We start from the raw sequence: 243793 nt of genomic DNA on the forward strand, positions 1-243793 counted from the left end.
TCCTTCTCCCAAACACATCTGATTCTAACAACCCTAGCAGCTCCCCGTAATGTGGCTCACTCTGTCCCCTTCTCCAAAGTAGCATTATCTACCTTCACCTGGGAATTTACACCCCCAGCAGGAACCACCAATCAGTCCTTTCCTCCTGTCAGGCAGCACTATGATTCTCCAGTTCTTTTAACCGGAGTCATGCATTGAGTACCTACTGCACTCCAGGTAAGTCTGTGTATTTGCCTATGCATTCCCTGACTTGATTTTCAGACTTGCAGTATCTCCATTTTACAGTATAAAGAAATCAAGTTTCAGAAAGCTGAGTAACTTGCTCAATGTTACACTGCTAATCAGTCTACATTGCTTTTAAGAGTTGGCATTGAGAGACGGAGATCCTGAATCAATTTACAATGTTGATGGCATTGTAAATTGGTTCAATCTTTTCTGAGATTAACTTGGTAATTTGTAATAAACTATAAAATTGCCCAGGCCCTTTTATACAATGATGTTGGAATCTCTTCTAAAGTAATAGATAAAACATGACTTGCACACACACAGCAACTTGTACAAAAATGTTTATGGCAGAAATATCCGTAGTAGCCCCCAAAATTAAACAACCCAAATTCATTCACTCTTTTGGCAAACATTATTGAGTGCCTTCTATGGGGTAAGCATAGTTCTAACACCAAGGATACAGGGGTGGGGAGAAAAAAGGATGAAGATCCCTGCTTTCATGGAAAAGCCCAAAGATAGAGAAATGGTTAAAGAAAAAAATCAAAATAGGAGAAAAGCTACAGCTGTTAGACATAATAAGTATGAAAGCCATGTTAAAACATGTGAAACCAAAAATAAGTAAGAATTCCTTTATTTACTACATAAAAGGCATTGAGACAAGCACTTTCGCATTTGTCATTCCACTTAATCACCATAATGAGCACTGGTTCCACTTTTCAAGTGGGGGGGAAACCGAGGCTCAAAGATTTTCAGCGATTTGATCCAGGTCACACAGCTAGTGAGTGAAATTGAGAAATAAAGGCAGAATAAAGAACCGACACATGCTGATTTCAACCAAGTGAAAATACGCACCAGAATGAATGGGGAGCAAAGGGAGAGTGATGAAAATAGATGATGCCCTCTATCAAGGGACTTTTTCTGATAAGCATTGTTCTGATGTGCTTTTTATAAATGCAGGCTTTGCCGGAGAACAAGCAAGATCCTGACCCAAAGATCTGGGCGAAGTGGTGGTCAGACTTATGTGGAAAACAAAGCTTTCACTCCAACGAAGAACTCAGCCAGAGAAGGGTGGCCAGCCTCCCCCAACTCTCTGGGGACACAGAGGGGGAAATGGGTTACTATCACAGCACGAGGGGTTTGAAATTAATTAAGAAAGAATTTCTCAATGGGATAAATATTGGATGACAGATCAGAAGATTGAAAAATGGTGGAAGTGCCTTTTTATTTCTTTGGTCTCAGGCCAAAGAAAAATAGAACTAGTCTTTTCTACCTGGGAGGATGCAATGTCCCACAAATTTATTGATTCATCTGAGCGCACATTTATTGAGTGCCTGCTATCATCAGGCCCTGGGCTGGATAAGGGGATAAAAAAAGAATAAATTAATTTTCCATCCCTGTCCTCTGGTAATTCACAGGTTTTAGGGGAGGTGCAAACAAATCTATGCCCAGAAGGAAAAGTCAGCAGGATTTCACTCTCAAATAATCAAAAATGCAAAACAAGAATGGATGAGAGCCACATACATAATTTTTAATTTTCTAATGACCACATTAAAAAGGTAAAGAGAAACAAGTCAGAATTAATTTTAATAATATTTTTGTTTTATCCAATATATGCAAAATATCATTTCATTGTGTAATCTGCATTAAAGTTATTAATGATATACTTTATATTCAAAATCTGGTGTGTATTTTACACTTACAACACATCTCAATTCATCCACCAAGTTTTCATCAGAAGTATTTGACTGAATTTAGATTTCATAAGATTTAGAGTTTTAAAAGTAGGCTCACGTACTTAAAAGTTTTCTAATAATTGGAATGAGTGCCAAAAAATCATTTTCTTTTAATATCTGCATTCACATTGACCAATATAGTCCATCCCTTTTTTAGAAGAATTGATTTGAACTTGGAACAAAGGCATATTGATTTCAAAATCACTTTAGTCAAGATAGGTAAATTCACTAATTCTTGTGTAAGCTCAGTCTTATTGACATGAATTCAAAGAGATGTTGCATAAACAGAAAGACAACTCTACTTTATCAACAACAAAGCACTTTTCAAGTTTTTCTTGCAGTTTTTATAGCCAATTACTTAACACTGTAGATTACAATTAAAATCATTGGCATAATGATTCATATTAGAAAAAAATATAAAATTATTATCATGCATTTGGATTATGAAAAGTTTCAATTTCAACATTAATTTCTCTACCTGTCTAAGTAAGTAACAGATAAGCTTTTTTTGACTTGGAACATCAAATTTAGCTCATTCACATACCGTATAATATTGATGGGAAAACATGAATCACACTGCCCTTTTATATCTTTGATTATTGACTATTTGAAAAGCATTCTCTTTGTCTCAAGAAAATCTAGAATTGAAATCAACAGTTCAATGAATCTTTGTAAAACTCTTCCACAACTCAATCAACAAGTATTGGCAAAGAACACAAAATCATTAAATTCATTGTTTTCTATTTCTTTCAACCATTCCATAAACTGATGATGATTCAATAGCATTTGCACATGTATACTGAACAATTTCAACAACTGCATTCATGATAATTTCCATAGACTCTGTTTCAGAAAACTGAGCATGAATATTTTCAATATATATCAAACATATTGAATGAATAAGGCTGTAAGTGAAACATCTACTTCAATATTCCAATAAAAAAGATTCTTACCCCCTCTTGATATAGATGTGGAGTGGACACAACCATTCCAAGGTCCACAGAATGGAGGAATAGAGTATGGATTAGAGTGGACTTACTGATACTCTATTCATGAACTATTGTGATTAGTATTCGAGGAAAATGTGGCATTGGTGTGGAGAAAGTGGCCATGGTGGCTGCTGGGGGTAGGGAGTGGGAGGAAGAGATGAGATGTGGGGGCGTTTTGGGGACTTGGAGTTGTCCTGGGTGGTGCTGCAGGGACAGTTACCGGACACTGTATGTCCTCCCATGGCCCACTGGGTGGACTGTGGGAGAGTGTGGGCTATGATGTGGACCATTGACCATGAGGTGCAGCAGTGCTCAGAGATGTATTCACCAAATGCAATGAATGTCTCATGATGACGGAGGAGATTGTTGTTATGGGGGGAGGAGTGGGGTGAGAGGGGTGGGGGCATATAGGGACCTAATATTTTTTTAATGTAATATTAAAAAATAAAGACAAAAAATAAAAAATAAAAAAATAAAATGCTATTTTCAAAAAAAAGATTCTTAAACAAATCACACTAAATCATAGTATGTTATAATAAATATAATTTTTCATATGTAGCTGAAATTCTTTTATGATAGACATAAGAGATTCAAAAATATTCATGCCTTGTCTTCAATTTTTTAGGTCAAAATTGAGATTTCTTTGTAAATTTATTTTTTTTAAATATTTATTTATTATTATTATTTTTTAATTACATTAAAAAAATATACATGAGGTCCCATTCAACCCCACCGCCCCCGCCCCCCACTCCCCCCACAGCAACACTCTCTCCCATCATCGTGATACATCCATTGCACCTGGTAAGTTCATCTCTGAGCATCACTGCACCCCATAGTCAATGGTCCACATCATAGCCCAGACTCTCTCACGTTCCATCCAGTGGGCCCTGGGGGGATCTACAGTGTCCCGTAATTGTCCGTGAAGCACTATCCAGGACAACTCCACGTCCCGAAAACGCCTCCACATCTCATCTCTTCCTCCCGTTCCCCACACCCAGCAGCCCCCATGGCTATCGTTCCCACACCCATTTCACATTTCCTCTGTGGACATTGGATTGGTTGTGTCCATTGCACACCTATGTCAAGTGAGGGCTTAGATTCCACATGGGTACTGGATGCACTCTTCCCGCTTCTAGTTGTAGACACTCTAGGCTCCATGTTGTGGTTGGTGGTTGACCTTCTTCAACTCCATGTTAGCTGAGTGGAGTAAGTCCAATAAGTCAAAGTGTAGGAGCTGAAGTCTGTTGAGGCTCTGGGCCTGGGTGTCATATTATCAGTCCAGAGATTCAAATCCCCTACATATATCTTAAACTCAGCACCAACTACAATTCCAATAAAGTAGCATGCAAGTCTTGTGAAAAGAGATACCCTCTGAGTCCATTTCCACCACGCAGAAACACCAGCTCCAAAGAAGGGCCATCTGTCATGGCAGTGAACCCCTTCTGCCATGACCATAGAACCCGTGGGTCTCTTTATCCCTCAAAAGAACCAATACCTGGGGTTGTATCTACCTTATCTGTCTCTTAGACTCTGTTCAGTTGTACATAGGGGTATTCCTTCTGACAACCTCCAGACTCTTTTTTAGAGACTCACAGCCTTATAATCTCATTTCTCCTTTCCATTTCCCCCTTACATTAGGTCAAACCACTTCCCGAAGTCATGTTATTATATGTAGACAGGTATATTCTGCTGTTCCGCATTGAATCTTTAATTCAAGGTCATTTTCTAGTTGCTTCTTCAGCTGGTATGTGGTAGTGATCCCTCGGTGCCAGGGAGGCTCATCCCCGGGTGTCGTGTCCCACGCTGGGGGGAATGCATCACATCTACACGCTGAGTTTGGCTGTGAGAGTGGCCACATTTGAGTAACATGAAGGCTGTCAGGAGGAAACCCCCAGGCACAATGCTACTCTAGGCCTTGTTCTTATTGCAGGTGCATAGGCTCAAAAGTGTAGCCATTAGTATCAAGAGCCCACTGTTGGGCCCTCCTTCCTTCCTGGTTCTTGCCGTTGCACCTGGAGGATTGCCGCTGCTCTCCCAGGGCCCACAGCAGTGACCCCCCGGCCAGGAGCCCAGTACCCCCCCAGCTGTTGTTTTTAATTGTTTCCACTATGAGTATATATAGACATTACCATGTACCCTGGGCATATGCCCTGTATAACTCCCTGTCAACCATATATATCCTGTCAATAACATCCCATATCAGTATTCCTCCGCTGCCATTGTTGAACCACTCTGTGATCCAAAACTTCCCGTAAAGTGAATCCCAACATAATGTCAGCTTCAGAAGAGTCTTAGATCACCAAAATTCATATATACAATATACAGTATTTCCCCAGATCCACCATAAAACCTTTTCCCTTCCACAGCAATAATCTTTTAACTTATTCATATCATATTTCCTGAAACTGATGTACAGATTCCGAAACTATAGTTTTCAAACAAGGTAACATTTGTGCTTACTATGTGGTCCATACTTTAGGTTGTACAGTTTTCTAAATTTTTTAGTTATCCTATGTTTTGTCTTATGGTTTTCATTATTAGTCTGTCGTCCCCTATATGTTTTTGGTGTAATATTAGCTGTTTTATATTCATCCTCGTGTACTCTCACATAACTCCTCTTTTGCCCCCTTATTTACCTTTGTTCTATCCATTGCACGTCCATTTTCCCCTCCCCTTAGGGCCCACAACGCCTGCCAATCTAATGCCCTGGGAGCCGTCCTTTCTCACGAGAGATACAGTTCTCTCTATTCGACGGCATTAGTCTTCCCCAGGATATGGGTCCACCACCCAATGGTAGAACCCACCTTGGCAAAATGAGCCTTCAGCTATTCCCTCTGGAGTCCGTCCCGCATCAGACCATACCCCCTGAGCGTCCTAACCAGGTGACCCTCCTATTTATACTTTGATATGTTTTACTCAACATTTAGTTCTCAACGAACTTCTGGCACTCTCCCATGTTTGTATGTTGCCCCTCCCTCCCACCTATTTCTTGGACCATATTACCCCTCTTCCCATCCCCAGCCCCCCTCAAACCCAGAAAACCCCACCCGAAGGTAACCCCTTGCCCCCATTTTGTTCCTTCTTTGTGCTCATACTTACCCCCAGCTCATCACAGATTCCACCCCTACAGACATTAACTCACATCCTTCCTCCACCCCCCGATTTCCAGTAAGCCACTTTTCCAGACTCTAGCTCTCTGAGGCAGTTAACTTATTTCATATCATTGAGGTCATATAGTATTTGTCCTTCAATGCCTGGGTTGCTTCACTTAACATAAGATTCTCAAGGTTCATCCATGTTATCACGTGCGATTGTAGTGTATTGGTTCTTACAGCTGAGTAGTATTCCATTGTGTGTATATACCACATTTTATTGATCCACTCATCTGTTGATGGACTTTTGGATTGATTCCAACTTTTGGCGATGGTGAACAATGCTGCTATGAACATTGGTGTACATATATCGGTTTGTGTCCTTGTTTTCAGATCTGATGGGTATATACCCAGCAGTGGTATTGCTGGGTCATATGGCAAATCTATGGATAATTTTTTGAGAAACTGCCAAACTGTCCTCCAGAATGGTTGGATCCTTCTGCATTCCCACCAGCAATGGATGAGTGTTCCCCTTTCTTCACATCCTCTCCAGCATTTGTATTCTACTGTTTTTTTCATGGCTGCCAATCTTATGGGAGTAAGATGGTATCTCATTGTAGTTTTGATTTGCATTTCCCTGATAGCTAGGGATTTGGAGCATTTTTTCATGTGCTTTTTAGCCATTTGTATTTCTTCTTTGGAGAAGTGTCTGTTTAAATCTTTTTCCCATTTTTTAAATGGGTTGTTTATCTTTTTGTTTTCGAGATATATGAGTTCTTTATATATGCAAGTTATAAGTCTCTTATCAGATATATGGTTGCCAAATATTTTCTCCCATTGTGTGGGTTCCCTTTTTACTTTCTTGACAAACTCCTTTGAGGTGCAGAAGGCTTTAATTTTGAGGTAGTCCCATTTATCTATTTGTTCTTTTGCTGCTCGTGCTTTTGGTGTGATATTCATGAAGCCATTTCCTATTACAAGGTCCTGTAGATGTTTCCCTACACTGCTTTCTAAGGTCTTTATGGTCTTGGCTCTTATATTTAGGTCTTTGATCCATCTAGAGTTGATCTTTGTATAAGGTGTGAGATGGTAATCCTCTTTCATTCTTCTACATATGGCTATCCAGTTCTCCAGGCACCATTTGTTGAATAGGCCATTCTCTCCCAGTTGAGAGGGTTTGGTGGCTTTATCGAATATTATATGGCTATATACATGAGGTTCTATATCTGAACTTTCAATTCGATTCCATTGGTCTGTGTGTCTCTCCTTATGCCAGTACCATGCTGTTTTCACTACTGTAGCTTTGTAGTATGTTTTGAAGTCAGGAAGTGTGATTCCTCCTATTTCGTTTTTCTTTTTCAATATGTCTTTGGCTATTCGGGGCCTCTTTTTATTCCAAATAAATTTCATAGTTAGTTTTTCTAGTTCCTTAAAGAAGGCTGTGTTGATTTTTATTGGGATTGCATTGAATGTGTAGATCAGTTTTGGTAGGATAGACATCTTAATAATATTCAGTCTTCCTATCCATGAACAGGGAATATTCTTCCATTTATTTAGGTCTTCTTTGATTTCCTTGAACAATCTTGTATAGTTCTCGATGTATAAATTTTTTACCTCTTTAGTTAAATTTATTCCTAAGTATTTGATTTTTTTATTTACTATTGTGAATGGTATTTGTTTCTTGATTTCCTCCTGATCTTGCTCATTATTGGTGTATAGAAATGCTACTGATTTTTGCGCATTGATCTTATAACCTGCGACTTTGCTAAACTCATTTATGAGTTCTAGGAGCTTTGTTGAAGATCTCTCAGGGTTTTCTATATATAGGATCATGTCATCTGCAAATAATGAAATTTTGACTTCTTCCCTTCCAATTTGAATGCCTTTTATATCTGGTTCTTGTCTCAGTGCTCGAGCCAGTACTTCCAAGACAATGTTAAATAGGAGCGGAGACAATGGGCATCCTTGTCTTGTTCCTGATTTTAGAGGGAAGGATTTCAGGACTTCGCCATTGTAAACAATGTTGGCTTTAGGTTTTTCATATATACTCTTTATCATGTTCAAAAAGTTTCCTTGTATTCCGATCTTTTGGAGTGTTTTTATCAGGAAGGGGTGCTGTATTTTGTCAAATGCCTTTTCTGCATCTATAGATATAATCATGTGGTTTTTTTCTCTCAATCTGTTTATATGGTGTATTACATTGATTGATTTTCTTATGTTGAACCATCCTTGCATACCTGGGATAAATCCCACTTGGTCATGGTGTATAATTCATTTAATGTGTTGTTGAATACGATTAGCAAGTATTTTGTTAAGTATTTTTGCGTCTAGGTTCATTAGAGAAATTGGTCTGTAATTTTCCTTTCTTGTGGTGTCTTTGTTTGGCTTTGGTACTAGGGTAATGTTGGCATCATAGAAGGAATTAGGCAGTGTTCCTTCTGTTTCGATTTTTTGGAATAGTTTCAACAGGATTGGTGTTAGTTCTTTCCGGAATGTTTTGTAGAATTCACCTGTGAAGCCGTCTGGCCCTGGGCTCTTCTTAGTTGGGAGATTTTTAATGACTGATTCTATCTCTTTGCTTGTGATTGGTTCGTTAAGATCATCAATTTCTTCTTTCGTCAGTATGGGCTGCTTATGTATTTCTAGGAATTTGTCCATTTCCTCTAAATTGTCATTTTTGTTGGAATATAGTTTTTCAAAGTATCCTCTTATGATAGTCTTTATTTCTGTGGGGTCAGTGGTGATATCACCTTTCTCATTTCTTATTTTGTGTATTTGCATCTTTTCTCTTTTTTTCTTTGTTAGTCTCGCTAAAGGTTTGTCAATTTTGTTGATCTTCTCAAAAAACCAGCTCTTGGTCTTGTTTATTTTTTCAAGTGCTTTCTTATTTTCTATTTCATTTAGTTCTGCTCTTATCTTTGTTATTTCCTTCCTTCTTCTTCCTGTTGGGTTACTTTGTTGTTGTTTTTCTAATTCCTTCAAATGTGCAGTTAATTCTTCAATTTCTGCTCTTTCTTCTTTTTTGATATATGAATTTATGGCTATAAATTTCCCTCTCAGTACCGCTTTTGCTGCATCCCATAAATTTTGGTATGTTGTGTTATCATTATCATTTGTTTCAAGGTAGTCATTGATTTCTTTGGAGATTTCCTCTTTGACCCACTGTTTTTCTAAGAGTGTGCTGTTTAATTTCCAAATTGTCGTGTGAAGTCTGGGTCTCTGTCCCTTGCAAATTTCCAGCTTGACTCCACTGTGGTCAGAGATATTGTTTTGTATGATTTCGATTTTTCTGAATTCATTAAGCCTTTCTTTGTGGCCTAGCATATGGTCAATCTTGGAGAATGTTCCATGTGCGTTAGAAAAATGTATATCCTGCTGTGTTTGGGTGTAATGATCTATATATGTCTATTAGATCCAGCTCTTCTAATATACTGTTCAAATGTTTTGTTTCTTTAGTGATTCTCTTTTGAGATGTTCTGTCCAGAGTTGATAGTGGTGTATTAAAATCCCCCACTATAATTGTAGATGCATCTATTCTTTCACTTAGTTTTTCCAGCGTTTGCCTCACATATTTAGAGGCGCCCTTGTTAGGAGCATAAATATTTATGATTGTTCGATCTTCTTGACAAATTGTCCCTTTCACTAAAATATAGTATCCTTCTTTGTCTCTCACAATTGTTTCGCATTTAAAGTCTATTTTGTCTGATATTAATATAGCTACTCCTGCCTTTTTTTGGTTGTTGTTTGCTTGTATGATTGTTTTCCAGCCATTCACTTTCAACCTCCATGAGTCTCTGGGTCTAAGATGTGTCTCTTGTAGGCAGCATATAGATGGGTCGTATTTCCTTATCCAGTGTCCCAGTCTGAATCTTTTGATAGGTGAGTTTAATCCGTTGACATTCAGTGTTATTACGTTTAGAGAGTTATTTATGGTAGCCATATTTTGGTTGGATTTGTGTTTGTTATATTTTGTTTGTATTATTTTATTTTCCCCTTCTATTTTTGTCTTTCTTGTTGCTTTTACACTCTCCTCCATCTCTGACTGTCCTGTTTTTTCCTTTCTTCCTGCAGAATTCCCTTAAGAATTTCTTGAAGGGGAGGTTTCTTGTTGATATACTCTTTCAGTTTCTGTTTATCTGTGAATATTTTGAACTCTCCATCATTTTTGAATGCTAGTTTAGCTGGATAGAGTATTCTTGGTTGGAGATTTTTTCCTTTAGTACCTTGACTATATCATACCACTGCCTTCTTGCCTCCATCGTTTCAGATGAGAAATCAGCACTTAATCTTATGGAGTTTCCCTTGTATGTGATGGTTTTCTTTTCTCTTGCTGCTTTTAGAATTTTTTCTTTGTCTTGAGCATTGGATAATTTGACAAGTATATGTCTTGGGGTGGGCCTGTTGGGGTTTATGACCAGTGGAGTGCGCTGTGCTTCTTGGATATGTACATCTGTCTCTTTCAGTAGATTTGGGAAGTTTTCATTCATTATTTCCTGCAACACTCCTTCTGACCCCTTTCCCTTCTCTTCTCCTTCTGGAATGCCTATAATACGTATGTTTGAGCGTTTTGCGTTATCATTCAGGTCCCTAAGTCCTATCTGGATTTTTTCTACCTTTTTATTGACCACTTCTACTATCTGTTTGATTTCCAATGCACTGTCTTCCACATCACTAATTCTCTGCTCTGCCTCTTCTAGTCTGCTGATATTTGCTACAAGTGTATTTTTGATTTCTTGAATTGTGGTGTTCATTTCCATCATATCTGTTATTTTTTTGCGCATGTCTGCAATTTCCCCTCCAAGTGTTGTCTTCACGCTGTTAACCTCTTTCATTACTTCATCAAATTTGTCGGTGATAAATGTTCTGAGATCTTTCATTGCTTGTGCGAAGTCCTGCCCCCCTTCCTGATTTTCAGTTTGTTGATTGGATTCAGCCATGTTTTCCTGATTACTGGTTTGGTTTGTAGATTTTTGTTGCTGTCTTGTCAACATTTTTTCTTGACGGGTTTAATCAGTTCCTTAGCTTCTTTGTCTAGTCTTGGAGATTAATTAGCTGTTGTTTTTGCGTAAGTGTTATATCTTCTTTTTGTCACTTTGTTCTTCTTATTCCAATTTCTTATTGCTAGTTAAGCTCACTTTAAAGGAAAGTATTAGTGCTGGGGAAAATCAATTGTGTAAGGAAGGAAAAAGTGTGAAGTAGTATTGGTGATATATGTTTACAAAGCAACAATATGAGTTCTGGGAGGATGGAGGTTAGATCATGTAAATTGTGTAGAGTTATAGTAGTAGGAAAGTACCTATAATGAGGTAGACGACTGAATATGGGAGGAATGTGGTACGTACTAAGAGGCTATTGTTTTCGTGAGAGAGGGAAAGAGAAAAGAAAGGTAATAGTTTCAGGGACGAATACCAGATGGAAAACTAAACAAAGGTATTAGAAATTAAGAGTTAGACACTTTGTGGATCAAAGAAAGGGAGATGGAATATAGGAGAGATAGCAGATGGTGGAGGATATCAAGTTGTAGGGGAAAGGGGATAGTGTAGATAGGCTAAATCTATTCACAGAGAAATGATGCAGTGGAGGGTGAGGAAACCCAGCAAATGTGAGGTATTTCCTGTAGGACCTATTGTATTGTTAAGGTAAAATAGTATAAGAAGAATATTGGGGACAAGAAAGAGAGGATTGAAAGAAAAAAAAAAAGAACAACAAGAACAACAACAACAACAAAAAATAAAAAATAAAAATAAAAAAAAACAAAAAAAAAAAAAAACAAAGAACAGAAACCCTGCCGCCAGGCTCGGCTGGGCTCAGCTGGGCTCCAGTCCCCCGCCCGCCACCCGCCGCCCGCCGCAGCTCGGCTGGGCTCGGCTGAGCTCGGCTTTCCCGCCCGCCGCCCGGCGCGGCGTGGCTGGGCTCAGCCCCCCCCCGCCCGCTGCGGCTCAGCCGGGCTCGGCCGGACTCGGCTTCCCCGCCCACCGCCTGCCGCCGCAGCGCAGCGCGGCTCGGCTCTCCCGCCCGCCACCCGCCGCGGTGCTAGCTGCCTCGGCTCCGCCTACCCAAGGAGGGAGTCCTCCACACGTAGCTGGGATCTCCGTGTATATTTCACAGATGGATCCTCTCTGTTACCTTCCCTCCAAATCGATGTCCAGACACCTCCGGACCAGGAAAAATCCCGAAACAGCCGGTCCCAAAGAGTCTCCGACGCCTCCCAGCCGATTCCCCCCAGGAGCTAGTAACCGGGAAGTTCACTCAGCCGCCATCTTGCCTCCCCCTCCTGAAAAGTCCCAAATTATATCTTATAGACCAGTCCTTTCCGTTACCTTCCCACCAAATCGATGTCCAGACACTTCCTGCCCTGAAAAAATCCTGAAAAAGCCTGGTCCCGGAGAACCTCCAGTGGTGCCCAGCTGCCTCTTCCCAGGAGAGACGGCAAGGCAAGCTCACTCAGCCACCATCTTGCCGGAAGTCACTCCATCTCTTTGTAAATTTAGATGTCATTTGAGAAAATATTATTTAGGCATTGCATCATGTCACACAATCCATCTAATGCTAAAGAAAAGTACTTGTGATTTTTCAAATTTGAATCAATTGGTCTTTGCTATTATTTGAAAAGTCTTGTATTCTACAAACAATTGTTTGGTGGCTTAACTGAAGATTTTTCACATTTTATAAAATATCACTTTTAGTCTTTTCCTTTATAATTTTCCAAAAAATTTCTATAACTGATAAAATAATTTACTCTTTGTCCATCCAAAAATGATTTTCCTGTTTTGTAAGACCCCAGGCCATTGTATAGTTAGCCAAAGTTACAAGCTCAAATATGGCTAAAAATTGTTGAAAGCATCTTATTGTACATTTGGTTTTTATTTCAGGTGTCCAATTTCATCAATTCTTTTTTGTCAGTTTTCAGAGAAAACTTCTTATCAAATTCATTATGTATTTGTTGAAAACAACTCTTAATTTTGTCCACTTTATTATCTTTAACAATTTTTTTATGCAGTAAATAGCTTTTTAGTTTTGCTCTACCACTGCAAATTACGGTTGCCATTCATCACACAACTTGCTACACTCCTTTCTCTTTCTCTGTTGTTCTAGTCATAGTCCTAGCTTCTGCATCATCACTAATTCTGAATCACAGTATGCCTTTGTTTTAAATATTTGTCCATACTTATTTTTTTAATTAGGAAAAATATTTTAATCATATTACAATTTTTTTATATTACTCTTTTTTTTCCTCTCCCCTCCAACCTCCCCCCACCCCCAGTTGCCTGCTCTCTGTGTCCATTCGCTGTGTGTTCTTCTGTGTCTGCTTGTATTCTTGTCAGCGGCACCCGGAATCTGTGTCTCTTTGCTGCATCATCTTGCCGCATCAGCTCTCCATGTGTGCAGCACCATTCCTGGGGAGGCTGCACTTTTTTTTGCACTGGGTGGCTCTCCTTATGGGGCGCACTCCTTGCATGTGGGGCTCCCCTACACGGGGGACACCCCTGCGTGGCATGGCACTCCTTGTGCGCATCAGCACTGCGCGTGGGCCTGCTCATCAATGGGTCAGGAACCCTGGGTTTGAACCTTGGACCTCCCATGTGGTAGGTGGACGCCCTATCCATTGGGCCAAATCCACTTCCCCTATTACAATTTAAATAAATTTAATTACCAATTACAATGTACGTAGATGTCACTGTAAGTCATGTTACCTGCATAAAATATGCAAATTAACCTACTGTAAGTTACATCTGTTACCAAGAAAAAGATCATTCAAACTGAATCAGCCGCTGATATGGGACTAGATCAGGAATGAGTTTATGAGTGGACTACAACACTATCTTTTGTGATGCAAAACAAAGACGTATTTAATAGAAAAATATTTTACACTGATTCAGTTTGTATTTAAATTGAAATAAATTTAATTTAAATTAAATTACCAGTTCAGTTCCTCAGCCACATTTCAAGAGTTCTGTAGTTTCATGTAGGAAGTGGCTTCCATATTAGATAGTGCAACTCTAGTGGAAGGCAGGGAGGTGGCCCAAGACCACTGGGTTTCTTCAGAGGCACTTTGCATTTCCTTGAGGTTCTATGTGTTTGGAGAAAAGAAAAAGCATTTTGAGCGAGACGCCTGGCTGCTCTCTTCACTTCAATCAAGACGGTCCCACTTTTATCTCTTTCACATATTGAATTTCCATATAAGACTTGAGTGGAAGAAAGTGTTTCAGTGTTTTTATTTTTATTTATTTTTTTCTCCTCCCCCCATAACAACAGCCTCTTCCATCATCATGAGACATTCATTGCACTTGGTGAATACATCTCTGAGCACTGCTGCACCTCTTGGTCAATGGTCCACATCATAGCCCACACTCTCCCACGTTCCACCCAGTGGGCCATGGGAGGACATACAATGTCTGGTAACTGTCCCTGCAGCACCACCCAGGACAACTCCAACCCCGGAAAATGCCCCCACATCACATCTCTTCCTCCCACTCACTACCCCCAGCAGCCACCACGGCCACTTTCTCCACACCAATGCCACATTTTCTTCGATTACTAATCACAATAGTTCATGAATAGAATATCAGTAAGTCCACTCTAATCCATATTCTATTCCTCCATCCTGTGGACCTTGGAATGGTTGTGTCCACTCCACATCTATATCAAGAGGGGGGCTTAGATTCCACATGGATGATGGATGCAATTCTCCTGCTTTCAGTTGTAGACACTCTTGGCTCCCTGGTGTGGTGGTTGACCTTCTTCAGCTCCATATTAGCTGAATGGGGTAAGTCCAATAAACCAGAGTGTAGGAGTTGCAAGTCTGGTGAGGCTCAAGGCCTGGCTATCACATGGTCAGTCCAGAGATTCAGGTCCCCTGGGTATACACTAAACCCCAGCACCAACTACAGATCTGGTAAAAGTAACAGGAGAGGCTTGTGGACAAAGATCACATCTGAGTCCAGCTCCATCACACAGAAACACAAATTCCAAAGTAGGGCCAACTGAGATGGCACTGAACTCCATCTGCCATGACCATAGAACCTGTGGGTCTCTGTAGCTCTCTGAAGAACCAATACCTGGGGTTGCATCTACTTTATCTGTCTCTGGGACTCTGCTCAGGTGTGCATAAGGGCGACCCCTCTGATAACCTCCCAACTCTTTTTGGAGTCTCATAGCCATATAAATTCATTTTTCCTTTCCATTTCCCCTTTTTATTCAGGTCAGAAAGCATTTTTAACTCCTGATATTATATGTAGACTGAGATATTCTGCTGGTCCGAGTTGACCCTTTTATTCAAGGTCATTTTCTAGTTACATCATCAGCTGGTAGTTGGTAGTAATCCCTCGGCACCAGGGAGACTCATCCCTGGGAGTCATGTCCCATGCTGGGGAAAGGCATTTACATGCTGAGTTTGGCTTCGAGACTGGCCACATTTGAGCAACACGGAGGCTCTCAGGAGGTAACTCTTAGGCACCCTGCAACTCTAGGCCTTGTTCTTATTTCAGGTGCACAGGCTCACAAGCATAGTCATTAGTATCAAGGGCTCATTGTTGGACCTTCATTCTTTTTTGGTCTTTGCCATTGCACTTGGGGGATTGTTGCTGTTCCTTTAGGGACTGTGATAGAGCTCCATTGGCTAGGAACTCAGCACTCCCTCAGTTGTTGTTTTTAATTGTAACCACTATGAAAATATCCAAACATTTCTATGTACCCTGGATATATGCCCTGGAGAACTCCCTGCCAACCATGTGTCCCCTGTCAATAACATCCCAAACCAGTATTCCTCCCCTGCCATTGTTGAACCTCTCTGTTATCCAAAACTTTTTCAACAATGAATCCTAATAAAATATTAGGGCCAGGGAAAGAAAATGAGTAAGAAAAGAAAATGTATAAAATGGTATTGGTAATAAATGTTAACAGAGCAACAATGTGAGATCTAGGAGAATGGATATTAGACTCATGTAAGTTGTGTAGAATTATAGCAGTAAGTAGTACCTATAATGAGACAGTAAACTTATTATGGGGATGAATATAGTATGAATTAAAAGGCCAGTGTTTTCATGAGAGAGGGAAAGATAAAAGAAAGACAATAATATAAGAGTGGATAAAAGACAGAAAACAGAACAAAGGTATTAGAAATAAAAAATCAGACAATTTGGGGACCATGGAAAGGGAGGTGGAATGTAAGACAAACAGTAGCTGATGGAGGATAGAAAGATGTGAGGGAAAGGGGATAGTGTAGGTGGACAAAATCAATACACACAGAAAAGAGGAAATGGAGGATGAGGAAACACAGCAAGTGTGAAGCGCTCCCTGTAGCATCTATTATATAAAGAAAAGAAAATTTAAAAAGAAGAAAAAGAGAGAAAAGAATAAAAAAGAGAAGAGAAAAAGGGGGGCAAAGAAAAGGGGGTGGGCAAGCAAGAAAAAGAAAAAGAGGAAAAAAAACTAAATAAATGAAAAAGGACCTTGAGGGATAAAACAGGAGAAAAGACCAGGAGACAATGCAATATTAGCAACCACAACGACAAAAAAAAAAAAAAAAAAAAAAAAAGAACCAACGTTTCAAGCTAGGAATCCTCTTTGCAGTTAAATTATATGCTTAGGGATCTGGCCTTCCCCTTTCTCCCTTCCTCACTTCTCCGTCTCCCAGGGCAGCAGGAAAGCTGCCTGAGAGGTCTGTTAGGAGATTCAAGTAGGTCCTTGTTGCACCAACTCAACACAGAAGACTATGGCTCTTTATTTCCAGTGTGAGAGCACCTACACCTCACCAGAAACCCCAAATATGCTATTGGAAGCTTGGATAGCACCTCCTACAGTCCCTCCCCCTTAGGGGTGCTAGGGGAGGTCTAATTGATTTTCTGACTCCACCTTCTCCCAGACCAAGTTTCCTATCCCAGGACATTTAGGCGAATTGGGCTTTCTCAGCAGATTCGCCTCTCCTTTCTTCCCAGACTCTCCCCAAGTCAGCTGGTATACTCCTCCAAGCTCAAGGAGAAAAACAAACAAACAAACAAAAAATGTGGAGGGCTAGGGTAATCAAGGACCTCAGATGGACTTCAGGGCATGGTGGATTTGGGAATGGGAAGTCTGTGATATTGCAGACTCAAGGTGTGTGAGTCTCTGGAGCATGGTCTACCAGGGTTTAGGGGATACAGACCTGGGAACCATGCATCCAGTTAACACAGGGTTTGAGAGCACCACAGCACAACAGTGTTTTCAGGGATTGCTGCGACCAGGCTGCCAGCCCTAGGGGAAGGGGTCCCACCCACAACTTCTGACCTCCATGTCAGAAACCCAAAATTCCACCTCTCACAAGAATCTCCTCTGTCAGTCTCACCAAATCGACATCCAGACACCTCCTGCCCTGCAAGCCCCCGAAACAACCCGCTCAGGGTTTGGGAACACCGCAGCACAACAAAGATTTCAGGGATCGCCTTGTTTCAGTGTTTTTAAAAATAATTTGAAGGACCAGCTTCTTTCCACCCAGGTCAGACTGCAGTCTTAGCCTAGGCTCCAGCCCCACCTCCAAGTAGGGAGGAAGCTGATGGGACCTGCACCATTCTCTCTGGGTAACTGCAGAAGCTTTCGATCCACACAAACTGGATTGTTGAATGCCTCCTATTCCATCTCCACTCCTCCAATCCCATAGGTCATTTTGAACCCACATGACCTAGATTGCTGCCCACACCTACAGCTCCATCCCACCCCTGGCAAGGGAGAAAGGGGTGTGAAGTTTCATCAGTCTCTCTGGGTAACTACAGTCTAGGCCTGTACAACTTGGATTATTACACATGACTGTGAATCTGTCCCTACCAGCAGCAAAGGAGAAAGTTGGGAGAAGCTTCATCAGTCCCTGGGGCAACATGAACAGCATCAGCACCCAGAGCTTACAGCACAAACTACATCCTTGGCTCCTACTACACAACCAGCAAGGGAGAAAAGGCAAGAAAGCCCTAAACTAAAGAGAGAAACCATGTCCAGAATAAATGCATCTGGTAAGCCAGATGCCGACACCAACAAAAAATTAAAATCCATACCAAGAAACAGGAAGCTCTGGCCCAGTCAAAGGAACAAGATAGGCCTCCAGATGACATAAAGGAATTGAGATAAATAATCATAGATGTTCAAACAAATCTCCTTAATAAATTAAATGAGATGGTTAAAAAGACTAAGAATATTAAGAAGGCACTGGTAAACACAAAGAAGAATTTGAAAGCACACATAGAAAAATAGCAGATCTTATGGGAATGAAAGGCACAATAAATGAAATTAAAAATACACCAGAGGCATATAATAAAAGATTTGAGGATTGAAGACATGGCTCCTGAAAGTGAACATACAAAAGAACAGATGAAGAAAAGAATGGAAGAAATCGAACAGGGTCTCAGGGAACTAAATGACAACAAGAGCCATGCATGGGTATCTCAGAAGGAGAAGAGAAGAGACAAGGCGTAGAAGGAATATTTGAAGAAATAATGGTAGAAAATTTCCCAACCCTATTGAAGGACATAGATATCCATGCTCAAGAAGCACAACATACTCCCATCCAAATAAATCTGAATAGGCCAACTCTGAGACACACGCTAATCAGAATGTCAGATGCAAAAGACAAAGAGAAAATTCTGAAAGCAGCAAGAGAAAAGTGGTGCATAACATATGAAAGATACCTAATAAGATTAAATGCTGATTTCTCATCAGAAACTATGGAAGCAAGAGGGCAGTGGTATGATATAGTTAATATACTGAAAGAGAAAAACTGCCAGCCAAGAATCTTATGTGTGGCAAGAATGTCTTTCAAAAAAAGGGTGAGTTTAGAATATTCACAGATAAACGGAAACTGAGAGAGCTTTTAACCAAGAAACTGGCTTTGCAGGAAATACTAAAAGGAGTGCTACACACTGAAAATAAAAGACAGGAGAGAGAGGCTTGGAAAAGAGTCTAGAAATGAAGATTATACCAGCAAAAGTAACGAAAAGTATCATAGAAGTGGTGAAAATAAAACATGACAGATAAAACCCAAAGGTCAAAATGGGTGAAATAAGAACTGCCTTTACAGTTATAACATTGAATATTAATAGATTAAACTCCTCAATCAAAAGACACAGACTGGCAGAATGGATAAGAAAATATGAGTTATCTATATGCTGTCTAAAAGAGACTCACCTTAGACCCCAGGATACCAATAGATTGAAAGGGTAAGATTGGAAAAAGATATTCCATGCATGCAATAACTAAAAAAAATCTGAAGTAGCTATACTCATATAGGATAAAATAGATCTTAAAAGCAAAACTTTTATTAGAGACAAAAAAGGAATATATATATTATATATGGCAATTCATCAGGAAGAAATAACAATCATAAATGAATCAGAAAAGGCATTTGACAAAATACAGCCAGTGTTTGAGACAAACACTGGCAAAACTGAAGGAAGAAATAGATACTCTACAATAATATTTGGAGACTTCAATACACCACTCTCAGCATTGGATAGAACATCTGGGCAGTAGATCAATAAAGAAAAAGAGAACTTGAATAATATGATAAATGAACTAAACATAATAGACATATGCAGAACATTGCACCCCAAAATAGCAGAGTATAAATACTTCTCAAGTTCTCATAGATCTTTCTCCAGGATAGACCATTTCTTGGATCACAAAGCAGATCTCAAGAAATTCAACAAGATTGAAATTATACAAAGCACTTTCTCTAATCATAATGAAATAAACTGGGAAATCAACAAGAGGAGGAAAAAGAGAAAATGCACAAATATATGGAGATTAAACAACACACTGTTAAATAATCAGTGGGTCACAGAAGAAATTTCTAGAGAAATCAATTAATATCTCAAGATGAATGACAATGAGAAAACACCATATCAGAATCTATGATATGCAGCAAAGGCAGTGCTAGGAAGGAAATTTATAGCCCTCAATGATTACATTAAAAAAGAAGAAAGAGTTAAAATCAATGACCTAACTACACAGCTAGAGGGAACTAGAAGAACAGCAAACTACTCCCAAAGCAAGTAGAAGGAATGAAATAGCAAAAATCAGAGCAGAAATAAATGAAATCAAGAACAAAAAAATTGAGAGAATTAACAAAACAAAAGTTGGTTCTTTGAGAAAATTAACAAAATCGACAAATCCTTAGCTAGACATACCAAGTAAAAAAGAAAGATGATGCAAATAAATAAAATTTAAAAATGAAAACAGGGACAGTACTATGGATCCTACAGAAATAAAAAAGATCATAAGAGGATACTTTGAACAATTGTATGCCAAAAATTAGACAATGTAGATGAAATGGAAAAAGTCCTAGGAACATATGAACAACATACACTGACTCTAGAAAAAATAAAAGACTCCAACAATCACAAGTAAAGAGATAGAAGCAGTCATCAGACAATTCCCCAAAATGAAAAGCTCAGGACCAGACCGTTTCACAGGTGAGTTCTACCAAGCATTCAAAGAAGATTTAACACCAATCTTACTCAAGCTTTTAGAAAAATGAACAAGAAGGAACACTACCAAACTTATTCTATGAAGCCAATATCACTTTAATACCAAAGCCAGGTAAAGATATAAAAAAAGAAAATTATAGACCAATTTCTCTAATGAAAATGGATGCAAAAATCCCCAACAAAATACTTGCTAATCAAATCCATCATGACCAATGAATTTTATACCAGGCATGTAAGGGTGGGTTCAACACAAGAAAATCAATCAGCATAATACATTGTATTAATAAATAAAAAAAAATCACATGATCCTATTGATTGATGCAGAAAAGGCATTTGACAAAATACAATATCCTTTCTTGATAAAAATACTGTAAAACAAAGGAATTGAAGAAAATTTTCTCAACATGATAAAGGCCATATATGAAAAGCCCACAGCCAACATTATACTTAATGGTGAAAGACTGAAAGCTTTCCTGTTGAGATCAGGGACAAGGATGCCCACTGTCACTACTATTGTTTAATATTAGTGCCAGATATTCTAGCTAGAACAATCAGGCAAGAAAAAGAAATAAAAGACATCTAAATTGGAAAGGAAGAAGTAAACCTTTTTCTGTTTGCAGATGATGTGATCTTATACCTAGAAAGTCCCGAAAAATCTGCAACAAAGCAGTTAGACATAAACCATTTCAATAAAATATCAGGATACAAGATAAATATGCAAAAACCAGTGGTGTTTCTATCACTAGTAATGTGCAATCTGAGAAGGAAGTCAGGGAATAAATTCCATTTACAATAATGACTAAAAGAATTAAATATTTAGAAATAAATTTAACCAAAGATGTAAAGCAATTGTATTCAAAAAATTACAGCGCATTGCTAAAAGAAATTTTAAAAGACCTAAATAATTGGAGGAACATCCCATGATTATGAATTGGAAGACTAAATATCATTAAGATGTCAATTCTACCCAAAATGATATACAGATTCAATGCAATACCTGTAAAAATTCCACCAGCATTTTTTAAACAAATGGAAAACACAAATGTCCAATTTGTATGGAAGGGTAAGGGACCCCAAATAGCCAGAAACATCTAAAAAGGAAAAGCGAAGTTGGGGACTTTCACTTCTGGACTTTAAATCATATTACTTAGCTACAGTGGTAAAAACAGCGTGGTACTGGCATAAAGATAGACACATAGACAAATGGAACTGAATTGATGTTTCAGAAACAGACCCTCACAACTATGTCAAGTGATTTTTGATAAGCCTATCAATCCCACCCAGCTGGTTAAGGACAGTTTATTCAACAAATGGTGCTGAGAAAACTGGATACCCATATGCAAAAGAAAGAAAAGTACCCTTATCTCATACCTTATATATAGATTAATTCAAAATGGATCAAAGAGCTAAATATAAAAGCTAGAACCATAAAACTCCTAAAAGAAAATGTGGGAAAACATCTTCAAGTCCTGATGATAGGTGGTGCATTCTTAAACCTTATACCAAAAGCACGAGCAATGAAAGAAAACATGGATAAATGGGACCTCCTCAAACTTAAACACTTTTTGATTCAAAGGACTTTGTCAAGAAGGTGAAAAGGCAGCTCATTCAATGAAAAAAAATATTAGGTAACCATATATCAATAAGGATTTAAATTCCATTCTATATAAAGAGATCATACAACTCAACAATAAGAGAGCAAGCAATCCAATTAAAAGATGGGCAAAAAACTAAAACATTTCTACAAAGGGAAATACAAATGGCCAAAAAGCACATGAAAGAATGTTCAGTATCACTAGCTCTTAGGGAAATACACATCAAAATGACTACTTGCTAACACATACTGCATAGAAGAGCCATTATTTAAAAAATAGAAAACAATAAATGCTGGATAGAATGTGGAGAATCAGGAACACTCCTTCACTGTTAGGGGGATTGTAAAATGGTGAAGCCTCTGTGGAAAACAGTTTGACAATTCCTCAGGAAGCTAAATATGGAACTGCCATATGATCCAACAATTCCTCTTCTAGGACTATATCCAGAAGAACTGAAAACTGACACAAACAGGCAAATGCCCAGTAATGTTCATAATGGTGTCATTCACAATTGCCAAAAGATGGAAACAATCCAAGTGTCCAAGAACCATGAATGAATAAACAAAATGTGGTATGTACATATAATGGTATACAATGCTGCAGAAAGAAGAAATGAAATTGGGACAAATATAGTAATACAGATGAATCTTGAAGACATTATGTTAAGTGAAATAAGCCCGACAGAAAAGGATAAATACTGCATGGTCTCACCAATAGGAACTAAATATGAAGAATAAGCACATGGAGGTAAAATCTAGAGTATAAGTTATTAGGATATAAGAGGAAGGCTGCATAGGAGTACTGATGTCAAATGTATGTAGAAGTTTTAATTAACTTGATTGTTAAAGTGTGGAAATGGATAGAGTTGATGGTAACACATTACAGTGAGTAGCAGCTGGTTTGTAAATGGGATTGTGGTTGAAAAGGGTAGACTAGGGATGTAAATGTCAATTGAAAGAAAGCTAGGGAATAATCTAAGGACTAAATAACACAGTGAACCCAGAGGTGGATGAGAATTGTGGTTAATAGTACAAATGCAAGAATGTCCTTCAGTGAAATAGAACAGATATATGTCACTATTATAGGGAGGTGGGACTATGGAGAAGCATAAGAAAAATACAATTAATGTAACCTACGGACTATAGTTAACAGCAATACTGTAATATTCTTGCATCAATGCCAAAGACGTGCTGTGTTAATAATGGAGGGGGGTGGTGTGGAAAAAGTGTGCCAAATATATGCTATGGACAATAGTTAATGGTAATAGTCTGATGGTATTATTTCACAATCTAAAACAAATGTTCCATAATGGTGTGGTGTGTTGGTGAAGGGTTGTTGTATGGGAATTCTACACAAGTGCACGATTGTTTCGTAAGTTCACAATTTCTGTAATAAAAATATATTTTTAAAAATTCAATTAAAATGGGGTTTGAAAATTATTGGTTCTCTGTTCCCTTGTTTCTCAAAGTGATAGATCCACAGCATTAGTGTCCCCTAAGAGCTGGTAAGAAATGCAAATTCTCAGGTCCCATTTCCAGTGACTCATGGGTGGACATTAAAGTTTGAGGTACATTGGGCCAGATGACTCTTTAAGCCCCATGATCTCTTTTCCCTATGAATCTGCAAATTACATATATACACAAGTAGTGTGTGTGCATAACTTCTTAATGAGGGATCAGTCTATACCATTTAGAAACATTCAGAAATGCAGGTGTGGCATTTCCTTAACTCTATTGTAATCCCATGTGGTGCTGCTGGATCCTGAGTTATAGCCTAACACTTCCCTCCTCCTCTTGCATTTTGAGCCAACTGATGCAACCACTCCCCCACAGGGGCCCCAGGAGTATGGGCACTGCAGAAGATGCTTCACTGAGAGGGCAGGGGGCACAGAGTCAAACTGAGTAGACGGACATTCCCGCTCCATCAATTTCTAGCTCTGTGGCCTTGGGGAAATTTCTTAACCTCTTGGAACTTCCATTTCCTCATCGGTAAAATGGGGATAATAGTAATACCTACATAAAGGGCCGCCAGAATGATTAAATGGGTAAAGCATTTAGAATAGGGCTTGGCACATAGTAATCACTAAATAAGCAATGTGAAAATCAATCAGCTTCTGCATATTCTCCTCATTACTAATACCAGGATAATGAAACAACTCACAGCATTTTCCTTAAATAATTTCCTATCTCTGGGCAACTGGAAGTTTTCTCTAAGTGGCCCCGAAGAGGTTTTCAAAATATGCTTGTTTCATGAAAGAGTGCAAGAATAAACAAATATTTGATTGGAATAAGATGATGTGTCAGCCGGACAAGCCTAGAACACCAGCAGTCTTCCAATTGTCAGAATCCCGAGTCATTCCCAGCAGCCACGGCGCTGTTTTGTTCATCTCTTTTCCCTCCTGGCTGTTCCTCCCGAGCTTTCCAGGAATCATTTGAGTGTAACCTCAGTAAATGCTTTCCATAATTGAAGAGATTCCAAACCTGTAGTCAGCAAAGCTCCCAGCTTGAGCAAAGGCAAAGGTAGGGCTTTGAATTTATATAAGCTGGGAGTACGGAATACAGCGGCAGGGGGAAAAAATGATTTTAACGTAAAAAATAAGGCTATAGACATGCTGCTGGAACGTTAATGTCAATTTAGGAAAAAAAGCTTTCATCATCCCTCCTCATTATTCTTCCCTAAGTGGCTCTAGTCAGATTCAGATCTCAATTTCCTCTAATGGGTCCATGATGGCCATAATGAGGGGAATCCCTCTTCCGTGTAAAACATCGGGTGTCTGAGGGCAAGCACCTTGCCCACTTCCAGTACTCTGCTGCCAGATGTGAACGGGGTGGGCGTGGGGGAGATTCGTTCTCCCAGGTGCACAGCCCATTGTGAACCATCTCCTAGGAAAGGTCTCCACAGAAAGAGGGTGGAGGTCCCTGACCCTCTCTCTCTATTTCCTGAGAAAATTGGAAAGTTGATTGACTCTTGCAAATGAGGGTGAGAACATGAGAAAGAGGGCCTATCGCTGAGACAAAGGAGATACTGAGTGATTGGGGTCTACCTAAGGAGCACAGAGAAGCTTCCTGGAGCTAAGACCTGGGTACAGGTGGACAAGAGTGGCCCCTGGCAAAGAGCTTGGCTCACACTAGGCATCTTGGAGCTGCCCGTGCAGAGGATGCACTGGCCCTGGATCCGGGAAGATTCCCAGGCCCTCTTTTGTGCCCATGTCCTACTAGACTGTCAGCAACTGCAGGGAAGGTACATGTGTCTACCAGACCCATTCTAGGTGCTCTGAATGTTTTTGAGTTAATTCATGTGGGAAAATACTCAAAGTAGGACTTCAAGCACTTGAAGGGTGAACCAGGGGTCTCAGACGCCAAAGAGGTGGGTGGGCTGGCCCTCAGCAATGGGATTTGGAGGAGAGGGGCCCTAGAAGCTGTGTCCTCTGCAAAGAGTTAGATCCAGGAATAATGGAAAGGGGGGTCAGGAGGGTTAGGGGCCCCCAGCTGCAGGCACCCAAGGGCCATTGCATGAGGAGGGAGCCTTTCCTGCTGTAGGTTCAGGGAAGCCGGAGCGAGGGAAGGCTGTAGACTGGGCCACAAGTGCTTGTAAAGTTGCTGTGTGCTGTCCAAGTTTCCTGTTCTTTGAAATGCTGCAGCAAAGGAGAGGGCTGGGCTGCTCCCTTGAAGGTATCACGCTAAGTTGGGGTCCGAGTCTTTTGAGGGTCCTGCCTGACTTGCCTTCATTGAGCCATCAGGACCCTTCATGCCCATGGGCCTCCCACTCGAGGGCTGCCTTCTTAAGAATTCTGCATTTACACTGGTTTCTTCCCTTGCCCAAGATCTAATTGAGGCCTCTAATACACTTGAAATTCAAAATTTCCGCTACAATTCTCAGTCTTTGATGTTTCTCATTATCTCTCCTCCCTGCTGAATACCTAATGCTTTCTGCCTCCTTTCCTCACTCCCTGAACTATTTCCACACTGGGGAGGTGAAGCCAGGGGAGAGGTGGTAGGAGCTCCCCCTTCCCAGCCCCACAAAAGCCACTTTTCTGGCTTTTGCTGAGAAGTTTCCTGTCTCTGGCCTTTACAGGCTGGTTGCAGAAAACAGTGAGAACACACACAGAGTATTCCCCAGGAAAGGAGTCAGGAAGACTGCTCTTTTCAAAATTATGTTCAAGTAAATAAACTTTATTATGTCCATAAGGCCAGGATTCGAAGAAATCATAGGTGTAGCTTCAGTGAACTCTATGGTGGTGGAAAGGATACTCAGTACCGGCAAGGAGAAATTCCCTATTTGAATGAATAACAATCAAACTCTGTGTCCTATATTCTTCAAATCATGCCAAGGCCTTTGGTCATTTTGAGGCTGTAAAATGTAAGTGAAGGAGGGGATGTAGCTCATGGTTGAGCACCTGCTTCCCATACCTAAGGTCCCAGATTCAATCTCCAGTACCTCCTAAAAGAATAAATGCACAAGTCAGATGGGATCCAGGGAACTCTGCAGTGTTCTTCTTGAGGCAAGAAGAGGTTGGCTGGGTCATTTTCAAACAAGACCAAATTTGCTGCATAATACAGGATAAAGTAGCAGGAGCTAAGGGGAAAGCACTGGGAGCACTGAAAGGGAATGTAATTCCAGGCTTTTTTATTCTCTCCCTGAAATATCTTCTCAAATCAATCCTATGTTTAAAAAAAAAAAAAAAAATAGTGCAACTATAGTAAAAGACAGTTTTCTAGTGATGAGTTAGAATTTTTTAGATGGGGAGAGGGATGGGAATGCCCTCAAAGGTGAGGAGAAGCAGCCAAAGCCACAGTGGGGCTGCCACAGCCTCAGGTGGTGCTAGCCTGGCCTCACCTGGCCCCAACCCTGACCGCCCCAGGACACTCACAGTCAAAGGCTAAGACACTACACAGCTAGGGAAATTCTGGCCAAAGTTTGGGTTAATGAATCACATCCTTTCAGTGATGGGAACAAGGTCTTTTTCATTTCTTCTTTTTAAATTTTCCTTATTAAATGTTTATTGATAAAAGAATTCATTGGAACAACTGAAACAAATGTTGATACATATCCTTCCTCAAACACATGCGGGAGGTGGGCTTCTTAGTTATCTCAAAATCAGGATAACTTTGTAGCTCACTTTTGCACTTGATAATATGTCATGGTCAATGTTCTAATTCTTTTTTTTTTTTTTTTGAGTTTTTTTAATCAAATTATTTTTTTTCTCCCCCTCCCCCCACTCTGCTGTTTTTGCTGTCTGTGTTTGTTCACTGTGTGATCTTCTGTGTCTGTTTCTTTTTGTCTTCTCTTCTCGTTTTCTCCTCTAGGATTCACCGGGACTCGATCCTGGGGATCTCCGATATGGAAAGAGGTTCCCTGTCACTTGCGCCATCTCAGTTCCTGGTTTCTGTTGGGTCTCACCTTGACTTCATCTCTCTTTTGTTGAGTCATCATCTAGCTGTGTGGCTCACTGCATGGACGTGCCTCTACGAGGAGGCTTTAGGGATTGAACCTGGGTCCTATGATATGGTAGACAGAAGCCCAACCACCTGAGCCACAGACCCTTCCCCTAATTCTTTTAAATGGCTGCATCATAATGAGTGTGTGCATACTTTATTCACTCCTTTCCAATCTAATGCATATTCAAATTGTTTTCTGGTGTTTTTTGTTAGTTTGATTTTTTTTTGCCCACCACAAACATTTATGCATTAAACATCCTTGTAGAAGAAAAATATTGAACTCCCATCCTGGGGAGTCCTGCTATGTTCTCAAATAGAGGGGCAAGAGTCTCTCAAGAATATAGGCAATGCCTAATAAAAGAAAGACCAATATGTCAAGCCCTCAATATATTGCAAGTAACTATAAATCATATTCTTCAAGAAGTGACACTAAGTGGTTACCATAGGTCCCAAGCAGAGGGTGAGGGAAGAAGAGAATAGATGGAACATGGGGTATTTGGGGGGCATTAGAATTGTTCTTGCTAAAATGAATATAGGCCATTTTAAATTTCATCAAAATTTATAAAATATATGGTCCAAAATGTAAACCATAATGTAAATCATTAACCATAGTTAGCAGCAATGCTTCAATATTTGTACATCAATTGCAACAAAGGTACCATCTGCATGTAAAACGTTATTAATAGGGGAAAGGGGACAAGGGAGAGGACATTGCATATATGGGAATCCCCTATATTTGCTATGTGACTTCTGTAACCTAAAGCTTCTTTGAAGATAAAATGAAAAAAAAAAAAAGACACTCAGGGAATATATGGAAGGAAATGTCACTGTACATACAAGACAAGCAGATGTGGCTTAAGAGATAAGGCCTCCGCCCACCTGATAGGAGGACTCGGGTTCAATCCTTGGGGCCTCCTGGTGAAAAAGAAGAGAAAGCATGCCTGTGCAGCAAGCCAGTGCCTGCGTGGTGAGCCAGATGTCCATATGGTGAGCCAGTGACCATGCAAGTAAGTCACACAGCAAGACAGAGATGCTACAAAAGAGAGACGAAGGGAAAAGTCAAGGTGAAGTGCAGCAGAAATCAGGAACTAAGATGGTACAGCTGACAGGGAACCTCTCTCCACATCGGGGTTCCCCGGGATCAAATCCTGGTGAGTCCTAGAGGAGAAAAAATGAGAAGAGGAGACAAAAAAAGAAATAGATTCAGAAGATCACACAGCAAATGGACACAAACAGCAAAAACAGTACGGTGGGGGGAGAGAGAGGGGGAGGGGAAGGGGAATAAATAAATATATCTTTAAAAAAGAGATCTTATAGTGATGAAAGACATAATGTCTAAAATTTTTTTATTTAAAAATTATTTGTAATTTTTTTGTATTTAATATGTTATTTTTTAAACTATCATAATTACTTCATTTCCTTTTTATTTTTATTTGGTTATTTTCTTGGCTTCATCTTTGGAGAGGTTTTGGATCACAGACAGGTCACAACTGTGGCAGGGGAGCATCATTGGTGCAAGATGTCAGCGATAGGGGGATGCATGAGAGGGCAATCATCTGGGGCATGTGTCTAAGACATATGAATATGTTCAAGTGTTCATGGGGCATTGTCACGATGGGTGGTGATACACACAATAACCAAAAGAATATCAAATTCCCACCCTGGAGAGTTCTGCTACATTCTCTAATGGGACAGAAAGAATCTCCCAAGTAAAGCAGCAATTTCTAGTGAGGGAGGACAATCCATTGCATCAGGCCCTTCATATTGATAATTGTACTTATGAACATTTTCTTTTAAAATTGAAACTTAGCTTAGTATTATATGTTGCCTAAGAGTAACATCCTGAGGACCTCCATGTTGCTCAAATGTGCTCTCTCTCTAAGCCAAACTCAGCATATAAATGCACTTCCTACTCCCTGGCATGGGACATGACTCCTAGGGATGAGCCTCTCCGGCATGAAAGGATTATTACCAAGTGCCAACTAGCAATGCATCTGGAAAAAGACTTTGACCAAAAGGGGGAAATGGTAAATACAAATGAGTTTTTATGACTAAGAGACTTCAAAGTCAGTTGGGAGGTTACACTTATGCACGTCTCAGCAGGATCTCACTGACTGCCACAGTAAGTAGTGCCTCAAACAGTGGGGCTTCTGAGGGCTCTGGAGACATCCAGACCCTATAGGCAGAGCTGATAGCTCAGGAGTTCGGCACCCAGCCAGTGGGCCTTACCTTCAAATTTATGCTCCTAAGTGTGGCAGAGTTAGACTCATTTGTGGTTTCCCTACATATGGCTCTTCTGTCCCTTCCATCTGAACTGATAGTTAATACTATACTTGATAAGTATATGTACAAGAGACTTAAATCTTTGGTCCATCCATGTTCCAGCTGGGCCCTGAATCTCAGCAGAGTTGCAGCACCTACTCTCCCGTTCATTGGACTCACCCAGGACAACTAACAAGATGATGATGATGGACAATGCCCATCCCAAGGAACAGAGAGTGTCTGCAACTGCAATCAAGATAGTTCCATCCATCTGCCCCATGGGATCTAAACCCCCTCTCAATTAGAGGTGGGGTGGGAATCACCATCCCAGAATCCTCAGGATTGGGGAATAAACAATGGACTAGAATAGACTTACTATTATTCTACTATAGACTTGTTGTTATTCTAGCAATGGATGAACATGTATCACTGATATAAAGGCACTGGCCACCAGAGGCTCTGAAGGGAGGGAAAATGAAAAATAGGTGTAATATTGGGGCATTTTCGGAACATTGGAATTTTCCTGCATGACAGTGCAATGAGGGATACAGGCCATTATAGATTTTGTAATAACTTACAAAATTGCATGGGACCGAGTGTAAACTATACTGTAAACTATAATCTACTGTTAGTGGCCATGCGTCAATAAGTGTTCATCAACTGTTACGAATGTAGCACACTAATGCAGGATGTTGTTAATGTAGGAAAGTGTGGGAGGGAGTGGGAGTGGGGCATAGGGGAATCCCCTATATTTTTATGTAATGTTTATGTAATTTAAAGTTTCTTATAAATAGATAGGTAGATAGATGATAGATAGACAGACAGACAGACAGACAGACAGATAGATAGATAGATAGATAGATAGATAGATAGATAGATAGATAGATAGATAGATAAAATGTCCTTGTAGATAGAACTGTTGCTGGAGTTGGTTTCCAAGTTCTTGGTTACATCGCAATAAAGAATTCAGAGATGCACCACAGTTATGAGAAAGTTAGAAAAGAGTTTAATAAAGGGGAAGTACACACTCAGCCATGAGAGTGGGTGTGCTCAAGATAGAGGTGTGTGCCCTCTGTTCTGGGGTTCCCTGTTTCACAGGCCATGCCAGAAGTTTAGGGTCTGTGCTGATTGGCGTATTTGAAATAAAGCAGGGAAATGTGAAAAGTGAGTCAAGTATACATTTTGGGGAGGGGGGCACTGTAAACTCCACCCAGATCCTTCCTCAAGAATAAAGGCTCTACTTCCCCACCTGCTGGGAAGGGCACAGAGGACTGCCCTCAGCACCCAGGCCCCCGCCCCCCAGGAATTGTCTCAGATGAAGAGCCTCTTCCCCAAGCTCAGGTTGCATTTTAGGGGAGAATGCACTCAAGAACTGATGGATACAGGGGTATATATGCCTAACTTCCCTCCCCCAACTCAGGACACTCCTGAAGGGCCAATCATCTTTAGAACATACCTGCGGGGTCACTGTCTCAGCTATCCTGGACTTCTTCTGCCTGATCCTGCACCCTTCTCAAAGGCATTCCTTAATCAATTTCCCACACTTATTAAGCTCTGTCACTGCTTCCCAGAGAACTAACTAATGGCACATTTTGAAAACAAGGAAGGTCACAGTAAACAATTTTACCAAGTATTTGTTACTGTAAACAAAAAATGTACTTCTAAAATGAGATGTACATAAAAGACAGGAAGTCCCACAGCATTCATTCAGAATTTTTAACTTCTAGAATTCATGAGATAAAGTTCTTTTGATCTGGGCAGCTGATTTCCCTATTTCTCACCTCCCTTGGATGAAGAATACACACATGCATACCTCTATATTTATTAGACAGTAAGTATGCCTTCCCAAGGATTGTATTTGTCATCATTACTATAAAAGAAGTTTGAGAGAAATAGATAATGCACCACAACCAAGGATTGAACCCAGGACCTCGTACATGGGAAGTGAGTGCTCAACCACTTGAGCTACATCTGCTCCCCACCATAACTCTTTTTTATTTTACCAATTAGGTGAAAAACTGGTTGTCACTTTATTCTTTTAATTGGCATTTCCTCAATGACTACTGAGCACAAGAATGTTTTTAGGTGTTTATTAGCCAGGTGGATTCGTTTTCTGATATTTGCCTTGTTCATATTTTTTGCCCACTTTTTGTTTCCTTTGTCTTTTTCTTATTAACTGGTGATAAATTTTTTATATATGCTACTTTGGGGGATTTTTATTGTTATTTTCATCACTTTTTTAAAGATAACACTTTATGAACTGGTTTTTACAGGGTAATTTTAGTTTTCATTTTAAAAATCCATGTATACAGAAGCCTATGTGGAAGAAAGTAACAATCACTCAAAATTTCTCTAAAGATAATCACTTTGAAGTGTTTTAATTTTCCTTGCAATTTTCCATGCTCAATTTTCATAATTGACATAAGCTTGTATCAGATTTCATGTCATTTTGAATTCTTATTTTTTCATATACTGTTAAATCCTAAGCATTTTTCCCAGAAAAGTTTTAATAAGCATCATTTTAATGGTTGCATAATAGTTTATCAAATAGATAAACCATAATTTAATTTAATCCCTCTAGAATTGCTAGGCATTTGGCTCATTTGCAATTTCTCACTAGTACAAATAATCCTATAATGAGCTTCCTATGCATAAATAATTATTTCATTTTAGATTATTTCTTTAAATACATTCTCAAGACTGGAACTGAGTTACAGACATAAATATGCAAAGGTTCTTATAATATCTCAGTTCATTTTTTTTTTAATGTTACACTAAGAAATATAAGAGGTTCCCATATACCCCCCACTCCCCCACCACACTCCTCCCACACCAACAACTTCCCTCATCATTGTGGCACACTCATCGCACATTTTGGGGCACTGCTGCACTACACAGATAATAGTTTACACTGTAGTTTGCACTCTCTCCCAGTACATTCAGTGGGTTATGGCAGGATATATAAAGTCCAGCATCTGACCCTGAAATATCACTAAGGACAACTCAAAATTCCAAAAATGCCCCCACATTACATCTCTTCTACCCTCTCCCTGCCCTCAGCAACTACTGTGGCCACTTTCTCCACCTCGATGCTAAAATTTCTTCTATTACTCATCACAATAATTTTGTAGTAAAATATCAGTAAGCCCACTGTAGTCCATATTTTATTCCTCCATTCTGTGGACCCTGGTATGATGATGTCCTCTCTACCTCTAGATCAAGAGAGGGCTTAGATTCCACATGGATGATGGATGCAATTCCTCTGCTTAAAGTTGTAGGCACTCTTGATTCCCTGGTGTGGTGGTTGACCATATTCACCTCCCCATTAGCTGACCTGGATAAGATCCATGAACCAGAGAGTAGGAGTTGCCACTCTGCTGAGGCTCAGGGCCCAGCTGGCACATGGGCAGTCCAGAGATTCAAGTCTCCTGAGTATTGACCATCCCTAGCACCAACCACAGGTTCAGTAAAAGTGACAGAAGAGGCATGTGTAGAAAAGTCACATCTGAGTCCAGCTCCATCACACTCAGGAGCACAAATTCCAAAGTAAGGCCCTCTGACACGGCACAGAGCTCCAAATCCATCTGCCATGACTATATACCCTGTGGATCTCCGTAGACTACAGGAGAACCAGTACCTAGGGTTGTATCTACTTTGGCTTTTTCTGGGGTCCTACTGAGGTGTACATAAGCGTGACCCCTCTGATGACCTTCCTACTCTTTTTGGAAGACTCTTAACCCATATCAACTCATTTGTCTTTGCCATTTCCCCCTTTTATTCAAGGTCAAAGAGCAGTTTTTAACAATTGATCCAACATGTAGGCTGAGATATTCTGCTGGTCTGAATTGACCCTTTTATTCGAGGTCTCTTTCTAGTTGCTTCTCCAGTTAGTGATTGGTAGTAATCCCTCAGTGCCAGGGAGGCTTATCCCCAGGAGTCATGTCCCACACTGGGGGGAAGGTAATGCATTTACATACTGAGTTTGGCTTAAAGAGTGGCCACATTTGAGCAACATGGAGGCTCTCAGGAGGTAATTCTCAGGCACCCTACAACTCTAGGCCTAGTGCATATTTCAGGCATACAAGCTCCTAAGCATAGTCATCAGTATCAAGGACTCATTATTGGACCATCCTTCCTTGTTGATCTTTGCCATTGCACTTGGGGGATTATTGTTGTTCCATTGGGGAAGGTGACAGAGCTCCCCTGGGTGGGAACTCAGACTCCCTCAGTTGACATTTGTAACTGTAACTACTATAAAAATACCCAACATATATCCTAACATATTTATGTTCCCTATATACATGCCCTGGAGAAATTCCCCCCCGCCCACCCATGGGCCCCCCATCAAAAACACCCCACACCAGAGTTTCTCCCCTGCCATAGTTGAACCTCTCTGTGGTCCAGAACTTTTTCAACAATGAATCCTAATATATTGCCAAATTCAGTTAATAGGAAATTGAAATACAGTGATGGGTTTAAAGTTTAGAAATAGAATACATAGTAATTTAGAAATACTAAAATAAAGTAAAAATAAATTGATGTATTAATAAAATGAAAAATATTATAAAGATTTGTTTTGAACATTTTGCCTTTCATCACTGTAATAGGTGTTGGCCTGTGTGTACAGAGGCAAGAAACTTTCATTTCTTCATCAGTATCTACATCCTTTCTTTCCTTTTTTTTCTAATTTTCAATTTTGTCTTCAAAAAACTTTTAGACCACAGGTTTTTTAACTAATTCCTCCAAGTGTGCAGTTAGTTCTTCAATTTTAGCTATTTCTTCTTTTCTGATATATGAATTTATGGCTATAAATTTCCCTCTCAGTACTGCTTTTCCTGCATCCCATAAGTTTTGATATGTTGTGTTATCATTTCCATTAGTTTCAATGTAGTTATTGATTTCTGTTGATATTTTCTCCTTGACCCATTGTTTTTCTAAGAGTGTGTTGTTTAACTTTCATATCTTAGAGCCAAATCTGGGCTCTGGCCCTTGCAGATTTCCAGCTTCACTCCACTGTGATCAGAGAAATTATTTTGTATGATTTTGATCTTTCTGAATTCATTGAGACTTTCTTTGTGGCCTAGCATATGGTCTACCTTGGAGAATGATCCATGTGCACTTGAGAAAAATGTATATCCTGCTGTATTGGGGTGTAATGTTCTGTATATGTCTGTTAGGTGCAGATCCTCTAATCTATTGTTCAAAGCCTTTGTTTCTTTATTGATTCTCTTTTGAGATGTTCTGTCCGATGGTGATAGTGGTGTATTAAAGTCCCCCACTATAACTGTAGAATCATCTATTCCTTCAGTTACTTTCTCCAGTGTTTGCCTCTCGTATTTGGAGGCACCCTTGTTAGGGACATAAATGTTCATGATTGTCTTTCTTCTTGAAAGATTATCCCTTTCACTAATATGTAGTGTCCATCTTTGTCTCTCACAACAGTTTTGCATTTAAAGTCTATTTTGTCTGATATTAATATAGCTACACCTGCCTTTTTTGGGATATTGTTTGCCTGTAAGATTGTTTTCCAGCCATTCACTTTCAATCTCCTTGAATACCTGGGTCTAAGATGAGTTTCTTGTAGACAACGTATAGATGGGTCATATTTCCTTATCCAATCTTCCGATCTATGTCTTTTAACAGGTGAGTTTAATCCATTGACATTTAGTGTTATTACTTTCAAGGAATTACTTATATTAGCCATATTTTCTTTGGATTTGTGTTTGTCTAATGTTGTTTGATTTTTTCTCTCTTTTTGTAGTTTTAGTTGTTCTTACACTCTCCTCCAACTCTGTCTCTCCCTTTTTTTGCTTTCCTCCTGCAGAACTCCCTTTAGTATTTCTTGAAGGGCAGGTTTCTTGTTGGCATACTCTCTTAGTTTCTGTTTATCTGTGAATATTTTGAACTCTCCATCACTTTTGAATGCTAGCTTTGCTGGATAGAATATTCTTGGTTGGAAATTCTTTTCTTTTAGTACCTTGACTATGTCATACCACTGCCTTCTTGCCTCCATGGTTTCAGATGAGAGATCAGCATTTAATCTTACGGAGCCTCCCTTGTATATGATGGTGATGGTTCTCTTTTCTCTTGCTGCTTTTTGTATTTTCTCTTTGTCTTATGCATTGGATAATTTGACAAGTATATGTCTTGGGGAAGGTCTGTTGGGATCTATGCTGTTTGGGGTGTGTTGTGCTTCCTGGACATGTACATGCATCTCCCTCAATAGGTTTGGGAAGTTTTCAGCCATTATTTCCTCCAACACCCCTTCTCTCCCCTTTCCCTTCTCTTTTCCTTCTGGGATGCCTATAATGCATATGCTTGTGTGTTTTACATTGTCATCCAGGTTCCTAAGTCCCTGCTGGATTTTTTCTATCTTGTTATCAATTAATTCTACTATCTGTTTGATTTCAGATGTACTGTCCTCCATATCACTAATTCTTTTCTCTGCCTTTTCAAATCTGCTGTTATTTGCTGAGAGTGTATTTTTTATTTCTTGAATTGCGCTATTGATCCCCATCATTTCCGTGATCTTTTTGTGCATGATCGCAATTTCTTCTGTATGTTCTCCAAGTGTTTTCTTAACATGCTTAATCTCTTCCTTCACTTCATTGAATTGGTCCATGATACATGTTTTGATAACTTTAATTACTTGTTTAATGTTCCACTCCTCTTCCTGGCTTTTAGTTTGTTCATTGGATTGGGCCATGTTTTCCTGATTATTGGTATGGTCAGTAGCTTTTTGTTGCTGTCTGGTCATCATTTTATCTTGTTGGGCTTATTCTGTTGATTATCTTCTTTGTCTAGTCTTGGGGTTTAATTAGTTGTTGTTTTTGTGTGTGTAAGCCTTCTCTTTGTCACTTTTTCTTCTTATTCTATTTCCTTGTTGTTGGCTAAGTTCCCTTGAAGGAAAATATTAGGTCCAGAGAAAGCAAAAGGGGCAAAAAAAGAAAAATATAATAGTAGTATTGATAGTGAATGTTAGCAGAAGAACCATGTGAGGTCTAGGAGAATGGATATAGAATTCATGTAAGCTGTGTATAGTTATAACCGTAAAAAAGTGGAGTACCTATAATGAGATATATTAAACTGAATATGGGGAGGAATATACTATGAATTAAAAAGTCAGTGTGGTCAGGAGAGAGGGAAAAAGAAAAGAGAGGACAATAATATAAAGAGTGAAAAAATGATAGAAAACAGATTAGAAGTATGAGAGATAAAAAGTCAGAAATATTGGGGGCTAAACAGAGAGGTGGAATGTAAGAGAAATAGTAAATGATGGAGGAGAGAATGATGTAAAGGAAAGGGGATAGCATTGGTAGCCAAAATCAGCACACAGAGAAAAGAGAAAATTGAGGATGAGGAAGCACAGCAAATGAGAAATGTTGCCTGCTGCACTAATGTTAAAAAAAAAAAGGAAAAAAGGAAAAAGAAAGAGAGAAGAAAAAAAGCAGAGCAAGAAAAAGAGAAGTGAGAAAAAAGAAAACGATATAAAAGGGCAGTGGGAGGGATAAAGAGGAAGAAAAAACAAGAAAACAAACCAACAAAAAAGACCAGACAAGGCCTCAGACCAAGAATCCTCTTTGCAATTGAATAAACTGCTTAGGAGTCTGACCTTCCCCCTTTCTCCCTTCCTCACTTCCCTCTCTCCCAAGGCAGCAGGAAGGCTGCATGAGGGCTCCTGTAGGAAATTCAAATGGGTCCCTGGTAAACCAACTCACCTGAGAAAACAATGACTCAATTTCTTGAGGGAGCACGCATCCCTTGCCAACACCCCTAAATATGCTATTGGAAGCCTGTAAAGCATGTCCTACTGTCCCTCTCCCTTAGTGTACTACAAGGTATCTAGTTAATTTTCTGACTCCACCTTCTCCCAGACCAAGTTTCCTATCCCACGGCGTTTAGGTAAATTGGGCTCTCTCACCAGATTCGCCTCTTCTCACTTCCTAGGCTCTCTGCAAGTCAGCTGATATGCTCCTCCAAACTCAATTAAGGCGGGGGAGGGACCAGAAAATTGAACCTGCACTCCTTGGCCCCTCTGTAACTCCCACCTAAACTCTCCCACTCCCAGAGTTAGTCCGCAACTGGAGCAGTAGGGTAATGCCGGATTTCTGGGAGTGCTGGGCTCGAGAAACAGAGGCCCAGGAGAATGTGGACTCAGGGTATGTAGGTTTGTAAAACGTGGGCTACAAGGGTTCAGGGGACACAGGCTTGGGGTTCACGTGTTTGGGGAACCTGGGGTTTGGAAACTCCGCCCCATGACCAGCAGTTCTCAGTGAATGACCTGGCTCTTAGCTGTAGGGGGAAGGGATTTACCTTCCCACAGCTTCCGCATTCAGTGTTAGAAACCCGAGTTCTACCTTGAGCAAACACCAGTTCTGCTGCAGTCTCACCAGATCAATGTCCAGACACCTCCTGCCCTGCAGGTTCCCGAAACAGCCAGCTCCAGTAGGACTCTGTCACCACACAGCCAGTCTTTTGTAAGAGAGATGACGACGGTGTACTTACTCAGGTGCCATCTTGCCCCGCCTCCCCTCTCAGTTCATTTTTGAGGAGTCAACAGCAAACCAACCTTTTTACTTCTGAAGAGAAAGATTGCAGTGAAAACATCACACTCAAACTTAGTCCAAGTGTCGTGGTTGTGGTTCTGGTAGTGTCACGGGTTATCATGCATTCAATTAAGCAAATATTTAACATTTATTAACCCTACTGCCCAAAGTGCACTGTTGTAGGCACTTAGGAGGGATATGGGTAAGTTAGACCAGATCCTGCTCTCAAAAAGCAAAGGATCTGGGGGAAGGGTAAGCAATAATTCATTAACTATGACAAGAGACTGAGTGAAGCAAACCCTCAACAAAATTGTAAGTCAGCATGGTGGAGGAACTGGTAAAACAATGCAGCTGGGAAGATAAGTTATTGTATCATAGTCTTATAAACACCAGAGAGGATTCCAGAACGCTTTGTATAACCCATACTGGCTGGACATTGATGTCCTGTCTCAGATTTGGAATGTGGCTTTGGAATTTTACATAATTGCATAGGCTTATGGTTTTTACAGCTTTGTTTTTATGATTTATAGTCGGTCAGAGCTATGATTTCCTTGATGCCAAGTCCCTGGCATGCAGCCTCCACAATCTTCCTGTAGCACTTCATTTACAGCAGCCCATTCTGCACAGTAGGTTTCAGGAATACCTTGGGACCTCAAGGCAGGGAACATTTGGACTACTTGCTGGTTTGGCTGTTTGCTGCCTGCCAGGCATGGATGGAACCTCTTTTGGGTGGAGAGAGACCAGAGGGGAAGAATCCACCTTCCTACCTTCCAACAGAGCATGCTTTGAACATTGCTTAGAAGCTGAAGGGACCCGGAACACAATAACCTCAAATCAGTTAACAATAGTGTGGTGTCAGAAGTTCTGAATTTGACTTTTGGTTTCTCCATTTAGCAGCCATCTGACCTGGACAACCTATTTAAATCTTTCTGCCTTTCTTTCCACAGTTGTAAAATACAGTCAAGAATGATTATGAGGAGACAAAAGGATAATGAATATGAACACATTTAAAAATAGGAAATTGGGAAGCGGACTTGGCCCAGCAGTTAGGGCATCTGTCTACCACATGGGAGGTCTGCAGTTCAAACCCCGGGTCTCCTTGACCTATGTGGAGCTGGCCCATGCGCAGTGCTGATGAGCGCAAGGAGTGCCCTGCCATGCAGGGGCATCCCCGCGTAGGGGAGCCCCACGAACAAGGAGTGCGCCCCGTAAGGAGAGTCGCCCAGCTCCAAAGAAAGTGCAGCCTGCCCAAGAATGGCGCCACCCACACAGAGAAATGACACAAGATGACGCAGCAAAAAGAAACAGATTCCCGTGCCCCTGACAACAGAAGTGGACAAAGAAGATGCAGCAAATAGACACAGAGAACAGACAACAGGGTGGGGGGTGGGGGAAGGGAGATAAATAAATAAATCTTTAAAAAAAAAATAGGAAATTGTCTTGAAATATCAGAATTTTATAATGTTTTTAAAAATCTAAATGAAAGTGATCTAGTTCCTCCTCCCTGAACAAATTTTGATGTTCATGGGAGGGTGTGTGTATGCAGGCATTAATTTATGCTTAACTTTTTTTTCAGCTAACCCCATATATTTATTTACTACAGAAGTTGTAGGTTTACATAAAAATCATGCAGAGAATACAGATTTCACATATATCCCTCACACATACACAGTTTTCTCTTTTTACTAACACTTTGCATTAATGTTCTACCTTTGTTACAATTGATCAAACATTATTATATTCTTAATGTTTAAAGTCATGGCTTAAAGTGATATGACAGAAGAGCCTTCTAGCTTCATTACATCACTGGAGAGGGAGACTTTGGCTAATTAAGAGCACATTTTGTCTGTGCCAAAGATTTGGAAAGTTAAGGGGCACTTTTAGAAGAAAGGCTAAGAGGGCAAGTTTCTTAGGGTTTGCAAATTAAGACCAGGCTTCATCCCATACTATGCAGACCTCTAAACACTTGAATTACCTCCCACTCCATCATCTCTAAAGTGAGCACTTGAGAAGTAGATTCTAACATGATGGGTTCTCTAGGGAAATAGAACCAACAGGAGATATCTGTAGATAATATGAGATTTTATAAAATTCTCTCACATGACCATGGGGTTTCACAAGTCCAAATTCCACAGGCAGCCTGCAAACCAGGGGCTCCGATGAAAGTTCTTGATGAGTTCCCAGGAGGAAGTACTCTCTGAATGCTGAAATCGCTTCCCCTTTTAAGGCATTCAACTGATTGGGTAAAATGTCACTCATTGCTGATGGCAATCTTCTTGGTTGGTCATAGATGTAATCAGTCATCTATGCAATGAACTCACTGATGACTGAAGTATTACAATTAGCCCAGTGCTTGCTTGACCAAACAAATGGGCACAATTACCTGACTGAGTTGACACATTAGCCTAACCATCACAATGGGGGGAAACTCAAACAGGTTCCTCGACAAGTGAAACTCAAAGGATGTTCCAGCAGAAATTTTCATAGAAGAGCTTCTACTTTGTGAGGCTATGAAGAAACCTGTGAAACTGTAGTTAATCTTTGTTTTGTGTGATGCAGAAAGCATATAACTCCTTTAAGAGTCCAGCACAAATTAAGGAGGCATTTGTCCTTGGAGACTAATTTAGGCACACCTGGAGACTGACTCCAAGTGGCTACACTTTCATTCGGAGAAACTCAGGGAGGAGACAGAACTAGAGCCAGTTCCCCAGTTTATCTCCGCACCCCCTTACCAACCATCCATGTCACCCACCAATGTGTTCTACCACATGCAAGATGGAGGCATCCCTCCCCCACCCAGCCCCAAATCCTCATCCTCACCAGTGTCCTAACGTGGACATTCGTGTGTCAGGCTGACCAGGTGCTTCCTGGGAGCTGCTCCCCTGCCTGCCTTCGTGCACAGCACCTGTGCTCAGCAGCATCTGAAGGCACCTGCCTCTTCAGGAGTGATGCCCAGCTCTCCCTGCCTGACCAGCCCCTGAGCTGAGCCCCCAGCTTTGCTCTCCCCTCAGGCTTTCGTTTTTATCACCTTTTCCTAAGGATCCTCTTCCTGCCCACTGCTCTGAGATCCCCCACGCCTGTGCTGGGAAGAGGGACCAAGCAATTCCCCAGATACCCTAAATATAGCTCAGTTCCTATTCTGTGCATTCTCAACCACTATCTGAGACATGCAGAGTCTTGCCTCGGCTCCCTACCCAGGACAAGTGGTGTTCTTAGAGGGAATATAGAATGAGGACAGTCAGCTAAAGCAGAAATGACAAGTCCATTGAATGAAAAGCCCTTGCGTAGATGAAAAAGTAACCTTTTGTTTTCTATGGCACTTTGCTATTTACATGTGCTTTTGTATCCATTGTCTCATTGGCTCCTAAGACATGCAGGTGTTATTAGCTTCACTTTTCTGATGAGGCAAGCACAGCTGAGAGAAGTTACATGAGTGACCAAAGCAGAACCCAAAACCTGAGGGGTGTTAGTATTTGAAGTCCTTTCAGCATCTAGCAATGGAGAGCAACACGGGTAGGAGCCAGAGACAGATTCCGCTCCACTGGCCTCCTGCTCCAGTGCCAGACCACCTGCTCAGCAGAGCCTCCTTCCCAGCCCGCAGCAAGCTGCTAAGACAGCCAGCCAGGAAGAGCCAGTGTAAGGGGACGGCGGTAAAATAGTGCCCCGGAGGACCATGTAGGGGGCCTCCTGTGAAGTACAGTGCAGCTGCGAGTAACAACCACCACAAAGGCAAACGCACCGGAGCTCTAAACCTTTATCCTCAGGTACAGCAGGAAAACCATGCTGCGTATCCTCCCAGCTGCACAGAAATATATTGCCAGCATCGATTAGACAACAAAACAATTCAACCACAGGTCTTTCCCTTTGCATTTCCCACCACTTCTTCCTGGCACCGTGCCAGGTGGGTTTTGCTTTTTCCTCCAATGTGTGGAGGAAAGAGTGGACCTACTCTGAACTCTCCTGCCTGTGGCTGGGAGAGGCTTTGCTCCACAGAATGCCCTCCTTCAGAAGCAGAGGAGCTAGGAGGAGACCCCTAGTCAGCACCCACCCAACCCTTACCTCAAGTGCAGCAAACCTCCTCAAGCCCCTCACCCACTCTGGCAGATGGAAGTAGAAGGCTCCAGAGCTCTGAGGCTGCCCCAGTCTCGTGAGGACAGCAAAGGGACTCCGTCTCCATCCCACATGCGTCAGAATGCGTGGGCCCTGGTTTTTAGGGACATCTTCCTGTTTCCTCTGGCTCTTTCTAGCTTCAAAGCTGTGATCCTCCCTTTGAGAATCCACTTTTCCTGCTGGGAGGAAAAAGGTGGACAATTCTCAAAGATTTACCCAGGACACTCAGCAAAAGGGGAAGCCCCCTTGGATGCTAAGGAGATCCAAATATTACATAGTGCTTTTGCAACCAAAGGCTCATCTGATCCTCAAATAGCCCTAAAGATTATAAGGAAAACCTATTATTAGTTTTAGTAACAGCATTAGTACTAGTATTCATATTTATATTAGTATTGGTATTGATAATCTTATTTGTATGTGTATGTATTTGTATTCATATTTGTATTCATACTGGTACATTAGTACTTTATAAGGACCAACGGTGGGTGCACAAACATCTAGAAAGTTCAGGGCTGTCCCATCTTGCCCTCCACTTGCAATAAAGATTGGACATTGTCCTTAGCAATAATTACAAGTATGAAAGTGTTTGGGTTTTGTTTAACCCAGGAATGGGAGGACACCCTCCTGGGGCTCTGAGAGGGGAGAAATTACACAGAGTCTTACACATGGCTCCCAAAGCCTGTGCATGAGGGCCAGGCCACAGGGAGGCAGTGGAAAGTCAGGCTGGCAATGAGGACACGCGGGCAGATCCAAATTCTGAATCATGTTATGGGCTATGGTGAGGGGTTTGTCCTATGTAAATGGGCCACCATTGTGATACTGGGGGACTCTCCTAAGCTCCTGGACCCAAAATCCAATCTCTTTCTCTTGCCTCAACACACACACATACATACACACACACTGCACAAGGTCTCAGTCAGTCCATACAATACTCTTGTTCTGAGAGCATTCACGGAGCAAAGAATCGAGTTTGCCAGTTAGCCAGAGTAAATGTGAGGCTATTCCACAGATGTCAGTCCCAGGCTGAGGGGTGATAGTGATGTTATTCACACAGATTATATGCAAACTCAACACTCTCTGCAACAGGAAGCCAAAGTTTCCTGCAGCATCAGGGGGCCTGCTTTTTATGGTTACTGCAGTCATGCCCTAAAGTGAGGAGGCCTCTTGTGGGTAGCGGTTCCCAAGGTGCCTTCACTGCCTTCAATATCTAGTATCCTTCCTCAAGGCAGTGGCCTCATGGAAGGGCCGGCGCCTCATATCCAGTCCTTCTTTCATCTCACATCATGATGTGGGAGGACACAGTGTGAGACTTCACATCTCTGGGACTTCCCACCACAGGAAGCCAGTACAAAGCCTTGGGTTTCCTTTTTTCATGTTGCTTCATGACATAAAAGAAAGCACCCAGCCAGGAAACTTGAGTCAGGAAAATATGCACATTCTCTTATATTAGTATCCCTTTGATCTGTAAGGACAGCAGAGGGAGGCACACTGACCTCAACCACGGGGCAGTCTCCTTGCCAGGTCACCACCCTCCTTCCTACTTTCAGGACATTGATTCTCACACATACCTACAAATCAGGTCAACATCTGGGCCTATGAACTATATTACTTCCTGAAGTACTTGGGCATTCAAGCTCGGGCATCAGAGTTAAATTTTAATAACAGAAACACAAGTCCCTTGTGCTTTGTTTTAGTTTGTTAAAGCTGCTAGGGGCAATATATCAGAAATGGGTTGGCTTCTATAATGGGAAATTATATAAGAGTTGCTGTCTCACCAAAGGTCGGCTGCTGGTGATCTGGACTCCTGCCATGTGACTAGTCACATGAAGGAATCTGCTTCTCTTCTGAGTCTCGTTGCTTCAGCTTCTGTCTGCTCCATCTGTGGCTTTCTCTCTCCTGGGTTCCTCTCTAAGCACCCTGAGTTCCTTCTCTCCATCTCTGCAGCTTTTTCTCTGTGTGTCTGCTGCTTTCAGTCCTCCATTTATAAAGGACTCCAGCTTCACTGAAGTAATCCAATCAAAGACCCTTCAACTGACTCCAATGCAATTGAAAGGCCCCGCACCCACAGGAACAAATTAGCTCTAAGACCATGATCTTTTCTGGGATCCACAAAAAGCTTTTGTCACATACTTATATTTCACACCATTGGAAAGAAGTATAGAACATTCCAACTGAAAGACACCTGAGAGCTCATCTAATTTCACATTTTACAGATGAGGAAACTTCAGGATCTATTAAAGTGTGATCCTCTGACAAGCTGCATCAGATTAACCTACTGGCAGATTTAGGTCCTATTTCAGATTTGTTGATTGGAGGTCTCCGGCGGGGAAAGCCTGGTGATCTGCATTTTAAACACATTTTCCATGTAACTTGTGTACATGATAATGTTCTAGAAGTACAGCTGGATCTTGCAGCTCTGTGACAATAGTAATAATAATAACAATCACCACAATATTGACGAATATTGGGAAAGACTAATCTAGATCGCCTTGAAGGCTCATTTCCTCTCGATCCATTTTCAGGAATTTAGCGTAGATCTGGCTCAGATGATCTGAGTTAACCTAGGGAGAACTTTGTGTTCCCATTCCCAAAGTCCCAAAGGCTTCCTGTTCTAACAAGGCCATACCTTGGCCAGGAAGCTCCCCTGCCCTGCCTCACAGGTGTTTCCTGTTCTCTGTCTCTGTTATGGGGCTAGTCCCTCTCCTGGAGCTCTTTCCAAGGTAGGTACAGTGCTGCTAGACTCAACCCAAACACACCTCTCAATTCATTTATTCAAAAAACATCAGTCAAAGAATCTCTTTTCCAAGCCCTGGCTAGTTACCAGCAGTGTGATGATGAAGAAAAATGGACATGATATTCAAAAGTGGGTTTCAGCATAGAAGAGGCTGAGAATTGCTCTTCTATCCCATGGACTAAAGATTAGGTTGTAAAAGCCTTCAGATTTGAGAAAGAAGAATTCCTTCTTCCCAAGTAGAAGGTAGAAAAGAAAAGAGCTTCTCTCTTAAAATGGCCCTAAAAGCATGATTCTTGATCTTCTGTCAAGAAGCCTTGACACGGGGAATAGCTGCCAGTTTGGAAGCCTATCCATGCCCACTTTCCTGCACACTTTTCAGACAAAAAGTGGCCATATCTAGTAGATACAGAAAATCTCTTGCTTCATATCTTCCCTGGCACTCAGGACAGGCCCACCCATATACACCACCTACCTCAAGCCCTAAGTCTTAGGCAACTTAGTGGAAACCTCACAACATGTACACACACACACTCCAGATAACCCAGAGAGTCCTGCTGTACTGACCAAGGGCTCCTGCATAGTCCCCCAGTGTTTCTCCTGCCCCAATCCCATGCCCATCCTTACACATCCATTGGGTTTGTTCATTTTCTCCTTCAGCATGCCATGTCCAGTGTCTAGAGTCTTAGCCTCGAGCTTCTGGTGGAGGCTTGTTCCCCAGATGACTCTGGGCACCAGCTGCCTGCTTGGTTCCCCATTGCTGTCCTGGGAAGTGATGAAAGCAAGGACTTTGGATTAAGACATATCTGAGCTACAATCCCAAGACCTTGAACAATTACCTTCATCTTTTTAAGCCTTAATTTCCACATCTGTAGAATAAGAAAAATAGAGCCTACCTTTCAGGTTGCACTGTGGATTAAAAATAGCCTTCATAGGGAAGTGGACTTGGCGCAATGGATAGGGCATCCGCCTACCACATGGGAGGTCTGCGGTTCAAACCCTGGGCCTCCTTGACCCATGTAGAGATGGCCCATGCGCAGTGCTGATGCACACAAGGAATGCTGTGCCACACAGGGGTGTCCCCCACGTAGGGGAGCCCCATGCGCAAGGAGTGCACCCCGTAAGGAGAGCCGCCCAGTGCAAAAGAAAGTGCAGTCTGCCCAAGAATGGTGCCGCACACATGGAGAGCTGACACAACAAGATGACGCAACAAAAAGAAACACAGATTCCTAGTGCTGCTGATAAGGATAGAAGCAGTCACAGAAGAACACACAGCAAATGGACAGAGAACAGACAACAGGGTGGGAAGGGGGAGGGGAGAGATATAAATAAAAAATATATAAAAATATATTTTTTAAATAGCCTTCATAAACACCAAGCACTGCATCTGCACAGTAGGTGCTTAATAAATGAGGTCTAGATGGTGTCATAGATGATGTCTATAAAACCTTCCAAGAAGAATTAGTACCAATCCTGCGCAAACGCTTCCAAAAAATTGAAAAAGGAGCACTCTCTAAATCATTCTATGAGACCAACATCACCCTCCTACCAAAATCAGATAAAAATACAAGAAAAGAAAATTACAGACTACTATCTCTTATGAATCCTCAACAAAATACTAACAAATCAAATTCAACAACACATTAAAAAGATTATACACCATGATCAAGTGGAATTTATTCCAGGTATGCAAAGATGGTTCAACATAAAAAAATCAATTAATGTGATACACTGCATTAACAGAATAAAGGGTGAAACCACATGATCATTTCAATTGATGCAGAAAAAGCATTTGACAATATCTAACATTCTTTCTTGATCAAAACACTTAGAAAAATAGGAATTGAAGGAGATTTCCTCAACATAATAAAGGGCATATATGCAAAATCCACATCTGACATCACACTCACTGGTGAAAGACTGGAGCAAGACTGCTACCACTATTATTCTACATTGTATGAAACTTCTAGCCAGTACAACTAGGCAAGAAAAAGAAATAAAAGGCATCCAAATTGGAAAGGAAGAAGAAAAATCTTCTCTATTTGCAGATAGCATGATCCTATGTATAGAAAGTCCAAAAAAATCTATAACAGAGCTACTAGATCTAATTTTAAAAATCAGAAGAGTGGCGGGGTACAAGATCAATACATAAAAACCTGTAGTAGTTTCTATACACTAGTAATGAGCAATATGGGGAGGAAATCAAGAAAAAAATTCCATTCAATTTACAATAGCAACTAGAAGAATCAAATATGTAGGAATAAATTCAACCAAAGATACAAAGGACTTATACATGGAAAACTACAAAACTTTGCTAAACAAAATCAAAGAGACTCAAATAAATGGTAGGACATTCTATATTCATGAATTGGAAAACTAAATGTTGTTAAGGTGTCAATTCTACACAAAATCATAGAGTCATAATCTGGAGTATAATTTACCAGGGGATGGTTTGGGGGTAGAGAATGGGGAGTTAATATTTGGATTGTACATTTCTATTTGGATTGATTGTGAAGTTTTGGTAATGGATGGTAGTGATGGTAGCACAACATTGTGACTGTAATTAACAGCATTAAATTATGTATGTGAATGTGGCTAAAAGGGGAAATTTTAGGTGTACATATGTTACAGAAAAGAATTCTTTTAAAAAAACAAAACATAGGACTGTACAACACTGTTTTAGTTTGCTAGGCTGCCAATATACAATATATCAGAAATGCATTGGATTTTATAATGGGATATATTAACTTACACACTTACAGTTCTGAGGCCATGAAAGTGTCCAAATTAAGGCATCATTAGGTAATGCTTTCTCCCCAAAGACCAGCTGCTGGCAATCCTGGACTTTTCTGTCACATGGTAAGGCACATGGCAGCATCTGCTGGTCTCTCCTTTCTCTCCAGGTTTCAGTGCTTTCAGCTTCTTGCTTCTGTGGCTTTCTCTCTCTTTGTATGAATTTCATTCTCATATAAAGGACTCCAGTAAGAGGATTAAGACCCACCCTGGGCCATGCCTTACTGAAGTAACCTCATCAAAAGGTCACACCCACAGGAATGGACCAGATTTAAGCACATGATTTTCTGGGGTACATACAGTCTCAAACAACCACAAACACAAATAATGAACTCTATTAAACAATGGACCATAGTTAATAGTACAATTACAGGGCAGCGGACTTGGCCCAGTGGTTAGGGCGTCCGTCTACCACATGGGAGGTCCGTGGTTCAAACTCCAGGTCTCCTTGACCCGTGTGCAGCTGGCCCATGCGCAGTGCTGATGTGCGCAAGGAGTGCCCTGCCACGCGGGGGTGTCCCCCACGTAGGGGAGCCTCACACACAAGGAGTGTGCCCCGTAAGGAGAGCCGCCCAGCATGAAGGAAAGTGCAGCCTGCCCAGGAATGGTGCCGCACACACGGAGAGCTGACACAACAAGATGACACAACCAAAAGAAACACAGATTCCTGTGCTGCTGACAACAACAGAAGCGGACAAAGAAGACACAGCAAACAGACACAAAGAACAGACAACTGGGGTTGGGGAGAGAGGGGAGAGAAATAAAATACATAAATAAATAAATAAATAAATCTAAAAAAATAGTTCAATTACAGTTAATAGTCTGATTATAGTTGATCAGACAGCTAACAGTCCAATTATAAAAATCTTCCATGAATTGTAGCAAATATACCACATTAAAGCAAGGTGTTAATAATAGACTGGTATGTAGGAACTCTGTACTTTATATATTTTATACTTGACTTTTCTGTAAACCTACAACTTCTCTAATAAAAATAAATATAAAAATAAATGAGATCTACAGCTATCACTTTCTGAGTACCAATGGTTAAATCATCCCTCAAGTCCCCAAAGGACCCATTCATTCAGCCAAATAGGCACTGTTCTGGGCACTATAAATATAGCATTGAACAGACAAAATTCCTGATGTCATGAAACTTAGATCTGTGATAAAAGAGATAACGGACTCCTTTCCATCCTCTAACGAAGCCTCATTTGATTTCTGGGTCCAGTGAATTCTTTTTAATCTGGCTTAATCTCCCAGACTTGGAGGTATCCAGGATGTTCATAGCTCCTAAATCTCCAAGAACCATCTCCATCTCTCTCCTCTCTGCCCTCAAGAAGGTAAAAGATCCCAATATTGACCTTTCCCTATCTCAAAGGATGGTCTGTATGATATCCCCCACGAGGGCTCAGGTCATAGCCCTAGTTCCCTTTCCTGGGGGGCTTGGGTCCTTTCCAAGTTCTCCAGCTCAGACCATCTGTCTGACAAGCATGATGCCTGATGCATGTACCCTTGCCACAGGCATTAGACAACGGATTTCACTCCTGTGCCCTATTTTTCTCTTTTACACATAGTCATTTCATATAAATGGAGAAAGCATCTCTTTGTGAAATTGACTATCTCCTGCAGCTTAAATTGGAAAAATGTTTACTTATTTGGCCCCAGGGATTCATAAACATCTTGTAGTGTATGTTAACAGTTACTACACACCATTCATTTTTAGTATCCGAAATTACCAAGTGTTCCCACCAGGATTCACCTCCAGCGGTTAACAGACTGATGGGCTCCGTTTCCCTTGTCTCGGGCTGCAGAGGGAGTGGCACTATTGGTTCTGGTTTGCCCCCTTCAGAAAAACAGCATCTCTCCACAGGAAAAGGCAGAGGAACCAGCCACCATGAACAAACCTTGTTACAAAATTTGTATTTATGCCCAAAGAAAGGAAACATCAGTTACTGTAAAAGAATGGCATCATCAGATTCGGTTTAATCTTGATGGTTCCTAAAATGCCAGTGAGTGAACCTGAGATGCATTTAAAATACAGACACCAGGGCCCCGGTGTCTACTGAAAATCAGACAACCTACTGAAAATCAGAAGCTTGGTAGGAAAGAATCTGTAATTTTACAGGTTGCTGAGGAGGCAATGAAGCACAGCCAGGTGTAGAAAGATCTTGTTAGAGTACCAAGATAAATACTCCCATACCCCAGGCATCCAAAAAGTCCCTGCCTGCCCAGCCTCCACACCTTCCCCCCAGGCCTCTTTCCTGTACCCAGGGATCCGCACAAAGATCTTCCTGCAGATCTTCCTGCCTCCCTGTATCATCACGCCACTGACACTTTCATCTCCCTAACCACTGTCTTCCTCCTGATGCTCCCGGCTGGGTCAAGCACCCCTCCCTAGGTCCCCACAGCACCCAGTGTTTCCCTCTTGACATGCTGACCAGAATCATTGTCTGCTTGGCTGCCTCTCTAGCTGGGCTGTGAAAATAGATGGGAATGTGCCTTTCTTTCCACACTGAGTCCAGAACCTGGCTCACCACATCCTTGCTGCCTGCCAGGAATGACTGGCAGATCCTTCCAAGCCCATCATAAACCCTCTGTGGCCACCCCAGTGGGCAAAAGGTGCACTTTCTCTTGTGAACTCTTAGCGCCGGTCCACAGCTAGTACTAGGAACTTCCGCACAGACTGCGGTGAACTGGTACTTCTCTTTCTTTTCTCTTCCTCTGTTTATCCTCCCAGGTGTCTAGCACCATGCTTGGTTAGCACCTAGGAGACTGCTATAGCAGTTTGGTTGTTGGTTGGGTACTAGTGACCCAAGGTGGTACAGAGGAAAGGACTCAGTGATGCAGGACACTGGGATGCCAATTCCAGCTTCATACTGGCAGTGTGAATTTGCTGCATATGCCTGAGCTCATTCCTTGACTACGATGAGCCTCAGCCTCTTTGTTTGTAACTCAGGGTTTACTGCTTTACCTATGTTACAGATAAAGTATATCAGGTGGGAGAACATTCTTAGCGCTCCAATAAGCTAGGGTTTCCTAAGTCTGCAGGTGCAGATGTGGAGTGAGTCTGAATGCAGCCCAGCCACAGTCACGGGACCCCGGGGGGGCGGGCGGGCAGTGTGATCACCCCAGGTCCTGGGGCAAAGGGGAGGGAAGGAGAGGGAAGGGAAGAGGCCTGACATCTCATACCAGCAATAAGGCAGCCACAGGGACTGAAATCAAAACCTGGTCACCCTCAGGTAGGCAGCCTCAGTCACGCTAAGGGACTGCCATCACCATAGCATGACCCAGTGGCCCTACTGTCCAACAGAGTGTTGGCTGGGGGCAGCCAAGACCTGCTCCAAGCCTACCGCACTTTGGCCCAGGTCAATAAATTGCAGCATGAGAAAAAGTCTATGGAGTTCAGGCACAGTCCAGGGCATGTCATGTGATGCAAAACAGGAGGGCATGAGTGGCTTCTAGGAGAGGTTGCTGCTGGCCCAGAGGAATCCATTGCCTGGCAGACACTTCAATATTAATCAAGCCTAGCCAAGCTGCTGAGAAGAGGATGATACTAGTCCCTTGGGAAACCATCTGTAAATGAAGAAAGACCATTTAAAGCAAGCACCTTAAATTTTCATAGCTTGTTTATATCTTTGAAGCAACCTCTCTCGTATTGTCCTCACAATATCCTTGTAAGTTAAGCATGAAGAAGCAGTATCATTGCTCACCCCTGACAACTAAAACAAACACCTTAAAGCATTTGCCATGTTTAAGAGACTCTGACATTTTTATTTTGATTTTTAGCGGAAAGGCATAAAAGAATCTTAAGTTTGTAAATAGTTGTGGTATATTTATGAGAATTTGATTTGTCATAATTATATGTTTGTTGGAGACAAGAGTCATTTAAATGCTTAGGAAAGTTTTGCTTGTTGATATTGTAAGTTTACGCTGTCAAAACTGTGAAGTGTTTAAAAAGTAAACATATTAAATTTGAAAATGTGGTTAAGAATGTTTAAGGGAATGTAATTAACTAAGTTTATAAATGGGACCAATTTTAACCTGTGCCACTTGAGTTAATGGAAAATCAATGAACAAATGAAAGTGCTTCTTCTTGGTTTTGTTTTTTTAAATAAAAATCCTTCAATGTATAAATAAAATAGATTTAGGAGTTGAACCTAAAGACGTGAAAACTAGGCCTTTTATATTTTAAGTTGGACAAAGCAGAGCTGCTTTTCTCCCCATAGTCTTAACCATCTTAGTAAATTACAACTCCTTTTTTTTTTTCCCATTGCACAGGCAAAAAAAAAAATTATGTCTTTTGTTCATATCAATTCAAGAGAAAAATCTCATCATTGGCTTTAACTTAAAAACACGCTCAGATTGGTGTGGAGAAAGTGGCCATGGTGGTTGCTGGGGGTAGGGAGTGGGAGGAAGAGATGAGATGTGGGGGCGTTTTCGGGACTTGGAGTTGTCCTGGGTGGTGCTGCAGGGACAGTTACCGGACATTGTATGTCCTCCCATGGCCCACTGGGTGGACTGTGGGAGAGTGTGGGTTATGGTGTGGACCATTGACCATGGGGTGCAGCAGTGCTCAGAGATGTATTCACCAAGTGCAATGAATGTCTCATGATGATGGAGGAGGTTGTTGTTATGGGTGGAGGAGTAGAGTGAGGGGGGTGGGGGGTATATGGGGACCTCATAATTTTTTAATGTAACATTAAAAAAAAACAAAGGCAAAAATAATAATAATAAAATAAATACGCTCAGAATCCAACCATGTCACTAGCCTCCGCACTACCACCATGATCCAAGTTATCATCTTCTCTCTCCTGAATTATAGCAACCATCTCAAGTAGGAGCCCCAACTTCCATCTCATTTCCTCAAGTCAGCAGCCAGAAAACCCCACTGAGAAAGAGTCAGATCATGTCACTCCTCTACTCACAACCCTCAGAGTAAAAGCCAGAACCTTCACCAAGGTCTGCAGGACCCAATTCCAGCCAGTTCTCTGTTTCTGCTCTGAGCGCATCTCATCCAATGCTCTTCTCATGCACCTAGCTCCAAACTCATTTGCTTCCTGGATGTTTCTTAAAATGAATGCACTTCCACCACTGGGCCTTTCTCTAACTGTTCCTTCCCAAGATGGCAGCATGGTGCACTCCATGGAAGGCAGAATAACCCCCAGGAGCTGTGAAGACATTAGATTGCAGGGAAAGGGGAATTAAGGTTCCAGGTGGAACTCAGGCTGCTAATCAGTTCACCTTGAGATGGAGAGATTATTTTGGATTATCTGAGTGGGCCCAATGTAGTCACGCTGTGCTAGTAAGTGGAAGATGGGAGAGGAAGAGGGAGAACCAAAGAGATGGCATTTTGAGAACCCTAACGATGCTGGCTTTGAAGGCAGAGGAAGGGGACCACAAGCCGAGGAATGTGGGTGGCCTGCAGATGCTGGAAAAGGCAAGGAAATGGATTCTCCCCTACAACTTCCAGAAGTTGTAAGCCCTGCCAATACCTTGATTTTAGACCAATGAGATTAAATTTGGACTTCTGACCTCCAGAAATATAAGATCATAAATTTATGTTGTTTCAAGCCACTAACCTTGTGGTAACTTATTACAGTAGCAATAGGAAACTAATATACTTTCCTTTCTCTGTTTCAGGTCCTTTCTCTAATGCACTTCTTAATACGAACTTCCCTGACATCTCTGTTTAAAATTGAAACTCCCTATTCTCCCTAACCCCCTTTCCTGCTTTGCATTTTTCTTAGCATTTATTACCACATAACATATAATATATTCTCACTTATCTACCATGTGTATCATCTATCTCCCTTCTTTAAAACATAAGCACATAGGACAGAAATTTCTGCATCTTTTGAATTGTCCTAGCACATAGTAGGTGTTTAACAAAGATTCAATGAACTAATTAAATAATTTAACTTGAAAAGAGTAGTACTAAATTAAGACTATTTAATTAAAAGAAAACTTTTCCTTACATTACACACTCCCCCCCAAAAAATGAACAATTTTGTAGGGGCCGTCTCTTTATATTTGCTTACTAAAATTTGAATCAAACAAAGCCCAATCTACCCATAATGCAGGTCGAATAGGAAGGGGCATCCAGAAATGGGTGGGTCATAAAGGGTAGCCAACTGCGTTCATAGCATTGGACAGAGGTTCAGGAGATCTAAGAAGTGAAACACAGGGGTGGTTATGCCTCTCTCACATCCAAGCCTGAGTCTTAGCTCTACCCCAGTTGGCTCTTGTGCTCAGAGGACAGAAAATCTTTGGAAATAGTTGTCATTTCCTTAGAATAGGCCCTGTGGATTAACTTATGTCCCCCAAAAAGATACGTTCAAGTTCTATGCACCACTCCTATGTCTGTGATCCTATTTGAAAATAAGATCTTTAAACATGTTATTAGTTAAGATGAGACCAAGCAAGATTAGAGTGGGCCCCCAATCTGATATGACCATAAGTTTCCTTATAAGCATGGGCACAGTTAGTAGGAGAGAAACAGAGGGCAAGCTGGCCACGTGATGGAGGCAGAAACTAGATATGCCTCAAGCCAAAGATCACCACCAATGGCCAACCACTGCCGGAACCCTACAGCCTTCAGAGGAAGCCTGGCCCTCCAACACCTCGATTCAGACTTCCAGCCTCCAGAACTAGGAGACAATGAATTTCTGGTTTTTAAGCCAAATAGTCTGTAAGCTTTGTTAAAGCAGCCCTGACAGACTAAGACAACAGCTTTGTGCATTTCTCTAAGGAAGGAAACCATGGGTGTCACCAGCTTCTCAAAGGTGTCTAAAAACATTTAAGGAACGTTTTAAGAATAAACTTTTGCCTGTAAATTCTTTGTCATAGATCTCAGTCTCTGTCCCCAAAGAACTATGTTTGGGGGGACTTGAATAAATGGTTTCTGAAATAAGTGCCTGATGACTGAAATCAGTTTTTCCATTAAAAAAAAATTTTTTTTTCTTTGCTTATCTAACCTTGGTCCAAATTTCTTAGAACTTTTCACTTATGTTCAAAAATTTTCACAGAAAAAGTTCTCTCCTTAAAGTGCTAATAAAGTAAGAACCTGGTCTCATCCCCAAAGAATTTCAACATTTACTGAATTACTTCTATGTTTATTCATGTAATCATGGTAACACTTATTTCCTCAAACATTTATGGGGCACTTGCTATATGCTCGTATCAGGCATGATGACAGCATTCTTGCCCTCAGGCTGCTCAGTCTAATGAGAGAGATGGAAATACAAAATAATAAAATGCAGTAAGTGCCCTTTACAGAGATACACAAGCACAGAACAGTGCGGCGGGTGAGAGCCCGGTCTTGGGAGCAAGACTATTCAGGTTTAAATCCTGCCTCCATCACTAACCAGCGGTATAACCCTGGGCACACTTAAGTAACAATACTTCACTTCCCTAACTATTAATATAGTGGAGATAATGAACGTGCATACTTTGTAAGGTGCTCACGAGGATAAAATGAGACAATGCTTGTAAAATGCTCAGACAGCACCTGGCGCATGGAAAAAGCTGTCAGTGCCCACTGTTCTCAGTTATTAAGCGATGAAAGCACAGAGAAGGAAGTGCCCAAGGGGGCCTGGGAAGGCTTCTCAAGGAGGTGATAAAGGATGAAGACTTTTCCGGGCAACAGGGGGACCCCAGGCATTCTAGGTAGAGGGAGTGGACATCCAAAGTGTCCTGCAGGTGATGGGGAGCCGGCGATAGTTTTTAAGCAACATAGAGCTATGAACAGAGGTGTGTTTTAGGAGAATTTCTCCAACAGCTGTGTAGAGAATGGATTGAAGCAGGAAGAGTCTGAAGGCAAGAGATGAGCTGTGGCTTTATCATAGTCACCTAAGTAGAAATGATGGGGCCTGGACAAAGCAATGGTTTCAGAGGTAGAATCAGCAGAATTGGTGAGGCAGCTGCAGGAGAGGAAGGCGAAGGGGAGGGCCAGAGCAGAAAGGAAGTATTTGTCTTTAAAACCTTCAGGGCTCCATGCAGGCCTCCTTCCCTAAGGCTGACAGGATCTAACTGGGAAGCCATCTGTCCCTTAGCTGATAAAGATGTAAAATTAAACCCTCCCCTATGTGAAGGGACTCCTAGGGTTGATGTTCAGACTCACGTGGCCTCTGAAATTGAGTCCTGGAGCCAGGGCGGTAGACAAAGCCTGCCCCAAACTCAGGTGGGAGAGAAAGGAGGTTCTGGAAAAGCAAAGATGGCCCCTTTAGGCACCAAGGATGGAGGTCCCAGGGTCTTTCCCTGGACTTGCTCGAGTTTCTTGCTCTTAGTTCATGAGTCTCTGTCACCTTGAACTCAGTACCTGGCCAACAGCATATTTCTTTCCCTACTTCTAAAACCCCAGGAGAATTTCCCTGGTCACTCTTGAAGATCCATCACGCAATCGCATTATGTACGACAGGGTTTTTGTTTTCTTTTTTTAACCTGTGTAACAACAAAACACCAAATATTAAATATTAAGCCTTTAGGTCTGTATTTCCCTATTGCTGTTGCTGCCGCTGTTTGTAAGTACCAAATGCACAAATCTCCAAACATCTGAACATTGTTCCTCCAAGTACAGCTACTCTTCAGAATTTAAATGAGTCTTCCATCTAGACTTTTCTTTTGTTCTTGAGATACCAAGTCAGAGAGTTCTGAGACCAAGGGAAATAAAGACATTGAGTTTTCTGCAGATGCGACTGTTCAGCTTCGTATGGAATCAGGACATGGCTGGACGTTGCTGCTCCTTTCTGTTTCTTTAGCCCAGGAGAACAGTGGCCCTGGCTGCCCAAGAGAACCAACGACTCCACCATTTCCTGATGTAAATATGGTCTCAGCAACTATTTTTTACTCAAATTTACCCTGCTTGGATCTTGTCTTCTGGATTGGTTCCTGTGGCTTCTTCCTATAAATAGTTAAAACAAATAAACAAAAATCACCTAGAGATTTACATAGTTCACAGGGGGGCTTCTGATTTCCCAATCCCAAGCAGAGCTCTGGTGTCCAATCGATCCATCATGCTATTATTTCTCACTGCCGCTCGGTGATACCACTGAACAAGGTCCTCCAAACACAGAAGGGGAGCCCCCCTTCTTCAGCACTCAGCCAAATCTGAGCTGGTTTAGGTTCCACAGCTCTTGATACTCACAATTCTGCCCCATGCACATGCACATTCCAAGGAACCAGTCACCCAGCTGCTGTGTCAGAGATTCTCACAACCATCATGTTCTGCCTTTCTATCCTCAAGGAACCACACTCTTTTTCAGTCCTTGAAGCTCAAAGGGTCTCATCACCTCTTTCCCCAAATAGAAACACCAGGGTTATACCGATAGCCCCCAGAAGTCTGAAACTTCTTTGTATTTTTCTTTAAAAAAAAAGTCAGCTTGGCTACATGAAGGAGGCACTGAAGCTGGGAGTATGCAACAAATACTCACTGTCTGACAGAATCAAGACCTCCTACTGTCAAGAATTTTGAAGAGTTTGAGATTTTACGCTATTGGCAAGCTGGCAATCTTGTAATTATTTCATGGATGCTCATGGAAGGGAAATAGGAGGGTGAAGGGAATAGAGAAGTATGATTCCAACACTTTTTTCTCCCAAAAAGTAGTAGAGCAGAAGTCTCTACTACTATGGGAACACTCCAGTTTTTTCTCACTTAACCCAAATGAGCTTAACAAGCAAGTCAACAGAAGTTGTGGCCTCTCCTCTTGAGGGAGGAAAACAGTAGTTTTCCAGAGCAATTCTGCTTCCACGTTTACTAAAACTTGTCCTAGTCACTATCGCTCTTCTGTATTATCTGCTTGGGACTGGTTGTGGATAGTTCAGATTTTGCCCATATATACATAATAGGTCAGAAGAGGACCTCAGCTAAATAATCCTAAAGCTCTGTTGCATCTTTGCTTACCACACGGTCTTGTGATTCAGAGTCTCAAGCCCCTTAACACATGGGAGAGAAGGGTATGCTAGAAAACAGGTATCGATAGTCCAGTCACTAAAAAATAGCAAATTGGCATCTCATCTGTGTTGTCCATATTTTCTTACCCAAAATACCAGAACACATGGTCTGACAAGTATAAGGGAAAATCAGAGAGAATATTTGAAACTGGGTCAGTTCCAAAAAATCTAGGGCATAAATTGCTGTGTTTATATATAATACAGTTTTTGCTTCACCTCAGTTGGTTCCTCTAGTCCAGATAAACACTAAAATACCTCACAAAGTCCAACTTCTGGACACTTCTGGGTTGAGGATCTCCCAATTATTCAACAAATATACACTGAGTCCCTCTGGTAGACCAGGTACTATCTTGGCATTTTGGATTTAAAGAAGATTCCATCCCTGCGCACAAAAAGCTCAAGTCATATAGGACAGTTGAGCAAGTAGAGTCAATTACAAAATAAGACCAACAGCATCCTGACAAAGTTAAATCCCAGGTACTCACTAAGTCCGTACAACCCCACCCCAAGGCCCCAAAAGAAGGACCACATTTTTGCCATTCCATACCTCTACAGATAGCCTCTTAAACAACAGCTCTCTGTAGAGTTCAAAGTAACTACACTCAGGATCTCCTCAGCTGCCCATGTCCATGGCTCTCAGTCGGCCAAAGGAGAAAACCTGTGGAAAGGCCTAGCATAGTGATGACCTTCCACCATGAGCCTGCCCCTTTGCTCTACTCAGGGAAGTCTCATGGTCACCAATGATGTCGCTATCCCCCAGGTCCAGACCCTCCTTCCTCACATGCTGCTTTTGAGAAAGACTGCCGCTAAGAAATAGTAGCTCCTACATTCTTCTCTCCTAGACTTGCCTCCTCTACTGGACAATTAACTCTGGAATGCAGGAAGTCAGTTACCCAGATCCTGAGGCAGTGCCTGGTCCAGTCTAAGTGCTCAGTGTCCTGTGTGGATGGGAGAGAGGCAAGAAGGGAGGGGAGGAGAGAAAGAGACTTTATAGATGAGAAAGCTCAGTGGTAAATAAAAATGAGTACTTGCCTGTTGAAGGAAGAGTACTAGATTTGAAAACTGTCAGCTCTTAACTTTTAGTGTGACTTTGGGCAAATAACTAAACTATTCTGACCCTCAGTTCCTTCATCTGTACCAATGGGATCATAATAGTGTCTACACCACAGGGATAAAATGAGAGAATACATATACAACACTTAGCACAGTGCCTGGCAGACAATAAACTCTCCTTATATGTTAATTTTACTATTATTAATAATATTATTATAATCATTATATTATCTCTCTGGACCTGTAATTCTTCACTTGCAAAATGAGTGGTTGAATCATGTGGCCTGCATCTCCCTTCCAACCGAACAGTTCTGTGACTTGGCAAAAGAGAAATTAACTTTTTAAATTTACATCAACTCAGTTTCACAAATGAAAATAGACAGGAGGAGCCCAGTACTTAATTCTGCCAGGGGCACTCTGGTCAAGTTCAAATTCCGGGTTCAGGATAATGCTATTGCTAAATCCAGCTGAAAGGCTCCCATCCCTGGCTCTGCCCCCCCAATTTGGCTTGTTTCTTCCTCTTGTCACCACACTAATATTCAATCTTAAATTCAGCATGCATTGAATTGCTATTGATTGTCATATTGTCTCAGATTAGCTTTAATGCATTACACATTCAGCTATGTACAACTTGGTAAAACCAGCATGCAGAGCCATTTCTCATTTCCCTGCAGTCTTAAGAATGTTTTTAAGACTGTGGATTTCTTAGAGAATTGGACAAAATTTTCATTGAACAACTGGCAACATTCATTGAACAACTGGCATTGAATAACTAAGGGAAAAAACCTCAAAAGCACAGTTTGCAAGGAATATAAATTACTAATGATCAATTTCAGTTACTCCCAATGCATTAATCCTTTCAGTAATAAAACTGAGAAAAGACTGAAGGACTGTCTTTTAATCTAATACTCCCAGTATTCTGTTATTAAATATGTCAAGGGCAACAATGGGTTATAGATTCATTTGAAGAACCATTTAATTCTTCAAAACTATCAGAACTCAAGTGGCATTTATAAGTGGAATTGGACAGATTTGTTGCTCACTAGAGTTAGTCAGTGGGGATGAGACATATGGGTGATTTTTCTCTCATTAATGAATCTTTCAGTACTTGAAAGGTAATAACTTCTCAAGAATTGCACTTCTTTGGGACAAATAGGGTAAAGTGTCACAATTTTTCTTACTTCGGTATTCCACATACTTTCCTTTTCCAATGAAAGAAAGCTTCCAACTTTTCTAATAAAGGTTGCTGCACCCTCCCCCTTGCACCCGCCCCCCCCCCCCGCCAAAAAAATAAAATCACAAAGTTTAGTTGAAAGTTAGATTGCAATATGTCTCACGATTTAGTACTTAATTGTCCATGTATTGATTCATGACTGTTAGCTCCGACTTCTAAGCAGACTGAGAGTTCCAGCAGTAGAAACACAATCAGAAGCTTTCCCAAGTCCTCCCACATATCTAGAACAGCACTTCTCAGCCAGGGCATGTTTGCCCCCCAAGGGACATTTAGCAATATGTGGACACTAAGGGACGGCAAGTGCTGCTGGCATCTAATGGGCAAAAGGCCAGGATGCTGCCAAACACCCAACAATGTCCAGGGCAGCCCCTCCCCAAACAAAGAATCACCCAGTCCAAAATGTCAATAGTGAGGTTGCAAAATCTTGATCTAGAATCAATCTAGACACAAACTCATGCTATAAAATGTTTGTTGATGGAATGCAGCTTTCTTATGTTTCCATTACGAGAAAGAGGAGTTCAGTGTGGGCATGGGGAAGTCAGGGGATTCATGACGGAGATGGATGGAACTTGGGTGGGCAGGGAGGAGAATGGGAGGCATTCTATGAGAGAAGCCATGTGAGAGATCTGGGACAAGCCTCATCGGCCAAAACCCTATAGAAACACTCAAGAACAGGTGGATCTTAGTAGAACAGAATTCGATACCCAATTTGAGTTAATGATATGGCTTTGTTTTGGAAACAAATGAAATTATGTATTTGTGTAAGGAGAGTAGGAAAAAGTAAATTTATGCTTAGCACCATGTATATTTGAATAAACAGCCATACTAATTGGAACCATTTTACAAATTAAGGAACCGAGGCATGGAGATATTAACCATAAAGTTTGGGTTTGTTTGTCTGTCTGTTTTGCTTTACAATTTGGTAAATGTGTTTACTTGTGTCTTTTTTTTTTTCATTAAAAATTTATTGACGGGAAACGGACTTGGCCCAGTGGTTAGAGAGTCCGTCTACCACATGGGAGGTCCGCGGTTCAAACTCGGGGCCTCCTTGACCCGTGTGGAGCTGGCCCATGCGCAGTGCTGATGCGCGCAAGGAGTGCCCTGCCACGCAGGGGTGTCCCCCGCGTAGGGGAGCCCCATGCACAAGGAGTGCGCCCCGTAAAGAGAGCTGCGCAGCGCGAAAGAAAGTGCAGCCTGCCCAGGAATGGCACCGCCCACACTTCCCATGCCGCTGATGACAACAGAAGCAGACAAAGAAACAAGACACAGCAAATAGACACAGAGAACAGACAACCGGGGGGAGGGGGGGGAATTTAAAAAAAAAAAAATTTATTGAAGTGTATCACTCATACATGAACATTCATAAACAGTGCATAGGAAAAGTTGTGAACTTAAAAAACGAATGTGCACAACATCATCGAGAGCTCCCATACCTCACCCCGCCACCAATACCTTGCATTATTGTGAAACACTTGTAACAAATTATGAAAGAGCATCATCAAAGGATTACTACTAACTATAGTCCATATCTTACATTTGGTGTATTTTCCCCCAACCTACCCTATTATTTTTTTGTTCATAAACCATGCAGTTTATCTAAAGTATACAATCATTGGCATATGGTTTAATCACAGATTTGTGCATTCATCACTTCAATCAATATTAGAGCATTTTCATGACTCAAAAAAAACACAAAAACAAACCGCTGTCATATCCATATGTTAGTGCTACAAATAACAAATCCTATGATGTGCTTTCAAAATTTCTATTAATTTCCAAACATTTACAAACAACTTTTTACCAATTCTGCACAGATTAAACCTCATCTTTCCATTCTCTAACCACATTCTATTCTCTGGTGACTTATATTCTAGCTATGAAGTCCATGAGTTTAGTTATTTAGTTCATAATAGTTCAATTATATGATATTTGTATTTTTGTGCCTAGCTTGCATCACTCAACATAATGTCCTCCAGTTTCAACCACATTGTCTTACGCTTCGTGAGTTCCTTTCTTCTTACAGCTGAATAATATTCCATTGTGTGTATGTATCACAATATGTTTATTCATTCCTCAGTTGATGGACACCTGGGTTGTTTCCCATCTTTTGGCAATTATGGATAATGTTGCTATGAACATTAATGTGCAGCGGTCTGTTCATGTCACTGCTCTCAGTTCTAGTAGTGGAATTGCCAGGCCACATAGTTTCTATAGCCAACTTCCTTAGGAACCACCAGACACACTTCCACAGTGGCTGTACTAGTCTACACTCCCACCAACAGTGTGTAAGCATTCCTATCTCTCCAGTTCCTCTCCAACACTTCTGGTTTTCTGTGTTCTAATTAGTGGCCATTCTAGCAGGTATAAAATGGTATCTCATTGTAGTTTTGATTTACATTTCCCTAATAGCCAATGATGTTGAACATTTTTTCATGTGTGTTTTTTTTACCATTTGAATTTCTTCTTTAGAAAAATGTCTATTAAGGTCTTTTGCCCTTTTTTTAATCAAGTCCATTTGTCTTTTTATTGTCAAGTTGTAAGATCTCTTTATATATCATGAATATTAGACCCTTGTTGGATGTGTGGTTTCCAAATACTTTCTCCCATTGAGTAACCTGCCTGGTACCCTTTTCACAAAGTCCTTTGAGGTGCAGAAATATTTAATTTTGAGGAGGTCCCATTTATCTATTTTTTCTTTTTTGCTCATGCTTTGGATGTAAGGTTTAAGAGAGCCCCACCTACTACAAAATCTTATAGACGTTTCCCTTCATTATCTTCTATGAGTTTTATGGTCCTGACTTTACGGTTTAGGTCGCTGATACAGTTTGAATTGATTCTTGGATAGGAAGTGAGATAGGGGTCCTCTTTCATTCTTTTGGTTATAGATATCCAGTTCTCCCAGCACCATTTGTTGAAGAGACTGTTCTGTCCCAGAAAAGTAGACCTGGTAGGTTTATAAAAAATCACTTGACCAGGGGACCATCTGTGGCTCAATTAGTTGGGCTCCCATCTACCGTATGGGAGGCCCTGGGTTCACATCCTAGGGCCTCCTTGTGAAGGCAGGCTAGTCTGCCTGCTGCAGAGAGCCACCGGCCTGCCAGCGCCATGGAGAGCCAACTCAGCAAGGTGACACAGCAACGGGAAAAAAAAAGGGAGACAACCAAAAAAAACACAAAAGAGCACACAGTGAATGGACACAGAGAGCAGATGACAAGCAAGCCGCAAGGGGGGGTGGGAATAAATAAATAAATAAATAAATACAGACACAGAAGAACACACAACAAATGGACACAGAGAGCAGACAGCAAGCAAAAAGCCACAAGGGGTGGAGGGGATACAAATTTTTTTTAAAAATCAATTGACCATAGAGGTGAGAGTCTATTTCTGACTCTCGATTTGATTCCATTGATCAACGTGTCTATTGTTATGCCAATACCATGCTGTTTTGACCACTGCAGCTTTATAATATATTTCAAGGTCAGGAAATGTGAGTCCTCCATCTTTATACTCTTGTCTTTAAATATGTTTTTAGCTATTTGGGACCCCTTTCCCTTCCAAATAAATTTGGAAATTAACTTCTCTATTTCTGTAAAGTAGGCTGTTGGAATTTTGATTGATATTGCATTGAAACCATAAATCAGTTTGGGTAGAATTGACAACTTCATGATGGTTAATCTTCCAATCCATGAACATGGGCTGCTCCTTCATTTGTTTAGGTCTTCTTTGATTTCCTTTAGCAATATTTTGCAGTTTTCTGAATATAAATCCTTTTCATTCCTGGTTAAATTAATTCCTCGATATTTGAGTCTTTTCATTGCTATTTTAAATGGAATTTTTTTCTTGATTTCCTCCTTAGCTTGCTTATTATTAGTGCATAGAAACACTACTGATTTTTGCTTGTTGACCTTGTATCCTGCCACTTTGCTGAGCTCATTTATTAGTTCTAATAGCTTTATTATAGATATTTCTGAATTTTCTAAATATAAGATTATGTCATCTACCAATAGTGAGAGTTTTACTTTCTCTTTTCAAATTTTGATGCCTTTTTTTTTCTTTTTCTTGCCTAATTGCTCTAGTTAGAGCTTCTAGTACAATATCAAATAATGGTGGTGACAGTGGACATGCTTCCTTTTCTCCTGATCTTAGAAGGAGAGCTTTCAACCTCTCCCCATTGAGTACAATGTTGGCTGTGGGATTTTCATATATGCCCTTTATTATTTATATTAAATAAAAAGAACTTTACCTCTTTACCTATCTTTCAAAGTGCTTTTACCAAGAAAGGATGTTGGATTTTTCAAGTGACTTTTCTGCATCAGTCAATATGATCCTGTGGGGTTTTTTTCCCTTCAATTTGCTAATGTAATGTATTAAGTTCATTGATTTTCTTATGTTGAACTACCCTTGCATACTAGGAATAAAACCCACTTGATCATGGTGTATAATTTTTTTATATGCTGTTGGATTCATTTTCAAGTATTTTGCTGAGAATTTTTGCATCTATGTTCATTAGAGAGACTGGTCTGTAATTTTCTTTTCTTGTAGTATCTTTCTCTTGCTATAGTATTAGGGTGATGTTGACTTCATAAATTGTGTTATGTAATTTTTGCTCCTTTTCAATTTTTTGGAAGAGTTTAAAAAGGATTGGTATTAATTCTTCTACTGTTTGGTAGAACTCACCTGTAAGCCATCTGGTCCTGGACTTTTCTTCATTGGAAAATTTTTGATGATGGATTCAATCTTTTTACTTGTGATTGGTGTATCAAGTTCCTGTATTTCTTGTAGCATCAATGTAGTTTTTTTGTGTGTGTGCTTTTTCTAGGAATTCATCCATTTCATCTAGGTTGCTCAATTTCTTACCATACAGTTTCTCAAAGTATCCTCTTATGATCCTTTTTATTTCTGTGTGATCTGTCAAAATTACTGATTTTGTTTATCTGCATCTTCTCTATTTTTTACTTTGTTAGTCTAGCTAAGAGTTTGTCAATTTTATTGATCCTCTCAAAGAACCAGTTTTTGGTTTTGATGATTTTTACTATTGTTTTTTATTGTTGTTGTTCTCAATTTCAGTTGTTTCTGCTGTAATCTTTGTTATTTTTATTTGCTTTGGTATTGATTTGCTGTTCTTTTTCTTTTTTCTCCAGGTGTTCAGGTAGGTCTTTGATTTTTGTTCTTTCCTCTTTTTTAATGTAGGCATTCGATGGCTAAAAATTTACTTTTAGCACTGCCTTAGCTGTATCCCATAATTTTTGATGATTGTGTTCTCATTTTCATGCATCTTAAGCTATCTACTAATTTCTCTTGCAATTTCTTCTTTGACCCACTAATTGTTTTGGAGCTTTTGTTTAGCCTCCATATATTTTCATATTTTCCTCTTTCCCACATACCATTTATTTCCAGCTTTATTCCATAATGATCAGAGAAGTGCTCAATATAATTTCAAACTTCTTAAATTTATTGAGCGGTGTTTTGAGACCCAACATGTGGCCTATCTTAGAGAAAGATTCATGATCACTTGAGAAGAATGTATAACCTGCTGATTTGTGGTGCAATGTTCGGTATATATCTGACAGATATATATCATATTGACATGTATGTCAATATTGACTGGCAGCTTATTTATCATATAGTTCAAGTTCTCTGCTTCTTTGTTGATCTACTGTCTAGTTTTTCTATCTATTGATGTGAATGGCATGTTGAAATCCCAAACTACTATTCTAGAGACATCTATTTCTCCTTTCAGTTTTGCCAGGGTTGGTTTTATGTATTTTGGGGTACCCTTCTTAGAAGCATATATATTTATGACAGTTACTCCTTCTTGGTGGATTGTGCCTTTTATTAATATACAATGACCTTCTTCATCTCTTATCACTTTTGTGCATTTAAAGTCTCTTTTGTTAGTTGTCCTGGGTGAATCCAATGAACTGGAGAGTAGCTGTTGGCTGCAACTCTGCTGAGATTCCAGGCTCAACCAGCATATGAACAGCTGAAAGATTTAAGTTTCTGAGACATATATTTCATGAGTATAGTGCTGATTATAGGTTCAAATAAAAGGGGCATAAGAACCATGTGCAAGAAAATCATAAATTAGTACAACTCTGATACATTGGGGAGATAGGTTATCATATATTCCAAGTTAAGGCCCACTGACAGGCTGCCAATTTCCCGGGGTTGTCTGCCCTGCCTATTGTGTCCAGATGTCTCTAAAGTTCTCAGGAACCTCCCTGCTTGAGGTACTGTTTCCTGTGGCAGTCAGTTAAATCCTCCTGAGATGTGCATAAAGCTTTAGTATGTGTTCGTCAATTGTAACAAACGTATCACACTAATGAAAGATGTTGTTAATGGGGGAAAGTGTGAAATGTACCACAATAATAAAAGATGTTAATGGGGGATAGTGTAGGAGGAGGAAAGGGTGGAGTATATGGGATCCCCTATATTTTCCATTTAACATTTATGTAATCTAAAGATTCTTTAAAAATAAAGAAAACTATTTGGATTGTCTGACAACAGTATAGCTACCCCTGTTCTCTTTTGGTTACTGTTTACATGAAATTTCTTTTTCCAGACTTTCACTTTCAGACTATTTGCATTTTGGGTCTAAGGAGCATCTCTTGCAGACAGCATATGGATGGATCATGTTTTCTTATCCATTTTGTTACTCTATGTCTTTTGATTGGAGAGTTTAATCCATTAACATTCAGTGCTATTAATGTAAAGGCGTTACTTCAACCACTTTATCCTTTGGTTTTCATATGTCATATCTTACTTTTGTCTGTTTTTTTACCCTTTTGGATACACTTTCTGATAGTCCTGATGTATACCCTCTCCTCCAAGCCTCTCTCTCTTCTCTTTTCTTTTTTGACTGCAGAACTCCCTTTAGTGTTTCCTGCAGAACTGGATCTTGCTTAGAACTCTCTTAGCTTCTGTTTACCTGTGACTATTTTAAACTTACCATCATATTTGAAGGGTATTTTCACTGATAAAGACTTCTTGGCTGGCAGTTTTTCTCTTCCCATGTTTTAATTATATCATACCACTGCTTTTTCACATCCATGGTTTCTGAAGAGAAATCTGCACTAAATCTTACTGGACATTCCTTATAGTTGATGTTTCACTATTCCCCTGCTGCTTTCAGAATTTTCTTTTTATCTTTGGCATTGGGCATTCTGAATATTATGTACCTTGGGGTAGGTCTATTTCAATTTATTCTACTTGGAGTAAACTACGCTTCCTAGACATGTATATCCATGTTTTTCATGAAAGTTGGGAAAATTTCAGCCATTATTTCCTCAAATACTTTTTCTGTCCCCTTTCCCTTCTCTTCTCCTTCTGGAACTCCCATCACATGTATGTTGGTGCACTTCATGCTGTCAGTTAACTTCATGAGCCCCTTCTCAATTTTTTTTCCATTCTTCTTTTCTTTGTTCTCTTCAATTTCAGCTATTCTCTCCTCTACATTGATTTTTCTTCTGTGATTTCAAATATGCTGTTGTATGCCTCTATTATATTTTTAATCTCACTTATTGTATCTTTCATTCCCATAAACTCTGTCATTTTTCTATACAAGATTTCTAATTTTTCTTTGTGCTTACCCATTGTCTTCTTAATGTCTTTTCTTTATCCATGTTGTCCTTCAACTTCATATTTTGATTTATAAGATTTGTATGAACATCATTGATTAGCTGTTTCCAGTTCTGTGTGTCATCTGGAGATTTGATTTGTTGCTCTGCCTGAGTCATATCTTCCTTTTTCTTTGTATGACTTGTAAATATTGCTGCTGTCTAGGCATCTAATTATGATGCTGAGTTTACTCTGATGTTCAGTTTTTCTCTCTTACCTAGGGATTTACTTTTAAGTAGCTGTGTGCTATCACAGTTCTTTGATTCTTAGTTCAACTTGTTTTAGATATTTAGAACTGCTTCTGTTTAACTGCTCAGTCCATGGCTAAGAACCCTGTAATGGGGTGCAGGCCAGTTTCCAAGAGCCTTGGAGAGAGAGGCAGTAAAGGCACCTGATTGCCTCATTTATTATTATTTTTTCTCTTCTTTTGTGCACTTTTCTGGTCTACCAGTGGATAGTGCTCTTTGGCAGACCTCTTAGCTCAGACCCCAAGTGCTAGGGGGGAATACATTCACTGTAACTCCACAGTAGCAATGTCCTCAGAGCAGTGTTGGTGGTTCAGAAGCAAAGTTCCCAGAGCAAGCCAAGCTTTACAAACTTTCTCAGAAGCTGTTTTCCTCCCTTGTCCAATAGCACCCTTTCTCCATCTGTGTTCTCTGCAAACAGCCCACGGCAGTAGATTGTGTGTTTAAGAAGGCAAATTATATTTAGCTCCTTAGTGGCTCTCAGTGTCATGGCCCCACCCAGCCTGGAACTGTGGGAGCCCTCCAACACAAATTCACTGGCCAAAATCTGAATTTGCTGTAGGTTGTATTCCTCCCTATCCCCTCTCTTGGAAACAGTACCCCTGCAACACCTTAGTCTGCAGTTGCCTGTAAAGAGCCAGTGAAACCCCTGCTGTTTGCTCCAAAGGTAGGGGAACAGGCACCCACAGCCTCTGCTGCAGTTTTACTCAGATTTTTCCTTCACCCCTTTCTCTTTCGGGTGGTGTCTAGCCTTCCCCTGGTGTTCTTAGCCCCAGAATGGCCCTCCAGACAGTCTCCATTTGTCCTCTAGACAGACTTCTGGGAGCGAAGTGATCCCTCTGCCTCTCTAATCCTCCATCTTCCCAAAAGTCTTCTGCTTACTTGTGTCTTATGACATGAGCTAGGTGTTATTGGAGATAATATCACTGATGGGCAGCGTTTTAAGCGGTGCTTCGAGGCAGGGGCCCTGGAGCCAGACTGAGCTGCGGGCTCAGGTTGGCTTCACCACTCACTAGTCCGTAAACTTGGGCAAGGAGTTTAACTCAGGATTGTTGCCAATATTAAATTACTTCATTAGGTAAAGCAGATAGATCAGGACCAGGCACATAGAAAATGCTCCATCATATCATTCTTTTTAATGATGGTTCCTTAACCCAGGCCTATAGGTTTTTGCTGGATTCACCACCCTAACCAGGAGCATCCACTCAACTGGTGGTCGCAAAAAACGGAGGGGGAATGAGCGAGCTTCTTTCAGGACTTCTCTAACTCTTTTTAAATAGTATTTCCAAAGATTTCTCAAAACAAAGTAATCTCAGTGGCACTGTTTGAGCGGAAAACATTTTGCTCCTGTAACCTCCTTAGGTGGTTCAGACAAGTAAGCAGTAAGACAAGCATGTGCAGGCTGCTGCTTTGAATAACCAGCTGAGAAATGATTCTCCCTAGGGCACTATGTGTGTGTGTGTGAGGGCAGAGTTCAGGACAGAAGGGTGCAAGGAGGGGGAGAGACAGAAGGGGTGCACAAGGATGAGCTGGAGTGTTTGCGTATGCTGAATCAGGCTTCATGGAACAGGACTACAGCCCTGCACATACCCTGCAATCAGCATCTTGGCATGAAATTTCTGCTCCCAATTTTTTAAAAAAGGTGGAAAGGGGGTAAAATTATTCTATCGAAATTACCTCCCTGCCTTTTAATGACTCGTTAAAGGGAGAAGTATCCAGAGGAGAGCCGTCAGGCTGGCAAGTGGGCTGGAGGCCACATTAATGAAAAGGACTGTGCGGGGGAACCTGGAGAAGAGAAGGCTAATGGAGGCCATGGTGGCTGCCTTCACGGACAGAAATTAGATGCATGTTTAGGTGCAAATTACAGAGGACAGGTTCCAGTTCAACATACGGAATGCCTTTCTACTAAGTAGAATAGTTTAAAAATGCAATTCATTGTCAGGGGGTAATGAGCTCCCCATCATTAGAGTTATGCAAACAGAGGCTGAATGACCATTTTGAGAGCATGTAGTAATTATTTCTGACACTAAAGTGATTTCCAATTACATAGTTCCCCCAAAAAATTTTTGCATAGCCTATTTAGATGTAAAGTTTAGATTCTCCTATTTTCTTTGTTTTCCACAGGCTTGACTCAGTGATAGAAAAGTTTCCATTTCCAATGCTAACTTTTGTTGATTGTTACTTGCTGACTGGGACATTATTAAGAAGATTTCCAAGTCTATGTAATGTAATGTATTGGCAATGTCAGCTAAGGGCAAAGAAATCAGTCAAGGGAGGCCCATTTTTATTTCTATTGTATATGCAATAGCTATATATAATAAGGATAATATTTTAAAATATTTTCCATCTAATTTTCCTTCTCAATAAGCAAAACTTTTCTTTTCCCAAATTTCCTTCCCTTCATTATGCTTAGGTCATAAGGCTTATTGCCTCAGGTAAGGGGCAGACAGAGACATCTAGAACGATAAGTTTATGGGAAAGGAAAAAAGGAAAAAATGTGAGCAATTTCCCAGACAGAAGAGGAAGTAGAAGCCCCTTCAGGGAGAAAGTGAAGCGTTCTGGAAAGAATGAACCTGGGAAGAAGTTTCAGGAGTGGGGAGGGATAGAAATCTGGGTGGGATGAAGGAAAACAACACAAAGGAGCATCCACAGCACTTCCTGTTGGCAATTCACCAAGGAGACCATGGGGTGACCACAGCAGGTTGCAATGACAGTGTGTCATGTTTAGGAAGAGAGATGCTCAGAGAAGTTGTCCCTGAATTTCTCTCTGTTCGCATGTGGTGTGGAAGGTTCTGGAAGTTCTCATGTGCATGTAGTGAGGTACACAGACGGACACAGAGTTGAGAGCAATGGGCCTGCCACAGGTGGCCACTGTGAGAGGTCTAGTGAGCCCGTACAAGTGTACAGCATAGGCAAGGGGCCAGATGGAGGGGTGATCCCTTACGCTATAAGGCCCATGAGGTCTGAGATGGGGTTGGGCACCAAGCCCTCAGGGTGCCAAGAAAGCAAACTCCAAGTTATACCATAGAGGATGTGCCGGCAGCAGATGCACAGGAACGGAGGCTGAGGGTAGAAAGAGTTCAGCTGGAGGTCAGAGGAGGCTTACAGAGAAGCACAGCCCCTGACCAGGAGCACGCCCCTGAAGACAGTGAGGATCAGAAACTTCCCTTGCTCGAAGGCACTGAGGGTGTAGAAGGGAGGGGAGACCCACTGAAAGCTCTGACAGGGAGTTTGGTTTTTAAATTGACTAATTTCCCAAAGGCCATTTTAACCCATGAGTCTGAATTATCTTTTGTTGACAAACGTTAAGTCATGGTGTATGGCACAGTCAAGGTGGTACTGCCTTGTCCAATCTAAATGAGACCACTGCCGCATCTCTACCATCTCCCTCATGTATACACACCCTAAGTACATATGCAGCCAAACAAAAGGATAAGTTCTAGCTCAATTATGGCATTTAGCTAGAACAGAAACTTTAGGTCTGCAAGACCTCTCAAGAACAGAAGGAAAGGGAAAAGAGTGTGGAGTAAGTAGAAGCAATGGCAGGGAAGCTGGAAAGAAAAGGAAGGAGAAATCCATCTGAATGATTGCAACAATAATTAATGCTATTGAATGTTTCTCATGGAACAGGCACTTTACATCCTCAAGACTCCAAGTATAGATTGCAGACCAGCAATGCCAGAGTTTGTTAGAAAAGCACAATATCTGTAGCTCAGTGGCTGAGTGCCTGCTTCGCATGTACAAAGTCCTGGGATCAATCCCTGATATCTCCTTTAAAAAAAAAAAAAAAAAAGAAGTGCAGAGTAGCAAGCCACACCCAGACCTACTGAATCAGAGCCTGCCTTTTAACATGATCTCCCAGAGATTCATGTGCACATCAGAGTTTGAAAGATGCTGTTTCACATGGTTTGGCACAATCAATCCTCACAACAATTCTAAGTTAAATAATACCCCATTTTGCCAATGAGAAAGCTGAGACCCCAGAAATACTAAGTAACTTGGCCAAGTTCACTTATCTTGTAAGTGGTAGAACCAAGGTGCCAATCCAAGCAATCAGACTCCAGAGCCCATCCTCTTGACCACTGTACCAAAAGGTTAGGCCCCTTCCCTGGTTTGTTTCTGGTCAAGTGAGTGCTTACACTTGTGTCCATGCATACTCAGAATTGTTTTGGAATGATCTGAGGAAATACAGCAGTAATAACATTTTCTTTTCTAATATTTTCTCCAAAGTAAAACACCAGATATTAATGACTCAGTCCATGTCTAGGACTCTGCATGATAGGGTCCCAGTATTTTAAGCTTATGGGCAATTCATAGCTATCATGCCTAAATTGTTCTACTTGTTCTAAATTTGCCCTGCATGTGTACTTTTTAAGAATAGTTCTTTCGGCTGATAAATCCCTGTTTTCAAATGCAAATGCGTTTTGAAATGTATCTGTTCAATCACTTCTCCCACAAAATACTAGAGCTGAATTACTCAAAAGGAATCCGTGGTGAAGTCCCAAACATTTGCAAGCATAAGCCTGTGGTGCTTTTCATCCAAAAAGGTGACTAACAGCTTGCCTAAGCTTATAACCAGACTTAAAGCTCAAAATCCCTGTGGAGTTTGCAAAGGGCATTAAGAAGTGAGCCAAACCCGGGAAACATAAATGTCTTTGCATGCTGACTTATCTACCAGTCGGGAAACCAGTCTTGTTTCAAATTGCTCTTCCTCATTTCAGTTCTACAACCTCTATTTTCAAGATAGCCGTGAAAGCACTCCTTCCCCTGTTAAGAAAAATAGGAAAAGGCTCCTCTCACACAAATGTTAATTAGGTCGTGTAATGTGGTAAAAAGAGTTCTGAAATGAGATGAAACCCAACACCACACCTTGACATAAGCATGTAATTATAAATATACATTTTGGAAAAACGATGACATTCAGGCTGAGGTGTGGAATTAACCAGCTCTGTGACCTTAGGGAAGTCACTCTCCTCTCTAGGTTCATTTTCCTTCTCTGTAAGATAAGGGGATTGAACTCAGTATTTCCCAAGGCTCCTTCTAGCTCCACAATCTCAAATTTGAAATCAGACCTTCCTTATGTGCTAAATAAAAGTACAGCATACCTAATTTGAAGGTTGGCACACGAAGAAAGAGAGGAAGATGACAGGGCAGCATGGAAACTGCTCATTTCATAATACAGAATACAAACCGTGTTTATACTCTCTAAATAGTGACTGTATTTGAACGAATGCCGAAAGAAGAGAAAAATGAAAACGGTGAGAACATGGGTGGGTGAAGTTTCTTTATATTTTGATCTCCATTCATTTGCTGTTTATCTGATATTTAAAAATTATACTTTTAGGAAAGCATTTCTTCATGTTGCATGGAACAACTCCTTGCCTGGCAGTTGGCTATCATTTATTTTCTCAGCTTCCAACGTGGTGTTAGCTAGGTTGATCTCATTGCTATTTATATACTGTGTCACTTTCCAGAGCTCAGTATTGTTTCCAAAGTTGTCACAGCCTGCCACAGGAGGCAGGAGCCTATACCCCAGGAGCTAGGCATGCCTCCATCCTGCTCAACCCCAACCTAGAACCACTGCCACAGACTCCTGCTTTTCCCCTCACTGCCAGCAGGGAGAGCACAGGTATTGAACACAAGGGTCAAATCAAAACACCTCAGGTCGGAAGGGACCTCAGCATTTGCTCTGTCTTTCCTCTGAGGTGACCACCATTTGGAATAGCAGCCTGCTTATAAAGAAGCTTGTCACTGCCTGCACCTTGATCCACAATGGAGGGCCCCGGCAGCCGTTTTGGGCAAGATGTCTCTGCTTTCCACCATAGCAACATTTGATTGGACCAGTGCTGAACACCTGACCTAAGGTGGGCCAATCAGAGCCTCTTTCCCAGAAATTGGGAGTAAGAGTCCATCTCTTGAGACTGTTAATACCGAAACATGTCAGCATGATAGCTTAGGTGCTATGGGGTAGGCATTTTTGATCCCCAATATGGACTATAAAAACAAGAACGTTCATGTGGGGGCAGAGGGGTGAGCAAGGGGGGGGTTAAGAGAGTATGAGTCTTGGGTAGCAGATGTGGCTCAAGCAGTTGAGCTCCTGCTTCCCACATGGGAGGTCCTGGTTCAATTCCCTGTACCTCCTAAAAACAAAAACCAAAACAACAAGCAAACAAATGAGAAAAACTAACTCAGGGGAGCCAATGGCTGAGCCCCAGCTTCCCACATACGAGGTCCAGGGTTCAATCCCCAGCCCAGTACCTCAACAAAAAAAAAAAAGAAGAGTATGAATCTGGATATGTATTTGCTCCCTGTCCCAGCCCCTTCCTAAAGGACTGCTCCAACCTATCCTTGAGTTCTATGACTCAGCCTGAGTCCTTATTAAAAAGCCCCCTCTCAACTCCATCATAGGCAAGTTGGTCTCTGTTACTTGCAATCCAAAGTGTCTGAAGTAACGCTGTGTCCCTCCTTCAGTATCTAGCAGAACCTCCCAGCATGCCACAGGAGGCCCAGAGTGGCCTGGCCCTGCCAAGAACCCCCACCCTGTCGCCCCCTCCACCTTCCAGCCACGTCGTGCATCTGCCAGGAGTGCCCACCACATACCTCACTGCCTCAGGTCTGGGTTTTGCTGGCTGTTCTCCCTGAAACAGCCGCCCTCCTGCTAACCTCCCTTCAGAGCCCTTGACACACAGCCAGGTAAAAAGCCTGGCTGCAGAGATTCACTTGCTTTCTCCCTTCACTTTCAGCCTTGCATATGATTAAAGCATTTGGCAGAGGGCCGCCTGGGGAGGCTGGGATGGGCTCGGGCTTTTCTAAACCCTACTAGCTAGACCAGGCTCGGAGCTTTCAGAGAGCTGCCCTGCCAGGGGAGCTGAGGGAGACATGGTTCGCGTTGCTGCCACCTGAGATGATGTTGTTCTCATTAGGTTTTGCTGCATTATTTATTCATAAGGCCTTCTCAGGAATCTAGGTTAAGGCTGGCAGTGCCCAGCATCCCCATGCTTAATGAGGAATCAACAGCATGGGATGAAAAATAGATCTGGGGAGCTTTTTGCCTTATAGTTACACAACAAGTGAAAGAAGAGGGCTTCCCTGGACATGCCTGGGAAAAGAATACCTCGCCCCCAAAAGATTTTCTGAAGAGCAGCAAATGTGCACATATTAATCCTCTACCTGGTTGGAAGGAAGGGCAAATAATGATTGCTAACATTACTTAGAGCAGGCACAGTGCCTCCCAACAGCTCCCTAAGTAGGTGCTATCATTGTCCCTGGTTTACAGATAAGGAAATTGAGTTACAGAGGTTAAGCAACTTGCCCCAGGGCAAGTTACACAGGGTCAAAGCAGGACTCTAGGTACAAAGCTAGTCTGCTGGTTCCAGTGACTAGCCCCTAAACCACTGGTTCTCAAGTGAGGTCCCTGGAGTGACATCAGCATCACTTAAGGAGAATTTGTAGAAATGCAAATTCTTGGGCTCCAGCCCAGATTCAGGGAATCAGACACTCCAGTCTTAAGGCCCAGTAATCTGTGTTTCACCAGGCCCTCCAGGTGATTCTGATGCACACTCGTGTTGGGGAAGCACGGTTCCAAACCCTTGTTACTCAGTGTGGTTCTCAGTCTCCAAGAGGCTGCTTCGAGATACAGATTCTTGGGTACCACCCAGACCAGGTGAATCTGAATCTGAATTTTAACATCTCCAGGTGATTCCTATGTACATTCAAGTTTAGGAATTTAAAAGCCCTGCTGCTCTACACTCACTATAACAGCTGTAATAATTTTTTTTAAAAAAAGAAGAAGAAAATAACAAGTGAAGATATGGAGAAATTGGAACCCTTGTACATTGCTGGGAAAGAGGTTTGGCAGTTCCTCAAAAAGTTAAACATTGAATTACAATCTGACCCAGCACTTCTGGTCCCAGGTATACACCCAAGATAACTGAAAACATACACCCACCAAAAAACGTGTACACAAATGTTCATAACTGCATTATTCATAATGGATGAATGGATAAACAAAATGTGGAAATAGAATATTATTCAGCCACAAAAAGCAATAAAGTGCTGATACATGATACAACATGGATGATGCTCATGAATATTACGCTAAATGAAAGAAACTGGACACAAAAGGTCACATATGATTCCACTGATAGGAAATCTCCAGAATAGGTAAATCCTTAGAGACAGCAAACAGATTAGTAGTTGCCAGAGCTGAGAAGAAGGGGGAATGGAGAGTGACTGCTTAGTGGTACAGGGTTTTATTTTGGGAGTGATAAAAATGTTTTGAAACTAGCTAGAGGTGGTAATTGCACAACAATGTGAATGTACTACATAGCACTAAATTGTACAGTTTTAAATGGTTAATTTTATGTTATAGGAATTTCACCTCAATTTAAAAGTGTAAACTACCATGGCGTCCACCTCTAGAATCAGGGAACATCTTTGAGGGAAATCGGGAGACAACATACACTCTAAGCATGTTTCCTCCTAACACAGTCTTTCTCCACCCTACTCGGTGCAGCCCTGCTGTAGGGGAGGCTGACCTGCTCCCAGTCTCAGGGCACCTACTGTTTGGTCTACAAAAACAAATCAGGGTGGTCCCATTTTCCCCACCAGTGACTGGTTTAGAAATAAGCACGTGAACATAACTCTAACTAAGGAGACCAGACAAGTAAAGATAAATATTTCCTCAGTCTTTTTTTCTTTATTTTTTTTTTTAATTTATCTCCCCTTCCCCCCTCCCTGCCCCAGTTGTCTGTTCTCTGTGTCTATTTGCTGTGTCTTCTTCTTTGTCTACTTCTGTTGTTGCCAGCGGCACGGGAATCTGTGTTTCTTTTTGTTGCGTCATCTTGTTGTGTCAGCTCTCCATGTGTGTGGTGCCATTCCTGGGCAGGCTGCACTTTCTTTCGCACTGGGCGGCTCTCCTTATAGGGCACACTCCTTGCGTGTGGGGCTCCCCTACGCAGGGACACCCCTGCATGGCACGGCATTCCTTGAGCACATCAGCACTGCGCATGGGTCAGATCCACATGGGTCAAGGAGGCCCCAGGTTTGAACCGTGGACCTCTCATGTGGTAGGCGGATGCCCTAACCACTGGGCCAAGTCCGCTTCCCTTTCTTTAGTCTTAAAGGGGGACAAGGAGAAGATGATCCCCTTTTCTGGAACAGTTACCAAATCTTTGAGTCATTGCATTAGTGAGTCCTGGATCAGCCTCATCTCTAGATTCGTATAATGTGAAACAATATTTCTTTTTTTTGTCTTTATTTATTTTTTTAATATTACATTCAAAAAATATGAGGTCCCCATATATCCTCCACCCCCCTCACCCCACTCCTCCCCCCATTGTAACAATCTCGTCCATCATCATGAGACATTCATTGCATTTGGTGAATACATCTCTGAGCACCGCTGCACCTCGTGGTCAGTGGTCCACATCATAGCCCACACTCTCCCACGTTCCACCGAGTGGGCCATGGGAGGACATACAATGTCTGGTAACTGTCCCTGCAGCATCACCCACGACAACTCCAAGTCCTGAAAACGCCTCCACATCTCATCTCTTCCTCCCATTCCCCACACCCAGCAGCCACCATGGCCACTTTCTCCACACCAATGCCAGAAATAATATTTCTGAATCCTTGGGGACCAGATGAACTCCATGGTTATCACTGAGCAGAAAGTAAGAGTAAATATTTCCTAGTCAAGTTTCCAGGAAGCTTTCCTATGAGGATGCTTGCATGCTTTAGTACACTGGCTTTCTTGCCATCTCATCTGCACACAAATTTTTTTTCCCTTACCTCCTGATTCCTGTGTATATTCTAAACTGGTGACGTTTCTGGAGAAAAGAGTTCTGCATAAGTGAAGTGGTAGAGTTTCTGATAATAAATAGCTGCCTGTGAAGAAATACCACGACTCTGATTCTCTGGACACCTCACTCCAAGAGCAGGAAGCTGCAGATGGCAAGAGGAGAGCCAAGTGGGTCCCTTCTGCCCCTATGAAAATGAGGCTATTTAGGTCCACCACCTGGTTATCAGATTCAGCAGATGGCAAGCCCTAGCAAGTGCTCAGGAAGAGAGTGACTACCCAGTCCACTGTTAGTGTAACGTGGGAGGTACATAACAGTACATAACAGGGGTAATGAGGCGTTGCAGAGCCACCAAGGCAGCCATCTGGGCACACGTGGGACAGCCCTGCACATGGCGGCCACGGACCCAAACCAGCCGCCGGGGGCGGAGGATACCGGGTACACAACTACATGAAATATTGATGCCCCCTGGAGAGGAGTTGCTTCCATCTCCGGGATCTTGTTGACTCCTGCCCAACCTCACCTGATGCTCAGAGGAGTTGTTCTTTGCTGTAATTTCCAATTTTGATATCCAAAAAAAAAAAGATCGTGATATTTTTGTAGCAATGCTGAAAAATAGAACTGTGGATAGAGGTGGTTTTGTAGACTTTGACAGTTCTAGTCCAACTCTGACAGTTACAGAAATGACTTTCCTCTCGGATATGGTATGTGGGCCTGGGTGGGGCAGGATGTGGGAGGGCTCATGCTCTCTGGTTCTTCCCTGGAACAGGTTTATGACAAGAAAAGCTCCAACCAGTCCCACTGGGGCTGTGAGCTATGCGCTATGGGGCTGACAGGCATGGCAAGTGGGGCACCACAGGAAGAAAAGCAGAGAGAATCAGGCCATGCCCAGGGCCTTGTGACCCCTCTGGGAGGAGGTGACATCTGTCGTCATCATCCATGTCCCTTCGTGTTCCCCCTCATTACCCAACACTGTGCCACCGAATCAAATAGGCCATTTCATGTTTGTGACAGACAATTGTTTATCCAGCAAATATTTACTGACTGGTTAACAAAACAGAAAGAGTCCCTTCTCTCCTGGAGCCTTCCGTCACAGCATGAGGGTTCAAAAACCAGACCACAACATTTGCAAGAAACGAAAATGTAAGAATGCTCTTTTCCCTGTGCTTCTATCACATATCAGGCATTGGTCGTAGATGATGGGTGAAATCAGCAACCCTTTTCCCACTTTACAAATGAGTAAAAACGATGTCCCTTTGACACAATATGCTCATTTATAATATTACATTCTCAGGAAATACTTTTAATGTACTTAATGTTTTAGATAAAACGATGTTCACTGGTGAGTTATTAACAATTGCAAATAAATCAAATCAGCCATTATATTATAAGAATGGTTAAATTAATTATGATATACCCATCAATGGAATCTTTTATAGCAATTTAAAAGGTCTGTAAAGAATGTTTAGTTACATGTACCAATGTTTATGGTATAATATTGAGTATAAAGGAAGCATAAAAAATTGGGTATATATAATAAGCCACGAAAATAAACTACAGAACAGAGGAAATAATTATTTCTTATTTAACATTTATAAATATTTAATAATTAAATATTGTTTAAATATTAATGATGTTTATAATATTTGGGGGTGGGATTCTGCTTTTGTACATTTTTTCCACTGTTCCTACTGTCTTTCCTCATCCTATAACTCGCTTTGCAGAAAGAGGAACAAAGACTTCACCTTTTATGTTGTCAAGTACTTCAGAAACCATAAAATATAAACAAATACGTCTAACACATACCTTGTGGCCCCAATATTCTTCTGTTCATCTGGCTTTGTGTGTATATATTTCTTAATATAGATAATGGGAAAATGTTCCAAAAATAAAGTTAAAGACAGGAAACCCCACTGCTTGCAACACATGGTTCTGCCTCCTTGGTATCGAGATGCCCTTCGCCTCTCTTCATCTTGGACGCCTTCTCTCTTCTTTGACCCACATACTCTCCCATCCTACTTTCATCAGTGATGCATCTATGTTTTGGTACTTGAATATTATGTTCCCACTTCTTTGTTACTTGTTAAATTATCAAGAGTGGCAGGATCTCTAGACTCACCTCTGTTGTTTATCATTCCCAAGTAGCTAATCTTATCTCCTGTCTACTTCCAAAGTAATTCCCTTTGAGCAGCAACCTGAAGCAAGCAGCCGACTTGTCAGCCTCCAGTTGTTTTCTGTGTGTTTCACATCCAGGGTGGCACTGAGCACAGCAAGACCAAAACCAGGGTGAGCGTATGGTCAGAGAATTGGCAGGCAAGCAATGGTCCCAGGAGTTCAGCTGGGAGATTCCAAGAGTCAATGAGATCCATGAGTGGATGCCATAACATGAACCATGGATGAGGAACTGAGAAAGCAGATCATGTTACTGGAGCAAGCCTGAAAGAAGCAAAGACTTTCCTGGTTTGTCTGGCATAGGGAAGCTTATAAAAGGCCAGGTACAACTGTCTCCATTTGCTCCACCATGTCTTAAAGGCACAACCTGACCCCGGGCAGGAGACTGATTCAGCAGCCTGGGAATTTGCAGGGGGCCAGCCTGTCTTGGGCATAGCCATGTTGAATGGAGCCAAGGCATCACACACAACAGTGAGAGGTTAAACCAACAGATGTCTTCACACACTAGATCATAGAGAAAGTCAAGCTGGGAGAGGAATAATTGACAGTGCCCCTGATCAAAACAGACACCTGGTCACAGCATATTTAGTGGAAGATATATGGAAAACAAAAGCTGAATTCTCCACCTAGGCTTCAGTACCTAATAAATCACTGCCAAGAAGAATGCAGTTCATGAAATGCTCCTCTCAGTTTTGTCTGTGGTAGATGCCATGTGGAGCATCAGTCTAAACCTCAAGACAACATTCTAACCCTCAAACTCACAGTGCAGTGCAAAGAACCCTGATGTGGACAAACAGGCACAGCCCATCCACCCAATGAATATTTATTGAGCATGCCTATAATGTGCCAGGAACCAAGGTAGGCTCTGGCATTACACCAAAGCAACCCTTCAAAGTTTCTAAAACAAGTCACATGGACAATTAAATCTGATCCTCATAAAACATGTGACAAAGATGAGCAGGTGTTGTTGTCCCAACTTTACAGACGAATAAACTGAGTTTCACTTAGGTCAGGTGAATGCAAGGTCAGTTGACTAATACTTAGGATAGCCTCAGTCCACGACCACCTAAAATTTTCTACCTTGGGAAAGAATCTCAGGGAATACAAAATGTGGAGTTAAAATACATCTTGAGATGGAAGTCTCCTAATTTCCACCATTTTCACTTGGGTTTAATAGTTCCAGATGTCACCCAAAGGCTGCTTGTCTTCATGTCCCTTTACATCTCTGGACTGTTCCCTACATTTGCCAAAAGCCTGGTCCTCAACCTTTGCATTCACTGTAGCTCGTATTTCCCTGCATTTGGTCTACTACTTTTTTTGCTGGAGGGGTAATGTATCAGTAAGGATATGTTCAGCTTTAAGCTTTAACCCAATTAATGGTGACGTAAACAATAAAGATACTTAACTACCTTACATAACAAGAGATGTGAAAGTAAACAATTCCAGAGTCAGCCCCTCAGCTTAAAATTGTCATTAAAAATCCAAGAACATTCTTTCCACTCTACCATCCTTTGACTTATAGCTATAAAATGGCTGCCATAGCTCCAGCACCATATCCTCACAGGATTGTGTCCAAAGACAGGAAGTAGAGGAAAGTAGCATGTGAGAGAGCTTTGCACGTGTGCTCCTCTTCTTATTCGGGAAGTAAACATCTTTTCCAGAAGCCTTCTGGCAGACTTCCTCCTTATATACAGTTGCCAGATTCAGATCACATGGAGACCCCAGGAGCAAGGGTTGCTGAGAAGGCAAATATCTGGTAGTTGTGACCTTTATGGTGTGAAGGAAAAGAGTTGGGGATGACTTTGAATAAGTTTCTAAGTTTGGATTTCATCAGATCTGAAAATTAATTCCTCCTGGGCAGAAATATGCCTTCCCTGGCACTTCCTATGGGTTGCTGTAATATTCTATTGTTGCACAATAAATTAGCACAAACAAAGCAGCTTAAGACAATACGCACTTGTTATCTCACAGTTGTGTAAGTCAGAAGTCTGAGTAAGCTCCACTGGGTTCTCTGCTTAGAGACCCATAAGGTTAAATCAAAGTATCGCTATGTTGGCCTCACCTCTGAAAGGCCCTGGAGGAGAATCCTCTTCCAAGCTCATTCAGGCTGTTGACAGAATTCAATTCCTTGTGGTTGCAGGACTGCAGTCCCCATTTCCTTGCTGACTGTTGGTTGCCGGGCACTTTCACCTCCTGGAGAACACCCTCTGGTGCGTTGAATTCTTTCTGTGCTTCCAATTGCTCTGACTTCTCAGTGACCAGCAGCAAAAAATGCTCTGCTTGTAAGGACTCATGTGATTAGATTAGGCCTAACCAGATAATCTGCCTTTTGCCAAAATCACCAGAGTAACACCAGTGGGCAAAGGTTATAGGTGCCATCATAAAATTCTGGCTACCACAAATGCCATTAAAAAAAAATTCAGGATTTATTCTTAGAGTTCAAGATAGGTAGCTCTTCCCAGAGTCAAGAGAGAGGAGAAGGGAAGCGAATGTGCTCAAGCAATTGAGCTCCCACCTACCACATGGGAGGCCCATGGTTTGGTTCCTGATGCCTCCTAAAGAAGACAGAGAGCTGGCAAAATGGGCAGGCATGGCAAGCTGACACAACAATATGATGCAACAAGAGACAAAGAAGAAAAACATAATGAGAGTAGCAAAGCAGGGAGCAGAGGTTCCCAATACTTCCTAAAGAAGATGAGCAAGACAGTGAGCTGATGTGATGGGCAGGCACAGCAAGCTGATGCCACAAGATGACTCAACAAGACACACAAGAAGAAAAAACATAATGAGAGACACAACAGGAAATGGAGGTGGCTCAAGAGATTAAGTACCTCCCTCCTACATCGGAGGTCCCACGTTCAGTTCCTGGTGCTTCCTAAAGAAACAAGGAAGGCAAACAGACACAACAAGTGCAAGCAACAAGGGAGTGGAGATAAATAAACAAATAAAAATAAAATTTAAAAAAAAGAGAGAGAAGGGACTGGCTGTTGAGGGAGCAACCAAGAGTATCTGCTTTGATTAACTTCTCTGTGACATTGATATATTAATCCTAATATAGTTCAACAGTGGAACACCATCTAGTTGGTGGACAAAATTTTTCTGTGAAAACATGATCTATAAGAACCATCGATCGGGATAAGGATTCCTGCTGCATTTCCCTTTCCTTCCCCCTTCCTCTGCCCTTGCCATTCCTCATGTGCTCCCACGTGTAGTCAAGGAAAATGCTGACTGGCAGGCATTTTGATGGGGTTTTCTTTTGGAAGTTTTTAGTGAGGCTGGATTTCCCATATTGGTTTTTCACTGATTTGTTTCTTCTATTAGGCAAGAGGGAAGGACAAGGTTTAGGAGGAGAGGAAGCTCATCTCTCCGAGCTTACACAGAGCAGGTTCTAACATTGCTGGTGTGTTTGTAATGAGGCTTTGCAGCCTTCGTGTGTTTTTCTCGTGAGAAACCACATGCCCTCTCCTATACAGAGGGTATCTAATTACTGGATCTTTCACAACGTCGTTTTCTGTTTTGTTGTCTCAAATCAGATTCTGGTCTCCTGTGTTCTTTATTTCAACTTGTTTTCCCTACTTTCCGATTTCTATTGATTTAACTTTTTTTCCCTTCCACCCAAAAGCCTAAAATTCCAGGCCAAATGTCTCCAAGGAGCTTATATGTATTTGCACAAATGGGTGGAAATCCTTAAGAACCGCAAATTATCAACAAGGAACAGCTCAATGCCTGCAGAAGGCTTTACTTTTGTGGAAGCCTGTGTTTACTTTTTATTCTAAGTGCTTTCAAGCCATTCTCTTGAAGTACCTTGCCTTATTACGAGCCTGCTTATTTGCTCCTGTTGCCTCCTCCATTCAGAAGAACCATCAATCAGTTTCTGAAGCAAGGCAGATTCTGGGTAGAATCAAAACCCACCACATCACAGCTGATGGCAAGTGAATGCAGTGGGCATTGCCATTTGTCCACAAACCTTCATCTTTTTGAGAAATGTCTCTGTTTGAAATGAATAAGGCAGACAAGAGTAGTGGCTTCAAAAGCAACTCTCCCCTGGGCTTTTCTGGTTGAAATTCCTGTGCAGAACTGTTACTAGAAAGCAAAGAGCATAAAAGGCAAATCTGAAGCAGGCTTCAGGCTTCTCATGCCAGGGACTCATAGCCAGATTCAGCCTGGCTGGACAGCTGGGCATTGGCCTTACTTTGGGTTTGGGTTAATAAGGTTAATGTAAAAAGAAGTGTTTCCTTTCTCCTAATGATTATACAATACAAATGACCTAAGCTTCCCTCACCAAGAACCTAGCCCAAAAGTAAAGAGGCAGGACTACAGCTGACCATAGGGTATCTTTGTTGGTAGGAGTAAAGCCACCATCACTACTGTTGCCATGGTTACAGCTTCTGGCCCAGGGGATTGGCTGATCCTTGGTCCAGCTCTTCCACCCAGCCAGCGACTGCAGCAAGAGACCTCCTTATTAGCAGATCCATTTGGAATTTGGCTGAGAGGTTGGAGAGCACATAGTTTTCTGTGGTACCTTCATGACTGCAGATTCTCAAGGATCCCAGTGTGGATCAGGACTCAAGGTCTTGGGCTAGTGGGAAAACTAAAGCAATGTTAATGACTCACATAGATAATCATGCTAAAAATTGCCATAATGGATCCTTGCAGAGGGCTTACAATGACTGATAGGGAATTCAGAGCCAATTATGTGGCCCCCAACTAGTAAGTATAAAGAACTATATAACATGTATTTTAATGGATAACCTCATTCATGTTTTACAGTATAAGGAGTCACCTCATTTTTCCTACCCTATTTTCCTTATTTAATTTTTTTAATGTGTCTTGCATTATTTGTACCCTTAAAAAATGCCTTAAATCCTTCCAAAGCAAGGTTAAATATAAATAAAATGTAAGGGTATTCCTTAGAAATCCATTACATTCTTGATATTAGGAAGAGAGAAAATATACAAAGGCCGATGTGTCCCAAAAGGGGAATTTGCATCATGGAAAGCACCTGGAATACATTCTGTGTAAAATCAAATGGAATAATTTGAAGGTATACATCCTGCTGAAGAAACACATATATATATGTATGATTGGATTCAAAAAAACTGAAATTTCTGGTACAAGGGAGGGATAAAGACATGGCATTCCTAACCCGAGGAAATCTCCCTGTTTAATTAGGGATCTGCTAAATGACGTTTCCCATGCAAGAAACTTGGGCAGACCCTTCAAACACCTGAGGTGGCCATGTAGACATGCCATACCTTCGGGGAGGTGATTAACGGGTATGCTGGGAATCCCTGTGTCTTGCATGCAGTAAAAGCTTTAAAATATATGTGCCGAACAAATAGGGGGAATCATAAAAACACATTATGCATGTGTTCTAAATAAATTCACAGAGAACGTTCAAATCAACCAGGTAGGAATGATTTCGCAGTACCCAGAAAAGGGCCTGACATGGCAGGTGCTATGAAGGGCTTTAGAGTCATTTTAATCCTCTCAACAACACTTGCAGGTAGATGCTTTTACCTCTGCTTTTTTTGAGACGAGGTTGAGGAAGATCACATAGCTAGTTAGTCAAAGACCCAAGAGTTAAGCCCAGGGCTGTCTGGTTCTAAAAACTATTCCCCACGTTTCTTTCATGTTCAGGACACAAATCTGGGCCCCCATCCTAGACCCACTGAATCAGAATCTCCAGGGAACGGCTTTCAAACATTATGCTTAACAAGAGACCAGGTGATTCTTCATTTTAGGAAATTTCTCTGTCACATCAGGTGGGAAATGGACGTGTCTCTCCCTGTGAGTCATCAAATAGAAGCTCCAGGGATTTGAAGCTCATACAATTAAACCTGAATCATGTCACTCTGGACTATATCAGATTATAAGTATTACAGAATATTTGTTCCTCCAGTCAGCATTGTAGTGTTGTCTGATTTGTTATCTGGATCCTAAAATGTTAAGAACATTTTGGAAAGTTAAAAATGGGCTCTAATCTAAGCCTCATACATTTCCAGCATTCCTCTCTGCTTGTTTTGTCCTGAGGCACAGAGGTGAATAAGAATTCTGTTTGGTTTAGAGAGCAAATGTTTCCTGGCAGTTTTAAGAGATGCAGAGGTTCCAGTTACGCAGGGTATAAGAAGGTGTCGCAAGGACAACCATAGGATGAAAATCAGCCCACACATCTGGTTGCCCATCAAGTCCACTTTCACTGAAGGAGCAAGTTACACAATCCAAGAAGTAAAAATCCATCATCGCTTGGCTCGCTTTTCTTAGTTTCTGTTTTTCCAAGCCTGAATGAGAAGAGCCAAGACATAGTGAAGCCTGCAATTTCAATATCCATCACAAGAGTACACAACTTATTGGTCCACCTGGAAACTAAATGAAAACAAGGCAGTGACTCCTAACGTGACTTGAATTTAAGTCAAGCTGTGAAGCTCTCCTATATAGCCAGGAGTGGAGATGGACATGTTGAACCGAAACCTGAGAACATCTAAGAGGCTTTGGACCTCTGATTCTCAGCAATTTTTAGTGTAAGTTATTCCCATAATCTCAAAGAGAAATTTGTAAATGACTAGCACTAATTTCCCCACTTTGAGCATAAATCTTTGTTTTAAGAAACTTGCTTTAAAGGATATTTACAAGAAACTTGCTTTCAGTATTTCCAGATGTGTTGTCTATCATAGCAAATAATGACAACTTTATTTTACAAATAGTTTAATATGCTTCTGTCCTGAATGTTCTTTATCTCACTTAATCTGCGCAACAGCTATACGATCTTGGTACTCTTATTAACATGATTTTACAGAGAAGGAAATCCAGAGTTTCCTCACAGAATAATTCTGGAACTTACAGAAGCCAGACAGCTAGAAGGTGAGACTCACCTCGTAAGTACTACACTACCTGCTTCCAAAAGAAGTACATTTATTAGGCCATTCATTTCTCAATAGACAAATTCCCATACTGGATTAAAACGTAAGACCCAATAATATGTTTATTGCTTAGGATAGGTACCTATAATCAAAAAAATAATAATACAGAAATATGATAAAGTAAAGAAAGTTTTATCACAGAATCTCATATAAAAAGAAAATGCTAGGTAAGGTTGACATCAGATAAAAGATTTTGAAGCCTATTGAGGGGCCTGTGAAGACACAAATTAACAAAGTTAGCAATGCAAACAGAAATGGAATTGTAAAAGAATACAACTGGAAAGTGGATTTGGCTCAACTGATAGAGTGTCTGCCTACCATATAGGAAGTCCAGGGTTCAAACCTAGGGCCTCCTGACCCATGTGGTGAGCTGGCCCACACGCAGTGCTGATGCCCGCAAGGAGTGCCATGCCACGCAGGGGTGTCCCCCGCGTAGGGGAGCCCCACGCACAAGGAATGTGCCCTGCAAGGAGAGCTGCCCTGCATGAAAAAAGTGCAGCTTGCCCAGGAGAGGCACCATACACACGGAGAGCTGTTGCAGCAAGATGACGCAACAAAAAGAGACATAGGTTCCTGGCGCCACTGAAAAGAATGCAAGTGGACACAGAAGAACACACAGCAAATGGACACAGAGAGCAGACAACTGGGGGAGGGGGGAAGGGGAGAGAATAAATATAAAAAACAAATAAATCTTTAAAAAAAAGAACACAATTGTAGTGGGAGGAATAAATTTATTCTCAGGCTAGGACACAAGTTTGACAATATTAAAAATTAAATAGACAAAATTCAAATTGACAAAAAGTTAGAAGACATAGATGATGTGACAAAAACAGATAAAAGTTTTAAAAACATAGAATTTATGAATATTATACAGTAAGTTAGAACCAATGAAAATATATTGAACTCAATACCACAAAGACTATATATTTTTTTCAAAATATAGGACATTGGTACATATATACTAACTCTCCAACAAAGTTCCCCCAAAAAAAGAATTCTGAGGAAAAATGTATATACATGTTCTCACCTCAATGAAATAAAGATAAATGTTAATGATATAAGTAAAAACAACAAAAGTGGCCTTTTGCTGTGATCTAATGCAGAGCACAGTCCTTCATGGAAGACTTTCTAGGGTTCAGATGGTACCTCCATCTCTTAATTCTGTGTGATCGGGGGCAATTTATCAAATCTCTCTGAACCTCAGATTTCTTCATCTAAAAATATGGCTCTATTTTGCAAGGCTTATTATTAAGATTACCTATAAGTATAAAGTAATACAATGCTAAGACTTAAAGTTAAAACCATAAGATAGTCAGTATGATCCTACTTTGTAATAGTCATATTTTCTTTAACTTGAAAAACTCTAGAATTTTTGCCAATTGAAATCAAAAGTCTAGAGAGTATACATCTACATACTAACAATGGTCATCTCCATGAACTGGGATTTCTGGTGAATTTTGTCTTGCTTAACAATGATTATTTGTAATTGTTCAACCCAGAATAGGTAGAAAGCGCACTCAGCTAACATGGAAGTGAAGAAAGTCAACCACCACAGCAGAGAGCCAAGGGTGCCTACAACTGAAAGCAGGAGAATTGCATCCAGCATCCATGTGGAATCTAAGCCCCCTCTTGATATAGATGAGGAGTGGACACAACCATTCTAAGGTCCACAGGATGGAGGAATAGAGTATGGATTAGAGTGGACTTACTGATATTCTATTCATGAACTATCGTGATTAGTAATCGAAGAAAATGTGGCATTGGTGTGGAGAAAGTGGCCATGGTGGCTGCTGGGGGTAGGGAGTAGGAGGAAGAGATGTGATGTGGGGGCGTTTTCGGGACTTGGAATTGTCCTGGGTGGTGCTGCAGGGACAGTTACCGGACATTGTATGTCCTCCCATGGCCCACTGGGTAAACTGTGGGAGATTGTGGGCTATGATGTGGACCATTGACCATGAGGTGCAGCGGTACTCAGAGATGTATTCACCAAGTGCAATGAATGTCTCATGATGATGGAGGAGGTTGTTGTTATGGATGGAGGAGTGGAGTGAGGGGGTTGGGGGGTATATGGGGACCTCATATTTTTTTAATGTAACATTAAAAAAATAAAGACAAAAAAAGAATAGGTAGAAAGTATATAATAAAACAATAAATGTGAAAATATAAATATGAACTTTTCTAGAACAAGGCAGAAGAAAATAGATATTAATATATTTGGTGCTCTATAAGTAATGAGTTCTGTAAACATGCAGCAATTTCAATTGTTACCACTGTTTTCATTATTATGAATTTTAAAATACTATCCTAATAATTGACTAATTTATCTCTCTAACTTATCTCTAACTATATACATACACATATACACAAAGAACATTACTGAGATAACTTGTACTTTGAATATGGTGAATGAGATTAGATAATGTTATTGTGTCAATAAGAAATTTTCTTACTTTTCTAACTAATAAATTTCTCTTTTCCTAGAGAAAATGTCTTTGTCTTCAGGAAATAAATGCTGAACTATTTAAGGCAAAGGGACAGTTTGTATGCAACTTATTGTCAAAGGATTCAGAAAAGAAATTTATATATATAAAAGAGTGAATGATAAAGAAATCAAGACAAAATATAAACGACTGGTGAATCTGAGTAAAAAGTATGTAGGAGTTATTCATACTATTCTTGTAACATTTCTGCAAGTTTGAAATTATATAAAAATTAAAATGTACAATGGGAAATAAACAGGTGACAACATTTAAAAACAACAACCAAAAACAAAACTCTCCTAAGCAAATGGATCAAATAGGAAAATTTTTTTTAATTATTAAAGAATTGGAGAAGTACAGAAAAACCATGCAGAAAATACAGAGTTCCTGTATACTGCCCCCACCTTCATTGTTAACATCTTGCATTAGTGTGGTATCTTTGTTCCAATTGATGAAAGAATATTATTATAATTATACTATTAACTATAGTCCATAGATAATTTAAGGCTTCACTGTGTTCACTCAACATGATATCTTCAAGGTTTATCCATGTTATTGCATGTACCAGAACTTTCTTACTTTTTAAGGCCAAATAGTATTCCATTGTGTGTATATATACCACATTTTGTTTATCCATTCATTGGTCAATGGACACTTGGGTTGCTTTCATCTTTTGGCAATTGTGAATAATGCTGTTATGAACATTGATGTGAAAATATTTGTATGAGTCCCTGCATTCAATTCTTTTGGGTATATACCTAGTAGTGGGATTACCAGGTCATATGGTAATTCTATATTTAACTTTCTGAGGAAATGCTAAACTGACTTCCCAGTAATTTCACTTCTAGAAGAAAACTCTAGAAGTTTTCATTGTGCATAATAAAATATCCACTACAATATTATTTGTGATAAGGGGAAAATGTAAACAACACAAATATCCACCAAGAGAAGAATGAACAAATTGTAATATAAAATGGGACCATTTACAGCCATTTTATCCACAGAGGAAAAGTCGCAAAAATATAATGCTGAATTTAAAAGCAAGTTTCAGATGGATATATGGAGTATAAAAGTTTGAAAATATACAAAACAAGGCTATTTATTTTTATACCTACATACATATGTTGCACACAGACGAGACTGATAGCAAATTCAAGATTTTTGGGACTTGGCCCAGTGATTAGGGCATCCGTCTACCACATGGGAGGTCCGTGGTTCAAACCCCGGGCCTCCTTGACCCGTGTGGAGCTGGCCCAGGCACAGTGCTGATGCGTGCAAGGAGTGCTGTGCCATGCAGTGTTGTCCCCCGCGTAGGGGAGCCCCACGCAAGGAGTGTGCCCCGTAAGGAGAGCCGTCCAGCGGGAAAGAAAGTGTAGCCTGCCCAGGAATGGTGCCAGCCACACAGAGAGCTGACGCAACAAAAAGAAACACAGATTTCCATGCAGCTGACAACAACAGAAGAGGACAAAGAAGACAACACAGCAAATAGACACAGAGAACAAACAACCAGGGTCGGGGGGAGGAGAGAGAGAGAGAGAGAGAGAGAGAGAGAGAGAGAGAGAGAGAGAGAGAGAAGTCTTTTTTAAAAAAGATAGCATTTCCTCTGAAAAGGGAAAAATGAGACTAGATTTGGGAAGAGGCGTATAGATATACAGGTATTCTATTTCTTGACAAAAATGGGAAGCAAAAATGGCAAATTATTAGAATTTGATGGACTTGGGTAGCAGGGTGGTGTGTATTATATTGTGTGTTTAAAATAATTTTTTTAAATAAGCACTCCAATTTTTAAAAATATGTAAACAACACGAACATGTAAGTCATGAAGAAATTAAACTAGCCAATAAAATTGGGAATAGTGGTGAATTCAACTTTACCTCATTAGTAATAAAAGAAAAACAATTTAAAATGTACAGGTACCATTTTGGCTTATCAGTTTAGCATGGAATTAGGAAAATGTTCATAGCTAGAGTTGACAAGGATGAAGGATGAGGAGAAAGAGGAATGCACGGCTGAGAAACTTAATATGATACAAATCTACTTAGTGGCATATATGAAAAGAAAAAAAAACCACATAACTTTTGTCTCAGCAATTCTATTTCAATGAATTTATGCACAGGAAATAATTAGAAATGTGGACCAAGATTTATTGCCAAGTATATTTGTAACAGCATTGTTCATAAGTTTTTAAAGTGAATGAAAAACAATAGTGAATTAAGTCAATTATGATACAATATAGAATGCAATGCTCTATAGCTATTTCAAATAATATTTAAAAAGGATACTTAATACCATGAAATGTATCATTAATATGCTGTTAAATAAAAAGGCAAATTAGCAGAGGGTTTGTATAATATGATTGCATTTGTATTTAAAAAAATAAATATATACACAAGAAAAATAATTTGAAAGTAGCCATATAAAACATCATCAGTGGTTATCTCTGGATGGTAAAATTATGAATCTTTTTGTGTTTTTAGTTTTACTATTCTATATTTTCCTATTTTTCAATAATAAACATTTATTGATTTTATAATAGAAAATGTTATTAAAAATAAAACATTCACCAAAGTAAGCTTTCGTTGATTAAAGATTTAAATATAAAATCTAATTATGGAAGAACTTGCAGAACATTGGAAAGTGTTTATCAGCTCTCTGGGGGAATTTTAACTTTCTCCACTTTGAAGCAATTGAAATGATTGCACTATAAAACCTGGCATTACGAAAGGTTTCTTTTCAAAAAAGGAAATATTTTTATCAGACATTATAAAGAATTAAGCTCTATCATAAATAGCTAATTCAAATTTGTAAAATAAATGTCAAGAGGCCAAAAAGATAAATGGGTGGAAGGCAGGACCATTCCTAGTAGGAAATAAATTAACAGACAAACGGTGAGAAAACATTCATTCTCACTAGAACTAAAAGAAATGTAACTGAAAGCAGGCTAATGATGACCATTTGCATATTCTAAAGGAACAACAACAACTAATTAGTGCTAACATCCAGTGATGGTGAAGCTGCCCAGAAATTGCCCCATACATTCATTTACAACCACTTGGTTCATACTCTTTGGCTAGAAACATTATCACTGAAAAATATTCATAAGAAATAATTTGGCCCACACAGAAAGGTCCCTCGTTATCATCTTGTGCTCTAAATGCTGGAATGCTCAAGGCTCAGGCTCCGGATGCCTCTCTTCCCTCCACATACTTGCTGAGGACCCCAAACAGAACCCTCCAGCCCAGCAGACCTCTTCCTCATGAGGATCCAGGGGAAAGCAGGCCAGAGATTAGAATTCTCTGGAGTGCAAGCAGTTCAAGGGGTCTGGACACGGTCAGAGGGGGAATGAAGAAAGGAGGAGCCAGAGGAGTCAGAAAGACAAGATTCATCATCATATTAAGTTCGTACACTAACAACTGAACATCCAGGCTTTCTCCGCTGAGGAGTACCAGTGAGGCCCCAGAAACTCCCCAACGGCAGCAGTCCTCAGTTCACCTGGTGGCTGCCAGGTTTCCGCTGTCCCTGATCCCCACCTCCAAAGCCTGAAGTAATTATCTTTGTGAAGCAATCTATTCAAGTTTTGGCCTCATCACAGAAGCTGGCAAGTAATTTACAGTGGGCACATGAGCACTCCCTTCATGCATTTTAGGAGAACCCTGCCCTGCCAGGAGCCAGAACTTTCCCTCTGCTGGTGGCCACCCTGAGCCCCTGGGGCACCACAGGTGCCTCCTGGTCCAAAGTGAGGAAGCAGGATTGTTCGGGCCCAAGGTTCACTAGATCTCTCTGTTCCACAAACACACTTATCCAGCCAGTCTGGGGCTCACGCGGGCCTCCGCTTCACACAGGCACCTTGATTCCTTGGAAGGTGTTAGGACGTGCGCCATCCTTTCCTTCCATGACCTTCTGAGGTAGGAATCCCAGGGACCATTAGCTCCATGGTGTAGAGGTTACCACTTACCTACGGCAGAGCTGGTCTCAAACCCAGATCTTCTGCCTTCAGATCCATCTCCCTCTCCGTGACTCCAGTTTTGTCAAAAGCAGGTCTTTCTGTAGATATTAACGGCCTGCCATTTGCCTTCCCTGTTTGTACATTGCCTGTGAAAAAATGGACGTGGGAAGTTACTTTTCTATCAAGAGCTAAAACAAGCTATTCTGACTTAGAGACCATACGATAGAAAAAAGAAACAGTCCCTGGAGGCAGTGGCCTGTGTAAATCTGAGTGTGTTCTCTTACCATCTCAAAGAACCAAATTACACACTGACTGACCTCTGAGATCTAATCACAGCTGTTGCCTAACCTATTGAAGAATGTTTTGCTCTCCTGAGTGTCCTCCGCGTAGGCTGACAGTCAGATTAGGTGATAGGAGAGAACGTTAGAGTAAAACGTGGGCCTCTCCAGGCCATCACTCCAATTCCACCATAAATTTACAAGAAGCCCAAGACACAGCAATATTTTGTCTTTCTATCCCTGAACTTTGCCCAAGGAGAAGGTAAGAGCTCCTTCTCCTGCCTGCCTCATTCAGAGCGAACCCTTGTTCAAACCATCTGCTGAAACAGGGAGTGCATCCATGGGGTTCTCCCAAATAATCTGGGGGTTTCTCCAGGAGAGCTGAAATTGGGATGGATAGGGTCAAACCTATGCAGGTATCCTGTCCCTAAGACACCCAGGAATTCCCCTTTGGGGTGGAGGAGATAAAAAGACACTTACCTCCCACCCCAGCTGGACACAAAGGGAAAAAACAAACTTCCTGAGGACAGGTTTGCCCTCACTCCTCCAGCCGGGGCTGTGCCCATGCTTTCCTCTGGTGCCCCCGAGGGGCAGGCAGACCTCAGCCCTGGGACCTGGCCCCTGTGGTCTGAGGAGTTAGACTCCAGAAGGCTCACTGGGATCTCCTCATCCTCATCTGCCACAACAGCGGTGACTTACCTCTTTGGGCCTCCTTGTTGTCTTCTACCCTGGGAGGATCCTTTCCACAGCCTTTCCCACTCCAAATCTATGTTTTCTACGGCCATAACAGTATGCCCTGAGGAAACACATCACTTCTAAAAAATTTGTTTTATTTTATTTTTTTAATTGTATTTTTTTTTAAGATACATAGCTCACAAAAAATGTTACATTGAAAAATATAAGAGGTTCCCATATATCCCACACCCCACCCCACCCCACTCCTCCCACATCAACATCTTTCATCATTGTGGCACACTCATTGCATTTGGTGAATACCACTTCGAAATTTTAAATTCAGGAGATGGCAGGTCTAAAATAGGTGATGAAAATTATTCCAAAAAACAACAAAGCAAATGTTGGTGAGGGTGGGGGTGGAGGGAGGATTTATTTTTTTATAGAGAAAACAACTTACACAGTTAATTTCAAAACTGAGAACAGGAAACAGACCCTACCGATACTTAAAAAAAATAAAAACTCTAAAAATACTTTTGTTCTTCATTACAGTTGGTTAAATGGAAGGAAACGAGAATGGAAAGGAACACATGAGCAAGAGGAGAAACAAAGAGCATGAAAAAGATTGTAGTAAATTTTTTTAAAAATAGCTGGCATGTATCATGGATTTTCTTGTCAAATCTTCCCCCAAACCTATAGTAAGTACAATTACTAACTCTATTTTAATGCGAGGAAACTGAGGCACAAAGACCTTAAGCAGTTTGAGTTAATGTGGCTAAAAGAGAGGAGCTGGCATGGAAATCAAGTTATCTAATTGAGCCTCCACTCTAGAGACAAAGCCTCCACTCAAGAGACAAAGATACCGAAATAGACAGCCTTTCCTATGGAAGGAAACTTATCCCGCAATCTTTAGAATTCTACATACTTCCTTTGTCATTTCTTTAGCAATAGGAATTGTTGAGAAAAAATTGTGCTTTGATGGAAAACTATGCATCGTCTACACACTGCACAGCCTTCCTGGATCTCCTGATCCTAGTGGTCATTCCCTTGAGCTATTTTACAACTCAGTAAATTGTGAATACTATTTGCAAGAAGCAAATTTTGTTCTATCCTGTAGAAGTTCAATTGACTTCCTTGTGGAAAAGCTAGTTTTGCCTCTATTTGCATATTTATTTCAACATCCCTTTACCCATATAAATTCGTAATATTTTTGGCTTCTACTTTAAACGAGTTATACTACCCATACCAGTTTTCTCACTAAGGAGTTAAATAAAATATTTACCATGTGTTCATTTTTATATCTAAATGAGATTCCTCTGCAATCTTGTTTTCGACTTCTATTTGTTTACTAGTTAAAAAAAAAAATAGAGAAGGAAAAGTTCAACTTCAGTCCAACCCTTTTCAAATGAGAACATGTTCCAAGCTACGATGGTTAAGCTAATGTGTCAACTTGGCCAGGTAATTGTGCCCAGTTGTTTGGTCAAGTAAGCACTGGGCTAATTGTAATACAAGGACATTTATGAGCTTTAGTCACCAGTGAGTTTACTGCATAGATAGCTGATTACATCTACATCAACCGGGGAGATTGCCATCAGCAATGAGTGATGGTTTATTCAATCAGTTGAATGCCTTAAAACGGGAAGTGGTTTCAGCATTTCCCAACTCATCTTTGGACAGCCAATGTCTCCCAGAAAACTCATCAAGGAATTTCACTGAACTTTCGTTGGAGTCCTTGGTTTGCAGCCTGTCTGTGGAACCTGCACTTGTGCATCCCCTCGGTCACATAAGAGGCTCTTATAAAAATCTCATACTATTTACAGATAGCTCCTGTTGATTCTGTTTCCCTAGATAACCCTGACTAATACAGCTTGGAACTGGGAGTGGTTCTTGAGGAATAGAATCTGAAACATGGCATGTCTGTGGTGGTTCTGGAAGTTTTGCAATTGGTTCTCTATTCAAGTGGCCTCAAGGGCTCTAGTGACTCCCTTTCCAATAACAAAAAGGCCACTAACAGCCCATGTGATTGGCACTGGAGGTAGGCAAAATATCATCACTGGATTCTCCTACTTATATGTTTATAAGAAGCAGGTATCTGGGTGAGAGTGTTTTCAACAACTTAACAGAGTTTTAGACTCTGGAACCCCAGGAAGTAAACACACAGAGAAGCAGATGTGTGAGAAAGGAGAGAAGGCTTCATTAGACACGGCAGGGGCCTGGGAAATGAGATGAGCCATTTGCCTGATAGTCTACAGTTGGAGAGAGCAGAGCAGCTAAGTCTGGAGAGGTTCAAGGCCCAAGAAGAGAGGAACCCAGGAAGCCTGGACCCTTGCAGATGTTGGCAGCCATCTTGCTCTAACACATGGCAACAGACTTTGGTGAGGGAAGTAACTTATGCTTCATGGCCTGGTCAGTGTAAGCTTCTACCCCAAATAAACACCCTTTATAAAAGCCAACAGATTTCTGGTATTTTGCCTCAGTAATGCTTTGCCTGGCTAAAAGACAAGCCAACTCAAATTAATGAGATTTCCCTTCTTGTTTTTGCTGTATTCCCATACGGTATAAAAACTGTGCATACAGATCAAGCAGTCACCCAATAAAATCTTGGCTATTTTCACTGTGGCAGCTTGACCTCTGGCAGGAGTAAAAGAAGGTAGTTGTATTCCAATGACATGATCCTACGAACTTCATAAATTTCATTTTGGAAGTGGAATAGAGCTGAGATGTAGGAAAGCCCAGATCGGTCCTGGAGAAAGGTAGCTGTGAAGGGATTAAGGGCTTGTGGTTGTTGAGGGGACTAACCCTGAACTCACACAGTCCTGATTCCCCTCTCTCAGCCTTTTGCTGGGGGGGTAGCATTGTGCCAGTTCTAAACTCCCACTGTAAAATTAGGGAGATAATGGTTCCAAACCAAGTGCTACTCTGATTAGTATTTTTCTTAGAACTTCAACCAGAGGCCGCCATGCTCAGGTTTGTCCAGTTCCTGAAGAGAAAGACAAGAACATCTGATTCTGAATATAAAACCCTGTTTCTCTCATCATTAAACAGTAAAATATTTATTTCTTTTATTTGGATTAACTTCTTTATCACCATTACACTAAAGAAAGATGTTACAATCCAGGTCATCAAATGCCAATCTCTTGAAATCTCTATTTCTTCAAGAACCACTTAAATTAAAAGAGAGGAAGAACTGGGCAATTTTTTAAAAATCTAATTATAAAATCATTATTATTTTAGACTGAGGATTGCAAACCAAAGTGTAGTGTCAACCAAATTATAAAAGTCATGAAAGCATTGCTTAGAAAGAAACCCCTGAGTCCTATAGACATGGGAGGTGCTGATAACTTCTCTGGAGGCTCCAGAGTCTGAGAGGCTCAGGCTTGCCCCCTTTACAGCTCATGGGAAATGAAGAATCCCTGATCAACTGCTGGGACTTCCAGACATGAAAATGACCAAAGATCCCACTAATGGATCTACTGAGATGTCAGATGCATTAGTGGAGTCAACTAGATTCTATAGAGCCTATCTATCCCACTAAGGCAGTCTCCACACCTTTTGGAAAGAGCACCTCCATCAGTTTAAAAAATTTTGAGCATCCCCAAAATATAGATATTTATTTGTTAAAAATTATATAGCATCAGTAATATTTTATAGTATTATATACCAATCATATAGTACTAATATAATATAAAAGTAACATAAGCAAACATAAAATTTTCTAAGATGATATAAGGAAAACTGAAAGGTTTATTATTCTCTTCTTGTGCCCCAATAGATTGCTCAATCACCACTCTGAGACAATGGCTCTCAAATTCATGTGACCAAGAATGACCTGAAGAACTTGTTAAAAAAAAAGAGTATTCTAGGCTCCAGTCCTAGACATTTTGATTCAGTTGTTCTGGGAATAGGCCCAATAACTTGACCTTTTTCAGGGACAAAGTATCCAGACATTGGGAGGTGAGCACGTGGTCCTCTTCATCAGTCCACACTGATGCCCCTTTCCCTATCTCCATGGCCTGTCTGCCCTGGAGGTTAACTGCTGCCCTCACCCCAACCAGACACAGGGACATCTTTTGTTGATCTGCCAACACACACACAGTCATCCCCTCTCTGAGTTCCTACCAACTTCTTGCAGTTTTTGGAATGTCCCCTCTGCTCTCAGACCCATGGATAATCTCCCCCTCCATCACCCATCTCCAAAGCCTAAGAGACTCTCTTACCAGTGATGGGAGGTAGGAGGTGTCCTCCCTTCACACTCCTTTAAAACATTTTTAGCCTTTTGTTTGTGTTTTGTTGCTTAGAATCCATTTGCCCTGGGTTCCTGAGTTTTTGGAAGAAAAAAATATTTGCAGACTTCTCTCTACCTTGACCCCTGAGTGGGAAGGAGAGCAAGAGGAAAATAACGTTAAGTTTATCTCTCAAAATATTATCTCAGCCATACATTACTATCACCACTTTACAAGTAGGGAGACTCATTAAGAATAATGTTAACACCTCCTGAGAGCCTCCTTACTGCTCAAATGTGGCTTCTCTCTAAGCCAAACTCAGCATATAAATGCATTTCCTTCCCTCCGGCATGGGTCATGACTCCTGGAGATTATTACCAAGCACCAACTAGCAATGCAACCAGACAAAGACCTTGACCAAATGGGGGAAAGGGAAAGACAAATGAGTTTATATGACTAAGAAACTTCAAAGTGAGTCGGAAGGTCATTCCAGTGGTTACATATTGGCAGGATCTTATTGACTGCTACAATAAATATTGCTCAAATAGCAGGGCTCCTGAGGGCTCTGGAGACATCCAGACACTATAGGCAGAGCTGATAGCTCAGGCATTTGGTGCCCTGCCAGTGGGCCCTACTTTGGAATTTATGCTCACCAGCATGACAGAGTTGGACTCAGTTGTGGTTTCTCTACACATGGCTCTTTTGCCCCTTCTATTTGAACCTATAGTTAGTTGATAAGTTTATGTCCAAGAGACTAAATCTTTGGACTGTCCATGTGCCAGTTGGGCCCTGAATCTCAGCAGAGTTGCAACATCTGTTCTCAGTTCATTGGACTCACCCAGGACAACTAACAAGGAAATGATGGGCAATGATCATCCCAAGGAACAGAAGGAGTCTACTACTGCAAGCAGGATAGACCTATCCATCTGCCCCTTGGGATCTAAGACCTCTCTCGATTAGAGGTAGAGTGGGCATCACTATCTCAGAATCCTCAAGATTGGGAAATGAACAATGGATTAGAGTAGACTTACTGTTATTCTACTATAGACTTATTGTTATTCTGGCAATGGGAGAACTTTTATCATTGATATAGAGGCATTGGCCACTAGAGGTTCTGAAGGGAGGGAGAGGGAAAAATAGGTATAATTTGGGGGCATTTTTGGGACATTGAAATTGTCCTGAATGATGTTGCAATGACAGATACAGGCCATTATATATCTTGTCATAACTTACAAAATTATATGGGAAAGAGTTTAAACTGTAAACTATGACTCACACTTAGAGGCAATGCTCCAAAATGTGTTCATCAATTGTAACAAATGTACTCCATTTGTTACATCAAGGATCTTGATAATGGGAAAATGTGGGAGGTGTAGGGAGTGGGGCAAACGGGAATCCCCTACATTTTTATTTTATTTTATTTTTTTAATTAATTTATTGAGTATTATTCATGCATAAACATACATAAACAATAAGTGTATAATAATAGTTGTGAACTTACAAAACAAACATATATAACATCATACAAGACACTCATAACTCACCTTATCACCAATAACTTGCATTGTTGTTAAGTCTGTTTAACTAATGATTAAAGAGCATTGTCAAACTATTACTACTAACCAAAATATTTTCCCCCAACTAACCCTGTTATTATTATTTTTGTATCATTTATATATGAACATACATAAACAATTAAGTGTAAGTAAAATTGTGAACTTAATCCCCTACATTTTTAATGTAACATTTATGTATTCTAAATATCTTTTTTTTTTTTACTTTAAAAAAGTATACTTAAAAAAAAGAGTAAAGTTAAGTAACGCATCTAATTTCATGAAGCAAAGTAAATGGTAGGCCAGGATTCCCAGAATCTGGAAACCTTATGCTCTCTGAATTCCTCCCTTCTCCCTGGCCAGCTTCAAGGAATCACTGCAAAGCCTAAGCCTTAAAAACAACCCCAGGAAGGCAGTGTCGGTGATGGAACAGATGGGGAGAATTTGGGTTGAGGTCATGGCAATCCCACCCCCTGGAAGGGAACAGACAGCCACTCCTTCTTATTACTTCCCCAGAGAGCCTCACAGACCTTAAGCTGGCATGGGATGGCAGTCAAGGGATCGTTGGTGGGGCCAGCCAAGGAATTATGAGAGCTAAAACAAGAAAGTGTGCTCTGCAGATATGTTTGTTGGGGTTTGGTGTTCTGGCAGTTCTCGGATTCTTAGGTGTCTCTAATGAGCTATGCAGCACAGAAAGGTGGGAGGTGGGACTGGTTACCACCAGGACCCAGAGGAGAAGAGGTGAGAGGTGAGAGTGGGCCCAGGAGAGAGGAGCCCAAGGCAGGTAGTCAGGCCACTTTTAGGGTTTATGGGGAAAAAGAAGTGAAGTGGGATCCCTAGTTCATGCTTAACTACACAGGGTAGGAAGGAGCCAGCCAGGGCAGAGGTTCCTGCTCAGCAATCGGGCATCTGACTGGATGGTCCCCAAGTTGGCACCCTCCAGAAGGACGTGCAGCCACAGGACAGCATGTAGTTTGGGTTTGAGCTGAGATCAAGGACATCCAGACTTTCAGGTCAGGCTTCTTCAGGCTATGATCACCAAGTTATCTAACTGCCCACTCAGCATTTCCACTCTACCCTTTTTCCATCACTTACATTGCATTCTACCAATCTATATAGATTCCTTAGTTTTTACGTCTATTGTTTTTTCATCTACCTTCTCCCCTCCCCTGATACACAGAAGCTTCACGAGCAGTGGAATCTTTGCCTGCTTCATTCACTCCTGTATCCCAAGGGCTAGAACAGTGCCTGGCATGTAGTAGACATGCAAAAACAAACACACAAAAAACACAAGTTGAACAAATGAATGAAGGTGAAATAAAACTAGAGAGCCAAAGAATATTATAAAAGCCCTACACAGCAGCATGACTCCAGCAGGGTTTCGCTGACAACCAAAGCCGCCGCGGACACAGCTGGAACACTCATTAACCCAGAGGAGGAAAGGGTGTGTTTCCTCTAGGCTCATCCCTCAAGGGGCCCACAGCGAGGGCATCAAGTTCTCCTTCTGCTCCTCCTCACACGGAGGTTTCCGGAGGTTCTCTGCCCCTTTCTGCTGTAGAGCGCAAGGAGGCTGCCCCACCACACCCTGGCCACAGGCATTGCCAGCTTTGCTGAGCTCCACAGAAAATGGACCCTCTGGGGGCTCTCAGCACAGCGAGCCTTTTTCTTCCTCTTTGGCTTAGCCTGAGATTTGAAACAGCCCTTCCCTAAGCCAGCACCCCCTGGCAGTGCTGTCAGAGGGAGATCCAGGCAACCACAAGGGAGACACGTAACCCTGACCTTTGACAGAATTTCCAAACACAACACATAAACTTTAAATTGATTTATTTGGAACTGTGACCTTGGCCCAAGAAGGTAAGAGTACACGACAAGGTATTGTATTTCCAAAATGGATCGTGATTAAAATAAGATCAATCATTTTGGTTTAAGATTGAGTTGGATTTAGGGTTGGGGGCAGCAAGGAAAGTGAACACCAGATAGCTGGTTTAAAGGTTAATTATTAATGGGCCACCCTCCCTAACGAAGTATCAATAGGCAATCTGATCTCTTTAGCTTCAGAAATTAGCAAGAAGACTTCGGACCCTGAGTGACACAGGAGAAATGGAAGTTTCCTCGTGTGTCTCTATTTTCTTGGTTTTGTGCATCTTTATCCAAGCAAGTACCTGTGGACAAAGCCTGGGACTAGGTAAGAGCCTGTCTTTTCTACAAAGATGGGTTGGTTTTCTTTTTTAAATGTGTGTCACAAAGAACCCAAGTGTCCTTGACTATGTGGGACAGAGCTTGCTTCAAAGCGTTCCTATTCGTGGCATCACAGGTTCGAAGACGGAACTTTTAGAAAACACTCAGAGAATGGTAGTCTTGTAAAATCGCCTGCAGTTAGCAGCAAAGTCTTTCTCATATCTGATTCAGAAAGGGCCGTGCTAAGCTGTCTTCAGTGGAAAATAATCTGAAAGAGTTTCAGATCTTGAAATTTAATCTGGCATCTAATTTGCAATTGGGGCGCACAGCTTGCAATGAAATGCTCTGTCTTGTTGGCTTGTCTAATTGCCTGGCTCTCTCAGAGAGAGAGGAATGCATAAGAGTCCTGTTTCCCAGGACTAGAGAGATCACTGTACATTATGTAGACTTCATTTTTCTGCCAAAATTTCACTCTGAGACTGTGGAATCATCATAGCAGTCACAGCCGTCTTGTCTGTAAATTCACAAACTAAATTGATCACGTCCAAATGCCAGATCCGGCAGGTGGATTCCAGGTTCACGGCAAACACACTGAAACAATAAATGACTGATATGAAGTCAACTGAACGATTTGGACAAACTGGTAGATCAATTTGAGTCAAATATGGTCCAGAGGTTGGGACTTTGTTTTGTGCCAGTTACTGGTCAGGAGCTAATAACATTAAGGTAAAAGCTTAGATTTTTCTCTTCTCAAAGATTGTATTCAGAGAGAGCTTTAAAAACTTTGAGAATCAGGAATTTACTTATAAATGTGAAAATTGCCAAACCTTTTCTTTCTTCAAAGAGCAAGGGTTGTTCCTTTGTATTTGACCATTATGTCGTATGGAAGGTCAGTTAGTAACTTATTGGTAGAATTAATTTTCATTCACTGAGTATTTTAGTTGTCAAGTACTGGGCTAATTATTTTGCATATATCCTCTCATTTATAAAGCCATTTCCAACAATGGCTCTTATGTAATAATTTAGAGTCATATAGGTAAAATTGCTGATGACTTTTATTCCCTTAGGTCACAGTGATTTTGCTGAAGAGCCTTTCCTGCCTTTTGGCCCAGAATATTGGTTTTTTGTTTGTTTGTGCTTTTTACTTTTTATTGAAATATAACACTCATGTATATATATGTGTGTGTATCTCTATAGCATATGAGCTTAATGGATTTTCAAACTGAACCAGCATCCCTCTTGTGCCCCTTGAGCTTTACCAGAGGTCATTTTGCCTTTTTTTGGAACTTTTCATTAGTGGAAACAGAATGTGCTCTCTTGTGGCTGGCTTGTTTCACTTAACATGGTGTTTATGCGGTTCTCGTGTGGTTGATGTTGCTGTGGCTCGTTCCCCCTCGCCGCCGTAGCCTGCGGTTGCCTGCATATCCTGCGTGCTTCTTTTATCGTTCTACCGCTGTTGGCCCCGCCTGTTTTGTGACTGACTTGGTTGGAGGCCATCAGTGCTGAGGTGGCAGGCAAAGGGAGGGGCTGCCTCGCCCAGGCTGGGACTGTCCTTGTGTTTCTCAACACATCTCCTCGCGCTGGTCAGCCCGCTGCGTTCCCAGTGTCCTGGTTTGTCCAAAAGTTGAGGGAGAAGGCCTCCCTTAGAGGAGGGCTCGTCAGTTGGGAGGATCAGAGCCAGACGTTCCCATGTTCCCGTGGGAGCAGAATGTCTTGGCAGAATTCTTTCTGCAGGGAGTGAGCCAGGCCTGGGAATGCCCGCTGGTGGACATCTTCCCGAGGAAACGGCAGGGAAGCAGGCGTCCCACAGTGGAGCCCTGTCGGAGAGGATCGATACCTGTGGTTTTCAGCCACAGCAATCTTGCTCACCAGGGACATTTGGTAATATCCAGAGACATTTTGATTGTCACAACTGGGGGGTGGGGGGTGCTACCGTCCTGTAGTAGGTGGAGGCCCGGGATGCTTCTAAACCTCCTAAACGTACAGGACAGCCCCCCAACAAAGAATCGACTAGTCCCAAATGTTAATAGTGCTGAGGCTGAGAAGCATTGGCCTATACCAGGCTTAAGCTGGAACCGGTAAAGACTCCCCCAAGGACCCTTCCCCCTTAACCCAACCTCTCCCAGCCTCCTTCTTAAAATGATTATGAATGGCGTTTTACTAACGAACCCACTAATGTGTTGTGTCCGTGTGTGCCAGGCACCCCACAAACAACTTATCCCATCTTCACTTTATGGTCGATCAAGTGAGCAGCTTAGTAACTTCGCCCAAGGTCCCACGGCTGGTCAGAGCAGAGCAGGGTCAGGTACCGAGAGCCTCCCTCTGGGTGATCGACACCGCAGCCTCCCCACCGTGCTCCTACCCAGTGATTCGACAGTCAGGAGTTCCTAGAAAACCCCTCTGCTCAGTTTCTCTCTCTGAGCAGAAGAGGCACCTTCCGGCCGTTGCTCAGGCCCTTCAGCCGCAAAGTGGACAGGGCACGATGTGGTCCCCGAAGCCCCCCTGGCACGCAGCCACTGCCACCCTTATCCCCAGACCCCACGGCCTGTTGGTGTTGCCTTCAGAGATGACAATGCTCCAAATGGAAGAGCTGCTCCTCTGGCCCTCAGCAGCCCCCACTTCCCAGTGCCTGACGATGGGTGCCCATCCCCTGCTTCCAATCCCAGCCCCAGCTTCCAAATCCTAGAAGCAGCTAACGCTGCAGCGATTCAGCCAGCCACTCATTGATTCAGTAAGTGTGCCCTGAGCTTCTACCATATAAAAGGCAGTGAGTGCCCTCATGCAAAGTTTCTCAAGTTTTCTGGCCTCAGGACATCTTTACATTCTTAAGACTTATTGAGGACCCCAGATAACTTTTTTTTCAATGTGCATTATAGATACCGATATTTACCATATTAGAAATTAAAATGGAGACATTTTTTAAGACATATGTTAATGCTTTTAAAAATAACAATAATCAGTCCATCACATGTTAACATACATAACATAATTTTATGGAAAATAACCCTTTTCCAAACAACAAAAATGAGTCAGAAGAATAACATTGTTTTACCAGGATGCTTTGCAGAATTCTTTCCTGTCTGACTTAAGATAAGACAGTTGGTGTTTTGGCCTGTTTCTGCATTCAGTCTGTTGGGATACGTTGCTTTCATTGAAGTCTATATGAAGAAAATTGGGCCTCACCTATAGGAAAAGGGAGGACGTCACAGACCCCGATGAAAGGGTCTTGGGGTCCCCTATGATCTTAACACAAACTCTGAGAATTCTGCCTTCATACATCAGATACCACCGTATAGAGGATAATGGAGTGCAGGTCCTGGCCCTGCCCTCCAGGAGCTTACAGTCTAATCAGAGGGGATGCAGGTGGGAGCTGTCTGCCTCGAAAGTCAGCAATGATTTGGTCTGCTTTTCATAATAACAATTCTAAGTGATGTCATGATAGAGTAAAGCACTTCCTTCAAAGAATAGTTGGTTGGTCTAATTTCTAAATAATTGTGGTACTGATGAGTTGTGCTAACATATATATAAACGTCAAATTAGCATATTGTAATTTACTTATCCTTTGATAAATGCTGTTTTCTACATTGGCATTAATTTAGATAACTCCCAACTATACATTTGGCCCCAATAATCACAGGTTCAGTGGCATGTGTTCATTATAAGAGTAAACTCATAATTGTTCAGAATCCTTAAAATTTGCTCTGGGCATCTCCTAACACAACCCATGTGGGGTTCATGCGTTTAAACAGTAGATGCAAAATCAACAATAACAGCATAATGATTATAAAGACAAAGTAACAGAACATGAATTACTTCAATTGTATCATTCTATGAGACCACATAGAGTTTTTATTTGTGTTTAAAATTTAAAACATGGGAAACGGACTTTGGCCCAGTGGTTAGGGCGTCCGTCTACCATATGGGAGGTCCGCGGTTCAAACCCCGGGCCTCCTTGACCCGTGTGGAGCTGGCCATGCGCAGTGCTGATGCGCGCAAGGAGTGCCGTGCCACACAAGGGTGTCCCCCGTGTGGGGGAGCCCCCACACGCAAGGAGTGCGCCCGTGAGGAAAGCCGCCCAGCGTGAAAAAGAAAGTGCAGCCTGCCCAGGAATGGCGCCGCCCACACTTCCTGTGCCGCTGACGACAACAGAAGCGGACAAAGAAACAAAAGCAGACAAAGAAACAAGACGCAACAAATAGACACCAAGAACAGACAACCAGGGGAGGGGGGGAAATTAAATAAATAAATAAATCTTAAAAAAAAAAAAAAATTTAAAACAGCAAAATAGATTGTAAACTGTGAGGTGTCATATTTTGCTTGGTAAGTACATATCTTGGTTCATAAATGAAATTTTTACTGTATTTGAATAATATCTTTCAAGTGAAATTAATTCTTTTTAAAATTAATTATTTTTAAACCAAAGAACAAACCAGGAAAATAGTTAAGTATTACTAACTTTTGCATGAATACCACTGGAAAGAAAAAGACTTTGTACAATGGGAGTAGCAAGCCTGAGGGTTGGTTTCTAAGCAGATGCCAGCATTTGAGCCAGAACTTGAAGGAAGTATTTGAACAAAAGACAATGAGGGAAAGCAGATGCGGCTCAAGCAATTGGGCTCCTATCTACTATATAGGAGGTCCAGGGTTCAATACCCAGGGCCTCCTGGTGAAGGCAAGCTGGCCCACATGGTGAGCAGGCCCACAAAGAGTACCCGCCCATTGGGGGTGCCACCCCGCTCAGGAGTGCTGGCCCATGTGGAGAGCTGACTCAGCAAGATGACGCAACAAAAAGAGACACAGAGGAGAGACAATAAGAGACTTACAAAAAGAGGGAGATGAGGTGGCACAAGAGAGTAATCGCCTCTCTCCCACTCCAGAAGGTCCCAGGATGGGTTCCCAGAGCTACCTAATGAGAATACAACAGACACAGAAGAACAGACAGCAAATGGACACAGAGAGCAGACAATGGAGGGAGGGGGGAGAAATAAATAAATAAATCTTTTAAAAAAAGAGAGAGAGAGAATGAGGCTTTCCTAGTGGATAAGCAAAGGCATAGAACTGATATAAAGTGTGCATGTTTTTCAAGTCCAAATACCTTCCAAAAGAATAAAAAACAAAGGATCTCTTGCTAGCAACACCAGTCACAGCTACCACATACAGGAAACAATTCAAATGCCCAACAACAAGAAATCATCAAGGATGGACAGCCCAGCTTCTCCCGTGAGTCTCTAAACAAACCTTATTTTGAATACCTACTACAAAAAGTTCCAGGAGCTCATGGAGGTGATAATGATGGAATTCAGGGGTGAAAAAGGCTTCTTGCTGAGACTGAGGCCCACAGGGTAGGTTTCAGGGAATCTCTGCACCTGCTGGAATGGCATCCAAGGCTATGTGTATGTGCATTTTGCTGGGGAAAGAGGTCACGGCTGTTGGCAAATTAGGAAAGGGGACTGTAACCTCCAAAAAAGTTAAAAAAAAAAAAAAAAACCGTCTTGCTTCTTTTCAAAATAAATATAAAGATTTTTTTTAAAGATTTCTTTTTTTTCTTTCTCTCCCCTTCCACCCCACCCCACCCCAGTTGTCTGTTCTCTGTGTCCTTTTGCTGCGTCTTCTTTGTCCGCTTCTGTTGTTGTCAGCGGCATGGGAATCTGTGTTTCTTTTTGTTGTGTCATCTTGCTGCATCAGCTCTCTGTGTGTGTGGTGCCATTCCTGGGCAGGCTGCACTTTCTTTCGCGCTGGGCAGCTCTCCTTACGGGGCACACTCCTTGCACGTGGGACTCCCCTACGCAGGGGCACCCCTGCGTGGCACGGCACTCCTTGCGCGCATCAGCACTGCACGTGGGCCAGCTCCACACAGGTCAAGGAGGCCCAGGGTTTGAACCGTGGACCTCCCATGTGGTAGACAGACACCCTATCCACTGGGCCAAGTCCACTTCCCTAAAGAATTTTTTATGAAGTAAGATAGGGAAAAAAACCAGGACCAAATAACACACAGATTTAATCACAACTATGAAACACTATATCCATGATGTGGTAGGCAGAATAATGGTCCCTCAAAGCTGCCCATGTCCCACGACTATGAACCTGTGACTATGTCACCTTACATGGCAGAGGGGAATGAAGGTTGCAGATGGAATTAAGGTTGAGATGGGGAGATTATCCTGGATTATTTTAGTAGACCCAGAATAATTCAATGTAGAAGGGGAGGTGGGGAGAGGAGGTCAGAGCAATGCAAGTGAGGACTTGGTAGGCCACTGTGGGTTGAGGGTAGGAGTCACAAGGCAAGGAATGTGGGCAGCCTCCAGAGGCTAGGAAAGGCAAAGAAATGGATCTCCCCTGGAACCGCCAGAGAGAAATGTAGTCCTGTCAATGCCTAGATTATAGTCTAGTGAGACCCAGGTCAGACTTCTCACCTTCACCACTGTGATATAATAAATTCGTGTTGTTTCTAAGCTACTAAACTTGTGATAATTCGTTGCAGGAGCAATAGAAAACTAATATGCATGTATATTGCTAAGGATTAGGAGTAAAATATATTTAAAGATATTTAAAGAGTTATAAGGTCACAAAGGTAATTAGACATACAATAAAACACTAAAATAAAAAAATTTGAAAAGACCCTGATTAGCTGTAATGACATTGGTCCTGGATCTGCCTGTTTCCAGAGGACCTTGCACTGGGCCTTTCAGATGCCACCTTGCAGAGTCCTTGCAGGCTCAACCAGGTCTGAATCACTCCCCGGTGGGCCTGCCTATTCCTGACAAGTCTTCACAATTGCCAGGATGGCCACTCACAACTAATATTTGAGGTGGCACCCAGAGATAGAACTCATTCACTGGGTCGCGTACACAGACCTGGAACCAGTGGAGGGCCAGCCCCTCACGGACTCGTGCAGTCCTGTCTTCCCTCTGCCAGAGACCCTCCCATCCACTGCCAGACTCTCTGGCACTACAGCTAGGAGGGTCTGGGGAGTGTCACACTGAGGTGTGAGGACAGAGGCCTGTCTTCACTCTGCTTAACTTGAACCCATATTCTTTAATTCTGGACCCAGTGAATAATCCATTTACTAGAGAGAATCTGGGGATCTGAGTGGTTGAAGGAATAATACCTATAAACTGACTTGAAAACATCACCAAATGAGTGACCCGACCAAAAGCCAACTGGACAATACCTAGACTCCCACCATTACCTCTTCCCTGCCCTGTTTCCACACCACCTGACATGATGCTGCAAGGCATGCTGGGTCCTCACAGGTGAACCAGCAGGGACAGGGGTTAGGAGAGGTTACACTGGGCCAGAGGTTTGTCAGGTTGAGACCTGGTCCACAAGACCAGGCTGGGCAGTCCCTAGTGTGGTATTGAGGGGGACATGACTGCCCTGACCTTAACCCTGGCTGTCCTTGACTTCCTTGGGGTCCACCTAGGGCAGGGGCACAGCAGGAAGATGGCTGGGCACTGGACCCCAGGAGGGCATGCATGTTAGAATGAGACCCTCTCAGCCATGGGAGGGGTCCAGGCCACCAGGGAAAGCGGCTGGCCAGGGGAGGACGAGGATCTGGATCCCTGCCAGGGAGGCTGGCTGTCATGGCCAGACTTTAACCTAATGTGAGAACCAGAACAATGGCACATAGCCTGGTCAGTCCCTCTGGCACTGGAGGATGCGAGGCTCCCAAGAGAACTCCGGCCCTGCTATTCTGGAAAAGGTGCAATTCTTAGTTGTGGCCACAAGGTAGCACTGTGGCTTCCCAGCTTCAAGGTTTGAGGCTTGGGAGAATTGAGTTTCTTCTGGATGACTCTGGAAAACAGGCAGGCAGCCAGCCTACTGTTCTCCCTTTCCTCTCTGCTTATGACTCTATTTCCAGACTCTTTCATAATTTCTATTTTTTCCACAGTGAGGGTTAGGGGGCAGGGGAAAGCGAGAGGAAGTGAAAAGGGCCAAATGCGTAGAAGAAGGGGAGGCCTCCTGGCTGGCCCACTGCATTTTTACCTCCACTCACAGAAACTGACATTTAGGAGCCTGGCGAAGTAAATTGTAATATAGATACTCAAGGGAGAGTTATGCAGCAAATAAAAATAGTTCTTCTCAAAATATGTAGGTGAAAATACTGAATAGTACTTACGTTCCAATGCTGAGTGGGGGAAAGAAACAGTATACCAAATTGTGGTGTGTCCTATGATTACAAGTGTGAAAACATGTGTGAGGGAGAAAAATGCAGAAGAAAATGTTTTACCTCAGTTGAGCTTTTATCAAAATTTTTGTCTCTTCCAAGCTTTTGGTAATATTATAGTATGTTATACAGCATATTTATTTTAATGCTTTGAATAATTAAAAAATAAATTCATTTCAAAATGATAAAATGAAGGGGTTTGACTAAATCAGTGATTTTTGAACTTTGGTATGTATCAGAAACACCTGAAAGGCTTGTTGAACTGGAATTCCCCACCCCCAGAGTTTCTAGTTCAGTGGGTCTGGCATGGGCCCAGGAATTTTCATTTTAACAAGTCCTCAGGTACCACTTCTGGTCTGGGGCTACACCTTGAGAACCAAGAAAAAAACAAAAATAGTTAATGGCAAAATCAACACTTGAACCCAACTGTTCTGACTGCCAGACCCAGGCTCTTCCCACAGAAGCAGCACGATCCTCCAAGGCAAACCGGGCTCCACTTCTAACTCTCGGGAATTGGGGGGAGTCAGAATCTACCAGGCCAGCACCATCCTGGATGACGACCTCCCTCGAGGGTAGCCATAGCCCAAATAAAATTTTAAAAACCCAAGACAGTCATAAAAATTTATTTCTCCAACATAAAAGATCAAAAGAAAACAGTTCCCAAAGAAAAACTCCAGTGTTGAGACTTCCCTGTCATTGGTGGAAAATACCCTTTGCAATAGCTAATTAACCTTCCGTGACAAGCCGCTCCTTGGCAAGGCTGAAAATATGATCCAGAAAATTCTTTTCATATGAGCTGGGTATTACCAAAAGCTGGGCAGAGTGAGTGTGCTATCAGTTGACAAGTACTGGCCTTTCTATGGTTGCACGAAACTTTCCAGTGACACATTTTCCAGCTTTTTAGTCCCACGAGAAACCAAAATAGTGAAAACAGCATACTGTTTCATACTGAAACATAAGTTCAACAGCAGCAAATTATAGCATTTATTGCCCACCTGCTATGTACCAGATTCTATGGTCAGGAAACAAAAATGAGGAAGCTCGTTTCCACCCTTCCAGGAGCTCCCTTCTGACAATCTCCAGCTCTCTTTAACTAAAGGTTCCTTAAGCCCCTACAGCCCTTTGCTGAAGTGTGTATGTGTGTACATGTGCACACGTGTTGTGGGAACATTGTGGGGATACTGGTGTCCTCCATAGGGAGAGACTTAATTTTAATACAGTGTGATAAGTGCTCAAATAACATTATGGCCAAAACATTACAAGAGCCCTGAGGAGGGGCAGCCAGCTGAGAAGACTTTGTAGAAGAGGTGATGTTTGAACTGAGTTCTGAAGGAAAAGAAGTTGAAGGTCGTTGCCAGCAGAAGGAAGAGCATAAACCAGGACTGGAAGCTTGAAAATGGACGGTGAAATTGGGAATCCATGAGTCGTTTGGTGTAGCCCAGGGTGGGGCACATTAAAAGAAGAGGCCAGGGTGGGGGGCAGCAAGGCAGCCAAGCGCCAGAGGAGAGGAGCTGGGCCCTCGTCCTGGAGGTAGCAGGTGCCACCTCCCGGGCTGGTGTTTGAGGTTGAGGAGGCAAGGCACAGGCTGCCAGCTGCCTTTCTAAGGGCCAATGGCCTTACCTCCCAGCCTGTCTGAAAACCCCTGCGGCGCCCTGACGGAGAGAACGTTATCAACAAGAAAGGGCAGGCGTGGGGTGCAGCCACCAGGACCCTGGCAAGCTCAGTCGAGTTCTCACTGCCAAAGGCAGGCCCCAGTGGCAAGCCTCTCTGAAGTTTCTTGTTAATTGCCCTTCCTTACCCAAAATCTGCACACTTCCTCCCTAGGAAAGATTTAAACCCATGCAAGTGCAGCCGGAACACACAATACAAGCTTGACTAGGAATCTTCCATTTTAAAACACCTTATCTGAGAAGGAAAAGAGGACCATCTGGAAATTCCACATAGTACTAGCTGACGGAGCTACAGCCATTTCAGCTTTAAAAACTCATTTCCATCTACAATCCATCACTTGCTTCTTACAATAGCCCTGTAAGGAGTATAGGCTTTGCAGATGTAAAAGCCCACCAGCAGGAGACCACCAGGAACCCAGCTGCGGTCAAAGGACTTGCTGCAGCCAGGAGGAACCCTGGGCCATCCCAGAAAAGGAGGCTGGGAGGGGCTTTCATCAACCTTGCTGCGTGTGCTGGATGAATCCAAGGAGGGGCTGGGGAAGCAGGGGAAATTCCACATTGGATTCTGTCCAAAACAAGCGGGGGCAAGATGATGACTGGGTATCTTAATAATGAATTTAATCGATAACAACTTAAGCGTGTTCATTATTAACTAGTTAAATTACTAAAGCTCTAGCAGGCAGGAAGGTGGAAGTGGGGCTAGACCGGCACAGGCGCAGGAGCAGCGGCCACGCGTGTCGGAAGCGGGGAGCGTGGCGTCACGTTTCTGGCTTGAGTGGCCTGCTCCTCCATCTTGGTGCAGACAGAGGTGGGCACCTTGCTGCACGCTGGTTATCTTCTGTGGGCGCTGTCTGCGTTCAGCTGGGAACGTCATGGTCTGGCTGCCAGCAGGGCTGGTTTCGTGGTTTTTGTTGTGTCACGTTCTCATTTTCTCACACACAAGCGCAGGTAACGCCTTTGGTAAGTCTAAGAGACTCACCACCAACACAGTAGCTGCACAGCCTTGCCCTTCGCCGCCTGCACCTCTGATCTCACAAGTCATCCGTGGGTCCCTCCCAGCACTGCCTGCCAGGGTGTCCGCAGAGCTAAACCAAGTGGCCACACACGGCCCCAAGACCGTCAGCAGCTGCCTCATTGGATCCGCTCTTCAGACGTTGTTAGGCGAGAGAAATACGGCATGAAAGTCCTATCCATTTTAAACATGAGTCATTGTATCCTAACTTAACCCTAGCTGACTCCTAAGTGCCTTGAGTGATTCAAAGATCCCCAAATACCACGAGGACAAAGGCGTGATTCTGTAAGAACAATCCAAAGCAGTAAATGGCCATTATACCATTTATTTCCCAATGCTGTTTTATCCAGGGCCAAATACGCATCTCTTTTTGATCAAGTAATAACATCAAAAATATATATTTGGTGTTTTTTGGAAGGAAAACATTACTTTGATTGAGTGGAACCCTTATGAAATAACAGTAGCTATCGTTTTAAAGACTTTTCTCATGTACTGAGTGCTTTGCTCATCTCTTTAAGTCACGCAACCACTCTGTGAGACAGATACCAATACCTCCATTTTACAGATGGGGAAATTGTGGTTCGGAGAGAAGAATTAACTTGTCCTAGATCACTCAGCTAGTAAGTGGCTAAAGCAAGCTTCACACCCAGGCCAGTCTGTCTCCCAGCCCACACCTCTCCTCCAAGTCAGAGAAACGGTCTGGTTTGGCTTAAATGTGGGCTTGCCTGAAGGTCAAAGGGTAGCAGGAGCCTCCCAAGGGCCCTGGAATCTCGTTGACGCTGAGCGCCATCATCAGAGATGCTGGTGGCCCCTCAAAGCCCCCATGGATACCTTGGCCTTCAGAGCTACCCTACTTTAGATGTCAGTGCCAGGGCGCAGTGGGACAGAGACATCTGAGCCTCTCTGAGCCTGCCACTTGTAACCGGAAAGTTGCACACACTTAACACAAATTGCCAGCAGTGGGCAGGAGCAGCCTCGGTGGTCCAAGAGGGGCCCCATCTCTGGACAAAGTCTTTGTCCCCCCCATGTCTCAGCCTATCACAACCCCTGGCTCCCCAAAGTCAAGTTCAGAAACACGGACGTGAACACAAACCCAGCAGCCAGGAGAAAGGAGGATGCCTGTGATGGCAAGCCTAAATTTCCTGGCCCAATTTTAAGGTAACAAAGAGTATTTCAAAAGGGTAAAACTGTTTTCTTTGCCCCGGAATTCTCTAGGTTTAGGGCTGTTTTCACAAGCAGCCAGAGCCTCCACAGCTTCTCTTTGGCTTGGTAATATCATCAAGACACCTGAGAAATCTCCCTTATGAAAATCTCCTTCCTGCCCATCACGTGGGTCTTGGAATTTTTTCTATTAGCTGCTCTCTGTGGGTGATTGCACACACCCTGGCCACAACACCTTCATGGCACAAAGGGCTCCCCTCCCTTGAAGAGGGAGATCAGGATGGCTCTTCCACATGGGTAATGGCAAAGCATGGAGAGCTACAAGAGGCTCTGGGACTGGAGGGTGGGAATCAACCTATCCACTCATACCCAGGGGACAAACCACCCAATTAAGTGGGGACGTTCAGACTCAGAGACTGGGGTCTGGGGTGTTGATTTATGCATAGATTTCGGCACACGCCAGTTCTGTGTCAGGCCTCTTGCTGGGTGGGATCTGAGCACCTTCATTCAGCATTCATCCAGCAAACACGTTCCAAGGCTCTGTCCCAGGTCCTGGGCTAAGCTGGGGATGCAGTAAACACAGCAGACACATCTTTTTTTCGTTTGAGCTTCAGCAACTCCCGGGAGGAAAGGGGGCTTCAGAATTAGAAAAGAGACTTATGAATATGCATGAGGTTGGAAAGTGAGCAGTAAGTCCACACCCTCCCAACCAGGTCCAACTAGAGGAGCGTTGCTGAGGGGCTGCAGGAAGCTAGTGTCCAGCTGAGGCAACGGGCAGCCAGCTGGCAACTAGTAGGGGGAGGGGGCACGGGCCCCTTTCAACAGCGTGATTAAGACTTTCTGGCAGCACAAGCAATAACTGGCAGGAAACCAAGAAGGAGCCATTTATCTGGCTCCTGTTGCTGGTAAGTGATAAACCTCACCCTCTGGCGCTGCGCCTTAAAGAACCATCATCTTTGCAGAAAAGCACTCAGTGTGAGGCCAAAACACACTCTTCTGGCTCAGTGTGAGCCCAAAACACACTCTGTCTGGCTTTGAGAGGTGTTTTTCCCACACAGGCTGTTTTCAAACAGACCATTGCCTAGAATCACTCTGGCCTTGGCCAAAGAGAAAGGGCTCAAGGTCAGCTGCTACCTTCTCCCAGCATGCCCACCTCCTTCCCTTCACCTGCAAAGTAGACAAGGAAGAGCAGACTGCCAGCTGGTGCCCCAAGGACAGAGCAGGGACTGGGAAGGTACAACTGTTTCCTCTTCACGCCTGGGCTAAAGTTTCCTGGCCTGCACAGAAACTCCCCTCTCAGAGGAAAGAAATCATGGCCTCCTGAGAGAAAATATGGGTGAGAAAAGAGAAATGGATTTGGAGTGTAAAGACCTGATCTAAATCCAAGCCCCAGCTATGTCATTTGCCAGCTGGTGACCTGAGGCAAATCACTTAATGTCTCCAAGTCTCTGTTGGTCATTGTAAATAGGGTGATTTTCAGGGACCCCACAGAATAAAACAAGATCATGTACATGATGCACTTTGCAACTATTAATGTTGGTCACAAAAAAAAAACGTTTACAAGTATCTACGTGTCAGCATCTATCAGTATAATCACAGAGTTGTGCATTCATGAACACAAGCAGTTTTAGAACATTTTCATTGCTCCAAAAAGAAAAGCCCCAAAGCCCTTTTAACCCCCTATTATTGACACTTAGCACTGGTGTGTTACCTTTGTTACAAGTGATGAAAGAATACTAAAATATTACTGTTAACTATAGTCCATGGTTTGTATTTGGTATATTTTTTCCCACATATCACCCTACAGCATTAATCTTTTAATAAGGGCATTCTCCTACAAAGCCCCAGGATCATCGCCACACCTAAGAAAATTAAAAATATTTTACAGTTACTAATTTCCAGTTCATATTCAAATTTCCCCAATTGTCTCAAGAATCTTGTTTTGGCTTTTTTCAAACCAGGATCCAGTCAAGATTTTCCAGTTGCCTTCAGTTTTGATGTCCCCTTCACCTCTCTCTGCAGTGTTTTTGAGATTGTAAGAGCCTTGGTTGTTGGTGCTAACATTCACACACATCCTTATGGAGCGCTCTTCCATGGCTCTTGCCTTATTGCTCTCTAATGATCTGCCTGCCTCTCACTCTCCCCGTGACACTCTGAGCACCTCGAGGACAAGGACCGAGTCTTAGTCACTCTCATATCCCCAAGACCAAGCACAGGCCTGGCACGGAGTAGGCACATGACAAATGACTTCACCAAAGGGCGAAGTAACAGACTTTTTAAAAGTGAGTTTTAGGTAATTTTATCTGGAAAATTCCATACCCCTGCTTGGGATGGAAAACACCCCAGAGGTTTAGGAGAAGCAGCTCAGGTCCTGCCCTGTTGCCCCATGTAAAATCATGGAGACTCTGAAGTCACTTGGGGCTCCTGATTACAGCCGTGCTCTCCTCCTGGGACGCAGCTTTCCACTTGAAAGGCGGACTCTACTCGGGACAACACCCCGGGATTCGTGAGAAGCTGGCTCTGTTCCCATTATGGATCTTACAGAAGTGATTCCAAGACCTTTGCATTTCCTTGGAACCAGGAAACCACTTCCAGAATGGCAAGAGTGGGAAGAGGGGTGTGTATCAAGTTTGTGATGTTTTCTTGCACATAAATTCTGCACAACGCTCACTGCCTTGATGGGAGTTTTTAGCTTCCCCCAGCCTCAGATGATGCTTTTTAAACCAGAGCATCTCAAACTTTAATGTACATACGATCACCAGGGGAGCTTGATAAAAGGGATCTTCTTATTCAGTAGATCTGACCTGGGCCCTAAGAGCCTGCATTTCCACTAATTGCTGGGTGATGCCAATTCTGCTGGTCTGTGAACCACACTTTGAGAAGCAAAGTTCTAAAGGACATGAGATAGCTCCTTACGTACTCTATGAACTAGTATTTAGCATCTACTACTAGACATAAAGCAGTGTCTTAATGGGAAGAGATATGAAGATGAGTAAGACACAACCTTTTGCCTCAGTCGGATATGCCTTCTACTGTGTCTAGCATTTTGCTTGTTCATGACTTAATTCTTACAAAAACCCTATGATGTTTCTTATTATTCTCATTTTATGTAAGAGGAAACTGTCTCCTATAGTCAGATTGCCTTGTGCAAACTTGTAAAAGGATGCGATGAGATTCAAATTGAGGTCAACCTGACTCCAAGACTGTTTGTCCCCATATACTTCTTCAGTACTTGGTCTTTTTTTTTTTTTAACATATGTGAGATAGATACTCTTTCTTTTTTTTTTAAAGATTTATTTATTTATTTTATTTCTCTCCCCTTCCCCCTGCCACCCCCACCCCAGTTGTCTGTTCTCTGTGTCTATTTGCTGCGCCGTCTTCTTTGTCCGCTTCTGTTGTCAGCAGCATGAGAATCTGTGATTCTTTTTGTTGCGTCATCTTGTTGTGTCAGCTCTCCGTGTGCGTTGCCATTCCTGGGCAGGCTGAACTTTCTTTCGTGCTGGGCGGCTCTCCTTATCGGGTGCACCCCCTGCGTGTGGGGCTCCCCTATGCGGTGACACCCCTGCGTGGCACGGCACTCCTTGCGCGCATCAGCACTGCGCATGGCCAGCTCCACACAGGTCAAGGAGGCCCAGGGTTTGAACCACGGACCTCCCATGTGGTAGACGGACGCCCTATCCATTGAGCCAAGTCCACTTCCCTTCAGTACTTGGTCTTGATGCAATTCTCAAGTCCTCAGACTTGGCAGAGAAAGAATTAACAAGCCCAGGTCCAAACCTTGAAGCCCACCTGGCAGTAGCCCTGGAGGAAGGGGTTGGGTCATGGCAGGAATTAGGACCTTCTAAATAACAACCACAGAGAAAATTAAGACCTAGAGGTTTGCTCCAGACTGCTTTCCCTAGGCTCTCCTGTCTGTTTCAGGTTGCATAATTTCTTGACAAGTTTCATCCGAGTCCTTTACAACGAGTTCCTTGTGTGGTGGAACCAAGTGCTGCCCACACTAGGAAAATTCAGCCATGAATTATGGTCCCGGGGTTGTCACCAAATAGCTGTGTGACCTTGGACAAGTCCCTTCCCTGGGCCCTGAGCGTCGGCGCTCTTTCAGGCCCTTCCTCTTTGTCATGTTTCTGAGCTTTCTTCCATTTTCCTCTCGGGTCAGGGTGAAGGCCTCTCCTCGATGTCCCCACTCAAGAACCTCAGCCCCATCCTCTGAGCTCAGTGCCAGCGTTTTCTGGGACCCACTGAAGTCTTCCTCTTTCCTTCCTAACTTCACACATCTTCATGGGTCGCTTACTCTGTGCCAGGCCCTGGGCTCAGGGCTGGGGATGCAAAGGCAATTAAGAAGCTTTCCCTCCCCTCAGGGCGAGGTCCAGGGGCTCCACAAGTGCCTGCTCAGAAGGGCAGGGGCTCCGCCTCGGGGACGTGGTGGCAGCGCCTTCCCCAGCAGGGCGGGGCTCACCCGGCTGCGTGAACAGCTTCACCTCGTGCCAGGCCTGAGGGCTTTACCTGGAGCATCCCGTTTAATCCTCTGTGAGAGCAATGCTCTTATTGTCCTCATTGTCAAGGTGAGAACGCTGACGCTTCCAGAGGTGGAGTGACCGGTTAGCAGGGATCAAATGAGATATTTGCCAAATCAGAAGAATGCCTGGCAAGGAGCAAATAGATGTAACACAGATGGCTCTTTAAAATGGCGGGACGGGGAGTAGAAGCCAGTTATACTCTCGCGCGCGTGCCAACCGCCGAGGGAGAGAAAGGCTTCTGGTCTCTGCCTTTGGAGGACAAAGGCCAGGCCATGAAGGGCGAGAAAACTGCTGATGAGGAGAAGCAAAGGAGGCCTGGAGAAAGGCCTGGCCGACTCTAAGCCTCAGGCCCGTGAGGGGCAGCGTGAGCTCCAACAGAGGTGGGAGCTCTGCAGGGAGCGGGTGCGGGGAGTCCTGCTGGGCAGGCTGGGGCGGGTGGCAGAGGAGGCCCCGGGGCCTTTCAACCTCCCTCGATGGCTGCTCAGAAGCCTACTCCACAGTGCACTCCCGGCCCAGCCACTCTGTGTCCCCGCTGTCACACGCCCCACCTGGGTAACGGAGTGTCAGGAAGCATGGCGGAGGCCAGCAGTTAATGCGTAACTCCATGGTCACTGGCTGGTATTTCCAAGAATGCTCCACTAAGATCCATGGCAGAGGGAAATCTCCTTCTCATCGGATGGCTTGGAATTTAAATACCACCCAACAATCTTTCCCAAAGAAATTGAGATTTATGGGTCACTGTCAATATCAGCATATGTTGGCCATTATTTGAAAGTCTCCTCTCTCCTTGGGCCTGATTGCTATTTACTTTGAAAGATAAATGTGGCTCTATAATCCACATGCGCTGCTGGGAAGGAAGAGTTTTTAAGTGCATTTGGTTCTTCCCTCGGAGGCTTGTTTTGTTTCACTTCATTCTCTTTTGTCTGCTGGCAGAAGCCCCACATGACCCCCACTCCTCAGATATTCCAGTGTCCTCTGAGGCTCTGCAACAAAGACGGGGGAGTTGCTCTATCCTCAGTCAGGCCACTGGTGTGGCAACAGGGAGAGATACTTTTCATCTGAGTATTACTGGTTGAAGCCACTAATTCATGGTCTGGAGCATGAGTTAAGATGCCCAAGGAGCTTGCTTGAGGAGCAATTTGTAGTAGCCACTTGAGTACTTCTGACCTTTTTTTTTTTTTTTTTTAAGTGGAGTGTGGAAACTGAGGCAGGAGCTGAATTGAAGAGGTCAATGGTTTTGACTGGGCTTGTTCAAACATGGATTGCTGCCCCACTCCCACCCTTTCTAGAGCTCCTGATTCAGGAGGTCGAAGGTAGGGCCCAGGAATGTGCATTTCTAACTAGTTCCCAGGTGCTGTTGATTTTGATGCTGGTCCTGGGTCTCACTTGAAGAATCCCCTTAGAACAATTGTGGGAAGCATTGAGGCCATGTGGAGAAAGGGAGGACAAGAAACAGTGGTGGGCAATATTTAGTGCTCTGGGGGAAATAAACAGCAACTTCAAAGGGGACTTGCATTACGTTTCTGCTGTGAAGTACAATTTGAGTTCTTTTCAATGAAATCTTCTGTAAAAAAGATCAATTTCCATTATTACACTGCATAGATTTAGATCTATTTTAGAAATGCAATACTGAAGTGTTAAGGCAGGTCAGGGACCAGCCAAGCCACCCATTGGTGGTCTGCTCTACATAGGCTACCAGGAAGGTCAAGGTCACTGAATAGGCCATGGTCCAGCCACTGGGATAATGCAATGACTTTATTGGGTGATAGTCATGAGGAGATTCCTGGTGTTGATAACAGAATCTGCCATGGTAGCTCACACCCATAATGATCCCTACAGGATTTTCCTTTTAGGTGGTTAAGGAAAAGTGTGTGAAACCCGGCCCAAGGCAATAAAGCAGCCCAGTATAAAGACTCCAGGGGTTTTATGTTGAACACTAGAAGGTAGTTGGAGGGAGATGATAGCTCATTCTTTGCAACAGGGACCTTACTTTACGTCATGAAAAGGCTGTGATCACAATTTGTTAGCCCTGCCTTCCTCCCCCAAGAAATCTAGAAAGAGTCATTGTGAACTGAAATCAGGCTGTCCCAAACCCTCCCCATCCAAGTCAATCCAACTCCAGTGGACTGGGCAAGTCATCCCTTGAGATTGATTACTTGGAGGCACATGACCTCCGAGCTATCAAAGCCTCTGGCACTCAAAAGGCTTAGGAGGCTGTTACTGAGACCCAAGCCAGAGATGATAAGTAATGGAGTGGGGTTGGAGGAAAGTCAACATAGTTGGTGATATAAAAAATAGATAGCAATACCCAATAATTTTATTAGTTGGGACTGTGGTCACAAGAACAAAAATCCAACTCAGATTAACTTAATCAAAAAAAGGGATTTATTTACTCACATAAGAGGGATGTCCAAAATATTAGCTTCAAATACAGCTGGATATATGACTTTACAATTGCCACCAGGTATTCTCTCTCCCCTTTTATTTTCATTTTCCCTCCTCTACTTCCCCTTTCTCCCTCCCTTTCTGTCCCTTTCCCTCTTTCACTCTGTCTCATTTCTTGGTTGGCTCCAATTATAAAAAAGTTCTTTCCATGATGGCACTTGGGAATCCCAGATTTCCTTGGTCCTTAAAGCTTAAGATTCCAGAGAGGCTATGCCTTATCATATACTCATAGCAAAATTTCCAGGAAGGACTCTGCTTGGCCAGGTACTCAGCCCTGAATGGATAAGTGTGGCCAGGAGGATGGGATCTCTGATTGGCCTAGCTTGGAAACCATGGTCATTTCTTGCAGGATCAGTACTGCTCAAACCTGACAGCAGGATCCATTTGGGAGGGGCCTTGCTCAGAGGAGGAGAGGCAGGTCAAACCATGGAGGGCTGGCTTGGAGGCACAGATGACTCCTGCTTCCACAAGGGCAAGAATGATTTCCCTGTCCCTCTTTACACACCTCTAACTGTGCAATTTGGCCTCCAGGCTTTAGGCAAAGAGCGATGTCCCCTCCCCACAAAGACACTGGGCCTCCTGCTCAGAGATTTGCTGTAGCAGTTATTTTAGCTGGCAGAGGTGGCCTTGTGAGCATTGGTAAATCAGGGAAATCCTGGAGGGCATTGAAGCCTCAGCCATTTGTAGGGCAATAGTATTTTCAATCAGTCCTTTAACATGTCAACTCTCAAACATTGTCAACTGTCAAACATCGCCCCTCCTAGGGGAAGCTGATGGGTAAAATAAATAATAGCATCATTTTTACTGGCTTCCTAAGGATGTTTGAGGGCTTATTTCCAAGGCTCCATTTAATATACACTTCAGTGACGCACTAGTCTATTCCACAGTGCTTCTCAAAATGTGGTTCTCAGACCAGGACCTTGTTAGAAATGCAAATTCTCAGTCCCCACCCTACACTTACTGAATCAAAATCCCAGGGGTTGGGAGGGATAATAATCTGTGTTTCAACAAACCCTCCAGATAATTCTGATGACCACTAAATTTAGAGAACCACTGCTCTATACATTAATTTGATTCAATTCACCAAGCTTGAAAGGACCACATACTATAAAAACTAAGACTTATGTTATGGGTTTATCGAGCAGTCTGAATTTAGAGGGATATAAGCATGAAACAGTTTTATATTTCTCCCATCCCTGCCTTCAACCACCCACTACCAAGTAAAACTTTTCCACCCCTTAATAGTATCTTGGGCAGATAACTTTGGGTCAGTTCTATCATTAAAAATCTTTTTATTTTAATTTTAAGTCTTGATTTCACATCTGATTGGAAATTCTTCCTTTTCTCCTTCATGGGCTAGATTTCGAGAAGGCAGGGACCTAAGGTGGGTGGGATATAGATCTACTCTTTCCCTCCTCTCCCACTGGAAACCATGGGAGGGTAGGAGAGTAGGCCAAGGGCTACTTTTCACGGCCTAACCTCCCTGGGGTTGCAGGCTGGTAGTGGGGGTCCCTCTTGTTGGTCGTGATGATCACCCTCATCTCTCTCTGGTTCACTCTGGTCCCACCTGCTGCTGGTAAGCTTGGCTCACATGATGGTGTCCATGAGAACAGTGTGCATAGTTTTCCGAGGGTCCTGCCAATGTGACTCCAACCCATCTGTCACTAAGAAAGACAACGATGGTGCCAGTGGTCCATGCCTCTCCCACTCTGCTTCCTATACAGAGCCTCAGATGTGGCTGAGGTCTTCTTCCCACCCTCTGAAGGCCAAAGGGAGCAGAGGGAGGGAGGATCCCAGCCCTCTTCAAGCACGCTAGACCACAGTCTCTCCTCCCAACTTGGCCCAGCCTTCCATTTTAGGACAGCTAGAGCAGGCACAGTTTCATATATACACAGAGCCCCTGTGGATACAGGTCAAACTCCCCAAAACTCCATCACCATATCCCCAACACTGAACTGGGCCAAGAGTTTCAACACGGCAGCAGGTATACAGCCTGAAGGAGATGCCAGGTGCTGCCTCCTGCAGACACCTTGCCCTGCAACCTGGAAGTGATTCAGGAAAGGCCCCCAAACTGGGCCTCAAGAGGAGAGCAACAATGGGAGGAATAGAAATAAACTGACACTATTCTCCCATGAATGCCTGCTCTCCCTTCTCCTTACTAAGACTAGGGGGAGACAGTGAAGCCAGTAGGGCCCAAAGGCTGCTCCTCTGAGAGCCCTGCAGTTAAGGCCATCTAGCCCCAATTGCTAGCAACTCTCTTCAGAGAGTGTGGGTTACTTAGCACTTGGTGCTTTCAGAAAAGATTCTTGTGTCAATTCTGGGACCACAGGAAAAGTCCTGCCCACGACCCTCTACATTGGCTATTTACAATATGTTTGCACATCCATTATCTCAGTTGACCCACACAATGTAAGGCATTTAACCTACAGACAGGTTATGAAGTGACGACTGCACATCCTAGTGGCAATGGCGGTATGGGAACCCAGGCCCTGTGGCTCCAGCCCCGTCCTCTACCTATTGCATGCAGTTGCCTTAGCCACACTTGGCTTCCAGCTGAAGGCAAACTTGGAGCAACTTGCCAGAGAAATAGCTTGTTTCCAAGGCCTCTGAGCTGCTGACAGTGGAGGACTGGGACATGGGATTTCCTTAGAGCAAAACACCAACTGGGTCAGGTCAGTTAAGCCCAAGGGACACCACAAAAGCCCTGACCATTGTCTTCCCAGGCCATGGCCACATGCCCCCAGGGACCCCTGAGTTGACTTCTGTGGGCCAGCCCTTCCTGCCTTCCCTGGGGGGAGGGGGAAGGAAGGATATAAGTTAGTATTTGCAAAGCTGGGTGTGAGCTGCCAGGGCTGCTTGGCCAGACCTTGTGCTCCAGCTCCATGGAACACCCAGCCCAAGTCAAATAGGGTCAGAGTGCCAGCTGTGCCTTCTGCTGGCTGAGCCCACAATGACTCAGTTCCCATGTGGTGGGTGGAGGTTCATAGTTATAGTCCCCCAAAGTGCATGGCAATTTTCTAATCAACAGATGGGCCTGGAGCCCCTGCTACACACCAGAGGCTTCTTTTCACACATTTGAGGAAAAACTTATGATGAGGATGAGGCCTTTGCATGACCTCATCCTGTACAGCACTTGCCTCAGCTCTGGCGCTCCATTAGATGTGCCACCGAGATAGGCTGGGATCAAGCTTTCTCCACTGAAGATCAAAACCCTCGCCCTTCACAGAGCCAGTTGTCAAATTTTCTGGGATTCTGTGAGCTGTTTGTTAAACACAACTATTATTTGAAAATTAAATTATAAAAACTTATAATCAAATAAATTACATTAAAAACAATGGAATAAATAATCTTCCTAATTGGCACTAATCTTCCTAATTATTTTACTACATTTTACTATTATCTCTGTTCTTGAGGTTATTTACATTTATTGCACCTGCGTGGTAGAAATGCTACACAATGTTATACTACTGCACATCCCTTCCACATTTAGTAACATCACATTGGTAGCTTGAAATCAACCAAGGTGGTTGTATTTGCACATAAATATTGGTAAATGCTACAAATCAGAATTTGATTTATTGTTTTGCTGTTTGTCTAGACCAGATGTCAACAAACTTTTTCTATAAAGAGGCAGACAGTAAATATTTTTGGCTATGAGGTCTCTGTCGCAACTACTCAACTCTACTCTTGTAGCCTCTAAGTAGCAACAGGCGATAGGTAAATGAATGGGCATGGCTACGTTCCAATAAAACTTTATTTACAAAAACAGTAGGTGGGACAGATTTGGCAGGTCATCATTTGCTGGTCACTGGTCTAGACTTAAGAAAGTCAAGGAGAAAATGTTAATGAAATTAAACTTAAAAGTTTATCGTGCCTGGAGTTGTTCCACTGTAAAAAAAAAATTGAAGAAATATTCTTCCAATATTCAGAAACGAAGTTCGGATTCAGCAAAGAAGTCACTCATGTCATTGTTGAATGATTTAAGTGCCAATATCATCTTACTCATTGATGTATATGAAAATATCAACCAACGTTCATACCAGAACTACACGTGATCATCATCTGGTGAGCAACATAGCCAGTGATACAAGAGTTTGACAGAAATCAATGAAAACATTCTATGAGAATCAATTGGCAATATGGAGTTCACAATAAAAACTATTGTTTACTTTACTATTATCAATAAAATGTAAACATATATACATGTATGTATTATTTCTGGAGAGCTGGTTATAACTATGTACCAGCACACCATCACCCAAGGGATATCTACATGAACAGAACCTGAATGGCTCAGAGCAGCACACGTGAAGGACCAGAAGCATGGTCAAGAGTCCAGGGAAGGAAAGGGTGACAGGGACAAATGGACAATCAGGAGAGTCCTCCAAGGTAGCCCTGGAAGGTTTCCTGGAGGGCAGAGAGCCTTAAAGAATGGTAGAACTAAATGAGGAGTGAAGAGTAGAGCTGCACTTCAGGCAGGTAAACAGCATGGCAAAGGTGTAGAGGTTGGAAAGCCCTGACTTGGTCAAGGATACCAAGAGCAGAGGGTTAGTGTAGGGAAGTACTGGGAGATGAAGTGAGGCCAGGTATATTTAGTGACATGGAATCATGCTATGAGGTTGAGCCCAAAGAAAAGCTAGTTAAAAAACATGCATTTGTGTTAAAGAAAAAAATAATAAAAAGAAGAAAATGTACTTAACCATAAATAGCTCTGGGGATAGGATTAGAGCTGATTTTGTTTTCATGCTTCTTAACACTTTTCTATACCTTCTTATTGTTCAGAAGCAGTGTGCATTACTTTGATAACTATGAAAAAAATTAAGTTTGCCAGTATGGAAGGTAAAAAGCAAGCAACTCTAGAGCACTGCTTATGCAAGGATCTGCCCCAGGTCACCAACCCTCTGGTGGGAGATGTCTTTTCTCTCCTCTCTCCCCTAAGTACAAAGGTTTCACCCTGCATCTCCAAAAAAGCAGAGCAAATTGGGAAGAACGAGAGGTTCTCTATCTTTTTCGGGTTTTGCCATTGCTATTTTCCCAGCTTAAGTATGCTTTTTTATAGTAAATATTACCTTTCACTGACTCAGAGATGGAAAACTGGAAGGGATCCCAGAGAACATCTAGTCCAACTCATTTGTTTTACTAATAAGGAAATAAAAACTAAAGAGGTCAAGTGGCATATCCCAGGTGCAGAGCGAGGTGGGAACTGGTCTCCAGCAGAGATAACACGCAGCATCCAGGTCTTGTCGGATGAGCCCAGGGACTTACCACCAGGTGGTGATGGACTGAGCATCCTTGGGCTTCAGGAATATGTCAGGTTCTAACCATTCCTCAAGCTTACCTGTGGAAAGAACAAATGCCTAAAGGCACCTAGATGATTGGGTGCCACTTGGATTCTTTAGAGCATAACTACAGCAGCTGTATTTTTTCCCTCTGCACATCATGCACCTGGAGTATCTCCTTGGGTGCATCAGACCACTCCTCCCTACCTGTGTTTGGATGAGAGAGACCTTCAAATGTGGTCTTCTCCATAAAGCATACAACTAAGGCCATGTCATTTGGTAATGAGTCACCTTTGTTGTTATTGTCTTCATTGCCAGAATCGGCCAGGTAATCCCTCTTGGTAATCGGATGGGCTGAAAACACTGGTGTGGCCATTTTCTCCATATATACTTGATCAAACTGGAAAAAAGGCAAGGATTTCAATCTTGCCCCTTGCTGCCTCTGTGATTTATACAATTCTTTACCTCTTTCTCATGGACAAAACACATGTCTTCATCCCACCATAATGCTGGCATTTTGGGTACTTTCTGCACATCCTTGTGTGTTGTTAGCCTTTAAATTATATGCTTCTGGAGTATAGGGGACATATATAGCTAGAGTATTTTTTTTAATACATTTTCATGAGCTGGATAATAACAAAAAGTAAATGGCAAAATTCCTTGCTGTCCCCAGTAACTGGAGAGCTTGAAAAAAAAAAAAAGTACACCCATTTCAGTTTCTTACTCCTACAGAGTCAGGAAATTTTGTGAAGAAAATGTGTACCCATACATCCTGTGCTGTGCATTTTGGAAGAAGAATAAAATTTTAAATGGGGTCAAACAGGAAGTATTTATTAAAAATGAAGTCATCCAAACTGAGCTTTTAAGTTTAAAAATGTACTTCCCTTGAGCAAGGTTAACATATGCTATGGTTAGACCAACAGCTGAGACTCTGCCCCATGTCCCTTCACTCCTGCAATTAAAGCATAACCAGACAGATTAAAAACAAACAAACAAAAAATCACTAGGATTTTCTCTATAGTGGTGCATGTGCTAGAGCTAATTGCAGAGACATTGTTCTCATCTCTGGGCTCTTTCCTCCAAGTCAAAACATCTAGGATGATACCTTCCAAAACATTGTCTTCACGGGGAAGGGGACAGATGCCATCTTTTCCCACCTCTCACTCTGTCTCAGGTGCTTTCAGCTTTTAGACCAGCTACTCATGGGAGCATAATAACCGTCTCTGGTTCCTTTCCCCATGAAAAGAGCTCAGAAACCGAAGAACCTCCATTTCCAAGCTCTTCCCAGCAGAATCCAGGTCAACCTCCTGCCCCAGGGATCACACACACTGAGTACCACCTGTCCCTGCCCCAGACGTTGTCCTCAATCCTGGTTTCCCTGGTGGAATGGGGGGAAAAATACCTTGGCACCTTCTGAAAAGGGCCCCTTGTCAACCATCTCTGTGATCTTTAGGAGATGATTTCAAGTTGTGCATTAGGTCAACCCACAACCTACCATCAGAAATGCCCTTGAGGTCCTTAAATCCATGGCTTCATTATTTTTCTAATGAATATTTAAGAAGAAAAGGCAATAGATCATAGGAATTGAGAAAGCTATTAATCTCCCTTTGGCTCCTAGGAGGGAGGGATGGGTGGACATGTGTCATATATTTTAGGTGAGGTATATTTTCCAATTCTGCTGGGACCAAAATGGCTTTCAGCCTTTGTACGTGCAGTGGGGCTGGCCTGCTCTGAGCACAGGAAGACCTTGAGAAATCTTGTCAAAGTCTAGTGGTAGATCTTTGACCTTCTCCACTGTGCAGGAAGTGATGCAGAGAGTGTCTTCCTGGAGCCCCTGCCTTGGACAAGGCTCATAGAAGGGGCAGATATTCACTGATGAGCCTGTACTTTAGTCTGCTGCTAACTTTGAGTAAAACAGTCATTTCAAAGATTTTGGAGAACCAGCTCGATTTTTTCCCTCCTGCTGAGGTCCCTTTAATTGAACTAAAAATAAATAAATACATAAAAAATATAAAAGCTAAAAATAAAGTCCCAGACTTCCTCCCGTTTTCAAAAAAGCAGCCATTTCTTGAGAAAGTCCAACCTACTTCTAAAAACAAAAAAATTAAAATGAGAGTCCACCAGCAAACAGGTGTTTAGTATTCTCTCCAGTACATAGCTATTTACCTTTATGAGAAAACAAATAAGCATTCCCCCAAATTGCATTTGGCCTATACTGAGGAAGAAAGCCAAAGCCCTGGTTCAGTTCTCACCTCCCCCACGAAGCCCTCCAATCCATTTTGCTCCCGCAGCTGTCGCAGGAAGAAACTAGATAATCCAAGGACTCCTAAACTAAACCTTTCCAAGGCAGCCTAAACTAGAACCCATTCCAGCTTATCTCACTACCTCACGGCCTGGGCAGGCAGCACAGCTTCCTCCTGGCGCACAGGCCCTGGGAGTCTGGGATGGGCCAGGTTGCTGGGTTTCTCGAGATCAGAATAATGGCCAGATGGCGGTGCAGCTGGCTCACCCCTGATAACGGGCCCCTCCCTTTCTCCAAAGGAGAAGCAACGCCCCAGGTTCCTCCCGAAAGCTCCGAGTAAGGCTGTGTGGGGCCCTGTCTGTTTGCTGCAGAGGCTGCCGGTGGGTGTGAGTACAGCCCTGGCGGGGTCTGCTCTGAAGTCCTCTCAGCTGCTAAGGAGCTCCACTCAAGCGTATTCCGACAGACAGAAACCCCTCTCACTGTCGGACCCGAGAGCCTCGGTGTTTTTGGTTTTTGGTTTTTGGTTTTTTGAGGTACCGGCGACGAGGGATTGAACGAGGGACCTGCCGGCACCGAACCACTGAAACACCTCAGCTTCCCTGAGTTGGTTTCTTCATTTGATTTGCTTGTTGTTTGTTTTCTCAGAAGGCATTGGGAACCAAACTCCAGATCTCCCGTATGGGAAGCCGGTGCTCCACTGTTTGAGCCACAACCGCTCCCGCCTATCTTTACAAATGTTGACGACAGACTAATAATGTAAACCATAAGGCAAAACATAGGATAACTAAAAAATTTAGAAAACCGTACAATCTAAAGTATGGACCACATAGTAAGCACAGATGTCACCTTGTTTGAAAGCTATTGTCCCGGAATCTGTACATCAGTATCAGGAAATATGATATGAATAAGCTAAAAGATTATCGCTATGGAAGGGAAAAGGTTTTATGGTGGATCTGGGGAAGTACTGTATATTGTATATATGAATTTCAGTGATCTAAGACTCATGTGAAGCTGACATTATGTTGGGATTCACTTTACAGGAAGTTTTGAATCATAGAGTGGTTCAACAATGGCAGCGGAGGAATACTGATATAGGATGATATTGACAGGATATATATGGCTGACAGGGAGTTATACAGGGCATATGCCCAGGGTATATAGTAATGTCTAGATATACTCATAGTGGAAACAATTAAAAACAACAGCTGGGGCGGGTACTGGGCGCCTGGCCGGGGAGTCACGGTCATGGACCCTGGGGAGCAGCGGCAGTCCGCCAGGGGCAACGGCAAGAACCAGGAAGGAAGGAGGGCCCAACAGTGGGTTCCTGATACTAATGGCTATGCTTTTGAGCCTATACATCTGCAATAAGAACAAGGCCTAGAGTAGCACTGTGCCTGGGAGTTTCCTCCTGACAGCCTTCATGTTACTCAAATGTGGCCACTCTCACAGCCAAACTCAGCATGTAGATGCAGTGCATTCCCCCCAATGTGGGACATGACACCCGGGGATGAGCCTCCCTGGCACCGAGGGATCACTACCACATACCAGCTGAAGATGCAACTAGAAAATGACCTTGAATTAAAGGTTCAATACGGATCAGCAGAATATCCCTGTCTACATATAATAACATGACTTCAAAATGCTGTTTGACCTAATATAAGGGGGAAATGGAAAGGAGAAATGAGATTATAAGGCTATGAGTCTCTAAAAAAGAGTCTGGAGGTTGTCAGAAGGAATGCCCTTATGCACAACTGAGCAGAGTCTAAGAGACAGATAAAGTAGATACAAACCCAGGTATTGGTTCTTCTGAGGGATAAAGAGACCCACGGGTTCTATGGTCATGGCAGATGGGGTTCACTGCCATGGCAGATGGCCCTTCTTTGGAGCTGGTGTTTCTACATGATGGAATTGAACTCGGAGGGGATCTCTTCCCACAAGACTTGCATGCTACTTTATTGGAATTGTAGTTGGTGCTGGGTTTAAGATATATCTAGGGGATTTGAATCTCTGGACTGATAAGACACCCAGGCCCAGAGCCTCAACAGACTTCAGCTCCTACACTTTGATTTATTGGACTGACCCCACTCAGCTAACATGGAGTTGAAGAAGGTCAACCACCACACCATGGAGCCTAGAGTGTCTACAACTGAAAGCAGGAGGAGTGCATCCAGTATCCATGTGGAATCTAAGCCCCCACTTGACATAGATGTGCAATGGACACAACCAATCCAATGTCCACAGAGAAAATGTGGAATGGGTGTGGGAAGGGTAGCCATGGTGGCTGCTGGGTTTGGGGAATGGAAGGAAGAGATGAGATGTGGAGGCATTTTCGGGACGTGGAGTTTCCTGGGTGGTGCTTCACGGACAATTACAGGACATTGTAGACCCCCCCAGGGCCCACTGGATGGAACGGGGGAGAGTGTGGGCTATGATGTGGACCATTGACTACAGGGTGCAGTGATGTTCAGAGATGTACTTACTGGGTGCAATGGATGTCTCACGATGATGGGAGAGAGTGTTGCTGTGGGGGGAGTGGGGGGTGGGGGCGGTGGGGTTGATTGGGACCTCATATTTTTTGAATGTAATTCGTAAAAATAAATCATTTTAATTAAAAAAAAAAAACATAGTTCTGAAATAACGTTTTGCTTTTTCCTGGAGTTCTGGCTCTGCAGGGAATGCAGGCTTCAGAGGTCAGCTCAGGGTGAGGGAGTAGTAGGGGCTGAGCTGTGGAGGGTGACTCGGATGCATAAAAAGGGAAGGGAAGGGCGGGAAGGGAGGCAGCGTGTGCAAACAATGACAGCAGGTTCTAGGGGCAGGGGGACCACCCACCTGACCAGAGAGAGGGGCTTCGGCATTGAACAGGCACCCAGGAGCGTGGGCAGACAATTCCCGAGGCTTCACTGGGTTACAGTCACGCTGGTTCCTCCTTAGCACCCTGCAAGGTAGCCCTTGTGGCATCCCCTCTCATGACTGGGAAGCCAGGACTCAGAACCGCGCATTACTTGTTCAAGGTCGCCTGCTTGGGGGGGTGGGAGGGGGCTGTAAGCGCCAGGTGACTGACTGCATAGCTCCTGCAGGTCCAATTTCTACCCTGCCGCTGGATCCCCCAGGGAGGGTTTGAAGTTCTGGAGTTGGGGAATAAGAGGACACAAGAATAAGGAGTTGAACAGGATTTAGATATTTGTACACCAATGTTCAGAGTGGCTTTATTCACAATTGCCAAAAGGGGAAACAACACAAGTGTCCATCAGCAGATGAGTAAATGAGCAAAATGTGGTCTATCCATACCATGGAATACTACTCAGCCAAAAAGGAATGAAGTTCTGATACATGCCACAACGTGAATGAATCTTGACAACATTATTCTAAGTGAAATAAACCAGATAGTTTCTATCTAAGGACAAATATTGCATGATTCCAATAGGCAAGTTCATAGGGACAGAAAGTAGGTTGATGGGGTTAGAGGGAGGGAAGAATGAGGAGTTATTGCTTAATGAATGCAGAGTGTCTGTTTGGGGTGATGAAAATGATTTGTAGATAGTTAGTGGTGATGGCTGTATAACATGTGAATGTAATTAGCACCACTGAATTGTGCACTTGAAAATGGTTAGAATGGCAAATTTTATTTTATAGAAATTAAATAATCACGATTGAAAATAAAATTTTTTTAAAGATAGGAAGTTGGGGGTAACAGGGTAACCTGTGAGAGTGAAAGGAAAGAGAAGCAGTTGTGCAAAGACCCAGGACTCAATGCCAAACTTCTTTGGATACTGGGTGGCCGTTTTGCCTCTGTGGCCCTTGGTTTTCTCATCGTAAGAGAAGAATGTGGGGAGTGGATTTAGCTCAGTGGTTGAGCACCTGCTGCCCATATACGAGTTTCTGGGTTCAATCCCTGGTACCTCCTAAAAAAAATAAAGTAAAAGAACAATGGGCCAGGTCAGTACTTCTCTGAAATAGGGAATGTCTAGACTTCGAGCGGAGGAATGACTGGAACATGACGTTTAAGTGGATCCTGTTTGGGGCCAGGTTACAGGTTGGTACAAGGGAGAAAGAAAATCCAGAAGGCCAAGTTCCTTGTGCAGAAATCCAGATGTGAGGTACAGAGGGCAAATCTCAGGTCACCACCGGAAGGGAGGAGCAAATTCTGAAATGTTCAGTGGAGATTGACTTGGAAGAACAATGGCAAACACTGCTATTTACTGAGGGTTCACCCACAGCAAGTATTTCTCACAACAGCCAGCTGCATGCAGTAATGATCATTTTCCCTCCTGTTTTATAAATGAAGGAACTGAAGCTTAGAGAGGTAAAATAACTTGCCCAAGGTCACAGAGCTGGCAATGACAGAACTGGGGTTGAACCTTGGTAGGCTGAGTGCAGAGCCTGTGTTTTTAACCTCCAGGCAATGCTGCTTCCTGCCTGCATGCAGAAGGAAAACATGGCGCACTCCTTCCAGCCTCTGCGTTTCATTCACATGGACCCTCTTCTTAGGATGCCCCCTTCTCTCTCTTCAAATTCCAGCTCCTCTTTGAAAGCTTCGTGCTCTACTCTGCTCAGTCATCCACACTTACTTCCCATGGTTTCCCACACACAGTCAGGCCTGCTCCTGGCAGTTCTGGAATGCATTTTGCTCACTCAGCCTCTCTCTCACACTTCTGGCCATCTGCATCTCATCATCCAAGTCACATGCCAAACCCATCCCTCTTCTTCTAGAGCTGGGCCCATCCTTCTCTGCTTCTCTCATTTCTTTACCCATGTCTTGCAAGCATCACTCTGTATTTACTATGTATTTTTGTCTGTCCTTATTTCCACCTTCCCTATTGGGTTGTGCAAACTTCTAAGTTGATGGTAGAAAAGGGTTGGGCCTTAGTCCAATTTGTGCACAATGCATGGCATACAGTGTGTGCTAGATAAATGATGAATGAATTAACATGACTGAATGAATGAAACAACATCTGGACCCAGGAGAGGGGAATTCTGACTCCAATACCACCCTAGCCCACTAAATAGGATCCTGCTTACCGTTTATCACAAAGGCTTACCTTGTCCTTCTCGAGGAGCTGGTATCAGTGGTCCACTTTCTGCCTTGTCTATAATCCATTCCATTGGCTTAGACAGATACACACATACACACACACACATACACACACACACACTTCTTCCCTGGCTGGACCAAAGACAAAGGAATGAATGTCCCTTCTCCTGTTCTTAGACAAATTAATTCTAAGCAGGAGAGGACTGAGCTCTAGGAGGACAGAGTATGAGCTAGTTCAACTGAAACCAGCACCTTGAAGTAAGGCTCCATGGAGCAGAATAATTGCCAATTTGGTTTTCTCACCTGAAAGGTGCCCATTCCTGCACAGCAGTTGTTGGCTTCCTTCTCTGTGTGAGAGGAAGGCAGTTCTTAGTCAGAGGCCTCTCCAGGTAATTCTTCCCTCCTTGGCAATACTTATGTGAACCCACTGGCTGAGTTCTGGGGTCTGCAGAGAGGCTCCGAGGAGCAAGCCTGAGCACCCCCTTTAAGAACTGGCCATGATCCTCTGCCAGGCCCTGCCTGACAAGCCAGGTCAGGGGAGTTATTCCTGGTGCTCACTCACACGTACACAAGCTGTCGTGTACATTGCTAAGTGGCCCCCAGAATGCTGCAGATTCAGCCCCAGCTTTTGGAGTTGTAAGAGAATTCATGACATCGATCCCAGTCTCATCCCTCCCAGCAAGGGACTCCCATAGGAGCAGCGCTGCGGGTAGCTGGCTGTTCTGGAGAATGGTAACCAGAGGCCAATTGCCCAATAAAAGTCGGGACTGTGCTTCCACCACACAAGATGGCAAAGAGACCGCTGGCCCTGCTGCTTCCCTCTTGCCTACCGGGAACCCACAGCAAGGGAGGGGCAGCCTGGCATCATTTACTGGGTGCTGAGTCTTGACACCACTTGTTCAGAGTAAAGAATGCTGAGAGGACATGCGATCTGGGTTACAGTTCTACCTTGGGAAAGGGGTGCAGCCTCCCTGAACATCACTTAACTCTTAGTATCTGCCCTGCCTCCCTCAGCGGAGAGAACAAGGATCCCATAGATGGGGGGACACCGAAGTATAAAAAAGTCATGTCAATTACACAGTGGGCCACAGAAAGCTTTCCGAGCTTTCACCATACCTCAGCATGCTAGCTGAAAGCTCTGGGTTCTGGGCTTCTAGGTTCTTGGCTCATGTCACATAAAATAATTTAAGGACACACCATAGGGTAGGCAAGGGAGTAAAGAGTTTAAGAAACAAGAGCAGAGCAGACATGGCTCAAGAGGTTGAGCAATTGAGCAAACAATGAGCAAAAACAATAAGCAAAACTGAAGAGGGAGCCATCTGGGAGGGGACGGGAAGAGAAACAGTCCTAGACTTGGATCCACAGGCTTGCTGCAAAGTGTGACATGTGCTTGAGGCCCCAGGTTAGGTCTTTCTGAGGTTCTTCCTCCCCCTCTTTCCTAATGATGGGGCAAGGGCCCAGCTGTTTGCTCTTCTGATTGTTGTACCTCCTGTTAACTCTCAGGGGGACAATGGTGAGCCTTTTTGTTTGAAGGTACCTGAGGCTTCCCCTTGACCCCAGAAAGAGTTCCAAAGGGAATCTTGTGGCCAGGGTCTTGCGGAATCTTTCCAGCAGCCGTCCTTTCAGGAAGTTTCTAGGTGGGGTCTCAGGGCCCTGTGGTCTGCCCGGCATGTTTTCTGACGGGTCTTCAGCTGTGACCCAAGCCTTCCCTTTCCCTATTCTAACCTGCCTCAAGCAGACACTTTGGGGAAAAAAGACAAGTCTCACTACCCACAGCTGATTTTCAGGCAAGCTCCAGAGAGCTGGTTCCTTCCCTGCTGCCTGCTGTGATGCTTTAACGATGAAAACAGAGCATCTTTGGACCTCTGGCTCCTCGCAGGCCCTGAGCAGGCCCATTAAAACTGGGTCACCTCAGCCCTGAAGGCAGCAGGAGAAACAGAGAAGGAGAGCACCAAGTGACCTGGGGCAGCACCTCCTTGCAAGCAAAACACACAAAGCCGGAGGCTGGGGTGGGGGCCGTAGAAACTATCTAAGGCCAGAAACACCAAAACCGCTAGATTAAAATATATCTGTTCAGGCCCTGTGCCTGACTGTTCTGTGTGTGAGAAGGAGAGTAGAGAAGTAAGGATAATTAGTAATTATAGTTTATAACCCAGTGAAAGCCTGATAGGAGCTGGCCAGGACTCTCATCTTCCCCACCCCACGCCTTTACTTCCTTGGTCATTAGAGTTCCTTCCTCTACCCCACCCACCCAGGGTGACCTAAATGCTAGAGGCCATTTTGCCAAAGGGGCTACAGTGGCCTGTTCTGATTCTCATTATACTATTTGACCTATGCATGAGTTTAAATAAACAAAAACTTTTTTTTTGGCCTTACTATTTCATTTCTCCATCCTTCCCGCCCTTACTTCTTTATGACACACTTGCTTCAAATGCATGTGATTCACTCTACTTCACCCCTCTGAGCTTATTTCTATCAGGCTTCGTCCCTTTGCCAAGCTCTGGTTCAGTCCTCGCCTCCCCTACGAAGCCCTCCAATCCTCCCTCTTCTCTGAATAATGTGACACCAACAGCTAGCTTGTACTGAGTGAGCACTTACTACGCCAGGCATGGTGCTAGGCTCCATACGGGACTGACTGAAGACTTTTGAAGGGAGTTTACCAAATAACAAACAGGCAAACAAAAAACACTTTTGCTACCGCAAGAGTCTGTGGCCAAGACCCAGTCAGGCTTTCTGAATCTTCTCCGCTCTTTCCATGTCCTACTCTCCCACTCCTTTCTACCCCTCTCTTGCTGTGGTGTGTCCATAATGCTTCAACATTTGCTGGTATGAGAAGTCCCTTCTACTCTGACTTCAGCTTCCTGCCCACTGCTCCTCCTTAACCTACATTATCCACCCTCTTCCTCCCAAGTCCTCTCTGCCATGTGAGACCCCCAACCAGCCTGGGACAGCCACACTTCTCACCAGGAGAGAAAGAAAGAACAGGTCTCCTCCTCTCTACCACGAGATTAAACATGGATTGACCTTCTTCTCCAAGCCCCAGATCCCCACCCCCTCTCCTGCCCTCTCCCTCAGGGACCAAAGCACTGGACACCAACTTTTCCAATTTTTCATTACTCCTCTCAGGCCCCTCAAACGTTATGCTCACCTGGGAAGAGAAATGTTAAATACAAATTCTCATCGTGGAACACTGAGTCTTGCATGACTCTCAAATATGAGGTCAATACAAATAAAATCATTTAAGTTGCCTGATATTAAATATTTCTGACCCAAAAACTAAAAATCTTTGAGAGTGATAGTTACATTGTCACAAGAGTCACAATGACAGGTTTAAAGATGAAAGTAATGGATTAGAAAATAGAACAGTGAAGAAAACACAGATGAAAGGCAAATAATCCATTTGAAAGCCCAAAGCTTTCATTTTCAGGAGAAAAGATTGCCAGAAGCACTATTTTATGTTAAAAGAAATCATGATCAAAGGAGCATGCACTTGCCACCTACTGGAATTGTCATCCCCCTGTACACTTGTCCCTTTCTGATTTTAAGCAATGTGGCATTTGTTAAGACTTTATTGGATCAAATTTCCAAGGCAGTGTTTCCAGAGTGTGGTTTACATCTTCCTAGGAGGGATGACAGTAATTCAGGTGCTATGAGCACCTGTGGGTGGAACAGTGGGCGAGTGGATGGTTGGTGCTATAGGAGTAACGAACTAGACTCCAAAGAGCCAAACTCTTAGCCACACAGTTAGCCCAGTTAGCCAAGTTAAATGTCAGCCTGTATTTTCATACAACTACAACTCAACAGAGCTTTTGATTAAAATAACACAAAACAGTAAATACTTAAACTATTTGTACTAACAAATAAAACATATTTTAGTTAGAACAAGACTTAAAGATATATGAACTTTGGACAATGGAAACTCTATTCTTTAGTTGCTAAATATCACATTCTAAGCCAGTCCTTGACGTCTTTCAAACTTGAGTTAAATGTAATTTTCTAACTCACCTTCAGCTTTCTTGGAAATTCCTTTCCAGGCTTCTTGTTTCTTTAGGACTTTCAGTGGCTCCACTAGACTTTGAAACTTGTGACGTCTTTCTTCCACTTCACATTTAAAGCCTAAATTTTTAAAAAACATTACTCTTCCTGGTTTGCACTAGCATAAAGAAAAGCCTTGGGCAACCTTCACTGCAGTCCTATCGCTTCTCTGGACATTCAGGGTTTCTATCTCTTATCCCTTCAGCAACAGAGGAAAAAAAAAAGGCTCTCTGTTCGCGCATGTCCCACATTTGCCAGTGTTACTCCCATTCTTCCAATCTGAAGGGACCATTTCCCTCACCTTCCTGCCTCACTAACCTCAGCTGTGTGCATTTTGGAGCAGGATCTGCTTATTGCTTGATTTATATTTACCTATAACTATACCTCTTATGAAGGTCAGCAGTTTTTATACCTGGCTTCTGACAGAGACCATCTTTTAATTAGTCCTCATGAACATTTAAGATTCTAAAAATTACACTTACAGAGAATTCTATGAAATTCCACCTAAACCATGGAAAAGGTTTTAAACAGAAGATTCAAGTGACCAATTAAATAAAGATTATAGGAAATGACTGCCAGGCAGGGCTGGGCTGGACAGAAGAGACAAAGACCGAATGTCCACATAAGGGCACGAGGTGGGATAAAAGTTCAGCAGGATCACAGATCAGACCATAGTGGATAAAGTCCAAAGAGGATATAGTAAGGGGAAGGGGTCAAGAGAAAACTTGGGTCAGGCATTCATGTGCCCAGGAAGTCAGCTAGGACGGAGGCTCGGGCAAGTCTTGAGGTCCCAGATTCCCTTGGCCCCCACCCCTAGGAGAAGTTGGAGTCAGAGAGTACAGTCATCACTAATAACTCACACCAAGATGAACTCTGACCCTCTGTCTCCTTTTCTACTCTCTGTGATATGAAGTCAAACTAGATATAGGAACATATAAAGCTAGAGAGACAATCATAAGTCCCGATGTCCATAACTTCCAATTAACACAGGGGCAGAGGAGTTAAATTTTCTGGGAACTTCATATAACTACCCACAAGTGGGCATCTAAAATTCTGCTAAAGTTCTCTTGAACCCCATCCCCTGATCATTCAATGACAGTTCTAAAATAAGAAAATTGACTCCCAAACCAACAGGTGTTTGGGCTATCATCATTATGCTTATACTAAACTCATTTTTTATTTCTCTCTGAAGTCCTATTTGTATGATTTATTAAGACTCACTTATATAAGATTATTCCGAAAATCGTACAAGTCATGAGGTAACTGTGAAGTGAGGAGGTGTCTAGCTCTCTATCTCCATGGTTTGTCTTTTACAGCAGTGCAATGGGGCATTTTAAGGGAGAATTTGGTCAACCTTCTGCCTCACCAAACTAAAAAAGTTCAGGAAATTTCCCCACAATCTTTGAAGTGGATTTTATCATGTACATCTTAGTTTCATGAAAGGTAGACTAATATTTTCCACCATATAATGTATTCTCTAAACAGCTATCGGTCCTTGGGAAAGCCACTCAACTGTCTGGGCCTCTGTTTTCTCATCTGTAAAAAGAAAGTGATCACTGGACTACATGACTCTGTAACTCAAGTTCTAAGGATCTATAAACCTAGAGTTACTTTTAATATGTTGTTAGCATTGTGAAAAACAGGCTACAAGGACATCCAAATTCTTCCCTGCTTTATGCCCATTATGTCCTTTGGGTTATTTTTCTTTAAACAACCTTGGCCATATTGAAAGTCATCTTCTATTTTTCTGCCCATTCACATGGCCCCATGAGACTTTCCACCATCACAATTAGCTGAGCATATTACCACCAGGAATGGATTCTTTCTTCTCATTCCATATCATATAAAACTCTTATATGGTACTTACTGCAAGCACTAAGTCATCACTTTTCATATCTCTTCATCCAGAAAATTATCACAGTTACCATGCTTGCCTTTATTTGAAATTAATAATGCTGATTTTCTAAGGACTTTTCAGACACTTTTCTGAGTTGTCACAAAAATCTCATGGGTAACATAACTTATTACCCAACAATCCTACCTAAGTGTAATGTTTTAACAGCTTTTTCTTTTTCCTAATAAACCTTTGCATGAAATTTCATCAAATTATTTTTCTGATAGTTAAAGTTTTTTCATTCATTTACTTCCTAGCCATATGCATATTTATCCTCAGAATGAAATCTGGTAGACTAATAATACAGGAATCCACCTAGTCACTGGAACTAAGAGCCGAAATGGACTTTAGTGGTCATCAGTCCCACCCAGCCCTGAACATGGGATCTTGTCCACAAAAGGTACTTGTCTCTCAGCGGGCTCCCAGCTTTGAGTTGCAGAACCTTTGATTAACTGGCTCCCTGTCTCTGCCAGCTGTCCCGGATTTTTCTTGAGCTCACCATCTCTGGTTTGGCCACACCCAGGGCCATTTAGTGGTTTTTCTAGGTCCCCCACACATGAGCTTTTTTTTTCCTTCTTCAGAACTGCCCTTTCCCCCAAAATGGCCTCTTTTGCTTCGTTAATGAATCAGTTGCAGAGATTCTGTTCTGGTGCCAGTTTTTCCAGCTTCCGTCAGGCTGTTAGAGAGCACTCTGGCCTTCCTGATGGCTGTTTTCTCTGCTCCTTTTTCCTTCCTAATTAATGCCTTCATCTCATCAGAGTGGCCCATCCTCAACAGAGTAACTGAGTGATTGTGTGTTTTATCGTCTTTTCCTCTGGAACGTTCTCAATCTGCCCACACCTGAATTAATTGGGGTTTGCTCACTGTTGCACAGAGATTCACCTGCCAGGTATCCTGCACATCAAATTCTGCCCACCACTTAGAAAAACAAAGCTAAAGGTTGTTTAGCAAGTCATGGTGTTGGCAGGGTTTTCCCACCGAGAACCAGCGATGGCACAGAGGTTGAGAGTTGGGCTCGGGGTTCAGCGGGAACGGCTTCTCACACATGGTTTTAACAAGGTCCTGAAGCATTCTAAACTTCAGTTTAGGCGCCTGGGAAATACTAGGACCTACCTCGCAGAAATGTTGAGAAGATTTTTTTAAATATTGCATGTAGAAGGCTCCAGACACAGCAAGTACTCGATCAGTGCTGGCTGGGAGAGTTATTACTGACTACCTCCCTCCTCCCCTGGGGAAAGGCCAAGCAGTTCATACTGGCCGCAGGACTCCACCAGCTCAGAGAGGTCACATGACATCCCGTATGACGCTGCACGAGCTCTGTAAAGGCAGGGCTTGAATCCAGGCACTCCGCCCCTAGAACAGCGCTCCCCACATCCCCAACAAGTCCTCTCAGATTCACAGAATCAGAAACTCTGGGGGTGGGGCCCAGCAGTGTGAGTTTTAACAAGCCCTCCAGGGGATTCTGATGCACGCTCAAGTATGCGAAACACCGCTTTATGGAATAACAATATGCCTTTTGATCTAACTCAGCCATCTACTCCTGAGATGGGTAGTCCACAAATCCCAGGATGATTTCCAGCCAGGCAACCTTATCCTAATCGGTGATTTAATTACATACAGACACTATTTACTAAGTACCTATAGCAGTGGTACTTACCCCTGAAAACACATTAGAATTAGGTAGGACATTTCTAAAAAAAAAAAAAAAAAGCCAAGGCCAAGGCCCACCCAGACCAGCTCGCACTCAGGGCCCTGAGAGCCCAGATGGAGAACCGCCAACCTGTAGAATGACCACCGAGACTTTACTGAGCTTTGCTAGGCTGGGAATACTGTTACCTCTTTAATGTTTCTTGGCTTCTTAACAATTCACTTTCAGTAAATTGGCTTCTTTCTTTCCAAAGAACCTTGGCCCCTCTTCCCTGGCAAACCCTCCACCTCCTGCCCACTCTCTTTGCACAACTGCTAGCATTAGTACAGATGCATTTACTTAACATGCCTCAGTTTCACTGCCACTGCGCACACCCACGGGGCGCTCTGCTTGATCTAACAGGGCCATATCAAGGTGTGTGAAACATTACACAGTGACTCACCATAGCCTTTGTGTTTCTTCTAATACTTAGAAGGGCTTGAGGGGAAATGCTTTTAAGAGCATGTGGGGGCTGAAGGATCCTAGGCTCGCCCCTTGGGCCACCAGGGTCACAGTTCCACAAGAGTATTGCTCACCAAAGAAAGAGCGCTGTGTCTGCTTCGCTCACCCTCAGGTCGGACAGGAGGATTTGGCTGGGGCCTGAGGTCAAAGATCACCAGCTTCCAAAAAAGGGCCACCCCAACTTGCCCACCCGGCTCAGGCTGAAGTTGGAAGCATGGGCTCCCTCACTCACCCAGTCACCAGCCAAATGAAGTGTACAAGAGAACTGGGGGGCTCCAGGCCAGCCCCCAAGAGGCCTGGTCATTTGTGTTCACAGCCCAAGAGCACAGGAGGACACCTGCCTTTGCAGGCCTCCACTGGGCAAACTCTAGTAAAATTGTGGCCCGGGGGATTCTAGCTATTAGCAGATAAGATCCTGGAAAAGAAGCCGAGTGGCAGAGATAAAGGCAGTGGCTCCCTCCCCCAGCACTTCCACAGAAGATTAGAGAAATTGATGTTCTTTGCACTCTATTTGAACCAAGGAGAAACTTCCCTCTGTACATAGGAGTAGCCAGGTTTTATGGAGCCTGAAGATTATTCACTTTGAGGTGGGGTTTGGATAGGGCAGGCTCATGTTAAGGAAAAGAATACAAAATCACAAACACAAAATTAGGTGTGAAAGTACAAAATGGGCCTTGCAAAGTGAGGGGTCAAAACTTGAACTTCGGGCCCCAACGCCTCCACCAAGGGTGGCCCCAGCCCTGGCCCTGACATTCTTCAGTATCTGCTTGGAGTAGAGAAGTCTGCAGCCCTGCAGTTCCGGTGTGCGGGCTGCCAAGGTGGGTTTTATGTGACCAGAGAGGGGCGGGGAAAACTGATGAGAAATCAGAGACCTGCCAGGGAGTCAGATGAGCCACAGGAAATGGTTTTGTCTAAAAATATGCCATTTCTGAAAGGAAAACAGTCATTAGAGGGTGTGAGAAGCCCTGTGGTGAGGAAAGCAAAACAGTAAGACTCACTGGGAGGCCAGTGGAACAACAGAGAAGCCCATTACCCACCCACTTCCTGTGCGATTAGGGAGGCTTGGGGAGGATGAAAGGCAAGCAGACAAAACGACAACCCACAGACAGAACTCCAGGGGAAATGTCTGGGGACAGCATCTGAAGATGCAGCAGGGAGGTAGGAGGAGAAGAAACTGTTCCAGTTAATATTTTTCTCGCATCAGCTGGTTCAGCTATAGATTTGGCTAGAATTTCCTGTGTACTTACTATATGCCAGGCATAGTTGGGGTCTCCCCATACATCTTCTCCTGCAATCCTTGAAACCAATGAGAAGCAGGTGTTGTTAGGGCTGTTTTCTAGAGAAGGCAAGTGAGTCTTCAAGATTGTGACTTGTCCACCGTCACCCAGCTGATAAGGGACAAAGACGTGATTCCATCCCAGGTTCTCTGACTCCATATCTCTCGCTCACTCCAGTTTACCAGGATCCCTTACCTACACAAGTCAAGGCCAGGTGCTTCAATTTTCCTGGCAGACTCCAGCCATTTTCCATTCTTTATCTTATCTTGCCTTGAAGCAAATCTGGTTAAGGAAACTTGTCATCTTTTATGTTAATGACTCATTGCCTGCTAAAACACGTAGCTACAACCAGACTCCCACCCACCTAGGAAAGATTTGCTCCTGGAATGGGAAGACAGCATGTAAGCCACTTGTGCAATGTCCTTCCACATCCATCTTGAAGCAACCACCCCTCCACCGCTGAGATTTCCAGGGAGGGGGACAGAAGTTCTGGGCACTTTGGGGAGGAAGGAGGGAGCTGCTTCAGAGGCCTTCTGGCCATCAGGGAGCACATCCCCTGCACTTTATGTGCACTGCTCATCCAGTCTCCACCACCCCTAATGTAGGTAACATCACCATTTGGTAGCTGAGGAAGCGTCTCCCTTACGCGGAGCCCAAATCCAGCTCCTTTGGACTCTCGCTTGTCAGAGTTGGGCATCCAGGGACACACGGAGCTGGATTTCCTCCACAAAGCCTTGGAGGATCCCTACAGGGTAGCAGCATGCTCAGTCCCTCTGAGTCTTCTCCACCCAGGCTAAGCATCCTCAGCTCAACTCTGCTTCACAGGATACACTTCTCCTCCCCTCACGGACCTCGTCTGCCTCCTGTGGCTTCTCAAAGTCACTTAATCGGAGGCAGCCAGCACTGGCCAGCAAGTCTCCTGGTCGTCCTCTTGAAGGTGTGGAGCTGCTTGCAGGTCCCGTGATTCAGGGCCTCGGACCAGCGGCCCAGGCCGAGGAGCACACAGTTCAATCTGTCTAAACGCTCGTGAGAGGAAAGTAGGGTTTCCCAAATGCCTCCTCTAGTGGTCCCTTCTCAGCCCCCACCCCACGTCGGAGCAGTGGAAATCGCCGCGGGCTTCCCTCTCTCCCTCACCCGCCACATCCAGGCAGCCACTAAGACCGGCTGACCCTTACTCCCTCCTGTCTCCCCCACATGTCCCTTCCTCACATGCCCATGGCTGCCGTCCTTGTCAAACGCTACTGTCTCCTGCCCGTGCTCCTGCTCAAGGCCCTTAGCTGGTCCCCTCCACCCTCTCCTCTCTCACCTCCATCCTCTGCGGTCCTAGTGATCTTTCTGAGAGGCAAATCTAACCGCGTTTCTTCCCTGTCAGCCTAGCCACCAAAGCCCTCCCCCTCTGTCCCCTGCCCGCTCGCTGACCATCTCCAGTGACCTACAGCTCCTGAACATGCCCTCCTTCCTGATCCAGATCAGCAAACTTCTGTTCTTCCTTCAAGACCCAACCACAGTATCTTCTCTTCATCACATTTGCCCTGACCCTCCTGCCCCAAATCGGAAGTGAGTCTCCGCTTTCTGTTTCCCACGACCGCACCAGTAAAGCACTCTCGGAACTACATTGCAGCTACTGGTTTGCGTGTCTGTCTCCACCTCTACAGCACTAAACTGTGAGAAGGTGGCTTCTGAGTAAGGCCTTGAGCAATGAATCGATTTGCAACAAAGGGAGTCATTGAGGGACCACTTAAATTATGTCTACATTTGGTCCCTACTGAAGCAGCAGCCCAGGACAGGGGTCCAGACCGGAGCAGGCTTTACTGTGCAAGGTATTATTTTTAACATTAGGTGCCATTCTGAGCACTTTTCTTGTGCAGGGAATTATGTGAATCTCATTACCTGCATTACCTCATTTAAAAGGATTAAATGAATTAATTTATGAACAGTAGTTAGCCCAGAACCTGACACAGGGTTAGCACCGAGCAAACATTAGCAATAAAAGTGACAAAGCAGGGAAGCGGATGTGACTCAAGTGATTGGGCTTCTGCCTACCATACGGGAGAACCAGGGTTCCCTGGGGCCTCCTGGTAAAAATGAAAAAGAAAGTGTGCCCGCATGGCAAGCTGAGTGCAGGCAGCAAGCCAGTGCCCACGCAAGTGAATCATGCAGCAAGATGATGACGCAACAAAAGAGAGACAAAGGGGAGAGTCAAGGTGAACCACAGCAGAGACCAGGAACTGAAGTGGCACAATTGACAGGGAACCTCTCTCCACATCAGAGGTCCCCAGAATCGAATCCCCATGAATCCTAGAGGAGAAAAGTGAGAAAAGAAGACAAAAAGAGAAATAGATACAGACGATCACACAGCAAATGGATACAGACAGAAGAAAGGAAAAAAAAAAAACCTAGCAGGAAGGGAGGAGGAGGGAAAAAGTTTTTTTAAAAAGTGACAAAGCATTTACAGGACGGTTCTCATGCAGGTCAGAGCACCAAGCACATTCTGTGCATGATCGCACTCCTCACAGCAACCCTGGTAAGTGAGTATTCCAATTTGTTGGATCTCCATTTTACAGATGGAGATACTGGGTCTCAGGGGAGCTAAGTGCTCTGCTCCAGGTCATCATCTTGGAAGTAGTGCTTCCAGCCTAGATCCATCTGCTCTGGCACCCAGGTTCACAGGGTCTCTGGCACAGGAGAGCGCCAAGCAGTCTCCAGAGCCCAAAAGGGAAGAAAGCAGGCCAGGTTCTTCTAGGACAGAGCGTAACGAAATATCCAGGGGAAACACATGGTGCTGCGAGTCTTCCTTTTCTGTCCTATTCGGGCCAACATCACATTTTACCTACTATCTTCCAAGGGGCATAATTCACAGGAATTTACAGAAGCAGTGTAGCCTGATGCATCTTGATTTTATCTATGCTCCAAACAGTGATGCCTTCCTTCCAGGCTACCATCATAGGTCTAAGCTGGAGTCTGTCTTACTTCCTCATGTACCTGGGTAACCTGAGGCCCAAACAGTTAAAGTGGCTCACATAGAGATAGCTGGTGTGCACCCCACTTTGTGCACTGCATATCAACTGACGGCAACCTGGTGTGGTAAGGGGGAGCATGGGATAAGCAGTTGGGCCCTCGGAAACCCCAATTCCACCAGGTGTTACCTCTGTGACATCTTGGGCAAGTCATTTAGCCACTCTCAGCCTCAGTTTCCCCACCTATGAATCAAGGCTGAGGTCTCCTCCTCACAGGGTTGTGGTCAGAATCACAAGGAGAGTGGATATTACCATGCTTGAGAGGCTGCAAAATAATCTACAGCCTGTTAGCATTTAGCTCAGAGACTAGCTCATTTGGACTCCGATGCTGTAGCCTTTCTGTTTCTGTATCACCCAGGGTTCTTCCTGCATTCCAGCAATCAGGCCCATTCTAATGCACTCTATTTGTCTGGGTGCCAATCAAAGTGGGCATTGTCTCCGAATGGGTCAGTCCTGCACCCAGTGGCATCAAGCTGATTTCCTGTTCATCAGTATTTGCTAAGCTTTGAGTGGGATCTTTTCCCCCTCGAGCTCCTTCAGGTGGCCACATTTTAAGGATATTGTCCCCTTCAACTGTCATTCTCAGGCATTGGAAGATGAAGCCAGGAGGCTGTAGCATTTCTTCCAGGGACAAAAGTGGTTCTGCCAACTCCCACCTTTTTAAACAAAAGCTGCCTTGATTTTCTTGGCTAAGATATATTTCTGGGAGAAAAAAGGTGCTTCTGAGACTCCATGAGCCATGTTATAGCTGAAGAAGAGGTTAGAGAAGAAGAGAGCTAACAGGGGTGAGGTGACGGCCATGGTTCAGGGATGAGCCCGAGCTCTGCAGAATGCCCGTTCAGCAGCTCTTGGAAAGACTAAGGGAGAGAAAACACAGGTAGAGCTCATAGACGTTTTAGGGGCCAAAGGACTCTTGATGTCTAAAAATTACGAGGAATATATTTACCATGTCATCCTAAAGGGTACAAAACAACACAGAAACAAATAAAAAGGATAAGACATCATTGATAATGCTTGTCCCTTTAAGCTTGTAGAAGACACATCTCCATTCACTCACCATTCTCTGTTGGAAGATTCAACTGAGTCTTAGAGATGGATGATGTAAAAGTTAGAAAATGCCTAAGTTTTCTGCTTGCTTTAATTTATGGAATTGAGGAAAATGGACTTTGGCCCAGTGGTTAGGGCATCCGTCTACCATATGGGAGGTCCGCGGTTCAAACTCGGGGCCTCCTTGACCCATGTGGAGCTGGCCCATGCGCAGTGCTGATGCACGCAAGGAGTGCCCTGCCACGCAGGGGTGTCCCCCGCGTAGGGGAGCCCCACGCGCAAGGAGTGCACCCATAAGGAGAGCCGCCCAGCGCGAAAGAAAGTGCAGCCTGCCCAGGAATGGCGCCGCCCACACTTCCCGTGCTGCTAACGACAACAGAAGCACAAAAGCAGACAAAGAAACAAGACACAGCAAATAGACACAGAGAACAACCAACCGGGGGAGGGGGAAGAAATAAATAAAATAAATAAATAAAATAAATAAATCTTTAATTTATGGAATTGCCTGGCTGAATAGTGATTGATTTTTATTTATAGGATAAAATACTTGATCTCCAAGAGAGCCAGGCCCCATGCAACTGATTTGCACCATGTCACTTCCCCGAGACCTATGAAGACTGGCCTGATTCTTTGAAAAAATTCAAACAACATGCCAGATTACAGGTGTCCACAAGCTCCTCAATGATCTGATCTACCTACAGTCCCAGTCTCATCTCACCCTCCCCCCTCTCTAGCCAGAAGGACCTGCACCCTGCACCCACTCCACACCCACCTGCCTAGGCTTTGGCCTTCAGCTTCTGTCCCCTGAAAGGCCCAGCTAAACATCCTCAAACCTAGACCATCCTGATTCCATCCCTGACCACCCCTGCCACCACCAGACTGCCTTACCTCCAAGTTGGAGGTAATGACTGAATTCCCAGAACAATTAATAATAATAATAGCTCACATTTCTTGAGCTGAATGATGCCTGGCACCTTACAAAGCTCTCTCTCTCTCATTTAATCCTCTGATAACCCCATAATGTTGGTATTATTGTAATTTATTCCCATCTCACAGATGCAAAAATTAGGACTTAAGGAGGTTCTGCAAATTGCACAAAGTCAGACAGTTAGTAACAGTTGGAGCCAAGAGCTGCGGTCCAAGTCTGGTTCAAAGCCCATAGTATGCTGCCTCTCCCAATGGCATTGCGTTTATGCCATGGACCACTCCCACCTTATGATACCAGAATTATTGTGCACATGTTTTGTAACCTTCTATAATTCACTGGAAAAAGGCTATGCATGATTTTTCTTCACATTACTGAGCCCTCAGCAGTGAGTAAATGATTGATTGAGAAAATGTACTAAGACTAAAGAGTTGAGATGACTTTTATAAACGTCAAAAAGACGTCTTGTCAATAAAGAATCATTAAGCACCAACTATGTGGCCCACATTCTGTTGGGCTCCAGGGTTCCAGAATTGAAGTTGTGACCAGTCAGGCTTGCAGATGTTCGAGGAACTCTCGCTTTCCAACCTACAAGTGTAGCAACCCAGTCCTCTATCAAGCACTGATTTTCAGGCTCCTAGCAGTTTCTCTGCTCATTACTGCTTGGCAAACAATGTGATTTATGCATGAGACACACACATTAAGATGCAATGCAGTTATTCCTACTGTCATAACTACTAAATTAGATTGAATGGCAATCCGCTGATAGCTCAACCTCTGCAGGAAAAAAAGCAGCTTGAAAATAATCAATCCAATGTTACTGTTGAGGCATTGCCGGAAACAGCAGTACAATGAACAAAGACAAGGAAAGGTGAAGTCACAACTGTCATTCATTAACGCATGAAGTTTTGGTGTTGTGCCCTGAGATGAAGGCCACTGAAATGTGAAGCTAATTTGTCCAAACAGAATTTCTAATAAATACGTTTGATTGTTCCTTTGTCTTTATCCTTTACTAAAGACAGGCAATTAGCAGCTTTTGCAATATTACAGGCAAATGAAATTGGGTCTCTGCCCAACCCGCCTACAAAGGACTTCTACAGCAATAAAAATAATCAATTGGATCCTTCATTTTCTGCTGGGCCCATGTGATTTCGTTAATAACGTCAATGCAGATTGTAATTTGCAGGGAAAAAATAAATACCAATTGCATGAGGCATGAAATTTCAAACAACAGAAATATCATCTTTTCTACCAGAATTGTTTTGTTACAAGGGTATGTGGCTTAGAAAATTAGCACAGACATCAGGTCTGGAATTCAATTCATCTTTCATAGGCTGGCCTATATTTTGTCTCCCAAAAGTGCCTTGTGCATTCCTCCTTCTGCACCTTTGCTCTCCAGCAGTCAGAGACAAGTGAGGAAAAACCACAATGAGGATCAGAAGAGCAATGTTGAACACTCATTCAGTCACTCACGGGCGGGGTGACCTTGGGCAAGTCATTGAACCTTTCTGGGCCTCAGTTTGCTTCTCTATAAAAGGAGGCAAACAAACATGAAAGTGCCTAGAATCAAAGTTCCCTTGGCTCCCAGGATCACGCCTGGCCCACAGTGGGCACACAGTCTACATGTCTTGAGCAAATGAATGAATGTAGGTCTTAGCATAGCACCTGGCATTTGGTCAGCACAAATTAATTATTGCTTAAATTTTTTAAAAATTTGTTCCCCACCTATAACACCTACCTTCTTCTTCTTGGCCCAGTAACATCTTCTAACCCATTCTTCAAGGCTGGGATCAAATTCTGCTTCTTCTGAGAAGTCTTCCCAAGGCCTCACCAACCAAAAATGATCTGACTCCCCTGAACTCCTAAGGCATTTATTGTCCTTAAGCCTCATTTGAAACTTGGGATTTATGGACCTGGTACTGTTGTTTCTCTTCTCAGAGGGGATTTCTTAGCTTTCCAATTAGAACACAAGCTTCCTGGAGACAGGTCCAGAGTCTTTGATTTCTGGTGACCCCTGCAGGTCCTGGTAACAAGCTGTATAAATATCCGCAGATTGACAGGCAGGGGGAAAGCCTAGCCGCTGTAAGGACGGCAGATGCTCAAGGAGTTATTAGTCGCCCCCCCTCCCCCCCCAATTTCTCAGTGTCTCTAGTGGCTTCTCCTCCAAGGATAGTTTGCTCTACTTTGCTAAAACCTTTCCCATTTGTGAGGAAACCAGCATTCTCATGCCTCATGGTGGGAGGAAGATAATCGTACAACCCCTTCAGAGGACAGTAGGGCAATATCGCTCACATTTTAAGTTGCAGAGACAATTTTAAAAATCCCAAAACACACAAATATCCTCTGATCTGATTACTGACAATATTGGCATGACTCATTGACACTGCAATTCGCAGAGTGACACCTACCATCCTGAAGGTTGAAGGGGGTTTTGTACCCAACAGAGATTTCCCATGAACAACACACACACACACACATACACACACACACACCCCTACACAACACTAGTGGCCTGGTGGAGTTGGAGTGGAGTCTGTTGTCAGGATAGAAGGGCGTAACCTGTGCCCTTCACTATGTCTCTCTCACCACTACAACACCATTCAGCATTCAGACTTCATTCCTAAAAATAAACTCACCAATAGAAAGTAGAAAGATAGTCCTCCATCTATTTTTTAACTAAATTTGGGGAGTTAAAGAGCACAGCTGCCTGCAGTAATACCACACTCATTGAGTAAAAATAGCTCTTAGCAAGTTGTCCTAAATCAATTTTTTTTTAATGAGTCTTCTTTTTTTCCTACTTAGTATTGGTAATTTAATAGCTCTGTGAAAACTGCTATTGAAGCAAGAAAACTGAGTATTTTCTCATTTATTCTCTGGAAGATTTATCTGTTAATCAAATATCTTAATTCCCTCCATACTTAAAAAGGGCATTGTAAAGTAGCATTCCTAGCCATTGCCAGCTGCTCCTTGAGTTTTATTGTCTGTTTTTTAAATTTATGCTGAATGTAGGCTTGCTTCTTGAGGACTGAGCTGTTACAGAAAGTCTCAGTGAAATTTTTGGGTGAATCCATCAGTAGTATTGAGTCTTCCCAAGAAGGCTGTCTAATAAAACCTGAGAGAATTGACCCCTTTGACCCTTTCTTTTGGGCTGTCATTCTAAGAGGTCTGGGAGAATGAAGCAAGTGGGCCTGCATCTGGTATATGGTCTGTCAACTAATGATCATTGGATAATGTCAACTGGTCTGCTCTTCCATTCCTTTCCTTTCCACTATCCTGTTCCCTGCCAACTCTGCTGACAATTCACGATGTGCCATCGGCCTGTTTCTGGGTACCATTATATAGAGAAATGACTAAGTCATTTTGCCCTGCTGGCTAAAGGAACCTACAAGAATGAGGGCAGACAATCACACCTGACTAGATGCAACACAATGGATGCCATACCTGGGCTGTGAGTAAAATGCTCAGAGGGCAAGTCATTTTGTTTATGTAACAAATGAATATATAGCGTTTACTATGGGCCAGGCATGGTGCTAGTAAACACATTTCCAATATTAATTTATTTAATCCTGCAACAGCCACTGAGATGAGTACTATTATTATCCCTTTGTACTGGTGGGGAAACAGAGGCTCATGCAGCCAGTGTCAGGTTCTGAGCCCATGCCCTCTGGCCCGAGCCCACGCTCCTACCGTGGGGCTATGCTGCCTTTCTAAATGCTTTCTCCCCCAATTCAAAGGCAAGAGAGTGATCCAGCCCTTGAGCTTGCTTTTTGAAACATTAATTATGCCACCCCTTTGCTAATGGCAGGGGAGGAGTCCCAGCTGTTTGCTGTTTTGATTGATTTCCCCACCAATCAACGCCCCAGAAGGACCCACTGATAAAGTACTTGGGGAACATCCAGGACTTCTTCTGGCTTCAGGAGGAAATCCCATTCTGAGTGGCAGAATCTTGGGGAGGGTCTTCCAGCAGCCATCTGCGGGTTATTGATGTCCACGTGGACTCTTTGCCAGGTTCCAGACCCATCTATTGATTTCCCTATCTTACTAGCCTGCTTTGTAAGTGCTTGACAAACAAAGATGATAAAGAGACAGAAATAGTTCCAACAATGTGGTCAGTTCCCTCGCCCTTGCACTCAGTGAGCCTGTGCCACCCCCCCCCAGCTGAAGAGGAGGCGCGCCTCCCTCCCTCCTGCGCTCCACCCCTCCCTCCTGCGCACCTCCCTCCCTCCTGCATGCCTTTCACCTGTGTCTCACTGAGCTGAGTATGATTCTAGCATATGGAGACACTTTTTCACACAACAAAGTCCCTAAACTTAAATGATTTCATCTGATGACAACTCGGAAAAACACCGGTCGAACCCCATACTTGATGAGTGATTAGAAAATTTCAAGCCTAGTTCTGACTACAAACTACACACACCTCTGGCTCTGGAATGCCCCCGAGTGAGACTCTGGGTCTTATACACAAACACCCCTGGATTTATATATATATATATATATCATACAAGACTTGTCTTTTGCATCTGGTTTTACCACAATAAACAAATTTTTTAATTTAAAAAAAAAAAAAAAACCTGGGTTTTAGTCCCAGCTGCCAAGTGATCTCAGGTAGGCATATGACTACATCACAGAGATTCAGGTCTCCTTTTGTGTGAATGGGGCTAAGCTTATCCTTAACCCCATTTAACCTCACAAGGATGCTGTGAAGAGGAAGTGAAGAGAAACACATCTGCAACACTTTGCAGAGTAGTACATAGTAAGCGCTTGATAAATACTACCTGTTATTTTTAGTAGTGGTGATAACATTGCTTTTATTTGGCACTTAAAACTTTTTAAAAATGATAATGCTGCATGGCCAATCTGGGCCTTCTACCAGGTTGCTGAAGCAAAAGACAGTCCCTTCATGAATTCATGAACAGCTTCCGGATGATTTGTCATTTCAAACTGCATTTCCATTTTCTCAGTTATCCGTCATATTATTTACTACCTGATGGTTCTTGTTCTGGAACAGCACGGCCCAAACTAGCTAACTAATTATAGCATTCTCAGCACACATACAATCATTCAGCAGCAGCTTTCTCAGGAACTGGGACTGAAATAAATGGGCAATTAGCAGATTTAACAGGATTTTCCCTCCCCCACCCCACCCCCAGCACCTCTCATGCTTTAAGTTAATCGCCACAGTTATTTTAAGGAAATATGGCACTTGTAGGGTTCGAGGTAATCTTGTGTCCCTCATGGATACATCATGAAAGTCTGCTTCCAGGAGCATTACAGAATTGTGGCAGGGAGGCCGGGAAGTCAGGAGAGCCAAGCTCTGCCACCAAGTAGCTGTGTGGCCTGGCTGGTCACTCCCCAACTTTGGGACTCAGTTTCCTCATCAGTAAAGTAAGGAATTAGCCCACTTGATCCCAGAGTCTCCTTCCAACTCAGGAATGGGATGGTTCTCAGAGACCAGTGCCCCACACTTGGGTTAACCACTGAATTACATGTAGTCATATGCCTCAGTTTCCCCATCTATTCCTAAATTCTTACGAGGTGCTAGGCACAGGGCCAGGTGTTTGGGATAGTCACTCCAATACCCTTTCCATCTGTGCAACCTGTAGTAATGTCCCCATTTTCAGAGTTAGGCTCCTTGGAAGGGAAACATTTAGTCCCAAGTGCCATTTCCTTCTTGTTTTTGCCTAGAAATCACTGGGGCTGCCTCGTCCTCCAAAACACATCAGAGGGCAGAGATCAGGCATGGGGACTTTAGCATGAGGGGCCAGACCTTGGGAGAGGGCCAAAGAAATCCCGGGGCTTTTTGGACTCACGTTATCCAGTCTTAGAGTAAAATGATTCTACAGATGTACTAGATTGTTCCCTGAATAACTTCTTTCAGCAATACCCAGGGACTCCCTCCGGGAGGACGTCACCCCAGCATCTTCTGACAGCAGGGAAGATCCCCCTTCACATCCCCCTGGGGAAAATAATAGAAGCAGGATTTGGGAGTCCTAGTTCCACCATTTGAAAAGTCACATCATCTGGACTTCTGTTTTCGTCATCTGCAAAATGCATGTGATACTGACAGCTACTTGACAAAGCTGTTTGTGGGCCAGATGAGAGTGTGCATGTGAAAGTACACTGAAAGCTGCAAAAATAATAAATAACTCTTTCTCTCTTGACCTTTCCCATTCCATGATAATACAGAACTGACCTTACGAATCAGCCAATGAAATGACCATCTCCCCAGTAGAATTTGAACGACACCAGAAAGGTTCACCTGCCCAAAAATATTTTCCCCAACCATTTGTGATTCATTTCTTTGGGGCTAACAAGATTCTCAGTGTTCAGAAGCAACTTATGAACTAGCTTCGCCAGCTGTTACTGCTAATCTTACGAAGAGAAAGTGTGCTCCCTGGACCCTGGCCACGTCCGGGCACTTTGCAATAGTTAATTCTTTTTTTACCTCAAACCGATCTGTGAGATAGGGATTATTATTTACATTTTAAAAATCAGGAAACTGAGCCTCGTAGCATTTAGGAAACTTGCCAAAGGCCCAAAGGTCAGAGCGGCAGGGCTAGGATTTAGGCGTGGGAGGGACCGTGGAGGTGGCAGGTCCCGGAATAACAAATGCGGTGGCTGCCAGGGGCGAGACCAGGGCACAAGGGAGAGAGGCTGTAGCGCCAGCAGCGCTCCGCCTGCTCCACAAACCCTTCAGTGCAATGCCCCTAAACCCCAGGCACCTCCACGAGGACAGCCAGAGTCTCTGCCAAGGAAGAAGTAGAGTGTTGAAGTTCATTTTCATAAACAGCGAATCCCCTCTGGCTGGTCTGGCACTGTTATCCCCGGGGCTGTCAAATGCCCGTCTGAAGCTGAGTGGGTGGAAAGGCATCACAAATATTTGGCCCTGCCGCCCTTCTGAGAGCCAGCACCAGTCATCCGATTAGTACCCTGCTGTCTTCTCACCTCGGGAGAAGATGTGCGGGGCCCTCTTTCCGCATCTAGCCCATCACGCCAGCCACACTCGTATTTTTAGAAGCTGTTTTTCCCTGATAGTTTCACAACCTGTAATCTGCACCTCTCCAGATGAATACAAATTAAAACACAAAAATCAAAGATGGACAAGCATTTTATCCCGTCATAATCTCCAGCTCTCTGAACCTAGGCACAGGGTGGATGGGGCCCCTGACTCATCTCCAAGGCAATTGACAGAGGGAAGCAGTGAACGGAGGGGCTACCTGGTGGCTTCTCAGTGCTGATGAAGGGCTGCCAATCAGGTAATAGAGAGGGGAAGAGCACTTGGGAAATCTTCAAGTCTCTGAGAGCCCCGAGGCGGAAGAGGACCAGGATGACAATTACACCCAGGTGGAGGCTGGAGCACAGCTCACCTGCTAAAGAAAGGGTGATCCCATTAAGTAGCTGGAAAGGAATGGAGGTCCACAAATTTGATTTCTAGATTTTAGCTTCATCGTCATTCTCAAATTACCTCCTAAAATCTGGAGAGGAAGGAACAAAAGCGCTCCTTGAGGACACGTAAAGGGAGGGCAGCCCAATCCTTGGCTCCTGATAGCCAGGTGGTGGGAGGATAGACATCTCATGCCACCCACCGTCTCTCCAGCCCCAGAAAGGCTCAATGCTGGAAGCTGAGGAACTGGTAGTTCAGGAGAAGACAGTGCCCCCAAACACAGGGAGAAATCAGTGTCTTAGTGCAGTAAGGCAGTGCCATCGTGGCCAGAGGGTGGGTGTCTGAGACAGAGTCGCAGGTTCTGATCCTGACTCTACAATTTAATAGCTGGGCCATCTTGAGCAAGTTGCTCAAGTTCTCAGAGCCTCAGTCTCCTGGGCTGTAAAGTGGGAATAATTGTACTACTACCTTGGTTGTGCGATTTTAAGAGCCAAAGTGAGTGCAGAATATTAGAGGAGCTAAAGTTCCTTTAATCCATCCCTCTCCGACCCACCCAGATCCCCATCCCACCCCACACACCAGAAAGCAAAATTCCCAGTGGAATTCCCAAGTCAGAGCTCTGCTCAGTCCGCCAGTGCAGGCATTGGATCAGGCACAGCTTTGTAAAGGGACATCAGACAGCAACAAATCCATAGTTGGTTCCCATCTGCATCCATGTCCAGCATGTGACACAATGGCAGGTACAAGAGCCAGAGAGCTAGAGCTTTAGTGGGAACCCATCCTGGCCCAAGCAGGCACATACAGCACTATTCCCCTCTCACACTGGGACTGACCACAGGCCGTCATCACCAAGAGGATGGAGCAGTGCAGGCCTGTTTATCCCAGTGAGAGCTCAGCAGTGCTAGTCCTTCCTGGGGTGCCAACAGGCCTGGGGGCTGGGAGGCTTCCCTGCTCTCTGACCAAGTCTCATACCTTGAGGTGGTCACAGCAAACAACCCCGCATACATCGTTCAGCCCTTCTCCAGCCCCAGGAAGGGACTGTCCCTGCCAAGTGCAGAGGCACCACCCAGATTCTGGCAGCAGAGAAAGTCTCCCCTCCTCTTCCATGGCCAAACTGGAGGCTTAGGAGCTGGCATTTCCAGAGACAGTGGCCTCCAAACACAAGGGAGCAATAACAGTGATTTAGTGCCACACAACCGCCCCCACCCAGATGGCCTGGGGCCCTCACAGCCCTCAGTTCTTGGGAGATCCTCGAGTCCGCCTGCCTTGCTGTCTGCGCAGGGACGGTCGGGATGTGCGCCAGCGTGTGAACCCTAAGCTGTGCCTTCTGCCTGTGCTGTGGAGACCTGCCAGGCCGCAGTACTACAGCTAACCTCTGCCCTTCCCGCGTGGCAGGTCTGGGCTAAGTGTTACCTCATTCTAAACCTTCCACAAGCACATGAAGTAGGAACTATCATTCAATCCCATTTTATAGATGATGACAATTCAGAGAGCTTAAATTACTTGCCTAAGGCCACACAGTCCATAAGAGCCCAAATTCTCACTCAAAAAGGGACTTCTCAAACCCCCAAGCAGCTTGCACTGACAGTTCTGCAGACCAGGCCTAAGGCCCTTGAAAATCCACTCCCCCCACAAATGTCAGCCCACTCCGTCTCTGCTTGACTCCTGAAACCCCCTATTTGGTTCCTTGTTTTAAAGCTTCATCTCCTTTCAAAATGCAAACATCCCTTTGGAAAGGCTCAAAATCCACATTTGTTTGCTTTTATTAGGACTTCACTCATTAGACCTTTTCCTCTGGAGAGCTATAGGAAAGAGGGGCCCTGGGTAAATATTGAATATAACATCAAAGTTTGTTTTTCCCCCATCATGTGCCTCTCATTTCTGAAAGCTTTTCCATTCTCCCAGTGATACAGACCTTTCATACTGTCATGAAGAAAACTGATTTCATAAATCAACTCCCTACGTCTGATATCCCGCATCATTATCAGACCAAAACAATCCCCTAACGTCATCATGTACTTATAAATATACATATATACACACACAAAATTAACTTCACATGCTCAGGGAACCCACAAGACTAGCAAAGCCAGGCGGTTCTAACTGCCTGCCTGGCAGCCACTTCCTTCCCATGACTCTCCACCATAGCCTGCCTCCTGTCTGTCCGTTGGATCATCTTCTGATGGTATAGGATTCATCACATCACTTGGAGCTGCTCACCTTTAATTCCACTAAAATTATGTCACAAAACTGGGGGCATCATGGAAAATGGAGGAAAAGAGACAAGCAATAAAAACATCACATGCAGTTGACCCATATTTGAGTCATGCCCAACACGCACACATTATAATTTATGGTCCTCAATTAAAAAAAAAAATATGGCCACATATAAATGATTCGCTCTTATTTTTAAATTAGATATTCCTTAAGTAATGGCTTCATCTTCCAGGAGTATTTTCCTTAGAAGAGGCATGTGAAGGTGGCAGTGCTTAATCCAAAGGGTTAACTCATGGAATAATTTCTATTTTTTTGTTTATCCGTTGCTATATTACAAATACCCTCAAATTTAGCAGCTTAAAACAAGAAAAAAATACACATTTATTCTCTCACAGCTTCTAAGGGTCAGAAATCTGGAAGCACCGTAGCTGTGTGGGTCTGGCTGAGGGTGTCTTACGAGGTTGCAGTCAAGCTGAGAGTCGCTCATGAGGTTGCAAGCTGGCAAGGGCTGCCGGCATCTCAAGGCTCTCCAGCCATTTCCAAGCCCACTCATGTGGCTGTTGCAGTCCCCAGCTCCCCGCTGACTATAGGGCAGAGGTTTCCTCACCATGTGAGGCTCTCCACTGAGCTGCTCACAACATGGCAGCTGGTTTCCCCCAAAGCAAGCAGTGAGAAAGTCCAAGATGGAAGTCTCATTGCTTCACAAGCTAATCCCAGAAGTGACACCCCCTCATTTCTACTGTATGTTATTGGTCACGCACCCTGGTACACCTGGCACAGTGTGGGAGGGGAGGACTACACAAGGGTGAAAATACCAGATGTGGGGATCCCTGGAGCCATGTTGGAGGCTGGCTATCCCAGGAGGTACAGAGCATGTGAAGTCCATGGTTGGAGGTGTCCAGATGGCAGCCATGTGTCCTTGAGAAGGTCGTTTAGCTCACTGTCACATCATTTGCTCTTATGAAAACTGAGAATAACAGAGTTGTTAGGGATCAAGAATATGTGAAAGCACATTGAACAAAGTGAAGTCAGGCACTGGTGGCAGATGTGAGCAGCACGACGATGATTCTTTTACTAGAAGCAGGGGCTTACAGTTCTGGGGACGCCTGCTCTGTTGAGATCTCAGCCCAGCCACCTCATCCATCAGTGCCAATGAGTATTTCGGATTGCCAGTACTCAATGTCAGATAATGAAGTGTTGCAAAATGCAGTTTGGGCAGGACCCCTTTAATGACCTGTTAGAATTGATTTATAATTAGCCTTTCACCTGAATGCAAACAGGCGGTCTGAAGTTCTTATGGCTCTTACTTGGAAATTATCTATTCTGTTCATTTAAATATCCTCCCTTTTTCATATTTACTTAGCAACCCTGATTTGTCTATTTTAACAGACTGTGAAAAAATAAGCATCAGCCCAGCCCCTCTCTAAGATACCCCAGGTTCCAAATCTTTCGGCCCTGGATTAATAAAGCCTCTGGGATCCCAACTGAAACCCTCCCTATTATCCTGCTCCCCTACCCACTTGTTCTGCCCTCAGGGCTCTCAGTACAGACATAAGTCCCCAGACACCTGGTTTAACTTGGAAGAACTTTCCCACTAGGTATATGCCTCTTTCTAGAATCCTCACAATGCTGGCCAGTCAACAAGAGCACTGTATGAGGAGTCAAGAAACAGGGTGCAAATCCTGGCTTCAGTCCTCATCTGCAGTGTGGTCTTGGGCAGGTCACTTCGCTTTAGGGGATGTAGACCCAGTTATCTAAGACTTGGTGACTTTAATAGTTATTCTCTGGGCCTTCTCCTGTGGCCTCCGTGCCTCCCCTGCTCTGCAGCAACCCCTCCCCTCCAAAAAAACGTCTATGCACCTTGTGAAGAACTCATCATAGGGTTCCTCTCTCCTGTGTTTTTTTTTTTTCTTCCTTCTGAACACTGGCAGGACTCAACCGTGTGTGCCATCCACCGGCAGCAAGCTATTACAGTTTTGTGCTATAACTTCATGCCATCTTCACATGCGTCACAGCTACTCCCCAGGAGCCAGGTGCTGTTCTACTTCATTTAATCTTCACAACAACCCTGAGGTAATGACTACAATCACGTCCATTTTACAGATGAGAAAACAGGTTCAGAGAGGGTGAGTAATGTCTTCAAAGTCACCAGCCAGGCAGAGCCAGGATCCAAACACAGGCCATCTGGGGCCAGAGTGGGCCCTATTAAGCACTACGACGTTTTCTCCTCGAAGAATGGAAACTTCTTAGTCACAGAGCCTATTACTTTTACCTGGTCAGCATCTACCAGTATTTGTTGACTGATGAGAGGCATCTGCCCTAGGCACTTTAAGCACCTGGGAAAGCAAAAACTCTACTCCTACCTTTCTAGAGCATGTGATTTAATGTTGGGGCAGACTTAGAATTAGAAGCAATGTTCTCTCAGCTCCCATTTGGCAAACAAGGAAAAGGAAGGCTGGAGAGCCGCGTTGCTCCAGGCCACACGGCTCACGTCAGCAGGGCCCGGCAGGAGCCCAGGCGTTCTGGCTCTGTGTGGAGAGCTCAGTCTCCAACACTGGGCAGTGACTCTCAGTGGTCTTCAACCAGGATAGCTTTGCACCTCAGGCCCCCGGACATTTGACAGTATCTGGAGACACTGTTAGTTGTCACCCCTGGGGAAGAGGTGCCACTGGCATCTAGTGAATAGAGGCCAGGCATGCTGCTAACCCCCAGCAAGGCACAGGTCGGCGGCTCCCCTCACCCCGCTCCCAACAAAGCACTAGCCCCTAAAATTCCAATAGTGCTGAGGCTGAGAACCCACAGTGCCCTCAAAGAATGGAAGGCTCTGGATCCTCACATGTGGTAATCAGCTGGGGACCTTGCCGTATTCATCTTTGGTCCCAAGGCTCAGCAAAGTACCTGCGGTAAAAGTTACATGAAAGAAAGAGGAAAGAGAAGACAGAGGAGAAAGGAGAGAGGGAGGAAAGGAGGAGAGAAGGAGGAAAGGAGAAAAAGAAGGAGGAAGAGGAGGTAGAGGAGGAGAGAAGAAAAAGGAGGAGGAAGAGGAGAGAGAAGGAATGACAGAAAAAGACATCAGGCTTTCCTGGTGAGCAAAGAAAGTCTAACAGTATGAATCAAGACTTCTGTTCATAAGACAGAAGACTATTGGCTGTTTGAAATCAATTCTTGCATATCTTTCCAGAAAGAAGACTTAACAATGAAAACCTTCATTGGGCCTTAGAATAATTAAGGCCAATAAAAAACAAAGTGAATTAAACAGAACCCAAGCCCTGCTACACGACTTTTCTCCCTACGAAAGTAAGTCCTGATTGATAGAGGTGACAACTACTGAAGGCCAAATGCACTGCCCTTTTCAGAAATCCCTGGTTCCCTACAGGTGCTCATTGGGAAAATTGCAGTAGTTACAGCTGCCACTGAGAAAGACATAAGAGGCAGCGCTCATTCCAAACCAGCCCAGTCACAGAGGGGGGCTGGTCCCGAGTGGTCAGTGGGCTAGAAACCCAAATACCCAAATGCAATTTATGCTCCTGAATGACAAATGGCTCCCCTGTCAGAGCTGACAGGTGATGCACAGCTCTGCCCCCCCTACCCCTGTCACTTCCCGCTCCCTCCTGCAGTGGGACAATCTGTCAGCAGCTACGAATTCTCAGGAATGAATGGGGAAGCAGGGCGTGGGGGTCAAGCTGTAGCTGTTGGACAAACTGGGGAGGGGGACTTGTTTCTGAACCCAGAGACTTCCTTGGGAAATGTGGCTCCTGCTCTGTGGAAAATAAGGCTCAGCGGCCGGTCAGAGGAGAGTAGCGTGTCTCTATTTTCATCAAGTCATGGCGGGCACCTAGAAAAGACTTGGAAACCATCAGATGGAAAGCCAGCTCTCTTGCATTTTCCTCCCTCCCTCGCCCCAGCTCCCCTGTCACAGGAACCCCCCTTCTCCATTGACGCACCTATTCCAGGGCCAAGGGGTACCTCCCACAGGATGCTTTTCCCGGGAGCCTCTCCTCCACTTGTGCTGCCTGCCCTCCTGCCTCGCCCCCGGCTGGTGGTAGCTCCACCCCTGCCGCCTGCCACCCCCTGGGGTCCCATCACCACCCCCTGGATCCTCTGTGGTGCTCCGCCTCCACACACTGACTTACCACGAACGTACATGCCAGGGCCCCTTCCAAAGTCCCCCGCCTAATCAGGTACTTATGATTTTGTATTCCTTGCCTTAAAGACGATGCCCAAAATGACAAGCTTCAGGCCCCGCAGCACCTGGTTCTTCCCTCCCTGCTCGGTGTCTACACAGAGCCTGCCTGCCTGTCTCACACACAGTAGGTGCTTAATAATGGCCTCAGTATAGAAAAGACTGGATCGTGAACACCATTATAATTCATTAGGAATTGGTATGTAACAGGACAGGGAAGCTCTGTGTTTCCCCCAGCCAGGCTTTAATAATTTCTCTTCTGCCATGGAACCAAAAAGAACCAAAAACATCCTTGATTATCTAGTCCAGTGAGTCTCAAACTCCAGTGCTCACCAGAATCCCCCGGGGAGCTTGTTAAAACACAAATTGCCAGGACTTACTTCCAGAGTGACTGGTTCGCAAGGCCCAGGGTGGGGCCCGAAAATTTGCATTTTGAACATATTCCCTGGTGCTGCTGATCCAAGGACCACACTTTGGGAATCTCTTTGTGTCCATGCATTCTCGACAGGGAGGCACTGTTGAGAATATATACGTGTGTGTGTGGGTGTGGGGGTGTGTGTGTAGTACGAAACAGGTATACACTATATGTAAGATTTTAAATTTTCATGGGTGAGCAATAGGAAAATAATGTCTTACAGGACTCATTACAGGGCAACGAGAAAATGTTGAGAAACATCAATCAGATCCAACTGCTACTTGGTGCGTCAGTCCCCAGGAGCCTGAGCTAGAGCCCCTCTTCCAGCAGCCTGGAACCCACACCATACCTGATACTGTGGCAAGAGCCCTGGACTTGGAATCAAAAAACCCAGGATCCAGTCCAAGTTCTGCCCCATTGTAACAGTGAGCTCTTTCCACCCAACCCCACCTTAGTTTCATACCAAAATAGAGAAAATTATATTGACCAAAACTACTCTGAATGGGTGTGCTGCGTGTGGTTGGGAGGGATACTTTGGTGAGCTGTTCACAGGGTGAGCAAGACCCCAGAAGGTATAGTTGGGTCCAAGAGCAGCACTTTAAACTGTCTACCAAGGAGGGTGAGCCAAGTAGGGATCACGCTTTGCTGAGCTACAGAAGCATGGAAATTTTCATTTCAGGGCAGAACAGAATTATTCTACACATAAGAACAAGGGTGGTTTGGAAAAGGATGGAGAGGGAAGCAGATTTGGCCCAACGGATAGGGCATCCATCTACCACATGGGAGGTCCAAAGTTCAAACCCCGGGCCTCCTTGACCTGTGTGGAGCTGGCCCATGCGCAGTGCTGATGCGGGCAAGGAGTGCCCTGCCACGCAGGGGTGTCCCCCACATAGGGGAGCCCCACATGCAAGGAGTGTGCCCCCACAAGGAGAACTGCCCCACACGAAAAAAGTGAAGCCTGCCCAGGGATGGAGCCACACACACAGAGAGCTGACGCAGCAAGATGACACAACAGAAAGAGACACAGATTCTCACAGAAGAACACACAGCAAAGGGACACAGACAGCAGACAACTGGGGGGGGGCGGGGCGGGGTAGGAGAGAGAAATAAATAAATAATAAAAATCTTAAAAAAAAAAAAAAGAAAAGAAAAAGGATGGAGAAAGATGGTGCTGGCAGCAGCCCAGCAGGGTGAGCACTACATAAAACACATACATCTGACCCTGATTTGGGCAAGGTTTCTGAGTGGCAGCTATATAGCCATCTGAATTCTGCACTAAGCTTCTCATCACCTAATAATGCTCTGGGTACCAGCAGATTATTTTGGGGGTAGAACCAGGGCAGTTTGAGTGACATTTATGTGCTGACTCAGAAAGAGGGACTCACAGGCAAGGACCGCCAGACCCCTGGTGTGCACTTCTTATCTCTGGCACTATGTGCCCAGTCTCCCAGATCCAAAACCTGGAATTCATCATCATCTCCTGTTTCTCCAGTCAGCCACCAATCCCCTGGATCCATCCAGGCCAACTCTTCTCCAGGTTCTCCGACTACCTGAGATCTGGCTCTCCTGTCTCTCTTTGAAACACGAGCCATCCAGGCCAGCAGCCACCCTGGCCGATAGCTGCCTTCCTGTTGGACAGATTAGGGGTCGTTACTGCCTACTGCCGAGCCCCAGCCCAAACAAGGGTGGAGAACAGGAGTGGCCCAGGCCAATCCTGATTCCGGAGAAACCTCTCCTAGGGAAGAGGTTAAGTGGTAAATAGGACGAGGCTGAAAGTCTCCTAGGCAGCAGCCCTTCTCAACTTGGGTGGATGTCAGGGTCATGGGTCAAGGAAGTCTGATTCTGTGATCAGAGATCGCAGAAGTGGGATTCAGCTGGACCATGGAGAGGAGGCTGTAGCAGAGGCTGAGCAAGGTGACTGGACCTCAGGCAGCAAGGCAGGATGACAGGCTCTGGCTCCAACTGAAACTTAGGGATCCCCAGATCCCTCCACAATCCCTCAGATGCAAGAATTGGGAGACAGTGAGGAAGGGTAGAAAGAGCATGAGTTTTGAGTATCAGTCCTGCCTCATGCAAGCTGTAAAACCAGAGGCAAATGACATTACCCTCCTGAGACTTAATTTCCTCAACTGGTAAAATAAGGATAATGCCAGCTTCATAGGTGGCACAGATGATTGAAGGGGAGGTAGGCACTCAACAGATGGTGGTGCTGTCACCTCCCTGTCCTTCCCTTTGAGCAGTTAGGTTTGGCATCCAAGTGTAATCCTGTTAAATTTTATCTTTTCAGATCTAATCACTCCTCCCTTTCTTCTTAGCCTTTGATAAATTTTTGGATTTTATTTCTAGTATCACTTCTGGCTACCTGATATCAGAAATATGATGAACTCATCCTCTATATTATTATCCAGATTGATGAGAAAATTTCTGGCTAAGACCAAGGCAAGCACTGGACCCTAAAACAAAATACAGGAATCCTCCCTTCAAGGGCATGCCAGTCCATCCACCAGAGCTCTTTGGGTACATTGGTCCAATTAGTCATCAACCTAACCACCCTTGCAGCCAGCATGTATTTCTCCCATTTTTCTACAAGGATATTATTAAGGAACTGTCAATTATGCTGATCAAATCCTTCTCTTCTTTCCCATCCTTCACCCCTGATTTGATTAGCCTTTGAGTCCTGGTGATTCCACCCAAAACCAAATCCTGTACACTTCCCTCCTTTATCTCTCAACAGTAACCTCAGTCATCTCCTCTAGACCACTACAGTAGCCTCCTAACTGACTGGTCTTCTCAACTTTATGCCTAGACTCTTTCCAGAAAAGATTTAAGACTGTATATGTATATGTATGCATATGCATATGTGCGTATGCATATGTATATGTATCTGCATGTATATGTATATGTATATTTGTGTATTATATTCAAGTGGATTGATCTTGTGTCAGTGTCATCATACCTCAGTGCATTTTTCTGTTGATTTATCTAGAAGATATTCTAACTAGTTTTTTATGCTGTAAGTTATTCTCTTTCCCAATTCTAGAGTCTAGTATTTCTTTGGTGATGACAGATCTCCCAATTTGACAAAGAATTTAGAAAAATCTTCCTTTTATTTTTAACATCTGAGTCAGTGAACAAAGAAATCAGGGTTGGTGACAGGGGATAGGGAAGGAGAAAGAGGGGAACTTAATTAGCTTCAGCTTTTATAGGAACTTCCATCAGTGCTGGTTGATCTGGGATGTGATATCTGATTGGATCTAATCACAAGAAGGAGGGTACATTAAATTGCTATGAATATATTTACCAGTTTTTACAATACCACTTTTAAAACTCTGCAGAAGCCAATTTCCTCAAGAGAAAATTACCTACCAAGATTTTTTTTAGAATAAGCAAACCTAAAATTTCTTTCTTAAACGAAATCACTCTAACAATGTGATTCTGAGTACAGACAGGGGTGCAATTTTGGAACCTCTGGCTCTCCACCTGTCAGGAATTCTCTGCAGCTTCAGTGGTCAGGGGGACTTGAGGATAAAAAGAACACCAGAGCTCTATTTCATCTCTTGATGTTATGGGTGGGGGTGAAATCCCAGCTCAGCCCTGCTCCTGGATAGGCTAGAATTTAGTGGGATCCTTGAGACATGTGGGCTCAGAGGAAGGCAGTAGCTAAAGATTCTGGAGGCTGGACCTAAGGGCTGATTAAGCCACTGAAGCATGAAGCAAGCAAGTGAGACCCTTGCATGGGGCCTTGTGAAAATGCAGGCCCCGGGCTGCTGCAAGAAGGGGCTGAATGCACCAGACAGCTTCGTTTTCTGTCTCCCTCTGCTGTTCCTCTGAAGGCCACCCCCAAGCAAAAGCCCATGGACCCTCTCCCTCCTTCAAATTTCCAGGTTACTCTCTGCACCTCTTCTGCGGTGTTTCTGCACTACTGTGCCACACTCTGTGTATGACCCCCTTCCCCACCAGACCAGGCCCACCCGGGGAGCAGGACTGTGCTTTATTCATCTTTGTATCATGAAGAGTGTCTTGCACTTAGTAGATGCTAAGTAAATATTTCTTTAAAAGAAACAAGAGGGGAGTGGATGTAGATCAGTGGTTGCGTGCCTGCTTCCTAGGTTCAATTCCCGGTACCTCCTGAAAAAAAAAGAAGAAAAGTTTGTGTCACATGACTAAGCTACTCGCACACTTGGATTTGAGTTTTTTTATCCAATTCCACCTAATTTTCTCCCTTTTTCTGCAAAATACAGTATCATTTAGCTTGCCATCACTCATGCTTTGAGGTCACAAGTGTTTAGGTAGATGCAAGTCACTAATGTGTGAGACCTGGGGTATAATGTGCCAAAATCAGAAATAAATTTTCTAAAAGTAAAGCTGCAATGCTGCCGAGAAGGCATAAAATGAGTAGGGTATAGTCATTGATTCACTTATGTAGTCAATACCCAAAAACTGGAGCATTCCCATGTGCCAGGCAGCACCTTAGGTTTCTGGGCACAAAGATGAAGAACACATGGTTACTTCCACTCCCCACTCCTCCCTCCCCAAACAAACTCTCCACCTGTAAATGTTTAATCACTCAACAAACACTTAGTGATCCTGTGACAGGCTGAAACACACCACTGGGCCTTTTATTTTTCCAATTTGAGAGGAGCTTCTATTACATGGGCTAGGGGGATAGTCTATAAACATTATAAATAATTTATATAGGCACTTTATAAATATTTATTATTTATAAATATAAATATTAACACATGTGGCCTTTGTAACAAATCTGTAAGGTAGGGACCATTAATTTTCTATTATTAGACACAGATAATCTCTTTTAACCCTCACAAAAACTGAGTATGGACAATACTGCTAGTCCTATGTCATAAATGAGGGAACTGAGGTTCAAAAATGTTAACTAATTTTCCCATAATCACACTGCTTACTGCAGTTAGTACTACTACCATTAATTCTCTTACAGTTAAGGAGTAGAACCAGGATTTGCTCTTTTCCCTGAGATAAAAGAACTCCGTGGGTCCTGTAAATGCTGACACCAGATTCTCCTGCTGACTCTGAGGCTGAGGAGGAGGGCAGGCCCCAAGGATGGAGTCCAGAAAGTCTGGAAGAGGCAATTTGCAATGAGGCTTTAGAGGGGACATGGTCCTTGGGTAGCAGGCACCTGGGGAAGCCAAAGCACCCTTGGCAGGGTCCCAGGGGCTGAGGGCATTGGTTGCGTGGGGCCGTGCCTTGCGTGGGGTCCTGGCGCTCGTCACCCCACCTGCCACTCCTTAAGGGCCTTGTCACCAGCAACGCAGGCCTCCGATCCACCTGCTCGTTTCAGAACAGAGCAGAGGGAAGCGGACTTGGCCCAGTGGTTACGGCGTCCGTCTACCACATGCGAGGTCCACGGTTCAAGCCCCGGGCCTCCTTGACCTGTGTGGAGCTGCCCCATGTGCAGTGCTGATGCACACAAGGAGTGCCTGCCATGCAGGGGTGTCCCCCGTGTAGGGGAGCCCCATGTGCAAGGAGTGCGCCCCATAAGGAGAGCTGCCCAGCGCGAAAGAAAGTGCAGCCTACCCAGGAATGGCGCCGCCCACATGGAGAGCTGACACACAAGATGATGCAACAAAAGGAAGCACAGATTCCCGTGCCGCCGACACAAAAGCGGACAAAGAAGAACACACAGCAAACAGACACAGAGAACAGACAACTGGGGAGGGTGGGGGGGGCAGGGAATAAATAAATCTTTAAAAAAAAAAGAGGAGAACAGAGCAGAGGAGCAGGGTCCGGCCCCTGGGTGCCCACGGAAGGCAGAGGGCGTGTGAGCTGCTGTCGGCACTTGCCTAAGTGAGCCCAGACAGCAAACCCCACACCCGCCAGCGTCAAAGCACAGAGCGAGCATCTGGGCGCAAGGCATCCGAGCAGAGAGCGGTGGGCGGAAGCCAGGGAGAGGCAAGCATGACGGGCAGGCCTGCAGACCTCCAGGCACCAGGACCCTCACCTGGAACCCAGCATGGACTTCGCCTGAATGCTTAGACGCGCACACACACACACACACATACACACCAGGCCTGTTTCCTCAGGCAGGTGTTTCCATAAGAAAACCCATGGACCAGTCTACCAAGCCTATACCCATCTCAAGATCTGGCAGGACGTGAGTTCCAAGTGGAGAGAAGAAAAGAAATTTTCAGGACACCCTGTTTACGGCACAACTCCACAGACCAGTTTGAAATCTTATCTGAGAGACCAAGCGAGAGAGCAGGGTCACTGAGCACCCCAGCTGGGGCAGGTGAGCTCCCTCTACTTGTCACAGAAGCTCCCGGCCCAGGGCATGAGCATCTTCTCCCTGGTGGGATCATCCTAGCTTCACTGGGGGCTGTGCCCTCTCAGCACGGAAGAAACCGCGCCATTGCCAGAAACTCCAGGCCAGAAATGGTGCAGCTGCCCTTGTAAACGTTTCTTTTTTATATCTTGGGGCCACCTTTAGGCCTTTCAGAAGACTTGGCTCCTGCCTTTCAAGCAGGTGATTCTTTAAACCAAAGCTACGTTATAACCAGCACTGCCCGCACCCTGCTTCCCTGCCTGCAGAAGGGAGGGTCCAGCTGGCGGGGCAGGGGTCAAGAGGCTGGTGCGAACCAGAGAAGAGCTGGAGGGCCACTCCAGCCTGCAGCCTCGGGCAGCCTGGTCCCCTCGCCACTCTCAGCAATGCCGTTTCTCCTTTTTTTCGGTTGTTAACAACTTTGGGTTTCCTTTCTTCTTTTTCCCCTTCTCCTGGCAATCTCAAATGTGTCCGTAGAGAAAATTTCTGCCATTATTGTCAGAAACAAGACGGAAATAACACACCACCATCAAACACGAGTGTTCTTTTCACCAGAAAGCAACCCACAGAGAATAACAGATCTGTAAGTACTGCCCGTGCACTTAAATCCAAACGGCCCCATTATCTCAATGCGAGGGGAGCGGGGCACGCCGTGCGCCGTTTTGTAAGGCCTGTCGTGCTGCTGGCAGCTAAGAAATGATCTCCTGGTTCTTATGTGGCACTGGGGACACCAAGAACAGCTAGAGAAGAATAAAACTCACCCTGTCAAACATTTTCAGTCCTATCAGACTTCAGAAAACCAAGGCATGCAGAAGCTGCGTGTAGCCATTGAGACAAAGAGAATGAAATTTCCTGGAGACCGGACATCAGAGGTCCACGGTTTTCCAGGGCATCTAAACTTGATGGGACAGCACTGAAAGAGGCTGGCGGTCCATGCACAGGCCAGCGACCTAAGGCAGGGGTGCCACTCTACAGCCACTTGTTGCCGGGCTAGGGGTGAGGCTGCTCCTGCCAGCCCAAGAGGACACAGGCCACGTGCACCCAGAGCCTCTGCTTCGCGTGGTACCAGCCTTGTCGATCACTAGCGACAAGGCCTGGGCCCAGTTACATAATCCCTGTGCTTGTTTCCTCATCTTTAAAGAGTGGGATAATGAGAGACTGGTGCACTTCAGAAGGTTGTTGTGAGGACTAGCTGATTTAGTAAACAGAGTGTTCAGAGCAGGACTTGGCACATTGTAAATGCTCAAAAAATGCTGTTCTTATTGTTGTTCAATAGGCAGCTTGGTTGAGAGCGATCCGCACGGGGCTGGACCAACACTTCATGGGTATAAAGATAGACTACTCAGATGATACTAATTGCCTGTGATTACAACGCTCCTCCCTCTATTGTAGAAGATCTGTTTCCTTCATGCTCAGCCCATGCCAGCCCTTCTCTTCTTTAGCCTAAATTTACCTTCAGTTGGCCCTCAGGTGGCACGGTCCCCAGGCCCCTCACTGTCCCAGTCACTCTCCTCTGGACAAGATCCTTTTACTAAACATCCATCTCTAAAGCCAGTTTCCAATCAAACCCCAGTTCCAAGACCAAACCATCACCTCCCTCACTCTCTACTTCATCGCTGGGGCTTCAGGTTGCATTTGTGTGGCTACAGGCCACGGGTCAGCTTGCAGCCCCTGGAGCCCCCTCCTCAGAGGACATGGCTGTTGCCTCTTTTGGCCATCACCCCTGGCTCTCTAGCGGAGGGATGCACCGTCTTGGTGTCTTCTCCTTACCCAACCAACTTGGAGGGACTTCCTTAGAGGGGAGGGCAGTGGCATCCTCATAGTGTCCCACCCTGCCTGTGCTGCACTTGGACCCCTCTTTAGCATCACTGTTTGCCCTGGTTTGGTTCAATCAAACATCTTTGTGGGACTCCTTCTCCGGCACCTGTTCCTTACACCTGGGCTCTCCCTAGCCCAGGGGAGGAAAGTCAGCCCCAGGAGAAGAGTGTTGCATCTCCCACGGCATCGTTGAGGACAAGAGCCTTGTTTTTCTATCTTCGTAGCTCTTTAAAACCACAGCTATGCCCAAGCACAGAAATAGAAGCCACACCCAGCCCGCATTGGAGCAGTGCATTGGAATGGGCTCAGTTCTACTGCCACAACTTAAAGGGCGCCTTCCCACAGAAGACACTCAAGCCGTTATTCAAGGACAGTCACAGCTGAGGGGCTGGGTCCTTGAGCAGGGCAGAGGCTGAAGAGAAGGCTCAGTAGAGGGGGCCCAGGTGCCCAGTACCCACACCCCTGTCCTGCCCTGTCACCTCTGCTCACAATTCTAAATCCAGACCCCTAGCTTCTGAGAAAAGATTGCGGGTGATACCAACTGCTGAGGGGCCCCTCCAATAAAGCACTCGTGTTTCCCCTGGAGACACAGGCTCAAACCGTGCAGTGCTCAAAGCTGGCTCTGTTCCCATCTCTTAAGCCCTGCTGGCTTCCTTCACCCCCCACCCCTGCCAAGGGAAGACGCTACAGGCTTGTGGGGCAGTCAGGCCAATACCAGCACATGGATGGTGACCAGCTCACGAAGTGACATTTGTTTTCACAATGACTAAATTGTTTGGAATTCCTTCTTCCTTTCTTGTATCCTCCCAAGTGTCTTTCTAACCGAAAGAGAAAAACTGTCCTGTAGCATTGATATAAAGGCAGTGGTCCCCAGAGGTTCTGAGGAGAGGGGGAGGGAAGAAGAGGTGTAACATGGGGCATTTTGGGGACATTGGAATTGTCTGCATGACATTGCAATGATGGATACAGGCCATTGTACATTTTTGTCAAAACCTATAAAATTGTATGGTACCAAATATAAACCATAATGTAAACTATAGACCTTGGTTAATAGCAATGCTTCAATATTTGTACATCAATTCTAACAAACGTACCATACTAATGAAAGATGTTGTTAATAGGGGAAAATATGAGAGGAGGAGGGGGTGGGGTATATGGGAATTCCCTATATTTTCTATTTAACTTTTCTGGAATCTAAAACTCCTTTAAAGTTAAAGTTAAAAAAAAAAAAGGCACAATTTTGGATAATGAAGAACACTAAAGCAGTCCCTTTTAAAATAAAGTGAAAGCGACTCATAGGACAAATTTCACCTTCTCCAACTGGAATGCAAAAAGGGCAATTTGCCAATAACTTTAAAATCCAGACTCCACCACGCACTGCTGCTCTACAGTCAAATCCAGCCACTCATCCCTAAAGCAACAGCTAATCCAGCCTGGTTCCATTCATGACAAATGACCTAAACAGGGGTATCAGAGAGTTATAGCAGTGCTCAGTGGTCATTGTGGGGATGGGGAGCTCCTTAACCTCAGAGCTTGCTAAAATATAAAGTGTTTTTTTCTAGTTAGCTCTTTACTTTCCCACATGCACATTCTCATTCCCTTTATTTTTTATTTTAAATTCATTCATTGATTCATTCATAGATGACGTATTCCCATACTTCATATGGGAATATTTGAGTGTGTCAGCTTTGCTCTAAAAAGAAGATGCATCCATTCCCAATGCAATGCCAGGGCTGAGAGCCGTTTCCAGCAAGGTTCCCATTTATCCCAACTTCTCTGATGTCTTTTAATCCCCATTTGCCTTTGTACCCTTCCCAGCTCAGTGTGTAAAGAATCCCTCAATGTTCTGAGAAAGACCTTGGTCTTTCTTTTTGTTTTTTAACCCTTTACTCTTACTTCTTTGTCTCTCTATTCTTCTATATGTCCCCATTTCTTTAAACCCAGGCTGCTTGCCCAGCCTCTTTTTTAATGCAAGTTGTAGACTGACCTCCTTCATTCACAACAGCCAAATGCATTTGTGTACAGACCTATATCCAGGCAAACCTTGTGCAGGAACTCTTTTAGCAACTGCCAAAAGAATTAATAAACTAAAAGAAGCCAATGGAAGTAAAATGAGGGCGATATGCTGGGAATGGTGAGGGACACATCAGAAATTTCTTTGTTATTGTACCCAAAGTAACATTCTCAGTGTTGGCTGGGAAACAAGTAAGTCCATTGCTGATGGTTCAGATAGACTAGAATCCATCACCAACTTCACCAGGTGATGAGCCAGGTTCTCCATTCTAATTCTGGCACTGGCCCAAGACATCCGGAATGCCTGTTGACTCCCAGCAGACTTTCCACAAATCCCAGGTTTTCTGAGACAGCAGAGAGTGATCCGGAAAGTGTAACAGCTATGGAATCAAGAAGGTTAGAAATCTTAGGGTAGCCACCTATGAGCTATGGACACCTTGCTTTCTCTGAATCTCAGTTTCCCCATTTGTAAAACGAAGCAATAATGCTTAATTCAAAGGTTGCTGTGAGGCTTAAATAAGCATGTGCTAAGTGCTTCAGACCTAAAAATATTTTTCTATTTTTCCTTTTCAAAATTCATTTCCCATCACCACTGGCTCAGCCCTAGTTATTTTACGCTTTTCTCAATTATAATTGCAATATTATCACTTGGAATTTCTTCAACAAGCCAAAACCCTCTGGGAATTCTGAGTGCTTTGTCATATCATTTACATGGAGGAAACTCTGTCCCCTATACTCCTGAATTTATAGTGTTTGGTGACCATAATCAAAAGTCCCTCTGTCATATTATCAGTGATCTCATGTCTGTACAAAGGTATTTCATAACATGATAATGAGAATTCTCTCAGTGAGAATCTATCATTACATTTACCAGTCAAAATTTTTTGTCCTGGCAATTGATATCGCCAATTAAATGAATTGCAGAACAAAGGAGTTTTCAGAACTAGCAGTGGTTATTTATATACTATTTTATTTCCATAGGATTTAATAAGTTCCACTGTTAATAAAAATGCCCATGTGCAGAATGACATTAATTCCTCCATTTATTTGACACATGTTTGCTGAGTATCCTCTGTGCACCAAAATTGTACTCAGTATTGGGCATACGTGGCAGACGCATCAGACAAGGACCCGGCTCCCTGGTAGAGGAAATGTCAACTCTGGGTTTGGGCTGTACTTTACAAATACTGTTGGCTGGACTGTGGCTGTGACACATTTGCCATGTAGAGTGTGTGCAAACTTAGAGTCCACGTTGTCTTCGCTTCAACTGAGTTATGTGCATTGTTGGTACTGCATGGGTTGAGCTTAATTGCCAGTTAAAATGTTGTCAAAAAGAATAGTCTCTGATTTGTACACAACCAGCAATAAGACATAAATCTGATACTCATCATTGGAGGAGGGAATACCAACCCATATTTTCTTGCAAAGTAACAACCAAATGTTCTGTGGAAAGATAATCACAATATATGAAGCTGCGTTTTACTGAGATGGATTGCCCATCAAACTCTAAGCAAAGCAAGTGTCAGTACTGAGAAGCTGCCAAACCCTTAAAATAGATGAAAGACATCTCAAAACAATGAGAGCCTACTGTGACCAATTCATGCATGACACAGGACTATTAATGCCACAGTTTAATTTGTAGTGCTTTTTTTTTCTTTTTTAGTGGTATATAAAACAACAGAACCCCCTACTATCCATGCACGTTAGATACATTGAAATACTAAAATAAATAAGTGAACAAAATATGAAATAAAATAATTAAAGGTCCTGAAAGTGTAATAAACCAATAACAATAACAGGGAAAGCCTCCATGAGGAGGGGGAGTTAGGGAGGAACCAGCCACGCAAAGACCCAGCAGAACATTCCACGCAGGGGGAACCGATGATAGAAAGACCCTCAGATGGGAAAGCATTGGTGTGTTCTGGGAGTTGACAGAGGATTGTACCACCGGTTACAAAGCCCCAGCCTGCTGAGGAGCACAGGCAGCATAGCATGCAGTCACAGGCCAGTCTGACACATGGCAAATGTAATAAACAAATAAATAATTTACAAAAAACTGTTTAAATATTTATTGCACCCCATCCTGATAAATATGTGTAGTCAAATATATTTGAATCAGTCTGGCAAAGGTAACACACACAAATAAATTCAATATTAAATAATTCTAGGGGGGAAAAATGAACGCCCAATTCAGACACAGCAAATTCCACTTCTCTGAGTGTTTTATTGTCCAAAGTTGCTCTGTGCCCATATATTTTGCTGGAATGGCATAAATTCCTTCAAACCAACCACAGTCTTAGGAGACTTTAAAAGAGTTTAGAAGCCAGTTAATCCCAAAACTTGTGGGTATACCTATAAATAAACTAATTTCCTAAACTAGCTAATTTCCCATAGAAAACTGACTTGCTATATCAGTTTACTTAGATTCAAACACTTAGACTGTCCCTCCAAGACTTGATTTTCATGACTTATCAGAGCTTAGAAATCCTTTTCCAGGTAGCAATAATAACCATCCAGATGAGGTGCTATAGTTTCTGAAATAATTTTTTTCATGCACAATATTATAATATCCTCTCTATGATGTGAGTATTAAGCTCCATTTGATAGACAAGGAAACAAGCTCAGGCAGGACAAGTGACTTGCCCAATATCACACAGCTGGTCAGAGCCAAGACTAAAGCTCGATTCCAGGGCTCTTAACATTTCCTCAGGTAGGTCATGTGGCCTCAAAAGTAGGGAAGCTACAGAGGTGTTAAAATACAGGATGTCCAGTTCAATCTGAATTTCAGATAAACAATTGATTATTTTTTAGCATTAGTATATCCCAAATATTGCATGGGACATACTTATACTAAAAAAGTATTCATTATTCAGCTGAGATTCCAATTTAACTGGACATCCTGTATTTTTATTTGCTAAACCTGATTTGATGGTTAATTTCATCTATCGATTTGGCAAGGTTATGGTATCCAATTGTTTGATCAGGCAAGTGCTAGCCTATTTGTTATTGTGACAGTATTTTGTAGATGAATTTGCATCTATAATTGTGTCTATGGCTAATTGCATCTACAATTATCAAAGGAGATTGCTCTCAGCAATGTGGGCATTCTCCTCATCCAGTCAGCCCGAGATCTTAAAAGCCAGAACTGAGGATTTCAGAAATCAGAATTTCTGCCTCAAGTTCAGTAAACAAGCTTCCCTGGGGAATATGAACTTGTCAGACTTCAGAGTTTCCAGCCTGTGGCCTGCCCTGTGGAATTCGGACTTGCCAGCCCCCAGAGTTGTGTAGTTGTGTAAATTAATTCCTCGTAATAAATCTCTTAATACACTCATATGTATGTATGTATTACATACTACAACCTGGCAACAGTGTTAGTTAAGGGGATGTGGACTTTTCTCCCTTCTCACCATTCTCAACTTTTGAACTAGTCTATCTAGGGACCATTTCTCTCTCTCTCTTCCAAATTTCCTCGAAACTGGGGATTTTTAACCTAGAGTCCATGAACCCCTGGGTGTCAATAGATAGAATTCAAGGAAGTTCATGAACTTAGATGGGAAAAAATAGCTCTTCACTAACCTGTAACTGGAATTTAACATTTCTTTCCATATGTACATAGACAACAAAACACAGTAGATCACATTACAGTGGTTGCGGATGTCTCCAAATAACCTCTCTATTCATCACTGCTTCAGAATTAGGGTAGTTACTAGATCTGCCGCTAGAGCTTCTGTAACGCGTGTTGCAGTTCGGCTTCCCCAGGAAGCAGACGCTGAGTCAGAGTTCAGTGTTCCGGATGTTTACTGGGCAGCGCCCCTGAGGCCCACACCTGGGGAAGGGAGGCGCAGCGGGAGAAATCGGTGCTCACGTACCCCTCACACCCACCGGGGCTGGGGAAGGCCCTGGAAGGTCAACATTTCCGTTCTCAATCCCTCCCCCCAAACCTTACCCTTCCTCGCAGGCCTTTCCTACTTTTGTCCAGAATCCTCGCCTCCGCCTCCGCCCCGCCCCGCCCCCAGCCCCTGCCTTTGCCGGGCTAACTCACACGCATCCTGCGGCCTTGGCTTCCTGCAGGAAGCTTCCCCTGACTCTCTCCACATCCGGACGGCGTCCCTCCTAGCAGCGCCTCCCTCCTCAGAGCTCTCCTCACCCTGACCTGGACTCAGCGCGGGGCTGGTTTCTCTGCCTTACGCATCACCCGGAAGCTCCACCAGAGAGGGACGGTGGGGCCTTACCCTGCTGGCTCTCAGTGCCCGCCCAGTGTTGGCAGGCCGGAAGTCCTCAGGGAAGGAACGGAGGGTGGGGGAAGGAAGACAGGAGGAAAGGGAGGGAAGAGGGGAGTCTGCCAGTTGTGTCAGTCTCAGTTATATCTCACCAGGGGGGATTCTGGCTACTCCATACCCCTTTCCAGCCACTCAGTGGCTTTGAGGCCCAGTGCGTAGGCCTTGGGGCCGCAGGCATGGAGTCGTAGGTTTACCGTACTTGCCCTCGAAGCTTGGCCATCCCCTCCAAGCAACATTCTTTTTTTTCCCTGAGGGACTGGGACCGGGACTGAACCCAGGACCTCCTATGTAGGAGACTGGTGCTCAAACACTGAGCCACATTGGCTTCCCTGAGTTGACTCCTTCATAGGTTTGCTTGTTTTTTGCTTCTTGTCTGCTCATTTTTGGCCCATTTGTTTTTGCTCGTTGTCTGCTCACTGTCTGCTCATTGTCTGTTTCTTTAGAAGGCACCGGGAACCGAAATCATGACTTCCCTTGTGGGAGGCAGGTGCTCAGCTGCTTGAGCCACATCTCTCCCCCCACGCAACTTTCTTGTTAGCATGTTTTGTGTAAGAGGCCAAGGAGACCCAAGCTCTGTGGTTGGGGACAATAGGTAATGAAATGACCAAAAAGGCATCAAGAGAGAAACAAAGAGCTAGAGATTCCTGGCCAATTCTTTGACTGAGTGATCAGCCCCAGACAGACTGACTGGGCAGTGCTCAGAGATACAGCACCTACTCAGACCAAAGGATGCCGCACTGTGAAGGCTCACTCCTTAGCATTCTACTGTAATCAGACAGGCCTGGGTTCAAGTCCCGGTTCTATCATGGATAGACTGGCCACGGGACATGGAGCAAGCCTCTGAACCTCCATCCCATCTGTTAAAATGAGGTGCTAATACCTCCCACACAGGGTCGTTGTGGAAACTGAATAAAACTGGTTTGGAAAGTGCCAGGGGCCCGGGGGCGCTCGGAAACGGGTGCTTTATTCTATCTCTGTTTTCCAGTGTGGCCCTGCCTCAGAAAAACAGCACAAACGTGCCGTATGGAGGAAGGGCTCGCAGTCTTCTGCTCTTCCCAACCAGAGGTCAAGTAACCAGCCAGCCAAGCAGCACAAAGATGTGCCCACTGTGCGTGAGCCACCACTCGGCCTGGAGGCGCCACCTCCCTCTGAACCTCTGTGGCACGGTCGTCCCCCAGCCCTGGCCTGCTCCTTGCTGCACCTTAGGCAGGCCGTTCAAGGGCAGACACAGCTCTCATGACAAGGAGTTTCTCTTGGCCCACAGCATCCCCATCAGAGAGGGATGAATGCCCTGTACGTGTCCCTGAATCTCTTCACTGTCCCCACTACAGGAAAACTTACATGAGCTTCTTTAAGCTGCAAGTATACAAAATAATAGAGAACTGCCCAGCACTGTGCTAAAGATTTTACAGAACTCTCTTTAATATAAAGCATATTCTAAGGTTAACCTTGTTTATCTGAGTTCCTGTTTTATTCCTAGCATCTTGCCCAGCACACAGTAAGCGCTTTTTAAAGCGGGGAGCGAGGGGGAGGTGAAGGCTGGGGGCTAGGGCGCATTCACTTTGGCATTTTCACTCCACTTCATAGATGAGGAAGTTGAGGCTCTCAGGAGGCTACATACTTTGGCAAAGTCACAAGGTCCCTGAATGATCATGGCTGGAACCATGTTTCCCTTAATCAAAGCTTAAAAGTCTGCAGAAATGACTGCTCGGAGCATCTGTATGGTAAACGATGTCCTCATTTACACCCTTTAGTCCGGTTTCTGATGATCCCCACCAGGTAGGTCCACACAGAGGCTCAAAGTCCATGGGCAGCTGTCCCGAAACTCAGCAAAGAGCCACAGGTTGCCAAGTAATGTGCCATGCTTCAGAGGGAGTTGTGAGGATGGCACCCCACCTTCCCACCAGATATACCTTCATATCAGAGTGCTGGCCCACTATGTCAGCATCTCAACAACCACACCTTGAAGGCCTTGTTACTGTTTATTTTACAGATGAGGAGACTGAAGCTCAAATAGGTTAAATGACATCCCCAAGGTCACTCCGTTAATGCGTGTAAAAGTCAAAGCTAGAATCCAGGACTCCTGACTCCAAATCCTGTGTTTTTCTACTGTACTGCACAAAATGGTGAAAAATAACAAACTAAATTACCATCCAGTCATACATAATACCAGCATGTTTTCAGCTAAGATTTCTCAGCTATTGACCCAACTAAAGAATATCTTTCAGTCAAACGGGGGTTCAGTCATCTCCCCTGATTTCTTTGTAGCCCCTGGGCTCCACCTGGAGAAAGAGTGGTAGTGAAAGGATAATAACTGAATCTCACAAAATGCAGGGCCCTGATGCAAAGAAATTTAGGCAATAACTCAGTCCAGTGCATCTATTATGGAAGGCCCCAGTGTCCAGATATCACAGGAACAGCAGTAAGAAGTACCACACCCCCAAGGCTTAGGTCCCAGGCAGGTCCTCACAGGAGAGCTATAGGATGGCTGACTTGTGCCAGGCAAGCAAGGTGTGGGAACCCAAGCATGTCCAGATAGGTAAGAGTACCCTGTTGTTGATTTGCATGAGGAAGAGATAGACAGAGACATAGATAAGTGAAAATCTGTACTGAGTCTTTTAGAAGTTCAAGTCACTTGACCCAGTATTTCCATTACCAGGAATTCATTCAAAGGTATTAACCTGAGATGTAGAGAAAGGTCTATGAACAAGTGGTGTTTACATTGGAGAAACAAAAGGGGGACAGGGAACTACAACAAGTTAAAACAGAAGATTGGTCAATGGAATTCTATGTGGCCACTGGAACCAATTACTGACATCATGGGGAAATGTCCAAGAAGAAATGTTAAATTTTAAAAATGTCAGGACTCTAAATACTATGTATACACTTATAGACATACACACATTTACAGACACATATCACATTTTTAAAACCTAGAAAGAAACCATAATACGATGGTTGTCTGATTATGGGATTATAGGTAATTTTAGTTACTTTTAGTTATTTTTCATTTATATGTTTGTTCTTTTTCTCTACCTGTTAAGCTTCTACAATGAGCATTTATTTCTTTTTGAGCTAAAAAAAAAAAAGTTTGTGTTTTGGTTTGTTTTATTTTGTCTTTTAAGAGATGAGGCCATCCCAGTTAGGGCAGAAAAAGTGGGGAAAGTGAGGGCTTTGAGCCAGGAGAGACACTGAGAAGGAAGGAGAAGGACCTGGAGAGGCGGGTCTGTCAGACTGTTGTGTTGTGGGAGTTGCGGCCAGGTTCTTGGTTATGTCGTAAGAAAGTGTTCAGACCCACCACAGTTACAGGAGAGTTAGGAAAGAGTTCAATAAAGATAACGCACACGCTCAGGCATGAGCGCAGGCGTGCTCAAGGTGGAGACACGCGCCAGCCCTGGGTCCCCTGTTTTATAGGCTACAGCGCTACAGGATCTCCACAGATTGGCGTATTTGAGACAAAGCAAGGGAAATTCTTCGGATGGTTTGATTCTCTTAGGGCCTTAGGGGCTGCTCTCTGGTGGTGATTGGCGTCTGGCTGCTCTCCACGAGCTCTGCAGGGCCTGCCGTCCTGGTGCGCCTCTTTCCTGCTACGTGGTGATGTGGCCAGCTGCCTTCTGATAACGCAGCCATGGGGTGTGTGCTGTAAGTTACCCCCTGGTAACTTGCTGGTGCAAGTCTGCAAGCTCCTGCCTCAGCCTCTCTAACCACGTGGTGCTAGTGTGGCTTATTGGGTTTTCGGCCCCTTCTCCTTAGGTCTCTAGTCTGTCCCACCTTGGTTGGAAAGGCCGGGAGGATCAAAGGCCACAGGGTAACTTCTCCAGACCCAGCAGCCTTTTAAGAAGGTGGACAGTCTTGGACTATCCCACCCCCTCTTAAGGAGCCTCAGCAGATGCACGTGCCTGGGGGTACGCTACAGGATATGGGCCCCTGCAGGGAAAGATACAACTCCTGGCCCTGGCTGCAAGGGGCCCACGGCCAACGTGTCACAATGAGGGTCATTCCACAAACATCCTCCAGGTCCCAGAGTAAAGGTTATGTCTCTCAACTCCATTAAATTAGACAAAACCTAAACACCAGCCCAAAAAAAATAAAAGTTCATAGAAAAGAAGACAGAGAAATACAGAAAAGGAAAAAAAAATTAAAAAGCTCCTCCAAATTTATGAATGTTTCACCCCAAAGGACACCCCAACCTTTCTGGGGCATCCCGTCACCCAAGAAGGCAATTATTCACGGCCCACGGTCCCCAGATTCCGTTCAGCACAGTCTGGAACCAAGGCATTCATTTAATGGAAGCTTAGCAGATTGAGATTTCTCTACAATTCCACTTCCCTTTCTGCCAAGAAGCTGTTTTGAAAGATGACACTCCCTTGATGTGAATTTGCAGCCTGCCCCATTAATGAGGCTTCACTGGGAAAACATTTTTAGACCAGCCCGGTTCCAGACACTTACTCCCAAGGACAAACTAGAAGAAACTGCACCCGCAAACCTTTCTGAGCTCTTTGATGATCAGAAGCGAGTGAAAATATTAGATTGAATGTTATTAATCCAAATATGCTCAACAACCTTCAAAGCAAAGAGCGCCTCTGTGTTCCCGGAAGTACAGCTCATGCAGAGCCGGCCCCTTTGGCCGAAACTCCTATTAGCCAAGCCAAACCCTTAAAAACAAGCAGACTTCAGAACAATGGGGGGAAAGGGAAAGAGGAAGAGGGAAATGGAAAAAGAGAAGGCGGACTGGAAACCCCACTGCAATTTGTGTGTGCCTCCTTTCTAAAAGAAAAAGGACAAAGTGCTCAAATGACAGCTCCTCAAAGAAGCCCCCTTTAGTTCTTCCCTGCTCAGCTGAGAGGTTGGAAGAACCCCGGAGGTCAAATAGCATCAGCATCCTGCATTTACGAATGGCTGTGCAGTACCAGAACTCTCCCCACCATATGCAACTACATTTCTTGAGGGTGTGGTAGGAGGGACCGTTCCTTTTCCAAGCCTCAGAGCCATTTGTTCTCAAGCAAACAAATATCTCCCCAGCCCTCGCCAACTTTGCCCAGCCAAGGAAGTCGTAATGCTGAAATAGTAGCATTTCAATCAGTTCTATGACAAGCAGGTGACAGGCCAGAATATGGCGAGTGAAGCAATCAGATGTTATTACAGGAAAAGAGGCAGGAGGAGAGAATAATAACAAAGGGGTACTGTGGTAATAATCATCATAATGTACTCATTTACATAAAATGTATAATTACCGGTGTAACAAAATGAGCAAGAACACCTGTTGGTAGTCATACCGACCTGAAAGAGAATTCCAGCTCCTTCTCTATCTAGCAGTGTGGCCTTGGGCAATTCTCTTCACCTTTCCTGTCTATTAAAAGTGGATAATGATCCCCACTTAATAAGATTATTTAGTGGACTGAATGAAATAATTTCTATAGGCATGTGCATAGCATTAAGAGTACTAGTAGTCATAGAAGTAGTAGTATTGTATTATAAAGTAGTACTTTATTGTAATTAGTAGTATATATTATTTCACTTTACCCTTACCTCATATAGGAGAAAGATTCTTAACCCTATTTAAATGAGAGTAAAAGAGACCCAGAAAGAGTTAAATGACTTTCCCATTAAATATAGGAAGTTAGTGGGAAATAAGGACTGTATATTGTTTTCTACCCCTGCCATAACAACTTACTATACACTCAGTGGCTTAAAACAACACAAGTTTACCATCTTACAGTTCTGGAAAGCAGAAGTCCTAAAATCAAGGACTGAGCAGGGACGCGTTCCTTCTGGAGGCTCTAAGGAGAAACTCTGTTTCCTTCCCTCTTTTCAGTTTCTCATGGCCCCTTTCTCCATCTAAGAAGATGGTAGCGTAGAATCTTCCAGTCTCTGTCTCTGTTACCCTACTGCCCCCACTTGTGATTACACTGGGCCCACCTAGATAATCTGGGATAATCTGCCTCCCCATCTCAAGAGCCCTACTTTAATCACATTTGTAAAGTCTCTTTGCCATATAAAGTAACATATTCACAAGTTCTGGGGATTAGGATGTGAACATTTTTGGGCAGCCAATAGTTCGTCTATCACAGACTGGATACCGTTCTTCAGAATATAAGTATCCAGGGTTGGTTTGTTTGGCTTTAAACTCTCATTTATTTATTTAGTAAATACTATAGCACACCTTCAATGTGCAGGGCACATTTATAACCTCCAACTTCTTTCTTTCTAGACATAACCGCATCAGAATTAAGCATCTTTTGTGAGAAATAGCAGAGGTCCCTGCATTTAGGCAGCCTAAACCTCAACTGAAACCTAGGCTTTAACAGCAAAAAGATCCTTGAGAGACCACGAGCCAAACCCCTCAGTCTACAGAGGGGCAAACTCAGACCAGAGTTTCCCAACATCAAATAGTGAGTTTGGGGAGGTTGTGAAGGACTGGATTAAAACTGGGGCGTAGAAAAAACCTGAGAGGCAAGCTGGAGACAAACTCAGCGGGATTTCGTGACTGACTGGAGGTGGGGTAAAAGAGATGATGGGGCCAGGGTGCCTGAAGTTCCTCCCTTAGGGTTGCTGGTGACTGAGATGGGGAAAGCCAGCAGGTAGAGCAGTGTGCTCTGGAACTTGGACCTCTTTCTGTAGGACTGGCTTGGCATCGTTGTGAAATTTTCCATTATTCTTTCTCTTCTTTCTTCTTATTCTCTCACAAATGAGGGCACAGTGCTGTGATCTTTATCTGGCCACCGCATGCCAATGTTTTTGCTTTTCTACTTCCACTGAACCAGGCTTTGGAGATGAGATTTTGCCCCACCATCTACCAATTTACATTTGACCCCAAGGCAATGGGGTTCACAGCACACCTCTATTTTAACTTTAAAGATGCTGCTCCACTCTCTTCTGGCTTCCATTGTTACCCATGAAAGGTCTGTTCACTTATTTTTGTTCCTTTGTGGCTTTTTACTTTGGCTCCTTTTGAGATTTTCTCTTTCTCTTTGCTTTTAAGCAATTTGACTGTGCTGTGCTGTGGTATAATTTCCTTCATGTTTTTTGTCCTTGGGGAGTCTTTGAGCTTCTGGGATCTATGTATTTATAGTTTTCATTTAATTTAGACATTTCTGCCATTATTTCTTTAAGAATTTTTTCTGTTCCCTTCCTTCTTCTCCTTTGAAATCTCCAATTACACATACACAAGGTCGCTTAAAATTGTCCCACATTTCCTGGTGCTGATCATTTATTCTCCATCTTTTTTTCCCTCTGTGTTTCATTTTGGGTAGTTACTGTTGCTATGCCTTCAAGTCTACCAATCTTTTCTTCTACAGTATCTAATCTTTTGTTAATCCCGCCCAGAGTATTATTCATCTTAGACTGGTTTGGGTGTTTTTCTTTTAATCTCCAGAAGTTCAATACAGATTTTTTTTACATCTTCTATGCCTCTCCTTAATGTGTGTGTGCTTTCCTCTACTTTCTTGAACATATATAGTTTTAAGAATACTTTTTTTTTTTTGCCTCTTATGATGAAAAACTTTATTTTGCATAAAGGTCTCTCGAAAACGAAGCTGTGTTGGGAACACATTACAGATGAGGAATGATCCATACATAATACAAAACTCAATTACAAAATTATTTTCTAGCTATTACCAGATATTCCAAATTATCAATGCTTAAAGTAAAACGTAATTTGCCACACTAAAAGGCTTAATGCTCTTGTCTACTAAATGTAGTTTGGTTTTAATTGACTTTTCTCCTCATTATGGGCTGCATTTTGCTGCATTTTTGCATGCCTGGTAATTTTCCGATTAGATACCAGACATCATGAACTTTTCTTTGTTGGTGCTTACTTTCTTGTGCTACTTTAACTATCCTTTAGCTTTGTTCTGGGATGCAGTTAAATTTGATCCTTTGGGTTGAGGTTTGCTTTAAAACTTTGTTGGGTTTAATTTAGGGCTAATTTGCCCAATTCATGAGGCAATAAACTTCTGAGTAGTCTACCTGTGGTTACAAAGCTTTTCACTGTGGCTGGTGGAAACATTAACTTCCCAGCCTTATGTGGGATGCACAGGATTGTGCCACCTGCTCCTTTCTGGCAGTTCTTTTCCCAGCCTTAGGTAATTTCTTCAAATGCCTGCACTAATCTCTACTCAGTTGAAGACTCAAGGGGAACCTCCGCAGATCTCCAGAGCTGACTCTTCTCCAGTACTCTTCTCTGTAAGCTCTCACAGCGTTGGACCACCCAAACTCCCAGCTCTGTCTCCTGTGGAGGGGTCTGTGGCCTGTAAATTCTTTCCTTGTTGCAAGTTGGGGCAATCATACAGCCCTCTTCACTTGTTTCCCCCTCTCTCTCTGTGTTGTTCATTGCGTGAAAACTGTTGTTTCATATATTCTGCCTGGTTGTTTAAGGTAAGAGGACAAGTCAGAACCCTATTACTCCATCTTGGCCAAGAGCAGAAGTCTTCTGCTACATACTTTTGAATATTAGAATTCGGTTGGGGGGCCAGCAGACTTGGCCCAGTGGTTAGTGTGTCCGTCTACCACATGGGAGGTCCATGGTTCAAACCCCGGGCCTCCTTGACCCGTGTGGGGCTGGCCCATGCGCAGTGCTGATGCGCGCAAGGAGTGCCGTGCCATGCAGGGGTGTCCCCTGCATAGGGGAGCCCCACGCGCAAGGAGTGCACTCTGTAAGGAGAGCCACCCAGTGCGAAAGAAAGTGCAGCCTGCCCAGGAATGGCGCTGCCCACACAGAGAGCTGACACAGCAAGATGACGCAACAAAAAGAAACACAGATTCCTGTGCCGCTGACAATAGAAGCGGACAAAGATGCAGCAAATGGACACAGAGAACAGACAACGGGGCGGGGGGTAAGGGGGGGAGAAACAAATAAATAAATAAATAATCTTTAAAAAAAAAGAATTCGGTTGGGGTGACTCACTTTTTTTCTTTCTTTCTTTCTTCTTTTTTTTGGATAATAACTATTAATATTTGTTCCTTAGATGGTAAGCCTGGTCAGTTATTTGGGTATATATATATATTTGTACATATGAATTGATTGGGACCTGATGTAAAACTTGAAACATAGAAATTCAAGAGTATTTCTTAAACTTTTCTTCATGATAAAAGGGCTGGAAGGAATTCTGGGGTGACTCACTTTGAGGAATTAAAACCGCCTCCACTCTACATTAAGATTCCAAACAACATTACTTATGTTATTAATAATTACAGTGTGATGACAAAATGTCGGTGTCTCTCACTATCCATTATCACACTAATCCCTAGGTTTCCCTTCAACACTGGTTTTTCGTTTGCGTAGAACTGATTACTGTCTCACCTCACTCTCTTTTTACTTACAAAGCCAAGTTTTCCAGTGTTTCAACAAATACCTCACATTTCCTTAGCGTCGGCTTTACACGGCACCATACCTCTTACCTCTTACTCATAGGGAGCTGCCCCCACCTCACACCACATCACATTCTGATATAGTATAGCATGCTGAGCTCAGCAATACGTCATCTGACTAACATTCTCCTAACATGTCATATCTTCACCCAGAGGGAATCTACACCCCCAGCCTCTTACATGACAGAATCAAATCCAAGAACTAAAAATACCTGACTTTTCTGGAGCAAACCCCGTTAGAGATCTTACAATAATTCAAAAGAGAATTTCTAGACTGCATGTTCCAGTGTCGAGAACTGCAACTTCAGAGGATCGCGGGGCTAGTTGAAGCCCTGCCCACGGTGTCGGAAAACATCCTTTGTACATGAGCTCCTTTCCCACACAAATCTGAGAAGGAGGCCACGACCCTGGAAACTGAACACAGGAGAATGCATCTAGTGAAGCAGAAACCCTGCTGAAAACATTCCTGCGCTGCCCTTAGACACAGAAAGAGCCATAGAGGCTTGATTTGCTGCCACAGTCAAATAAAATAATAACATGGAAGCTTTTCAAAGCGATTCCACGGACATTCTCACTTGTGACACTCACAACAAGCCTAGTAAGTAGGAAAGGCAGGCTTTACAATTCCCAAGCTACAGATGAGGAAAGTGAGCCTCGTGGAGTTTAAGTGATTTGAACAAGGTCAGACAGTTAGTCAATGGCAGAGTGGGGCCTTGTGTCCAGGCCTTCTAATGCTAAGGAAAGAGCTTTTTCTATTAAGGCCTACTTCTTCTCTTCCTATGTCAGAAAAATGAGGCAACCAACAGCTTCCCTGTGTTTCTCAACAATGGCACTATTGCCATTCTGGGTCAGATAATTCTTTGCCATGTGGGGCTGTCCTGTACATGCAAAATGTTGAGCAGCACCCCTGTCCTCTACCCACTAGATGCCAACAGCACGTGCACGCACACACACACTGTGACAACTAACCACGTCTGTAGACATTGCCAAACTTCCCTGGGTTGAGAACCACTGCCCTGGAGGATGCCTGAGAAGGCTGACCGCGTATATGAAGAGGTAGCAGTGATAGGGTTTGTTCTGTAATAGGAGAAACACAAAAGCCAAAGAAGAACTTGTGTTTACGGCAGTAAGTCTGGGATCATGGAACTTAACAGTGAAGGACTAAGAATTGTGCCAACAGGAATTATCTAAAAAGTCCTCTTCTTGCCATTCTCTGAACTTAACCTTTCGTGTTCTCACTCTACCCCTTTAGGCTTTGCAGGCTTTGCATAAATCAAACCACTTTCCAAAGAGACATTTCTGGAAGTCAACATGGGGTTAGCTAAAGTGCTGTGAGGCGCTATGGCATGCAGTTAAGATGCGGGTTCTCTACATGCAACAATATGGGATGAATCTAACATGGTGCGGAATGAGAGAAGCCGGACACAAAAGGGTACATACTCTATGAGTCCATCTAAGTAAAGCTCAGGAAGGCAAAACTACCCTATGGTGAAGAAAGTAGGCACGTTGGGCGTGTCTTACTGTGGTACTGACTGTGCAGGGGCTTAAGGAAAGCGTCTGGGAATGGAAATGTTCTCCATCGCCATCTGGGTGGTGGTTGCACTGGCGTACACAATGTAGAAAATTGAGCTGTACATTTAAGATGTGCATACTATACTGTGCGTGAGTTACACCGCAAATAAAGAAATAAGCTTCATCATCTTAAAAAAGAAGAACATAGGTTCTGGAAGCAAGCTGCTTGGGTTCGAGTTCCAGCCGTGAGGACGGCTGTGGCTACTTCAGAGGTTTAGCGGGAGGCTAAAGAACAGCACAGCGCCTGGAGGAAGGGCACAATAAGTGTCAGCATCGTTACAATGACTGGCTGGACATGCAGTCTGGCCAGTCGGGCCACACGAAGGCTTGCCGGTTGCTTCTGAACCCCTCCTGCTGCCCCCTCCTCCTGCCTCCCATCGCTGCCACGTTGAGCACTGAGCGTATAGGCGGTAAATACTTGATGGCACAAGCAAGGCCCCTTCCTCTGCAGGGACTCCCACCCAAACAACGGAGACGGGCATGTTTGCCATTATTCTCTATCTTCTTTAGTTCCTCCCGGGTTCTCTCTGGAGGCCTGCTTAGTGGCTGCCCCTATTTGCAGAGCTCTTCGTCAATAGACTGAGTATTTACAGAATAAGGCAGTTTTGATTAAACAGTTCATTTCTCTGGAGACTGGGATATTGTACTGTGTCTCCCTATGACTTATTCTTGGCACAGCAGCCCTTGCTCTAAGCATACATTTCTTTACATTTTGAAGGCCTAGCATGAGAAGAACTGCAGTGAAACAGACCAAATGAGGAACAGATGGGATTTCTCTGTACCTTTCCCTCAACAGCTTCTCTATAGATTTACCACAGTATCTGCGCGGCTATTTGCTCCTTGCTATCTTTTATTCTTCTCTTTGGAAACTGGCTGAGTCAGAAGGGAATAAAAAAATACAAGAATGTGTGGAGAGAGCCTTAGATGGTGTGTGGGGAAACCTGGGTTCTAGATTCCAGTATCCAGATATGATCGATTGACAACATATTTTTTTTTACTTTTCTGCATCTCAATGGGTTTTTTGTAATCCATAAAATGAGGAGATTGGTCTAGAATTGTGGTATTTGGACGTATGTAGGAAGCCTTCCTACAAACAGAATTTCAAGCACAAAGTGTTCAGTCCTAAAAGCAATGTTGTTTGGGTTGAAGTGGAGGTGGGCAGTCAGGAATTTGCCCTCTCAGTTCCAACATCGTTCACCTGCCCCCACAGCAGCTCCTAAAATATCTCCACAGGATCCTTGGGCTCAGGAGCCTAGGAGCACAATTTGAAAACCACTGAATTCACCTATTATTTTTTAAATCACTTCTCAGCCAGTCAAAATTCTGCTTGGTCTGTACAGTGTCCCATTTCTATTCATTCAACAAATTTTTATCAACAGACCTTCTGTACTTTAAGAAGACTAATACATAAAATCTAAAGTTACATGTATCTTCATGGAAAAAGACTGGAAGGAAATACACTGAAAATAAAGGGGGGTGGTGTGTTCACTTCTGAGTGACGGGAATACAGCAGCAGTCGTGATTGAAGAGGCATGGCTCTTGTTTCTCTTGCATCGCCATCTTTATCAAATATCTGAGAAGACCCCGGCACCTCCTCAAAGTGACCAGTGCTATGCCCTAAAAACAAGGCCTTATTTCATGGCAACAGCTAAGAATAACCTTCAAGACATGAATGCACAGAGATGAGGGTCAGTGGGGGCACTACAGGAAACAGGCGCAAGGGAAAGTTGTCCTTGAACAGAATTTCCTCAAGTGTGTCCCTTGGAATATCAGTTCCAGAAATGCTTTGCTGGGGGGAAAAAATGGGGATGGAGATGGGGCAGGGCCTGCTCCAAAGTTAAATGAGTTTAAAACCACTGCATATCATATGTCCCTTCTAGAAATAAAATACTCAGCAGCTTCTTAAGAGCTCTGTCTGGCCCACAGGAAGCCTATTAACATTGCTTAATAAAATATTCCACAAATTTATATGACCACAAAACTCTTTCTTTTTTCCCCCATAACCCCTGTTAACATCCCAACAAAGAGTATGGGATCAGTAAAGTCTTCACAAAGGCAATTTTTAAAAATTGAGTTATAAGGCTTGAAATAGATGAGTTGCAAAGGAGGAAGGAAAGGGAGGGAGGGAGGCTGACAGGTTTGGGCTCTGGAAGACATCGAGGACTAAAGAAAGGACCACTCCTGATTCCAAAGAATGTCCAGCACTTTCCTCCCATTCACTAGTGCCTCTTTCCAGGTCATTCCTAGAGAGTTGACAGGAATTGCTATTTCAGAGGCCCAACGGCTCCTGACCACTCAAGAGGACTGGGGTACTAGAAGAGAGGCAGGCAGGGTCCCCGCCTCTGCCCTGCCCTTCCAAGTGTTGATTCATTGTGGCAAATCCTTTCCTAGGAAGGCCAGGAAAATGAAATTATCCTGTTAGTTCAATTAGGCAAATAGCCCACTTCACTGCCAGGCCCTGTGCAGGCGCTGTCAGCCGTCAACAAGCATCCCACCCACGGGGTGTTCACACGGGCCTGGGGAGCACACTGGCCTGTTGTCAGGAGACGTTCCCTGAAGCCTCGGCCATGAAGCACGCATTCTGGTTCCTTCACGGCTGAGGGCAGAGGTGTAGGAAGGGGGAGAGGCTCCAAGCAGAGGGGAGCGCAAGAGAAAAGGCAGGAGAGCCAGGGGCCGGCAGGCACTTCCAAGGGCTCTGGCTGGGGTAGAGTGCTTGGCGTGGAAACGGCCGGCTGGCAAGCCAGCAGCAGGCACCCGTTAATGCTACAGTGAATTGCAGTTGCTGATAAGAGGAGAAGAAAGAGGTGGGAGGTGGGGGGAGATGACGCAGGGGAGTGAGCTGGGCCTGGAAGAAGAGGAATTTGTGAGCAGAATGGGGAAGTCAGCAGAGGCTGGTTGGAGGTAGGAGGTGGGAAGATGAGTCTAAGCCTCCACAAACTGAGCAGGTTATATAAGGAAGTCGAGGCAGGAACGACAGTGATAAAGAGGAGGAGGATGCATCCACGACAGGTAACTCTTTCTTTCTCTCCTGGTTTGGAGAGAGGGGAGCCGGGCAATGGTCAGAAGAGAGAGTTGCTCTGTCGTCTCCAGGAAGCGCCTAGGGTATCGATGCTCACTGCACCCCTTCCCATCCTCCCCCACACTCATCCTCCAGAAGACAGGCTGGGTGGAGCCAGCTGGCTTCCCTGAGCTCCAGAGGACAAGCCCCTGTATCCAGGATCCCATCTCACTGACTCTTCTCCCTCACGGGGACTCACCTAAGCCTGGCAGCCTGCGCCACCCTCGCCCCTCGTGGGGCAATTCCATTCTCCCTTTTCTGGCCCATCATGGCCTCAGCACCCCCACCTCCCCACCCCCACCCCCACCCCCGCTTCCAAGTAACCAGGATGAACCAGGTCCCAGTGAGGCAAAAAAACAGTGGCCTTGTAAGCGCAAAACAGGGCCTTGCTGAGCAGGGAATACCACGCCCCCTCCTCTTAGGATGCATTATCTTCAGGGTAGGCGCTGAATTCTAGTAACACATTCCCCGGGGTGCTTTCCAATCCAGACACACTGGAGCCTTGTTCCAGCCTTGCTCCGGGCCAAGGCCCCGGGCACACCTCCAGCCTCCGCTGGCTCCTGGCTCCTGGCTCCTGCCTCCACTCAGTCCCACTGGGTGGCACTTCACGGGCCCAGCTTCTGGAGACCCCAGGCTTCTGGCCCGAAGTTTTGCTGACTCCCACCTCAGGCCCCTGTTTCCTGATGCTCCTGCTCCTTCCTGCCCTTACTGGCCTCTCTTTCTGCCAAAACGTGGGGTTGCTGCACCCCAGGGCCCCCCTCACCGCTCTTGTGCTTCGTCTTCTTGCAGGGCCCACCCCCTTGCCACATACATCTGGGATGGCGGGTAAGAGCTGCCTGTTTTAAAGACTTTCCCATATCCCCCTGAGTTCAATTTCTTCCAAAGAGCCTGGCACTTCTTAGCTGCCAGTGTGAACTGCGAGTTCCCAGAGATGCCGGTAGCACTTTTCAAAAGTCGTCACTTTTGACACATCTAAAATATCCTAGCTCCCATCCCTCCATGAGCACCAGCTCCAGATGGCGTGGCTGCTGGGGAAGTACCAGTCCTTAAAGGGCAGTGCCTGAGAGATCCTGGGGCAAGACAGGGGTCGCCTGAGGCCCCGAGGAAGCACTTGCTTCCCTCTCACTTCCCCCACACCTCCTAGGCTGAGCCAGCCGAGCAGGCACCTCTGGGTTTCAGCACAGCCCTGGCAGCCGAGCGTCCCAGCTCTTAGCCTGCTTCCTTCTGTAGAATTCCCGGCACCTTGACTTTGGATGGCTCCAAATACTTTGCCATCTGTCAGGTCCAGCCCTGCCAGAGGGGAAGCTGCCTACGTGGAAAGTTTCCTGTGTGGGCTACCTTTGCTTTTTTAGGTCACTGGGGCCCCCATGGCCCCTCTGACCCATTCAATGGCCAAAATCAAGGGCCTCAGGACCAAGGTGGGCAAAGGAATGGCTAAAGACTTGAAGGTCAGACAGACAGCTAGGCAGGCAGGTAATCCCCTACAGGTATACAAGGCTGAATGATACCTTTGGCCCCACAGTCAGTGAAAAGTCAACTCCCAGAGTCCTCTGGGGCATGGAGAAGGGTTTTAGAGGTAGGTTAGGAGCATCCAGGTAAATGGTTATCATGAGAGATAAGAGCAGAAAAAAAATCAAGCTGAACTCTTATTTAAAATTATTTTTTAAAGAATTTTAAATTATTCACATGGTTCATCACTCATCCCTACCCTCATCATAGGTAATCACTTTTATTAATTTCTTCTGTGTCTTTTAAGTGTTTCTTTATGCAGATAAAAAGCATATTCTGTATACTGTCACTCACTTTTTGTCAGTTAACAATACATTTTATAGATCTTTTTAGAAGACTACAGAGCATTTCCTCAGTCAAGTTCTGTCATAGCCTATTGAAGAATGTATCACAGTTTTGTTTTGTTTTGTTTTTATTTCTCTCCCCTCCCCCTTGGCCCCCCGGTTGTCTGCTCTCTGTGTCCGTTCCCTGTGTGTTCTTCTGTGTCCACTTGCATTTTTGTCAGCAGCACCGAGAAGCTGTGTCTCTTTTTGTTGCGTCATCTAGCTGCGTCAGCTCTCCATGTGCACGGCACTGGGCAGGCTGCGCTTTTTTCACACCGGGCGGCTGTCCTTACAGGGCGCGCTCCTTGCGTGTGGGGCTCCCCTACATGGGGGACACCCCTGTGTGGCAGGGCACTCCTTGCGCGCATCAGCACTGCACGTGGGCCAGCTCCACACGGGTCAGGAGGCCCTGGGTTTAAACCCTGGACCCCCATGTGGTAGGCGGGCGCTCTCTCAGTTGAGCCAAATCCACTTCCCTGTATCACAGTTTTTGATCTGGCTTCTGGAGGGACATTTGGCTTGCTTCCAATATTTTACAATTAGACACAATATTGCAATGAAGAACCTTGTATTGATTTCATTTCATATGTGTGCAGATATATCCACAAGGTAAATCCCAGAAAGAGAATGCTGGGGGGAGAGTAATGCATTTGTTCCTTTCATGGCTTTTACCAAATACCCTCCTAGTAGTTGTGTCATTTTGCACTCCCTCCAACCTCCCCATCTAGACATGAGGTCTAATTTTTTGAACATTAACCAATCTGATAAGGGAGAACTGGGTCTTAGTATGTATGTTTTTCTTTTTCTTTTATTTTTTTTAAATGCAGTACTGGGGATTGAACCCAGGACCTTGTACATGGAAAGAGGGGAAGCAGGTGCTCAATCACTGAGCCTCACCCACTCCCTGATGTAGATTTAATTTATATTTTTCTTTTTAAGAGTGTGGTTGAGGAGCTTTTCATATGTGACAGGGCCATTTGTGTTTCTTTTTCCTTTCCTTTAGAACACCTCTTCACATTGTCTTTGCCCATCTTTCTATGGGTTGCTAGTCTTTTTCTTCTTTCTTTCTAGGCCTTCTTTACCGACCAGAGTTAAGTCCTTTATGTTATGAGTTGCAGATATTTTTCTTACTTTGTTATTTGTCTTTTGTCTTTACTTGTGGTAATGGAATTGATTTAATTCAACTTACGTAGCCATGCAGAAGTTTTTTTGTTTGTTCTAATGCAGTCTAATTTAACTCTTTTACAGCTTCTGAATTTTGAGTCACAGAAGCTCCTTGCTTACAAAGGTAGAAAGGAATTTGCCCATATTTTCTCCTAGTCATTTTATGGTCTCCATATTTTCCATTTAAAAATTTGATCCATTTGGAGGTTTTCCATGTATATGGTGTGAAGTGTGGATCCAACTTTATATCTTTCTATTTTTCCCAGTTCTCCCAATACTATTTATTTAAAAGTCCATCTCAACCCCCACTGATTTGAGATACCACTTCTATCAAATACTGAATTCCTTTGTGGAGTGGGTGTTCTGGGCTTCCATTCTGTTTCTTTGGTTTCTCTATCTATGTGTATATCAGAGGCCTTCTGGGAGTGTCTCAGTGTGTCCACGTGCCTCTGTGATGGTGGGAGAAAGGCCAGGTGGAGACCTACATCATCCCAGAGGCATGCATTTTGCCCTGCGGCTTCCCAGAACTGATCATCTGCTCCATCCCAGTCTGTCAAAATGACAGTGACCCCAGATCACCTTGACAGGAAGAGCTCTATCCTTTCTGCTCATAATCTGTTACCAATGGGTCAGAAGGACTCTTCAAAGGGAAAGATACTGCAATTGCAATGTTGATCATTACTTCAAATACCACCAAATCCACCATGGTTGCCTCCATTCTTTGAGAACCTGCTATATACCAGGCACCGTAGGAGGCACTTTACATGTGTCTCAGATATATATAAAATCCTATGAGGAAACCATCTATAAACGTGCCCAAGATTATAGCTAGTTAGTGACAGGGCCAACATTTGAACCCCAGCCTGATTCCAAAGCTTATATAGTGAACCACAAGGTAAATTGTTCTTAGAGTGATCTGCCACCTTGGAGTAATGCAGATTCCCAGGCCTTCTCAGACCTCCTGAATCAGCTGTTCTGGGGACGGGGCCCAGGAGTCTGTGTTTAGAGCCACATGGATACGTGAGAACCACTGCCCTCAGATGTAGAACATGAAGTAAAACCTAGGAAGGCTTGGAGGACAAGAATTCCCTCGGCAGTGGCGTAAGGACAGAAGCCTGCAGGGCTGTGTCGTGAGGGCAGACCTGCACTTCCCCATTAGCAGAGATGGTTGGCCTGGGCCCTGGTAGCCTGGTGTGGCCCCTTAAGCTGCCTGAAGTGGATGGTGTGCCCCAGCTGGAGGAGGCAGAGGACCTCCAGGGCTGTGGCGTGAGAGCAATAGGCCCAGGAGAGTCTGACCAAGAGGGAGAAGGGAGGCTGAACTCCTCACTCCAGGGAGGAGCCTCCTTTCCTTGGCACAAAGGTGCATTCCTCTTGCCAAGCCGTGCATCTGAGCCGCTCGCTGCTCTAAAGAGCTGCGTGCTTCTAATTCACAGCGAGGTGCTAAACAGGCTGGCAAAGACCTTGGTGGGCAAGAGCCAAAGCCTGTCTGGAAAGAACTAGGTTGGGTCAAGACATGAGAAAGAAGAGCTCTTTAGTAAGTTTTGAAGGATAAAGGAACCCACACACTGAAGCTCTGGACTGGACATTTTACCAAGTTTCGTCCAGTTATCACTACAGCCCCAAGAGAAGGGTCTTAATGTTTTCAATAGATGGTAAGGAAACCAAGGTTCCCACAGAGTGAGTCTCCCAAGAATGTCCACTACACTACCCTCTTGCATCACTGCTCCAGAAATTGCTGGCGCTTGTGCCCATGGTCTGAAGGGGGCAGGCGGCAGTCAGCTGAGCCTCCAGACACCCTACGTGCAGGCAGGCATGGGACACGGAGCAAGGGTATGGCATAAACCCCAAAAGTTTAAGCACAAGGCCTGCCACAGAGTAGGTGCTCAATAAATCTTCGATGGACTAAATGAATGAATAAACGAATGAATGGGAGTATGGTTGAACCTCAGTGTGTAAGAGCATACCCAACAACCAGCCCTTTCAGCCCCAGACCCCAACACAGGGAAGCCCAAGTAGGGCTCAGCAGTGGGGCCAGGCCCATTTCCTGATCAGGCAGCCCCAAATCCCTGCTTGAGAGAGGAAGCCCCCAAATCCCACATGCTTTAGTTCACATTCCCTGCCCACGGTTTGCTTTTATTTTCACTTAAAAAAATAAACTTTTTACTTTGAAATACTTTTTTTTTTTTTTTAGATTTATTTTTTTATTTATTTCTCTCCCCTTCCTGGCACCCCCCCCAGTGTCTGTTCTCTGTGTCCATATTTGCTGCGTGTTCTTCTTTGTCCGCTTCTGTTGTTGTCAGCGGCACAGGAATCTGTGTTTCTTTTTGTTGCGTCATCTTGTTATGTCAGCTCTCCGTGTGTGCCACACCATTCCTGGGCAGGCTTAACTTTCTGTCACGCTGGGCGGCTCTCCTTACAGAGCACATTCCTTGCACGTGGGGCTCCCCTACGCAGGGGACACTCCTTGCGCGCATCAGCACTGCTCATGGGCCAACTACACACGGGTCAAGGAGGCCCGGGGTTTGAACTGCGGACCTCCCATGTGGTAGGCGGACATCCTATCCATTGGGCCAAGTCTACTTCCTTGAAATACTCTTAAAAACTATAGGACAGTTACAAAAACAGGGTTACAAAAGGGTCCGTGAAAAACCGGGACCTCACGGAGATCTGCTGACACACAATCCTGTGTAGCCCACCAAACACCACACATAAATGAAACAGTTCTGAGTGTTTAAAGATGCACCTTCATGGAAGCAGTGCACCCCCGACAGTGCACCCTTTAACCTGACCCCTCAATTCCACCCCCTCCAGCACCTCATCATCGCCTTTACTGAATCATTTTAGAGTCTGGAAGGGTTCTCTGGGATGGCTAAATGGGTGACTGACATCTGTCGGGACTTACTGGTAAAATTGCTTCAACAGCCAGGTCAGAAAAATGATCTCACCAATTAACCAAATAATCCCACACCAAGTAATTTATCCTAGTGGATATAATTCTCTGAAAGGAAAAGCTGTCTGTGTGGAGTTCCCTGCAGCTTTATTTACAAAGGTGAAAAATTACTAAAAACCTGTTTGTCTCATGATAAGAAAATGGATACATAAATTATGAAACATTCCCTCAGTGGAATATTACTCAGCCACTAACAGTGATGAGCACAAACACTATAGGAGCATGGAGAGAAGTTTATTACATAAGGTGAAATGAAAAAGCAGAAAGCAATCATATCTGTACAGTTACATGAAAAATATATTTGCTTCTGGATACAGAATAGAAACACAGAAAAATAAAAAAGTCAATCCCATAGGAAGATGAGATTGTGGCCCATATTTTTAAAATTTTTATTTTCTACTATTTCTCTGCTTTGGGGCAATAAATACATTTTTTAGGAGGTACCAGGGAATGAACCCAGGATCTTATACATGGGAAGCAGGCACTCAAACCACTGAGCTACACCCACTCCCTAAGTACATGTTTTAAAGAACAAGGAAGAACACCTTAGGTTTACTCGAAAAACAAATTTGCTGAAAGTAAGTTTCATCTGTGAAAAAAGCATAGCGCAGAGTAGGCACTTGGGAAGTACTTTTAGAGAGAAGAAGGAATGAGTAAATGACTGAAAAAATGACTGCGTGGAACATCCTCAGTCCAACACCAGCACCAAAGCTGGGTGCTGAGAAGCCAAACTGGATAGGAAAGATTTGTGTCATCTTTTTCCATTTAAGCTACTGGCCTAAGATCTGTTTGGAAAAGTCATCCTGTGTCTGACCTTTCTAATGGAACTGAGTACAAGAGGGTGGCGTGGGCACTGCAGACCGAGCAGGCACAAATTAAGATGAAGTATGTACATGGCTTAGCAGAGCACCTGACGCACGCCGAGCATGCAAGGAAGGTTGACCACTCGAGTGACTACTAGGAATGGACAGAAGCAGAGCCAGTCTAGGAGAGGCCGCCAGAGTCTCCACTGAAGAAACCAGTGTTGTGGGAAGAGGGCTGGTCTGGGGGCAGAAGCCCGGGTTCAAATGTCCTCTTTGACCATAATAGCTGTGTGAGCTTAGGCAAGCGAGTTCACTCTCTGGGTCTCCGCTGCCTCCTCCTTATATGGTCGAGTAATTTATTAAGATATAATTTTGAATTGGTTTTCCCTGTATCTCCACCAACACACCCATTTCTTAGTTTAGAGGTGTTTTGGGGACTGAAAGCAGAAGCCATGAGATTCCAACTTATTTTCCTGTCTTTTGTGAAAACCTAGACTCATCAAAAAGATGATCCTAGGTTTGTATCCCCCAGGGGAGGTAAGAAAGAGAGATGTTTAACTCTTTGACTGGGAGGGGATCGAGGCTGGTATGTCTTTGAGTAGCAAGAACTTGCGCAAGGCTTCCAAGTAAATTCCAAGGCAGGAGCAGGCGAGCAGGCCAGCAGCCTCGGCCATCCAGGGCTCCCCATATATTAAGCACAACCCCAAATAGTGGAAGGGACTATGTGGGCAGGGACAATGGGCACCTTAGAAGCTGGATGCATTGTAAACAATGCCAAGACAGAGGGCCTTTTCACAACAGTAGGTGAACAAACTCCAAAACTACACAGAATTTCCCACCGGTGTAGCAGCAGGAACTCAGAGCCCCATTTATTACCATAAAGAAGAAAAAAAAAAGAAATGTGCTCCTTATCCCTCACCGATACATTGTAGACCAAGACCACAGGAATAAGCTTGTTTTTAACTGGTACTCTCTCAAAAAAAAAAAAAATTTTTTTTTTAATTTAATGTAAAAGCCCTCTTTAAGTGTAGCTTTGGCCGATTTCCATGGTGTAAATACTCCCACAGGGCCAATTCCAAACTACCAGTCTTAAATAACTAAACACGGAGAGTTGGACACTACTGGTTCTCCTGAACTGGTGCAAGCCGACTCGCGCACACTGCTGAGATGCACGCCACATGAGGGTTTTATCTAGACGGCATTCGAACACATTTCCCAGCCCTGGGATTCCAGGACACTTGGTTATAGCCTAATTAATAATAGTCAAAGCCCTTCACTTTATCAAGTGTGGTCTGCTGATTTTATTTATCTTGGAATGTGGCCTGGTGAAACTGTTTGACACTCCTACCTCTGCAAAGCAAGCCCCCAAAATGAGCCAGGCCCTGTCAATGAATTAACATAAATGTTGCAGATTGAATCCATTTTCTTCTTTGATTAAGTGGTCCTGTGACTAAGAACAGATCATGAATCTTCCTTAAGGAACACTGAAAGGAAATCCATAAATCTTTCCTTCATATTATTTTTAAACAATATGTGTTAACCTGTAATTCATAATTCTACAAGACAGATGCTCCTGATAGTTCTCTTTTAAAGGGGAGGCACAGAAAGGTTAAGTAACTTGCCCAAGGCCACACAAGTAGCAGAGCTGAGAGTCAAGCCAAGCAGCCTGGTTCCAGAGCCCACAGCACTGTGTCTTGCTGTGCAATAAGCTGGTCACACATGGTTTGAGCCTGTCTTTTATCACTTCCATTTATGTGACAAGACTGTAAAGGAGCCAGCAATCTTCCACTCTTCTTTCCTCATCTGATTGTAAAGTACCAATTTCTTCAGCCTCTGATAAAACTTGGGCTTTGGAGCAGGGAGGGGCCCCCATTTTCCTTTTACAGGCACAAGCACCTGTAAATACTGAAGCAGCACCTGTCCCATCTGCCACCTCTCCTGGAGACCTTGACCCCATTGGTAACTCCATGAGGCAGGTGGCCCTGGGTGTTCCTGGACCCTTTGACTGTGATACCATCATTCAAATACCCTAAACGCCACAACTGGGGCCAAGGCCCTTTGCCTCCGTTTCCTCTTCTGTTCCTGGGCAGCCTCACTGGGCAGTCGAGTAGGTGGTGTCTGAGTTAGGGGCTGAGGGATAAGGTCAAGTGAAGACCTTTAAAGTCAGGAGCTAGTCAGGATATGTCCACATAAAATCTTGAAACAAGAAGAGCATTGAATGAAAGTGTTTATCAAAACAGCACTTGGCGGCCTGGCTTTAAAGCCAAGACCTACCATTTCAATCACTGTCGAAGGTCCTGTAATTGTTGAGTTCCTGAGAAGATTCCCCTGGGACTACCGTGGTCAGATTCCAACGTCACAGCCCCTTTACTTGTGTAAGAAATCTCCAGGAGTTAGCCTGAGGTTGTTCATCCTTCCAACAATATTTTCTGATGGCTAACTCTTGTAATGGTGAGCATTTATGTAGCACACACTACGTGCCGGGCACTGTCACAGCATTTTACATACATTCACTCATCAAACCCTCACAACAATTTTATAAGGAAGGTACTATTATTGTCCCCAGTTTTACAGGTGATGGAAAAACTGAGGCACATAGAGAGTAGCTAGGTTTCCAAAGGCCACACAGCTAGGAAGGATTGGAAATGGACTTCAAATCCAAGCAACGTGGCTCTAATTTGGATGCCTAACTACTGCACTTGATGGCCTCTTCCTCTACTAACTCAAGTTTCAATGGTGAGCAAAACCAGACCCCAGTCCCGCCTTCAGGGAGCTTTCCACCTAATAGGGGAGATAATGTACGTAGTGATCATTTAAATATAAAATTACAATTGTGAATACACTTAAGAGAACAAATAATCAGAGGATATGGCTAAGTCAGAAAACTCAGAGAAATTTTTCCTGAGGAAATGAAGACTGCGTTTAGAATGGAAGGAAGAGTAGTGTTAACTAGGCAAATGGGGAGAGCACCTCAGGTCAAGGGGACCCCCCAGGCAAATCCTGTGGTGGGAAACCATGTGGCATGTTGGATACTGAATAAAAACTCTCATGATGATCATCAGTAGGGAGGGCAATTTCAGCCAACTTTCTCTCTTCACTCATTAACTCAGTTGTCCTTGACCTAGGATGACCAACTTTCACAATTTCAGCATTGAAGATCCTTAATCCTGAGCTGGCCAGGACAGTTGATCACCCTACCTTGAACCCATCCAGGGCAGAATGCACCCATGACCTTGGAACAACTTCAGGGAAGCAAGCCCCTCTGCCCTGGAGGAGTCCAATACAAACAGAAAGACTCTCTGAATGGCATATTCTTTCATAAGCAGGTTTCTTGAAAGAAAAAAAGCATTCTGATTCTAGCCAGAGTTGCAGGGGGAGCATAGCCTAAAAGGAAAGTTTGGGGGTGGGGGGCAATTCTGGCATGAAAACACAGACTCTGATTACTTTCTTCTCTGGAATTCAGAAAAGGAGAAACTGTATTCTCAGACTGCAGAACGGCTAGTAAAATCAGGCCAAAATGGGACCAAGAAAACAGAATTAATTCAGATTTGTGAAAATAGTTTTCCTCCCATCTCTTATCTTCTTGTTTGGCAACAAAATGGGAAAGAGTGAAAAACAAAGCAAACAAACAAACAAAAAACAAAAAAACAGGTGAAAAGAAATACAAAAGAGAATTGGAGGATGACACCCTCCAAAATGGAATGGAATTAAATTCTTTTGGCAACTCTAGACCCCAAAGCGGTTTTTAAAGAACAGCTAGAAAGTAAGTCCATTTGAGACAAATTTAAAAGTTTGTAGTGGGTTCAAAACAGTATCCTAATGGCCTGAAAAATTACCACAGCTTTACAAGGAACCTCATTCATTCCTTGGGAGTGATATATGCCGTGGGTGATTAGGGTTCAACATCACAGTGAAGTGAGCCTGGGATGCCCCAGGGAGTGGGGTACATTACAAAGATCAGTATCTATATTCTCCAAACTGAGAAACTGAGGGAGAAACATATATTCAAGATGTAAGTAAATGGAAGGCTGGGATGTCCAGATCAGTGCAAAATTCAAGGAGGCAGGAGTAGGAGAAGCATTCCTCACTTCTGCCTTGGGCAGAATCAGCTCATCACCAAACCAAGTTCAGCCATAGTCAAGAGCTGGATCTGTAAAGGCCCAGTGGTGGCTAAATTCTCACACAAATGTTTCCATCCATTTGGCATGGTGCTGTGGTTTCTAGGGGCATTGCCCATCCACAAATCATTGGCCTGATGACAGCAGCCGGGGCAGAGCTGTGGCTTCATTTGTCTCACACATTTGTTCCATGGTGAGCAGAGGACATGGCCTGGAGAGTTTTCAGTGTGATCAAGAAATCACAGTCTTCCAGAGGACCCCTGCCACTAGCCCCAGGTCTGGGATTATTTTTAGCAGTACATGTTTACAAAGCAAAATCACACACACACACACACACAAGCAAATTAAATAGTGAGTGTGAAAATGTTTTACAAACTCTGTGAGGGACACATTAACACCTGAGGCTCCCATTGTATGCACTTCATGCCCTCAGCACCAGTCAATCCAGAGGAAGTCCTAGACAAATGATCTGACAGAAGCACCCAGCCCATGCCCTTCTGTGAAGGGATCCTAACTCCAATCAGGATCTTCTACTGCAGAATCCTTGGCTCTCTCCAGTAGCAGGTGGCATAGCTCAGTTGCCCCCAGTCACCACCTGATGATGGCTTTACCCGAAAGAAAATGAAATTATTTGTTCTTGCATGGAGCATTAGGAACCTCACCTCGGGGCTTATTTAGGAAGAGAGCAATCCCGTGCTAGGAGGCCTCGAAGATTAGAAATGTATTGGCTGGACCCTGCATCTCCTCTCTAACTCCAAAGGTGACTTGGCTGCCTCAGAAACTTGCTGTCCTTGCGAGCGCAACCCCAAGCCGCCCAGGCCATCAACTCCCTGTCCAGGACACAGGGCCCGCGCCCTTGAAGGTTTTGATTGATTACCTTAGTTAATGTGTCCCCCTAGAAATCACAGCACCATGCCAAAGCCTTATGACAGCTATGTGTTTTCCTCCTCCTCTAAAGACACAACAAAGTGACCATTTCAGAAGATACACCTGGAGAAGATGCTTCCATATAATATGGAACAAATTGCCTCACTAATAACTGAACCACTGTTACAGAAAGAAAAGAAGAAAAAAAAAGTACAAACAACCTAAATGTCTGACAAAAACGGAATAAGTAAATAAATCATGCCACTTTTCAAAAGCATACTTCTGAAGAATTTTTAATGCTATAAGAAAATTACCGTGATAGGTGAAAAAGGAGATAAAACCATTCACATAATAGGATAATTATAAAACACTCCAAATAAGTATCTATGGACAAAAATAAATATCTCTATAAGAAAATATTAGAAGGAAATGTTCCAAAATATTACTGCTTTTTTCTGATGGGACTCCATCCATTTTAACATTTTCCAAATTGTGTATATACAATGAGCACATATTAATTCTAAAAACAGAAAAATAAATTGTAAAGCAGTTAAGAGTCTATTGCAATACCACAATTCTAAAAATTATTTTAAAAGGTGGGAGCCAAGATTAGGCCAGTGACACAGGGCAGAGAAGATAATCGTGAGGCAGAATCCTCAGTATTTGGTGACCCACAGGGAAGGGGAGAAGAAGATAGAGAAAGGGCCCAAAGCTTTCTAGCTTGAGCAAAGAATGGACAAATGATGGTGCTAAGAGCCATAATAGGAAATGAAGGAAGAAGAATGGGTTAGAAAGAAGGGTAACAAATTCTAGCTTGGCCTTACCGATTTTTCGGTGCCTGATGGCTACACAGGTAGAGGTGCCCAATCAAAAGCTGGCTGAATAGAGGGCAAAAGCTTGGGGAAGAAATACCATTAAAGGTAGGGACTGGGGGGAAGCTGTGAGTGAAGAGTCCCTGAGGACGCCAGCTGTTCCGTGCGCCGTGACTGGGACAACCAGACTCTTCTCCCGTGGAAGCCCAGACACTCATGCTCTGGGGTTGTCTCCTCCCCAACCTCTTCCCACCCCAAGAGCAACCCAAAGTGGTCCCTGTTTCCCTCTGTCACAGGGACTGCTGCCGGGTCACAGGGAGGAGCCTGGCAGAGCCTCCCTGCAACTTGTACGCTCTTCTGGTGCCTCGGCTGTCGCTTCCCCTGAGAGTGTGAAACCCTCTGGGAACCCAGCACGTGGCACTTGCTAGTACACGTTTTGTAGGAATGGTGTTTGGGACAACGAGCACTGACTCACCCAGTGCCCTCTTCACAACAGCCCATAGGGAAACCATCTCTGGTCTCAGGACCAGGAAAGGTGGAGCACCTGGACACTGAACCCTGTAACTGCTCCTGCTTTCCTCTTTGCTTTGGCCAACAGGACTCCCAGAACAAAACCTGAGGCCCATCTTTAGCAGCCCTATAGGATCACATTGTGTCGATTTTAGCGTACCAATCTATTAACATTTCTGGCTTTTTGTTGTTTTACAGCCTTTATTTTCTCTTTGTCCCAATTGCTTCAACTATGAGTTTTTGTAAACTGTTTAAAGTCAAAAATCTTCTTCCACGTCATGTCCATCCATTGATTCTGTTGTGCACTGCAGGAGCTACAAAAAATAATTCTAGTCCCTCCTCTCCATGACACCCTTCACCTCTTATGTCCTCCACTAAATCTTTTTTTTTAAGATTTCATGTTTATTTATTTCTCTCCCTTTCCCCCAATTGTCTGCTCTCTGTGTCCATTTGCTGTGTGTTCTTTTGTGTCCACTTGTATTCTTGTCAGTGGCACTGGGAATCTGTGTCTCTTTTTGTTGTGTCATCTTGCTGTGTCAGTTCTCCATGTGTGCGTCACCATTCCCAAGTAGGCTGCACTTTTTTCATGCAGGGCGGCTCTCCTTACGGGGCGCACTCCTTGCATGTGGGGGACACCCCTGCATGGCACTGCACTCCTTGTGTGCATCAGCACTGCGCATGGGCCAGCTGCACACGGGTCAGGAGGCCCTGGGTTTGAACCCTGAACCTCCCATGTGGTAGGCAGATGCTCTATCCATTGAGCCAAATCCACTCACCCACTAAATCTTATATTAAATATACGCACCAGAATCCCACCCTTTTCAACAATTTCTCTGAATGATGAGCTCTTAAAGAACTCAGTTGCTGCCACATCTCCTCTTGGAATCTTCCCCAAACCCCCTCCCCCAGGGCATCCCCCCCCTTGCAGCTCTCACAGCAACTACATTCAACGGCTGGACCTTAGCCTGCCTCCCCACTGGGCGGGGGCTCCAGAAAGTCAGGCCCTACTTGCCTCCAGCCAGTACCCAGCCAGCGCCTGGGCAAACTATAGGCTTAATAAAGGCTTGTTGAGGAAATGAATATTTGAATGAATAAACACATACCTAGATACCTGCACCTCCCTTACTCGTACCAAAGCCCCCCAGTTCCGTTGTTCGCGGATGTCCTAGTTTCCTAGGGTCTGCCAGAGTGGCTTCCTCTGAGCTTGGTTCCATCTGCAAGCACCCTATATCCCAATAAGATCACAGTCCGGGTGCCCAGGCTTAGGACTTGAACACATCTTTGGGGGACACAATTCATCACACTCCACGGGCCTCTCTAACAACTCTTTTCCCCAGGCCTTTCTTGGACAGCCTTGAGGCATGATGCATCCGGGCCAGACTTTATTCGCTCAGCTAAACCCTATGAGGGAAAATGGGGTAAATTTTCACAGAGGGCAAGGACTTCACAGATGAGAAATGCAGCATGCTGAGGGCTCCAGTCAGTGCTTGTCCAACCACACACCCTCACGCAGGTGCCAACCGCATGCCAGGAATTGTTCTGAACTCCATACAAACGTCATCTTATTTAATCCTCCTGACAGCTTCCTGAGATGGGTACTATTTTTGTCCCCATTTTATATTTTCTTATGGCCCTCTTAGCATTCAAGTCAGCTCTTTTATCCTGAAAGAAAGGAAGGTATAGCTATTTGATCACTGAGCAAAAAAAAATTAGCCACATTTAGCTCCACTGAATGAATGACAGATCTACTGAAGTTAACCTTTGATCCGAGGCCTGAATCCCCCAGAATACCAGCTGGCTCATGGCACCGCTCCCCATCCCGTGCTGGATATGCAGATGAATGGCATGGCCCCTGGTAGAGGGAACAGACACCTCAACAAACAAATTACCTGGCAGCATGACAGGGACATGAGGATCAAGTGCACAGCACACTGGCAGCAGAAGGAAGTCATTATCTCTAGTGGGACCAGAAGGCTTCCTGGAGGGTGCAGTGTCTGAGTTCCCTCGTCAGGGATGGTCCAGAGCTCCACCGGGAGCAGTAAAGACGGGGAAGAGAGGGCGCAAAGGCGCGGGGTGTGAAGTAGCATGGAGAGAGCTACCGGCAATCTGGGGTTGCAGGAGGGTGAAGAGTGGGAAGGGGTTGGGAGATGTGATTAGCTGATGGCCTTGTCGGCAATACCCAGGGGCTTCAAGTCCCTGTTGGGTTTAGTGACAAGATCAGGTTTCTTTTCTAGAAAGATTCTTTGACCAGCTGTATGAGGTGAGACTGATTCACGGAGACCAGTCAGGAGGCTGTGACAATAAGCCAGGCAAGAAATGGTGTGCCTGAACGAAGGCCCAGGACCCAAGGGATGCTTCAGGACCCGAAGATTTGGGCTGGGGGGGGGATGCTGGGGGAAGTGTGCAGGTGACATCGCAGCCTCTGACTTAGACAACGGGAAGGCAAAGCCTCCAATGAAATGAGTGCAAGGGCAGGAGCAGGCTTGCAGGCGAGGAGGGCATCTAGGGGCTTGGGTAAACCAACCGGGGCAGCAGAAATTTTCTTAATTATCTCAGAAACGTCATTCCGATTCTCGCTCTCATCTCCTTTCAATAAAATACGGTGCATTTCATTCAGCCATCATAGTGAAAAAGTACTACCTTTCGTTGGGAATTAATAACTTTTCAAATTAATAACTTTTGGGTAGGAAAATTGGTTTCATTAAAACCTCCCCTTGCACTTTGTAGGTTCATCATCTCTCGGTCCTGCTGTCCCCTGAAACCAAAAGCCCAAGACTTATTACTTGAGAAGCCTGCGTGACTCTGTGCTCAGAAGGAATGATAGGGTCCTTAGTAATTGGGCTCAGTCGAGGTCACAGATCCAAACGGCCGGTGCAGCCTTGTGTCTGCCCCTTGGAGCCCACTCTCTGCTGGAAAGCGGGGGGGAGAGCTTCCACCTCCAGTTCTTGGCCTGATCCCTGATCTTGGCAAAAAAGCTGTCATCCATCTTGGTCCACCACAACCCTGGAAATGGATAGTCACCTATCCTTTCCTGCTGAAAAAACTCTTTAGCAGCAGCCCCATCTTCTAGAGGATGAAGTCCGGCTCCTCAGATGCATCCCAGAGCCAGCCACGCTCCGGCCTGCCCCAGCCTCAGCTCCCGCCTTCCATTGCCCACAACATTTCATGCCTTTACTCACGATGATCCCTTATCCTCCGGCATCAGGAGGAAGCATGGCTTGCCCTGAGAAGCCCGCCCGCCATCTAGCAGACCCCTCGTTCCCTCTGTGGTCCTCCACACACTGACCCTACGCTGCACCTTGTCCATCCACGGCTTACGGGATACGATGTGTCGGCAAGTGAGAACAGGCGGCATGATATCACATAGTGTCATCTTGTTAAGAGGCTTCTAGGCCCTGTGTCTTCCCAGCCTAGGGATGGAGGGATGGAAATTGGAGTCAGAGAGCCCTGGGTTCAGATCCTGGCTCTCCCACTCATTGGCAGTGTGGTTTTGGACAAGTTACTTATCGTCTCCGAGCCTGAGTCCCAATTGTCTCTTCTATACGCCTTATGTCCTCGCATTACCCTAGATTAAAAATCCTGGGAGGTCACGTCTGACTGGCCACATCCCATGGTCACCGGGATGGCCGGCTTGACCTCTTTGAAGGGTCCTCTTAAGTCACCCTCCATCATCTCCCAGGAAAGAAAGGGCCATTCTACTGGAAATGCCCTTTTTGGGTTCCCCAGCGCTGTGGCCCACGCTGACCGCCAGCACCTCACAGTAGCCACAATGGCCGGTGCTCTTTGATACAGGGCCCAGAGTTGGCAAAGGACGATGAGATGCCTGGCTAAGCACTGTCTGCAATCTTATATTCCAGGGCCATTTGAAAGAAGTTCTCAAGACACTGAAGCAAATAAAACATTGCAGAAGACGGAGACCAGATTCCTGCTCTTTGGAGATAAAACTGATAAGGGCTGTGAGATTCAGCTCAATCACCCAGACACGTTACAGAAATGCCACTTCAACACCTCCCTGCCCCTGGTGATGATAGTCCACGGGTGGTCGGTAGGAAATGCGAGCATGCGATTTTGGCTCTACTTTTAAATTTTCTTTATTTCTTCCTAGCACGTTCAATTTTAATAAAAAGATAGGCTACTGATGCTAACAATTTCACACATAATATTTGTAAAGCACATCCTAATTTTCCAAGTGCTTCCCCACACATTATCTCATTGATTATCTCAATTCTGTGAGGTAAGCAGTGCAGGTAATATATGATTATCTCCACGTTTCTGATAATAAAATATGACTCAAAGGAGTCACACAGCTCATTAGGACCCATAAGTGACTGCAGTCCAGGCAAGAGGAAGGCTCCTACAAGAATCTGCATGTTTCACAGGAGGAGTAGGAAGCCAGATGACATAAGACTCCCAATGAAATGGGGTAAAGATTAAATTCAGCTGCAAAATATAGAGACCTAAATTAGCAATGGTTCAAATAAAACAGAAGTTTGTTTCCATTTCACACAAAAATATGTAACCCAAAACTGTTTAGGCAGTTTTGGTCATTGAACTCCTCAAGGACCCAACTCCATCTCAATATTCCTTCATCCTCATACTCCAAGATGGCAGCTAGAACACTAGCCATCACATCTGTATTCCCAGCAGCACATTGCACTAAGGGATGTACACAAGAGAGTCAAAGCAGGTTAGGCTCCCTGAAGCATCTGTGAAATGCTTTCGGTTGCATCCACTCGCCATTCTTGGGAGTAAAGAGGCCTCTTAGTGATAATATAGACTTTGAGTGATGCTAAAAAATTATTACTTTGGACGAAAGGAAGAAAGGATGTTGTAGGCAATGAATGAAGTCAAAGGAAGTGAGGTCCTGTCCCCAAAAGCAAATTCTGCCTCCCTGGTCCCCAACCCACCCACAACTGGGAGCTTAGCTCACAATTTGAACCTTCTAGAGATTTAGGTATCTAGTTCATTACTTTGAAACCCTTCCCTGCCATCTAATTGAAAAATGCTCTCAAAAACCCCAGAGAGCACAATGGGCCCCCGCAGAGCCCCTCTCTTACTCAACACGCATTTAACCTTCAGCACGGTGTTGGCACCAGGCACTCGGCAGTGAACAAAACGAACTCCACCCGCCCGTGAGCAGCGTAGCTACAGCCTAGCGGGAGTTCACACGGTGCAGCCATGAGCTGGGTGCCTGCCTTCAGGGAACCCTCAGAGGCTCCTGCATCCTGCCAGCAGCGCCCTAGATTGACAGGCGCCCTCTCCAGGGAAGTCAGGGCTCTACCACACCACAGGGATGGCCGTTGAGGTGTTGGGGGACTTTCCTGCCCCTAGGGAAGAGACCTGACAGAGACTGACACCATGTCACAAGCTACAGGCTTTGCATTACAGCCCATTTAATCCTCACACCTCCCTAAGAGGTGGGTTGAGTTAGTCTCATCACCCAGAAGAAGAAATGGCAGCTCAGAGAGGTCAAGGAATTCACCCACAGTCACACAGCCAGCACTGGAACGGTACTTCAAAACCAGCACACTCTAGCTCCCAAGACCCCGTCCCAGACCCTGGGCAGGCTTCCCACAACCTCACGTCTCAGCTCTTGCCAGCGTCGCTATGGCTGGGGTCGGAGGCCAGTCAGGGCTCCTTAAAGAAAAACATGGAACAGGAGGCAGAAGGCAGAACCCTGAGAAGATGAGACCTGTCTTAAGGGAACTAAAGATCTGAGATGGGAAGCTCTCCTGTGGGAACCCTCCTGCAGGCGGGAGTAGATTAGAAGGCGCTGTTGCAAGGACAGTCGTCTGCAAAGGAAAAGCAGTTTCCTCACTGCGAGAGCCATGAAAGACGGTGAAAATGAGGGAATGCATCCAGAGGGAGAGCTCTGGGGAAGCCAGAGCTGGGGACTGAGGACCGGACTTGAGGCAATAACTGGAGCTGAGAGCCACAGAGTTGGCCAGGCGGGCCACCCCAGCCTGCCTCCCCCTCACCTCTCCCAGCCTCCACTCCGTGTGCCAGCAACACCCAAGAGCCAGCAGAGCTCCCATGCATGCCCACGCCGTTCCTCTCCTGCCGGCCTTCGCCCTCGTGCATGCCCGCGCCGTTCCTCTCCTGCCGGCCTTCGCCCTCGTGCATGCCCGCGCCCTTCCTCTCCTGCCGGCCTTCGCCCTCGTGCATGCCCGCGCCCTTCCTCTCCTGCCGGCCTTCGCCCTCGTGCATGCCCGCGCCCTTCCTCTCCTGCCGGCCTTCGCCCTCGTGCATGCCCGCGCCCTTCCTCTCCTGCCGGCCTTCGCCCTCGTGCATGCCCGCGCCCTTCCTCTCCTGCCGGCCTTCGCCCTCGTGCATGCCCGCGCCCTTCCTCTCCTGCCGGCCTTCGCCCTCGTGCATGCCCGCGCCCTTCCTCTCCTGCCGGCCTTCGCCCTCGTGCATGCCCGCGCCCTTCCTCTCCTGCCGGCCTTCGCCCTCGTGCATGCCCGCGCCCTTCCTCTCCTGCTGGCCTTCGCCCTCGTGCATGCCCGCGCCCTTCCTCTCCTGCTGGCCTTCGCCCTCGTGCATGCCCATGTCGTTCCTCTCCTGCTGGCCTTCGCCCCCACGCATGCCCATGTCGTTCCTCTCCTGCTGGCCTTCGCCCAGGCTGTGTTCTCCTTCTTCCGACTACCGTCTGCTTTTCCTGTGGGACCAGCCCCCTGCAGGCCTCCCAGCCTCCATCCCAGCAGGACACCTGAGCTGTGCCCTCCTTGTGCCCTGCGCACTCTCAGCCCCGCTCAGCTGCAGGCCTTATAGTCGTCCGGGTGTGCGCCTGCCCTGCTGGGCTCTCAGCTCCTTCACAGAAAGGATTCTGTACTATTCTTGTCTAATTGACCCCTGTGGGGAAGGATCCAGAGTATAATAGATACTCAGAAAGTGTTTGTTGACTGAATTCTTGGCAAAGGCAACATGAAGTCGGCAGTGTCCTTTTACCAGGGCCATAAACCCACCTACAGCCGGCTGTGACCCGAGTATACAGGGACAGGTGAGCTCTTCATTCTCAAAACCCTGTGCAGCCCTGACTACGTCTACTTCCGCTAATCATATTAATAACAACAGCGACAGTCATCATAATAATGATAACAATAGCTGCCATAAGTAGCATTTACTGTTCCAGGCACTGTTCAGGGCTTTATATCTATTAACTTTTTTCATCATTCAACAATCCTGCAGTTGAGTAAACTGGGGTACAGAGAGGCCTAGTAACTCTCCCAAGGTCACTCAGCTAGGGAGAGCCTGGATTTAAACCCAAGACGGTCTGGCTGTAAGATGCGACATCCGCTTAGACAGCACTGGGCAAGCATTTATTGAATGAAAGCGTCTGAGCCCAAATGCCATGCCCGGCCATCAGCACAGCTCTCCAGCTTCCCCTCCGGCCGTTCCACTCCCAAGTCAAGGTTTCAAGTACACCCACCTTTCCTCCTCTCCCCAGACAAACCAGGCCCTGTTGTGCTTCTGTGCCTCTGCCTGTGCGGCCCCATCTGCCGGGGACACCCTGTTCCTTCCCACCGCCACGTTCACCTGTCCCCTTATTCTCCTTACTGAACTACTTATCCTTCAAGACACAACACAAACGTTAGCACTCTGTGCACCCATCAGGAGCGCCCCACAGCTGGGTGCTCGGGCCAGGCACATACGCAGAACCGTTCTCTCCTAGCTTGAGGCTCCCAATGCTCGTCCCTCTAAAGCAAAGCAGAACCCGCAGGGCCAGGCACAGGGGGACGGCTGGGGGGGCGGTGCAAGCTGACCCTCAAAGGAGAGGTCAGATTTCTAGACCTCACTGACACAGACTTTACCATTGTTTAGAGTCTCAAAAATTTCTCACGGTAGGGAAATATTAGGCGGGTGGTTCTCAGCCGTGGGCGATTTCAACCTCCAGGGAACATTTGGCAAAGCTGGGGTATATTTTTGGTTGTCACAACTGGGGAGGCACTACTGGTACCTCGTGGGTGGAGGCCAGGGATGCCGCCACACATCCCGCAAGGCTCAGGACGCCCCCTGCCGCTCCCCCCAGTAGCGCTATCCGACGCGATGCGTCAGGGGCGCCTGGGCTTTTCTCGGGGGAGAAGGCTCCAGGGAGAAGGAGGAAGCTGGCGCCGCGCTCCCCCGCGCCCGCCCGCGAGGCTGACGCCCTGTCGGCCCGCCACAGATCGACGGCCTGCTGGAGAGCTGGGTCTGGCAGGTGGTGGCCGCGCTGAGGTCTCGGAAGTCCCCGCCGGTGAACGTGGGGCTGGCGGACTGGATGGCCCTGGCCCACCACCAGTACACCATCGCCGTGCGCAACACCCGCCTCGTGGGCCGCGAGCTCGCCGCGTTTCTCCGGTGGCTGGAGGTAAGCCCGGCCCCGGGGCCCCTGCCCCTCCTCTCCCTGCCTTCGAGCCTGAGTGAATCAAGCTGGTCTCCGACAGCGATGCATAGTGGAGAACCGCTTCCGCTAAGGTAGGGAAGGAAGGGTCAGGGGGCTGGACCGCAGGGCTCCCCTGGTGGCCTCATGCGAACACCTGCCCTGTGGAACCATCGGCTCCGCCCACCCCGTCCTCTGTTCCTCTTGCGCTCGCCCTCTTGGATGTGCGAAGGGATCTGACCACACCACGTAGAGCGTCAGACCCCCACACGATTGAGCGCTGAAGTTAAGGTGAAGACAGTGGGGCAGGAAAGACAGCGGCCACCAGGCCAGGTCCCAGGTCCCCCCCTCTGAGAATGGGACTCAGCATGGTGAGAACCCAGTTTCTCTTTGGAGAGTGAATAAAGCACCTCATTTGCAATCAGGTACAAAGAGCAGGGTGGATGCCCAGAATCAGCTGGGCCCATAAAAGGCTTTCATCCAGGCAGCTCTTCTCTTGCAGTCATCCTGCTGCTGTCTTCCAGGAATCTGTTCAATTTTCTCGACGCAATGTTCATCTAATTGGGTACAGCCTGGGTGCACACGTCTCAGGATTTGCTGGCAGTTACATTGGCGGAACGCACAAGATTGGGAGAATTACAGGTAACCGTGCCTGATTACCAGCAAACTGGAATCTCCAGAACTGCACGGGGGCATCGAGCAGCACCAGCTTTCCACCAGTCTCATAATTAAGACACCCCCAACTTCCTTTATGCCATGTTAGAATTCACAGCAAGTCTTGTAATGATATTTCAAACACAACCATTGCCATAGACTCCGATTCCAAGGGAATCGAAAGCAAATTACCAACCCAATTCCTATGCCTGTCTCCAAATGAATGCCTCTGATAGACATGCCAAATGGGACCTAAAGCATGAATTTTTTGTGCACTTTTGTAGTAGGTAAGATTTTCTTTTTAAATCTCTATTATAAAAAGCCCAACGTGAGAGAATTAGAACCGTAGCCCTTAATTTGCTGTCACACATCAGCCGTGTTTGTGCCTCAGTTTCCACATCTGTGAAACACATGGGTTCTACCCTGGGACCCATTTGGATTGAGGCCCACACCCACTGAGAATTGCCCTTAGATATCCAGGAAAAGCTGGACACAAGTCCTTCCTCCCTGATGTCAGCCTCTCCCTCTACTCCATCCCAGAATTATATTCCGAAAACCACACCTGGTCAGATTGCTCCCTGGCCACAGCCTCCACGGTCCACTGGTCCCTACAGGAGGCAGAGGCAAGGCCCTTCTCCATGTTTCCCCAGAGCTCACCAGTATCTCCCTCCGTTCCCTTCCAGTAGTTCCAGGCTTCAGCGGCACTAGATCTTTCTCCACAAATGCATCACGGCCTTTCATGCTTCTGGGTTTTGCATGTGCTCTTCACTTTGCCCAAGATGCTTTACCCCAACTCATCTACATACTGTTCCCCACCCTAGTTCAAACTCCTACTTATCTCTCAAAACCCAGCAGGCTGAAGCAATGTTTCACAGGCTAAAACAATTCAAAGACAATTTGAGATGAATAACACAGGGTTGTAACTCTTTATGAAGTAAGAATATATTTTACAGTAACTACTACCTTTACAATTATTTCATAAGATAGGTTTATTTTATTTAATGTGGAAAAGGAAGGGTAATGCTAGACCTTTCAACTGAATAAATCGGTCACTATGAGAACCCATTTCCTTGTCCTGTAAGATTTGTGAGGCCCGGTTGATGCGCATCTGGCGCCCACTGATTCAGCCCTCAGTGATCTCGAGGTGAGCCTCCCATGTAAACCTTCCCCAGAAAGTGAGCGCGGCCGGTCTCTGAGGAGCCAGGGCAGCAGCCCGGTCACCGTCGCTCGCATGCGGCGGGATCCTCCCACTCTGCCTGGTGCTGCGGGTCCCATCAGGCCTTAGCCAGGCCCACACTCGTCAGAGGCAGCAGGGCGACTCATTCTCCTGGGAGTATGGTCAGCCTGATGAAGAAAGAAATCTAAATTACACCAACATTCTTTCTTTCATTTGTAATGGTGAGTGGCACGTGGTTAACAGGCCATCAGGGAGCCAACCATCACGTCCTCGCTCCCTTAGGGCTGGAAACAGGGCAGATGTGGGACACCCAAGGGCCTTCCAGAGAAGGTAAAGGAAGAAAGGCGGGGGGGGGGGGGGGGGGGGGACGGGAATGTGAATGAATAAATACCATCCAACCAGGCGGCCGGGCTCTGCCGCTTTCCTCGCACAAACACATCTGTCTCTCCAGGAAGAGGCAGCCCTCAAGCATCTTCATCCTGGAACAACGATGTCCCAAGGCTGATCTGGACTTTCCAATGAAATGCATTAGTGGAGGAGAAATGCCAGCTTGTTTAGGGAAATTAGGGACAACATGCAGGCATTTTTTTTTTTCTTTGATGGGTAGTTCAGAGCTACTTGCAATGAGCACACTGGGCTTTTTGAACACAAACGGATGCTCTCAAAAGTAGATTAAAAATTTATTTGTTTAAATAAATCAAGCCTTCCCCCATACCCTTGTTTCTACCACTGGATGTGTCTCTGAGAACTTCTCTTCTAATGGAACACCATGAATTACGGTAGGTTTACTGTGAAAGGGTTATGATAAGAATCTCTAGAGAAAGACCACACCTGGGTTTCTCTTCTTCCTGCTGGCTCATAAATGTGTAAGGACGTCAAAAAGCTAAAAAGTGATTTCTCCTCCCTTGTTCTTGCCCTCAACTAACCCTTGCCCTTGCTTCCCCATCAGGGCTCGATGCTGCAGGCCCTTTGTTTGAGAAAGTGTCTCCCAGCGACCGTCTTTCACCGGACGATGCCAATTTTGTGGACGCTATTCACACCTTTACCCGGGAGCACATGGGCCTGAGTGTGGGCATCAAAAAGCCCATCGCACACTACGACTTCTACCCCAACGGGGGCTCCTTCCAGCCTGGCTGCCACTTCCTAGAGCTCTACAAACATTTTGCCAGGCACGGTTTAAATGGTGAGAATGACACATGGACTGAGAGCTCTGGTCTGCTCTTCCCACACTTCCATGGACCTCTGGAATCCAGCAGAATGTCCCGGCTTTCTGGGTCTCTGGGAAGAGTTTGGCAAGGGTAGGGGCCCAGGGTGTGTGGTCACCAAGTCCGCTCAGGGAGGGGCTTGGAGGAATAGATAAGGTCGATGTCCCTTGAGCTGATCAACCAGCAGAGTTCCTTGGAAGCTGAGCCCTGAGGATGAGCTGAGGGGCAGCAGCACTGCTTACTCCCACCCAGGGTACCCAAGCCAAGCCTCCCTGGGGTACTAGTCCTTCTGAAAGTCAAGTCCCAAAGCCTGTGGCTATCCCTCCTTCTCTGGAAGTTTCCTCACTCTAGGCGCTTGCTCTATTCTGGGCCACTTGAGGATCCACTTGTTAACAGATCATAACTTCTTGATCCTTGGCCTCACTGGAGTGGGATAAGGCACTACCCTGCCCCCAACTCCTCACCCCCCACCCCCCCAGGAGGTGTAATAGCTTATCCTGCGGGATGTGACTGAGATTCTTTCCATTCAAAGTTCAGCTTCATCTCAGGGCAGAAACTGAATGTGATATTATCTGGGTGGTGAGCCCTCCTCTCTCTCAAACCCTAAAACTGAAGCATTAACAGGCACCTTGCTTACATGCACAGGATCAAAGAACAAAAATACCAGCAGAAACCACACATCCCTTAGGCATTCAAAATATCCTCCTGACTAAAACATGCCAGCCCACTCTAAGCCAACTGCAGACCCACCCCCACCTTCTCACCCCCATCAGCCAAAACAGCTGCGAACACACTCATTTGTGGTGACATCACCACCCTTACCTCTCCCATATCAGAGTGACCTTCAAGCTTGTTTTATCTCATTTTGGCCAGACTCCCATCCTTCCACCCACCCCCGCCTGAGAGCCTTCTGGGAACTTGCCCTTCTCCCTCTTCACATCTCCCTCCATCCCCACCCACCCCACCCCCCAGTTATCAACAGGTTCCCACTGACCACCCAGCCCTCCTCCCAAATCAACACCCTGCACTGCCCTCCAGGGTGGTGTTCACTAACTCCCTGCCTGTTCAACACATCTGGCCAATTGCAGCCATTTGTGCTCAACGGCAAAGTGACGGAATCAGGTCTATTTATTCAGCTTGTCCAACCGGAGGGTGTTTTTTCCTGTTTTCTTCACCCTCCTGTTTGAGAGTGTTTCCATTTCAAACATGTTCTCCCAGCCACACCTGAACAGAATGATAACTTAATAACTGCTTTGCCACCCTCACCACTTCCTGGCTGTAAGAATCTGGGTGAGTTCTGAGTCTTTGAAAATCAATTTTCTCATTTACAACAGCTGCCTAAAATGGAAGGTACCCAGCTAAAACCTGCCTCACAGTGGCGCTCAACGAATGCAACCACTAGGCACAAAGAACTGAGATGACTGATCTTGGCAAGCATTCCTCGGACCCTTGGGCAAATAGCTTTAGAGAAGTTACCTGTGCTCTGTCTTTACATGAGGTACTTTACATATCTTATGGTGGCTCCTCAACATTCCCTGAGAATGATATACTAAAGATTAGATTAAGAGTTGGACATTTTAAAAAGAAATGAAAAGGTCAAAATCCGTGATAAGCTTGCAGTCTCGGGGCAGGGCCTTTCAGACTCTGGTTACTGGGGCAGGCCCTTCTAGATCCCCTGGCCGTGCTGGTTTTACCAGCCGTCACCTAAGGGGTGTAATGGCTGCCTTTGAACATTAAGTAGATTTTATCAGACCATTAGTGCGCCACCAGAATGCCTCATTTAGCTAGCTTTATTAGGAAAGGTATCTCAAGGCATCAACACTCATGCAATTCTAACCACTTGATGAAAACGTTTCTAAAAGGATTTACACTCCCCAGCTTAAATAATACATTGCATATCATCTGATATTTTTTCACTGACTTGGGGTTCCTCTTAAAACACTTGCTGTTCCATGCTGCGCTAGAAGTTGCCTTCAGGAGCCCTGGGGGGCCCAGATGGGTCTGCTCTTTCTTTAGTCCTCCGTCAATTATTACATCTTACTCTTGTCAGGGTGTCAACCTCGACAACCCCATCTCTCCATCCTAATTTGCTGCCACCAATCTATGAACTGAAATCAAGATGATCCTTGGAGTTAAAGATACTAAAAGCCGTTCTTGCCCTGTGTTGCAGCCATCAGCCAGGCCATAAAATGTGCCCACGAGCGCTCGGTGCACCTCTTCGTGGACTCCTTGCTGCACGACAGCTTGCAGAGCACGGCCTACCAGTGCAGCGACATGGACAGCTTCAGCCGGGGCCTGTGCCTGAGCTGCAAGAAGGGCCGCTGCAACACGCTGGGCTACCACGTCCGCCAGGACCCACAAAGCAGGAGCAGGAGGCTCTTCCTCCTGACTCGAGCCCAATCCCCATTCAAACGTGAGTGCTGAGGGGCCTAGGGGCCTTCAGACGCTTCCTGGCGTCTTTTCCTGGGAGTCTTCAGGCACTGTAGACACCCTGCACTCTTAGAATGTTTCTGAAGTTGCACCGATTCCAGACTGTGAGCTTTAAACAACCTCTCCCTTTTCCCAGTAACGGGCAACCTTGCTGCCAAGTGCTAAGGGGAGACACCTTGGTGGCTTCTGGAACAATCCTCAGGGTGACCTCTCTTCATCCATTTTCATGGGCCTCTGGAGTGTTACAACCAAAAAGCTTGAGCGATTACCTCAACTGCCAGGTGTCGTCGTGCAGGGACCCGGAGGGGTGTCCAAACCTAGGCTAGAACCCAGTTCCTTCCTCTCTGCTCACGGTCCCCATGAGAAACCTGGGTTCTAGCCTAGGCTTATGGCTCCTCATTTCCCCTAAGCTTCAATCAGCTGATTGTAGAGAGTGTGCTGTCAAGGCCCCCCAACACAGGGGTCAGCTTCCAATGTTTTCAAGTCAGATCTTTACTTCAGGGCAGGAACTGAGTCCCTGCCACACCCTGGTTGGACAGAAAGTCAGAGAATAGGCTGCAGTCACATCTGGGCTGAAACCAGTGGAGAAATACTCCCTGGAGGGCACAAGCCACCCTGTTGCCATTAACAATTCTGCCTAATCCTGAAACAGCTCAGAGGAGTGATTCAGCTCTCACTGTTTCACGGCACGTACTCTCAGGTGCTGGAGGAAGGAAGACGCTTTGCTGTTTGCTCGTTACCGTTCAGATATCTGTATTTGGACAACACGAACGAGCCCTCAGCACCACCTTGTATCTGCACAGCCTTGTACACAAAACATTAGATACAGCCTTCGACTCTTTTTGGTTCCCACAACCACCAAACAGGCTCAGCAAGCCCAATTATGCTTATAAGTAAGCCGAGAACACAGGTCTAGCTGACTAGGTGCCTATGGCTTCTTTTGATTACCGTACTCGCAAGTTCAAACTCCAAAATGGCTTATTTTTTCAGTCACAGAATTCCTCTCTTTATCTGAACTTTTGCTCTCAAGCCAGATTTCCCCTTCTGCAAGTCAGGCAGGTCCAGGAATGACAAAAATGTATTGCGAGCTGCAGATACCAGCTTCTGGCAGCACGAGGGGTAAGGGCAGGAGCTTTCCTGCGTGAGGGGCCAAGAAGTCCCGGCTGCTGTGTTGTTCTGTCCCTTGCAGTTGGAAGAGAGTAGCATTGGGAAGCGGGTGAGGGAATTTGGAAGTCCCCCTGCTTAAGGAACTCTCCCACCACAGGCTGCCAATTAGAGACTTATTTGGGTTAACCAGCTCCTCTTTTAAATGGTAAAACCTCCTGCAGTGATTAAGCCGCTCAGATAATGACATTTTCACTGGAACTAATTTAATAGTGGAATGTTAGAGTTGCTAGGGATTATTCAACCCCACCATTTTACAGATAGGGAAACTGAGGCCCAGAGAGGCGATATGACTTGAGCAGGGTCACAAAGTGACTCCTCGGTGGAGCCAGCACTTAAGCCCCAGGCAAGCCTCCAAGAAACCTGTAGAGCAATTCTTACCTCAGCAGCCTGCCACCTGGTGTGTGTGTGTGTGTTGGGGGGTGGGAGACTGCTTTCTCCTTAAGACCAGTGGGGAAGAAATGAGGTAATTTCTGTCACTCCAGGGAAAGCCAAGGAATTGCGTCTGATAGGAGGGCCTTGCCCCCCCCTCCCCCCACACCCAGGACAGCACATCTCCTGAGGGCTTGGCGATGGGGCAGGGAGGCAAGTATAAAGCAATGGAAGAGAGGGGAGTCGAGCAGCAGGCACAAGCCAAACTAAGTTCCTCCCATTTGCTAAGGACCCCGGGTGCCCGACCTCCGCAGCCACAGGTGTGGGCTTACAGAGCTTCCTTCCTGATTAGGGAGGGCCAAAGGATCGCATTAGGGCAGCACTGTGGCAGCCACCCGCTACCCAAACCAAGGTCATCGGTTCGTGTATTCTGCAAACATGCATTGGGCCAGGTAGATGGAGTCCTGCCCCTCCTATGCAGGGGCTCAGTGCTGTCCAGGCAGGCTGAGGCAGAGAGTCCCTCGAGACAACACTTGGGTCTCTTTATTAACAAGTAGCTCTCTTGCTCCAGGGACATCCGCTGGGGAAGGAACCTACAGGGCCAGCGACATGGAGGCTGAAGCACGAGTGCCTGAACCTGGTCAGGAACCAAAATTCCCAGTCCCTCCCAGAGATTCCAGAGCTGCAGCCTGTGCTGCACCCTCCAAATTATCCCCCGTTCTGCTTCAGTCCTACCAAAGAGCAAAGTCCTGACTGCCCAGCCTAATTCCACTCACTAGTGGAGAGTAGCATCCCTGTGATCCTATCAAGCCACCCTGGTTTGGGCTGAAAATTGTATCTATGTGAGACTCCGCCTGCCTGCAAGCTGCTGCTCTTGACATGCTCTGATCTTTACACTGCTACATGGTTCCAGGATGGGAGCCCCAAACCATAGGTGGCAATTTAATTTCAAATTTAAATAACTTACAATTAAGTTAAAAATGAAGTCCTCAGTCACACTAACCATTCTTCAAATGCTCATATATGTGGCTACTGTATGCTAGGTTGGGGAGCACAGAAATAGAAATTTCCATCATCACAGAAGGTTCTTTTAAATGGTGTTGGTTTGAAGCCTTTAATCCAGGCCACCGAAACGACACCATTCTCCTCCCAGGCATGGCCATGATCATCCCTGCCTCAGGCCTCCAGAGCCAGTTTCATTGGCCACAGCCATCGTTTTGATGGAATACCTACAGGTTCCTAAAAGAAGAGACTTGCCCAACCCTAGTATCCAGAGAAACCACAATCCACATTTTTCAAGGACATCTAATTGTACTATATATTTTAATACAGGGTCTGGTTGGGCAAGATAAACATCATCTCCCAATTGTAGTTTCGCCAAGGATGACTACCCTGGCCTGCACACCTCTGGCTACCAAAATATCTCAACAAAACCATCAAAGGATCTATTTTCTACAACCATATGCTGGAATTCAGAGAAACACAGAATACAGCACTAGCAAAGAGAATGGGAAACAGTCCCTGAGTGAAAGGAGGCAATATATCGCTTCCATTCTCACCCACTCAATAAGAACTTTTACCAGTGTGGGAACCCAGTTTGAAGGGAAGGGGATGGGGGGTGGGGAACTAATCTGCATTAAGTAAGTACTGCTTAACAAGTACTGCTTAACAAGTACTGCTTAACAAGAGAAGTCTTATGGGTTGGTAACCGGTAGAGGGGAGGGAAGTACCACTTAGCAGGGGATTACTCAATCTAAGCACCACACTGAATGATTTGTATAAATTATCTCATTTAATCAGAGAGAGAGAGAGTGTACTTAATTTTCCAAAATATAAATTGAGACTCAGAGAGGTTAAATAACCTTCCCAAGATAACACAGTTTGTGAGTAGAGCCCAGATTCCAAGGCCCTTGCTCCTTCACCCACAGGACTAGTTGTTCCTGTTGTGTTTGCTCTCCTCCCCCAGGGACTGCCTCTAGCAGTAATTCCTCACCTTTTTCATACTCCTTTGTCCTGTCTCCTTGTTCTCCCCTTTCCTGTACTTTCTCCCAGCACTCTGAGCTGGGGGGAACCTGCTTTATTTTTATTTTTATTAAATTGTCTTTTTTTTTGTAAAGATACATAGATCATAAAAAATGTTACAATAAAAAATACAAGAGGTTCCCACAAACCCCACACTCCAATGCACCCACTCCTCCCACATCAACAACCTCTTTGTGGCATCATTGTGGCACATTTATTGCATTTGGTGAATACATCTTAGAGCACTGCTGCACCACATGGATAACAGTTTACATTGTTGTTTACACTCCCCCCTAGTCCATTCAGTGGGTTATGGCAGGATATATAATGTCCAGCATCTGTCCCTGCAATATCATTTAGGACATCTCCAAGTCCCGAAAATGCCCCCACATCTCATCTCTTCTTCCCTCTCCCTGCCCTCAGCAACTACCATGGCCACTTTCTGCAGATCAATGCTACAGTTTCTTCCATTACTAGTCACAATAGTTCTATAGTAGAATACAAGTAAGTTCACTCTAATTCATATTTTATTCCTCCATCCTGTGGACCCTGGAATGGTGATGTCCACTCCACCTCTATATTGAGACAGGGCTTAGATCCCACATGGTTGATGGATGCAATTCTCCTGCTTGGAGCTATAAGCACTCTCCATTCTCTGGTGTGGTGGTTGACCATCTTCACCTCCCTGTTAGCCGACCTGTGCAAGTCCAACAAACTGGAGAATAGGAGCTGCACCTCTGCTGAGGCTCAGGGCCTAGCTGGCACATGGCCAGTCCAGAGATTGAAGTCTTCTGGGTATATAGCAACCCCAGCGCCAACCACAGGTTCAATAAAAGTTACAGAAGAGGTATGTGTAGAAAGTACACATTTGAATCCAACTCCATCTCACTCTGGAACACAAATTCCAAAGTAGGGCCACTGACAAAGCACTGAATTCCAGGGCCAACTGCCATGACCATAGAACCTGTGTGTCTCAGTAGCCCTCAGGAGAACTAGTACCTGGGATTGTAACTACTTTGACTGTCTCTAGGATCCTGCTGAGGCATGTGTAAGCACAACCCCTCTGATGACCTCCTGACTCTTTTTTGAAGACTCTTAGCCATCTAAACTCATTTGTCTTTACCATTTCCCCCTTTTATTCAAGGGTTTTTTCTAGTTGTATCACCAGTTAGTGATTGGTAGTAATCCCTCAGCACCAGGGAGGCTCGTCCCCAGGAGTCATGTCCCCAGTGGAGGGCGGGGGGTAATGCATGTTCATGCTGAGTTTGGCTTAGAGAGTGGCCACATTTGAGCAACATGGAGGCTCTCAGGAGGTAACTCTTAGGCGCCCGGCAGTTCTAGGCCTAGTTCAAATTTCAGGCATACAGGCTCATAAGCATAGTCATTGTTATCAAGGGCTCATCATTGGAGCATTCTTCTCCACTGGTCTTTGCCCTTGCACTTGGGGGATCATTGCTGTTCCATTGAGGATTGTGACAGAGCTCCCCTAGCTGGGAACTCAGCACTCCCTCGGTTGTCATTTGTAACTGTAACTACTATGAAAATACCCAACATATATCCGAACATTTTTATGTACCCTATATACATGCCCTGGAGAACTCTCTCCCAACCATATGTCCCCCATCAATAACACCCCACACCAGCATTCCTCCCCTGCATAATTGAACCCCTCTGTGGTCCAAAACTTCTTCAAAAGTGAGCTGATGCCTACATGGGTAAAATCTATGATAAAGTGGATCCTGCTTTTATTGCTCACTCCAGCTGATGAGATCACTCTTCTTTTAGCTGATGAGTGACTAACCAAACTGTTATTTCTGAAGTCTATCAGTCTTTGGCTTTTCTCAGCTACTTATCTGGAAGGTTTTCATTGAGTTCTAGGGAGATTTACAGAAGAAGCAGGAGGTGTAGTAGAAAGAGCACAGGTATGGGGTTAGGATAAGGAATATCTATTGACTCTGCTATGAACCACATAAGTGGCCCTGACTTAGTGATAAAAGCCTGGGTGGGCTTCAGTTTCTGCAACCACAAGTAAGGGTTACAGATGAACAGGGTAGCAAAGGGATGCACCATTAAAACTGGGACCGGGGAAACAGACTTGGTCCAGTGGTTAGGGCGTCCGTCTACCACATGGGAGGTCCGCGGTTCAAACCCCGGGCCTCCTTGACCCGTGTGGAGCTGGCCCATGCGCAGTGCTGATGCGTGCAAAGAGTGCCCTGCCACGCAGGGGTGTCCCCCGCGTAGGGGAGCCCCATGCTCAAGGATTGCGCCCATAAGGAGAGCCACCCAGCGCGAAAGAAAGTGCAGCCTGCCCAGGAATGGCGCCACCCACACTTCCCGTGCCGCTGACGATAACAGAAGCGGACAAAGAAACAAGACACAGCAAATAGACACAGAGAACAGACAACTGGGCGACGGGGGGCGGGGAATTAAATAAATAAATAAATAAATCTTTAAAAAAAAAAAAAACTGAGACCGATGATAGGTCTCAAAACCTTGCATGGGCAGTCCAACATTTTGGAAGGGAGTCGGCAACCTTCTAGAAGCCAGGCATATGCCATCTCATCACAGCTTCTCAACAACTCTGCAAGTGAGATTTTAAGCCCTGTTTTAAAGATGTGGAAATTGAGAGTCAGAGAGGTTAAGATGTGCTCAAGACCACATACTAGCAGGTGGCCGGGGCGGGGGAGGCTCAAACCAGCACTCTGATCTTTCAGATTAGGCCTCTTACTACAGTCCCACCTGAAGCCCATGGCCCCAGTCACAAACAGTTGGCAGCAGAACATGAACTACACAACACTCCTCACCCTGCACACCCATATATACCATTTCTGGCCTTTCACACACACCACAAGACTCCTTACCCCACACACATCCACACACTCCCCCATATATACATGCCCATGCTTACAAAAGCACTTGGCCCTTTTCTTCTTTACTTGAGCCTGCCCTGTGATAATTCTGTCAAGCAGCCTACCTTCCTAAACACAGCCGGGGGTTTCTCCCAGGTCTGGGCAGCCCCTGCCAGCACTGGCCACCTGGTGCAGTGATCCCGAGGACAACATCCTTCTTGGGCTCCTCAATCCTGTGATCTTCACCTTCCCTCTCGGGTTTGAGGCATGTCAGACCTAGGGCATGTTTCATGCTTCAGTAGAACACGAGAGATGGTATTCCTACCATCTGCGCAAGAGAAAAATCAATAACCCAGGAAAAAAGACCTCTTTGATGTTTGCAAAGAGAGTCATAATATCTCCCAGAGCTGATATCTGATCGTTCAGAATCATTTTTTCCATGAGACCAAAAAAAAAAGACATGAAATATTCTCTTTTCATAAATTCCACAACCTGATGCTCACAGTGGCTGCCTTGTGAAAAGAAATTAAAATTTCTAGTCCACACAGGACTAGAATTTAGAATTTTTAGGGTGTCTGAACCTCAGGAGGACCCCCTGGCAAGGAAACTTTCCCGAGTCTGCACAGCTCTGCTTTAGACAGTTTGCCTGTTCTCATTCAGGGTTAATGAACTATTTCATGCTTTTCATCTGTAAGACCTGAAATAATTTCTCCTGCCAGAATTGGAAGATGTGTGTGCCAGCCTCTTAGCAGTCATAGAATCAAAAGCAGTTTCCCCAAATCATTTCTTTAAATCCTTATTAAACAAGTTATAAGGTTAAGTGAGCAAAATTACTCACATCTTTTCCCTTAATCTTTGTAATAGCATCATTGTCTTGGGGCAGGGGATAACATGCAGAATGTTTCTTGTTTTTGTTATGACAAATGCTTCCAAAAAATCCAGACTTGCAGAACAGTTATAAAAGTATAAAAAGGCCATTTCATATTCTAAAAATTAATTTCATTTCAAGATTTCTTTTTAAAAATTCTACTTTCCTAGAGCAGGTTATACAGGATCCCCTGTGCTACCACTTCAGCAAACATGCAGTTTTTCCAGAATATTCCTCCCACAAATAGCAAGGGCTCCCTCATTCCCTCACTTCTGGGCTTCTGCTGTTAGGCAGGCTCCTTCCACAGTCCATGTTTTTGTGAGCTCTCATAAAGCCAGGTCCCTCAGGCTCCTCACAGCTCACATATCTTTGGTCCTGCCCCAGGAAGATGCAGGTGATTCTCAGTCTTAGGAGATGAGCCCTAAAGGAGCTTGCGCAATCATCTAAACCAACCGCAAGGTTTTACACAAGCACGTTCCCCCAAAGTCATAGAATCATAGCATTCAGACCTGGACATCCATCCCTGCCTACTCACGATTTAAGAAAAAGGGAGCACAAAACCCATCTCCAGTCAGGGACGTGCAACATTTATCCCCCCAGGGGTCGGAGGGAGGAATCTGCGCGCTGATACCAGAGGATGGGTGTCAACAGGTCAGATCCCTCAGCCAATTTGGGGCTTCATTCAAGGCAAGTTTTCTATCTCAGCTTTTCTTCAGGGGCTGAATGTTTGTTATTTGCTGTCGAAGTGCAGAAGCAGCACCCCAGGAGACAATGGCAACCGTCCTTTGGAATCAGGCAGATCCTTGGGTTCAAATTCTGCTCCACTTCTAACTGGCTGGTGACCGTGGACACGTCTCCAAACCTCTGCTTCTTTCTCTGTAATTCATCAGAAAACTTAGCACTCTGCCTGGGTCTCAGCAGCAAACGACAGCTTCGGCTGGGTCAGCTGAAAAGCACGGTGGGACTCTTTACAGAGAAGTGGGCAGCGTTGAGGGCCACCCGGAGGTGCTAGCACCTCAAGCAGGACAATATTCTGGAATAAGCCAGGAAAGAGTGTAAAGAAGCCAAGAGCACCTGTTATCATGGGGGAGATGTGAACGCAGCCATGGACAGGCGCCAAAGCAGGGAGGAGACAAGGAAAAATAGCCAGACTTCTCTCTCCTTCTGCGTCGATCTCCTGCAAGTGCCTCCCAGGGGTCAAATCACCCACAAGCCAGCAGGCAGGGGCCAGGAGATGCAGCCTGGGCTCAGAGCTGGGCAAAGAAGGATAGAAAATGGCTCAGGAGAGCACCGGAAGGGCAGTGGGGGTAGCAAATGGAGACTAGCCGGTATGCTCTCATATCCCATCTTGTAAAACAATAACATGTAGCCTGCCTCTTAGTAGGATTTCAACAAACGTAAACCATTTTTTTGTTATTCATAATTAGGGTCTTTAATGCCTGTCACATAAAGAGCCGTTTAGGCACTTCTTAGACGCCTAGTGTGTGCTGTTGATCTGACCCCCACACTGCCTTTGGCGAGGTAAGACAAGGATTCTGGTGCCCAACAGTCAAGGCAGAAGGAGACAAGAGCTGCATGAGCGACTCTGCTTCCCAGCTGCCAGCTCCAACCAGGCCAGGACTGCAGCTTCTATTTCTCATTTTCTTTTTAAACATTTTTAAAAGCATTCTCTTTTTCTAATAAGATTCTAATTAGAATACAAGCTTTTTGGAGAAAACGTGAAACTTGCAGAAAAGCATAGAGAATAAAAATTAGCTCCCTCCCCTCTCTAGAGATAAGCACCATTAATATTTTTGTGAATTTCCCCACTTCTGTGCATACTGTTTTTAAGGGTTGGTCCCATAACAGATATATAATTTTGTATCTTGTTTAGTTCATTTTTTCCACTTTCATAGGCATTGAAATCCTTCCAAAAAATATCATTTTAGGGATTCATAAGAGTAGATCACATGGTTGGACTATGAAGTTGGGATCAGCAGATTAACTTCTAATTGCAGCTTCTCCGGGCGTTAGCTGCATGACACTGGACAAGCGGCTTAACTTTCCTAGCCTCAGCTTCCTTTGTCAAATGATGCAGGAGGGAGGATGACCTAGGCCCCTTCTAAAGTTGTAGAGATAATTATATAAAATGGTTAGCTCAGTGTCTGGAACATAGTAAAGAGCTAAATGGTAGTTATAATTGCCATTATTAGTCCATAATTATTCCTCTATTACTAAATATTTAGGGTATTTTTGGTGTACTTTTTAAAAAATAATTCTGCGTGATGTTTTTGACTTAAATGTTTCCACATCTTAACCTCTTCCTTAGTGTTTATAAAGGTCACAGGTAGAAACATTTAATAGCTCATGTTCTAGAGCCAGTTTCCACAGGCTAACGTCCCAGCTATGCTACTTATTACTCTGTGATCCCAGAAAAATCACTTAAACGCTCTGTGCTTCAGTTTCCTCTTCTATAAAATAAGATGATAATAATAGTATCTGCCTCCTAAGGTTGTTGTGAAAATGGAATGAGATAATGGACGTAAAGCACCTGATAATCACACAACAAATACTAGCCAATGTTATTTTTCAGGCATACCACCAATCACACGCTTACTTTTTTATTCCCAACAGCTCTTGTGCTGGGCTTCAATTAATACCTACTGAACTGAATTGGAAACTGGTTGCTGTAAGTGTTCCTTGGGTGGTCTGGAAGATGCCTGCCTCCTTGTTAGGAGATTCACGTGAGGCCAGTCCTCCCATCTGCCCTGTCTGGGTCCCACCCCACCCCATCCTGATGCTTATAGCCCTATGTGTTTGGAAGGACTCACTTCACTCGTCCCAGAGTTCCTTCAGCAGACTCTGAATAGCATGAGACCTTTCCAGAGGCTTCTGGAATGATAGGCCTGAGTCCCTTCTCCACGGCTGCCACCCAAGGGTTTGGAGCCCTTGTGGGACTTGGACCCAAAGCCCTTCTCTTCTTTCTTATCCATAGCCTCACAGACTTGAGGTCATCAAACTACTTTATTCCAGACTTGATTATTTAAGCACCTAACATGTACAGGTCACTGTACTAGGTATACATGCTACATGAGCTGGCTCTTACCTACAGCAGAGAGCTCTAAGCCTACCAATCAATCTTTAGTATTCGGTTCTTGTTATGAATATAAACACAATTGTTTGGTGCTTCAAAGACAAGGCCCTGAGTAAACCCAAGAGATGTCCCTTGGCAAAGGAGCAAATCCACCACAAGATAGGGAAATTGGTTTATGCTGGAGGATAGGGTTGTGTAAACAATCCAGAAACCCAGCAATGCTGGCACCATTAGCAACACACCATTAGCAACAGCTGTTGCTAGGTTTGTTGTGTAGCCACTAACCTCCACAGAAATGGAACAATTTTGGAGTTAGCAGATTGATTCATGAAGATAATGAATTTCCAAATGCTAGGTCATTGGGATGAGTGATCCAGAGGCTTGTTACCATTATCTATCATTTCCAGTAGGAATCCTCCTACAACCAGGCTTGAAACTCACATCTTAAATTCTCAGAAGTGATTTCCATCTCACCAAGTATTATTACACTTCCTAAATCATCACCCCCCAGCAAGCTGTCAGTTCATTCATCCTCCAAAAGTTTATTAAGCTCCTGTATACAAGGCACCACATCAGAATTAGTGGGTTAATCATTGCCTAGAACAGGGAGGCAAATACACAGGAAGCATATCATAAACCCCCTATCCTTTGCCCGAGGTAGATCCCAGTCTTCCCAAGAGCCTGGACATAATTTCAGAATCCGTCTCAACACAGGGCTTTCTATACAATCACTATCAATCAAACGGAATTGACATACATTACTAAGCCCATTTGCAATCTTGGAGCTAGAACTCTACAATTACTTAAAGAATATGTGGACAGCCAGAGAAAGAATCTAAGCAGCAATCAACCATTTTCGGAGGAGGTAAGGTAATTTTAAAAACAGCCACACAGCTGGTTGGTGGAACAATACAGGCTAAGCCCCAGGCCACCTAGGAGCCTTAACAATAGGCTCAGGGAGATTAGAAGCACAGACTCTGCTATGCAACTTGGGTAGGTCACTTCACCTATCTGAGCCCCAGTTTTCTTATTTATAAATGGGATGGCGATAATAATACTTACAGGTTGGTTATGACAAATACTACGAGATAATGCAATGTAAAGTGTTTAAGCAACACCTGTCTTATTGTAAACAATTTGCTTTTATTAATTATAGAATTCATTTCAATAAAAAAATAAAATAAATTGCTGTCTCCCAAGCAATCCAGTAGAAGGATATTCTGGACATTTGATTGGACAGTAATCTTTTAGGCACAAGTTCTAAACTAGAATTAGGAAATGTGCTTGATGAATCTCACAGAGCTAATTCCCAGGAACTACCCCAGCATACAGAGTTAAGGTCATTAGAGCATATGCTTCTTAGCGGCAACACTGCCCACCCTGAAGCTCACCCCATCAGAGAGAAGCGGAAGTGTAAAATGGCAGTGTGCTCTCTTGCCCTTGTCAGGTGCCTGAAAGGCATATGTCCTTTGATTTATGAAAGGGGACTGTCATCAACAGGATTTGGTGAGAATGCCAAATATACGAGATGCCTATTCACCTTCTTTTGTTAAATAATATTTCTTATTTAATAAAATATTATAAATATTAATAACATTTGTAGTTCTTATATTCTCACTGTTAGAGGCTTGCAATAATTAACAAGCCATAGCTCAGTTTCCCCTGATATGCACTGGGGAAAGGCTAACCCCATCCCCCATAAGTCTACGTGTCTAAAGGCACTTGACACTTCCCCACAGGTTAAACAAAGAAACCACTTAGAGACAGGAATAAAGAGAAATGGAAACCTTCCCTACCTGCATATCAGAGGGAGATAAAGTCCCTACAGAGCAAAGAAACATCTTCTCCTGCAGCATTCCAAGAAACCATAACTCCCTAACCCACTATCTTCTAGTCACTGTCAGGGAAAATTTTCACCTCTAAAGCTTCCTATTGGTCCCTGCCCCTCACTCGGACCCTGAGCCCCCTCCCACCAACTATCATTTCCCCGCCTAGGAAAGTTCTGTATAAATCCAAATCCCCCCTTCCAGGAGTGGGCTGAAGTCTCTCTTCAGACCCCCACCATGCTGGTGGGGGGGCTGAAGTCTGTTCTTCAGACCCTCTCTGTTGGGAGAGCCACCCAATAAATTCTTTTTCTGCCTGTGGTCAGTCAGTCTCCGTGTCCCAGTGAATGCAGTTTTTCTCCAACACTCACAATATAAGAACTCTATAGACATTTCGAAAATACAAAGAGGCAAAGGAAGAAAACAAAAAGCATTCATAATGCCAGCAGCCAGGGAAAACAATGTTTTTACATCTACTCATCTAGACTTTTCCCTCCTCATTTTTAATTTGCAATTCCCTAATGATTATAGGATATAGAATATCTTTTCAAATGTGTATTTGCCACCTGTATATCTTCTTTGATGAGGTGTCTGATTATCTCTTTTGCCCATTTTTAAATAAGGTTAAATAAGACTGTTTTCTCATTATTGAGTTTTAAGCGTCTTTGTATGTTTGGGATACAAGTTCTTTGTCCGATGTGTTTTTACATATATTTTCTCCTAGTCTGTGGCTTGTCTTTTCATTCTCTTTTAACAATGTCCTTCGCAGAGCAGAAGTTTTTATGGCTTTTATTTAATGATATCCAACATCAATTTTTTCTTTCACAGATCATGCTTTAGGGGTTATATCTAAAACAGTTATCAGCAACCTCAAGGTCACTTAGATTTTTCTGCTACATTATCTTCTAAAGTTTTATAGTTTTTCTTTTTACACTCAGGCCTATGATCCATTTTGAGTTGTTTTTTTTTTCTCTTTTTTTTAAAAAAATGTAAGGTTGGTATCTGGATTCTTTTTTTTTTTTTTTTTTTTGCATATGAAGGTCCAAATGTACAATTCCACTGGGTTGTAAAGTATAATTCTTTTGCTGGGTTTGCTTTGCTAGTATTTTGTTGAGGATTTTTGCAGCTATGTTCCTGAGAGACATTGATCTGTAAATTTCCTTTCTTGAAATGTCTTTGTTTGGGTCCTCTTGCATTTTTACATTTTAAAAATCATAAGATTTTTAATACAAAGTCCTGCTTACATTTTCTCTTTCTCTCTCCAGTTTATCATTATCAATTCAAGATCCAGTTCATCAACCAAATTGAAAAACCAGTAGATTCTTCTTTTACCATGTCATTACTTGGAACAAAAGAGGATATGCAGAAAATTCCCATCACTCTGTGAGTATGAGATGTATTCTCCATCTATGATGGAAGCTTATTTTTCTCACAGGGTCTGGATGTACACCATATTTTTTAGGGTCAGGCCAGACAACTTATTGTTTTTGTTTGTTTGTTTGTTTGTTTTGAGGCACCAGGGCCAGGGATTGAACCTGGGACCTCATATGCAGGAAGCTGGCGCTCAACCACTGAGCCATACTGGCTCCCCTGAGTTGGTTTTTTCCATTGGTTTTGTTTTTGTTTCATTTTTAGGAGGCACCAGGGACCATGTGGGAAGCAGGCGCTCAACTGCTTGAGCCACGTCCACTCCCACAACTTATTCTTTTCAACCTATTATAACTACCCCAAACATCCTGTCCGTTGGGCCATCCACCCTGGTTGCCCCTCGGCTTCCCTGCGTTCTACTGATTGCTTCTTGGTAATGCTACCTGTGGATCTGATGAGCCTAATGCAGCGTGGGCAGGGTAGAGAGGGAAGCCATAGGTGGCCAGTGGGCAGTGCAGAAAAAAGAGCCCAGCAGAAAGAACTGGCCAGGGGCAGCTCAGGGGTCCACAAGAGGAGCCTCCAGTGAGTTTTGAAAAACCTTAATCCACAAACAAAACAGGTTGCATTCAACTGAGCACACAGCCAGTCTTCTCTGTCAGTTCTTCCCATGTATCCTTCACCCCTGCACCTCTACTGCAACTCCAGCGTGGCCTCACAACCCCTCGCTCAGAGACTCCTCAGTTTCACCGGCCAGGAAGAGCCCTGTAGCTGCTTTTCCCAGTCTCTCCATCCTCAGCGTGGATTCTCCCCAACAAGTGACACTGGCCTCAGCTTCCAGAGAACTGCCCCCAGCTTTGGATCTCTGATCACGACCCTGATTCATTCACCAAGTATTTGTTGGCGCCCCTCATTAGAAACAGAAATAAAAGGACCCTGTCCTGAGGATGCTCACAGACTGGAGGGATGGGTGGATTCCTAAACAATCCTTCACAGCATACTGCAGGAAGAGCTACAGGGGGCTGAGCAAGGGAGCCCTCCCTCCACGTGTCTCACCGTATTGCCTCTGTCCAAAATCCCTCCCCAGGGGATTGTTCTACAAACTGGAAATGGAAATCTAGCCGCTCTCTCAATGGTGGGGCATTTTAGTGTCCTAAAGATGAGCGAGTAAAGTCGATAATTATGCCTAAGAGCCTGCATTTAAATCTTGCCCCAAATTGGTGCATCTTTTTTTGCATATGGTTTCTATATATTACTAATATACTTTGTTGTTTTAACAGAAATTTATATGGAAACGAGGACTGTTGGGAAGAAAAGAGTGTGGTGTGGGCCCACTGTGTTTATCATACCTACAGAGAGCTGAACTTTAGAGGCCATTATCAAAGCCCCACTGTCTCCTCGCAGTCAGCTTTCCCAATTTGTTACTCTAGAAGCTAGGAAGAAACGTCCTGAACTAAACAAAGTTAACTGGGTCCATTACAGCAGGGCGTCTCAGAAACTTCTTAATACGCCAACACAGAAGATAGTATGATTCTTTTCCCCAACTTTACTGGTCTGGAAAACCCTTTTTTTTCCCTGGCTCACATACTGCTATCTCTATTGATGAACTGTCAAACACCAGTTTGGTAAATGCAGCAAAAATGATCATCCCAAGTCACTCAGGTACACCTAACACACCCTGAATGTGTCTAAGCATCACTTCGCTCTTACACATAAACTGACTATGTCTGGTTTCCTTTGTCTCTTCAAGGGGTGCAGAAATTACTAGTAATAAAACCTACTCCTTTCTTATCACGTTGGATTTGGATATCGGCGAGCTGACCATGATCAAGTTCAAGTGGGAAAACAGTGCAGTGTGGGCCAATGTCTGGAACACGGTCCAAACCATCATCCCATGGGGCCCAGAGCATCACTCCTCAGGGCTCGTTCTGAAGAACATCAAGGTCAAATCAGGAGAAACCCAGCAAAGGTGATTGGTGATTCAACCTCCTCCTAACATATATTAAGCACACCATGTGCCATGCACTTGCACAATTCCATACTAACATTTATCTTATGTAGTGGGTGATATTGTGCCCTCACGGTGGTATGTAGGCTCTCAAGGAGACAACTGGCAACCTCAAGTTCACACGGCTCCTGGAAGGGGCAGGATAGAACCCAGGTTTCCTGATTCCCAGTCTAGCCACTTCCCACTGCCAGGAGTTAATAGCTATCTGCCTAGTGGTCTGAGAACCACCACAAGAGCTCAAAGCTTCTCAACCTTTAGTGTCACCAGATGATGTCAGTGCTGCTGAATCAAGGACCACATTTAGAGTGGCAAGGAACTAGATGCCACATTTCTTTTCATTATTTACCCAGATAAATGCTTTTAACAGGTCTCAAAATCTTTTACCTCTGTCTGTGGTGGTGCCTTTCAAACCTTAGAGTACATGAGAGTCATGGGAAGCTTATTAAATATGCAGGATTCCCAGACCAACCCGCAAAGCTTCTGATTCATTGCTGTTTGTGAGAGGACCCAGGGATGCACATTTTTTAATACGGGCCCCAAGAAATTCTGATATGGACCATGGACTACACACTGCTCTGTGTGATTTAACATCCCTCTGGCCCCAAAGCTCCAGGGACAAGAAGGGGTTGGGGTAGGGAGGAAAGAGAAATAAGAGAAAGGGATGCTCCAGCAGCTTCTACAGGCTTCTCAACTGAGCTAAGGGATGCCCAAGACATTTTGCCATGGCAACCATGCTTCTTTATAGCTCTGCAGTTCTCCAGAAAAGGAAAATTCTGTCGTTTCCCAGGCCCTTTCCTATTTCCTCCCCTTTGTATTTAGGATTCTTGCTTCTCCTCTCCTACCTTCCTTTCTTGGGAGCCCATTTCTCTCTTTGTCTTGTCCACAGTAGAGATGGAAAAGAGCAGGCCTCTAACCTCCAAACTACACTCTTCTCTTTCCCCTCAGATTTCTCTGCCAGGAGCTGCCTGTCCCTGAGTCCCTTATAGAACTGCACTCAGAGACTTTTATCTCCCTGTGCTGCAGAATCCTGGCAATTACTAAGAACATACTCTGCAGTCTGCTAACAGATTTTGCCACATGATCAATTTGAGGAAATTACACTGCTTCTCCTCTTATACACTGAGCCATTCTTGCATGACTCTTTGGCCCTTCAGAAGAGCATCACCTGTCCCTGTATTCTCTGAGCTGGAGAGTAAAATTCCAGTTTTGGTGACTGCTCTCCAAAACAATTCCACATGACTCGTTCTGAAGGGATGTATAAAGCACAACATAACACTGGTGCATGGCTACATGGTACTGAAAAGGACAGCGGACAGGGGAGGAACTGGCATTTATAGTGAGCATTGGACTAGGCATTCTATAGCCATTAAGCTCATTTAACCTTCCCAGTAACCCTCTGAAATGGGTCACATTAGCTGTGCAGATTAGGAAACAGAGCCTCACAGAAGACATTGCTAATAATTGTCAGAGCCCAGATCTGACTCAGGCTTGTCAGACTCATTCCCATCCACTATTGGTACACTATGTTCAACAGAGTTCCTCCCTCCACTTATCTTGTCCCCATTAATCCGATTTTCTTTCGTCCAATCTCATATAGCTTCAGTGCTGGACATTAACATATATGCCCATCAAACCCCTCCTCTGGTCAATACATGCTATAAAAGAGGGGTAGGATTATTGGGTCCATAGTTTCTTAAGCAATAACTATTGAGTTCCTCTTATGTGTCTACACAGTACACAGGTACCATTGGGGGATACCAAACAACTTTGAGTTGTGGCTCCTAGCATAAAGAAAGTTCAGAATCTGATTAGGAAAACCGGGTGCATCAATTTTACTAATTGTGTGCTCCATTCCAGTGCTGCTTGAACTTTAATGTGTACTCAAATAACTGGAAATCATGTTACGATGAGGTTCTGCTTCAATAGCTCTGCACTGTGGGGCCTCAGAATCTGCATTTCTAACGAGCTCCCAAGTAAGGCTGATGTTGCAGGCCCATGAATCACACTTTCAGTAGCAAGGTCTGACTCTAAGAAGTCTAAATTTCATTGACTTTCATTCAATAACATTTAATGATCACCTCCCATATGCCAGGCACTATTCCAGGCTCTAGATACACAGACATGAACAAAACAAAGTCCTTGATCTCATGGAATTTACATGATAAAAATTTTAAAAATAAGTAACTTAGACCCAGAATTTTACTTCTAGGCATCTAATCTGAGGAAATACTAAAAATCTGCATAAAGGTTGTAGATATATAGATATATTTACACAAAAATGTTTATTGCAATATTATTTGCATAGACATACGTCTGAGCCATTGTGGATTTGGTTCCAGACCACTGCAATAAAGCAAATATCACAATAAAGCAAGTCACACAAATATTTTGGTTTCCCAGTGCATATGAAAGTTATGTTTATACTACACAGTGGTCTATCAAGTGTGCAATAGCATTATGTCTAAAAAAACAATGTACATACCTTAATTTAAGAATACTTTATTGCTAAAAACTGCTAATCATCATCTGTGTCTTCAACGAGTTATAATCTTTTTGCTAGTGGAAGGTCTTGCCTTGATATTGATGGCTACTAACTGACCAGGGTGGCAGTTGCTGTAGGTTGGGATGCCTGTGGCAATTTCTTAAAATAAAACAAGAATGAATTTTGCCAAATCGAGTGACTCTTCCTTTGCTGAAAGATATCCTTGTAGTATGTGATGCTATTTGATAGCATTTTACCCTTAGGAGATCTTCTTTCAAAATTGAAGTCAATCCTCTCAAAGCCTGCTGCTGCTTTATCAAATAAATTGATGTAATATTCTAAATCCGTTGTTGTCATTCCAACAATGTTCACAGCATCTTCACCAGGAATAGATTCCATCTCAAGAAACCACTTTCTTTGCTCAACTGTAGGAAGCAACTCCTCATCCATTCAGGTTTTATCATGAGATTGTAGCAATTCACTTACATCTTCAGGCTCCACTTCTAATTCTAAGTTCTTTTGCTATTTTCACATCTGCAGTTATTTCTTCCAACTCCTCAAAGTCATCCATGAGGGATGGAATCAACTTCTTCCAAATTCCTGTTAATGTAGATATTTTGACCTCCTCCCATCAATCATGAATGTTCTTAATGGCATCTAGAATGGTGAATCTTTTCCAGAAGGTTTTCAATTTACTATGCCCAGATCTATCAGAGGAACCACTATCTATGACAGCTAAAGCCTTACAAAACGTATTTCTTAAATAAAAGGACCTGAAAGCCAAAATTGCTCTTTGATCCATGGGCTGCAAAATGGATGTTGTGTTGGCAGGCATGAAAACAATATTCATCTTGTTGGACATCTCCATTAGAGCTCTTATGTGACCAGGCGCATTGTCAATGGGCAGTAATGTTTTGAAAGGATAGGTTCCAATAGTGAGCTTAAAATATTTAATAAACCATAGTGTAAACAGATGTGCTGTCATCCAGACTTTGTTGTCCATTTACAGGGTATAGAGTAGATTTTGTATAATTCTTAAGGGCCCTAGGATTTTCAGAATGGTAAATGAGCATTGGCTTCACTTAAAGTCACCAGCTGCATTAGCCTCTACAAAGAGAGTCAGCCTGTCCTTTGAAGCTTTGAAGTCAGGCACTGACTTCTACTTTCTAGCTATGAAAGTCCTAGATGACATCTTCCAATAGAAGGCTGTTTCCTCTACACCGAAAATCTGTTACTGTAGCCACCTACATTGATTATCTTAACTTACTACAGCTTGAACTTCAGCACTTACTGCTTCACCTAACACTTGTTTCAAAATTTTTCTTTATTAGAGAAGTTGTGGCATAAAATACAGGATTCCCATACACCATCTTATTATTAATATCTTGCCTTGGTGTGAATCACTTGTTACAATTGATGAAAGCGCATATTTATAATTGGTACTATTAACTACAGGGTTCACTGTGCAGTGCAGTTCCATGGATTTTTTAAAAATTTTTATTCTTTTACCATATATACAACTTAACATTTCCCCTTTTAAGCACATTCAGATACATATTTCCGTGCTGTTAATTATATTCACAATATTGTGTTAATATCACCACCAACAATTACCAAAACATTTGCATCATTCCAAATAGGAACTCTATACATTTTAATCCTTAACTTTCCAATCCCTATTCTCACCCTGTCCCCTGGAATAAACCTAGGTGTGGGATTGTCATATCATAATTCTATACTTAACTCTCTAAGGAATTGCCAAACTGTCTTCCACAGCAGCTGCACCATTTTACATTGCCACCAGCAATGAATGAGGGTTCCTGTTTCTACACATCCTCTCCAACACTTGTAATTCTTTTCTGTTGTTTTTTTTTTAATAGCAACCATTTATAAATGGTGTGAAATGGTATCTCCTTGTGGTTTTGATTTGCATTTTGCTGATTACTAATGATGGTGAGCATCTTTTCATGTGCTTTTTGGCTATTTGTATATGTTCTTTGGAGAGATGTCTATTCAAATCTTTTGCCCAGTTTTTTAATTGGGTTGTTTGTATCTTTGTTGTTAAGTTGAAGGATTTCTTTATGTATTTTGTATATTAAACCTTCACACCAGGGATAAATCACACTTGGTCATGATGTATAATTCTTTTAATGTGCTGTTGGATTTGGTTTGCTAGTATTTTGTTGGGGATTTTGCATCTATATTCATAATTTCTGTAATTTTCTTTTCTTGTGGTATCTTTATCTGGCTTTGGTGTGAGCGTGACATTGGCCACATAAAATGAATTAGGGAGTGTCCCCTCCTCTTCCGTTTTTTTGAAAAGTTTGAGTTGAACTAGAGTAAAGTCTTCTTGGAATGTTTGGTAAAATTGCCCTGGGAAGCCATCTTGTCCGAGGCTTTTCTTTTTGGGAGATTTTTCATGACTAATTCAATTTTTTTACTAGTAATTGGTTTTGTGAGATCTTCTCTTCCTTCTTCAGTCAGTGTAGATAGTTTGTGTGTTCCTAAGAATTTGTCCATTTTGTCTAAAAGCTGCTGGGAGCACTATAACAGAAATGGGTTGGCTTTTATAATGGGAATTTATTAGGTTAAAAGCTTATGGTTCTGAGGCTGTGAAAATGTCCAAATCAAGGCATCATCAGGTGATGCTTTCTCTCCAAACACTGCTGTGGTTGATCAAGCTCATGGTAGGGCACATTGCCAGTCCATTCATCTCTCCCCTCTGCTCCAGGCCTGTGGCTTTTCTCTCCGGGGCTCAGCTCGTCAACTTCTGGAGGCCTCTTTCTGTTTCTGCCACTTTTAATTCTCCATTTATAAAAGACTCTAGAAAGAGGATTAAGACACACCCTGGACCATGCAATCTAATCAAAGACCCTTGACAGAAGTAATTTAATCAAGCTTTCCCACCTACTTAGGTTTACATGCACAGGAATGGATTAGCACTAAGGATATGATCTTTCCTGGGATCCACAAAAAGCTTCAAACTGTCCCAGTCATCGAATTTAGCGGCATACAGTTGTTCATAGTATACTTTAAAGTCCTTTTTATTTCCGGAGGGTCAGTCTTAATGTCTCCCTTTTCAGTTCTGATTTTTGTTCTTTGTATCCTCTTTTTTTCCTTCGTCAGTCTAGTTAGTGGTTTGTCAATTTTATTGATCTTTTGAAGGACTGACTTTTGGTTTTGTTGATTCTCTCTATTGTCTTTTTGTTCTCTATTTCATTTACCTCTTCTCTAATCTTTGTCATTTCCTTCTTTCTGCTTGCTTTGGATTTACTTTGCTCTCCTTTTCCTTGATCCTCCAGTTGTGAGGTTAGGGCTTTGATTTGAGATCTTTCTTCTTGTTTTAAATGTAAGCATTTACAGCTGTCGATTAGTCCCTCTCAGCACTTTTTGCTGTGTCCCATAGGTTGTGGTATGTTGTGTTTTTTGTTTTCAAATGCTTCAAGATATTCCCTGATTTCCCTTGTGATTTCTTCTCTGATCATTGATTCATATATTTTTTTACCATTTGAATTTTTACAACAATGCATTCACAAATTACTCATAATAATTTTTACTTTTAAAAAAGTCTGATTTAATAAAGACAATGTTAGAAAATATAAACCATAAACTAGAATTCTCTTTGGCTAATGCTACATTTTTTAAATTAGATGCTATTGCAGCTAATAATGCAAAATGGCATGGTAGGCAAAACTAACTGTCAAAGGGGTCCCATGCTGGGTCTCCAAGAGAGGCCCACAAAGTACAAAGTAGGTAACCTCTGCAGCTAATCAGCACCTGCACTGATAAGAGGAAGGACAAGGCTTGCAATACTAAGCCAAACAGAAACTGGTAAGTTACCTCATCCTGGGGACCCTTTAAGAAGGTCACTGACAAGTTGAAGCTTGTCCAAAGAAAGAAGGTGGGGTTGTTAATCCTGCTATGTGAGGTATAGTAGAAAGAATTGAGGAAGTTTGCCCTGGAGTCAAGGCAAAGCAGAGAAAGAAACAAGTTACCCTCAAATTGTTGATGAGCTGTTTGATGAGAGAGCAAAGGAGGCTGCCGCTTGGACCATGGGATCATGGCTCCTTACAGAACTGAAATCACCCCAGTGCAGAACCCCAGGAAGCCTTAGACTGTTTGATTTCACTGACTTGGGTTTTGTCTTTCTCTGAAGTTATGAAAATATTAGCAAACATAAGAATCAAATTTAAAAACCAACAGTGCATGCATTATATAAATTGAGTAAGTATTTGACAAAGGATGAAACATTTAACAGGCTTCATCCAAAACTTAATGCTGCGTTTGCTTTGTGTTTTCTACTCAGAATGACATTTTGCTCAGAAAACATGGAAGATCTACAACTTCACCCAAACCAGGAGAAAATCCTTGTGAGATGTGAAGTAAAGTCTAAAAAACTGAAGCAAAAAAACAGATGAGTTTTAATGAAGTCTCAGCTGAAAGAATAAATAAATTTTATTCCTTTTCTGGAGTTTAACAAACCCCAAACCAGAGTTATATAAAGATTCTTGCATAAAGTTTAAATAAAGTTTAGATTTAAAGAGGGTGCATTTCACTATTATAAACTGAACTTTTAAAAACTTTATTTTATAACTATTTTCAAATATTAGTAGAGTTGAACATTTTCCAATATTACCTTTGATTAAACAGTAGTGTGTGCAAATCAGTACAAATGTATGAGCCACCTGAAATCTATCGTTCTAATTTAAAATGTCTTTTATAATTAACTCAGATTTCCTGTATTTCCTTGCTAGTTTATTATGAGCAGTTTTTTGAACCATACTTCTTTATTATATAACTAGCATTTCAATAAAACAAAATTACAATTTACCACTAATTGTTCTGTGTCCCAATGTACATATCCACAAAGACAATATGAGTCACTGAAAGAGGAAAACTTCTAATTAAACTAATAGTTATTATCATACAAATAATACAGTTATGTAGCTGAGCCAAACACAAAGAAGTAGAATTCTGCCAAAGCTATTAATGGTAACAATGAAAGTGACAGTTGGTCATTTCAATAATGAAATTACAATTTTCTTCTTTTCCTAATATTCGCAACAAAAGCTAACAGAAAATTTAGGATATCTTCAAGATTTAGATACCAAGTCTCAAATTGTCCAATAAATTAAATAATGGTATTTTGCCCAGCACTTTCTATAACAAAGCATGTGAATGGAAACAGATATTAGATACTAGCTCATAGTTCACATTCTCTTCATCAGAGATTAAACCAGCATTCATGAAACCAAAAATTCTGAAGAGATGTCTGTTTCTCACTAAATCAATTCAAGATTATCTTGCAAGGTTCACTTTTATTTCCCCTTGAAAGACACCTAAAAGTAAAGGGCATGGGTGGAAAGAGAGACAGCTAGGTCAAGGTTTCAAAATGAGCATCTTGTCTGTTCTGAATGCAAATCTCACCTGCAAACGTATTTGGTCCCACTTTTAGATAAAATCGTGTGTATGTGTGTGTGCATGTGCATGCACAGGCATTTCTAGAACTGATACATAATAAAATAAACAATATTTCACATTACATCTAAAATACTATGGTTTACAATAAAATCATGTTTTCATTGGATTGCCACATTTTTCATTAACTATTCAGTTTAATTGTGCAGAGAGAATTTAAAATATCACCTTCCAAAAACAATATGAAAACACTTCTTGCTGTATATCCTAGAGGATATATAGGACGTTTACATCAGGATACAAAAGTAAATTATGTACAAGAATATTCAAATCAGCCTTGAAAATAGTCAAAAACAACCCAAAATAGTCAGAAACAACCCAAAAGCCGATCAACAGAATGCATAAATCAATGGTGACATATTCTTACTTATGGATTGATATTAACACACAGCAATGGAAAAGATGAACCAAAGCTACACACACAAAAGAAGAACAGGGCTGGGATTGGAGTCAGGAAGCCACCTAGAACACAAAATTTAAGGAGGCACTCACAGGTTCATGCACAAAGACACAAAAAATGCAAATATACGATGCCAGCAAAACTAAACAATATTATTAAGGATGGATAAGTAGGTGATAAAGCTATAAGGAAAAACAATAACCGCTTACCATGAAAGTGAGGCTTGTGCTAACCCCAGGAAGGAGGAAGGGCACAGCAGAGCCCAGGTGCCAGCAAAGTTCCACTTCTCGCTCTGGGTGTGGCCACACAAGCCCTCACCTTTGAAATCACTCTTTAAACTGTGCTTAGATATAGTAGGCACTTCTCGCATGAATGTCACATTTCACAATATGAAAAAAAATTGAGAAAATGAAGGGTAGAGTTAAAATAAACATTTATCTAATATAGTGTGATTTCGTTTCACTACAATATAGATTCACAGCAAATACAATTAGACATTATTCATCCTTAGTAAGAAACTTTGAAGTGACACAGTACATCATAACATTTTGGGCAGAGAATTCAGAACGCAATCAACTGACAAATGGTTAACTGGAACATTTGAAACTCCTCTTGGAGGGTCCAAATCTGGATGCCAATTCTGTTGTCAGTGGATTATTTTCACTTGGGAGGATGTGTTCATCGACATCACATTTTCTGAAGTATATTTTAGTAGGGAAGTCAAATAGGGAAACTGAATAATGCAGCCACATCTGTTCATTGCACATGCAAAACGCTGGCTCGTACACTGATTATATACACCTCTCTCCAAAGAATCTGCATTATGAGCCCACTCGGGAAAGTCAGCACTGGCATCTTGCCTTTTAGGCAAAAACCTGTCTGCACTTTTACTTGTAAGAGAGCACAAGGAAAGAAATGGAGCGTCAATTACACTGCAGCTGGGCTCTTTGAAGTGAGTGAAGTCGGAGAGAAGCAAGCAAGCACTCCAACATTAAAATGAACACTCTCCTACATAGCAAAGCTGACAGCCTAATGTTAACCTTGAGAAATGTCAGCTGCAAATATGGCAAAAACTTTGATTGCAGTTACACACTGCTGGGGTGGCAAGTCAGGGAGCAAAGCTGCCCAGTGCATTGCCTACTCTTCCGCCCAACCTGGCTTAGAGGAAACTTAGATGGATGAGAATTAAACAAAGACAAGCAAGAGGAACAGTAAAGATAAAGAAAATCAAGTCACCAACCCAAAGCCATCATCTGTTGGGCTAAGCTTATCTTACGCTCTACACTTCTACTTGATCCCAATGATCTGTACTTGATGGATGGCCCCCAGTGCACCTCATTCCTTCCCATCTCTCCCCTTTTTTATACCTCCACCCTCTTCGGCTCTCCTACAAAATTCCCTCCTCCCTGACTAATGGAAGCCTGTGCAGCTCTCCGGGCCCAGCCATTTTCACTAGCACCTTCCTAGCTCAGACCAGCCCCCAGGGGTCTTTCTCTCCTCTCATGGCTAGCTGTAACATAAATGATGCTCTCTGCTACTCCCTGGGCCCTCAGATCCTCATGTCCTGCTAACTTTCCTTCTGCCTCCCGTCTTCTGGCTGCTGCTTTCCATCTACTCACCTTTCAGGGTTGGCCCCTCAGAGTCCAGGTCCCTCCCCTCTTCACTCTCACCCATTCCTACCTGGATAGACCAACAATTCCCACGTTACAGCTCCAGGGTGGGCCTCTCTCCTGAACCTCATTCACTCCTGTGTCACCGATTGCCCCCTCAGCAGCTCTCCTCGGCTGTCTCACAAATCTGAACCCGCCATCCCTCCCACCATCCCCAGAAACCTGCTCCTTCTCGGGCTCCCTGCTCTCTGTTCCAGGGAATGGCGTCTCCATCCACAGCTCAGACTACAGTATCCACCCAAGATCAAGTTCGCTGCTTCCTCATTCAGTTCAAAAACAAAGCCAATTGTGGGAAGAGGACTTGGCCCAGTGGTTAGGGTGTCCGTCTACCACATGGGAGGTCTGCGGTTCAAACCCTGGGCCTCCTTGACCCGTGTGGAGCTGGCCCATGCGCAGTGCTGATGCAGGCAAGGAGTGCCCTGCCACACAGGGGTGTCCCCGCGTAGGGGAGCCCCACGCATAAGGAGTGTGCCCCGTAAGGGGAGCTGCCCAGCGCGAAAGAAAGTGCAGCCTGCCCAGGAATGGCGCCACCCACACACGGAGAGCTGATGCAGCAAGACGACGCAACAAAAAGAA

General features: G+C 44.0%; 1 protein-coding gene across 1 annotated transcript; it reads left to right on the forward strand.

The window, feature by feature from the left end:
* Positions 1–101653: 101653 nt before the first annotated feature.
* On the forward strand, positions 101654–240506 carry LIPC (lipase C, hepatic type). Its single transcript, XM_058294267.2, has 10 exons — positions 101654–101962; positions 102161–102293; positions 207676–207863; positions 211983–212165; positions 212702–212819; positions 214958–215191; positions 217384–217626; positions 231080–231197; positions 232930–233148; positions 239976–240506. Exons 2-10 carry the CDS (start codon positions 102209–102211, stop codon positions 240085–240087), a joined length of 1500 nt encoding a protein of 499 aa, XP_058150250.1. The 5' UTR covers positions 101654–101962; positions 102161–102208; the 3' UTR covers positions 240088–240506.
* Positions 240507–243793: the final 3287 nt, after the last annotated feature.

Source organism: Dasypus novemcinctus, chromosome 3 (genome assembly GCF_030445035.2).
Source record: "Dasypus novemcinctus isolate mDasNov1 chromosome 3, mDasNov1.1.hap2, whole genome shotgun sequence".
NCBI lineage: Eukaryota > Metazoa > Chordata > Mammalia > Cingulata > Dasypodidae > Dasypus > Dasypus novemcinctus.

Bases quoted from the DNA above. Each gene is read 5' to 3' on its own strand.
- LIPC (XM_058294267.2), top strand. From the start codon at position 102,209: ATGGAAGTTTCCTCGTGTGTCTCTATTTTCTTGGTTTTGTGCATCTTT. The intron at 215,192-217,383 runs GTGAGAATGACA...CCTGTGTTGCAG, and splicing joins TGCCAGGCACGGTTTAAATG to CCATCAGCCAGGCCATAAAA. The intron at 231,198-232,929 runs GTGAGTATGAGA...TGTCTCTTCAAG, and splicing joins CAGAAAATTCCCATCACTCT to GGGTGCAGAAATTACTAGTA.